Here is a 256,224-nt window from a genome sequence, read left to right as displayed (position 1 = left end):
ATCATTTGTATGTTCAATCATTTATTAATCGATCACCAATTATTGTTGTTGAATAAATAATATGGGAACATCTGAAACAAAATAAAAATAAATTTTATTAATAAACAAATAAAATAATGGATTTAAAGGATTTCTTAACTTTAGTAGTATCATGTTTCTGTTATTATGATTATCAAAAGCGAGGTTTATTTAAACCGCTAAACTCAAATTTTAGTCCTATTGTTAGAAAGACTACGGCCTGACCTTTGGCCTTTGGCCTGGCTTTCGGCCAAGCTGGACACTTCGGCAGTGGAGCTATTAAAATACATAGAACATAGTATGTTGTAATATAAAGTAATATATGATTTATATGCGCTCCCACCATTTAATGAAAATTTAACTTTTTTGGTGTGGAACCCTTAAAAAAGTTGTAGTGCACGAATGGTAATTCTAAACCATCACTTGAACATACACAAAAAATTGCATCAAAATCGGTTCCGTCCATTTAGAATAAGTACAGTCTCTAACATCCAAACACTCGAAATATATAAAATAGATAAACTCATTTTCAATTTTCCAAAAAATATTGAAATCGATTAGATTTGGAGGCGCTTTTACGAACTCAAACTCACTTTTTAGGTCCCGAGCACGCTATAATACTTTCATAATTAGTAGCATATTCTGAACACGATAGCATCTAAAAATTCCATCCGAACATATGTCTAGGCTCATGTCTGCTTTATCTGGGAATAATTTAAAACTATCGATTATGATGCATACCAAAAAAGGTTTCAGTTGGCTTTTAATTCAAATAGTTTTTTAAATGTGTAATCAATATTAATTGCAATTAAGACATAGTCATAGATCATTAAAGTTAGAATTTTGTGAGGGATCAATAACAAGTGTTAACTGATCTCTCTTGTTTCTATTAACTTGCAAATTAACTTCAATTCACATCTCATACAACAAATAAAATATGTTAATGTAATAAGAAGTTATTATATCAAATTGGAAATCGTTTTGTCACAATACATATCGATGCATTCTGCAAATAAATTATATATTTCTCTTAACCTATTAATGCATTTTTATGTAAATAATATTTTATTAGATTGCACATTCAAACGAACGCAAATACAGAGTGGTCAAAAACCATTGATCCATTAAAAAATGCTTCGATTTTTTGCAATTTTTTTAAGGTGTACCCCTTTGAAAAAATCGAGAAAAACGCAAAAAAAAATTTCGGAATTTGATGAAACTCGGTGGATGGGGTAATTTTGATTCAAGTATGAAAATCAGGTTAATATAATGATTGGATGCAGAGTTTTTGAGATATCGCAATATTTGGATCGATTTTAGTTCGTATCTGAAAAACAATTCGATCAGTCAACAAATGCACCCGATTTTTGTACTTTGTGGGTTAAAATTACCTTATATACTGAGTTTTATCAAACTTGGAGTTAAAAATTTTTTTCGATTTTTTGCAATTTTTTTAAGGGACGGAAAACAAATTTTTGTTTTGGAATTTGATGAAACTCAGTGGATGGGGTAATTTTGATTCAAAAAGTACAAAAATTAGGTTAATTTTATGTTTGGACTTATCGAGTATCATGGCCAATAATATATATATATATAGAGACCATTGGACCACTTTGTAAAATGTTTATATGTTTATAATATTTATTATGTTTAATTTATATTCAAAAACCATACGTATAAAGTGAAAATGATTCATATTTATTAGCGGAAGAGATTTATTGTCAACAATATGTCGCAACTACAAAGTATCAAATAATATTAGTATTTTTCAACTATGCGGTTATAATGATATTTACTCTTATGTAAAAATATTACACATGCAAGACACGATGTGTACTTTAATACGATTAAATTTAAGAAAATATCATTTGCGATTTTCAGTATAGTTCGGATTTTCATTTTGACATGTAAATGGCTCCAAAAAATGCATGGTAGAGAGCTTTCATTTGTGGTATTCCATAGTATATGTTGAATAAAGTTGACAGTTGAATATGGAGTAATACCCGAAACATGTTGTTCATTTACGAACTCGAGCTCACTTTTTACGTCCTAAGTAGGCTATAAAAATTTTAGTTTCATATCTCTTTTCGTTTTTGAGTAATCGTGATGACAGACGGACAGACAGACAGAAAAGCGGAAATGGACTAATTAGGTGATATTATGAACAAATATACCAAAATTTTGTTCATAGTATCAATATTTTTAAGCGTTACAAACGTGGGACTACAATTAGTATACCTTGGTATATTTCATAAACATTTTTATTTCATAAAAACCGCAACAAAATCCGTTGCGCAGTTTTAAAGACCTAGGATACATAGGGATTAGGAACAGACAGGCGGATGCGACTTTGTTTTATACTATGCATCGATATCTATACTTTTATTACTAGATTTAAGCATGCACATTTGAGATTAAGATTACACATCGATTTCATTTAACAAGCAGATTCCAACGAGCTTGGAATTTAAAATAAATACTTGAGAATAACCGCATACAAGCAATTGAAACTTGCAAATTGGTTTCATTTCGCTCGACTAAATTTTTGGATTGCAACCAAACAACTTTTATTTCAAACATATTGGAACTATGTTTCTTATCGTACTTTTTTGATTTGTTTGCTGGCTGAGATACTAAAGCAAAACCGTTGTAACAAATTTGTGTGTAACAAAAAAATCACGCAACAATAACGATTTTCTGTTCTATACTTGCTAGAAAGATGGGATTTTCAACGATCGACTCAAAATAAAGTCAAATTATCAGAAAAGCTCGAAAAATTTCTTTTTTCACATCATTCCTAGCATATATAATTCGAAAAGCTTTTTCTTATTGATTGTTATATAGGCAGGTGACTTGCTATAGGTATTTTTTACTTATTTTTTCATCTTTTTTAACTCAATTTTTTTCTCTTAAATGATTGTGTTTTTTAATGGTATGCTTTTTTAGCAATGGAAAATTTTGTGGGTACTTTTCATAGTTTTCCCAATTTGGCAAAATTTTTAATTGGTGATATACGATTAGAAATATGTAAAAAGTGTGATGCAATATTTGAGGAAAAATAAAATAAATGAAATAAGTGAAGCTTGTTAAAAAAACTTGCTATAAATATTTAAACTCGTGAAAAAAAAAGTAAATTTTTTAAAATTACCTTCTATTTTTTCAGAACATTTATGATAAGTATTTATTATGATCATTTGAAACAATTTAACACAATGAAACAGAAGTAAAAAAAAAATGTATTACTTATTATATACTTGAACTATACTTAAGTAGTATATAATAAGTAATTCACAGTTTCTCTTTTTAATTTATTTTTAAATTTAATTAAATTATATGTAGGTAGTTTTGTTTGTACTGTTGAAAGCGTATTTATTTATTTATTTTTATTCATTAAAATATTACTTATAATAATAAATATTTTTTGGTACATTTTTATTTTATATATGGAATTTAAAAAAATCTATTTGCGTGATACATACATAAAATACATTTGAATAAAAGATTCATCATTTAGATATAATGAAAAAAATTAATAACATTTAAAAAAAAATCTTAGAACAATAATATTTTATTGTATTATATAAAATAGATCATTGGCGGGATCAAAAATTTCTATATAGCTTCTATAAAATATACAATATAACGATTGAAAAAAAGTTTCGCATTAGGTTTTCTATTTTGACATATTTAATACATTTTTTCGCTAGGGTTTTGTAAGAAAAATGGAAAAAATGAAAAGTATATGCCGCTTTTCCAAATAAAAGTATAGTGTATAACTCCTTATTATAAATAATGGGGTTTTACCTCCGTTCGAATATATACAATTACAATTCGAATATATACAATTACATTTTCATGATGTGGATGGAGTCGGTTACTTCGTTCTTACCCAAGCGACGACAGTGTGATCAATTTACCACCCCATTAACTATTTTTGTTCACACTGCCGCTGCCTAGGTTCGAACCCGCAACCTCCCAGCCAGTGATCATAGCAAGCTAAGACGCCTTAGCGAGCTCGGCCACTGGACTTACTCCTTATTACAAAAAATCCGATTCGAAAACAAAAAGAAATTAATTTTTTTTTCTTCAATATGTATCATTTTTATATTATTAGTTTTTGAAATTTTTTTTCAAAAGTATTTAGTGACATAAGTTTACTAGATTTATAGGCTTATTAACGAATATTTTTACTCGACTATCAAGGAGTGGTTAAGTTTTTCGCGCGTATCTTGTATGCATGAATGTACCTATGTATATTTGTTTATAAATTTTTGTATTATATCGTATCTTCCAAACTACTAAATAGATTTCAATATTTAAGGTATTATTATATTTTTCACGAAAACTGAAGTATTCTTAGATAGGTGTTTGAAAAAACAAAACAAAATGGCGGATTTTTGGAGCAAAATAGTAATACGTAATTAAAAGAAAATTAACAAAACCTACCGAGTAGGGTATCAAAATATTGGTAATTAAAAGGGGAAAACAAAAATATATATAAATTATATGTTTAAAATTAATTAGGAATAGGAAATTTGTTTAAAAGTTTTAGCATAGCATTATAAGAGGGTTTTTTAGGGCTGCAATACAAAAAAGTCTAAAATAAAATAAATAATTAAAAAAATAAAAAACCCGACTGCATAAATATACCTGAAAAGAAAGAAGTAATTCCAGTATTTTATATAGCGACTTTAACAGACGGGGCCCATTAACATTTAGACCGACTCAAATCTTCACAATAATGGATTCCGACTAAACTAAACTATTGGGCTTGCTTCTTTCTTTCAGATTTTATTTAAAGCAGTCGTATTTTTTATTTTTTGTCCCCTCAAATAAAAAAAAGAATAAAATTTTACATTAATTCAAACTATGTTATTTCAGCTTACTAAAGATTAAAACAACAAAATTTTTTAATCTTCTTAGTTTAAAATTTCTTGCAAAGATTTGCAATCCAACAGGAACAAAAATCTTATATTTAAATATTATTTCACGTCGCTTCCACCATAATTAATTAAGTAGAGTTCTTTCAGACAAATCAATTAATTAAAATGAAGAAAATAAAAATAAATTTTTTAAATGAGTAAAATTCGTCGCGTCTATGAATTATTTTATATAATATATATATTTTATTTAAAAATAGTTTATAATTATTTGTGTATATAATTATTATATAAAAATATTTTGGCTATTCATGCAACTTTTTACCACATAAATAAAAATGTTCGCCACGCATCAAATCATTCATTTGTTTTTAATATAATTCCGTTTTTTTTTTATATAGGTACTGCATTATTCTATACAACTTTGTGTCTGTGAAGAGGATAACGCACTAAAGTAATCTAATTATTTTTCTTAAGCTAATAATTTTATTATACTTAACTTGTGTACTGTCTTAACAATAATTGGTAGGTACTCCATTATTTTTACTGTTAAAATTCTATATTTAAACCATTAATTTTTACTGTATCATATCTGGTGAATTGTATTAATCAACGAAACAAATTGATTTATAATTTTCGAAAGAATGTCATTTTTTACCCGACTGTCAAGGAATGGTTATGTTTTTCGTGCGTATCTTGTATGTATGTATATATGAATATTGTTTGAAAATTTTTTTATTACCTTGTATCTTCCAAACGCCTCAATGCATTTCATCATTTAAAATATCATTATATTTGTTTCAAAAACCCAAGTATTCTTAGATAGGTTTTTGAAAAAACAAAACAAAATGGCGCATTTTTGGAGTAAAATAGTAATGCGTTAATAAAAAAAAAAATTAACAAAACCTATTGAGTAGGGTATAAAAATGAAGGAAATTAAAAGGAGATTACAATAATATACATAAATTATATGTTTAATCTTAATTACGAATAACAAATTAGTTTAAATGTTTTAATATAGTATAATAAACGGATTTTTTTAGTGCTCGGACACTAAAAAGTCTAAGATAAGTCCAGTGGTTTACATAGCGACTTTAACAGTCGGGATCCATTAAAATCTAGACCAGCTCAAATCTTCTTAATGATGGATCTCGACTGTTAAAGTCGCTATGTAAACTACTTTACTTGATTCTTTCTGTTCAAATTTTATTTGACGCAGTCGGATTTTTTATGTTTTTTATTATTTATTGTTTAAAGAGTTTTATTGAAAATGATTTTTACAAAAGTGGAAAGATCGCATATTTGTATATACATATAAATATCTCATAAGATAGCATTTTACAAAAATGGAAAGATCGCATATAAGTTTTATAACCAAACTGTTTTTATATTTTCGTAATAATTTAAAAGTTACATAAAGTTTTAAAAAAACTTTTCAAAAAAGACACGAAGAAAAATCGCCCGAATATAGAATTTTCGTAAAACATCGTGGACGTTATAATTTTAATTAAGAATTAACTTTAAAACTGGATGTAACTTTCAAATTAATATGAAAATATTATAAAAAAAATTTTGTTCAACAACTCAACATTATTATAATTAAAAATTGATTGTCAATGTTACAGTAATAACTTTAATGATTGATATATTTATGGAAAAAAACGACCATAAAACTTGGTTTTAGTTTTTATTTCAACAAAAAAAATTCTGTCATGCAATATAATTTTTTTTTGTTTACGAAATATGCAGATATTGTATAGGTAATAATATCTATCTATTGTAGATAATAAATTTTTTATTTAATTTTTTAAATTATACTTAATAGTATATTCTTTTTCTTAAAAAAGTAGGTTTGATTAATTAATATTCATAAATTAAAATTTTTTTTTTTAAACTTTTAATATTGAAAGTAAAAATTTGAAATGAAACACTCGTATCATATATATTTGTGTAGTCCAAAAATTATATTCAGGAATAAATTAATTTTTCTTAATTTATTCATAAATAATATAACTGAAACGTGATACATTCAGCGATCTTTATGTAAATCTATATATATATAGGAGACTTTCTATAGATATAGATAGTCACTCATCACGATATCTCTGGAACTATTAGACCTAGAGACTTGAAATTTGGCAGGAATATTCCTTTTGCCAAGTAGAGGTCAGCTAAGAACGGATTTTACGAAATTCCACCCACAAGGGGGGTTGCGGGGGTGTTCATGAATAAAAAATTCATATTTTTCAATTATGGCTTTTAATAGTTCAAAACTTGGTCAGAATGTTTTAAATTACATTTAGAAATTTTTTTAACCTTCGGAGGGTAGAAAGGTGTAGCGAGAAAGTGGGAAGGAAATATCGAATATTTACAAATATACCTAAGTGGGGTATCAAATAAAAGAGCATGACGTGTACATTACAAAACTGTTATCCAACGCAAGGAAATGTGGAGGGAGGGGTGCAAGTGGGGATGTTGCCCAGCAAAGCGGGTAGTTCCCAGCTAGTTTTATATATAGGTCATTTGAAAATTTTGAAAAATTATTTACAGTGTGTCTAACTTTGAGTGTAATCTCCATTGTATGTTGGAGTAGAAACTACGATTTAATTGTAATTCTAGCAATATTTATTCTTCTAGGAGGTATTCGCATCGATTGTTTCTTAAATTTTTTCTTAATTTTAGCATGAATCGAAGAAAATTTGTTAGTAAGTGTTGAAAATTGACCTTTAATTGTAAGAAGTATTTAAACATGCAATATACAAGGGGCTCGCAAAAAATTATCGAAATGTCAATAATTCACCGTGTAATTACAGTTTCATGCGGAAATTAAAAATAATTTAAGAAACATCGGATGCGTCCCCTTGGGTTGTAAATATTGCTACTAGCTAAAGTGGAGAGATTCCAAATTATTTTTTTGGAAAAAATATATCTTTGAATATACAAAACAAAAACAAACTAATTTTATAGTAAGGCAATAAAATAAATAAATAAACTAATTTTATAGTCTAGCCATCCCTAAAGATAATAAAATGTAATTTTTCTTGTCCTAGGGATAGATAGGGAATATCATGGAAAGTTCCAGCTAAAATCCAGCTCTGATAAAAATTATTTTCAATTGGCCATTTTGGAGAACTAATAGGGGAGCTTTAGCCCATAATAAAGCGACATTTCATATTGGGACCAAGGTTCTTTTTATCCAGCTTTTTGGGAATTTATAAAAGGTAAGTTTGATTATAAAGAAATTTAAAGTTTTAACCATGGTTCGTGATTTGAATTTATGGAAATCGGGTTTTCGCTTTTTCATTTTAAAAACTAAAGCGATAAAATGAATAACTAATACCTCGTATCTTTGTTCAATTTATTACTCTCTGTCCGAAACAATAATGAATCGTAATTGAAATGAAAAGGTCTATCTTTGTGGTTTAATTTGTGACGTTTGACGAGTGTATTTGTTTTGATTTAGATTTTTTTGTTTGAAAGGTGACTTGATTGAGAGTGTTCTTAACTATGATTCAAGAAAATCTATTTTGAAAGTTTCCCAGGGAAAACCCGCTTTTCTCGAAGCTTTAAAAGCTTCGCTTATCCCGGAATTGGACGTTGAAAATTTGTTTAAAGTTCAGATGAAATCTAAGAAGTATTTGTGCACTTCTTGAGTCCCTTTAAATTTAACTTGAAAGATTGGATTTTATGTTATTAAAATTAAAGTCCAGAAATTGTCAACTTCCTATCACCTTCAGATAATGGGTTTATAAAAAGGTGAACTATAGGCACTGGCCTAGGGCATCAACGCAGACATAGCATCGATCATTACAATTTCTGATAAAAACTTATATATTTTATTATGGAAAAAAAAGCATACTTATTAGCCAACTACTTTAAATGAAAAACTAATATATATGAATAAACTAGGGCACCATTTTCTATAAAAACCAAGAGCACCAAAAAGTTAAATCCAGCGCTGTATACGTATCAAACGAATGAACCGATTTTGAATTACTATTTTACTTAAATGATGACTAGTTCGAGAGTGCTGTTAGCTATAACTGAAAAAAATCAGTCCAAACTGAGCTAGAGGGTTGACAATTTGTATGTTAGTTCAGATTTGTATGTTAGTCTCTAAAAAGTACCTATTAAGGCTGTCAATTTCCCGAGGAATGCCTCTCCGCGCGTGGTAATGCATTATGAGATTTATCAATAGGCGCAAATGAGAAATGAGACCAATGTTTGTTTTATGGTTTTTACTTTTTAACATTTAATATCCGAGGTTTTCCTAAATTTAATATTATCTCGATTCTTGTATCAGTAGTAAACTGTCTAACATTTTATCGTGTTATTAATAGCTATCCTTTAAATTATTGTTATTACCAAACTTACGTCTTTATCAATCCTCAAAAAACCGAACAAAAATAATTACAGAAATGTCGCTTTATTATCTATTGGTAATATCGATCGATAAACATTGGGTATTTTGCGGAATAGACTTAAATTGTTACAAAATAAAAAAAATTGTTTCAATAATTAATTGTAAGAATATTAAAGTACATTGTTAAAAAATTTTCTTTATCTTTTATTAAAAATTTTACATTTACTTAAATTTTAATTGGTGTGATTAAATGAATAATGAGTTGATTTTATTTTTTCGCATGTAATATAATTAGAGACAGTTAAAATAAATGAATTCAAATTAAACAAACTATCACTTATAATTCCTATGGCTATGCCAAGTAAAAGACGTAGAGTTACATTTTTATTTTAAAATAAAAGTTTGTTTGTTTGTTATAGGATTTTGTTATTGTTGTTGAATAAAATAATATGATTATGCATCGGTAATGATGATGATAAACCTTGACTTTCACCATAGTGTATCTACACATTTATACAGCATACATGTATTTAAAACAAATCACAGTAAAGTTATTTCTTTTCAAAATTCATTACTATAGGTAATAGTCGAGCAGAAAATGGAGCAAAACAATAATGAATTTATTATACGAAACATAGGAAATCGTATAAGTCCTATTATAGTCCCATCTTATATAATTGCCGAAAAAATTAATATTTTCTAAATTTAGAAGAAGACCGAGAACAATTTTGATCATCACAATGGATAACCGAAGTAAAAGACGATTATTATTGTTTATTGGAAAATCAATAAAAAACCGAGTAATCTTTCATTTTCCCGATTTTCAGCATTACAAGTTCAATTTCACGAAGAGACAAGTAGCACTTAGAAATAACTTATGTAAAAACATTCACTTTCCGAGAATCTCGTATTTTGCAATTAAAAAGAATGGCAGATGGAGTTGGTGATCATGTCTTGTGTAATTTTGATGGGGTTAATAGTAGCGGGTATTACTACCAAATAGTTTACTAGTTTTTAATATAGTAAATGGATTTGATAGCAAATGGAGATGGCGGAAAAGGTAAACTAAAACAACTGAAACAACTGAACATAACAAAAAGATCGAGAGGTGCCGTGAGACTCCCGGTAGGAACTATATCCATTTCATATATTGGTACATTATGAATGTAGCGCTTATTTTTTGTATTTACAAGATATTTTTCTGAAAATTTAAGGTATTAAGTTTAAAAATCAAATACTTGTTTGATTCTTTAAAGACTTTAATTTTATAAGTACTTTCAGTTTTCACTGAATTTATTGTAATATCACCTTCATTGGGGTTGATCAGGTTATTTATTATAATATAACAGAAAAATTGCATTGTACTTATTTTAAATTATCTCTGTTTTCTTTAACTTCTGATAACTTTCACAACTCAATTTTTTTAAATGATAAAACATAAAACTTTGACAAAAAATACAAATTGAAATAAAAAGATTTTTGATTTTGATTTTCTCAAAACTCTTGGCAACCTGAATCGATTGACAAAGTTTTAGTTTCCTAGGTAACCTAGATGTCGATTTTTGGAGTTTGTTGCAGTTTTATGGTTTTAACTCCCAACCAGCAAACAAATATCGTGCGATAAGAAACAGTTCCAACAACTCTAAAATTGTTAATAACATAAAATAAATGTTTTGATGGTTTTTTGTATCTTATGCGTCTTTTTCTCCTCGACTATAGATTAAAGTTATAGGTATAGATAGGTATTCATTATTTAGTGAAGAAATATAATATGATCATTCACCTTCCTGATACAGCCAGTATATATTAAACTCAATGTATTTTAGTAAACTTTCTTTATTTTTATTTATACGTACGTATATACATTCCATTTTATTAACAATATATCTTTTAAAAATTATCATCGTTCAACCCATTAAAGTATAATCAATCTTGATTTGAAAACTTTATAGGGTTCAGATGTCAGATTTATTCAAATATTGTTTTAAAACTAGACTTGTTACCATGACAAAATTTGAAAGTCAAATTAAAATTGATTAAAATACGAATAACGGAAGAGCCAGGCCAAAAAAAACAATTCGTTGATTTACTAAAGGTGTTCATTTGAGGATTGGTTATAGTAGTTGTGTACACACATATACTGCGGTCAATCAAGCGAACGATAGAACAGGGGTCAGCTATGTGCTATCGAAACGGTTATGATTTCCGTGGTATTTTAATGAATTTATTAAATCTGAAAATTGCTATACACATTGTAAATTGCATATAAATAACAGTTATGACTGTCAGTCAATTAATTGTTAGGACAAGGCTGGTCAATCTGCCCTTATGTATGTACAATAATTAAATAAGATTCAGTTATGATTGCCGTGATATTTAAGTGAATTTATTAAAGCTGAAAATTGTTATACAGCTTATATATTACATATAGATAACAGTTATGACAGTCAGTCAGTTAAACATTAGAACAGGGCTGGCCAGTCAGCCCTTATTTATGAACAATAAATAGATAAGATTCATTTATGATTTCCGTGGTATTAAAATGAATTTATTTCCGCTGAAAATTGTTATACAACAATATACAAGCTGTATTTATTGTACATAAATATATTCCATGATAATTGGTGGAAGATTCGGAAAAAAATAGGTATTTTCAACATTAAAGAAGGGTTGTTAAAAACTTACTAGATCAGAATCAACTAAAAGTTATACAAATTTAAAAAAAAAAAAAAAAACTGTTTTTTAAAGAATACAGATGAAAAAAGAAATTTTCAAGCTATTCCTCTGCAGTCTTATTTTAGTATAGTCATTAAAATTTTTTTCCTACCCTTAGAGAAAACTACGAACATATTTACATATTTTTGTCAATATATTGAAAATGACGAAATATCGTCAACTAAAAACTCGCAATGCAACTTTCTAATAATAATTTGAAATAATTCAATATTTCAAAATGTTAAGAATGGTAAAAGTAATCGATTTTTAGTTTTTAAAGTTAATAAAATTTAGTTTTTAAAGTTTTTCTAGATTTTTTTAGATTTTCTAGAAGTTAATATCGATTGATACGGAACCATAGAGATATATTATAATCATCTACATAAATTAATTGTTAAAATAAACAACATTTAGTTGACTTATACGTATTCATTTTGTATACAATTTGTATGCAGTTGTTTGTTGTACCTATTTATCAATAATAATATTAAAGAAGAAAAGTTTATGTGTGTTTATTTCGTTATTTAAATGTTGATTTCACACCAACATACACCAGATTGGCTGAGTGACTGAGTGACCGGAGGTGAAAAGATAAAAATGAAATTTTATTTTGATAAACTTGTATAAGTTTTAAGTGTTGTTGTTGGCATAGCCTAGCTACTTATCATTTATTAAAAACAAAACAAAAACTACCTGATGCCTACGTCTACTTCCGTGATATGTGCAAATTTTTATTCTTAATGCTAGTCAATTGATTTAATCATGTATTGGACATTATTTTCTACATGCCATTAACAACACTATTGATAGAGAACATTAATATTATTCACAATTTTGGCAGGCAAAATGAAGGATTAAACATTAAGACAACGATTATCGCATTCAAAATTAGTAAACCATCACTTGGTCTGTGGTAAATGTGAACAAAACGTCCTTGATTTGCCTTCAGGATAAAATTTTATTTGCCTAAAGTGTAAAGCACCACATTTACGAAAAAATACTTTTCTAAAACATCTCTAAGTAAACCATTTTTTATGTTCAATAAAGTGGAGCCATTTTAATGTACTTATTCCATTATGATCCTGAATTTATGACTGAAATACAGTTAGTGATCATCAAAATACAAGGAAATAAAGCAATATTAGAACGTATGCCTACTTTCAATAATATGGGAAAATTTTACTGAATAATAGTAATTTAACATACTGTGATGAACAAAGACCCTTGAATTACAGCAATAACATGCACTGATTTCAAACCCTGCTAGTGGGATTAGAGCAAAAGGATTTCAGCAAATGATAGAAAGCGCTAAAATAATAATAATTTTTCAATATACTTACAGTCGGGAAAGCTTTCGTTTCTAGATACGGTGTGTTAAAATTTTGAAAAATGGCATTACTGTGATTATTGCCAAATTAGGTGAATAGAAAAATTGAATTAGAATGAAATTTGGCATACAGTTTGAAATAAGGATTCTTCATCCTTTAAAGCTATCATAAATTACGAAAACCAGTGGTGAAAATATGGTTGTTTCATAACCCAGTTTCGAAAAAATCTCTTACGCTACTGGCTTCATTGCAAATACAATAATTTTAAGTATTCTTTAATTTCAATGGAGTGGCGTAAGAGATTTTCTCGAAACAGGGTTATGGCACGTCCAAGTCTCTACCGCTGGTCCTCAAAATTCATCACCATAAGCTTTAAATCATTGAAGATCCTTATATCATACTATGTGCTAAAATTTCAATTTTTCTAAGCACTCGGTTTAGTAATACTTCCACAAAAGTCATTATTTTAACGTTATCTATACTTAGTAGAACTTGGGCCTGTATTTATATATTTAATATAAATCTTAGATAGATATTTAGAATAAATGCAAAACTAAGTTGCTGGGTGAAACACAGAAACGCAGAAACCATGTTATCATTCGATGCTGATGCAATAGAATGGGCCAGTTTACAAACTTGGCTCAATGCTCAAAAATCTTTACGGTTTTTTTATATGAACCCTCGGAAAATAAAACTAGACACAATCTTTCATTTCTCCAAAAATAAGAAGATCAGTGTATTTCACTGTTTTTTGATATTCTAATCAATATTTTTTAAAATTAGTTGGAAATTATTAAAAAATCATTCTGAATATAATTTGTCCTAAATTTGAAAAATTGGTTAATACGTTACATTAGTATCATGGCGTCTTGAATGACATCATGACTTGGTATACAAGCATTTTTGTGTATGCAGTTTACGTTTAAGCAATTGCAATCAAGTAATCTGCTTCGTCCTATTAAAATGGGTGCGTTTAGCAGAAAAAAGCGCTAAGAAGCGCTTGTAAGCAAAATGGCGATTGTTAAGCTGTAAGCACTGTCAAATAGTAAATAGCTATATTCCTCTAGGACGCTAAGTTAGCTTTAACCGGGGAACCTAACCTAATTTAAATATATGTTTGTAAATTATTCATATTAAAAAATTACCAATAATGAATAATATATTAAATAATGTTGTGAATGATGAAGAAGAGATGGCGGATTGTGTCAGCGCAACTGAAGTTAGCAAACATGTCCTGGCCGAAAACTGTACAGTTTGTTTTTCAGCGCTAGTAAGCGCTAGTAAGCGCTCTTTTTTCTGCCAAACGCACCCAATGTAATGTTGTTTACATAGTGTTCGTCATGGCGTGACGTAATACTTTCATTACCTTCTGATTGGTGTTTGTTGTCACGTGACTGAATGGCTAATTTTACTAAAATTATTTTATAAAAATAATAATCATTCTTATTTTTTATGAAAATTAATTTTGTGTTTTGTTAATATCTACCTATCATGATTAATCATTAGAAACTTTTATCCAACCGTTTTATTATTAGTGGACAAAAGCCTATTATTATTCATTTACTAAGACAACTAATGTATCATCCATCATTGAATAAGTGTGGTTCATGTTATATTTTTAGATACTGATTTGAATATAGAAAACACATAGATTTCAGATAGTTTTTGCATTTTAAAATATTAGATATTGAATCAATCAGATGGATTGATAATCATGCTTTGTTTTATGTTTGAATAAAGATGATTTTACATTTATTTTATGTATTCATATCATGTTTTTGTACTCACATGTCAATGAATAATTAAAAATTCAAAACACATTTCATTAAAATTAATTAATTTTTATTATGATTTTAGTTGTGTGGTAGTGGTAGTAGGGATTCAATTATGATTATTATTAATAATGTTTATTTACTTACACAAGGAAGTTAAATATTTTATGGTCTGCTGTTAAAAAGTGTTTTCATATGAATGCAATTATATTATAAATAAATATACAACGAGCCACTTCAAACTTTAATTGTTCTTAATTTCAAGGAAGGTAGACAAAATTTCCTGAAGGAATTTTTCATTTCTATACGCCAGAGTGCTAACGATTTACGTGGTCTATCATTTATGAAACAATATGCAATTGTTAGCTCGTAAATAGACAGCCAGTAGAACCAAATTTTTTATTTTTTTAAATCATTTTATTTTTAGTTTATTCACAAAGAGAACTACATTGACAATCAGTCTTCAGCCTACCCGAATTTTCACCAAATACCCTCATTTCGATACAAATGCTATTCCGTTAATATCAATATCTGCCGAGAAACTACAGAAGATTCTACGTACATTTACCTGGACACAGAGGCATTCCGGGGAATTGTGAACAATGCTCCATTTGCGATCTGCAAGTTGCTTCTCAAAGAGGATATCTTAAAAAAGATCAATCTTAGATGGAGGGAGGAACGTACTTTGTGGTACTACAAATCATATATGGTCTACCAGTACAATCTTAGGCATTCCAAAGATCTTATATCACTTCCAAGCGCCTCTATTAACCAAATTGTTGCGGCTTCTACAGAGCACTGGCTAGGTGGCAGGCACGCTGAATTCTTAAGCCTGACAGCGTATCATGATTATTGCAGGAGCTATGGAGGAGGGAGGAACGATGTCGCATCTTCTATGTCACTGCCTAGTTCTTGCCAGGAGGAGGTGGACTCACTTGAGCCGGCTTTTCTATGACGACCTCTCCGACCTAAGTCCGCTGACCGTAGTGGCCGATGATGGGCTAACTGTTTTTCGGTATCACAACATCTTACCTTATTATTTAAGTAGAATGACAAACAATAACCAATTGTATCAATTAATTTTATTAATCCAAAATCTTTTTGTCAGTTTTAAATTCACAATTAAAGCTTATCCATTTGCCTTAAATTTTAAAACTATTTAATTAATAAAATCATTAATTATGAGCATTATTTAAACGTAATAAAAATAAGTAATTATGTCAATTAGTTAGTTTGTACATATAAAATAGTTTAGAAATATGTAATACAAACATGATACGGCTATATAGTTTAACGAATCAGGTAATAAAATGAACAAATTAATTATAATTATTATAGGTACTTGTTTATTATATTTATATGTTATTAACTAGGTATTATATTCTTTGGCAGTGGAGATTTCTTATTAATCATTATTTTATTTTAATTTATTATAAATTATTACTACACATATTTTCAATATGAATATTGAAATTTTTCATTATACGGAAACACGCTTAAATGTGTTCCTATACAATATAATTACAATGTAGAGTCTATACATCATAATTATCGAAATAATTTTTCTTTCAAATTCAATTTTTTAAATGAATAGTTTAAAAATATATTACAAACTATGTAAACATTTTATTAATTTTACCTACGCATATACTTTTTTCAAAATATTATGAAATATTTTTTTATATCCAAAAAAATTATTCTATACTAAAATTATTCTTTAAAAACGAAAAATGTAATTTTTTAAAATTTTAATACTTAGTTATCATATCCATTAAGGCGAGAAAAATAGTGTTTGCTCAAACTAATACTAATATTCAAAAATAGATAAAATTCTAATACTAAACGAAAAACTTTTTTTTGTATTAATGTCATTTTCCGATATTTTAATATAGGCATATATTTCCGTTGAGAAATAGTAATAGGTATATATCTAAAAATCCAAAATATTCGTTTAAATTAATGCAAATGCGGTCAATTTTGCGAAAGTGTGAAAATTTGCAAAGATGTTAACATCATTGTGTCAAAACTTTATTCAATTCCTAGGTAAATCTTCCATGCAAGAGCTCGCTTAAGTTATATAGCTATATAATTTAACAATAAAAAAAAGCATTAACTATACAGAATGTTCGATTTACATCTAGACATATAAATATTAAGAGTATGACAGAATACATGCGTTAAGCAATGCATCTAAGTAAGAGATATTATATACATGCGTTCAAGCTTCGATATGCGTTGAGATAGTTGTAAGACGCTTGGAGAGTGGGAGTTTCTCAGTTGAATTGATGAATTACAACAGATAAGCCACGATACAAGTCAATTTCGTTGCAATTTCATATAACACTTACAATACCTCTTACTTAGATGCATTGCTTAACGCATGTATTCTGTCATACTCGTGATATTTATATGCCTAGATGTAAATCGAACATTCTATATATAACTGAGTTAAAATAATTTCAGACGACCAGGTTATTTATCACGATTTGTAGGATTTGAACCACCACCTATTTCCAGTTCCAGTTATTGAACGTTTCTATGAATCTGTTTAAAAATATTGTAGGAAGAAACAGCGTTTATATGGTAATTAAATAAATTTTAATTTTTATTGTAAAATAATTTTAACTATAATGTAAAGTTTAACGTTAAAAAGCATGAGGTGATCGATATTTGTTTGGTAGACCGATTGTTACAAGAATACATTAAGAGCACCACACGAATTTTAATTGATGTTGAAAAAGAAAAATATAATTTTTGTTTGTAAAATTAAAATCTAAAGAAATGCAATTCATTAAAAATTCTGTAATGCATTATGTAACATTTTTTAATATGACAGACACTAAACAGTCTAAAAAGACTTTCAAATTCGTACTAGTAACAAGTATTTAAAAAAATTATCGTCCTACGCATAATAATATATTGATAACAGCACACCTTTTTATTTTACTTTTATATAAAAAATTAATTAAATATTCAAAAATACTGGATTTATATATTTTAAGTTACATAACTTTAAATTATGTTAGGCACTGTAAAAACATTATCTTATTACTTTATTGAGTAATATATTGGGTGTACAAATACAAATAAATAAATTATACACTAAATAAGTTCTAAAAAGCACAGTCTAAACAATTTATTTTGCTTTTTTGAAACTTTGTAAATATAATTCACCTTTTGACAAATCATCTTGACTAAAAATATAAGGCACTTGGTATGCGATATTTTGATGTCTGATTAGTTTTAAAAATAGAGTATATTACAAATAGAAGGCCTGCCTTCGAAATTGAGTAGTTATTGTAACGTTAATAGAAGGCAACATCTTCTTTTGTAATCATCCTCTAAAGACGAAGAATCCTCTTAATTCGGTTGCATATTTGTGTGAATGTGTGTGTTTTGTTACGCGATATCAACGCTGATGGTAATAATTCTTCCTTTATTGAATAGCCTATATCTTCAGGGTAGAACTATTTAAAATTTTTTTTTAATTTCCTTCTTTAATAAACAGAGCAAAAGAACAAAAATATTCTTCCAAAAAATACAATTTTTAGTAATTTTATTTAACTGTGAAGAAAAATTCGATACCCAAAGAAAGGGGGTGGGAGAAAAGTCTTCCACTTTTAAGGAAAATCTTTAATTTACATATTATTGTCTTTGAACATAGAAAATTGAAACATAGGTGCAATCGACTTCAAAAAGTAATTAAATATTACTTACATTCTTTCATAAATAATTTGTTTGTGAGACATTGCGTTTTACGTGGTCTAAAGTGGACGCCAATTTGAATCGTTTTCCAAAGCTTAGGATGTAATAGGTATAATAGGTTGTTGCCCGTCTCTTTCAGGTGAAACAGTTTTATATGTCATTTCTATGGTAATACCATGCAATGACGCCACTAATCTATATGTACCTCTTCGTTTAATTAGGAGTTTTAAATGTGCATACATATTTCTAAAGATTTTAAAAACGCCTGCTTCAACTTTCTCTCCGTGCAGTGTGAATTCTTCTCCTGAAGTGATAAAAAAAATTTAGTCATCAACCCCATTGGCGTCGACTTCAAAAAAGGAACCCGCTTAAAAGAAAATTGTTGAAGTGCTTGGTAAAAGAAATATCTAACACAGTAAAACACGATTCAACGATAGACAAAAATAAAAATTCATTTTTATATCTCTTTTAATATACCAACCAATGCAATATAGCTGCCACATAGATACCTACATTTATTTATTCGACAATATAATTGATGACTATTGACCGATTGATGACGTTATGATTAAAAGATTATTATCATTATTAATAAATATGTAAAAAAAGTGAAAGTCTTTCATATATTTCCTTAATAAATTAATGAAAATTTTTAGCTTAACTAATATAATAGAATTGAATTTTTATAAATTAGCTTGTCTGATTCATTTAAAGAAAGTATTTAAATAAATTTATTAACAATTCATAATTATTTTTGTTAAATATTATAATTATTCTAAGCTAAAATTATATCATGATCACACGCTCTTCAACTCTGCAGCCCAAAGTAATTTTATTAGATATTTTTTAACGATTTTATTAGCTTGTTTTACAAAAAAAAACTAATATCATCAAGTGGAAAATGACAAATTTTAAGAAAATAATTTCTGAACCCTTCAAAGTTAAGTATTAAATATAAAATATTGTTACACGAAGTTGGGATAAAATCAACGAGACTTTGTGAGCGGTTAATGCTACACAATAGAGAACTTAAATTTTTTATGCACAAGTTTATACAGATAAAATGTAAGAATAATTCATCTAAATTCTAAAGTATATTTAAGTAACTTTTTTTTAAATTATTATTTTTTGTATTAGTTAATAATAAAAAATGGTTATATTTATAAAAAAAAAAAAAAAAAAGGTAGTGACGTATTTACACCCGTTGAAGCAGTGAATCAATGAGATATACACTAAATTCACATTTTTCAGCTTGTTTCTATGGAAAATTTCGTTATAAAATATTGAAAGCAAGATTTGAATCATAAATTTGATAAAAATTTATATGATGAAACCATATTATTATTTATTATTGAAAATAATACCATACGCTCTTATAACATTTTTTATGAAATTTTTTTTGAAATATATGAAAATGCATTATAACAATGGTAGCATTGCATCTCATTTGACATTTTAATATTTAAAAAAATATTTAATAATAACTTTGAATTAATATTTTATTTTATTGTATTTTTCATAATTTTATTTGCAAGACATGTTGAAACATTTTTCATTGAATAATAAACTGAAAAACAAAAAAATGGAGCCGTTGGAAATTATTTTAAAAATCGAGAAATTCATGATTCGAAAAAGTTTTTCTTGATTTTTCAGTTTTTCTTGATTTTAAACGTTGTCATGAAAAATAAACCATTAGCAAAAAGAAATGTAAACAAAGATTTTCTAAAGTTAGAATCAGAATAGGCTAATTCCATGAAAAAGTTATTTTAGAAACTTTTTATATTGATAACAGAAAATGAGATTAGACATATAGAAAATCCTCAATCCACAATTTAAAATTCTTTCAGTTTAAAATTTATCAATATACGCGCCTGTTCAAAATTACATCTCAGATATACAAACTAGGACTTTTACAAAATATGAACTTTCATTTAGACACAATATAGTAACCTTTCCATTAAACTACTTTCCATTTAACATATTTTTTTCAACAATAAATATAAAAAGACAAAAAAAAAAATTTTATAATTTTTGTTATCATTTTTGTTCCACTTCATCGCAGACTAGATTGAATATTTATCTCTTTACAACAGCTAAAACTAGTGCAGAAATTTTTCAAATGAAGTACACAATACACCTACATTACATGTATTTAACAAAAAAGTAACACAAATAACGGTGGTATATGTAACTCATAATAGTCAGTGGCGCATTTTATATACATTATATTTTGATCGAATGAATGTGAAGGTACATTAAGTACACCGTGCGCATATGAGCACATAATGAAAACGAAATATTTTGACAATGTTTCTCTTAAAAAAAAGCCCAAACCAATCTCTATCATTTAAAAAAATTTATTTGGTGTAATTACAATCTTCTTCTTTTATGTGCGTTTGTGTATTGCTTATGGACTCAAAAAGTTCTGCATCGATTGAGCTTAAATTTTTACACAATTTCGATGGTTGTTTTTTTCATTATTTAACCTCCAAGGGGTGGAAGAGTGGGGGTGGAAATGAAAATGAAATTTTGTATATGGAAAACTCATGTAAACAATTTTAAAGACAAATATCAACGTTTGCCTAAATGTCGTGTTACTAGCGTTTTTTTTTTTTTTTAAATATCTTGTTGTTTATAATATTATAATAATAATAATTCTAATTATTATTATTCTCACAAGCAGTATGTTAAGAATGTCTCTTTAATAATCGAAAATCTGAAACTATATTCTTACAAAATCAAATATCATAGAATTGATATTTGATACAGAACTGCCAATAATTACGGTTCTATAAATTATCTACCAAATTTGTTCTTTCCTGTCATGGACACGCATATTCTTCCTATTCGTGAATAATCCAATATTTTCAAATATGCCCAAGCGGTGGGGTATCAAACAAAAGAGTATGACGTGTTGTACATTACAAAACTGGTATCCCAGCGTAAGGGTGTATGGGGGGAGGGGTGAAAGTGAGGGTGAATGGTCGAATATTTTTTAATATACCCAAGTATGGTACCAAATAAAAGGAAATGATATGTACATTAACAAACTGTTATTTACATGAAAATCAGTTCAGCCGTTTAAAAGTTATGAACTCTTTTATCGGGGATTTATCAAATTGTACATTAAAAAACTGTTAGTTACATGAAAATCAGTTCAGACGTTTAAAATTTATGGTACTTCTGATCTATTTCCATGCAGCTATAATGTATTACAACGAAGTGTGGCTGGGTACAGCCAGTTTTCTTTAAAATGTAAAGTTTTTCAGTTATTCATAAAAAATTATTCTCTGGAATGCATTTGTTGATGGAAAATTAACATTTTCAATTGCAAATAATTAAAAAAACTTTTCGACAATTATTTATCGAGCACACATTTATTTTAGCCTACAGTTATATCGATTACTTATGATTTCAATTATCATAGATTTCTAAAATTCTCGAAAACAAGTTGAATTTTCTCCCTAAAAGAATTCACTTCAATATTGAATCAAATTATGAAATGAAATTACTTTATTCCAAAATGGCATGCCAACCCAGTGATACCTCAAGCTGCCTCTTAAGAGATTTCATACCAAACTTATATTACCTTTTCTAGTCTTTTTTAAAGAAAATTATTATTTTTATACCATGTATATATGAAATATACATAGTATATTAAGTTTAGTCCCAAGTTTGTAACGATTAAAAATAATGATGCTAGGAAAAAAATTTTGTCATAGGTGTTCATAAAATCACCTAATTAGTCCATTTCCGGTTGTCCGTCCGTCCGTCCGTCCGTCTGTGGACACGATAACTCAAAAACGAAGCTTATTTGACCCCAAATATTCAAGTTTTATTTGACGATAGAGCAAATAAATTTTAAGATATCGCTCAATTCAATGCAATTTCATAAAATATCTCGAAAATTACTCATTTAATGGTCAAATAAACACGATTTTTGTAATTTTCGGGTCAAAATTACCTTAAAAACTTAGTTTTATCGAAATCGGAAACAAAAACTTTTTTACACTTTTTGCAATTTGTAAAAATCGAAAAAATCATAAAAAATTCAAAAAAACACAATTTTTGTAATTTTTGGTTAGGTTGGGTTGGGTTGGGTTGGGTTGGGTTGGGTTAGGTTGGGTTGGGTTGGGTTGGGTTGGGTTAGGTTGGGTTAGGCTGGGTTAGGCTGGGTTAGGTTGGGTTAGGTTGGGTTAGGCTGGGTTAGGCTGAGTTAGGCTGGGTTGGTTTGGGTTGGGTTGGGTTGGGTTGGGTTGGGTTGGGTTGGGTTGGGTTGGGTTGGGTTGGGTTGGGTGTGGGTGTGGGTTGGGTTGGGTTGGGTTTGGTGTGGGTTGGGTGTGGGTGTGGGTTGGGTGTGAGTGGGGGTGTGGGTGTGGGAGTGGGAGTGGGAGTGGGAGTGGGAGTGGGAGTGGGAGTGGGAGTGGGAGTGGGAGTGGGAGTGGGAGTGGGAGTGGGAGTGGGAGTGGGAGTGGGAGTGGGAGTGGGAGTGGGAGTGGGTGAAGGTGTGGGTGTGGGTGTGAAAACTATTTTCTTTATCGTCAAGTAAACCTTTTAACTGATTAGAATTTAGGATTAACATTCTTTTTAATCTGTGGATTAACCAAAATTAAAAAGAAGCGTAGGTGTTTGTATTGCATCATTATTCTAACAAAGCCTTTGTAAGTATGGTAATATATTATCTAATAATATTTATTACATCGAAGAAAAATTTTGTGTACGGACGACTCATATTTACGGAGGTTGTAAAGTAATACCTATTCAAAATAGTTTATGGTTTGAAAATTTTAATTTATGGTCGGAAAATTTATTCCTATAAATACTCCAATTATTTTTATGGTTCTCATACGCAAAGCAACGCACTTAAATTTATTCTAGATTTAGATTATGGGATGCGTATCTGTACGCGAATATGTTGGAGAACAGCTTTCGTTTTTTTTTAAACACTCTACTTATAGGTATAGCTGTTCATAACATCCCCTAAAGAGTCTATTTCTGGTTTTCCAAAGAGTTAATTTCAGGATGTAAAAAGTGAGATTGAAGTTTTAAATAAGCAAAATAGTTCAATTGGATCTTGCCAAATAGAATGATCTGCCAAATAATGTGTAGACTCATTTTGTAAACCGTTAGAGATAGAACTAAAGTTAACAAGTTTTGTTTGAAGCTTTTTTTCGTAAGCATCACCGTTTACTCGTGAAAATTAGGCTAGAACATTATATGGGAATATCAGTTATATGTGTGTGACACCACAGTCGTGTTATATTTACACAACTGTAGCTATCTATGAGTGACTATCTTTCTTTGCTTACATGGTATTTTAACAATTAACTCAGTCAATTGTTTGTTTTCACTTGTTATTTAAATCAATTTTAAATAATTTAAAGATTTATTTCATTAATTTATTTCCTATTTAAAATGGCTGGAATGAATTTTTTATTAAAATTAATAGCGCTCTTCTCACATCTTTTTAAATTCTGTAAAATTTTCTTTCGGCTAAATAAAATCTTTTTCCAATAGCACTGGAAATTGGATTTTTAGTTTGATAATATTGCGTCTCATGCTTTAATTTCTTATTTTATTAATGACTCAGGAACAAAATTTTTTCTACTGTGTATTAAATAAAAGCTTGCCATTATATATACTTTATTTTATTTTAATTAACACAATAAATACAGTCTTTTTTTCCAATCCGACAATTTATTACTATGCGGATAATTACTCAATAACATTATGTTTATTTACTAATTTACTTTATATATTTTGTCATATCCTTACAAAATAATAAAAAATTAATAAAATATTTTTATTTATAATAATAATTATTGTTTATTTAATTTTCACATTTTAAGGTCATACATTTCCGGTAAATAAAAAAAAACCATATTTGATGATTTAAATATATTACCTAAATATTTATGAAATTATTATTAAATTTTCAAATTGCAATTTTGTTTAAATTATTTTGTTATTTATATTAAAAATTTTATTTTGTGTATAATATTGAAAGGAAAAAAAAGTATGTTAATAATAAAAAAATTCATTTCATTTTAAAGCAACACTAACAACTAAAATCCATAAATCGTAAAGGCACTCTCTAATTTTATTTGGATTTTATACGTTTTAAAACATTGTATTTAGAGGCTGGTTACATCATCTTCTTGGGCGAGTCATACTTCAGTGACACGAAAGGTCATTCAAAGTGTTAAAAGAGTATTAACGGTAAATTAAAACCATATTTCTATATTTTAAAGAGTTTTAAAGTCCAACATTAGAACATCTCAAAAATATTTAAATATACTTGCTAAATTCTTACATAGTCTATTTAATTTTCTTTTCCTTTAGGCTAGCATTTTTTTTATAAAGTATATTATTGTTAAACTTAAATATATCCGTAAAATGTATTTAATATATTATGAAACATTTTTTGAGAAAATGCTTACATAAATCGCAGTAAATTTTATCTTTTAGTCCTCTTTAGATTAGTAACTACTCTAAAAAAATTATCTAGATAATTTTGGAACAAGGAAATTGCGATCCTAGACCGGGAAGACGTGAAAATATCTATATAATTAAAATTTTCGAAGAAGGAATCTAATAGAGCATTAATTAAGTTTCATTAATTTTTTTTTGCCACAAATTCATAAATAAATGAATGAATAATTAATCTAATGTATATTTAAGTAATTTTTTTTTAAATTAATAATTCCATTTTTTTATTAATTATTCTTAAAAAATAGTCATATTTTTGAATAAATAAAACGGTATAGTGACGTATTAACCTCCGTTGAGGCTGTGACCCAATCGGTTTCTATGGAAATTTGCGTTATAATTTGTAAAATGTTTGACGTGGAAATTTATAGATTTAAACTTAACAAGAATTTATCTTAAAATTATTTTTGCATTATTTAAAGAAGGTTCAAATGAAATTTTGTGACTCCATATTTTCGACTTATTTGAACCTAAAGAATCCATTACTCAGGGAAACGACGTGTATTATGATACACCTTGTATAAACTTAATAATTAAAGTAATGCAATTGTAATAAATAAAAAATATATGTTTTAAATATCTAATAAATTTAATTTATATGTGAACTCAATAACAAATGAATGTACACTGTGATGGTTTTCTATTTTGTATAGAATCATCTATAGTGTTGTCTATTCAGACTTAACTAATAATATTTTACATATTACATTTCATATAAATTCAATTTGAAAATTAATAATTACATATACAGTATAATGTAAGTATAGATAGATAATTCTATTGTTTTTGAAATCAATAATATTCAAATATTTAATTATTTTTTGTTCTTGTAAAACTTGTACACAAAAAGAATTACATAATTTATTATTAGTTGCGTATACTTAGTAATTACATAAAAGATTCTTTGAGAACACACATACAAAATAGTTTTAAATAAACACATGCAAAGTCATGAGGAAAGGGCTAATTACTATATTTTGAATATACAAATTTTAAATGCACATTGACCCCATCCATTTAAACTAACATTAGACTACCCGTTTAGCGGACCAAGAATTCATTCATATCTTCGATTTTCAAAAGTCGGCTTATATAATTTGCTTATTTTTTAAGTTTTTTCCGTTTCAGTAACTTCATAAAGGAGAAATCCAATTTGTTTGGCAATGCGTCATTAACATACTTTAGATACATTCCATTAGAAAATAGGCTACAAAAATGCACCCTGCCTTCCAAAAGTCTGAGATCCATTTTAAAATTATATAAATTTTCACAATGACTAAATTTTAATATTTTGACTTATAATAATGTTAGCTGTGAGATTCCGAACTTGCAAAATTTTCGTTTTTAATCGTCTGTAAAGTTCGTAATTTCCCCGTTCAAAGCATGTAAAACTCACTGTCCTGCCAGATATTTTTTACGATATTCAAAAATTTTCTCGGCATAATTGAATAAAAAAAGTAAGAGTCTGTCTGTCAACACGATAACTCAAAAACGAAAAGAGATATTAAGATGAAATTTTTATAGCGTACTCAGGACATAAAAAGTGAGGTCGAGTTCGTAAATGAGAACGATTCCGTCATCAACGAACGATTCCGTCATCAACACTGTCTATACATGGTATTTCAGCAATTAACTCAGTCAATCGTTTGTTTTCACTTGTTTAAAACATCATATAAGTACATTTACGAAGATTTGTGAACTAGATTCCATTTTATTAAAGTTCAAATGGTACAAAAAGTAATATTTTTCTTACAAGGTAAACAAGCTAATACTCATGTTTAACTTGACAATACAATATTTTTAATTTTAATTTAACCTCGAGAATTTATTAAGTATGTACAACTATTGCACTCAAAAAGGCGAATAAACTAAATAAGAATTTCATTCCCCTAAAATTTTGGTGGAATGTACCAAAAGTGACAGTAATTTTTTTCGTACAAGGTAATCAACTAATTAACTATACAAATTATTTTACTTTTCAATTAAAGTAGGTTTAGTTTAAAAATTATTATGATTGTTTGTAAACAAATGAAAAATATACACGGTCGTCCTAAGATGGTGCGATTAGCGCCGTCGCGCCAGGTACTGTCATAAAAAAACTAAAAAGACATCAAATTTTGTTGATTTTTCATGGTTTCGATCACCGCGTTATAGCCTTCAGCTCCCTTGCTCTCACTAATACCCCTTCCATAAGACTGGACATAGGGATAGGGATTGTTTTGCACAGGTAAAATAAATGTACAGTTTTCAATTTCTTTTTTAAATGTGAAATAGTCATAATTCATTGAGTACATCAGAAGAATCTTTAATTTAGCTTTAAATGATGTTCATTTAAAAAAAATTTAATTTTGTTAAATATATTTTATAAATTATAGCTCATGTGTTATGCTGATGTATGAGCTGTATTATTCTAAAGTTTCATTCAAATCCATTCAGTAATTTTGAAAGAGTAACTTTGAGCGTTAAAGAGTAACAAACAAACAAACAAACAACCATACTTTCACATTTATAATATATAGGAATTTGCATTATTCAGAATCTTTATACAGCTTACTAGCGACAAAAATATTATTATTGTATCACCAATATTCAATATCCTGTACGCCGAGCGTCGCTGTCGATCAGCCGAGTCAATAGTACAGACAAAGAATACTACCTTTTTTTTTAAGCCAAGTTAACTAAACAGGATATTGTTTAGTTAGCTTAGCACTTTCAACGCAGGAAGACTCGCCATAATTACCTAATCAAGTACCCATAATCCTGGTAATATGTTAACTTGCACTCTAAATAAATAATAATTTTAGTAATTTTAGCGTCTTGATAAGTTGTTTATACGATGTCTTAGTTCTGCTTAATTTTTGTTCGAATGTTCTAAATCGAGGTTTTTTAATATTATTTAACAATTCTCAGGATCCTGTCAAATTAAATATGATGATACTAAGAACTATCTAGGATCCTGGATCCTGAGAAGTTTATATTAAAATATTGTTTATGTGTTTGCACTTAATGAGGCGGAAACGGCAGAACGGATTGGGATGAAATTTAGCACATATATAGTTTATAATCTAGATTAACACTTAGAATATACTTTATTTCTTCGTAGACCCAATTCTGTAGTCCATGCAGACAGACACACTCAGTTTTCTGTCGCTTGATTTCTTTTAAATGGCCATAAATCTAAAAATATAAGATATTCTAACTATTCCACTTAACATAGGCTAAAGGACGTTGTGTTTTTCATAATACAGTAAATTTTGCAATTATAATGTACAAAAAATGTCGGCCTGAATTCAGATCTATTTTTTTCTATAGTTTGTAGAACTTATAAACAAATTATTGGTTTAATTTAAATATGTAAAAATTACAAATAATTTTATAATTTGAAAATAATCAGGAAATCATATTTACTAATTATAGAAAAACAATAAAACTGGTATTCAATTATTATTATATTACCATACGTATATATTGTCAGTTGTCACAATAAATATTATTAAAATCCGGATGTGTGTTTAACACATATGTTTCATCATAGATCATAAACACATAGCTAATATTATGAAAGTTTACTTTAAATTCTGGGCTAAATCAATACGGTGTCAGGCTCTAGAATCGAGCACATGATAATATGAATCAAGTTCCTAGCTAAGCTTAACACTCAACTTCTTTTTATTGTTTTTTTTTTAAGGCTGTATGAGCAATGACAACAATGTTTGATTTAAAAGCTCAAAATTTTTTATAGGTAGACTTTTACTCAAAGAATATTTGGTTAAAATTTCAGCATAGATATTCATGCAAATTTTTAAGAAAAAAATCATTGAAAATCGATATAAAATACATTGGCTCTTAAGGAGGAATCTCAAAAAAATAGGAATAGAAAAAAAAACTAAGTGTCTCCATCCATATAAAGGATGTAAAAGCAGAGTAGATTTAGGGTTGAAATTATTTCTACCTTATTTTTAACTTTGATGATGAATTTTGTTATAACTGAATGAATGTAGACGAAAAATAAGAATACAATTTTTCGATATGTTCCTTGATTTTCGAAATATCGAAAGCTAAATAATTAAACAAAATTTTTCATTTTCGATATTTTAAAAATTACGCCAGTTACCCAAAAATTATATTCTTACTTTTTGTCTTATATCGTCAAGTTATAATCTAAATTAAAAATATCTATTTTTTAAATTTGTGCCCCCACCACCGTGCTCATACATTCTTAAGAGGATCTATTCTTAAAAGAGAAATCTTTTAGTTTACGCTGCTCTTACGTGACAAATTTTTATTAGTAGCTTTTATTGCTTATCTTCAATTATTATTATATAATGTAGGTATTTATTAGTAAAAATTTCACACGTCTATATAGGTGTCATAATAATACAATATACTGTGAAAATATACGCTACCAAATAGAATTATTGTGGAAGAGACTTGAAGAATATATATAATATGGTAAAGGAAAATTGATTGAGTTACAGACGACCGTATATTAAAGCTTGAAGCGTTCAGGGCATGTATAGATGAAGTGTTTCAAGCTTTTATATAGAGTCATATAGTTTAATGTAGGTACATGGCGTTTACTTCAATATTAGTATAGTATAGAGTTAGATACCAAGTAAGTATAGCATGACATTTATTACAATGCTGGTATGGTATATTGTCGTAAGATTCGTAGCTACTGCGTTATTTATAATACAGTATTGTAAATAATGCCATAGCTATGGATCTTACGGCAATATTATGTAGAGTATTATCAGATAATTTTTGTCTGTCCCTATACCATAACAGCATTGAAATAAAAACCATGCACTTCTTAACGTGTACATATAGTATCAATGTTAGCATAAGTGATATTACAGTATTGAATAGGGCTATCCACCAGAAGTATTGACTCGTCCGCCATAACTTTTGCCAATGTTATTATTCCCTCAAAACAGTATATAGTATGGCGTTCCCACTGATACTGACATAGTGATTTCAACAAAAAATTTCTTACCATGTACTATAAGATTATTTATATATAATTTTTTTTATTTAACAAATATTCAGTTGTGTAATTTGCTGGTCATTTATTATGTAATATTGTAAATATTCAACAATGTAATGAAAATGTCAGAAAACTAAATTAACTTTTATTTTAAGAAACCTAGGAGGTAGCGAGTGCAAACCAAACCAAAGGATTAATTTTATTATGACACACAAATGAAATTATTGACGGAAAATTATTGTTTATACTCTGTATAAGCAAAATGGTTTTATAAGCACTAAATACTTGTATAAGCTAGTAATATAAGTTTAGTCCCTAACTTAACGTTTAGATTGAAAAGTTTCGTCTCAAAAATTGAAGACAGCAGAGGATATTAATATTTTAAAAACAAACCACTTTTGATATTGATTTTGATATTGAAATTAGTATGTACCGGATATCTAAAAATTTAATTATGTTAAATATCTTTATCATAAAAGATTTTAATTGATAGAGAATCAAATTTGTATAAAACCATGTGCGAACAAATGTAAATTTTTCGCATCGCTATTTTTCAACAGTTTGTCTTTTTCCAAAATGTGCCAAAGCTAACGCTTGAAATTATATTAAACTTTTATCAAATCCCTGAAGAAAGCATAATTTTACTCACCCAAAAATAAAAACACTTCCAAAATAAAAACGATACAAAAACACTAGCACTATATTTATAAAGGAAACAATATTTTTTGGGTAACTTTCTTGATTTGATGATTTTAAAAGATTATTATTAATTCATTGTTTTAATAAAATAACAACAAATTGAATATGTTTGACCCACAAAGCTTGAGTAAAGTAATTGTTATAAAAGTATATTGTACTCTAAACAGAAGAATTAAATGCAACACAGTAAGTACACGATGTGATCCATTCACATGTAAGTACGTCGTACACGTCCGGCCTGATCCATGTAATATAATAAACAATTTTTAATAAATTTTGATTATTATAATATTCATTCACTAAACAATGAAATGCGTATAATATGTAGATACAAACAATGTACACACTAAGGTAAGTATGTACGCTAACTAACTTGATTGGTAATAATGAAGTTCTTTCTTTTTTTTCTTTTGGATGGTTTAAAGTTAATATTTTATACTGTTGTGCCCTACTTTATGTATTTGTTATAACCATTGGTAAGAGTATGTTGTACACAGTGATTTAAAATGGTTAGATGGTCATCTGTACCATACGAATTCAAAAAAAATGTAAATATGTAATATAAACAAAATAGAAGTATTAACAGGTGAAATATTCAAACTCGAAGAAAACTGTTGGTATACAACACACACACACGCCCATATTTTTAATGGAGTGCCATATTTTAGATGGTATCGTATAATAGCGATTTCAATAATATACTCATACCTGTCTTATATTGTTCCTTGCGCTTCCACCATCGAAACTAAAAGACATTATTTATAACTACCCAACTGTGTATGCTGTTACCATCACTTGGTAAGGCAGTTGGCATGAATCCAAGAGACCCTGTTTCGATTCTTGATATACGTGAATTTTTTTTAATTCTCTTTACTTAGCATTAACTCGAGAAGTTGTTTGAATTGATTATAACCTTAAATCGACTTTGATGTTTAAATTTGGTTACAAAATTTAGTAAACATAACGTTCTCAAGGTTGTTTGTCTCCTAGTAATTCAGGTTAGATTAAGTTGCCGAGACTGTCAAAGTTGACACCCTTAGTCCATACGGCACATTGTAATACCTATTTCGATGATTATATCAGCCTCTGATTTATTTTGAAAAGTTTAGTGTACATTCCTTACACATGTTGATTATTGTAAGACCAAGATACATATCACCCCTGGAATATAGCACGCAACTCCAGATATATCGCCTACGTATGTTAGCACGCTTTAACCAACTTGCGCAGACTTCCCTTCTAGAAAACAATTATTATACCATGTATATATGAAATTAATATATACCATGTATATTTTAAGTTTACTTCCAAGATTGTAACGCTTAAAAATATTGATGCTACGAAAAAAATTTAGGGAGAGGGGTTAATAGAATCATCTAATTAGTCCATGTTCGGGCGTCCGTCTGTGAACACGATAGCTCACAAACGAATAAAGATATCAAGCTGAAATTACAGCGCACTCAGGACATAAAAAGTGAGGTCGAGTTCGTAAATGAGCAGCATAGATCAATTGGGTTTTGGGTTCGTAGGACCCATCTTGTAAACCGTTAGAGATAGAACAAAAGTTTAAATGTAAACAATTTTCCTTATCAAAAAATAAACAACTTTTGTTTGAAACATTTTTTTCACTGTTTACTCACGAGGGAACAAGTTAGACGCAAATTTTAGAGCATGTATTAATATGGGATTATCAGTTATCTATGTGTGACACGTATAAGGATATGTGTAATGTGATGGACTAATCAACACTGTTTATACATGGTATTTCAACAATTAACTCAATCAATTGTTTGTTTTCACTTGTTTTCTTATGTAGTTGCTGTCTCTTAGGTAGCATATCTGTTATGAAATTATAGGTAGTGTGATTCAGGGTATATTATATCCAGGGTACTACGCATTACGCTATACTTACCTATATAAAAAATAAACATTTTTGTGGCAAACACTCTTTTTCCCAAAACCATACAGAAAGCCTTTTGGTTCCATTATATCGGCTTTTTTTTTTCTTATAATTACTAGGGTATATCGTATTTTAAAATTTTCAATAATTAACTTTATAAATATATTAATTATAAATAAATTAAATCATTCCGTACACCTCCATATGTCCTCCATTTTTCTATATTATTTATTATAATCCAAGTATCTGTAAATATGTACAGTGAATGGTGTTTTAATTTTTTTATTTGATTTTCATAAAGTAAATTTTTTTGTTTTATAAATAATTTCGAGTCCAAGGCTTTTGTCACAAATTTTGAATGACAATCTTTACCGTTTGATATGATTGTATTAAAATATAGATAGGTACTCATGAACATTAAAATAATTTTAATATAATCTACTTGTAATAATTAATATATTATAACAGTTCTTTTATTATTATTAACATACATTTATTTTATTATAAATGTTTACAACAAAACTTGTATGTATGTATGTATGTATGTATATTTCAGTGCCGTGTTGTCTGCTGGAATCAATATGTTCGATTTACTTATATATTATTGTTATAGAGACCTACAAAAAATTGCAAACACTAAGAAATAAATAATTTACAGTAATATAATGAAGAATACAATTAAATATTTTTAAATTCTATGAAAAAGGTAATAAGGATTTTTCAGTTGGTTAATCAATATATATTATAAAAGTCAAGTCATCATTTATCTGAATTGCAATGGAAAACAGCACTTGGTTTCCCATTTATAATAGTCTTTTTATTAGAAGCGACGGAAAGTCAAGGAAATATCTAAAATATAATCTATTTAAAGTTGATTCACTCACTTGCCGATACAAATTCTAAGGCACTTTTAGACGTGCTAAAAAGATGCGGTTTACGGCATTTGGTGGGGAATTGCTAGTAACATTCGGGAAAACTTCTTCATTACACCCCCCTCTCTCAAATACTAAAAACCACTTTAAAATAACGATTTTCTCTTCTATACATGCTAAAAAAGACTTTCACCAATCAACTGAGAGAAAAGTCCAATTGCCAGAATAGTTCGAAAAATTTAACTACCTACATCACAACCTCCGGAAAATAGGAAAAACATCCTTTAAAACACCGTTTTTCTTCTTTAAAAGCTTGAAAAGTACCCTTTCGTGTTATGATTTTTTCTGTGGCGCAGAGTCAAGGCAAAAGTCTGTCAAAGAGGAACCCAAAGCGAGTAAATATTTCCTGAAATAGACAAGTCAAGTAGATAATACTTTTTTGAGTAAACTTTTTCGAAGTTAGTAGCATAAAAATGAATGTTAGAACTTGTTTAAGAGATTTTCCGAGAATAATCTATTTGGAAGTTTTATCTTCCTTCAACATTTCCCGTTTCAATATAAAATTTACTGCTAATGCTCTAATTTCTCACCATCAGTTAAAATTTCAAATTGATCCGATGATTTATAAATAATTTCGAGTTAAAGCACGGAAAAATTTGGGGATGCATTAACCTCAACACAAACATATAGGTGTTTCATAATTCGATGTCCACCTTGCAGGGACTTATACTAGAGCTCATATGCATAAAACTTGAACAACTACTTATACGCCGAAAATGCACGACTCTCTAGTTAGAGCAACTTTTAATTTTTTTCAAATGTAATAACTCATAAGCTGTTAGATTCAGCTCAGTTATATGACAAATGTGCGACATTTTTTGCACCGCCAACTGTTAATTTCAATAAAATGTGAAACAAATGAAAAATTTTAAAAATTGGTTTAGCTCGAGAGCCGCGCATTTTCTGCTTATAGTTATTTGGTCAAATTTGTTGAAAATGAGCTCTAGTAAAAGCCAATTTTTTTAAATGTTACTTTCGCATTGAAAACACCTGAAAACATAAGGTATCATAAACTTTTTTTTTTCGGATTTCAAAGCGAAGGCATCTTATTCCTCTCAGAAAGTAAGAAAGGTCATATTTTATCCTCTAAAATATGGCGGGTCCTCATTCTTTATGAATATCAAATCTAAACGAACTTCGCAAAATTAATTTGATAACTGGAGATTTTATTTATCCACATGTAATCAATATTTTGCTTCTACCAACTCTAATAAATGAATGACCACATAATTTCCACTTGGATTAATACAAATTTAATTAATCGTGAATGTTGTTCTGTGCCAATATTCAACTATCAAGGACCATTCATGAGTCTGTACAGAAATAATAACTTATAAAATTTTAATTTTCACTTTTATAGTACATTTTATTTTTATTTTTGTTAGCAATTACACAATTTATTTAAAAAAATGATTAAATTAAATAAACAAATTTAAAAAAATTGCGTAAATTACATGAATATTCGTCAGTTCATAAAAATTACTTTTGTTGATCAATTGTTAATTAAATATACAGGTATCTAATACTGCAATTAAATTTATGTGATGCCATGAGATTTAAAAATTTTTAATTGGTATGGGTAGGTAAATGTATTTTTAAAAATTTTTGCCCACTATTCAATCTAAAAGTACTTTTAACATTTGTGTATTTTTGTTTGCATTTGTTAAATAAGTAATTATAATGTTTAGTAATTATTATTTGCATAATTTAGATCTTCTAGAATAAATTGTTAAAAGATGAAACTCCACTGTCATAGTAACATTGGAACTTAAAATTCTTTATCAGTTTGTAAATTCTTTTGAGTCTTTTTAGTTGCCATTTCAACTCCGGGGGGTTAAATTTTTTAATTTCCTTTTACAGTAAGAATAGGTATGGTTTTTTATTTAAATATAAATGCTGGAATTGTTAAATTCAAATTTTTTATTTTTCCACAACTTTGAAAAGAAACCAGTACTGGATTTCAGCAAGAAAAACCTAACACTTCAAAATTTTGAAATTTTAGAAATCTAGAATCCGAGAAACAAATTTCTATTTGTAAAATATTGGATCTAATGAGTTATTTAAATTCCTGGTTATTTGATCCAATTATATTAAAAGGTGAAGGAAAAAAGGATGAAAAAAATGTAAACCTCTTCCGAAACGTAACCGAATCAAAACATTTGATAAAAAGAACAAATAATTTCCTCTTGGGGTACAATCAAATTTAATTTGTATAGTTTATTTTCAATTTTTCAATTATTTTAATTTACTAAAGTAAATGTTCAACTAATGACAATAAATATGTTCACAGCATTATCTTTTCCTGTTAAATGTTCTAACCGCTTTCACAAAAACTCATATTAAAACTCTAGCAAAACTATTCCGATAACTTAACATGGTTATTGTATTGGCCGTAAAAGACGTCTTGATCTTGCAAAATCCAGACTGATTTATGTCATCATTATATGTATTAGTATAATGAGAGATTTAACTACACAATTATCTCGCTAATAGCTCGAGATATGTAAACATAAGTGATATTATTGGCGGAAAATAAGAGAAGTGACTACGTGATCATCATATCGAAAATATCGTAACATGGGTATTATTCTTATACTGGACTAAACAGATGAGTTTTTATGTTTTTTAGAGGAACCAGTATAATTCACAAATTGCATTTAAATAAAATTAATTGCTTTTGGGGTCCCTTACCCTTTGGTAAAAATTTGATCATTGTAATGTCTTTTCTGGTGTGTTTTTTCATGAAACCAATAATTCACATTAATATTTGAACCATTAAATAAAAATATTTGACACATAATAATTCAAGTATGAAATAGAAGTGTGGCACCCTGAGAGTCTCGTGCAGATCATGAATTACCTTCGATCCACCACTGCTTTTGATACTTGTCTAACATCATCCTAAAAATGGTCATAACCAGTGTTGTACCTACATATGAATTTTAAAAAGTACCTTGATACAGGTAAAGCTTATATTTTCAGTACCTAGGGACCTAGGCATAGATATTAGATGTTCGTTCGAAATTGTACCTTATTGGGTTCAGATATTTTCAGGTCAAAAGTAATGGTACAAAATTATATTGTGTTTTTTAGCGTAATTAATAATTATAACTTTAATGTGCCAAAACCAATGTTTTTGGCAAAAAAATAAAAGGCATTTTTTCGGGTATTTGTATGATAAACAAAAATTTTCCAAAACTTAAATCAAATTTTGCAAAAATTAGTGATAAAAAATTTTGAAAATGCGCCAATATTGACAACCAAATGATCCTCAGATATTTCAAATGTATCGAAATTTAGGTAAAGGTATTCGATAGAGACATATACCTAAGAACAAGAAGGGTGTACATTTGTACCCATATACTTAACCACACTGTAGATAATAATGCTACAACAATGCCGCTTCTTTCTATAAACTATGCAACTTAAACACCACGTAAATCCAGTGTGTTGTCTACTTCAAAAAATTGTTCTTATTTATACAAAATTTAAGTAGAAATACTCTTACAATTCCTGTAAAACCCTAAAATTTTCGACTTTTGACATATGTCAAAAAGAAAATTTATTTACAGAAAATGGGACCAGATTTTTGCCTGATTTCTTCAAATTTGAAGAAATCGAATCCGAAATTTTTACCAGAAAGTTGCACTCGTATTTGCTGAACATTTTTAGAGTTCCGGTTCCAAATGTTGTCAAACAAAAACGGAATCCTTATAATTTCGTCATATCCGCTGATTAAATTGATATATCGTTGCACAGAGTACGAGAGCAAAATTGTAAAATTTTGATCGTCTCTCAACAGGGATGGACACAAATTAATAACAACTATCAAATCTTTATTTGCATTCCCTCTAATGTATGGAGTATCTTTGGACATAACACCAGCAGGAACAGGATTAATAACTCATATCAGTTGATATTGAACTTTACATAAATGTAAATTAAGTTGCCTATAAAATAAAAAAATAACTTTACAATGTGTTTTGGTTCAAATTTTGTAAATGAAACCTGTTTTTAAGAACAATATTGGGAATTCCCAAATATTCATACCATTACTCATTTATTTCAAAATTTCTCAAACTTTTATAACCTTGCAAAAAATTTTCTTTGTGTCAAATTTATCATTTTACAATAAAATATAACTAATAGGATAGATAAAAAGTAAACTGCCCTTTTTTATCAGAAAAGAACGTTAATAACATGCATTAAAAATTTCCTTGAGCCGTGATAATAGATCGTGTATCAGTATGTAATATGTATATGAGATTCGTGTAATTCTAAATCATATTTAAATAATATAACATGTACGAGACGTATATTTTTATTAACTAAAGTGGTTTGTTTTAGATACAATAAAGATTAATTGTATAGTTTGACATATTACTTTACATTTGGTTATGCATTGTTGGTGTTGAATATATTTGTATAATTTAATTCTCTGTGTTATCAATAAACAAATTTTATCATTTTGGTTTATTTGTACAAACAAAAAAAAAAGATCAAATGAATAAATACTATCGTTATTGGATATCATAAAAATTATATTAAAAAAAAAAAAAAGAGTGTTTAAATATTTTTAATCTTATTAACTGAAGTTCAATAATCTCATCAAATTGCTCTTATTGTAAGTAAATTTTTTATTTAACCCTATTATAATACCTTTGTTTAATTGATCATATTAATCAAATTTTAGATCATTCAAAAAGTCCTAATTAAAGTAAAGCGCATATTAATTAAAAAGAAGTGAAAACAAACAATTGACTGAGTTAATTGTTAAAATACCTTGCATAAATAGCATTGATTACTATATCACATTGCACATACATATACAATTTATATAATACATACTATATAATTTACGCCTTATTTGTGCCCTCACGGGTAAACAGTGATGTTTACCAAAAAATGTTTCAAACAAAAGTTGTTTATTTTTTAATAAGGAACATTACATTTAAACTTTTGTTCTATCTCTAACGGTTTACAAGATGGGTTCGTCAAGACCCAATTGACCTATGTTGCTCATTTACAAACTCGACCTCACTTTTTCCTACGTCCTGAGTACGCTGTAAAAATTTCAGCTTGATATCTTTTTTCGTTTTTTGAGTTATTGAGTTGGCAGACGAACGGATGGCCGGACAACCAGAAATGGTTTTTATGAACACCTATACCAAAATTTTGTTCGTAGCATCAATATTTTTAAGCGTCACAAACTTGGGACTAAACTTAATATACTATGTATATTTCATATATTCATGGTATAATAAGCTGTCCATCAAATTTTTTGTTTAATTTAATCTAAAAACTATTTTTTATTGATATCGAATATATATTTAAAAACTGAGCCCATGGGCTTTTTTTCAACGATAGACACTTTCATGGATTGCAAATCATCCTAGAAAGAGACGTTAGCTTGGACCTCACGTCTATTGTTTTGGAAAAGCGTATTCCCTCTGATCTGTTTCGTTTGATAGATTCGACAGAAGCTAGTTCCCTCACCTCCAGTTCACTCTCGAGCCCTAGATTCATTGATCAGAGTTTAACCATTCTCAGAATCTGTATGGCAAACTATCTAAGTAGTGCTGGGTATAGTTTATACATGGTTTGGTGACTATAACCCCTTCAGAATCCCTGTTGAAGCCTCAATAATACACAATTCGAGAGATTTTTGTGAACTCTTATATTTATTTTGATAGATACTGCCTAGACAGTGATATCTAATTCGAAGGTTTGTACTGCTAGGAATTAACAAGCAAAATTTTTTATTTATTTCTGAAGGTGAGATCCCAAAAACGGTCCTATTAAAGAAAAAATACAGCTGGAATCTTTTAATTCAAGAAACAGAGATAACATATACGAATTTTTGGGTCGATCGGATGAAGGGTGTTTTTGCAACAACCAAAAAAAGGTGTGAAGTAAAACCTCAAGTGACTGGAGTAGTACCATGATAAAATTAGAGAGTATAAAATACAAATTTAACATCCATTTTAAATTCTGACACCTTTAACATATAAATTATTATCATTTAATTTCAATAATACCAAAGCAAACAAAAATAAATGAGATAAAGTTGCTTTCATAAAGCAACGATAAAGTTGATTTAATAATTAAAATATTTATGTATATACAATTAACCAACCTTAATAATATTTATGTTATGCAGTGTCTGTGGCATTCAGTAGCGAACTGCGACCGATTAAGCTTTTTTCAAATAAAACCATTATTCGAATAAAAACGTAGGATGTACATTTTTGTAAGCCGACAACGACAACATGTCTAATACTTGACGTCATGGCCTGATACTAACGTCAGTAGCACCAGTTATCTTCAGTTCGTTTTTGCCTTAACTAATTATGCACCTTCACGTTCCATACATGTAGCTAATTGTTTTTTTATAAAATTCTTAAAATACACTATTACAAAACTTTTTCAATTTATGAACACCCTGTACATGTCAAAAGTGAATATTTGAATACTAATATTTTCAAAAGCATATATTGTTTTAAAGAATAATTTTTTTTCGTAAACCGTATAAAGAAAAAATTTTCCATATGGAGCCAACTTAAGTACACACACTGTAAGTATTAGTTTTCTTTAATACTACTTTTCTCTAAATGAAATTAGAGAATTGTAAAATTTTCCTAGTGTTTTTAGGGGTATTTTTAGCCCCCGAACCAAAAAAAGGGGTGTTATAAGTTTGACCGCTATGTGCGACGGTCTGTGGCATCATAGCACCTAAACAGATGAACCGATTTGGATTTTTTATTTTCTTTGAAAGATAATTGAATGGAAAGTGTTCTCATAGCTGTGTTTCAAGAGAGAGTTTAGGATTCCGTATCCGGAACTACTAGAAAATAGACGATGATCCCCAAAGTCGGTTCAGTTTGGAGAAGGCTCTAAGATAAAAAGGTAATTTAATGGAGAGTGTTCTTAGATACGATTCAAGTGCGAGTTTAGAGTTCCATAATAATATGTATATTCGCTGTTCATTAAAATATCAAAAAGTACCATATTGGCAATTAAATTATAAACCAAGTATAGAATCTTACTAAATTTGGTTCATGCTTTTCAAATTTGTGATCAAATTTAACCTAGCTCTAATAGGTTCCAAGAATGTAGAGCCCTGGTAATGGATTTAAGTACAACAGTGATAGCAAGCGAAAAACTGACATAACAGTTGAAAAGAATGACCCAAAATTAGATTAGATTAGATGACCCAGAATTAGGATTTCAAAAAAAATTCAAATAAGATCGGATAAATTTGCCTGTGTTATCAAAAAATCGAATTTTTTAACTTTATGACGTCATCAGAATCCAAAAAATTAAATTTCGCTTTATCACATCCAAATTTTATCCAATTTTGATTAGCCAAGTATGTAATCCTACTAAATTTGGATCATATATTTCAAATTTGTGATCAAAATTCACCTAGCTTTAATAGATTTCAAGAATGCGGAGTCCTGGTCCCGGAATTTAGCACAAAAGTGATCTGTGTGTGTTTTCATAATTAACAACACAACACTTTCGATTCCATCGCCTGTTGCTCAATTTATTGAAGATGAAATGAATGGTAGCTGGTAGATATTTTTGGGTAGGTGTTTGAGGCAATCTGAAAATTCGCCTCTCCCATAATATCCTAATACAAAAATGCAGACTTGGCTGGAGGATAGCGGTATCTTTAGAGCCGCATATTGTCAAGCATATAAAATTTTTTGTTGCCAAAAGTATCTTTGAAGCAACTTATATTTTTTTTTAAATAAACTTAAATATTGAAAAATACAAACTACAAACTTGGGACTAAAATATGTGTACCTTGATATATATTTCATATGTACAGGGTATAAAAAGGTGTATAGGTGGTAGCTGTCATAGAAACCATTAAAAACTTAATTTTTTATAAATTTAAGTCATTGCTTTTAATGACTTCATGTCGAGGAAGGACATCAATGAATTATTCAAATAATTTAAGAAAAAACTTTTCAATATAAAAATTTCAAAAAATTGGGATAATGCCAAATCTAATTAATGCGAGCTTTAATTGATAAATCAATTCCAAACATAGTGAATGTGTAATTTTAATTCCCCGAAAAATTAATGCAAAGTTCGTTAGATGAAGATTTTAATTGATAAATCGATGTGTGTATGAATTAATACAAATAATTTGATTTTAATTAAGTCTCTTAATTTATAAATTAATGTGTATATGATTTAAGTCAAAATAATTAGGCTTTATTTAAAATAACAAACTTTTAAGTCTGTGATTAAGGCTTTTAATTGGAAAATTAATATCTCTCTGATTCAAATCAAAATAATTAATTAAATTTTTACTGGATTAAAATGGGTACTCTGAAAGACGCATTAGATAAATGGCAAGCTGCACATCCTGATACGAAGCTTGAACATGCATCGGATGTTGGTTTACAATTTCATTATCCTCCAATTGAAAAAATGGATAATGCATTAGCAGTTTTGAAAAAATGTGAAAAGCTAAGTTTATCTACAAATATGATCGAAAAAATATCTGGTTTACAAGTATTAAAACATTTAAAAATTTTATCCCTTTCCCGTAATTACATAAAAACGTTTGCTGGTTTGGATACAGTAGCTGGAACACTTGAACAACTTTGGATATCTTATAATAATATTGAAAAAACTCGAGGTATTGATAATTTAAAGAAATTAAAAGTATTGTACGTCGGTTATAATAATATTAAAAAATGGGAAGAATTTGATCGATTTGCTAATTTACCACATTTGGAAGATTTTGTATTTGTTGGTAATCCTTTATGGGAACAGGATGAAACTAAATGTAGAAAAGAAATACTTAAAAGAATTCCACATTTAAAAATTTTGGAAGGTGAACCAATAGTAGGAGACGATGAGGAAGATGATGATGATTAATTATATTTCCTATTTTTATTAAATAAAATTAGTCATTAGTTTTTTTATTTATTACAATTTTATTCTTAAATCCTAAACCGTTGGAACTCTTCGAAAAGCAGATTCAATAACTTATTTTCCTCAATAGTCTAATAATTGGATTTTACGTTTTTTGATCTTATTTTTTTAAATATTTGAATTAGTGAGATAAACAGGTTTTCATGATGGAAAATTTCTGGGGAGCCATAACTATTGAGATAATACATTCATGACCTCTTGTCAGAAACAACATAATAAAAGTTTATAATAGTCATTTAACAATAGTCAATCAATCCACGTAATTTTAAAATTTTCTAGGAAAAATACGAATAGCATCATTCGAAAGTACGGAAAATTTTAGATTAAAATAAAATTTTCCATTTAAATTAAATTGTTGCAGCTTTTACAGTTTAACAGTTTACCTAATCAAATTTAGCTTAATGGGCTTCCATCAAAAAAGAAACAAGTGAGATTCGCGACTTCAAAATCTGATCAGACCTCTTCTGATTTAAATATTAAATGGCCAGGAGAGTGTAGGTATACATTATGTAAGAATGTACAGAGTGCCCTTTAAAGGTCTTTACAACGCTCTACCACATTTATAACTCAAAATAAGTTGATTTAGCTAAACTTTATATGCTCTTGAACTGACAATTTTGAAATCGTTTTTCTTTAATTGTAGAACAGATAGCGCGATTTTGATAAAATTTGGTGTTGTCATACTGTTTTTGCATAAAAATCAACTAATTTCAACCCCTACAGTATATATATCATTGCATGGGCGCAGAATGTAGAGATTTTTGGTAGCTAAAATTAGCCTCCCAAATTTTTACGCATGAAGGTAAAGGATTTTAAGTACGAAATTTAAATGAAGTTAACTGTTTAATACAAAAAAGTGCTCTTCATAAACATCGATTACTCTTATGAATTATTCAAAATTTGCAATTTCAATCTTTGTTAGCAGCAAGTTTGATACAAAAATTAAATTCACTAATAAATTACATTACCTCATTTACAAATGAGGTGATAAATCTACCGAAAGCGAGAATTTCACCATGACTCCCACCATGGAAACATTTGTTTAATCGAATTGAGCCTGTAATTTTTTAAAATATATACTATTAGTACATCTCCTTACCTAAGGTTTTTGTAGGAGCCCTTTATCTAGCTTGAAATATGTACTTTAAGATAATTAAAAGATATTTCCTTAAAAATTATTTGATTCTTTATTTTAAAAAGATTAGAAGAAAATTTGTTTTAGAAGTAAAATCAGATGTGAAATAAACAATTAGAAATTTTACAAAAAACATTTTAACATGTCTATCCGCCCTGGTGGAAAAAATATTTGAAGAAAAAATAAGTTTAACAAAACTCTGAAAAAGTCTTAGGAAGTGTGAATAACTCTGAATTTCTCAACGATTTTGGACTGTCTAATTCAGAGTTATTCAGACTTACTCAATCTGAATTAGACAGTCCAAAAACGTTTAGAAATTCAGGGTTATTCAGAGTTCCTCGACTTTTTAAGAGTTATTCAGACTTATTCTTTCTTCAAATCTTCTTTCCAACTGGGCGGTATTCATTTATAGATTTAAACCTATATTTTTTGTGGATCACTAAAGAAATCAAGCAAGTTTTTTCTTGCATATGATATGCCGACTTAATTAGACACACTGTGTATACGAATGTGGTTCTGACTCATTCTTCGAACTAATATTAATTTATTATACATAGTGTAGAAGATGGAACAACACTTCAAGTGTGGAACCTGGCTAGATTGGTTCCTAAAATATCTCGAACACCAACTATCTATTTGTCAAGCATATTTATTGCACTATAATTTCTATTCTGTGCCTGTGTGAATATATAATAATTTGTCGACCACACACATTTTGCCAGACATGATAATGATTCTCGCTAAATGAAATAAATCTTAATTTGCTCCCAAGCTAATATACATACCTAATATTTCGAATATAATGATATTTATCTTGCAAATTATAGAAGAAGGTCGCGATCAAAATCTGAGAATTAAAATAGATTATTTATTACCATCAATAATAAATGATTAAAATAATTGTACCCTACATCGGTATCACTCTACAATATTTACCAAGTTAATATACTTTAATTAATATTTATTCAAACACTGATAAAATAATATATTATTAGTCATCAGCACTTCCTTTTGATCCAATATAATACACACATTTTTATACCATGTATATGAAATATATCAAGGTATGCTAAGTTTAGTCCCAAGTTTGTAACGCCATTTCCGGTTGTCAGTCTGTCTGTCGTCTGTCGTCTGTCGTCTATCTGCCCGTCTGTCATCACCATTACGCAAAAACGAAGAGATATCACGCTGAAATTTTTATAGCGTGCTTAGGACGTAAAAAGTGAGGCCAAGTTCGTAAATGAGCAACATAGGTCAATTGAGTCTTGGGTCTGTAGGACCCATCTTGTAAACCGTTAGAGATAGAACAAAAGTTTTAATGTAAAAAATGTTCCTTATAAAAAAATAAACAACTTTGTTTGAAATATTTTTTCGTTAACATCACTGTTTATCCTTGAGAGCGCAAATTGTATAGTATGTATTATATGGGAATTAGTTATATATGTTTGACATGTATTTATGTGTAATGTGAGAGTAATCAACACAGTCTAAACATGGTATTTCAACAATTAACTCAGTCAACTGTTTGTTTTCACTTGTTTACAGTGTCATTCAAAAATATTCGAACAAGTTCAAGATGTGCTTTCCCAAAAAGTGTTCCGTATTATGAGTTGTTATCAAAAAACACTGCAAATGGTTACACACTAAATTCTATATCTTCGTTTTGCATCTTCCCTTTCTAAGGGAAAAATTTTTTGATCAATTATTTGTACATTTAACATTTATTAAAAAACATTTGTTCGTTTTTCACAATAAACACATTCACATTTTTCAGCTTTATCCCTTAGAAAAATTGTTGTTTGCAAACAACTTTTCTAGAAATTGTCATTAACCTTAGAAAAATATCCTCTTTCAATTGAACATTTATAGACCAACAACTCAAAGTTATTAAGTTACATATCAATTGGCAATCTTTCATGTTATTGGAAAAACAACTCTGGAAATTAAATTTAAAAAAAAACACTAATTTAGTGCGTTGAGATTTCCGGGGTTGCTTTCCAAAAGTATACCTAGGAGATAGAAGGTTTCCGCTTGGTAGGGAAGTTGATAACATTAAAAAGAGGAAGATCTGTTAGCCAATCGAAATTGGTATCAGAAGATAATTTAATTTCGAAAATAATGGTATAGGCTTAAGCGCCTACAAAAAACCTCTCATGGAAAAAATTGATTAAAACTAATTTAATTAAAAATAGCCATGAACACTTCGATAGAAAAACTATGATAGTATTTAAAAATCAATAAAAATTTTTAAGAAAAAACGGTTTTAACATCTCTAAGGAAAAAATGTTGGTTTGTAAATGTGTCTTGCATTCTTAGAAACATTTAGCTTCTTTTAAATTTTTCCGGGTCCAATTCTCTATTTTACAGCTCTTAAATAACCACCCCAGCGTGACCGCTTGAGGATTTCTACTTTAAAGATGGTTAACAATTTCTTAAAAATTACGTTTTTTAGTCTGAAAATGGTTGCCTATATGTTTTTCTATGATTTAATTCAAATTAAATAATTTAACCTCTCGAGTTTCTTTATTTTAAATCATTTTTCATTAATTCAACTGGATTTTTTTCTAGTGTTGTACTGAAAAATTATATAACAAAATGAATCTATAAAAATCAACTCAAATTATCAACTAAAAAAAAAGATTTCTCCAGCGGTCCCGCCGGGGAGGTTATTTAAGGGTTGTAAAATAGAGGATCGGATCCGTAAAAATTTTAAAGTGACTAAATGTTTCTAAGAATGTAAGAAACATATTACAAACGGTACCAACATTTTTTACTTAGAAATGTTAAAACTGTTTTTGCTTGTTAAAAAATATTTCTCATCTGGTTATCAGACAGGTGAAGATCGACCTTATACCGTCTCTTAGACCATCATTTATTTTTTTAAATAATTAATAATTGATTGGTATAGAAACAATGTACATATTTGTAAAATATCAATAATATTTTTTCTAATAAAATATTTTTTAATAATATTTTGCAAGTTTTTATAATAAGTTAATAATTAACAATAATTATTAATCAAAAAATATGGCAAAAACAATTTCGGTTTCTATAAAAGATAAAATCGCAGAGTATCAACAAAAAAATCCAAATGTAAAACTTGAAAATATGAAAGAGGTAGATTTTACATTACGTGCAGGATCACCTGCAATTGATAAATTGGATGCATCTATAGCAGTTTTCAAAAATTGCCAAAAATTAAGTTTATCTACAAATCTAATAGAAAAAATAACGGCTATGAACGGGTTAAAGAATTTAAAAATTCTATCAATTGGACGTAATCATTTAAAAACATTTGCTGGTTTGGATCCATTATCTAAAACCCTTGAACAATTATGGATATCTTATAATAATATTGAAAGAACACGAGGTATTGATAATTTGAAGAAATTAAAAGTATTGTATGTTGCCTATAACAATATAAAAAAATGGGATGAATTTGAACGTTTCTGTAATTTACCACTTTTAGAAGATTTTATATTCATTGGCAATCCATTGTATGATACGATAGATCCAGCAAAATATACTAAAGAGATAACTAAACGAATTCCCACTTTAAAAGTATTAGAAGGTGTTCCTGTATTAGGGGACGATGAATCCGACGATGATTAATATCATTTTATATTAGTATTAGTATGTATCGGTATCACGCACATGTGATTCATATTGTCCGAAATTCTATTACGTTAGTTGCACAATTCAAATCAATTTCTATTTGTCACGTTGAGAACAGAATATTATTTTAAACTTCCCCGATAACTTTGATGAAGAGAACTTATATGAAAAACTACTTTGCTATATATCGTCGTCTTAGAACAATTTCTACATTTACAGGTATCTAAAATAATCAAATTTTAAAATACCACTCTCGAGTCTGCTGATATTAGTGTCTAGTTCGAGATGCGCGGAATAACTATATGTTTCGAAAATCTAATTCGAAATTACGAGGTAGCCAAGCTGAAATCTGATCCAGTTTTTTGTTGTAAACAAAGTTGGGGTTTTGCTTCCTTCTGGCAAAATATTCATCTTAGGAAAAAAATTAATTTTGTTTGGCTGAGCTTTAAATGATATAGAAATTGAGTTTATTAATTAAAACAAAATGGCAATCACGTGATAGAATTTGAGGCACGTTAGCATGATATCAATGGATATAATTTAATAAATTTATTTCTAGAGTTCATTTGTTGTTTAATTTTAATATTCCCAACATTGAGGAATCTTTTAATTCAGGAATCTTAACTAACTTACATTTTTACCCGAAAATTCCACTCGCTAAACTAAACGGTAAGTGCTAATTAATGCATTCGCCCAATATACATTCAGAGGCGGATTAAATGTCGAAAACGCCTTAGGCAAGTATATATCATCGGCGTCCCTCTAGCGGCCATACAAATTTTAACTAGTATGTACTTATATAAGAACTATAGCTACGCTCCGCGGAATGACCAAGAAGGCAAAGCACGCTTCGGAAGCTCTAAATCTATTGAATTAACGAATATTTTATATTACAAGTAGGTGCATACTTACACAATTAATTTTATAATTTTTTGTTCTTGTTTAAAAACCGCTTCACTCAACTTCCACCCCTTCTTTGAAACTTCAATTGGATCAATTGGTTCTAAAGATAGACTACACAGAAGGTGGATGGTGTGATGATTGCATTTTTTTATCATATTAAATAGAGAATTTTATGCGATTTCAAATGAGAATTGTATGCGATTTCTAAGTTGTGGTTGCTAGGGATGAAGGGATGAAACCTAAAATTCTCTTAGTACCATTTTTTAACTTCCTTCTTGATATCTAAATTGATGTGTTTTAACTCAAAACAATAATCTCATCAGATCAAAAGTTAAGATGAACTACTTTTGAAATGAACACTCTGTTTAGTCTTTTTCTTTAAATTATGTATCCTGAATGCGGTAAATTTCAAAAAGGGCACATGTCATAAATCGAAAGTATCGAATTATACATATAACGTTATATATAATAACGTTAACATCAAAATATCTCAGTAATTTTCGATTGTTAGTAAATTTTTTTTTCTGAAAAGTTTAAATAATCTGATATGTGCCTTTTTCGCAATTGCTGATTCCAAAAAACGTTTTATCCGACGCTGAATATGAAGATGACGTCCCTTGTCCGACATCTTAAAAATTACAATTTTTAACTTTTCGAACAGTGAGTATCCTATTTTATTCAGCACCGGGCAAAATAATTTTTGCATTTGTTACTCAATTGTATTCTTATTAGAACAACAAAAAACAGATATCCATTAAATTGAAGCATAGAAGGGCGATCAAAAACTTTCTGAGCTATGTGTACGAGAACCTCTCACTTTTAAGAATTTTCGTAGAAAAAAATGTCCAGTTTAGTACAATACAGCCACGCAACGATTTCTATAATGTTTCAATAACACAATAAACTTTGAATATTCACTATGGAATTGTTTTTAAAGACAAAAGAAAATTGAATTTAAAAATGAAAAACTTATGAAAATTTAAATTCAATTTACTCCTGTTTTTAAAGCTGAAGACAAAAGTAAATTGAATTTTTAAAATTGAAAACTTATGAAAATTAAAATTCAATTTACTCCTGTTTTCAGCTCTAAAAACAGTTTTCATTGTGAAAATGTCAAAGTTTATTGAGCTTTTAATCACGTTCAAATAGGTAGAACTAAAGGTATCTAAATTTTTCTGTAAAAAAAACACAAAATATGGACAAAATTTTAACTAAATCATATTCATAAAAAACCTTATTTTGCTTGTTTTTGATTCGCGAGCCTGTTTATATGTTGGATATCGTATTCTAATATTAACCTTTTTGTAAACGGAGTTCGCACGTTAATCATACAAGAACATATGTGTAAACTTTTCCATAGCGTTTTACTCGGTTTTTGTGAAAAATAGGAAATTTTGTCTAAGAATGTTTTTTGTAGACAATTTTACCGTTCTTTAAATCAATACAACTTTCTTTCGAATATTTTTGGAGATATTTGCAATCAAATTATTTAGACCCGAAAAGACTAATTGAAAATAAAAAGATTATTTTTTAATATTTTATGTTCAAAAATAAGTGAAGATAATAAAATATTCATAAATTTTCCGTAAATAATCTTAAATTTTTAAATAAACACTAATTGTAAAATTATTTCCACAAGTTACTACGGAAATTTTTAACACCTGGTACAACAATTAACACAGAGTTAATAAGTTTATTAAACTTCTATAATAACATGTATTATCTTCATATAAAAAAAAATCACTAAAATATTAAAAAAATAAAATTTTATTCATTTATTTTAAAAACATTTTACAAAAATATATTTTACAATTAAATGAAATCAAAATTACTATACAAAAACAAAGTATATTGGCTTTAGTTAGTATGAATATAACATTCCAGGATTACACTCTTGACTATTATGTTCAATTAATAATTTAATAAATTGTTGTGATTAATATTTTTTTAATAAATATTATATTTTTAAATCAAAATTCAAACATATTTGTTAAGTTTGTGTGTATAATAATTGTATATTTACGGTAAGTGTTTATATTTATTAAAATGATTTTGTATCTTTGTTTATCCTGTTGCTATGAATTTCTACACAAAGCTTTTATATAAACAATATTTAAAATTAAAGCTCAAAATTTATTTGTCACATTGTTATACATTATTATATTTAATGTTTTTTAATTTAAACATAAAATGACAAATAGATATTAAATACTAGTCATTTTATCTATTTAAATTGTTTATTTATTATCATTTTTTATTGATTTGTGTGTATTATGTTTTCCAAGGTTAAGGCAAATTTACAAAGAGTTCCAAAAGTTTTCAACTTGTTTGTTAAAACCCACCAATTTGATTTGCATTTTTTAATTTGAGGTTAAAATTTTTTCGGAATCATTCGAACAGTAGCTTTATTACGAAATGTTTTTTCAACGAATTATTTTTGCGATTTTCGAAATATCCATTTTTGTTTTTAATATTTCAATTATTTGTATGTAAAGATAAGTATTTTAGAAATGTTTTTACCATTTTGATATAACCTTGTTAAAAAAAATCAATTAGAAAAATATAGAAAAAAAACTTTTAACAAAAAGCAAAAAGAAAACCGACTTCAAAAGAAAAACTTTTCCAAAACAAATTAATATGCACTAAAAGTAAAAAAATAATGATAATATAATGTAGTTAAAATTATTGTTATTTTTGGAGTCGGTGTCAGCCAAGGAAACAACTCTGTCAGAACAGGTTGCAACATTAGCTTGGCTGACACCGACTCCAAAAATAACAATAATTTTAACTAAATTATATTATGGTAAAAGTTTTTTTTTTTTATTTTGTGATTTTTAGTGAATCTGATGTACACTAACTAATTTGTCACTAAAAAAAGAACCATCGAAATCGGTTGGCGTGATATTGAGTTAGTCGTCCTTGTCGTGCATACTTAATGCAAATTTAATACTTTTATGGTTTTCTCATGAATGCCGTTGTCGGAACTGAACCAAAATGAAATAGGATTGCACGGGAAGCCCCCCTTTCAAATAGATAAAGAATCATCAAAATCGGTTCACCCAATCGAAAGTTCTGAGGTAACACATATAAAAAAAATAAAAATACAGTCGAATTGATAACCTCCTCCTTTTTTGTTTGAAGTCGGTTAAAAAAGAACAATTTTTATCAAAGATTTTTTTCAATCTCTTGCGCTATAACACAAATGTGAAATAAACTCATTTAGAATTTTTTGAAGACGAGGCAAAAACTGAAAAGAGTTCGAAAATTTCATTGTATTTTTCGAATATCTTGGAGAGCCTCAGGAAATTTTGTTTACAAACGTCTTATTCGAGTTCAGCACCCCAAAAAACATTAACAGTATTGAAATTGAATACTGTTATTTTTGCCACGTGAAATTAACTACCGATAATACTACGCAAGTATGCAAAGATTGGAATCACTATTAGGCACTTTGTTTTGTTTATCTCTGTAGGTAAAAACGCAACATGTTAATTTAAAGTTGATATTTTAATAATTTAGAATGTTTAACAAAAATTTTACGCATCTAAAAAATGCTTTGTTTGAACAACACATTAACTTAAAATATTAGTGGTCACTGGTTTTATATTTTATTTCTATACAAAGGCTGTTTATTCAATGGTCGAATTGTAAATGAATAAGCTATTACGACTATTAAAAATATTTCAATTATTGTTTTTGTTTCTAATTTTAGTTTAAAATCTGAAATTGAAATACGGTAGAGTCTGTAGATACATCATGTTTATTATTTAAAACTGGCGTATTATATGTGTTGTTTATATCGAAAATACTCATCTCGAAAATGAATATTGATTTACCTTGGTTGGCATGACAACCATCTTAAAATTTTCTCACTTCTGAATAAAACCAGATTCAAACAAATATGTTGCATTACATTATTATGATATAACCATTTTATGTTTATATAATAGAAACAAATTAATTATTTTTAAATGTGAATAAAAATTTGGAAAAACCAACAATTTGTATTTAATTTTACTACAACGCCCTTTTTACACCATAAATATATGAAATATATAAAAAATATTCATGATATTCAAAAAATTTTGATATTGATCTTCATAAAATTCATTTCCGGTTTCAATTTCATTTTTTCCATTTTTTTACGTTGTGCTTAATTCCGGTACCAGGGCTCCACATTCTTGGAATATATTACAGCTAGGTTTTATTTGATCACAAATTTGAAAAATATGACCCAAATTTAGTAGGATCTCATTCTTGGTTTATCAAAATTGGATCTAATTTGGAAATGATAGAGCAAAATTAATTTTTTGATTTTAATGACGTCATCCAGTTTAAAAATTCGATTTTTTTGATAACACAGGCAAATTTGATCCGATCTTATTGGAATTTTTTTTGAAATCCACTAATTTTGGTTCATTCTTTTCAACTGTGATGTCACGTTTTTGATAGCTATCACTGTTGTGCTTAATTCCGGTACCAGGGCTCCACATTCTTGGAATCTATTAGAGCTATGTTAAATTTGATCTCAAATTTGAAAAGTACGACCCAAATTTAGTAGGATTACATTCTTGGTTTATCAAAATTGGATAAAATTTGGATGTGATAGAGAAAAAATAAAGTGTTTTTGATTTTAATGACGTCATCAAGTTAAAAAATTCGATTTTTTTGATAACACAGGCAAATTTGATCCGATCTTATTGGAATTTTTTTTGAAATCCACCAATTTTGGGTCATTCTTTTCAACTGTGATGTCAGTTTTTCGCCATCTATCACTGTTGTGCTTAATTCCGGTACCAGGGCTCCACATTCTTGGAATCTATTAGAGCTAGGTTAAATTTGATCTCAAATTTGGAAAGTACGACCCAAATTTAGTAGGATCACATTCTTGGTTTATCAAAATTGGATTAAATTTGGATGTGATAGAGAAAAAGTAAGTTTTTTTATTTTAATGACGTCATCAAGTTAAAAAATTCGATTTTTTTGATAACACAGGCAAATTTGATCCGATCTTATTGGAATTTTTTTTGAAATCCACTAATTTTGGGCCATTCTTTTCAACTGTGATGTCAGTTTTTCGCTAGCTATCACTGTTGTGCTTAATTCCGGTACCAGGGCTCCACATTCTTGGAATCTATTAGAGCTAGGTTAAATTTGATCTCAAATTTGAAAAGTACGACCCAAATTTAGTAGGATTACATTCTTGGTTTATCAAAATTGGATAAAATTTGGATGTGATAGAGAAAAAATAAAGTGTTTTTGATTTTAATGACGTCATCAAGTTAAAAAATTCGATTTTTTTGATAACACAGGCAAATTTGATCCGATCTTATTGGAATTTTTTTTGAAATCCACCAATTTTGGGTCATTCTTTTCAACTGTGATGTCAGTTTTTCGCCATCTATCACTGTTGTGCTTAATTCCGGTACCAGGGCTCCACATTCTTGGAATCTATTAGAGCTAGGTTAAATTTGATCTCAAATTTGAAAAGTACGACCCAAATTTAGTAGGATTACATTCTTGGTTTATCGAAATTGGATAAAATTTAGATGTGATAGAGAAAAAGTAAATTTTTTGATTTTAATGACGTCATCAAGTTAAAAAATTCGATTTTTTTGCTAACACAGACAAATTTGATCCGATCTTATTGGAATTTTTTTTGAAATCCACTAATTTTAGGCCATTCTTTTCAAATGTGATGTCAGTTTTTCGCTAGCTATCACTGTTGTGCTTTATTCCGGTACCAGGGCTCCACATTCTTGGAATCTATTAGAGCTATGTTAAATTTGATCTCAAATTTGAAAAGTACGACCCAAATTTAGTAGGATTACATTCTTGGTTTATCAAAATTGGATAAAATTTGGATGTGATAGAGAAAAAATAAAGTGTTTTTGATTTTAATGACGTCATCAAGTTAAAAAATTCGACTTTTTTGATAACACAGGCAAATTTGATCCGATCTTATTGGAATTTTTTTTGAAATCCACCAATTTTGGGTCATTCTTTTCAACTGTGATGTCAGTTTTTCGCCATCTATCACTGTTGTGCTTAATTCCGGTACCAGGGCTCCACATTCTTGGAATCTATTAGAGCTAGGTTAAATTTGATCTCAAATTTGAAAAGTACGACCCAAATTTAGTAGGATCACATTCTTGGTTTATCAAAATTGGATTAAATTTGGATGTGATAGAGAAAAAGTAAATTTTTTAATTTTAATGACGTCATCAAGTTAAAAAATTCGATATTTTTGATAACACAGGCAAATTTGATCCGATCTTATTGGAATTTTTTTTGAAATCCACCAATTTTGGGTCATTCTTTTCAACTGTGATGTCAGTTTTTCGCTAGCTATCACTGTTGTGCTTAATTCCGGTACCAGGGCTCCACATTCTTGGAATCTATTAGAGCTAGGTTAAATTTGATCTCAAATTTGAAAAGTACGACCCAAATTTAGTAGGATCACATTCTTGGTTTATCAAAATTGGATTAAATTTGGATGTGATAGAGAAAAAGTAAATTTTTTAATTTTAATGACGTCATCAAGTTAAAAAATTCGATTTTTTTGCTATCACAGGCAAATTTGATCCGATCTTATTGGAATTTTTTTTGAAATCCACCAATTTTGGGTCATTCTTTTCAACTGTGATGTCAGTTTTTCGCTAGCTATCACTGTTGTGCTTAATTCCGGTACCAGGGCTCCACATTCTTGGAATCTATTAGAGCTAGGTTAAATTTGATCTCAAATTTGAAAAGTACGACCCAAATTTAGTAGGATCACATTCTTGGTTTATCAAAATTGGATTAAATTTGGATGTGATAGAGAAAAAGTAAATTTTTTAATTTTAATGACGTCATCAAGTTAAAAAATTCGATTTTTTTGCTATCACAGGCAAATTTGATCCGATCTTATTGGAATTTTTTTTGAAATCCACTAATTTTGGGCTATTCTTTTCAACTGTGATGTCAGGTTTTTGCTAGCTATCACTGTTGTGCTGAATTCCGCTACCTGGGCTCCACATTCTTTAAACCTATTATTGATACTCTATTATTTGAAAAAAAAAAAACTTTATCAATTAAATTTACAGACTCTTAATCTAAAATAACACGGTTATGGCCACTCTTCCCCATTTTTCCTTTACTCTTATGTTCAATACTATCAGTATACGAATTTTCATCAAAATCGTTAGAGCCGATCTCGATATATATAAGGTGCAACCTAAATACTTGCCACCGGCACTATGTACAGTGATGGATTACCGCCTAGGCCCGTGAGGCCCGGGCCTAGGGCGGCACAATTTGGGGGGCGGCAAATTTTTCAGAATGTCAAAATTTTAAATCTGATATAATGTAACGACAATACATTTTAAGGATCTATTCGAATTTTTTTTATATAAATTTACAAATAAATTTCTATGAAATAGAATGGAATTTATTTTCTGATTAACTTTTTTATTTGTGAGTGCAATACTGATAAAAAATGTTTTATAACAGAAATAATTGAATATTGATAAGCTTTTTTTGAAGAATTTTCAAAGCTCTGTTGATTTTTTGTATCTTTAGTAAAATTAATCTTACATGTAAGCCGCTTCTAGAATTGCACAATGTTTTCTTATTTTATTTTCAATGATTCTGGTGTCTCATATATGAATTGATATAAGTATTATAAACGGATAAATAATATAAACGGATTCAAAAAAATAAAATTTCATCTTTTAAAAAGGGCGGCTAATCAGACAGGGCCTAGGGCGGCAAAATACTTAATCCGCCACTGACTATGTACCCTCGTTACGGACCTGATAATCCCATATAAAAATGGGCGTTGTACTGTTGTAGACTATTAAACTTAGTTTAGGTAGTGAAACGAGCTAAATTTAAATCTTCTAGATCAATTCGGTATATTATTTTTTTTCTAAATTTGTTTTTGAATAATTTAAAATCAGCAACTTTATAATTATGAAGCAAGAATATTTAAGCTTTTTTTTCGCAGAGCTCCAAAGTCAATTCAAATTCTTTGAAATTATTTAAAATACAAAAAAAAAACTCCAATGACGTCATCGAGTACAAAAATCAATCAGTCTAATCATAGTTTCACCTTGAAATCTAACAGAACAAGCTGAAGATTTGTACAAACTTTTATTTTGATAATACAAATGTTGTCTTAAAAGTCACATATAGTCACGTGACAGTTTCCTTCCAAATTCAAGGTCAAAGATCGAAAATCGCAAAAATCAATTTTATGAGAATATCTCGTTTCCTTTTGCCTTCAATGGTATATTTACATTTATTATACAAGTTGTAGAGGATAAAATTATCTACTAATTTTAACTGAAACCGTTTTTTATACGTTGAACCAGAATAAATTTATACGTTTTTGAAATAGAAGGTACATTTGGATGGCAACTTTATAACGGTTCTATGTTATTACTTCTATGCTTTACACATACAAAGTCTCAACTAGGATATAATCAGTAAGTTTTAAAAGTGTATAGGTATATAGTCAGCAAAAAAAAATCAAAATTTTTCATTTTGACTCCAATCTCCAAGCACTCATAATTAATTCAAATCACATTTTCATACAATTAACATTAAGAGAAAGTAGTCTTTAAGCAATTTTTTATAATTAGTCAAGGCTAGTAATCTTCAAGGCCAGAAATACAAAATATTTCCCAATAAAATTTTGTCAACAACAAAATTAACGAGTATCGCATGACTGTGATCAAACATTTGATATAAAAACGATTGAAATATATATTTTTGACTATTCTAAGAACATTTTGTATGTTGGCATTTTTCAACTTACCTCACCGTTTCCGCGCTTTTTTTAAGATTTAAGCGCTTTACGCTTTTTTTAACGCTTTTATTTCGAAAATGGTAACTTAAGGTGAAAAATGACAAAACACAAAAGTTCTTACAATAGTCCAACATAAAAAATTTCAATCATTTTTTAAATCAAATATTTGATAACAATCATACGATAATCATCAATTTTGTTGATAAAAAAATTTTAGCTTAAAAATGTGAATTTTTTTAAAACTGTATCTCAAAAATGGCGTAAAGAGGTGAAAAGAGTCACGAGACAAAAATTGTTTCAAATATTTGATCGAAACCACACAATAATCGTTAATTTCGACAATATTAAATTTCCATCAATATTAGGTTTTGTTTTTTTGTCAATCACTTGTATCTCAAAAACGGTGAGTTTTAGAAAAAAATGTAATGAGGCAAAAATTGTTTAGAATCCCCCAAAATATAGGGTCCAATTGATTATTTTGATTTTTGTCACATGATTATTTTCTCAAATTTCACAATTTTTCAGCAGAATTAGCTTGGACGAACTAGTAAAAGCACACTTAATGGTACAGTCGGGTACCATACCATACCTTATGGTACAGTCGGGTACCATAAAAAGTCTATTTTTCCATAGAATTGCAACCTTAAATGCTTCATTTCCTGCAGTATATCTAGTATTAGTATAATTGTAATAAGCAATTACAGATTTTACAAACCATACAAAAGTCTATTTTTAAATGTTTCGCGGAGAAAACAAAAATTTCACATATTATGATATCTAAAATAGAGTAGAAACGTAAATGCGTTGCTTTTAAGAATATGTGCAGTAGGTTTCAAGTTGTCTTTTTGCGGTAACATGTATGGTTGGGTTTTTTGTTCTTTTTTGAATAGTTCGTACAACGAAAAGTGTTACGACTAGCATTGCGTGTTTGCTCCCAACAGAAGCAGTAAGTACGTACTTTCGGGCGAAAATAAAGAAAGTAGTATACATAAGATAAATAGATGATGCAGGCAGTGCATCAGGAATCTCAAACTTTCTGCCCTTGTAGTGTAATATACTATTTTACTATTTAAAACAATATCATTGGGATGGTCTCGTTCCGTGTCCCACCACTCAAGTAGTCTGAGGTTCATTTAGTACGCTTATTATTGATACTAAACTATAATTTTTGTTATTTCATGTTGGGTCGATAATATTTTTCAACACATATATTTTACCTTGCGCAGCACCTGTCCCACCTGTGAATTCCAGAGAGACTAATCATTCCCTATACAACTATCATAGACGATATTTTTAAGCTATATATAGCTTGATGGATCAAATCCGTGCTCTAAATGTGTCACCAGGTCTTGAATTAACATATCCTTACGTACGTTTTAAAATCGAAAATGCTATATCTCTGCTTCTTATTATTTATTACAGGGCATATAAAATAACGTCATGGTTGATCCGCACTCAAACACCAAAGAGGTGTATACAATACAATTTTCCTCAGATGTGGGTACAACACCAAGCACCAATGCAAATTCACCAATCAAAGAAGCTGAATATCGTATGTATGGAAAACGATGGTTAATCTTGGGTATATTTGTATTTTATTCAGCATTGAATGCAGCACAATGGATACAATATTCAATTATTGCAAATGTTATAAGTAAATATTATGGTGTTCGATCAGTATTTATTGATTGGACCTCAATGATCTACATGGTCACATATATTCCATTAATATTTCCAGCTAGTTATTTGTTAGACTTAAAGGTGAGCATTTCAATCGTTAATATCATAATTATAGACATAGAAATATGAGCTAGTTGAAAAGACGTTGAAGAATTTTGTTTATTTATCAAGAGCTAGCCTATATACGCCTGGCATTGAACTTGTTCAGCAGAAATAATTATTTTATAGACAGAAGTCAGCTAGTGATAGAAAAAAATTTTCAATTTTTACAATTTGCCATTCATTTGAATAAAAGGCAAGGCTGTGCTTTGCGGAAGCAAACTACACATCATCAGCAATTGTAAACGAGCTTGTGTTCGTAGGATCACTCGAGTTTGTTCGTAATATAATACTGCATAGTGAACTATGTGATCGGTGGCCTGCCCAAAATATTATGCCACGTGCCATTAAAGACACGCGTACCATTGGTTCGCCATCCTTGCCCTAAATAATACACCCTTTCATTTGTGGCCGCTATAATTTAAATTTCCTTCTTCCTTCGTTAATATTCTTTCGTCCAATTTCATTGAAATAAATGCATGTATTTAATCGAAAATTATTTACTTTTCGGCAGGTGAAAAATTTCTATCAAGAGAGTTTTTACTCTTCCAATGCTCTTGATGAAAGTGTTTGTTATCTTAAACAAACTGCAGCCCTGAAAGAAACTTGCCTGCTCTACAGTTATTTCATCATATAATCCAGAAGAGGATTTTTAAAAAATTATAAAATATTCACTATTGTACTTTTTATTGAGTGGTAGCTTCTATCTGACAAGAATTCCAGAAAATGTATACTCATGGCTCATTTATTCCTATGCCTATAGCTAAATAAAAATCTTACTCATGTAAATTAAAATAAATTGAATTACTATTAATATTTATGCTTATAGGGTTTACGCTTTACTACTATAATCGGTTCATTTGGTACATGTTTAGGAGCTTGGATAAAAGTCTTTTCTGTAGCTCCAAATTTATTTGCAGTTACATTTATTGGACAAACATTTGCTGCGCTAAGCCAAGTTTTTATATTGAGTGTACCGGCCAGATTAGCAGCCGTATGGTTTGGACCAGGTCAAGTTAGTTCAGCTTGTAGCATAGGTGTATTTGGAAATCAAGTAAGTTAATTTTTTTATATCAACATGTAAAAGATATTTTTCGAAAAGTGTATGTTCAGATTGTATACTATAACTAGGGAAGAGTCTTTTAAAATAATGAACCAGCTAATAGTTGTTCTACTCGAAGGGGGCATCTTAAAGCGATATTAAATTTGAGTTTACTTTGTTTTTAAGCTAGTACGAGCACCAAGGCAATTTTAGATTTAGTACTGAAATTATTTGTACCTTATTTTCAACTTTGATGAAGAATTTTTTTATAACTTCATGAATGTAGACGAAAATGAAGAACAAAATTTTTCGATATCTGCCTTGGTTTTCGAAATATCGAAAGCAAAGTTTTCAATTTTCGACATTTTGAAAAATTACTCCAGGTATCGAAAAATTATATTCTTACTTTTCGTCTTATATTGTCAAGCAAAAACATAATTCACCATCAAAATTGAAAAAATAAATTTTTTTAAATTTGTGTCCCCACTACCGTGCGCATACATCCCTAATTAATCTAGCACAACGGAATTTTTTTGTATTCAATAATTTATTAAGGTTTTAACTTTATTTTAAATAGTTTTTTTTTAAATTTAGGATCTAAATTGACTATTAAAGCAACCCTCGGGACTAGATCCAATATGATGTCAGAACATGATGCCCCCATAAAACTTTGCAACTTTTGTTTAAGTTATTTTTTTATTGTTTAACAAGTTTGATTGGTGAAGAATGGGTTTAGTTATTTTTGATGACAGACGGCGTTGCTAAGTGAGGTATTATGTGAGCTATTACAAGTCGGAAGTATCTTCAAAAAAAGCAGGAAGTTCATAAAAAATATCAAATATATCCGTAATTCGTTCGGAAACCCACCTTTTTTTATTATTTTAATCGAAAGCTTATTTTATTTAAATTCTTATTCATATTAAGTTCATAACCAAAGATACAACTGAATTGATCCCCATTTACTTACATGTTAAATTTCCAATTTTTAAAACTAATTATTCCATTAAAAGTCCGGGAAACATACTGTTTCTTAATTTTTTATTATAATCATTTACTACCGTAGAATTAATTTACAAATTTGTAGCAAGTTTTAAAAAAAGTGACCCTACCCCGTGGAAGTCCTTACAAACACACTGATTTTCTTGGTATTTTTGTAAATATTTTCCATTAGCTTCTTAAAATGTAAAATGGCTACAAAAATCTAATAATATATTTTGTTTCTTTTATTTGAGTAGATACCTAAGTTCCGCATGACGCAATTTAGATATTAGTTTCTTAAGAGCAAAGTTAAATTAGCGGCCATACTAGATATGTTTTACAATTTTTGCAAGTCTATTACTCCAAAAAATAATAGTCCGAAGGTAATGAAATTTGGAATACACAATTTTAACATGATTTCAAAAGGGCAAGCTCACAAGTTTTCCCCAGAAAAAAATCTTAAAATTTTTTGTTTAATTTTTGGATATTTTCGTAGAAACTGTAAATTTTATGGTATGATTGTGCTTTTCAAATTTTATTACATTCGAATTTTTACTTTTTGAGTAATAGGCCCAAAAAAGTTGTAAAATAGATTGATCGCGTTGACTTTGCTCTTAAGCTATTTCGTTTTTCCAGTTGGGCGTTGCAATCGGGTTTTTACTACCACCCATGCTTGTTAGAAACAGTGACAATATAGATGAAATTGGAAGCGATTTAAGAAATATGTTTATAACAGTTGCAATATTAACAACAATCATATTTGTCTTGGTTTTATTCTGTGAGTATTTTTTTCGCAATAATAGGAGTTATTAAGGTAGTTGCTCCGTTATTATATGGTCAAAACTATTTTGGATTATACGAGTATATGAGCTTGTAGTGAAATGAGACACACACACACATTACTCAGTGTTTGAGCAGTTGTTTACAATACTCTACTATAGTTTTTCTGTAACAACCACAGTATACTCTAATATAGTTGTCTTGTAAACAGTTCCATACAATTCTTTCCGTATCCCCTCCACTAAAAAAAATCGTATAAATGTGTGATTATTTTTACTTTTTCATTGAAACTATGTGGCGGATTATTTTCAATTATTTTTTTTACTTATTTTAAACATATAATTCTAGTAGATATCAGTTTTTTATAAAGATGGTAATATTTCTACTAAGGAAAAAAAATACTTATTTAATTACTTATTTTTCCAAGTTGTAAATTTCTTAATATATTGCAATTGCGGAGCAAGTACCATTTTATTCAAATGTAATATACAATTTAGGCTAAACGAACATTACAAAATATACCTATCTTAATTTAAAAGAATCCTTCATAAGATCTCAAATAAGATCCCAAAAGTTGTTTTATCAATAGACGACTTTAAAGAATGAAGTCTGATTTTTTTAAATGTTATATTTTATTTTTTAATACACAAACAAAATATCTATATAACAGCCAAATCTACCCAACCTCGTACATAGGGTTACCAGGTTGCCAACTCTCCAGTTTTGGATCGGAGTCTCGCTTTTTCGACGTGTCTCCGGTCTTTTTCGGATAATAATATTCGGATTTTTATAAGAAAAAAATTAATCCCTTTTAAATAATAATTTACTTAATATTTTTTTTTTTTTAAATAAAAAAAAATATATATACACCGTGTTCCGTTATTAACTGCAGAAACCTAACTTTTCAAAATAAGGTCATCAAGAGCAACAAAAAAACTCTTTTCCAAATTTCGATCTGAGCCTTAATTTGGGAGCTACAGGTATGACAAAAATTGATAAATTTGATTATTCATTGGCTGTCATTCGATAACCAGTAACCAATGATAATAAGAAGATAATAGTAAATTTTTTTTAAATAATATTCAACTGAGGTAGGGATTTTTAGAAATTATAACATGATTTGATTCGTTTATATTATTTTGCAAAAACATTAAATTATTGTACGTAAACAAATAAACTATGTGACAATGGGTGTGGTTTGCTTGCTTAGATCCAATGATAAATTGTTTACTTATAAGTATTATTATTTTCTCAGAATAATAAAAAACAAAAAATGTATCAAATTATTAAATTGTCCCACTTTTTATAATTTAAATATTTTTATTCTATTATTCTTAGAAAATAATAATAATTATAAGTAAACAATTTATCATTGGATCTAAGCAAGCAAACCACACCCATTGTCACATAGTTTATTTGTTTTCGTACAATAATTTAATGTTTTTGCAAAATAATATAAACGAATCAAATCATGTTATAATTTCTAAAAATCCCTACCTCAGTTGAATATTATTTAAAAAAAATTTACTATTATCTTCTTATTATCATTGGTTACTGGTTATCGAATGACAGCCAATGAATAATCAAATTTATCAATTTTTGTCATACCTGTAGCTCCCAAATTAAGGCTCAGATCGAAATTTGGAAAAGAGTTTTTTTGTTGCTCTTGATGACCTTATTTTGAAAAGTTAGGTTTCTGCAGTTAATAACGGAACACGGTGTATATATATATATAATTGCCACACCGTTACTGATATTTTATACCACAATTTAGTCTGAGCAGTAAACAGAGATAGATGGCAAATTTTAAATTTAAGCAAATATTTATTAAATTTTTAACAGGTTGATTTTTATCACTAAATGATATTGATAAAAATCTGATTTAATTATGATTAACTTCATAATATTGGGTGTGCTCCGTAATATAAACCAGTATACTGGCCAGTGTTCATGACGTCAGAAATCAACGCCATATTGTACTGGTAAAACGAGCATGACAGTGTACATGTGTTCACCGGGTGTTGTGCGAGAAATTTATTTATTTATTGTTCATTAAAGGAATAATGGCGTCTGAAAAAGACTTAGTCGTAATTGACGAATACAATAAGAATATATATTTAAGAATATATATATACACGCACTGGCCAGTATATTTCGGAACGATTCACCAGTATGGCGTCGGTTTATGAATTATTTTATCAAATAATTCACCAATTTTTTAATAATGATTTTTTTAGGTTATCAGTCTAATGATATTTAATATTTTTAAACACGACATAAAAGTATGTCGCATATGTACCAAGATAGTTTATAAAAAGTTCCATTGACTTGCTTTTAACATCAGTCACATTTTTCATGTCTATTAAGCTATCATGGCATTGTCCCAGCGCACAAACGATCAAATTCGACCTTATTAATTTTGGGTGTTTTATTCGCGACTCCAAGAAACATTAAATGGCACTTTGATGGCGACAAACAAAAAAGCATAGAACATATAATCTATTTTATGTCATTCACAACTCTAGTTCGTAAGTCAATTAATAGAAATTCCCTTTTTATGTCATTTAAATGTATGTTCTCAGGTAGAAAGGTAATGTCAAAGAATACGTTCGGTATTCTTTGGTAATTGTTTACACGCTCCTCTGTATTTCATATTTAGATCAGTATTTTGATACCATGAATTGCTAAAAAATAATTTTTATGTTTTACCTGCGAGCATATCTCTCTCTCTAAAAATGAACCGATATGTGTTTTCACGTTTTATAATTTTCTATTCTCTTTTCGAAATACAAGGGTGGAAACTTTTAAAAAAACCACCTGTATTTATTGGCTCGTGTTTATATGTAAGCCTATTTATTGGCTCGTTAGTGCTTAGCTAGAAAGTGGTCAGTGCTCAACAAATCAGATATTATTGGTATAAAAATTTCATAAATTCAATAATATTTTCGCAAGTACACAAACTTAGCCAACTTCATATGTGGTAAATCCAAGTCTAGGGACGGAAGAACTGCACTGATTTTCCTTCCTCTAGGTACGCCCATGCATGTATCGGCAGTTTGACTCAGCTCAATTCTGCTGAACGCAGCCATTGATAGTAAATATACATAATAAGACTAGAAAATCACCAAAAACAATTAAAAATAAGAAGAAAAGTATGACGAATGGTGAATGAATCTTGTTACAATGACATATGTAAGTACGTGCTACTAATATAAACAAAATGCAACATTATAATACACCTATGATAGGGCTGCCAACTCTCCAGTTTTGGATCGGGGTCTCTGGTTTTCTGAGCGTTTCTTCAGTCTCCGGTTTACAAAGCATAAATTAAGCTTTTTTTGGCCATTTAAAAAAAATTAATGCTTTATGAATAAAAATTTTCTTTATCTTATATACAAAATGATAGACAAATGTAAAAAAAAAAAGTCCAAGAAAAGTATAATTATCTAAAAACTAGAGTTAATTATTGTGATAATATGAATAATTTGTCAAGAACAAAAAATTGTACAATTTATTCTTCGCATATTTATGAATACCAAAGAAAAGGTAAACTACGGTTTCCTGTTTTTTTGAAATTTTTATTTGGCACCCCTAACCTATTATACTTACTATATGTATTTATATATTCGATAAGTATGTTGTTATCAAAACATTAAAATATTTATAAACATTTATATTTCAATGAAAAACAATGTAAGCACTTTATTAATAATCTTTATCGTCAGATTTTATTATTCACCTTCAACAGTTACAAATAAGACCTTCTACCATATTCAAAGGTAGAATAAGTATGTATATGTAATACTTACCGTATCGTTAAATTTTTTAATAGATACTTCCCGATTATCTTCTTTAAATCTTTCAAATGTGTTACAGTTAAAGCTTTAATTTTGTAATGTATTTAATCAGTATTATCTAAATGTATTTATAAATAAAATAATAAGGATCAAAAGTCTCTAATAGTTAACTTATGAACTAGAAGAGTGATTGGTTCAAAATATTCTAGTAAAGTAGTAATCTGATACAAAAAATTCAAAATTTCAAACGTAATGAAATATTACAAATTGAATAGTTACAGCTCTATACTTACAGTGTGCAAATCAACCGGTAACAATGATATTTCGATTCTTTTGAAAAAATTGTCAGTCAAAGATAATTTTCAAATGATTCAAAAATACTTTTACAAACTTCGGGTATGGGTTCTTATATCAAAACTCAAAAGACAAAAAAGAAGTTCAGATATGCTGTATTTCTAACTTAGGTCTAGCTGGTCTAATCTGTACTGAACGCGTTGATTAATTTTCAGTTGTTAACAATAATGGGCCTGTTTAAATTAACTAAGATTTGTTACACCCATAGAGATAATACCATAGAGCTACAAAGTCGCCACCAAACGGTTGATCGCAGTAGAGAGAATTAGATAAAGTAATAAGCATATGCATAGCTGAAGAGAGGCAGATAAAGTAGGCGCATATAGCTGCCTTCGTCTCTCTTATACGTCTACAATTTCTGTCTCTTTCTACCTCTCTCACTCTCTACCTGCAGTCGAGAAATCACTTATTGCGTTTCCTATGTCTATAACAGCTCTATGGTATATCTCCATGATTACATCCAAGTTAGAAACTCATAATATCCGAGAAATAACATCTATAAAATGAAAATAATATGTGAGTTTAAACTCCGTTATAAATATTGATCGTGTTCAGGACAACTCAGGTATGCTAAAGCAAAGATAAAACTATGGAGTGTAAAGAATTAAGATGCTATTGGTGTTCCAGAGGACATACAGTTCATATATATATATATATATATACATGAACTTACACTCCGTTACACGAGCGCCATTATAGCACATTTAGTCAATACTATTTTGGTGGCACAAAACAGCCATAAGAGAATGTACTCCTTTACCTCTAAACCCCATAGATAAAACCCAGCATATCTGGAAAATAACATTTACAAAATGAATGTAAGTAGAGCATTATGGCAATCGTTGCGTCTAGCTGAACTGAGAGCACTGTATTGCTGAGTTAGTACCAACACTCCATGTACCTGAAATAATGAATAGATTATCGATACATGGGGTGCCAGTACTTCACTTGAACTGAACGCAGACAATAGGTACCTATATACAGCCTCTTTTTCAGTAGTTCCAATTGAAACCACCTGATTACTTACCATTTATCAATATATAATAAAATACTGATATATTCAAATATAACACTAACTGAGCATATAAGCTTATAATTAACAAGCAAAAGAACTTTATCTTTGATTTGATACTATAAACCCCCACTAAGTTCCGAACGCGCTTACTTTAGACACTCAGATATCCAACTAAGTATAAATATGATTCTTGAGATATGCTGAGTGCCTAACTTAGTCCTAATAAATTTAATTCGTATAGGCCTAAAAAATATAGACTAATCATAGACTTTATTGTTTAAGCGTTTAAAATGTCTTCAGAAATTTTTTTTTTTTAATTTTCACAATTACTTAAGACCTTGTTTAAAGCTATAAGCCTACATTGCTATAAACGTACATTTTTATATAGAAATTCAACTAATATGAAAATTATTTTCACAGTTGAATTTTTTGTCTAAGTTTTTATAAGTTCAACGTACATATATACAAGATGGCGTTTTATAATTGTTGTGCTGAATTCCTGCATTATTACCAAACAAAAACCCAAAATACAATTTGAAATGAAAAATTCTAATTTTAAGCTATGAAATTAATTTTTTTTCAGAAAAATTTCTCAAATAATTATTCATTATACACGCTATATAAATTAAACTTTTTAATAATTAAGTTGTATGTATATGTAAACATAAAAAACACACATATAACTGGTATACACTACTTTGTTATAATTAATTCAATATGCATATACCTAGTTAGCTCAATATTTCTTATCATTTAATTTGTATTATAATATTTATAATTTACATAATGCAGTAAACTTTTTAATAATATGAAAGAGTAAAATATTTTGTGTACAATCTGTATATTTACATATTGTAGTTTTGTAATACTAGGATACAGAACTAAGTTAGTAAATTGGGTTCTACATTTATTATATTTTAATCATATATAATTAAACTTAAGTGAATTTAGTTTGTGTTTATTTTAATCGAAGGTTATTCACGAATTATTTAATGTGAATAATAATACAAATCTATTTACTATGATAAAAAATATAATACAACAACTGTCATCAATCAGTTTGAGGTTATGTCTTAAATTCTGATGTAAAAAAAACGTAAATAGTTTTGAATGATCCTGTTTTAAATATTAGCAAATGTCTACGGTGTCATATTCAATACCAGGACATAATTTAAATAATCACAAACGCCGTGTGAGCAGTGGAAGTGTTGCATCTAATGAAGACGTAGTTCATAATCGTAACACGAAATATCAACGCACAAGAATGGAGGAAGAAAATATTCAAGATAAAGAACGTTTTGCAAGTAGAGAAAATCATTGTGAGATTGAACGACGTCGACGTAATAAAATGACTGCATATATTACGGAATTATCTGATATGGTGCCAACATGTAGTGCATTAGCCCGAAAACCTGATAAATTAACTATACTTCGAATGGCTGTAGCACATATGAAAAATCTTCGAGGGACAGGTAACAGAAGTACAGATGAGCATTATAAACCCGCGTTTTTAACTGATCAAGAACTAAAGCACTTAATACTAGAGGCAGCTGATGGCTTCTTATTTGTTGTAAGTTGTGATACTGGCCGAATTATATATGTGTCGGATTCAGTTGCTCCAGTTTTAAATTATCATCAAAGTGACTGGTATGGTTCGTGTATTTACGATAATATCCACCCCGAAGACGTTGATAAAGTACGTGAACAATTATCAACACAAGAACCTCAGAATACTGGACGGATTTTAGATTTAAAGACAGGCACAGTGAAAAAAGATGGCCATCAAAGTTCAATGAGACTATGTATGGGATCCAGACGTGGTTTCATTTGTCGAATGAAAGTTGGTGATATTGCTGCTGAAAATATGGCGTTTGGTCACTTGAATCGGCTTAAACAACGAAATAGTCTTGGACCGACTCGTGATGGGCAAAATTATGCAGTCGTCCATTGTACAGGATATATAAAAAATTGGCCACCGACAGATATGTTTCCTGGTAAGTTACAAATATTTTTATTATGTTAAAAAATCTCTTAGAATATTAACTCGTTCATTATTTATGTTCATTTTTATTTTTTTATTTAGAAAACTATAATGAATAACAAACAAATTCAATTGTTTCGCCTTTTAAGAAAGTTCTGTTTTGAAGGAATTTACTTAACTAAACATATATTATTGCTGTTATTCTAACAAACACGGACGACCCGTATTTCTCTTTTCCTGATCCCCAAGTTGTCATTTTTTCTTAATAGTTTGACTTTCTGATTCGTATTTCGAGGGGTATAGTTACCTTAAAGTGACTGTACTTAACTTTTCCGGTTCCAATAAAAATTTATAATATTTAGCTTGATATATCGTTCATTGCTTGTCTTTTGGGAGATATTTTTCAACAAAAATATAATAACTATTAGCCATCGAGGTCAAATGAACGATTAAATCCAGGTAATTAATTGACAGGCTTGAGGTAACATCATCTCCAAACACAAAAAGTCTAGTCTCATATCGTACTCCTTTAGGTTTATAAACGCCATAATCTGAAAAAAGCCGAAATTTTCACGATTTTTTTCGATTTTTGACAAAGTTGCGTTCGAGGTCACAAACTTGGATTATTCATTGAACCAACACCATAAACAAGTCTGCAAAAATCAGAACTTCCAAATTTGACGCAAACTACTCCGTACTTTCAAGCGACAAGATTACTGAATTAGTAGCACTTAAGACATATATTTATTGTAGTGATACAAATATAAGGGCCTTAGGTTTGCTAATCATCCCGCTCCATAAAATTTTCTCCTCCAAATTCAATATAGATTAGCTGGTAGGACTACTTTAATAGTATTCTATTCATATATAAATCAAAATAAATAAAGAATCCATAACGAGCAATAATATTATAAAAGATTTGGCTTATCTGATTTTACCTGTAGAGACCTTGAAATTTTAATAATCTTTCACCCGCTACCTAGGGATAATGCAACTTTGATTTGAGAATTTTTTCGAACTTGTTTTAGGAGTTGATGATGACCTTCATAATTCAACACATTGTTGCCTCGTTGCAATTGGCAGACTTCAGGTTACATCATCTCCAAACACTAGTGACCTTTCTGGATCAAATAACAACAGTGAATTTATATCAAGACATTCAATGGAAGGAAAATTTACATTCGTTGATCAAAGAGTAATGGGTATTTTAGGATATTCGCCACCCGAACTACTTGGTAAAAGTTGTTTTGATTTCTTCCACCCAGAAGATCAAACACATATGAAAGAGAGCTTCGATCAAGTATTAAAATTAAAAGGACAAGTAATGTCTGTAATGTATCGATTCCGTATAAAGAGTCGTGAATGGATTTGGCTTCGTACATCAGCCTTTGCATTCTTAAATCCATATACTGACGAGATTGAATATATAATTTGTACAAATACCACAGCAAAATCGTTACATAATACCGGTGGTCCAGAAAGTACAGTTATACAAACTGAACCGAATTCAGGTACAGAACAAATTAGCTATCAGTCTCAAGTGCCCTCCGGATTGGGTTTAGATTATAGTTTACAAACTCGACGTGATCCTACGCCAATGTATACTTCACATATGATTACAGCACCTGTTACACATAATTTACAACAATCCCGTCCAGCTAGCAATCAACAAAATGTATATGGTACCTATGAGCCGACTCCAAGTCCCATTACTTATGGATCACCTTCTCAAGTCCCACAAAATACTGGTAGAATGTCCAAAAATAGATCGAGTAGTCCGGGGCCAATACAAGCTCAAAGTGCTTGGCGACAAACGGTTGTTACAGAAGGTTATCAGTACAGTCAACTGAATCCAAGTCCAACTAGTAGATCATCTCCGGGAGGTGGAGGTCCAACTTATACTCAATTGAGTGGTGGTACAAGAGTATCACCATATCAAACAACTGGTGTACCTCCAGCTCAACCGACACAAGGTGGGCATGGTATGTGGACATGGCCACAACAAGCCGGTCCAGGGAATCAAACGTCCGATGCAGTGACACCAGTAACAGGTGCACCAGTACAAACAGGAGCTAATGGTGGGCATGATATGACAGATATGTTGCAAATGTTATCAGATCCTGGAGCAGCATCTACTTTTGAAGATTTAAATATGTTTAATACAAACTTTGAGTGAATTTATAAAAAATGATTCACGTGTTAATATAAATTTTAGTTCAAGTGGATTATGCTTAAAGTTAGTTCATAAGCTGCAACTCCTAATATTAGCGCACATAATTCTTTTTAAGTGGAGAACGCCTAAAACTTTGTAATGTAATTCATATTTTAAAGTATTTTTAATTTTTAATTATGATAACGATATGAATAATCCCGTAAGAAATATAGTTTTTTTTAAGTGATAAATAATGAATTTTTTTTAAGTGATGATATGTATACATTTATAATATCACAAGGAAATCAAGTGATTCAATCCCGTGTCCAGGTGTAATGACTATAACTATCGAATATTTGAGAATCTACATTGATCAAATGCCATTTCTGAAATCGCTGTTTTCTCGGAGCTATTATTTATCAGAATCAAAAACAATATATGTACTTAAATTCTTTATTAAACTCAAGTTATCGGAAAACCAAAATTAGATCAATATTTTATCAGAAAATTAAACAACGTACGATTGAATTATATAAGAAGAATATAATTTTAAAATATCTAAATTATTTACAGCTCTTATAGGCAGATAAAAATATTCCTCAATGTTTATAAAGGCGCTTACAGCTTTTATATGTAAATTGGTTTTCACTTAATATTTCTGAGATTATTGATTTTGAAAGATCTGGATCACAAATGAGATCATGATGTCAAATATAAATCAAATTTTGAGTAAAAGCCAATCTAAATATAAAAACTGTCCCGGGCCCTTATTTATATTATTTTTTATAAAAAAAATCAGTACCGCTTTCTTATTAAGATAAGCAAAATGTCAAATTTAAGATACCCCACTTTAAGTAGACATTTCGCTTCAGTACAATTGTGCTGATTTGTGAATAAGCGTACAATTGGGCTTTTTTCCCTTAAAAAACAACCAATTTGCACTGTGGTAATACTCGTCTATATACAAATCTCCATATTTCCTGTGATACAAAATTTTAAAATATTTTATATTTACTGAAATTTAGCTTTTGCAATAACTTTTTTACAATTCAGTATTCTTCATTTGACCATTTTTCTTAATCATTATGAATTTTTAAGTTTAAGCATTTTAAGTGTGTAATATATTAGTTGACAAAACGAAACATTTAATCAATGGAATATGTCTGTAACAGTTATAGAGAAAACCATTTCACGTGTTATATACCAGATAAACATTAGATACTTTGTTCATGATAATTTTAAATTTTTTCTAAAAAACTTGTATCGTTCGACTTCAGGTATTACTTATGTTCTTATTGATGCTAAGGGGTACTTTCTTGTAGGTGTATAATATTTAACAATATTTTACTTTTCACTTTAAGCTTTATTTTGTCAAGTCTCACTGAATCAATTTTTAATCAATAAGATACTCACCCATTAAAAAGTTTTATTTTTCCGCTTGTGTTTTATTACATCGATGAAATAAAATAGTATCCGGCCTTTCCCATAATTATGTTGTCCATAGTACTGCGCCTATTTATCGGCATAATAACAATCAAATAGGCATGCTTGTAATTTATATTAATTATGAAATGAGAATTTATCACTTTCTCGGTTTTAGTGTAGGAACCTTCCTATTTTTTATTATACGAAGCTCTGCAAAAAATCACGTTTCATGTCCTAATCTAAAGCATTTTTTATTTTCTATGCAATGTTTACAAAAAATAGCCATATTGTTACACCATCTTTGATCATGGCGATCAGTAATGGATTAAAAAAATTAATGTTAAAATTTTAAATTTTAACGAAGTAATTAAAATTATCCTCTGCATCTATTAGGGATAATCAATGTATGAATATATTAGCGCGTTAAAAAGACTTACAATGTGTGTTTTTTATGCAGTATAATTTAAATAATAAAAAAATTATGGATAATTAATTTACTGTTGAAGTGAAAATATTTTTACAGAAAGCTTTTAAGACCAAATTATTTATAAAATTTATATTTGAGAAGAGACAAATATTTCTAGAATATTCTATGTAAATATATATTAATAAAACAAAAGCAAAGAAGAATCAATTGAAAGAAAACCAAGGTACCTAATTCAATGTTATATCTCAAAAAGCTTAAGATCTTTATCCACACTCAAAAAAAATAGATCTAATTTTTAGCGAGATATCAGATAAATACTATATTCTCGACCGTGGACATGACTTACGTAAAAACGCCAATACATGTATCTTTTCTTCATACATGTACCCCAATTTACTCACCTCTTGCAACTCGATATAGAGCACTAAGTATGCTTATAATAAGAACTGACCCCTCTACTGTTTATTGACACTATAAACATATCACGTGGTTAGTCGCTGACGACTTACATACTGTCGTCATTTTTATTATCAGCATAATCTAATTTTATCTATCCGATATCTGAAATTAAAAAGACTATGAATAATTTCCACAAAGAACTGCTGCAAAAGATTGATCAACCTTTTAATTTGAAGAGAAAATAAATGTATTACTCCCCAGCCAGACACGAAGGCGAGCACCAAGTAACAATGAAAATATATACTGTTTGGAACTTGCCTATTTTCGTTATTGTTTGGTGTTTGCCTTCGTGTCTGGCCAAGGCGTTATATGTATAGACTAATTTTTTTTGCAATTTTCGAATGTTATAACTTGAAAACTATTCATTTTTTTACCTTAATCCCATGATAATTTTTTATCAGAAAGAGCATAAGAACATCATCTTTTATTTTTAGTCAATTTTAAAGCATTTTTTACAACAGTTTTTTACACGGATCCTTTGAAATGCTATGAGTATAAAGAAGTCAAGATATTTGATTGACAAAGAATTTATCTGAAATTTGCTTCCATTTTCTTTCAATTGAATTTTTGTAGCTATTTTGTCACTCACGTTACGTATTTATATTTAAGTAACTGTATTCATTACACATAGAATTAAAATCATTAAAATTCCATTTTATTCAATTCCCATTTTGGATCCAAAAATCTTCCTTTATAATGCAATAAATAAAACATTATTCATTAAATATTTTTAATAACAGTAAGTAGTTCATATTTTTTGAATAATGTACAAAACAACGAAATTGTTGTGTTTTTTTTTTTTTTACAAAACAAAAATAATTTTTTAAAGTTCAAAATAAAATGATGTTAAATATATTATTATTTAATAAGTATAACACTAAACAAATTTGTATTATTCTTAGAGTTACGTTTTAATAATTCAATTTCACTGTGTTTTTTGTATATCTATTTTGTAGGATTTTTAATTTTAAATGTTTTTTGGTTAAAACTTTTATGCTTCTTACCTGAAAATCATGTATAAGAGAAAAAGGAATAAATCAATTTTTGTAATACGTTATTACTTATTGTTTAATATTTATAAGGGGTTTTATAAATAAAATGGTACGTAATAGCCCGGCGCCATCCCAAACAAAGCATTATAGAATTATTGATTAGGTCTTTAAAAACATATTCATGATATTAGTTGTAAAAGATAAATAATTATTAGGCAAAATATTTTAAATCCATTTTTCCGGTTTAACTCCAATGTTACTGGTATACTGTAAATTGGTCATGGCTCGGCATCTGCGTAGAATTAGGAGAAAATAAATATTCGAATAACCAACAACTTTTGTTCGAAACATTTTTCGAAAACTTCATAAATTTGGTGGAAATAGAATAAAAGTTTGTTATTTTATAAAGAATGACGTTCTAATAAAAATTTTCTTCTATCTCTTACGAACATGCGCTATTTTTTAGCCATCTACATATTATCATCATCATCTTTTACATCAATTTGTAAACACTTATATCAATGCCAGAGTGGCAGATATTAGAAAAAAAAATTTAAAGTGTTTTTATTTCCCGTTTCATCAGAAAAATCCATGAAGAAAATTCAAAGTTGAATAATTTACTCTTAAAATATTTAGAATGTTTTCTTGAGTCTATAAATGTTCTATACTAAATACGTTATAATTGAACAGAGTCTCGAGGTAAAACAGCATACATTTTTACGTTTTACTATATTGTACAACGAGAGCCGTGTTTATTGTTCTGGTATAAATACGTTATAACTGAACAGGACCTCGAAGTAAAACAGCATACATTTTTACGTTTTACTATATTGTAAAACGAGGGCTGTGTTTATTATAGATCGATCTAAATACATGAATGGAGTGAGTACGCTTATGTGCCGAACAATAGTCCATCAACAAACGACCTCAGATATTTTAGTTTATAATTTGTTTCCAAACCTCATATTTTTAATGCATTTCCTAAATATTTGTGACTAAATTTGGTAAGTAATCACTTGCGCAACAAAGGTTCACAACAAATTATGCTTTTTCGAATCCCACTTTAGAAGTAATGTTCGAATTTTGCAGATCAAATTGTATATTACGTTTCAATGTTAAAGTTTAGTTCTGCACATCGGAAACTTGTTTTCATTTTCTAAAATTACAATTAGAATACTTCAGTTTTTAGCGCTGCTCCCTCAACACCAGTATCTGCTGCTCAAGCAAAGCAACAAGAAGCTCCTCAAGAACCTTTTTTTAATTCAGTTAAAGCATTGCTAAGCAATTGGGATTATTTAAAATTGCTTATTTCGTATGGTATTAATGTGGGTGTATTTTATGCAATTTCAACTTTACTAAATCAAATTGTGCTACAATACTATCCTGTAAGTATAACAATAATATTACATTGGCTAAATTCAAATATAAAAAAAAATTTATTTCCTAGGGAGCAGAACTTCACGCTGGACGTCTTGGTTTAATGCTGGTCTTGTCTGGAATGGTTGGGTCGGTTGTTTCTGGAATAGTATTGGATAAGACACATAGATTCAAGTTGGTTACATTTTTAGTTGTGATTTGTCTTAAAGGTGATTCAATATTAAGGCTTTGGAATGAAAATTTTAAAAAGACATAAAATATAGTTAAAAGGCTACCTCAAGCAAGGCTGGATAAGAGATCATATTCAAAAATAGGTGTTTTATATTGTATTGAACACAGCTTCTTTATATAATCCGAAAAATGTCTAAATTTTCCTAAATTGTTACGATTTATAGTTAATCTCATATCAAACATTACTTGAACTGGTAAAGTATTAAATGCATACTAGTCATGTACACTTATTATTAAGATAACGATGATCTATTCAATTTTCAGTTAGCAAAAAATGGATAGTCTAAATATTCAATCAAGTCACAATACCCCAATTACACCACCAAAGTTTGCGCTTGATCGCTATTAAAATATTTGTTTATATGATCAGATAGTTAAGATCTTGTTAATTCCATTATAATAACCAAAAGCTATGAAATATTTCAACTATCATCATTCCTCAGTTGATCAGATAACAGGATACAGACAATAAAAGTTATAAATGTTGGATTACACTTTCGAAAATATAGCGTAGTTGACTAAAATTCAGAGAACGTCAATCTTTTGACTAGAAATTCTGATTGATTACAACGCAGCGCGTTTAAGATATCTCCTCTACGATCTACTACTTTCGACACTTTCAAATTAAAGTTAAGAATTTCCATCGAATAGAAAGTAAATATTAGCAACAGAGGCTTTAATGTTTAGTTTAGTGAGAATTAAGTTTCATAAAGAAACTAATATTGAATCACTCATACATAGATACAATTAATAATAATTAAACATAATTATTTTTAGGGAAACATCGTTTGGATTGTACCTATTTTCATTATTAGGTATGATTGTATACACTTTTACATTAAATTGTGGCATAGCTGTAGTTTACGCTTCATCCATTTTACTTGGGTAAGAAAAAATAATTTCCCACGCCAGTTATATTGAATGAAACACTTCACTGCTTTACAGTGAGCACACCCAGTAGTATTGAAATTTTCTGTAAAGGATCTTGAACACTTTGGGAAAGTGATTTATGTCAAATAGGCTAAAATATTAGTATATTAGTCTTTGAATAATTCTTCTATAATAAAATTAATTAGATATCTATTTAGACATTCCCGGCTGCGATTTTCGACAGATTATGAATATTTTCTAGAGACTGAAACTCCTGCAGTAAAAATATATGGCTGAAAGTTACCAAAACCCCTGCAGCATATACTCTTTATAATCTGTCGAAAATCATTAATTAGCACTTCTTCAGCTCAAACTATCTAGAAACCGGTTAATTTTTTCGATTTCTAACCATTGGAATCATAACACACAGACAAAAATATACTAACCCTGAAAACAATTTGATCCTTACTACTTTCCCCTACAAGGTGTGTGAGATGTCCTTTATAGCTCCTATAAATAATAGCATTTTTTTGTGCAGTTTTTTTATGACTGGTTATTTGCCAGTTGGATTTGAGTTTGCAGCTGAATTAACATATCCTGAACCGGAAGGTACCTCTGCAGGAATATTAAATGCAGCGTCACAGGTATAGTAAAGCTAAAATTTCATTTTTATAATAATCTGTAGCAAATAGTTATGATAAGTTTCAGGGGTAGTTTACCCTCATATAAAATGTGTAAATTAAGTATTCTCTATTTTGACCCACATTCATTTACGTAGCTATTTGCGACAGTTTGACGTTTGAATGAAATCTTAGCTAAATGTTTATTGTAAATAGTTAAAATTTAGATTTCATCAATATTTAACAATTATGGCCATGCTGTCATTATAACATTTATTCAAAAAGGTATTTAACATTCAATTTTAGAGCACTATTTCAAATCACTTTTAGTAGATCTTCGCACAGTTCATTAAACACTTCGCACAATATTTATGTACTTTTTTATTGGAGACTATTATAATTTGAGCAAATAAATAGTCTAATACGATCATAATTTGCATGTTATAGTTTTTTTTTTAAACAATAAGGTGCAGAATCGACTTTACAAAATGGCGAGGATCTTTTTGAAACGAAATAAGAGTTAATTAAAAAAATACATATTTTCTCGATATGCTTCATCCCTCCCTGTGGTGCGTTGTTTCTTCTTATACAATAATACCAAGCATTTATATTGCCTGCCTATGTACTAGTAAAAAGGGCCAATTTAGGCAGTAAGTCTTTTAATTAAATGACCAATACATACTTGAAACTTCGTGATTGGCTTCCTTTTGGCGAGTCTACCTAACTTTACGATTTTTTTTTAGTTTGATAAAATAACGTCATATTTAAAGCTATATCGGTCTGAAAAAACGTAGCAAGAAATTTTTTGAACACTATGACCACTTGATACAATTAATATTTATTAAACAATTCAGTAAAAAAGAACTATGTACGTATTTGTTACTTCGAGTTTAAAACAGTAATATTGAGTGTTCTTAAAGGGTCCCAATATCAATTTAGTTTCTTAAGCCTTTTAAATTCTAATGTCGATTCTGATTACATGAATAATGAAAAAATGTAAATAGTCTCACAATTATTATGTAAATTTTTAGGTATTTGGTATTGCATTTACATCATTGTATTCGATAATCCTCACAGAAGTTGGTGATTTTTGGGCTAATATAACAATGTGTTCAGCTTTGGTAGTAGGCACAATTTTGACGTTATTAACTAAATCGAATTTAAAACGCCAAGCTGCTCAAAAAACTTAAGCGGTTGGAAGAAATTTGATGAAACTCAATTGGCCCATGTTAGAGTTTTAATTTTCGTTATTTGAAAATTTTGGAAAATTATTTTTAGATTTAAGTGACTAACGGAACATAATGTTTTATCTGTTTAAATCAACAACAACAAAGTAAAATTTAAACGCATTTAAATAGTCGACATTAGAGTAACATTTAAAACATTTTTTAGCGACTGGACAATTCGCCTTTCAGTAAATAATGTACTTGAATACTGGAAACTATAACTAAAGGCTAATCATAAACTATTCTAAAAATATTTTTCCAATCTTTTTCCAGTTGTTTAGAGAATAATGGTTCTCATTAATTAAATTTATAATCTTTACTTAGCCCAAACAATGGCTCGTACCCTGGCGTCACTCATTACAATTATGGTGATTCGTATTAAAACACATTTCTAACCTACTCCAATAATTATCTAATTAACGTCTGATTTAACGATTGTGTTTTTTGATACTTAAATTGGATCTAATCGTCGTTCATATCAACTATAAAGAGTACAAAACTGAAATAAAACTCATAAATGGTTGTCAAACAAATCTATGTCGACCAAATTTCCGATCCTTTTTAAAATTCGTTTCAAATATAAACTGAAGTTGCATACCCGTACGTTATTTATAATGTATGTAAAAAATTTCATTTGTATATTGATATAAATAAATTATAAATCGTTCTATTTCAGAGTAAACGTGAACCAAAATTATCGGAGTAGGCTAGAAATTTTTTGAAAGAATTCCTACAATTTATGTGAATGATATCAGGGTTAGAGTCCCAACCCGTTATTCGGGTCAAATACTGGTCTATTAAGAATGTTTGTCGGGTAGATAAACAATTTGCCAAAATTATTTACATCGTATTTATTGTAATATATTATGTGTTAATTTATTATTGTTAATGTGATATTGTTATTCAACAATTTGGTTGAAATTATAAAAGAGATTATTTATATACAATGATTATTTTATAAAATGAATTTTAAATTATTGTTGTATTAATTCAGTCTGTAGGGATTCATAATTTACAAAAATTTATTTAAAGTCTCCAAAAAATGCTAAACTTATTTAGATACGTCCAAGAAGACGAGTACGTTATAGAGCTTTGCCATTAGCAGAGCACTATATCTGGCCCACATACCTGCCATTTAATAAAATATATCAATCAATCATGCAATCTTGGAAAATGACTTTTTTTACATTTTGATCCATATCTTGCGTTCGGTTCATTCACATTTGATAATTTTGATATCGTTGAACTTGCCTGCGTTTTATCTCCAAATCCATTTATGTCAAAGAGCTACGATTGATAGAAAAAAAGTTTTTCGTAAAAAGTCAAAAATTTTTTCCTGAATTTCTTTTTGTAACGGTTTTTGCAAATAGTTTTTTAATAATGCACCGCAACTGTCAAGAGATATCAAGCTGAAATTTTTATAACGTGCTTAGGAGGTAAAAAGTGAAGTCGAGTTCGTAAATGAGCAACATAGGTCAATTGGGCCTTGGGTCCGCAGAACCCATCATTTAAACCGTTAGCGGTTAGGGGTAGAACTAAAGTTTAAATATAAAAGATGTTCCTTGAATGAAAAAAAAGAGCCGGGGGAAGAAAAACAATAGCCGCTCGAAAATTCGACTCGTCTTTTCAATCGTCACTTTACTAAAGAATCTACATTCGTCTTCACCTATTCACTAGACATTTTACTGGAGACTTTACATTATTTTTACACATTAGTTAAGTACTTGAAAATAAATTTTGGTGGTTTTCAAAAGCTTATTATGTCCCTACAGGGTAGAATATATATCATGCGATTTAAACAAGAGCAAATGAAATGGCAAAATTCAGTCTGCCCGTTTGATTTCTCAAAATAGAGAAAGCTGCCAAGGCAGACTACGAAATTTTATGCGGTCGTTTAAAAAACTGAGGGTCTAACAAATAGTTCATGCTCGTCACTGGTAAGAGATAAAAAGGGATTAATTATATTGCCATGTTATTCTTTGTTAAGCCACAAACAATTTTTGTTCAAAACATTTTTTCCGTAAACTTACTTACGTCGAATTTATTAAGTTAACGAAAAAATACTATGAACAAAAGTTGTTTGTTCTTACTTTTTTTAAAATAATACTGCAATATAAATTTTTCTCAATCTCTTACCAGAAAAAACTCTACCACGAATATCCTGTGTTAGTAACAACTACGACCGCATAAAATTTCAATCTCCGCATTAGAAACGATCACTTTTTTAATATTCAAAAGGGCAATCTGTATTCTGCCATTCATTTTTTTTTCTGTTAAAATCGAATGATCTAATAAAAGATTTGTCAAAAATCACTTTACTATATTAAATATTGGCCTACATTCCTTTTTTTGAAATAAATAAGAATTATTATCAAAAATTAAAAAAGACTGAGTGACTTCTTGCGATTATAATCTTGAAGACATTGATGCAAGTATTAAAACCACATTATATCGTGGGAATAGAAATAAAAAGCATTTATTAAATATAATTTTTCATTGAAGACAATCGTAAAGTGTGTTTTGAAAATCTTAATATACAATTCAAAATTTAAAGAGTGAAAAACAAGCTAAATTTATCTCTATGTCTGTTATATTTGTAAATTATTTTAAGTAGAAAGTTTTAAAATTAAAATTGACAATAAAAAACGGCATCTAATTTTTGGATTAGATATAGTACCTGAATGTTGTTAAAGAAGAACGTGTAGACTGTAGGAATAATATTTATGATGTCTCATCACTCTTGTTACCTAATAGGCCTTTTCATCGATTTGCTTTTGTTTCGGAAAGTCCAAAAATTTAACTATCTAATATATTTTACCTATATCAATCAGCGCTTTTTAATGAAGATAGAAGATATGTGATATGTCTTTACTTGATTGACATCTGTGCGAAGCAAAAAAGAATCATTTTTCAAATGAAAAGCCCTATTGGAACACGTTTTTTTTATGTTTTAAAAGAAGTAAATCAAATATAGACAATAAATAATGTATAATCATTCGTAGTTTCCGTTCCAAAGATTGTTGTTAGGGAAATTTTCCCCCAATTGTGTGATTAGTCTGTGTAAAATTTATTTTAGAAAAAGAAATCTATTTAAATAAAGTTGAATCTCAAAAAGTTGAAACAAAGATAATATAAATTCTAATTAATTATAACATATCGTTAACATATCATTATTCTTTGAAGTGAGAAGTGAAATGATCAAACGTTGTTAAACTATATACATAATGTTATTTTGACATATGGTCGAAACTCGACAAATAAATTTAACCGAAAAGAATGCTTCAAATAAAAAATGTTGGGTTCATAAACGCATATCTTTCGCAAACATTAAATTCGACCTGGAGTTTCAGGTTCAATGAAAAGCTGAGTCTGCTTCATAACTAGTAACAGATAAAAGAACACCGTAAATTAGAAAATTTTTCCTTATTGAGAAAGACAAATTTTTTGCTCCCCGGAGCCTTTATTTTCTCAATACAGTATATAGGTTAGGCAGAAACTGATTGCAAATTTTTCGTAAGACTTCTGTGAAATCTAAACACTTTTCGAAAAAATATTTCTCTGTGCTTATAGTCATGATAGGGAGAATAGGGAGGATCGATCCCCACGCTCCCAATGGATCATTTTGGCGTTAAAGGAGACTGTTATGACAAATTATTTAAATTTATTAGAAAATAGCATACAATTTTCAATATAAACCAGATATACAATCCATAGACATATACACATGCATACAATTATATTAATAAATTAGTGTATCGTTACTACGGTAACTGCCTGAAATAAAATTCATGAACGCAGCGAATAGACCTTTTCATTTCAATTACGATTCATTATTGTTTCGGGCAGACAGTAATAAGTTGGACAGAGATGCAAGATATTTGTTTGTTATTCATTTTACATTAGTTTTTTGACATACTGTCCGAAACAAAGGTAATCTATTAAAATTTTAATTAAAAAGAATTGGTCTATAGGGCACAGTCTTATATATAAAGTATAGAGGTATAAAATAATTGCCGCCTTTCACGTTGAATTTAGCACCAAAAGTGAGCAACTCTGGATAGAATAATCTGTAAAGGGTAAAAAGTAATTTTAAGTCGGAAATGACTTTTACACTATTTTCCAAAACCCAAGAGTTAGGGAGTTACAGACTAATAATTTTAAGAGATAAGCAATCAATCCTGAATAAATAATGTAGTTTTCTTGAATGAATTTCATTCTTTAGTTGAAAATGTCTCTCTTTAGGAGTATCTGGGCCCACTGGATATATTTAATTTGAAAATTAATATCGCTCGTAGCTGCTTGACTATTGAGCTTTGGTGTAAGAGGAATTTTCAGCCTAAGATGATTCAAGGAATGCAACCTTTAAAATTTGAGCGTTTATTCGCGGGTACCGTATAAATTTTAAAAGTTTCATTCTTCTTGGCATGAGAGCTGGCAACGTTTTCAAGAGTTTAAGACGATTAAACTTCAGATTTTTCTTTCTTTACTGAACTTAGGTGAGAATGAAGTACGTGCACTGCTCTCAGGTGCAAAACACTAAAAACCCGTACTGTTTCTTTTATTTGTAAAAAAAAATTTAGCTGATAACTTCTAGAGCGAAGTAATAGAGGCAAAAACTCATATCCCAACCCAACTTCAGCTATCCCAACATAACTCAAACTTTTACAGTTAAATCGAGTTTTTTGTGACGCAATCTTAAACAGAGACTCTTTTAGAGGTTCAACTGTATTTATAATAACTAATTTATTCTCGTATATCATTGTTTCCTTTAACTTAACAAAAAATATCCTTCATGGCTTTACTTGTGTAGGTATATCCAATCGTCCCTTGTCTGATAAATCTGCATAATTGACAGAAATAAAGACAATAATTTTGCTTGGAAATGACAATAAAATGTATACAATTTTAATGTTTAATAAATAATATATTTAAAACAAATGAAACAATTTTTTTTAATTCTGAACACAACAATGAAATTTTTTATCATTATTGTAAAGCACTAACCCATGGTGGTGGCATTGGATGTGGATTTTGTAAATATGACATAACAACAGCACTAACCGACAGCATAAATGAGCTTAATATTTGTTTGGTATCATCTGACAGGCGTGAATTTGCAAAACTAATGCACGAACAGTATAATGCAACCCATGCACACCATTTTAAACGTAACATCAAACCACACATACTGAAAATCATTCCTAATATATTCATATAGTCTGGAGTCAAATCTTCTGAACTGCCTGTTGTGTTTCCATTTGAAGGTTTATATCTAAAAATTATAACTGAATTAGGAAGATTGCATATTAACCAATCTGGCAAGAGGATGACTTGTAATGATGGCGTGAGAATCTTGATAAAATTATACGAAATTATGTAGATATAGGCGAGTACATAGATAAAATAATAGTATTACAATATCTTTGGGCGAGTCGGATAAACTTATTTTCGTCAGAAAATTAGAGAGGCCAGTTTATTAATTATTTTTATATAAACAAATGCGCTGAGTACGATGGTGGCAAAAAAATCATTGCTAAAAATTATGATTTTTAGCAGCAATTTTCATTATTTTGAGGTTTTTCGGCTTTTTAAGGAAAACGGTTCACCGAACAAACAAAAAGTAGAGCCGAAAAATTAAGATTTTAACAAAGTAAGTCTTGCAGTCTTTTATTTTGACTGTTAATTGTTACAAACAAATTAAGGGTCAAGAATTATTAATTTTTTTTTTCTGCTCAGCAAAAAGTCGTATGGATATTGGATATTTCGGTCGAAATGCTGTGTTTTGTTCATAGAATTCAGTTTTTTTTTATATCTCTAGTATTTTGCAATTTTTTACACTAATTAGCTAATTTCTTTTTAAAAGGATTTGCATTAATAATAAAAGATACTAACAAGTACACAAAATTTTGTAACCTCCCGCCCAGAACCGAATCTGCTAAAAAACTAATTGAATATTTCAGTTCCGAGAAGTCGTAACAAGATACAACACCAAATAATGGAAAATTTTAAGCCTATGCATGGGCTGATTTCATGCCTGTGCGTATTTTATACAAAAATATTCAATAAACTGGCCTCTTCAATTTTCTGACGGAAATGGATAATTTTGAAACGAATTAAGGATAAAAAAATAACAATTTCTTTCTGATTTTTTTCCTACGTAACAAAAAAGGATTTTATGAGAATTTTATTTCGGTTGAACTAACAACTGCTTAAGGTCTTGCTCAAAAATTGTTATTTTTCCCTCCCATAGCTTGGAAAATAAACGGCTAATAAACAAATTTTTTATATCGACTCAGAAAGGTTGTATCAACATGAACCATACGGCAAATGAAAGATAAATAAAATAAGGAAAATTTTAAGCCTAAGTTGACCTCAATCCGATCAGCAAAACCCAGAGATATCGACCACTTTCGTTTGTCCATCTCAATTGGTTATTAATTAATTTTTTTTAAATCTCTCATTAACATGAAATTGATATATTAATTTAACTACAACCGATCAATATTAAGTACATGTTATTTCGGCAAAAAATGATTCCAACGTACCATAAGTGATTTTAAACTGTAATACGGTGACCATAATCAAAAATGAAAAACCTAAGGGATACTAACCAATCAAATTTGTGTGGATATAAAGGTATCCTACAGTACTTATGTGGGTTTATTATTTATATATACCCACACAGATTCGACTGTTAACCCAGAAATGAGCAACACTGAAGATTACTTGATTGTGTTTAAATGATCAATACTAACAAGCAACTTGATAAAAATGACTTGCGAAAGTATTAGTGTTTACAAAACATGTACCTCAACAGATCTTTGAATTCTTACAATTTACCTTTGAGCTTTATCAGGTCTTCGTGGATCGGAATGACCCAATGGTGATGACATTTTTGACTAATCAAATTTAATAAAAAATTTTCAAAAAAATATCAATCTGAATAATTTTGCAATCTCTTGATTTTCCTGTTTAAAAAAATAAAATTAAGTAAATTAATTGGACAGAAATTCAATTAATGTTAATACGTACTACTTTTTAATTTCTTATAAATTTTTCAGTAAAGATAAAATGTTGAACATACGTGCCCTTCTGGATTAATTAATATAAATAAAGGGTGCATTCATCATGCTTTCATATCGATTAAAAAACTACCAGACATCTTTTATAAATTCAAATTTCAATATTTTAAAGCAGTTATGATGTTTTTAAAATTATTCTATTGCAAATTTAAAATCGTTAACATAATAAAATTTTTGAAAAATAGGTTAAAATATGATACATGTTTGTTTACAAAATTCTTACCGCTAAAACATTACGAACTTACCCCAAACGATATTAATAAACACGATATTATTTCTATTTGTATAATGTGCAAAATGGACGCTTCTCATGTTAAATAAGAGGCAAATGACGAGTTTTATTTAAAAATTATATTAAAAACATATTATATTATTTATATACATAAGTAAAAATAAAGGAAATTGTTTTCAAATAAAATGACATATAACTTTTATCAAGTGTATATATAAAATTGTGTTGTAGATTTTCACAAACGACAAAAAAAAAAAAAAATAAACCAATAGAATTTGTGAGCGTTCTTTTTACAACAAACATACATTTGTATTTTGATTGAAAAACTATGTACTATGAAATTGAAATAAAATTATAATTGTTTAAATGTGTTTAATTCTTTTGTGAGTACTGTTTCAATCTGTGCGGCAAATCAATTCATGATTTGTGTTGTGTTTAACTTTTAAGTCGATATATACAAAATGTTATTTTCTAAGTAAAAAAAATTATACAATATGAGAAAGTTTTATTACACTTAACTGTTTTTAAATGTAATTTTTTGTTATGTTTTTTATTGAAATTCGATTTAAATGGTGTTTAATAAAAATATTAAAAAATGTCGAATACTGTTGTTAAAGATTTTCCTCCAGCTACAAAATCCGCTGATAATGCTTTGGTTATAGTTGTTGGTGAAGATGGTTCCTTATCTGTGGATCCAGAAACGTTAAACAATCTATTAAGTATGTGAATGCCCCCGAGTTTGAATGAATTGTGTTTCTGATTGTTCATTTTTGTTCGTAGATAAAGGTAGTCAAAATACTGAAGTGAGTATAGTCCGAATGTCAGGAACAAGTACAGAAAATGATGAAGTTGATGCAACATTGGAAACCTTTTTAGAAACTACTAACAATATTGGCACTCACAATATTGATACCACAGATATTCTTGAACCACCGCAAACAAATCATAAGAAAATGGGTAAGCTTATTTTATTTGTATTTAGTTATAGGTTAGTTTGAGGGATAAAATCTATTGGTTAATAGTCTCGTTCAATTTACGAAATGGAAGTAGCTTTTTTGATTTAAGCCAAACTTAAAATAAATGTATTTCAGTCAAAATCATGATACATACAACTTATTTAAAAAATTATAAAATTGTAGTATTTTTAACACCAACTTTATTAATTGAAAGGTGATTATCTTTATTGTACTTAAACTATAAAGCCGCTTTGATTTGCTTTTACGTATCTCATTTAAAAAGTTCACAGTTCAATTCTAAACTTTGACCATGAATATACTAAGTGGAATATTATGGCTTAAGTAAAATGTATATATTAAATGAAGTTTTAGAGAATCTGTAATTTTTGTTAAAAATAATTATTCGTAAGTGCGTGAAGCTAGAAGTTGCGACCATTTGACTCTCCCCTTTCGCATAGAAGTTCAATGGCTCACCTTTCTTCATATATATAATCAAAATACATGGTTGTTATACATATTTTCATAAACCAATTTGTATTTATCTTGTCATAATTCATTTTGTTTCGGACAAAATGTCGATACACAAAGATCAACTTTATTAATATTTCGAAACAAATTTGAAGCGTTAATTGAAATGAATAAGTTTGTTGAATTTCATAAATAAGTTGTAGTAGTAAAATTTTTTTACTGTGCTTTTCTTCGAGAATCAAAGTTACGCTTTTAGGAAATTCATTACTCATTTAAATAAAAAATTGAATACACTTTAATTACGAAAGTGTATCATACACATTTGGTAAAGGAACACGCACATTTAACATTGGATTAAGGTTTTGATTAAATATTTCTGAAATTTTAAACAAAACCTATAAAACCGTTCGTTTCGGAATTACATCCATTAAAATAGCCAAAAAGTATTGTATTTGTGAGTTATATAAATGAGTTAATCCTATGAATATATTATTGTAACTGAATACATACAACTTAAGGCATTTAATGTTCAATAATAACGTTTATCAGGATGACACTATCGTTTTGTATCTAGAGCTTCAAGAAATTTTAACCAAATCGAATGTTAAATTGCGGGATTCTTTGTCTCTCTCCTGTAATCATTTGGTCCGCATTTTTTTCTCACACTTTCTTGCGGTTTCCAATGTAAATTCTTAAACTGGTATCCTCCACCTATCGCAAGTCGCGATTTATTTATCATGAAACTATTCGGTTTCTGGCGGAGAATTTACCAAATCAATCTCAATATCTTTTCCTTCAGATAATTCTAGGATCAGATAGTTGAAAGACACAGTTGGAATTTTTTCCTGATTTTTGTTTTATATTCCCTACTTCTATAAGCATTCATTGTTAAATTTTGCCGTCGGAGAAAACGTACCCAAGCCAGTAGATATAGTTCGGTTCCCTATTAGTCTAAATTTCAACTTTTTATTTATTTAAGTAAACAAACTATAGAGTCCTAAAAAACCTCACTATCAATAAAAAAAAGATTTATCAGTTTTTCACGATTCATAGATTTTCAAAATTATTTCATTCTACAGATGAGGGTAAATTTTCGAATCTTAAACCATCAGCAAATTGTATAGAGTTTATACGTATATATTGTATTTTATTTACTTTACAACAATATTTAAATAATATAATATACATTCAAATTTGAATAAACATTTAAAAATAATAAATAAAATTTAATTCCAGAAGAACTAACGGTCGATATTGACGAAATCAGCAGGATGTGTCGAAATATTCAAATGGATCATTGCTACACACCATTAACTTCACCAGGTCAAAAATTAGAAACAATTAATAAAAATAACAGTGATCTATTACAATCACAAACTCTGAATAAGAGTACTGAAGATTTAATGGCTGTATTAGAGGCAGACAATGAACCAGTCTCAAAACCACCGACATCAATCTCGAAACCGGTAACATCTTTACTAGCTCCTGTTGATACAACGAGTCAATTGTTGACACAGTTGGAGAAATCAAAAGATACAAACAGTGCACCACAAGTTGTTACTAAACCTCCAGTTATTAAGACGACACCTTGTTCTGTAGGACTTGTACAATCTGTACCCAAACCTATAAGCGGTGGTGCTCTTTCGTCAACACCAATAAAGAAAACACTAAAGATAGTTACGGTTACAAAACCAGCTACAGGTATTCGAGTTGCTACCACTGCAACTCCACCTTTAATGCCACAGACGAGTACTCCCATTAAGGAACCAACTAAAGAGCCACCAGTACAAAAATTACCCGTCAAAGAAAAAGAATGTAAAATTGTCAAAGAACCTTCTCAAACATCAGTCAGTAATGACTCAAAATTAGAAGAAGATTTAAGTGATATTAGCTCTGATTCAGATTTTGAAATGGATGATGATTCCGAAGATTCTGATTTTGATGCTGGCAAACAGAAAATATCAAAACCAAAATATAAAACTTTTGGTAGTAAGCGCAATAAATCGGGTGCAAATCGAAAACGTGACAAATCAGCTAATAAATCTTTAAATCGTTCACTTGGAAAACCGAAAAAAATTCAACAAAATAAGGACCCTACAAAACCGCCATTAGTTATAAAAACAAATAAAATTGTACGAACTAAATCAAAAACGAATTTGGTTCAAGAAGAATCCAGTACGCCGATTACTCCTGTTACACCAGTGACACCGGTGACACCTACGACTCCACAACAAGAAGTTGTATCGCCACAAACAGATAAACATGATCAATCAAAGAAACTTCCAAAAAAGAAGGTGCCAAAACCTATTGGATTGTTTGACGATGGTATTGCATTATTTTCGACACCGGATGTTATTCGACGAGTTAGTGTTAGTGGTGATTCACCGACTAAAGTAACTGAGCCAAATATTAAACCTCGGACACAATCAGTTGATCAAAAAGTTGAAGATAGAATTGAAGGCAGTAACAAAACGAAAGATGATTTGTCTAAAATTGACTTAAAACCTGATAAAGCTCCAATTACATCTGAAGTAGATTCAACAACGCCAATGGATGCAACTGAACAAACGTTAGCCGGGTTAGATAATGCTAACTTAGATTTAGATCTAAACGCAGATGAATTAATACCAGAAGATTTGCTATTCCAAGTAGCAAAACTTGTTGAAAATGCTGATATACAAAAAGTCATTGATACAAATTTAACGTTAGTTGATCAAAATTTGGATAATCTAGATTCGGTTTTACCGAAAACTAATGACGATTCATTCGTTCAGAAAGAAGTAGAGAATATGAATGTTACGGAAAATACGCAGGATGTCATTCCAAACGAAACACACACAAAATTACAACAAAAACCACAGAATAAAATTCAAACGCCTGTTTCAAGCACTGCACAAGCGCCAGCAGGTAATTTGATTACGAAGAATAATACGAACAAACCAATTCAAATAGTTCGACCCGACGGTCGCGTTATTATAATTCCACCAATTGAAAAGCCAGCAACCAGAAGTAGTAAACGTAAACAAGGTGGGGATAATAATACTAGTGCAACACAATTAACTTCAGATTCGGATACTAATTCTGTAACGGCTCCACCATCTACTTTACAAAATACAAGTGTTATATCGACGGCAGAACATGAAAAATCGTAAGTTATTTTAATTAATTATCTAGACCTTTCGTCGATAAACACATATTAGGCAATTTATTCGATTTTAACGTTAACTAGTCAGCGCTACGAGTAAAAAAATGTAAACTATACATAAACAACTCATCTGATCTTTTCATTGATTGATAAAGCGAAAGATTCCTTATGTATACCTTTATACTTGTGCGTATGGTGCGTATTACAAGATTTTAAACAAACATTTTCGTTAAATATTATGTATCTATGGACGTTGCATACTATACTTCTTTTTTCTATCGCAAGGTAGAATCTTTATTAGTGTTAAAATCCAATAAATAATAAAAATACGCCTGCGGCGGCCGGATTTTATATATTTGAAATGTTCTCTTCATGACTTATAAAATGTTACTAAAGGCGATCTACTCTAAGACTCAATTGAAATCGAAGAACATTTAGAAAAAATGTTTGTAAAATTCATCCAATAATTGTAGGATTTTTAGCTTATGGTTTTTTATTTAACTAATACAAATCCTACTTTTGTGAATCGCAGGTATTCGAAATTATCTAGAAAAATGTTTCTATAATATTATTTCCAATTACTGATTAATATCTTTAAGGGCGGATTCATGTGACCTGTTAAACGACAAATAAAAGAAATTAAAATGATATAAAATTTTAAGGACATTCATTCAAAAATCTATTTATTTGCTATGTGCGTTCATAGGAAAACTGAGTAAATTTTAAATTAATAGAAATTGAAAATTTGTTGAAATTCTGTTAAAAGTTTAAATAATTATTAATTGGTAAAAGTTTCAAGTCTTGTTATCGATATTATTTTTGAAAAATATTGATTTATCGATAAGTATTTTTTTCATGAAACTTTCTTATAACTTTACTAAAATGATGATTAAATAAAAATTAATATCTTCGATTGGACGATATTAAAATGGTGATTAAATAAAAATTAATGCCTTCGATTTGACGTCTCTCATCGTCATTTATGAACGACTGTTATGATTTCTGATTTTCCCATTGAAAAATATTCATATGTAGTTGAAGCTAGCATTTTACTCAAATTTGATATACATTCAATGGTAAATGTCCTCCGTCAAAAGCGGATCAATAGTTTTTGAACTAGAATTGAAAATAACGCAACAAATAAAGACTTATAAAAATCAGTTATATTATACTCAATTTATTTATTTTAGAAAACAAAATACGGATAATAGCCGATCCGAACAATTACAATCAAATACCAATGCTGCAGATGATTCCGATATCTCAGATTCGGATGAAAGTTGGAAATCTGAAGATGATCCAGACAGATTATGGTGTATTTGTAAGCAGCCGCATAACAATCGATTTATGATTTGTTGTGATACATGTGAAGAATGGTTTCATGGACAATGTGTTGGTGTTAGTAAAGCTTTGGGTCGACAAATGGAACAACAAGGCAAAGAATGGCAATGTCCTAATTGTCAAAAAGTAAAAGTAAGTTATAATCCTACAAAATTATATTTTTTAAGGTTTTAAATGAGATAAGGCAAATAAACTTTTGTCTAATTTGTTGCATTAACGAATCTTTTACCCTTAAGCCAGTCACCACTCGTGTCAACTATTCGACAATCTTTAGTCGCGTGATTAGAGATTTGCTCACTCGTCCTGCACGTGCGTCAAATATATCGCACGTTAAATATTCCTTAACTTTGTAAATAATAATTTCTACATAACGTTATGTAAATATATTTTTTAATGCACTAGCTAATAAATAGTTCGATTACTTGATTATGATGTTTGAGAGTGAAAATATTAGAGCAGAGAAATAATCTAAATAACTAAATTCATTTTAACTAATTACACCATATTTCTATCACAAGCATTTATTTAGCTTGCACTTGTATGTATGTATGTATGTATGTATGTATTTATGTAACTATGTGTGTTCGGGTGGAATCTCGCAACTCAATTTGAATCACATATCAAGTGAGCTGAAATTTTGCATGCATATGATTTCCGATTATTTATATACGATTTTCCCATCGCTTTTACCATATTTGATAAGCAAATATTTTTTTCAGTTTTAAATTAAAAATATTTAAAAAAGTAATTTTTTTCTGTGAGTCACTCATAGAAAAAGGCGGGAGCGCTCTATTTAACAAATCAAAAGTGAATCGAAGCGCCTCAAGCTTTTACAATTTGTCGTGTATGAGTGACTCATAGAAGAAATTATAAATCGAGTGTGAGCAAATGCTCATAACGCGAGTGCTGACGGGTTAAGGTTGTATGGATACAAAATCCACTTTTTCCATCAAATTTTATTACAAAAAAACAGACAAAAATTTTGAAAGCTAGCATTTCTATTGATCGATTATCGTAGATTATCGACAGTTATGAATTAGTATTTTGACGTGTCATTGTAAAAATATTCTGAAAATCGGTATGCAGGTTGACATAGTGTCAAGGATGTGCCTTTTGGAGTTGTAAATTATCCAGGTTCTACTGCTCTTTTATGTAAATATTTTATGTTTACAAAAACATGCCATTTCAATAAAAAGCATCTTTTAATAAGAAATATTTAATGATGAGAAAATATGACTTTAATGACGGAGCTCTGCTGCTCACGAGTTGTTTTTTTTATGACGAAGACTCATTCTTTGAATTTCAACGTTTATCGATTTTCACGAAATGAAATTGACACTTACCAACTACTTTAATTACATTCTAGAAAAATGCATTACAGCAAGCATTAAATGAAGCACAACAGGCAACTATGGATTTATTATCTCCAACAGCGCCAACAACTACTCCACAACAAAATACTGTGCAATCGTCAGAAGATGCTGATAAACCAGTTCAGCGTTGTATTGTTTGTAAAGGACCATCTAGATCTGGAAGTGTATATTGTAGTGAAAGTTGCATTGTACAACATAGTAATGCAGTTGAAAGGGTATGTATCTTTATAATACGAAAGCCAAGAATATACAACAAGCCAGAATTCAACGATACACAACATATTCTTGACGAGCCTCTTTCCATGTTAGTCTAACTTGAAATTAACCAGTTTTTTTCCAATATATCTTAAAATTTACTTCTATTACACTCTGTATGGTTTTGGTAATAAGTAAGTAGCTTAATCTGCGAAGCTGGTGTATCCTAACTACTTAACTACATATTTTAAAGACAAACTGGAAAACATGGAAATCTAATTTAGCTCAATACTTATTACTAAAGATGTGCCAAATGTAATCGAAGTTAGTCAAATAGTTTTTACATTCTATTTCAATTTATTTAAAAAAAGCTTGAAAGTATACAAATGCATATGAACTTTTTTCTTATTTTTGTTATATAATCTGAAACTCTCTGTATTTAGAGTTACTTAATAAATATGTAATACGTGCTTTTATCCTTTGTTAAGTGAGATTTAAATTTTTTATTGAAAAACAGCTCTATTTTAATGAAAAACATCAAACCAATGAAAATTGCCGCTAAAAACATAATATTTACTAATTTTTTTTGTCATCAACGTATTTAGCTCATTTTTTATTTAAAAATAGTTTAGCCTTTTCAAGTTTCTGACTGAAAAAATTTTATCCAACCTGCCTATAAAGTGAAAAAAAAACTACAGTAGACCGATGACAGTAACACAATGTGAAAACTCTAAATTCTCCACCATTTTCATACTTATTATTTCGCTAACTATCTAAAATAACAGAATTATTGTACAATTTTCTTTCAGGTTATTGTTTTCGAACGCGCCACAGGAAGATGTTTATCAGGAAATAATGCACCGACAGTGGCAAATTTGAAACAATGGTTAAAACAACATCCTGGTTTTGAAGTTGTTAGTTCTGGAAATAAGGTTAGTAATTATTTTTTTACTTGATTATTGCAACATATTCAATGAAGCACAAATGCCCATCAAAATATCCCTGCCTACATTATTGAGTTGTTTTATCCTGAAAGTAAGTGTAAAATCAAATTATCATTGTACCAAACATTTTATTATTAGTTCTACGACTATTATCTTCATTTACTACTAACCGGCAACATAATCGATGTCAATTAAAGTCATTTCAAATTTAAAAACTAAGAAATATTAGAAAAATGCTAAACATTTCTAGAAAATGGTAGCTATTATAAATTTTTTTTATATTTCCTTGCTTATTAAATGTTTGCTATAGTTCTAAAAACTACTGTCACGATTTTTGTCCAGCTAGCAATGACTTCGACAAAAGAAAAAGAACTTCGAGCTAAAATAAATCGACAATAAATATGTTTGTCTTTATTTCTCTAAACAAGATTATTTGGATACAATTTAAACTTATTGTATTAGTGCTTCCATCGAAATTTTTACATATACATACAAAATTAATACTATATATTTTATTTCATAGACATTAACCCAATCAAAACTGCAACTGAATAAAACTGGTGTTAATAAAAATTCACAACAAAATCTCAAAATACAAGGTAAACAAACGCCAGGCTCAAACAAACAAGCGCCACATATTCTAAATCATCAACTCGGGAAAGGATTACTACAAAAATCACAACAATCATTTTACGGCAAACCAAATTCACAAACACCGAATAAACAATTACCAAATACCGCTACTACGACGCCTGTTAAAAATCAACAAGCGAAAATGGTAACTTCAGTAAGTATGTTTTTTATTAAAATTGTAATCAAATGGTCTTCAAAGTCGTACCTTCATATCTTATCGAAAGATATAATTTTTGGTTTCTATGACTTATACTGAATAAAGTGTATTTCATAACGATATACATTTTCTATAATTTTGTTATTTGTATTTTTCAATAACATCATAATGCCGACGAGCACCACTACTGTTATGTTAATAATGACATTCCTTTAATATTTTTTTTTTGTAGACTCCATTGGCACAAGTGAAAGGTGTAAAAATAATTCAACCGCATACACTAACAATAAAAACACCACCAATAAAACAAAAAACCATTCCCCCAACTACTCCTACAACTCCACAGACTCCCAAACAAACGCCGCCACAAGAGGAAGAAAAACCGATAGTAAAGAAAAAAACACCAAATTCAAATGCAAAGTCAACTACAACACCCCAAAAAGTATCACGACAAAAAAGTGTTTCTTCAGTAACAGAGGATAATAGGCAACAGAAAGGACCGGAACAACTGCGAGGAAATGTACGGAAAACATTAGCTGAACATTTATTGCTACGATTAAAGGAACAAGAGGAAATTAAGATGTCTGAAGAAAGTGTAAGTATAATTATAATATTTACTTTTAATACCGATTTTTGATAAGGATTTTTATTACGTTTAAATTTGAAAATTTTAATTTAGATCTGATCATAAATTGTGAAATTAAAAAATGAAAATAGTAAGATAAAAAGAAATGCAGAAACTAAACCCTTGGTTTCTAGACATAATTATGAAATTTTAATCTAGGCAAATGCAGTAAAAACCATTATTTTGTGGCAAGGGGCGATACAGAACGCTCAGAGCATCTATCTCTAAAAAATATTGATTGTGAATCGAAATTTCGAAACAAGAAAACAATATATTCGAAAACTAAAAAGTAATCACGTGAAGCTTCATTTTTATTCATTAAGTATATTTTGATTGTAGGTAAAAAAGTTATCGGACGAAATAGAAGCTGAATTATATAGTTTATTTAACAAAGATACTGGTGCTAAATATAGAAATCGTTATAGAAGTTTAATATTTAATATAAAAGATCCAAAAAATGAAACATTATGGAAACGAATATGTCAAAAGGCAGTTTCACCAAAGCAATTAGTACGTTTACTGCCAGAGGAACTAGCAAGTCAAGAATTAGCACAATGGCGTGAACGTGAAACAAAACATCAATTAGACATGATAAAGAAAACAGAATTAGATTTGTTATCGTGTGTACGAACCTATGTACTCAAATCACATAAAGGTGAAGAAGTAATTGAGAAACGTGTAGATGCTGTCGATTCAACAATTGTTGCTGATTTAGATGGCTCATTAAACAATGAAGAACGAATAGCAGATAGTACAACTGAACGTCCACGATCTCAAGATAGTAGCTCAAAGGATACGTCTAAGAGTAAATGTAAGTGTTCAATGTATTTATTTATAGGATTTCTTTGCCAAATAGTAAAAAGGAACCTTTATAATTTTATCATTTCTATCTTCCATTTTCCATCCTATTTTATGCCTATGTAAACGGCCAGACAATTACATAATTACATTTAATTTAAAAAAAAAATGAGGATATTTTCTATCCATAAAATTAAGGAGAATAATTTTTAATTTATCATAAATGATTAATTTTTATTTATTAAATTACAGCGTCAGACCACAAACATCGAAGGGAAAGTAGCAGTTCACATCACAAAAGTAGTCGAGATCGAAGTAGTCGAAAACACAGAGATGGAAGTCATGATAGAAAGAGAAGAAGCAGGAGTAAAGATAGAAGGAGGGATGGAAGGTTTGTCATTATTTCTTTTTGATCTCAATAATTTCACGATATCATACGCATGGGCTTATATTAATAAAATGGACTACTAAATTGCATTATTAAGTTCCGAACGAAAGTACTAATTACTAAAAGAACGAACTTATTAAAATACCATAAAATAGTATGATTACAGTAGCAAATTAAGGATATTCATGAACTAAAACTTTGTTTATCGCTCTTCGTTCGATCGCTAACATTATTAATCATCTAACCCATCAAGGTACCGTGATCATACTACCTTAACCGAATCACTAAAGTCAATTGATTTGCATACTATGTTTGATTCAATTATAATCTACTTTCTCTTTTACATTAGTAAGGATCGTAGAAGTTCTGATTCGAAAAAGAGTAGGCATCGTTCACGAAGTGGATCACGACACAAATCTACAGATCATGATAAAAGTCGACATAAGGATAAACATGATCACAAAAATAAGTAAGTTAAATGTCGATTTAAAAGATCCAAATCCTAAAAAAATTATTCAAGTCGTGTTTTTCTCAAATCTACTGCTCTCTATTTGTCCTAATTTTATCTTTTAGCCTTTTTTGGATCACTGTTCCACCATGGTTTTTAGACCCTGTATATATGTAATATATACCAAGATATACTAAGTCTACTCCCAATATTGTAACGCTTAAAAATATTGATGCTACGAACAAAATTTTGGTATAGGTGTTCATAAACTCACATAAAGAGTTCATTTCCGGTTGTCTGTTTGTCCATCTGTCAACACGATACTCAAAAACGAAAAGAAATATCAAGCTGAAATTTTTATAGCGTGCTCAGAACATAAAAAGTGAGATTCAGTTCGCAAATGAGCAACATAGGTCATTTCGGTCTTGGATCCGTAGGACCCATCTTGGCAACCCTTAAATGTAAAAAATGTTCCTTTTAAAAAAATAAACAACTTTTGTTTAAAACATTTTTTCGTAAACGTCACTGTTTACCCTTGAAGGGGCAAATTAAAATAAAACTTGGGTGTCCATTTTTTTCAAAATATAAAAGATAGGCAGTTGAAAATTTAGAGCTGCAATAAATGGTCTTGTGAAATATCCTCTAAAAAAGAAAAGTGATTATAGAAATTCAACACATTTATACAGGGTATTTATTAACTCTTTTAATTGTTTTCACTTGTTTTTAATGTATTTTTATCTCTGAACATAAATTTGGCGAGTGAAACATAAAACGAAAAAAAAGTTTTTCGATATGTTTCGAGAAAATTTCAAACGCTAATTTTTTAAATAGGTAATTTGTCTAATTTCGTTGCCAAATTTTAAGCATAAAATGTGTTCGATTTTTTAAGTTCTTGAAATGTGAAATCAGGACGTTAAATGGAGCAGTGGACCTTAATATGCCTCGGCAGCCCTTTAGAGGACGTATGATTTCAATCTCGCTAATTTATTTTTAGGATTTGACTTAGGTCTTTAACACCAATGCAATGAATTGTGAATTGTTTATTTATTTTTGAACATTTATTTAAAAATAATCATTATTTCAGATCGTCTTCTAAGCATAAGCACAATAATAGTAGCAGGCACAAAGATTCAGAATCGGACAGTACAACTTCAAGTAACACAACTAAAAACTCAACAAGAGATCTTAGCAAATCAGATACAACTGATTTACTTACAATGGGATTGGATAAAAAGTCAAAAGAAATATTAGAATCATTGGTTGATAACAAAGTTGTAGATAATCGAATTTTAAGAGACGAAATTCTTGCCCCAATATCAACTGGTAATTATTATAACTATTTAAAAAAATATATTAGGAGTGTTTTTTAAATAGTTAATAGTAATTAATAAGTAATGAATTTTTCTACTGATTTAGTAACTGCTGATAGTGAATCAGATCATGAACCAAGTTCAACAGTGACCATTGCTACACCACCTCGAAGTGCTGATATCGATTCAACACCTATCGATAAACAGTCGCGCACATCTGTAGATACAGGTAGATTAAAAACACAACATTCTATAATGAACTTTTAGTAGGATAACTGAATATTATAATCTTTCTGATTAAACTCTAGTTCAATTTTTATTTTATTTCATACTTAAAGAGTGAAAGTTTTATTTTATTTATATTTTAAAAGTAGTATATCCGAAAATTGTATACACGTACAACTTTATATAATATTTGCTGCGAAAGCTTCAGTTTGGAATGCATTATGGCGTCCGCAAAATTTTTCACGAGTGTAACTTACGGATATAATATTGTCAGTTAAAGAATTCTGCGCAAAGTTGAAAAGTAAATTTTATAAATAATAGAAAACTTCTATTTATTGTAGTTAGTAATCATATGTGTATTAAATTGCATTAGAAATAAATTGTAACAGTTTTTCACCACATCCACAAAAAACAATTTAATTTATGAGATCTTCCATGTCAGAACAAATCATTTTTTATCTTAGTTTCGAGACCGATTTTGAACGAAAAATTGAGACCGATTTTTTTAATCGATTTTAATATTTGTTAATTATATTTATTTTTAGCAACGGAAGAACCACCCACACCAGAGTTGTCGGAATCATCTGAAAATATTGAAAAGAAAATAATTTCAGCACCAACTAAGACGATTTCAACGCAACCCACCTCTGCTGATGGTCCCGTTATTTGGAAAGGATTTATTAATATGATTGATGTTGCGAAATTTCGAATTACTGCTCAAGAAGTAAGTTTTATTAATATTTTTACTATGTGATCAAATATGTCCAAGGGAATTTTTAAATTCTTTTTTATCATAATGGAGAAATTGCTAATGTCATCATAATTTTCGAAAATATTGAGGCGAATACATTTTTATCTATTATCTCCATATATTAAATATATGAGATATTAAATTTAATAACTTATAATGCTTAGAAATATTGAAGGTTGAATCAAAATTTTGGCACTGGCTTCATTAAATAAAGTAATGATCTATCTCTTTTTGAATCACAACCTCTTAACAGAACTTTTATCTTTTATCTGTTTATTCAAAAACGAAAAGAGACGGCAAACTTGAATTTTTAACAGAGTGTTTTATACTTAATATGTGACTTAAGTTCTTAAACGAATCTGTCTTTAAGCGTAAGAGATTACAAAATAAATTAATGGTAAAAGAATCATGAAATTGATTTTCTTAGGAATTCAATAAAATTGAAATATAAGATAAGTATTAAAAAATAAAAATAAAGAAAACTTTTCCACCGTCTGTGGAATTAGGTGTTAATAATGAAAATGTGCATGAATAACATGCTAGAGGTATAAAAAAGATAAACACTTTTATATATCTCTAGAAAACGATTCTTACCATTTTTTCAAAAACAACGTATTGAAACAATTTATGACGAATTTTTTGGTTCCAAGAAAACGGTCATTGCTCGTCTTGTTAAAAAGATAAACACAAAAAAAATTTATAAATTTACAGTTGTGTGTGTATTGAATATATGTATACATACAATGCCTTAGTATTTGTACACTGTTGTAACAAATAATTCACGAATATAGCAGCATGTTTTTTGTGGATTTGACTATAACGAGTAAAAACGTTAGAATTTTAAGAAATCTTAAGAGAATCTTAAAGAATCCGATTATTTATCTGGACGGATTAAGAGTAACAGTAGAGAGAAAAGTTGGTGTTATTTATCTTTTAGAGGATTAAGAAAATACATCTTAGGACAACTTCCAAAAGGCGTTGTTTTTCGATTTATATCTGTTTTAAATCTCTATAAAATTATTATAAAGATCAATAAAATGGATATAATTATATCCATTTCCTATGAAGTAGACAGTGCTATAGAAAAACTGAAATTTGATCATACAAAAAAATATCCTGCACTTTTTGGTTATATTTCAATTTGAAATCGGAACTAATTTTTATTTGGTGTCTACCAGAGTGTTTATTCAAAAATTGGATAACTCAGTTTTAGAACATTTACAATTAATGAGACTTTGTACTACTAATTTTTATTGTTTTATATTAGGTATCAGGTGATTGTATAAGTTTGGCTAAGGAATTATCAACAAGCTTAGATATCGTGGGAAGGATTAGTCCAGATACTGTATGGGAGTATTTAAGTAAAATGCGAAGATCAACAGCTAAATATATTAGTATATTAAGATTAATGCCAGAAAATTCAGATGAACAAAGTGCATACCAATCTTTATATACTTATTTAAGTAGCAGAAAAAGGCAAGTTCTTTGTTATTATTTATTTAAATTAATTATGTTTTGATTTTATAGTACATTCGAGAATCATATTACGATCTATAATTCTTAAAAAAAAATTTAAGCTTTAATTCTCTTAATGTTCACAAAGAGTGAGATATCATTTATATGTATATGTATATTATATATATATATATATATATATATATATATATATATATATATATACATATAAATGATATCTCACTCTTTGTGATATATATATATGTATGCCCGGTTCCTTGCTGCACATGCCTCCGACGAAATTCACACTGTTTGCATGACAGTCATCGATTCGGCACCCCGAAAAAACTATCATTTGTGAAAATGCGTTGTTCTAACGTTTACGTTGATTGCAGCATTATTGTGGCTAGGGAATTTAATGGAACAAACCGTATCCCTCAACCAATTTTAATGGCAGAGTATTTCATTTTAAAAAAAAATTGGTTATTATAGATGCTTCTTCCTATATTTTAAATAAAAAAAGGAATGTGCTTTAATCCATTGAAAAATGTACAGGCTCCTCAACTGCAAAGTGGCCGGGAATATGTAATTTTTTTCGCTTCTTTCTAATTGTTAAAATGATTTCTAATGTAAAAAAATGATGAGCTTATTATTTTGTATGTAGAAACATTCAAAGTCTACCTAATTAAAGTGGCTTATTTTTCCTTTAAACACAACAGAGAAACTCTGTTACTACAGTGTATAGTCTTGTCTCGGGGATACGATGCCTTACTTACCTTAATTCATATTATTTTTTCTAGGTTTGGTGTAGTGAAAACAGCTAATACATCAATTAAAGATTTCTATATAATGCCACAAGCAAGTTATAATCCTTTACCACAAGTGTTACTTCCTATTAGTGGACCAGGTAAAATAATTATTTTCAAATGTTTTACTTTTTACACCAAACTAACTTAATTTTTGCTAGGAAAATGTTGCATAAAATAATCATTAATTTGATTTTTTTTTTTAATTTTATTTTTAAGGTTTTGAAGAATCACGACCAAATTTACTACTTGGTATATTGGTTAGCTCTAAACGTAAACGACCTCAAATATATGAAACAAATGCTACTATTTTGGCAAAGAAAATGAAAGAATCATCGCCACCGAGATCTTATACACCACCACCTAGCGATATAAAAGATCCACGTACTGGACCACCAAAGACAAATTTAATTTCATCGATTGTAATGCCACCTTTACCCACCGTAGCACCAATTCCACCGCCAGAAATAACAAAACCAGAACCACCACCATTGGATGACATGGGTACTTAATTTGTTATTAAATTATAACATTGATATAAATTTTATAATTTGAAATTTTTTTATTTATAGATGAACCTTACAGTCCAGGTGATTCAGATGATACTTTGCCAACAATTCCAGTGAATATAATTAAAACAAAATCGACTACTGTACGTGAAAAAGGTAAACATGTGTTAATTAAAATATTTTCTTATTTTACTATAATTTTAATTTCTAAAAATTGGTTTCACATTTTCAGTTATTAACTTTTTTATAGTATTTTGCATTCCTATTAGCTGGTCCGATAAACCAAAAATGGTGTTTTGCAAATTTTGGAAGATATACTTTTTTAGGCGCGTTATGAAACAAGTGAAATTTGCAAAATTTAAAAATCCCCGCGTTCATCCGCTTAGGAGCTATGATGCCACAGACACACATAGCGGTAAAATTTATAACACCCCTCTTTTTGATTCGAGAGTTAAAAATATTAGAGTAAATTTTTGTATGTATCAGTTACAATTTGTTAACACCATGAAGTTAGAGCTGAATATTATTATTATTGCATTCTGGCATTATTTACACAAATAAATGATGTTTAAACTATCAAATTGGTAACTGCAATCTGATCATTTTTTTTTTTTTTACAGAGAAAATATTACTACCACCTCTACCACCAGTGACAAAACCGGTAGCATCAGACTTGTCAATATTGGAGCCATTTAAAACATCCAATTATCCAACAATACCCGGATTGGATGCAGCACCAGCCGCACCATCAGAATCAAGTACTACAAGTTCATTAGATGTATTGAATCTTTTAAGCAGTACAATTAGTTCAACATCAGTTATAAATCTAGATGCATCTCCTGTTTCAACGCAATCACTTTCAGCAGAAATATCTGCTTCAACAGGTTTAGATGCTTTGGCAATACAGCGGAATATTGATGAAATTAATAAACGAATTGAACGAGAACGGCAAGAAATTGATTCAATTTCAATGGGAATTGTTCAAAAGAAAGTAAGTGCTATTTATTTTAATTTTTACCCCCCCCCCCTACTTCTAAATGAGTTCACACAAATTTTTTTTGATTGATTCTTTAGCCTTTCATTTTACAATAAAAGCAAGCTAAAATTTAAGGGGAAATATAACTTTTAACGCAGCGATATAAAAAATAGGAATCTACAACAAACCTCGTAACAGCTACGTTTTTTTTTAAATCTATTTTTTTAAAAGAGAGGAGATCCCTTAAGAACTTACGACGTTTTTTTGCGGTCTCATTAGTAATCAATATATTTATTTGTGAAATTAATCGCCTTTTAAAAATTCAATACTAGTGGAAATCTTTTAATTTACAGGATATCGAATCATCTTGTCTAGCAAATATTGCACTGCCAAGCAACCTACAACAAATATTAGACAGTATAAAAACAAAAAAATGTGATGAAACAGATATTCTTCCAAAAGATAAAGAGGAAACTTCCCCTATTGAAGAGTATACACCTGTAACAAACACACTATCTTCTACTAGTATACCTAGTTATGCACCAAGTTCATCCACAACAAAGGAACCAACACCAGTGCTAGACGACGATGAACCTTTACCTACAATACCGTTATTACTTCCAAAACTACCACGACCGTCATTAGAAAGTAAAACAAACATATCAGATTTAAATATTCCATTAAATTTGCCAATTTCGAAAAGAGTACTACCTTCAAGTAGTATTAAACGATCGGCAAATGATAGCGATTTATTAACTGATGCTAAACGAAAACATTTAGATACATCTGGTGAATTACCACAAATTCCATTAAACTTACCGCTTGTATCAAAAAAATCATTTTCACACCATACCTCAACATCCCCCTCCAAGATGACAGTTGAAAGCTCACAAACAAAACCGTCAAGTGTGTTAAGCTCACTGTCAACAGAGGAGTTAATACGAAAAGCAAATGAAATGTTAGCTGCACAAGACGACAAGGTTGAGGATGAAGATGATGACGAATCATTTGATTCTTCAACCGAATCACCTATAAAACAAGCTCCAGTTTTATATCCAAATACATCAATTCCACCACCTACAATGCGTTTTATGGAGCAACCACCTGTACCTGGCCTCGAAGATTACGAATAATGCAATTTTCTGCAAATAGATTTAAATATTAGTTTGTTAAAGTAAAAACAAAAAACATTCAATACGATTTAAATAAGTTTTTGATGTTTAATCAAACAAAAAAATATGCTTTAATTTTTAAGTTTTTTTTCCTTATTTGTAAGCCAAGTCTGTTACCACGTTAAGGTAGCTAATATTTTTTTAGTTAATTATAGTACGAAGGTGACACAATATTTAACTATTTTTATTGCATTTATTTAATGTCTCTATCGATACTGAGTTGGCTTTACGCTACAAAAAAGCTAAATTAATCAAATATTGTCATTAATGGCCATTCTTTTTTTATATTAAATTATATTTTAATATTATATTTAAACTTATTAGAAGGAAATTCTTATAAATGGTATTGGTTCGAATAAAGTGAAATTTGCAACATCAAATTTCAACATCTCGCGAGATTCGCGAGATTGTTGAATGATTGCTCGAAAAATTTTGCTAATTTGAAAAACAAATTCGTAACGTAATTAATATGCTAAGATTAAAGAAAATATTAACCATAGTAACGTGGTAGCAAACATGGTTTTTTTTTGTATAGTTCTTGATTTCTTTTGTAAAAAGTGTTCTCTAAAAATAAGTATTATATAAAAATAATTATATTTTAAGAATTAATTTAAAACAAAGAATGTAAAAATATTTTTTAATAATTCAAAAAACAAACAAAAAAAAAAAATCAACAAAATTTTCAAATATTTGTAAATTTAGATATATCTATATATAATTTTTTTTATATGTTTAATGACATTATAAAAATATTCATAATTTTTTTTTTTTTTTTTTTTGTGTTTTTAAGTATTTTGAGCAAGTACAGAAACGAGTGACGAATTATAATATTGTTTACGTTCGTGGGGATGTGTTATTTCTTAATTCACGTTGCCAAAATTGTGGAGCTATTAATTTCTTTAGTCATGTTGCTAAAATTATAGGATTATTCAATTTTAGAAGAATGCAATATCGTATAGAAAAAGCGAATTTTTTTATTTCTCATTTACACTATGTGTTTAGTCTTCCGTTCAAAGCTACCATACCGTTATTAAGCTATTTACATATAGTATTTTTACATTCGTACGCTATCTTTTCAGAGTAAGTGTGCATGAATGTGGAAATGCGATTATGGTTGGTTTCTTTAACTGTAGTATTTTTATTACTGCAACGTACTCAGATATTAAATTATTGGTTTGTATCAAATATTGAAACAACTCCATGTATACTTTTTAGAAGCGACTTTAATAAGAAATATCCCCACTAAATAGTTGTATTATAAAACCGCGTAGTTTTGATTTAAGTTATATTTTTAAAAGAAAATTAAACACATACTAGTGAAATTTACAAAATTTAAAAAACCCCCGACAAATTTATCGGGTACGGAATCCTAAACTCGCACTTGAAACATATCTAAGAACACTCTCCATTAAATTATCTTTATATTCATAGCATTTTTCAAACTGAACAAATTTTGAAGACCATCGCCCTTTTTTTGTTTTTTTCTAGTACGGAACCCTAAACTCACCCTTGAAACATAGCTAAAAACAGTCCATTAAATTACCTTTCAAATGAAACAAAACATTCAAAATCGGTTCATTAGTTTAGGCGCTACGATGCCACAAATAGGCAGATAGACACACACACATAGCGATCTAACTTATTAAACCTCTTTTTAGTTCGGGGGTTAAAAATGATATTAATTAATTAAAAATGATATTAATTAATAGCCATGATATTGGTTTTATAGAAAATATAATTTTGGAGATTTTGGGCATTTGGGCGACGTATCTTGTTCGATTGGTCAGAAATGTCCACTGTACTGTAAAATTATAATCAAGCAACATAAATATATAAGTTATATAAAATTGCCTTTCCAATTAAGTCAATATCATTGCGATCAACATTATTTTTCAGATAAAAAAACATAACTTAAAACAAATTCTTACAGCATGTTTACTGGTGTCCATATTTGCATATCAATAAACCAAGTATATGGGAGAATGAGCTTCGTGTTTACATAATACATTTAATATCTGTTTTAACAAACTGAGTGTGATGTTCATTCTTCATATCTCTTATCCATACATAGTTGCTACAACAATAGTGAGGACAATACGGAAGCCGGAAGTGTTCTTTCAGTTAATTTATACCATTTGAAATTTCTATAATATGCATCTCAGTCAAATACATGTATGTAATAACAATCATTAAGCCATGTTTTATCAACCTAAATAGAATAACTATTTTTAATACACTTGCAAAATACCATCTCTAGCAAATAAATGGGTTAATGAAATTAAAGAAGTTTTAAAAAAGGATAATTTAAGAAAAAAATTTGACGAAAGTAGAACCACCGTAATCGAAGTTTTATTTGTTTACTGATTTATGCCATATTTTCTTCCTACACAATTTAGAACATTATTTATAAGGTAATTAATTTTAATAAGGGTTAATAAACACTGCAAAATTTTATCGACCGATGGTTCAATCTATGAGTTTATAATTTTTACAAATAGACCCCATATCTCCAAAATATCTAGAGAGTACATTGTCCCTGTCTAGCAAATTAGTTATATGCTAATACCCGTGTTTTTTTTTCTGTCTACAAGTAATAAAAAACAACTCTTCAACTTGCTTTATCTATGACATTATTAAATTGGTTTGATAGAAAACGAAGTCAGCTATCATCGAATAAAATTCTGCAATGTTTGGGTACCCATAAAGAAAAACGGCTCAAAATATGAAACTACTTTTCGGGTAAAACAATATATGGTTACCGAGAATATCTAAAGTGGCTTCTTAAACTGCATATATTTTACTATTGGATAATAGTTACCGCCCTTCTAGCCGGTAAACCAACGCTGTTTTTTGAGCTAATTTGGCAATGTTTTTCTGGGAATTAAAGAAGATCGCAGACTGCTCTTGTTAAACATACCCGTTTCGATTGACGTAAGTACCAAATATTACGTCAATAAATGATTAACTCTCAGATATGTTTACACTAAAAGTTAATTCTAAAAAATATTATGGATTGGCGACAAATCGACTGTAAAAGTTTAAAATGCATAGCCGTAATATATCCTGTAAATAAAAATTTTTTGGTTAATCTTCATATTTTAATTATTTTTAATATATTGTACTTTGTTATAAGTCAGTTAGTTTTATTTTTATCCATTTAGCAGTTTGTGTGAATGGGCAAGTGCAAAAATAAAAAACTGGAATTTGAATGCAAAATTATTTATTTTTTCTTGATTATTTTTTTTTTTAAATTAAAATATATAAAAATTTCTATTGAATACATTATATGTTAGGGAAATAGATAATTTATTCGGAACGTATTGTTTCATAATTCGTTATAACTTAAAAATCAAATCAAAATAAAGTATGCTAATTAAGTTTTTGGTAATCTTTGCAAATTATGAGTAAATGAAAATCGTAAATTTACAAAATTGTTGAATAATAATATTATTATTAACAAAATTCATCAACAAATGTTTTTTAATTAAATAAAGCATTTGATTATACAAAGATTTTATTATTTTGTAAATTCCATTTATACTTTATATATTTTTGTATATTCCACTTATTCCTTTCAGATTTTAAATGAATTTTTAAATAGATAATTAGTTGAGTTCAGAAAAATTTCAATGATATCAGACCATCAATCCATCAATATCACACAATTTTAAAGGGTGAAGTCAAATGTTGAAAACAATATTTCCTACAATTTTTGAGTAATTAAACTGCATGCCATTCATAAATTTGTCTATATCTATCCATATCTACCCATTCACGCTTATTGGCTTTAGATCCTCGGACTCGTATAGGATCTGTCACATTACGAAATGTTCATTGGTATAGTGAACATAAAGCGCTGTATTTAGCTGATATGAGCGCTCACTTTATAGAGCCATTTCAACTTAGCTGCATAACGATTAATGAAAAAATAGGTAGCGGGGGCCCATCAACTACTCTGCATCGAATTTCGATCATCCACCTTCATTTAAAGAGAATATATACGCCTAAAATTTTCATGAACGAAATTTGTACCAAAGCGGTCTATCATTACCTATCTACCAATTTTGGGAGAGATATAATTCCCCTGACTGGGTTACGAGAACGATAGCAAAACGAAAGACGATGTCTTCTTCGATTGATATGCAAACTCCCGGATCACTAGACAGCACTCAGAAAACTTTAAGCATTACATTCCCCAAAATATCAACATATTGTTCACCATTCAGGTCACTATCAATGCTCCTGGATCTTCCCGAGAATTCCAGGGTCAAACGCGCACTGAAAACCGTCCACTCCTGTAGACAATATTAATGTAGCGTTCCTCAAATTTCATCTTTTTGCTGAGTTGTACTTCCCAGGCGTCCAAAGTCTGGATTACTTTCTACAGAGAGCTCTACCACCCACTTACGCTTCAATTGTGAAATGTAATTTTAATGCACGCCAAACAATCTGCCTACCTCACGGTAGTTCAACCAACCTAGTTTATGTCTTAAGATAGTTGTAGTGCTACAATATTGTCAAAAAATTTTGGATTATATGCGCGGTAAGAGAAGATGAGCTTGTATTGAAATTAGCCATAATTTTTGTTTAAGTCTTTATCCACGGAGGCTCCACACACACAATACCTTAGTTGTTTAGAATACTCTACTATAGTTGTATCTTTTACACCACTTTTTTTTAACTCAGAACGAATACATCAATGAACAGTTAGTTTTTTTTTCTAGAATTAAAGAATTGTTAAAAACAAAACCTATCCACTGCTCTCCATGTTAATGACTCGAATTTTAATTAAGTTTATCTCGAGTTAGGGATGGTTAATTGACTTTAAATTATATATAAATTGAAGCTAATTGCATAACATTATTAATAAGTACACAAAAATTTTGAATTTTTTGATTCTATACCCATAACACAACAACTACTTACATAATATTACATACTTATAATAACTTACATACTACTTTCACAATAAGTCGCACCTTATTACATTAAGCATGACTTAAGCATTATTAATATTATTAATTAATGTTAACAAAGGTTTGACTTGACAAATTTCATAAGATGAAAAATGTACATGGGCGTTTAATTTATCATTTTGAATGACGTATCAAAAGCCCCCAACGAATTTTGCTTTCTATTTTCAATAGAAACTATTTTCTTTTTGATCATAATGTCATTCTTCAACATCTTCCAAGTACATATTATTGTATTTTGAAATCATATCTAGAAGATCGGCATTTCCAGGTCAAAGTTCAAGAAGAGTTATCTGACTTGTTACCTATTCAATCTAGCATACCACAGAGCAGCGTTCTGGGCCCAACTCTCTACTTGATATATACTGCGGACTTACCAGCCGACGGAAAAAATACCATAGCTACTTTTGCAGATGATACTGCAATATTATCCACAGACGTGGATCCAAATGTAGCTTCGCAAAGACTACAAAATAGTATAGATAAAATACAAAACTGGTTACAAAAGTGGCGTATTCAAGTAAATGAACAAAAATAAGTTCAAGTAACATTCTCTTTAAGAAGGGAAACTTGTCCAGCTGTAAAAATGAACAATGTCAGTTTTCCACAGGCAAGTGAAATACCTGGAAATTCTCTTAGACAGAAGAGACAACTTGGCGCAAAAACGTCTGGTCCAAGAGAAAACAATTAAATTTTAAATTTTCGAAACTTTACTGGCTGTTAGGTCATAAATCTAAGTTATCATTAGACAATAAAGTGCTAGGGTATAAAACAATTTTTAAACCTGTGTGGACTTATGGGATTCAAGTATGGGGAACTGATAGCAACAGTAACATCGAAATTATTCAACGGTTTCAATCAAGTGTTACGAACAATTAGTGAATCTCCCTGGTACGTGCGTAATGACGACATTCACCGTAGTCTTGAAGTGCCCACAGTGCGCGAAGAAATTACGCGGTTCAGTGAAAGTTACTTAACTCGCCTTGAAAGGCACCCAAATATTGAAGTAATCAATCTCTTAGACAATAGTGAAAGAGTAAATAGACTAAATAGACAAAGTGTTCTAGATTTAAGATTTAGATTTACGTAAATAGTTTTAATTATAGTTGACATACTATAAATTCGATTAGGTGACTACCACTGGGCAGTTGCCGTTCATGTTATCTATTCATCAGACCTATTTATAGTTCCTTTTGGAATTGATAATAGAATATTAGGATACCAAAAAAAAAAAAAAAATATTGCCATTAAACTAAGTTATTTTAATGATCAACGAATTATTAAGAGATGTACGTATATACTGCAAGTAGTTTTTTAACTGGAGTCAATAATTAATTACAAAGTAGTTATTACACTTGTTGCCTCTATTTAAACAACGTAGAATAAAAAAGAAGTTCACTGTATATAAGACGCTTTAGCTAGACTATTTTATCTAGCATAAAAATAGGCTTCTCTAACTGAAACTTCTAAATGTGAAAAAATTATTTTCAATATTTTTTGCATTATGCACACGACTTGATACAAGTTACGATTTTATTTATAAAAAAAGTGACTTAAGTCTATATAAATTTTCATGCCTAATGCACTTAGTCCGCTTTTCACTAAAATATGAGGGAAATATATAAGTTTTGAGTTATACTGGAAATATGTGAATTTTTAGTGGCACAGTGTTTTAATAAAACGGTTCGATTCAGTTAAGTTTCTTTGTATAAATTATCAAAGAGATTGAATAATGTTATTGAAATTAAATTCCTTGAAAATCATATATTAAAGACAATTACGGTAAAAAATCTATAAACTGAAAATTAATTTTTAAATGATTTCATCATTCCAACATTTTTCCCCTACTTGTATCTTTTTAAGACTTGATATTTATGCAATAAAAAGTACATAAATTTGAAAAAAAGAAACACCTCCATTAATGGTGCTTTTAAAAAAGTACGAGCTTTAATATAATTCGATATTTTGAAAACCATTTAAATGGCTTCAAATTACTGACTTTAGTCATTGTCTATCATAGACGTATTCGGAAGGCACTGAAATAAAAATTAAAAACAGAATTAAAATTATCAATTTTAAGCCTTTTATTTCTTACTTTAAAAAGTCTGATGATTTATCGATAATGTGTTCAAATTCAGCAAATGATAACGCACCATCGTCATCTAAATCAGCTTCGTCTAATATATTTTGTATTAAATGTGTTTTCTCACTTTCCGATAAAATTTGATCACCAGTTAAACGATCAATCACTTGACGTAAATCCGATACTCCCAACATATCATCTCCATCAAAATCTACAAAAAAATTTGTTTCAAAATTCACAATTTACATTATTTTATTTCCGAATAATAGCCACAAAAAATCACTCGAAATATGCAGCCAAAATAGATATTCAAATTACATCGAAAATTGTTGCTTTTTTATGGGACTATTACTTTTATTTTTTGGCTGTTGCTAATCGTCCGGATAATCGCAGGAATAAAATTAAATATTCATCCGGTTAGGGGATAAATAAAATATATTCATTGTCCGGTTATCGAATGAATAAAATATATCAATAGAGAATATTCATGAAATTTAAATTTGGTTCAAATATTTTTCTTCCGTAACTTTAATGACTGGACATTTCAACTAAACCATTATTTTAGTAATTAATACCTTTTTAATTAATTAAAATTAATTAATAAAAGTACAAATTCAGTGAGGGCATTTAAAAATTTCTAAACCGGAAATTCAAATTTTTATACGGACGTGACATCATAGTACGGGCTTGTCAAATTTGTTGGCATACTGTATGATATTAATTACTTACATTTTATATGGTATTTCATTAAATTATACTATTCTACGGCTTTTTATTAGAAACTTTAATAATAACGAGTGTAAATTTTGTGTTGTAAATTCATTTTTTTAAAGTGTAAATTATACATTGAACTGTCAAAAATTGACAGATCACGTACTTATACGTCATCAACAGAGAGCGCCAAAAAACTGCGTTTAAATATCTCAAAATTATAATGTATTTTAAATATTTTTGTACACATAAATACAGCATTTTTAAGCAGTATTTATATTTTTTACTTTGTTATAATGGTGTAAAGAATGAATCAAAAATATAAAAAAAATACATGAATATTCCCTATTGTCAGTTTACTTAGGCTCTTACTTTATTTTTTGGAGTGAAATGAAATTTTCGGACTAGTAGCTTCAGTTTAAAAGATTATTTACTAATCAGACAACCGAACGATTAATATATTTTATTCATCCGATAACCGTACGGTTAATAATAATTTAAAGACTTTTTTGACTGACTAAATTTTGTTATAATTTACCAAATAATCTGAATGCATGTTCAGCTTTTACTGCTTTCGGTGCATTATCACTAAATACCGACATCATATCTAAAAAATCTTCAAATGTACAATCACCATCGTGACTTGAACTGAATATATGACATATTCGATCTCCAAATGGATTTACTTTTAATTCTGGATACTGTAATATTTTTGTCATCGGTAATTTAGCATTTTTGTTGTGACCAACCTTTTCTGGAGCTAACGCTTTAAATGCCTGATGAGCATATAAAACTTCTTTCTTAGTAAAGTAAGTTAAATCCTACAATATGCAATTGTTATATTAAAATTAGTTTGCCGAAATTTACAAGTTCATTAAAATGATAAACCTGATAATCTTGAATTTCTTCTTCTGTAAACTGACTTTTAGCTTGACCCATTTTGTAAATGTTAATACAAAATTTATAATACTATTTAATTAATATATAAGTATATTATATTTAATAATGATAATTAAAATTTAATTTTTTATTGTTTTTGACATTATTTGGGCTACACGAAGTTTGTCAACAGTAGTTGACAGTAGTTAGTAAGATGACAGTAATCAATAGAATTTGAATGCGTTCTAAATAGTAAATCTTAGCTTCTTAGTTGAATTGGTTGAATTCAAATTGGCTTGTTTAGCCCAAAGAGTATGAATGTATAGAGTCCGCAAGGGGCCAAAACTTACGATTTGCGTAGCGAGAGAGAAGACTGCCAGTGAGTTCACTGTGTCCTTGTCTCATACATGTACTTATAGGTAATATATTGACTATCGTGAATAACATAGGTCTGCAAAAAAAATTTTTTTGTCAGCTGCATGAGATATTTTTACTAAATTATATGTTTTAGAATGCGCTGATTTCAGAAGTGATGACCATTTTTTTTATCACGTAAAGTTTTTTTGCAAATTCAAACACAAAAAATTGGTAAAAGCACTCGTTTATTAAAAATTATACGGTAGCCTGCAAGCGTAGTGACATCCCATCTTCCTTGATACAGTCTCTCGATATCGCGGACATCCTGGTGAAACCAGTCCTGGTCTTCACTGTAAGATCCCAGGTTTTCAGGAAAATAGTTTATGTGGGAGTGTAAAAAATGGACCTTTAGGCTTACCTTGAGCTTCGTATGCTGCTAGTTGAACAATGGTTTTGTAGTTAGGATCCTTAGTATTTTCCAAAAACTTTCGCACTACATCCTTAAACGATACCCAAGCTTCTTTTTCCTTTTCATTCATACTTTCCACAAAGGGGATGTCGGTTAAAAGCCTTCTTATGTCGGGGCCAGTGAAAACTCCCTCTTTCAACTTTGCTTCTGACAGCTTCGGGAATTTTGTACATAGATATTTGTAGTGATTTTACAAATTTTTTCATCAACCCTAATTTGATATGGAGAAGTGGCAACAAAGTTTTTCTGGCGGCACCAAAGTAGTATTGATAACATTTTTCCCTCCAGGTTTTAAAGTTTCTAGGAGTGGCCAATCACTTTTATTCCAATGTTGCTCTCTGGCTCTACTATCCCATAAGCATAAGAAGCAAGGGAATTTAGAATAGCCTGCCTGCTGGCCCAAAAGTATCGTGAGTATTTGGAAGTCCCCACAAACCATCGCTAAATGGTCCTGATATTTGATTCTTTCCAGGATAATGGCCAAATTGTTATAGTTAGTGTTCTTTCATATGCACAGAATACCCCATTGGAAGCGAAACTAATTTATTTATATTGTGCAATAATACTACTTTAAGACTAGTTTAATATAATATTATTATAAAATACTATATAATACTACTTAAAGACTAGTTTATGTTGTTACTAATATCTATAAAACCATATGTGATAGAATGTTTTGAATACTTTTCCTGTTTTTGAGAGGTCAAAATCTATAAGAAAATGTAAAAAAATCCTATGCAGTTTTTTAGTCGCAGACCTGTGTAATTAGTATATACGTACATATCATTATTACAAGACACAGTAACCCCATTCTTACGTAAGATTTTATGAGTAAAAATCTTTAATTTACATCAAACTGTCAATTTTAATGTAACTGATCCTTTTCTAACAACATTTTATTATTCAGGAAAACGAGATTGAATCTAACATAAGATAGGGGAGGAGTTGGTTCGAGAAAGCTTATGCATGGTTGGGTTGGAGGAGGGGGGTGTTGCTTTAAAAATCGTCAAAATTATGCTTACGTAATTAATGAATGGCCTCTTTCAGTTATTATAAACAAGTCAATATATATATTTTCGACTTTCTTATTATTTTTGTCACAAGGGAAAAATAGTTTTCGAAATGACACCACATTCATTTAAATTTGAAGTATTTGAAGTATTAAGGGAGATCAAAATATCAATACAAAAACACCTTTGAGGAGTATTTGTGACTTATTTTGGTAGTTTCGAAACTCCTTAACATTAGACAAATGTTGACATCGGTCTATGATGTACATGTGATAAAAAAAGAGTAAAAATTAATTTTTTATTATTATATTAATTTCATTTTCATTTATTCAAGTATTAAATTTCTAATTATAAACAATTTTTATAAAATTTTTTTCAAAAAATTTATTTATTGTCAAAAAATATTGACAATTATTGAATAACATTTGTTCAAATTATTTTTTCTATTTGTTTAATTTCATTTGCCAAACCCACTCAAAAAATAAAAGACCAGAAAACTTTTGATCTTGTATATATTATAATTATGTGTATATACAAGGTATTAAATAAATTAAATATTAAATTTCTGAATTTTTGAAAGGTAAAATAATCTTTATTTTAATATAAACGTCATTTCTGAAATTTTTCTTCTTTTAGATATATTTTTTTAAGACAATCTAAAAATATGCAATGACCACTAATAAAGAAGAACTGAGCGAGGATAAAGCACTACCGGAAAAGGAATACAGTTTGAAGAATTTAGAAGATTGTGTACAAAAACTTTATGATTATCGTGATCATTATTTTGAACGAAACACGATAGACGATGCAAGCAAACGAAAAAATGATATTGATATACAATTAAAAAATACACTGGATGAATTAGATAAATTTCAAGATGTTATACAAAAAGAGGATAAGCCGATGTTTTATTATTTAAAAGGTAAATCGTTAAACGTAACTGCCGACTTTGATAAAAATGCCTTAGATTTATTATCGAAAGCTGTGAAATTAGATCCAAAATTAGTTGATGCATGGAACGAATTAGGTGAATGTTATTGGAAGAATGATAATATTAAAGAAGCAAAAAATTGCTTTAACGGTGCTCTAGCACAAAGACGTAATAAAATCTCATTACGGAATCTTTCGATGGTATACCGACAAGAATGTGCAACGACAAAAGAACAACAAATTGAAAATATACAAAAAGGTGTTTCATATGCAAAAGAAGCTTTAGATTTAGATCTAAATGATGGTAATTCATGGGCTGTACTTGGTAATGCACATTTATCAAATTATTTTCTTATTTCACAAAATCCACGAACATTAAAAATGTGTATGTCAGCGTATAATCAAGCTAAACGTGATATTATCGCTCGAAATAATCCAGATTTACATTATAATGTTGGCATAGCGTTAAAATATGAGGAAGAGTATTTAGCTGCATTAAATTCATTTAGTCGAGCTCAAGCTTTAGATCCAACCTGGGATTTTCCAAAAATTAAAGAAGAACGTTTACTGAAATATTTAGAAAGTGTAAATGAATTAGTTGCGACAAATGGACGAATGAAAGGACGTAAATTACAACAATTGATTCAATCAATCGATAATAAACCATCAATACAAGATTTGCTAACAGTAAGTATTTCATCATTAAAGCCAGGCATTAATAAGAACGTAATATTATGTGGTAAAGTTGTATGTTCTGTTCAAAATGAAGATTCGGTACCATTTACATTCTGTTTAATTGATAAAGAATCAACATGTATAATGGTATCGGTGTATAATTTAGCGGAAGGTAAAGGTGTTATTATTGGTGATTTAGTTGCCATTCCCGAACCATTTTATTCAGAAGTGCATGTTATTTATAAAGATAAAACGTATAATTTTAAGAAAATACGTGTGGAAAGTCCTTTATCACTCGTTGTTAATGGCAAAAAATTAAATAGGAATCAACAAGCTGGCACTAGGATGACAACCTTTAAGAAAAGTAGCTAATATTTTCTGATCGAGTAAAATATTAAAAAAAAAATAAAATCAAGTGTAATAGAGTAGTTGACCATTGCAAATTATTTAGGAAATTAAACATACAAATTTATTGTTAAAATAAAATTAAAAACGAACTTTTTGTTTGTGCAAAATTCATAATATGGTATTACACTATTTTTGAAAAAGTACTTCAAAATGTTGATTTTGCTAATAAAAAACGCTTTCTTGCCAAAAAACTTAAATTAAATTTTAAACCTTTTTTAAACTGTCAAAAACGCGGGTATCCAATTTGATGACGTAATATGGGTATCATTATACGAAATAACACAAATAAGTTTGACAGATATATTCATAGATATCTGATTATAATAATTATAAATACTTATTATCTATGTATATATTATACCCAACTGTCTACACTGAACTAACTGATGGTCTATGACTCATACCGCTATGACATCGCAGCAGGGCTTACCCGCTTTTTATGTCACGTGATATATAATTTAAAAATTATGATTTTTAATTTTAATATTTTAAAAGAAAAATGTGCTTTTATGACTCGAAATCAGAATATTTAAGTATATTTTTACATAAATTTTAACTTTTATCCCTTAGTATCCCAATTTTTTAATAAAATTAAAAAAGTTGTGTATGGTCAATCATTAAAATTTCTTTTTTTAAGGAGCATTTCATGCAAAGTTGTATGATATACAGGGTGAACCATTTTAATCTATTATGATCTGTCTCTTTCTATTATCTAAAATTGAACGCATCGAACACACTTTTATATGAGACTAGATAGATTTTTGTTTTTGATTTCTGCAGTATTATGTCTACGAAAAAATGTTTCCAACAAAAGTTTTTTGTTATTTTATAAAGAATAACTTTCTAAATAAAATTTTCCTGTATCTCTTATCAGTTCGAAGCATAACTTGATTTTTTTTAACGATCTTGCAAGTTAAATTAACGGCTCTATGCGAGATGTCCTCTTTCAAAAGGTAGAAATTTGTTCCAGAAACCCTTTTTTGAAGAACTTGTTAGCTTGATTTTTTTAAATGCGTTACCTGGTACATCACACAAAATGGCATGAAATAATCTTTCAAATAAAAAAGAAATTTTAATGATATATACAAAAATGTTTTGTGTCTGTTTTCAAATTTGAAGTTCTGACACTAATGTTAATGGATATTGGATCCTATATTTCCCGTTTACCATCTATGCTAATAAGAAGTTAACTAAACAAATGCAAATATGTTTTTATCTGATGCTCAGCAAAAGGTATTCGTTTTTTGTATATTGGTAATGATTATATTAAACAATTGCTCTAGGCATTAGGGCGTTTTAATCGCTACTATAAAGAAGACTTGCTTGACTACCGTAAACTCTTGTTTTAGATAAATTTTTGTAGTCAAGTATAATTAATCAACTACTCTATTTTTAAAACGATTGTTGTCACCATGATTTTTTCAAAGTAATAATGTTGTATTAATTCATTAATATTCGATTTGTGCTAATGCTAATTAACATCGAATGTAATAAAAAAAAATTAGGACGTTAATATTTTGGTTGCACGATCACGATAGGTCTTTGTGTGATAGGTGCTTTTGAATATTTTGAAAAACAATGTAATTATAACTACATTCGAAAAGGGCCCTAAATTTATATTATTAATCCATCGTGACCATTCAATCAAAGTTTTTAAACTATGAAAAATGTAGCTTTAACTAAAATTATTTAAAATGAATTTATTAAAAATAAAAACGATTTTCTAATACAAATTAATGTCTCCAAAAAAATTTAATATTATTTACAATTTTTTATTTTTATCTAAAAAATCTTAAACGTTTACGTAAATAAAGTATTGAAAAGTATTTATTATTTTCTTTTGCATGTAGTCACCAGTAGTTCCTTTAGTAAAACAATTCGATTGATATATATTCAAATGAATCTCAAATTAATCTGAATGAATTAGAAATTCAGTTTCCAAATTAATCTTATTCTAAAAACCCATACAAAAATTGAATCTAAATGAAGAGAAAATTAAAAATGATTGAATCGGAAACTAAATATCCGATTGAAATTCGGTTCATTTGAATAGGAAGCAAAATAACATTCATTTCCAGGATGGTCTATCTTTAAAATTTATTACCCGTTGTTTTTCTATTTATAGCAGAGGCCGATCTAGACCAGTCTCTGGTTTGTATTTTTATAAATTTAGGTACCCTTGAATTTTCATTAGTGTCGAATGGGAACAGCAAGAAGGTTCTTTAAGAAATTATTTTATGGGAGCGAAACGACCTCTGAAGAAGAACGCCTTAATGGAGGTCAACCAGGATCAAGGGGAATAACCAAAGAAAGAGACTAATCCCAAGAATAGAACGGGTAACAATTGTGAAATAAAAAGTTAATGAAAATTGTGCAACGATTAAATGTGTGGCTACTGTATTAGAAAATACAAAATTATTTTTCTCTTCGTGTAACGACAAATACCATACTCTCTGCGCTCAAATTATCGTTTGTATGATGGACACGCACCATGGGCATATAGCTATTTATACCGTATGAGTAAAAAAATACTCTCATCTATAGAGGTAATATCATAGAACTGCAAAGTCACCGCCTAAACGGTTGATCGCAGTAGGGATAGACTAGATAAGATAGGCGCGTACAGCTGCCTCCGTCTCCTTTATACGTGCTATAATCCCAGCCATAACCCTATTAGTATATATATACAAAACATGTGTAGTAGCGCGTGCGCTTGATTGAATTTGCAATTATTATTGGCTGCGAGAGAAAAACATCCATCAGTTCTGCCTCTTTCTCTGCTCTATGATATTATCTCTATGGTCCCACCTCATAGAAAATGAAATCCTATAAAATTTTGAAATATTTCAAAAGGGTATAATAAAAAATAAACAATTATTAAATTTTTCCAGAATATCTTTTATTAAATTATTTATAAAAAATTATATTAATAAATATCTCAGTGCCGCCGAAAACGAGAAACAAAAAGAAAAAATTTTAGTCAGTGTAATTAATAAAGTCATTAAGTATTCGTAATAATTTTAGTGGTTAATAGTTTTGAATTATTTGTTATTACATTCGAATTATTTAATAATTTTTCTCCATTTTTATTCGATGACGCAATTAAGAAGTTCAGTTTTCATAATTAATATGTTGTAACATAAGCTAAATATTTCTCTCGGCGTTTGACTGATACCTCAGATGTTCTGTGATATCCGTCTATTTCATTGATCAAGCCATTTCGGCAGGGTGGCGAATGGTCTCATAACTTTTTTGATTATTTTATTATTATAGCAAAAATTTCTTCACTGTTTTAAATCCCATAATTATGCGAAAAATGCAGAAATACTGTTCGGAAATATCAATAAAGAATCAAATCTTCAGAATTCAATCTCAGAGAATATTTTTATCATTTTTATAACTATAATCGCCCACTTAAAATCGCATTATTATTTTTTAATCTTTTTAAAGTCCCATAAGAACAGTTGCTGATGATACTGGTACTTGTGTCGGTGCGCAAGCTTGACGAACACTCATTTCCCAAGTATTTAATAATTGTGATACAGAAAATCGTTTAGGTAACTTTCCAATACGTGTCAACAGTGCCTTTTGAACTAATGTTAAAAATGGTGTAGCGTTGTATTCATTTTCAGCCATTGAACAATTTGGTGGGCTTTTTGGATAATCTTCGGGTACTGATAATGATACAGGTGGTACACAAGGCAAATGACGATCATCCAGCCAACATATTAATTGTACGGTACGTGAACGAGGTTGTTGAATTGGATCTAAAGATACTTTAAATCTGGCATCTAAACGTGCTATTTCACCTTGTAATACGTCTGGTATATCACTGGTTGGTTCTTCAACACGTTTACGTTTCAATGGTGCTGGAAGCCCTCTAATATAAAAATAAATAAATAAAATATAATGCACAAAAAAAATTAAAGCGGAAGACATTTGATTTCAATATTTTAAAAAAGACAAATCTTTGAAATATAAGAAAACCCATCTTGTTAGATTGAAATGTGATCGGTTTAACCCTTTGCTTTCTTTTTAAATAAATGGGCGTCGCCAGGATTACATTCAAGAGGTACATCTGCATCAACACTTGGGTTAATCAAAACAATCGACTGTTTACTTTTACTTTCGATACCAAAAAAATGGTTGCTTTTCACCTCTAGAAAATTATCTTCTAATATGAGATATTAATATTGATAAGAAGGCGACTCGACCCGCCTCATCAAAGTTTTCATTTTTACCTCAATCTATTATGAAAAAATTCCTATCTTGCCATTTATTGAACGTACAGCAAATCTCAACACATATTTTTGTAGGAAGTTGAACGTTCTACAAAATTCATAAAATTGATAAAACGTCGACTGTGATAAAAAGAAAAGCTTCTGGAAGCAGGCGAGATGTGGTTTTATTGACGGTTAGCATATTTACTGTACGTTTAATTAATGGTGAGGCATGATTTTTTTCATATGGGACTGAGTGGAAAAGAGTAGAGGCTGACAATAATTTTTTTATTTTTTTTTATTTTTTTGGGTATCTTCCTTCAAGGCAGGGAGATAAGACAGTCCCTATATCATCCCTATTGACTTTAAATTTTAAATATGTAATATTTGTTACTTATATCTTTACAAGATATTCTAAGCAGTACAAATTTGGAACGGGATAAAACTGGGTTTATAGCATCTATTAAAATTTTTATACTTCACGGAATATTAAACTTTGATATTCTTATTTAAATATTAAATGCAATAATAAATTCTTAAATTTTTGGATATTCTTGTTTTTACCTACCTATTTTCGCTCCTTACCAAATTTATTTTTGCTTGGAATATAAACAGCAAAAAAAAGTCTCAATTTCTATAAAAAATCCTCATGGGAACTTTCAACTTTAGTAACTCATATTATATTTACAGAAAATCCGGAAATATGTTACATTCCCTTAAAAATTAATGGGGTGAATTCCTTCACATTTCAATATTTTTTTTCGATGAGCCTTTATAATGGGCCAAATTAATAGGTTGTAGAAAAGAGACGTCTAGATACAAAATTTAGAATTTCACTTTTAATGAACTTACTCAAGCAAAAATAGGTGGTTTAATACACGCTTTTTTAGTAGAAAATTAGTGCGTTCACTTTTTTTATAAAACATATAAAAAAAACATTAAACCAGTTTTTCTGCTGAACAAGTCCCTTATTAGTAAAATGGAAATATTTTTGGTAATTGTTATAAAAAACAACAAAAAGAAACCAAACGTATTTTAAACTAGATACTTTACGAAGCACTAAAAATTTCAAATAACTAAAATATTGTTGTGCTCAATGAATGTTTCGGATAATTTAGGTGGTTGAATTGTATTTGTAAATCAGGTATTTGCCTATAATTTACCCTGGAAAATACATGTCAGAATATTGTAATACTTACTTAATTTCTGGTCCATTTAAAGCTTCTGTACTTGGTCCAAAAGTTCTTTGTAACGTATGATTGAAAACTGTACTTTGTAAACTGTTACTAATTGCTTCTAACAATGGATTAAATATATAATGTTCCTTCAGTGCCGCCAGTTGAGTATTTGTAGAGGTAGTTCCAGTGCTAGAACCACTTTCACCACGTTTCAAATCCATTTTTTCTAATACCACTTCACATTTTAATAACGTTTCTAAAGGCATTCTTTTTGTAGGATTTGATAAAACTTCTAACAATTTTTTCATTTTACTTAACTTTTCAACATCTATAAAATTTTTGGAAATTTTTTATGAGATTGACGATAGACCAAATTATTAAAAATAAAACTTCAAAATTTTAAAATATCAAAAAATTAAATATATTCTTTGTAGCTCCAAAAAAAAAAAAATTAATTTAATTTATAACAATTTCAATCGAATTGGAGCTCTGTTGAATAAGGGAAGTCGCATGTATTTAGATTAATAATCACAAATGATAAGAGATTCACAGAAGCAAATGAAAGCACATAATTTTATTAAGGTCAGATGAAAGAGAATGTGAAAAACTTCTTTTCTGGAACTTTATCCTTGTTGGATATAGTTTCGAATTAGACGTAACATATTGATGAAAAAAAATTAGTGTTTAACTAAATTGGCGTAAAAAATATCTTAAAAAATAATTATAATATTAGAAATTTCCCAAAAATCCAAGCGTCTTCCCGTTTAAATTTTATTGGTATTTATAAAATTAATGAAGTAAAAAAAATAAATAAAAACAATGAAAACACGTACGCTCACCGTCATTTCCCATTCTAGCAATCATTTTTCGTAATGGTTCAATATATTTACTAAGCTGTCGTACTTTATCGCGGTAAGCTTGATCTTCTTGCATTCCCAGAGGGCTAGGAGTTGGTGCAGCCTGCCCCGGTGTATTTAACGAACTACCTGGTGAAGGCGCCATACCAACAGACCGTTGAGGTCCACTCATCATTGTCATTTGAGAACTAGGTGATGGAACCAACGCTGGTGATGGTACCATTTGATTGCTAGAAGGTGCGCTTCCCAAGCTGGCCGGTGAATGAGCACTAGGTGTAGGACTTTGTCGCATATATGAACCACTGGGTGTTACAGTTCTTGGCCCAGAAAAATTCACATTATTCGGTAGGTGGCAATGAGGCATTTGAGTAATAATATGATTTGGCATTTGGTTTACTAACTGTGACGGCATACCAGGCATTTGACCGGCCATTTGGTTTGTAATTTGCCCAGACATTTGACCCATCTGTCCGGTCATTTGATTGCCAATAACCTGCCCTTGCACTTGACCCTGTAATTGATTGGTTAATGGACCTTGTAGTTGATTCGACATTTGTCCCGGCATCATGTTACCCATAGGGCCTTGGTTCTGACCCATTTGCATACCAGGCATTTTATTTCCCATATTTTGCATACCACCCATATTTCCTTGGCCAGGTCGGTTATTTAGTGTTTGGAGAAGATTCGAAGCAGTGTTTGTATTCATATTAGGTGGTCCCTGTGGACCACCCATGCCAATCATTTGAGTGTTTCTAGTACCTTGACTAGCAAGATTTTGTAACGCATTTATTGGATCAGGCATTCCTGGTCCGCCTTGATTAGTACCACCCGTATTCATACCAGCTCCTTTTTTTGAATCTGTAAATTAAATTATGTATCAAGAGGGTTGTGCGTTATTATTTTTTTCAAATATTAAATTCATTTTTGGTAACAATCCAAAGAAAATGCTTTATAAGCCATTTCATCATAAGACAATAGTGCTGGCGTGAATCCTATTCCTAGCTGTTTTTCTTCCATGTAAAAAGTAAGCAAAATATTGCAATCGTGGAAAACTTCAATTTTGATTCGTATGCCGAGAGAAGTATATTTTATAAAGAACATATTTCCCTCTTATTATTAGATATTAAAATCCCTCTTCGGAGGTACAGTCGACAAATCTTCGCGAACTGTTGGATTTTTCGTAAAAATAATTCAAAAAAAAGTTATAATTGATATTACACTTGTTTTATTGCAGTTGGTATTTCTTTTTGTGTATTTTAGTTTTGCTAGAGTTATTATTAATAGCAAAATTTTTAGTGTTTCCTTTAAAAACACAAACATTTTTATGAAAATAGAATGGATTAACATGATGATATTATGCTGAATATCTAGTACTTATGTAATTTGTGATCCCAATTTCCTATTTTCAAATTGTTCACTAATCAACTGAATGTCTATGTAAATATCTATCTATAGTATAATATATCTATGTCAAAAATATTAACAAATAAATATTATTGTTATGTAATAAAATAATTTTAAAAAATCTACAATAATATAAAAACTTACTCATTTCTCTAACATGCAAAATAAGTCGAGCTACTAAACTTAGATATTCTTCTTTAGACTTTGCCTTCATGAAAACATGATTCTCCATTTCTACACTGTTCTTAGTAGTCGGAGTTCCGGATTGTTTAATAGCTTCATCACTAAAATATCGAATAGAAATAATATTGTTTAGCTTAAAATTATCTTAAAACTGTTGAGAAATAGAGTCAACCTTTGAGTACTGACATGCAGATTTTTCCAAGCCAAAATATTTATAGCCTGATTAATAACCAATAAGTTATTCTTCGGATGTGAATCAAGAAATTAATTTTCTTTACCTAGTGGTGAAAACCACGTCATTACCCGAAGGTTGAACTTGAATAATATAAAACACTCACATTTTTGCAACAATACTCTGCCGAAAGGCATGTGTTCTCCAAGATTCGTCAGACATATCAATATATTTCCAATGCTTTGCTAATGAAATTTATTTTACACAAATTGAAAAACTTTATCTGCTACAATATGGTATTATAAATTTATTGTTCGTAAATTAATATTTCAATTTACGTTTTCTGTCGAAATAATTTGTTGACATAAAATAACTTGGATTCTGTCAAATAATATTATGTTATGATAAGCATTGCCAACCCAAAATCTGTCTTCTAGATATGATTTTAAGCTGGTAGTGTGGAATGTAAAGGTAAGGAACAGCTAACGTAATTTGGCCGTCCACAAATTTTTGTTCGGGTTAACTCCTTAATATACATTGAATAAAGAGAAAAAAGTGGGAATCAATATTATGGGGAGCTAACATAATAACAAATAATTAAAATGTTTTAAAAATATAGGGTGTGTTCCGTAATATTCACCAGAATACTGGCCAAAGCTGATGACGACATAAACCGACGCCATACTGGTGAATCGTTTCGAAATATACTGGCCAGTGCATGTATATATTTTTATATACATGCATGCATGCATATATTCTTATATTATATTCTTAAATATATATTCTTGTATACTTAAATATATATATTGTATTCGTCAATTACGAGTAAGTCTTTTTCAGACGCCATTATTCTTTCTTAATGAACAATAAATAAATAAATTTTTTGCATAAACACCCAGTGAACACACGTACACTGTGCTGTCCGTTTTACCGGTACAATATAGCGTAGTATACCAGTACAATATGACGTAGTATACCAGTAAAATATGGCATCGATTTCTGACGGCCAGTTTGCTGGTGAATATTACGGAACACATCCATAATATTAAAAAAAGAAAACCAAAAATTAATTTGTAAGTTTGTAACATCATAATAATTAATAATTAACCTATTATGCATTACCTGTTTTATTCATAGAATATTAATTATACATAGAGAACGCGAGGACTCTGCTAGCATGTAAGTGGAGGCGTAATGATGAATGGGAGAGAAGACTGTCAGTGAGTTTCCCTGTGTCCTTGTCATAATCATATGTACGTATATACTTATTATTATTATTATTTGTATTAGTAAGTATAAGTATATGTATTAGACAAGGATACAGAGGAACTTACTGGCAGTCTTCTCTCTCGCTTCACATATCGCATCCACTTACAGGCTAGCGTTCGCTATCTTCATATCTCTATGGTTTAGTTAGTAGTATTTATAAGAAAGTATATATTGTGCTTTATAAAGAAGTGTTCCAAAATTAACGTCAGAAGTTAGAATCAGACGTTAATCTTGGGACACCCTTTATTATTATTATTATTATTCTATTAAAAAGATGTATGTTTTACTTATTTTATATAATAACTTTAATAAGAAAAGAAAAATCTCTGTTAATTTGTTTTATGAAAATGTACAATATGATTTTTCATTAAAAAATTTTTTTTTGTAAATAAATAAAAATCGTTATAAATTTTAGATTTTGTTTTATTTTTTAAATTTTCTATTCTAGTTTTTCTTTCAGAAGGTAAGTATTAAGTTAATTATATTTTTAGAAATAAGCCGAGTGGCTGTGTGGATATAGCACTTAGCTCTGAAACCAAGGTACGCAAGCTCGTATCCTGGTGTGAATTAATATTTTCACTTTTAAATTAAATGAATTTTTCTTGATGTTTAAATTTTTCCACTATTTTTATAGTTTAAATTATCTATATAACCCGCCCTCTTGCTATAAATAACGTCAGTTATACATATGCCATAAATCACTATTCTTTCAGGGGGTGGGAATTTAAATAATCATAAATATATCACACTCCTTAAAATCATGTTCTCCTGGTACAAAATATTAAAAATGTGTACAAAAATGGCTAGCTCCGCGATTTTAGCACCTCATGTGCGGAATTTCGATTGACCAATTATATACCATCTAGTCTAAGATCCCAATTAGGATCGACCTTCACCCATCTGTTTACCGGATGAAAGTTATTTTTTATGAAATATAAAATGTTAACAAATATCCCTGCAATGGGTTGCCTATAAAAATGTGGTCCAGACTACTTTTAGTGAAAATATCAAGAGTAAAATTTTTAGAAATTTTTCACTGACTTGCATATCTTACGAATTTTGATCTACTCGAAAGTAAAAGCCATAAAGAATATGCAGCAGCTATGTTGTTTGCCTTTTTTCGTTCACTATTATCGCATTTATACAAGTTGAAAATAGTAATTACGTGCATCTGTTAATTCATTGACTCGTATATCTAAATAAAGATAATTTTGTTACAATTACGGTGGCATATGATTGGCCACAAAATATTGGTCAAAAATAATGTTTACAAGCTTTCCAAGTTTTGATATTTATATTAAAAATGGTCTGGACCATATTTTTTAAGGCAACCCGTTACAGGAATATTTGTTAATATTTTACATTTCATAAAAAATAACTTTCATTCGGTAAACAGATGGGTGAAGGTCGACCCTAATTCGGATCTTGTACTAATCTGAAAGGTCAGAAATTGGTCATAAAAGGTCAGTTGGTCTCATTAATTGGTCAGCATCAGAAAATTTTTTATTAAAGATTGAAAAAACTCCACCTATGCGCGATCGGGAAGCATTCGCTGATAATTGGTCAGTTTAATTTTATATTCAAAAAATAATATAATTTCGAAAAAATTTTCAATTTTTTCAACATTTGTACTAGGAGAACATAAGTGGGAATTAGTAGTTCCTGATAAGGAGAAAGGTGAGTAAGTGTTTTCACCCCGAAAGTCTAAAATTTTATTTTGGCAGAAAGTTATTGGTCTGCCCACTAGAGGTCACACTCACCAAACACGGGTGTGCAGACCATTAACTTTCTGACTTACGAGGTGACAACAATTACCTTGCTATCAGGTACTACTTATTCCGTCCGTCCTTGATGTTCTCCTAGTAGAAATGTGAAAAAAATTGAAGTTTTTGAACGAAAAAAAACTAATTTTTTCATCATTTACTAGGCAAACTGCTGTGGTGGAAATTTGAAAAAAAATGAAAATAAAAATCAGATTTTGCTTAAAAGATTTAATGAACTTTTTTTTAATATATGACCTCACCTAGTTTCGAACCAAGGGACTATTTATTCGAAGTCAGATACGCTAACCATTATACCATTAGGGCTCTGTTATTCGTATTAATAAATAATTATATTCATATTTTCGACTTTCTTAAATTATAACAAAAAGTAAAACTCATTTTCGGAAAATTTTGAGTAGTATTATTACAAAAAAAAATGGCAAACGAAGTTTGAAATACTTACCTATCGTGAAGTTCGAAATACTCACCTATTTTTAACTGAAATAATATTGTGTAGCTACAGAGAGATGGGGAAAAATAAAATAAAAACAGGGTTTGAGTTTTCAACTTTATTTAAATGAAATCAAAATACTTAAAAACTATTTACGAATTACTTGCACATAATTCCATATAATTAATTTCATCTTAAAAAAATTTTTTTGCATTAACTTTTTTTTTACAAACCAAATACCACACAAAAATAAAATGAAAATCCAAAAAGAATATTACGTATTTACAATCCAACTTCTTTATCTCACCTATATTTTATAAGAATTTGTTTGTACCTTTACTAAAAAAAAATTAATTAGTTAATTAATAATTTTGTTCTGAAAGGAAAAATGGGATAGAATAAAATAAAACAAAATTTAAAATATATAACGATATTTATTTATTTATATTAATTTGAAAACGTTATCCCGAAAATTGATTTTTATACCATGTATATATGAAATATACATAGTATTATAAGTTTAGTCCCAAGTTTGTAACGCCTAAAAATATTGATGCTACAAAAAAAAATTGGTATAGGTGTTCATAAAATCACCTAATTAATCCATTTCCGGTTGTCCGTCCGTCCGTCTGTGGTCACGATGACTCAAAAACGAAAAGAGATATCAAGCTGAAATTTTTACAGCGTGCTTAGGACGTAAAAAGTGAGGTCAAGTTCGTAAATGAGCAACATGGGTCAATTGGGTCATGGGTCCGTAGTACCCATCTTGTAAACCGTTAGAGATAGAATAAAAGTTTAAATGTAAAAAATGTTCCTTACAAAAAAATAAATAACTTTTGTTTGAAACATTTTTTTGTAACCATCACTGTTTACCCACGAGGGCGTTAATTAGGTACAAATTTTATAGTATGTAATTAATATAGGAATATCAAAGTGAATATCTTTTGTTATTTACATGACGTCAAAAAAAAACAAACGATTACGCATCAACACTTGCGCATTATATGAGAATATCAGTTAAATATGTCAGATATGTATGTATGTGAAATGTGACAGAGTTATCAACACTGCCTATACATGGTATTTCAACAATTAACTCAGTCAATTGTTTGTTTTCACTTGTTTACTATATAAAATAACCATTATTATTATTCATTCAAATTTTTTATAGGTGACATATGTACAAATATATATAATACAAGTGAAAACAAACAATTGACTGAGTTAATTGTTGAAATACCATGCATAGTCAGTGTTGATTTATTTATCACATTACACATACAAACATGTGACACATACATAACTGATAATCAAGTATAGTACCTATTATAAAATTTCCGCCTAATTGGCGCCCTCACTAGTAAACAGTGCCCAATTCACCTATGATGCTCATTTACGAACTTGACCTCACTTTTTACGTCCTGAGTACGCTGTAAAAATTTCAGCTCGATATCTTTTTTCGTTTTTGAGTTATCGTGTCCACAGACGGACGGATGGACGGACGGACAACCGGAAATGGACTAATTAGGTGATTTTATGAACACCTATGACAAAATTTTTATACTAACATCATTATTTTTAAGCGTTACAAACTTGGGACTAAACTTAATATACTATGTATATTTCATATATACATGGTATAAAAAGAGTGAAAAATTTAAATAAAAGGAAAAATTCATTTTTTTAAAAGTAAAAATTTTATCCATTTTTTTTTTGATATGTACTACTATCAAATATACATGTATATTTGATAGTAGTACATATAAAAAAAAAAAATTATAAAAAAAAATATTTCCCCTACTCTGTCTGGTTTATAGTGAAGAGCTGTGCGTAAGTACTCACTGCCCTGATAAAACCATCCGGCTCAAAGCATGCGCGTTACGACAGAGACAACTTTTTTAATTTTTTTTAATATTAAATTAAACTGACCAATTATTTATATTAGCTGACCAATTATCAGCGAATGCTTCCGGATCGCGCATAGGTGGAGTTTTTTATTTTTTCTGCGAATGAGGTGCTAAACTTATTAATTGACCTTGAAAAACTTTAATCTTTAATAAAAAATTTTCTGATGCTGACCAATTAATGAGACCAACTGACCTCTTATGACCAATTTCTGACCTTTCAGATGGTATAATTGGTCAATCGAAATTCCGCACATGAGGTGCTAAGATCGCGGAGCTAAAATGGCTTGGTTATATTATTAGAAATAAATAAATAACAGAACATGTCATATAGTTTATCTCACTCATATTCTCCTATTACAAAATATAAACAAATTTTTATTTATAAAATTAAAAAAATTCTCGTTAAGACTAAAATTTGAAATTTTGTAACAGGAGAACATGTTATAACTTTATCCCACTTTTTTATAACATATTCGCCTATTACAAAATATTAAAAAAATACTTCTTATTTTGCTTGATTTTTTTTTGTTGTCATGCTAAAATTTATTCTTGTTAAATGAAATTTTATAAGATTTTGTAATAGGAGAACATCTTATTTAAAAAAATAAAAAATGTTAATCCCATTTTCCTACTTATGTCATAAATCACTCTTCTGTCAAGGGGTGGGAATTAAAATAACATAAAATATACCTCGCTCTCTTATACTTTGTCGCTTTTGGTTCTCATAACAATTTTCTAAATAAACGACTTTCTCTCGGCATAATTACTTATTTAAAAAAAATCAATCGGGACAATGCTAGATACGAACCAGGGTACTCTGTAACCGGAGACGACTGGGATAGCCACCACACCACCTTTGACATATTATACTTCTCAATAATATAATATATATACCTTTTACTCATCTTTTTTGAATAAACTTGTTTTCTTAAATTTAGTATGTATTTTTGTTTTACTGACTTTTTTCATTAAACTGACCCATTATGTATTTATTTTTACTCACCTTTTTTCAATAAACTTACCTATAAATGAATAATTGTAGTAATATCGTTAAAAATGTAGGTTCTATTTGATATTCCTGAAATGGATGCAAAGGATAAAAGATGAATGTAGGTATGATATTGAATAATAATAATTAAATCAGAAAAATTGTTAAAAACGATATTTTATTATATATATTTGTACATATTTCACCTAAAATAAATATAAACGAATAATGGTTATTTTATACAGTATAAAATTTCGCGATAACGTTTTCATTTTTTCTAAATTTTAAACAATTTTATCATTAAATTTGTTTATCATTTCTTTGTTAAGTTTTATTTTGGAATTTGTTGAACAAAAAGTCTGTACTAATTGTACAGACCTTTTAGGCACCTCGCATAATACAGAAAAAAAAATTTGTTTATTCACCCATATAAGTTGAAAGTGCCTATCTTTGTATCTGATTGTTTTGTTTCTTAGCTATGATTCAAGAAAATCTAGGAGGGGGAGGGGTCGTTGGTTTTTATTTTACAATGCACAATTTGTTGTATTCATTGGGTTCAGAACAGAGGTAGCAAAAGGCTCTGCACAAAACCAATGTAAAAATAATCATCTGATAATTCTTTATAAAATGATAGTCTATGAAACATTTTCTAGTTACTCGAGTTTCAAGTACCACAATATATTTTGAAATACGCTCCTGTTCTAAAATAGAGATAGATCTAGATAAATTAGATTGTGCTCATTTAAAATGTACTAAATATCGTTGCTCGAAATTTGAATAATTCGAATACGTGTTATTATTTTCCGTTGGGCTAATAATTTCTTTTATTCAGAACGGCATAGATATCTTATAAAAAAGTAACAGGCTAATTGACAATATTTTTTACATTGGTTTTGTACAGATCCCTTTATCAACATCACAGCTTAAAAAATAATTTCATAAATTTAAAAATTATAAGTAATATTATTATATAAATGATTTTTTCGTAAATGTTTCGTAAAAATCACCAACTTAATATAATACATCTTTCTCCCCACTATGAATGAGTTTATGTCGAGTCAATTGATTTCTCCAAGTAAATGTTTTATCACAATGTTCACATGAAAAAGATTTTTCTCCGGTGTGAATGACTCTATGTTTAATCAAATCATCATTTCGAGCAAATTTTTTATCACAAACATCGCATGAAAAAGGTTTTTCTCCAGTATGAATGATTTTATGTTTTATTAAATCGTATTTCCGAGTGAATGTTTTATCACAAACATCACATTGAAAAAGTCCTTCTCCAGTGTGGGTTCTTTTATGTATATTTAAACTGGTTTGTCGCGTAAATGTTTTACCACAAACATCACATTCAAATTTTTGCTCTCTATTATGAGTTACTTGATGTTTAAATAAATCATATTTCCGAGCGAATATTCTATCACAAATATCACATGAGAAAGGCTTTTCCCCCGTGTGAATTATTTGATGTCGAATTAAACTCTTTTTCAGAGTATATTTTTTATTGCAAACATCACATGGAAATAGTCCTTCACCTGTATGCATTCGTTTATGTTCATTTAAACTGTTATGTCGAGTAAATGTTTTATCACAAAATTCACATGAAAACGGTCTTTCTCCTGTATGGGTTCGCCTGTGTATAGTCACATGAGAATTTCGAGCAAATTTTTTACCACAAATTTCACATGAAAATGGTTTTTCTCCGGTGTGAGTTCGTATATGTGCAATTAAATTTCCGTGGTGATTAAAGGTTTTATCACATAATTCACAAGAAAAAGGCTTTTCTTCAATATGAATTTGTTTATGTCGAATAAAATCACTTTCACGAAAAAATCCCATATCACAAGCTTCACAGGAAAATGGTCTTTGTACACTATGATGAAATATTAGATTATGTCGAATGAAACTAGTTTGCTGTGTAAATGTTTTACCGCAAACATTACATTTATAAAGTTCTTCTTTAGCGAGAATTTGTTGATCTTCCAAATCATTTTCATCTAATATTTCATCCTTTATTATTCCTGTATTTTCAAGTTTAATATTGTCGTGTTTGACCGTCGAAAAGTCTTCATTAAAATGACTTCTTTCATATTCGTTTAGAACATTTTCTTCAAGTATTTCTTCTTTTATCTTTGTGTCACTTTCTTCAAGTATTTCTTCTTTAATTACTAATTCTGGTATCATTGGGTCATTATCTTCAAATATTTCTTCTTTAACTGTTACTAATTCTATATTTAATTCTTTTTCAATTTTAATGTTATCTTCCATGTTATCCAAATGATTATTTACACACTAATCATAAAAGATACACAAATTATTTCAACTTTATTACACACAAAAATTATATTTTGTGAAAAGGTTTATAATTCTAATTTTTTTGACGCGGTGTAATATTCACGACTCCAAATAGGTGTCATTTTAATGGCGGTTAAAGTGGGTTGAAGAGGGTATAAATCACGAAGTATAGATATACAAGGAGTCCGAACGTAATGTTGAACGAATGGACAATGTAAGATAATACAAAAAGAGGTATTCTGATCCTGCAATGCATGTATTCTGATCCTGCAATGCATGATGGGAAATGTGTCCATCGTTTGACATATTAACTGTCGATTAAAGTGCTTTCATGCAAACTCCGATATCTCCCGTAAATATTTTTATTATTTTTTATAGATATCTAAAGAATTCTTAATACTATGAGAACAAGTAAATTATTAATGTAATTTAAAAAACAGGTTGTTATAATATAATAATATGATTGCAAAAATCTAAACAATTTATTTGCGAACACTCTTTGTAGAAGTAAGAACGCATATATATGTACTTCGAGAACTAAAAACAACAAGATTTTGGGTCTCTGGTTGCACCGTTATATATCTTTTATAGCAAGAATGTGAAGCCGTAAGGAAATGAAGTTCCCCAAAACTTCATCACGTATTTTGTGGCATTCAGGAAAAATAAGTGAGTTTTTAGCAGCATTCCATGAATACTTCTTGTTAAAAGCTCATGAACATTCTGCAGGTGCAATAATGATTTTCCATAGCTAGTGAAAACTTCTTGGGTTTTTTTAGAAGTTGAAATACCACCTCACTAGGATCTTTTGTGAGCACGATTTATTGACTGCCAGTTAGTTCCTATGTGACCTTGTCTAATCTTAATATCATTGGCTAGATAATGTTTACATTACACAAAATCTCTATGCATCATATGATTATGACATATGACTATGACTAGGACACATAGGAACTAACTGGCAGTCTTCTCTATTATTCATCATATCGCATCCACTTACAGGCTTGAGGCTGGCATATCCCTCGCGTTATCTATATATAATATTCTACACATAGTTCATATATTAACCATAGAATATTATATTCATATATTCATATCTCTATGATATATACATACTAAAGCTCTATATATGTAGGTAAGATCGTTCGCCATCTTTATGCTAATGTGAAATAGACAATAAATTGTGGAATGTAGAGATAAAGAATACAATCTCATATGGCTGTTTGAATCAAAAAGTGTCCACAAAATAGCATTAAATAAAGAGGTTATAATGACACTAGTGTAGATAAGGATATGTATATCATGAACAAAAGAAAAGAAGGGACGGATTGAACTGAACCAGAGAATGAGAGAGTATTATACAAATGTATTTTACAACTTTATACTCCGTTCCTATGTTTCCTACGTCTTTGATGTATGCATGGTAAAAATGCCACCGATGTCAGAGGTGGATTTACACTAGGGGCAGTCGGGGCTAGTGCCCAGGGCGGCAAATTTTCTAGGGCGGCAAAATTTGGAATGTGAGAAAATATTTTCTATACAATATATAATTAACTAATTCTTTTAAATAAACTTTTTATTTTTCAAGAAATATAATTTATGCATTATGTATCAAATCAAAATTTTGTATATTATAATATAGGAAATTTAAGTGAAAACTATTAAAATAGTTTAATTAATTTATTTCCATAAAGGTTTGCAAAAATAAAATTTGATATTTTTGTTTTCTGGAATTGATAAATTAATATAGTTTTTTTGAAGAATTAAAAATATTTTCAAATTATGTATGTCTTTTTGATAACAGAAACTTTAATTGATCAATGAATTTTCTTAAAATTGGAGAATTATCAAATAATACTAATTAATTTTAATTTAAAAGAACAGTAATAATATGTAATACATAATAAATTTTTTGCAATTAATTAGTTATTCTAATTTTTTTAAAATAAGGTATCAAAACTATTAAAATAAAATTTCAGTCATAGGGCGGCATTTTCTAAAGTGCCCCAGGGCGGCAGAAATTTAAATCCGGCCCTGACCGATGTCATCTTTAATTTAATGCAATGCAATTTTGATCAATGTGATTGAACTTTGATCAAAATAACAATGCGTGTTTTGAGGGCTCATACATTATCTATCTCTTACTAACTATAGAAAAAAATATACATATTTGGACGACCGCACAAAAGAGAATACGCCTTGTTATTTTGAATGATTTGAGAATTAAATATAGGCAATATTACTACATAAATAATATAACCATGGAGGGAAAAATAATATTCATTAATAACATAATAAAAAGATATAGAGCATAAAAGTAAATATTCCCGCACGCGACGCTAAATTTTGTTCGGAACGCAACTATAATAATAATACTCAAGACAACAATTATATGCCACTTTGTATTGCAGGTCTAACAACAATTGAATAATTTTTTTAAATTTAATTATCGTATGTAATTAGTATCACAAAAATTTGACCTCCAAAATTAATTGGTACTTTCAAATTACCATTTGGTAAAATAATCTTATCTCTACACCTGTAGTTTGAAGCTGTAGGTAAGAAATGGTATAAACAATATATGCGCATGCTATTTTGATCTATTATATTATGCAATTATTATAGCATAATAGGTGCAAGAAAACACGTGCATTCTCTCATTTTGTGAGCCATTAAACAAATTTCAACAAAAATATTATTATAAAATGGTTTTATATCCAAAGGAAACAGGACAATTCATTTCAAAACATTCAAAAAATGTTAAAATATCACCAGACGGAATTCAACAATTGGGAAAAATGGTAGGTAATTACCAATATTTATATCCTTGAAAATACAAACCTATTTTTTTTACTCTACTTTTGATTTTATCATTTTAAAATGTCTATGTGACAATTAAAAATTTATGTATAAAGTCATTTAAAATTTAGTTGTGCGTTTAACATCTTACAATGGCCATGTGACAATATATAGACGTCTTAATGCCAACGGTAAAAAATGTATTAATTGGTGACTGACTATGGTGTGATACGGCCTGTGGATCTCACTCAGAATTGTTGTGCTATGCAAATTGTGCTTATTTTGCATATAGTTAAAGTAATTAATGTTTTATGTATGCTAATTTTGTATATTTTATGTGTATCTTTTTGTAATTTATCAATTAAAAGTTAAAACTGCGTATATGCTCAAATAAAAATTAAAACTTCGGAATTATATCCATTTTATTTTCCGCTTTTTTTTATATATATAAAGGGTTAAAATTAACGGGTGAAGCATAAACAATGAATCTATTACAGAATTCTGATAAGAAAAGTCCTTTTTAATCTAACGGACAAAACATAAATTTTTATAGCTAACAATGCTGTAGGAATTATAGTTTATTACAATTTTTGATCAGATTATTTTTTGTTCGAATTTTTTATTTTAGATAACTTCAAACAAATAAATAAATTGCTCTGTAAATATTAGACTTAGCGAAAAGACAGTCTGATGGAAAATTGTTATTTGCCGAAATATCATGTTGTTCTCGATTTTAAAGACTATGCACCTCTACATCTACACCAAATTGAGTTAGAGTTGAAAATCTGTATTAGTATTAAGTATTAGTTAGAGAGTGAATGCTTACGGGAAGTGTTTTTTGATAGCGCTAACTCCCGGGCCCTTTCCAGTCCTTTTATGTTAAAAAAGTTTTTAGTATTTTTTTCACGATGAAAGTTAAGAGCAAATGTACATACCGGAATAATTTTGTTGATTTTACACGAAACATTTATGGAAGTGTTTGTCTGCTATTGAAGTGAGAGGTTATTCTGGAGATTGGTAACTGTAGAGGCCTGAAAATTGGTAACTTCAATAGGCAATTCTTAGATAATATCCGAATTTACATATAAATTTTTCAACGCTTTATCTCAATTTGGAGGGACTGTAGACTCAGTTTTTCCCTAGGAATCTTTCCAAACTGAACAGATTTTCTTGAATCATAGTTAAAAACTCCCTCAATCAAATCACCTTTCAAACAAGAAAAACTAAATCAAAATCGGTCTATCTGTTTGGGAGCTACAATGTCACAGACACAAAAACACATTAAAATCATAACACCTCTTTCTCTCTAAGCAGAGGGTAATAGTCTAAAATTAATTTTTTCGTCAAAAAAAATTTTTTTACACTTTACGGAAGGACTCTGCAAAGCCGGTGGCCTGAAAATAAAAGACCGTTCATTAATAAAACTAGCATTTTCCGATTTTTGTATCAACATCCGGAGAGTGATTAAAATAGTAGAATGCATACTTTTCTTGTTATTCAAGCGCTCCTTCGTTACATTTTAAAATTCCGATTCCAATTACATTTATCAATTCAGTGACTATTTTCACCATTTTAGAGCTAAAAAGTTTAAGTTTAAGAGCTCGCACAAAAAAATCGAAACAGCTTTGGAAAAATTATTTTACCATGCGACTGGAGATTTAAAAAAAACTACGTTAAAAACCTTAAATTGGGTTTCAGCAGGCGTTGGATAAATAGATGTATATTAAGAAACCACAGTAATGTACAACAATATTTTCCAAATGTATGAACGAACTGTCTACTAAAACATATATATTCTTTTAATGGTCTGGTCAATCCATAGACTATAACCGCTTTTTTTAAGATTTAATGCTGCTTATAACTTGCATATATGCTGCTTATAACAACTATGCTTGGCGTTATTATTGATTTCCCAATAGAATAAGTTTGAATTTTGAGTACTTACTTGTAAACACAAAGAAAAAACACAGACTGTTTTATAATTATACTATCCAATCAACTTTTGATTACTTTAATAATTTTGTATTTAAAATTTACAGCTTATATCGACCATGTTAAAAAATGATGATATATTAAAATCAAATTTTTGTGAGGAATCGCTACATCCTAAACCAAATGAACCATGGACAATTGATTGGATATTTGTAATTGATACTTTAAATTTTTGCTTTTGGACACCAAAAAATGAACTAAATGGCAAATCAGAATGGACTGTTAATGGTTATGTTGGATATTTTGCACTATGTGCTGCTATTAATCGGGCAATGGAGGTATAATGAGAAACTTTCTGATTTGTTTGGAATATATATATATGGTATATTTTAATGTATTATTTTTCAGGAAAATATTGATATTTTGAATCCGAATTATTATTCCAAAATTACTGAAGAACAATTATCTTATATTTTAAGACCAGATGAAAATTGTGCAACAGTTCCTCTTCTCAAAGAACGAACAAATTGTTTACACGAAGTAGGAACAATTTTGATGCAAGAATTCAATTCAACTTTTAAAACTTGTTTAGAAATGGCTAATGGTTCAGCTATGAAATTACTGGAAATCATTGTAACAAACTTCGAGTGTTTTCGGGATGAAAGTCAGTTTAACGGCTACCAAATATCATTCTATAAACGCGCTCAAATTTTAGTAGCTGATATTTGGTCATGTTTTTATTTGAATTGTAGCGAAGATAATTTTTTATCAAAATTAGTCAATTTCTATGACATTGATCAAATAACAATGTTTGCAGATTATCGTGTTCCACAAATTTTGAATTATTTTAATGTTCTCGAATATTCACCAGAACTTCTAAACACTTTAAATGAAAAGCAAATATTAATGCCGGGTAGTAATTTGGAAATAGAAATTCGTGGATGTAGTATCGAAGCTATTGAGCAATTAAAAAATTGGCTTAAAACAGAAAAACCAGATATTGTTATTAATTCTATACTACTCGATCAATATTTGTGGGATTTACGTAGGAAAATTAATCATAAATTACAGGAAGTTCCATTCCATCAAGTTATTAGCATATATTATTAATATTAATTATTTTTAGAACCATTCAATAAATTATTTTGTATTACTATGTTTGTGTTTTTATACCCTATATATGAAATATATCAAAGTCTAATTAGCCAATTTTCTTTTGTTCGTCCATCAGCACGATAACTCAAACGGATCTTGTGAACCGTAAGAGATAGAACAAAAGTTTAGACATTCAGATAATAGCTAGAAACTTAAATGTCTGAGTCTAAAACACGGTAGCCGATCGACTCGGTATTTCAAAAGTTACGTTGAAATGAAATTTTCTCTTAGACTTAATATCGTAATATACAATATAATATATATTTAGAGAAATTAATCTTGAAAAAAACAAAGTACATTTTTAAAGCACATAGTTTAATTTAATTGGTTCGATTTTTTAGCTCTGCTTTAAAATAACTTTTATTTAGCAAACTTATAAATTCGAATCAATTAAATTGTACTAATGTACTCGAAAACAAACTTTAAAGTTCTCAAAGTTTGGCCTCTCTAAAATAACCTGGGTTTTAAAGTTTTTTTAACCGAATAGATCTTTAAATTGTTATCAATTCAGTTCTCGGTAAGACAGAAGCGAATATTATTACGATTTTCGCTTACATATTACATTATTTTTATGTGTATCTAACTGTCAAAACGTAAGATGTAAGCCATATGATTGAAAGCTGAAATCCCATAAGTAGATTGGCTCTTAGGATATTAAAATCTTTATTTTTCCCTTACCCTCACTTATTCCCTTTTTGTTCTCAATTTCATAAATTTTATTTTTTTAAATTGGTGAAAAATGTTTTAAATCAGTCTAGTAGTTTTTGAGTTTATCCATTACAAAAAAACATTTTCCCTCTTAATAATATTAGTGTGATACGTGCTATCAATAACTAACATACTTTATGAGTTATCTCTCTTCCATCTTTGAACGTTCACCAATTAAAATAAAATTTTTTTTATTAAACAAATATTTATTTTACACAAAACTAAAAAAATTATCAAATAATTCACTTGATATTTGTGTAGCTTCGTCTTTGTGAAATATTTCACTTTTATTTAGCTTAATTTGATAATTATTATCCGCTTCCATTTCTTCTAACATGTTTACTAAAATAGAAAATTATTGATTAATTACAATTTTATTTAATAAAAAAAACCTTGCACGATTCTTTGGGACAATTAAGTGCGTTTAGTAAAATCTAAACATAGAAAGAAACGAAAAATTACACAGAAGTTGGAACTCGAACCCGGGTCCTCTAGAAATCTGATCTAGGACGTAGCCAACTTCGTCACTTCTGTTATACTTAAGTGACTCAATTATGTGTAACATTTTAGCGTCTTATACTATCGCTATGTTTCATGTGTTTATAGTATACACATACAGGTTCACACTGCTCATATAAGTGATAAAAAACCTCATATTTTTATTAAGAAACCAAATTTACATTTGTTTCAAATTTTGTGTGTACTTTTTATAAGTCACAGTCTAGTCCCCCAGATTACTAACACATTAATATTATTCACAATATACAAATAAGTCAAATTATTTAATTAAATTTAAAAAAAAAATTAGAAACAAATGTAAAGGCTTCTAACTTGCATACAATTTTAAACGTTAAAGCCCGGTTCGGTTAAATAATTTATGATACCAAATTAGATAAGGCACTTGGCATGAATCCAAGAGGTTCGAGTCCTGGTGCTAGTGTATTTTTGCAAAGATTTGTCCGAAAGCCATTTTATACAAGGAAGCTGCGTGGTCTTTTAAGAATTACTTACGTGTTTCAAATTCAAAATTACTACTTAATTCTTTTAAAATATGAACATTTTGTCGATGTAGTTTAAATAATTTATACATTTCAGTATCCTTATTGTATGAAAATATATGTAACATGTTAACAGCCATTTTAAAAATATTATGTATATGGGTTTGATTTCTTCGTTCTGAAAAATATTAAAAATGTTTTTATTTTTGAATTTCAAAAAGTGAGGCAAATTTGGGCAAGCAAGTTGTAAAAATATGAGCTGTAAACGAATAATATTTCGTTTCGTATAAAATATAGTAACATTATTTGATGTTAGCTCAAATCTGAGCCAAATAAATAATGAGAGGGATATAGCAATCGCATGCGTTCGACTATTTTTTAATGTGGAATGCATTGATATTTTGCATTTGACGCTTTTTTGATTTTTTTTTTTGACCAATTGTTGCTGTGGATCGAAGTACGTTCTTTGTACCTGACTAAAAGTCAGTACCTAGCTAAAATATCAGAATCGATTTTTTTTTTCAAATTAGCTCTTCGATTGCTTCCATATTTTTTGAAAAACTATATACAGAAATCTGTACATTAGGAACTGTGAAAATTTTAACCATGGAATTTTTCAAAACATGTTGGTAATTTATAAAAAATATATATATATAATATTTATAAGGAATATTTTTTACATTTAAACTTTTGTTCTATCTTTAACGGTTTACAAGATGGGTCCTACGGACCCGCGACCAAGACCCAATTGACCTATGTTGCTCATTTACGAACTAGACCTCACTTATAACGTCCTTAGAACGCTATAAAAATTTCAGCTTGATATATTTTTTCGTTTTTGAGTAATCGTGATGACAGACGGACAGACGACAGACAGACAGGCAACCGGAAATGGCCTATTTAGGTGATTTTATGACCACCTATACCAAAATTTTGTTCATAACATCAATATTTTTAAGCGTTACAAACTTGGGACTAAACTTAATATACCTTGCATATTACATATATGCATGGTATAAAAAGTTAAAATATCCGATCACCGACTGACAACATGCATTTTCGTACACAGTAGCACATGCTAAACACGATGAATTCAAAAAACGCTGTGATTCTTGGCTTGTTTTATTCTATAACAACGTATTTTTGTTTTTTGATAGCTATTTTGTCATCCGTTTCGCAGATTAATTGGATTATATATTTTCATTAGTCTTGTGGCAAGCATTATTACCTACTAAAAGATCTGTATGGAAGTAAAAGTAGCATTATTATATCTCAAAAATTGATTTGCTTTTATAATATTAGGTTTGATTATCCGTTTATTATTGTTATTATTTAATTACTGTAAAAAATAAGACGGCAATTTTGTTTTAGTGTTTCCAAGTGTATTTGGAATATCATATACTGCCAAATTTTAAAATATGTATCATAAATTTCTATGGACTCACCTTGAAAACAAAGCTTATATTTTTTGTAGTAGACTAGAGAGCAATTTAATAAGTTAAAAAAGCATTGCATAGTATTTAACGTACATTGGCATCTAAAACAAAAAATAAACAACAAGTGAAAATAAACAATAGACTTTTTTATTTTAAAAAGTGATTACCTTTTGCTTCGGACAGTTTGTGATAAAAAACTAATGTGATAAAATGAATGACAAATATCTTATATCTTTATCCAACTTAATGTCTGTCCGAAACAATAATGAATCGTAATTGAAATGAAAAGGTCTATTAACTGAGAATATTGTTGAAATACCCTGTGTAGATAAATCGATATTCCTATAAATAACGAAAGCATGAGGGTGTCTTCATCTTAAATGCGACACACTGTAAATAAGTAGTTTCATTTATTCGCATTCGACGATTTTTTTTATTGTGTGTGACAAAATAAATACAATTTTTTTTAAATTATAATATTCTAAATATTCCAAGGGGTTTCTACAAAAAGTTCTATTTACAAAAGTTCTATTTTTGTGTAATAACTTTACCTATATTTCATAATACATGGAAATCATTTTTCCTTACAACCCACTGCGTTTTAGATGGCTGATATATATCGTTTAATTACTTTGACAAACACATTTCTTAAATATTTAAGTCAAATAGAAAAATTAAACACATACAGCTGGAACTTCGAACAGGCTAATGCTCTAAATTTCAGCTATGAATCCGCGAATTGTAGAGGCTGTACCGTTCAAAATATTGATATAAACTGACATTTATATTTGATTTTTTCGGAAATTTCTCACCTTAACGAGCAAGATTATCGAGGGACTCTGTAAACTATAAACTTGTTGTAGAAGGCAGCATCATCGAAAGTGCCTAGTTAAAATTTATGTTGATGACTCCCATCCCCGCCATTAAATTCATCATCGATAAGCAAGTAAGTTAAATTACTTTTTTTTTATATTTTCCAAATAAAAATGTGGTGACAAGATACGATACTAAGTTTAGTAGAACTATTAGGCTTTATATAATCAATATATAAATACTAACTCATCTTTTGACGACGTCCAATTATTGGCTAAATATTGATTATGAAAAAATACTGTAAGGTATTCAAGTTGTTCCATTGTAATCCAAATATTTGTCACTGATTTGTGTAAACAATCATCCAGTTGAACTGAATAATGTTGTAAAAGACATGAGTCTGAAAAATTAATTGAGTAAGAAAACTAAATTTAATTACAGTTTTTTTCCTTACCTTCATCAAAATAAATTTTATTTTCATTACTAGAAAATTTATCTTTATTTGAATTACAACACAGCTGTCTTGAAAAATCCTTGTTAAATGAATATCTATTCAATAATTTTGTTATTGAACATAAAACTGCCGGCGGTGGACAAGAAAAAGTAACATTCTTTATTATATCGAAAATTAAATTTTTACTGAAACAATAAAATATAAAGTATCATACAGAGTGTTCATTTTTATATGTCACCTTCACTATTTTGCCAAGGGAGTATTCAATCAAAAAATGACACTAATGAAAGTTCTTAGTTTCGAAGGGGGCATAATTATGATAGAAGCCCTGTTATTATTGACCTACACTCAACAGGTCATTGGAAAGACGATTTTTTACAACTGATAAGAGAAAAAGCTACAAATTAAATTAGAAACCACAGAAATTTGTGTTCCATTTTTATTTCCTTACCTTAAGTTGTCAAAGTTTGATTTGTGAACGCAATTTGTTAATAATTCTATAATTCCAATTAATAGACCGCAACAATTATTTGAGAAATCCTAAAAATTAAAAGTTAATTCAAACTAGAACTCATCGCTGTTTTAAATTATCGATATGACAATTTTATTTTTTACAAAATTTAAACTTCTTAATAGTTCTATACTTCCTAAAGCTAAGTATTCACCAGCCTAATTAAGGAACATATTAAATTGAATATGAATCTGATGGAATGTGTTAAATATCATTACTAAATTATGAGTTAGTTGTGCAAATTTTTCTACTTGTTCATAAACAATAAATTTTTAATTAAATGGAACGGTCCATGTAAAAGTTGACTTCAAAAATTAATAAATAGGCAATTTGTATTACATATCAGCCATGAAAAACACAATCTTATATATGTAGCATATACGTAATACAAGTTGCCTAGTTATTAATTTTTTAAGTCAACTTTTACATGGACCATTCCATTTCATTAACAGTTTATTGTAACGTATAGAAACATTTGCGTAACTAAATCATAGTTTAGGAATGATATTTGATATCCAAGAAACACATTCCACCAGGTTTTAGAAAAAATTTAGTGATTTATTGCATTTTCCTTAATCTGTTACATATTTGATTGTACTATTTATACATGATACAAAATAACTTACGTGATCTCTGATTGTTAAAACTATATCTTTGATAATTTTTAAAAATAAATAATTTTCATCATCAAAATTATTTTTGAATGATATAATTTCTTTATTTAATTCTAAATCATCGCTTAAATTAAGTAAAGTTTTCCCAAATATATAATTAGCTAAATATTTGCTATATTTTACAAGTATTGCTATTATCATTAAATATTGCCGAACAATGATGCCAAATTCATTTTGAATTATAGGTCTGTAAAAAATAAAAAATAATTAAATATTTGATGCTATTTAATTAAATAGAATTAAGATGGTTTTTTAGCACAATTCTAAAACTCTTTTGAGACAAATAAATTACTAACAGGCATCGACTTGGTGGAAATGTTAGTTTGGGATGTAAGTAACAAAAAAAATTAAACTCGAGACCCTTGAAAATGGTGAAATGGGAGTTCAAAGCGTTTTTTTGCGATTTAGGGAGAAAAATGGTTCATTTCAACGGTTAAAATGAGCCTGGACAGAGTATGAAAATCGAAAATAACATAAAAAAATTAATTTAGACCTGAGTCTCGGAAAACAGTGGGCCACTGTTATTCACTTGATCCGTTTATCTACAGGAAAAAGAATAATTTTATTTAATTAGTATTGAAAAAGACGACCAACCGAACATGAAGAAATGAATCAAGACTATTATTGTAAGCAAACGTTTCTTACTTTATTTTTTGGGAACAAAATATCAACTTGACATTCATTTAATAGGTACTTTTTGGATACATTTATCAACCTAAGAGCGGTCGCTCACCTCCTTGCAGTGTTATACCTCGATTTAAACATTTCATCGTCAAAGGTTCTTTCATATATTGGTAAAAATACATCTTAAGTTTATTTAATTTACCTTGAATTAAATAGTGATGAAATTGTTGGTACATTTTTAATATAATATCGATCATTTAATGAAATATATATTCGTCTTACATTCTTTTTTTCAGTTTTTAGTAAATTTGTAATATTAAACAATAACGTTTGACACGCGTGTATAAGCTGAAAAAAAAATTTATTTTAGTTGGTAAAATAGAATAGTTCGTTCTTAAAATTCGCATCGTTTCTTACGAATGCAAATGTTAAACAAATATACGAAAATTCACACAATCTTAATATGTAGTTGACCAATGCAAATGCAGTTATTATTCAGTATACAAATGCTACACTCAATGGGGTATTCTACTATTTTTGAAAAAGTACCTCAAAATGTTGATTTTGCTAATAAAAAGCCAAACAAAATTTATTTGGGAAAAATGCACACGCTTTCTTGCCAAAAACTTAAATTAAATTTTAAAACTCTTTTAAACTGTCAAAAACGCGGGTATCCAATTTGATGACGTAACATCGGTATCATTATATGAAATAACACAAATAAGTTAGACAGATATATTCATAGAGATCTGATTATAATAAATATAAATACTTATCTATGTATATATTATACCCAGCTGTCTACACTGAACTAATTGATGGTCTATGAACTATGACTCATTCCGCTATGACATCACAGCAGGGCTTACCCGCGTTTTAGGTCACGTGATATAAAGTTTAAAAATTACGATTTTTAATTTTAATATTTTAAAAGAAAAATGTGCTTTTATGACTCGAAATCAGAATATTTAAGTATATTTTTACATAAATTTTAACTTTTTTCAAATTTCAAGATTTATTTTTGACTAACGATAATACCCTATTGCACACATGAAGTCAATTCTTAACATCTTATATGGAAAAAGGTACTTACTTTATTGAAGTATAAATTATTTTTATTAGATTCTAATTCTTCCAATGATAAACTAATTAAATTATTTATTTCAGGAAAAATATATTCCAATGAAAAATTTTTTTTATGTTCTAATTTTGTAATAAATTCTGGCATTAAATTTTTACCATCTAAAAATATAATAAAATTGGTTTTAAATAGGTGATCCGAACAAAAATTTATTAAAATAATAAAATTATCCAAATTATTTACCAACTTCATGATCTTCCTTCGAGCTTTGAATATTTACATTATTATTATCATTTAATATTCTTATGTTTGGATGTAATCTAAAAATATCTTCCGGTATTTCTTTTCTTAGAGGATAAACTGAAAGAATATTATAAATAAGTGAGAATAATAATAATTATATTTAGTCCTTTAATAGGGAATATTCATGAAATTTAAATTTGGTTCAAATATTTTTCTTCCGTAACTTTCATGACTGGACATTTCAACTAAACCATTATTTTAGTTATTAATATCTTTTTAATTACTTAAAATTAATTAATAAAAGTACAAATTCAATGAGGGCATTTAAAAATTTCTAAAACGGAAATTCAAATTTTTATACGGACGAGACACCAAAGTACGGGCTTGTCAAATTTGTTGACATACTGTTTGATATTAATTACTTACATTTTATTTGGTATTTCATTAAATTATACTATTCTACGGCTTTTTATTAGAAAACTTCATAATAACGAGTGTAAATTCTGTGTTGTAAATTCATTTTTTTTAAGTGTAAATTATACATTGAACTGTCACCAATTGACAGATCACGTACTTATACGTCATCAACAGAGAGCGCCAAAAAACTGCGTTTAAATATCTCAAAATTATAATGCATTTTAAATATTTTTTTACACTTAAATACAGCATTTTTAAGCAGTATTTATATTTTTTACTTTGTTATAGCGGTGTAACCAATGAATTATAAATATAAAAAAAATACATGAATATTCCCTATTATTATATTTAGTCCTTTAATTGGAATATCTCTTGACACAATATATCTAACTGGGTTATATTATTCCAAAAACACGTAAAATAGAAATCAAATAATATTAATAATCGTAAATCTTTAATATTTTATATTATTTCTCTAGTCTGTTTATTCCTGCCCACGTGAGATTTTCCTTATTCCTTTATCAAAGCTTTATTATCGTACTGACTACTGACGAAAAATAAGACCCACGATCTAAAAATGTACCGCTTAGGAATTTTGCATATTTGCAATAAAATTGCCTATAAACAAAAGAAAGTAAATTTTTGTTTCACTTATATATTATTTCTCTAGCCTGTTTTTAGCTACGAGTGCCGCATTGCGGAATTCCTCACGGGTCGAACTTATAACAATTTTAATACGTTTAAGAATACAAAAATTTGTTTAGTTGATAGATATTAGAAGAAAGACTAGATAATCGATTTCATACTATTTCATGAAAAATAAATATTGGAAAATTAGATATAATAACTTGAATAATAATAATTCAAGTTATAAAAACTTTAAAAAACATGGAAATTTTTCGGTTTTTATTAAATCTATGGTCTTTGTGGTCACAAGACTCATTGATAGTAATTTCAAAAATAATACTTACATGTAAACATATCCGTACGTGATACTTTCATTATGTTTTGGGTTTGAATAGACTTTGTACTGAGTGATATATGTCTTCTGATATTACTATTGCCAGTGAATGATGCATTAAATCGTGACGAAAAATCATCGTTTTGTCGATATCCATTATCAGCTTGTGATTGTGATAAAATATTAATTTTTTTCACTGTAGCACTTTCTAAACTTCTGCAACGATTTGTTAATGTCATCACTTCCAAATTCTGTTAAGTTTAAAACGAATATTTTACTAATAGTTGGATTGTAAAATTATGTTTTTTTATACTTAAGTTTTAACTAGAAATTGTATTTGCCACGGCAATAGGCTATTTGACAGTATAGAAAATAATGTCGTAACTATTAATATCTGCATATAATTTGAAGAAATACATAAAATATTTTATAGTTATCATTTCTTACGGGCTCCACCTAATAATATGAGATAATATGAGAGTTAATAATGCCTTAGAAAAGGAAAGTTACCTAGGAAAGCGGTGGCGATATTAAGCGACAGAAAAATAATAAATGCCATATAAATAATTTGTATAAAAATCGCTTCATTACGGCCGCTATATAGCTCCATAGCTTTTATGGGCAACTCTAGCATTAGGGAAAAATCATAATATTAAAAAATTTGTATTTAGAAGTGTTTTTAAAATGATTTATATCCTGTAACAACATTCTGCTAAGTTTTAGTTTTAATTAAAATTATTAAAATCTTACTTATTATTATGAAACTAATTTTTGTTCCAAATTTTTACATGTTTTTTTGTAAATCGAGTGTAATTTTTTACATCCTTTTATTTATTTAAATTATGAAATTCCATTTATCAATAGGGAATATTCATGTATTTTTTTTATATTTTTAATTAATTGTTTACGCCGTTATAACAAAGTAAAAAACATAAATACTGTTTAAAAATGCTGTATTTAAGTGTAAAAAAAATTTAAAATACATTATAATTTTGAGATATTTAAACGCAGTTTTTTGGCGCTCTCAGTTGATGACGTATGAGTACGTGTTCTGTCAATTGGTGAAAGTTCAATGTTTAATTTACACTTTAAAAAAATGAATTTACACTCGTTATTATTAAGTTTTCTAATAAAAAGCCGTATAATAGTATAATTTAATGAAATACCATATAAAATGTAAGTAATTAATATCATACAGTATGTCAACAAATTTAACAAGTCCGTACCATGATGTCACGTCTGTATAAAAATTTGAATTTCCGTTTTAGAAATTTTTAAATGCCCTCAATGAATTTATACTTTTATTAATTAATTTTAAGTAATAAAAAAGATATTAATTACTAAAATAATGGTTTAGTTGAAATGTCCAGTCATGAAAGTTACGGAAGAAAAATATTTGAACCAAATTTAAAATTCATGAATATTCCCTATTACTCTTAACAAAAATAAAATTTTGTAGAATTACCTTAATTTCTAATTCAGATTTAGCAGAATTTAAATTAGTATTTAAAGCCGATATTTTTTCAGACCATTCAATTTTCTGTTTTTCCAATGATTGCATTTTTTCAATTCGTATAGTATCAATTGTTTTCTGTGTTTGTTTCAATTGATTTCGTAAAATTGTTACCTAAAAATAGTAAGTCAAAATTATAAACTAAAGCATCAGTTTTTTGAGTACGACTAGTGTCCGCGGGTTATAAGAGCACAAACATATAAAAATTTCTTTTTAATATGAAAGGTAGGTTTTTTTGTTTTTAATAATTATAATTTTGGTAGAGTTGAAAATTTGAGCGATTTGGCTTGTCAAACAATTCAAAGGGTTGAAACAATTCGATAAACGCATAGTATATATGATTTGGTAACGTTATAGACCATGTCGACGTAATTTGAGAGAATACTCTTTTAAGTTTTTTCTGGTATTGCATAAAATTGCTGTAGATTCAGCTATAAAAAATAGATTTAAGTCGTAGCTGTAACTTTATCATCATTTCATAAATAACTATTTTCTTATGTATAAAAGAATTCAAATGTGGTAATTGCAATAAATTGATTAAAAAAACACAAAATAAAAAAACTTTTAACAAAAAGAAAACCGGCTTCAAAAGAAAAACTTTTCCAAAACAAATTAATATGCACTAAAAAGTGAAAAAATAACGATAATATAATATAGATAAAATTATTGTTATTTTGGGAGTCGGTGTTGGTCAAGGAAACAACTCTGACAAAACAGTTTGCTACATTAGCTTGGCTGACACCGACTCCAAAAATAACAATAATTTTAACTACATTATATTATCGTTATTTTTTACTTTTTAGTGCGTATTAATTTGTTTTGGAAAAGTTTTTCTTTTGAAGTCGGTTTTCTTTTTGTTAAAATTTTTTTTTATTTTATGTTTTTTAGTGAATCTGAAGTACACTAACTAATTTGTCAAGAAAAAAGAAAAATCGAAATCGCTTGGCGTGATATTGAGTTATTTGTCCTCTTTCGTGCATACTTAATGCAAATTTAAGACTTTTATGGTTTTCTCATGAATGCCGTTGTCAGAACTGAACCAAAATGAAATGGGACCACACGGGAAACGACAGCTTTCATAGATAAAGAATCATCAAAATCGGTTCACCCAGTCAAAAGTTTAGAGGTAAAAAACATTAAAAAAAATACAGCCGAATTGATAACCTACCCCGTTTTTGTTTGAAGTCGGTTAAAAATTTTAATGATCTGTTAGAATGAAGAGATTTCACAGTGTCTCATTGTTTAAAATTATTTAACGAAAAATGATTTTGTAATATATTGTCCACAGAGGGTTTTCCCATAAATTTGAACTTGATGAATTAAGAGAATTATTCACTAACTTATCTGAAAGTGTTTTGTTTCAACCCTATTTATTTATTAAAATCTTTTTCTTTATAGAGATGGATTAAAGTTTACAATCTTTCCAGCACTTTTAAAAACTTTTTACAAAGTACTCAAGTTTTTACGATATGGAAAAACAACTTTTTGTGTTGAAATATTCGGTTCCAGGTGGTTAAACAAAGTTTAAAGATTTGGAGTGAAAAAAAAATTACATCACCTCGCCTTCTTTTGTGATAAACTTTTCCGAAAGTTTTTTATTTTCATCTTTAAGTCGTTCAATTTCTTTCAATAAATCATTTGATACATTTTTCGCTTCATTATTACAAATTATGGTTTGAGTTGAATTTAAATTCTCGATACTTGAATTTCTTTTAAAAGTCAAGTGACTGTTTGATTGAAAAATAAAATTATTCGTTGATTTTTGAGGAATGTTAGCAATTGATGGTTTATTTGCTGGTAAATTTTTAGATGACGATATTGTTTTACTTGTACTTGGAATAGCGAAATCATGTTTAAATGTGGATGTTATTATTTGATCTTTTTTCTGGAATTCACTATACGACGGTAAGCACATTGATTGACTTTGTTCTAACTGCAATTAATTATTTTAGTATATTAGTACATGTTTTGCAGAAAAAAGGACAATAATAAAATTACTTGTGTCAAAATATCTTCATCAAAATCTTCACCCCAAACATCGTCATTTGGACTAGGATTTTTAACAGCAGGTTGTTCTATTTCAATTCTAGGTTTTTTAACTTCATTTGATTTAAAAAAATTTGAACCTCCAAGTCTCTTCGACATGATTAAAAATCCATTTAAAATTTCAAATTAACCTAAAAATTTGCATCAATAATTTTCTTTGTAATTTCAAAAATTGGTACCAATTAAATTTGACAAGTGACGTATATACGACGATGATCATAGATGTGCTACATAAATATACCTAGTGTTCAGCTTACATCTAGGCATATGTGTATCACGAGTATGACAGAATACTCGTACACGAATACTGTACTATCTACAGAATTTTCATGAAAAACAGAAATGCTTTTTGATAATTTTTTAAGAAAATATAGGTCGAGTAGAGCTTGTAACTCAAAAATTACGCATTTTTAACAATAAAAACACTATGAAAAAAAATTGTTAAAAAGTCACAATATTTGAAATATTTTAAAACGATTTTTTTTGGCTCCACCGCACACGTGATCTGTGATATCAATCCGACAAGCAAAACAATGTCAGCAGTTGTATTAATATATCACTATTATCAACTTCAAATGACGTCAAACCTACCTTCGTGTAACATCGTGTGTTTCCGGATCGTTTTCGCCAATTTGAATTTTAATGATTTTCATTGTCTGTTTTCTCGGTCATATGACTTCAAAAAAATCGGGGGAAAAAATTAGCCCATTTATCAAGACATTTACTTTCATTTAAAAAAAAGAAAAAAAAAATGTGAAAAAAGGTCTATTTCATATAACATCTATAATACCTCTTATACTTAGATGCATTGCTTAACGAATCATTGTCATCACAGGCTTATTTTATAACATATAGCGAATGCAACTTGTCATATATATTATGACTGTGATCATGAGTAAATAACAAGGAATCTTGTCACCAAAGACAAATTGAAAAATTTTACCAAAAGCGCAATATATCAAAAAATTACTTTCTAAACTTTTTGAATGCCTGTAGGTTACACACCCGGTATTATATCCATTATGTCGAATGAAAACATTCAGTTTTATACTAAATATCCCAAAAAAAAAGGAAGTGGGCCTCATCCTCATAATTGCTGAGAGTGAAAGTTATACTTACCTCACTTTGTACGCGTTAATGTTATCACTCTTTACTTTGCACCTTGTGTTACAGTGGAGTAGCTCTGTAACACAGTGGAGGGGCCCTGTATCAAAATTAGTTGCGGGCCCAAATGAAGTATAAAGATGTCTCACAAAAGACATCTTTATCCTTCAAAAGAACAAAAATGCTTGCATTAAATTAAAGTAAATATTTATTGATTACAAGTTCACTCCATCCTAGAAATTGAGCTAGTCAAACAATTCAAATGAAATATTACACATGTTGGGGGCCTCTGTAGCCCTGGGCCCCATATCATTGATACGGCGGTAGCTACATACGCCCCTGTTGTGTTATAGACAAACTCCAGACGTAGCACATAAACTCCAGACAAATCTCTTGCTTAAAAAGTATGGAATTTTAATGCTAAGAAAGATTTTGGAGGAATAGGAAAAAGAACTAATATAGTTAGTTCGCATAGATAAATAATATTTAACCGAAATGCTGTTCACAATGTTATATATTGCATATTTTTATAAACAAATTCGCTTAATACGAAGGTGGCAAAAAACTTTATAAAACATAACGGCTTCGTTATTAAAAATTATGTTTTTAACGCCAATTTTCATTCTTTCATTGAGGATTCATTCATTCAAAAAATGAAGTTTTTAACAAATTCTGATTTCTTAGCTTCCTATTTCATTTAATCTTTTTAATAGTGTAGCAGGGCACTTTATAATACTCGCCCCGTTTTTGGAATTAGAAATCATATTATGATTTTGTTTCTTTTAATTTATTTACAATTTCACTACTCATTATTATGTATATTTCTTTTTTTTATTGTTATGGTTGATAGGATGAAATTAAGTTATATCCAGGTCATTTTTATATTTTTCTCGGGTCTCAAAGAATATCGTATTGTATTTAGAATTACGACCTTTTGGCCTTTAATCGCTTTCATTTCTTAGATTATTTGTCCATATTACAATTAAATTTATTTTGAATATTGAAAAACTCACAAAATAAATAAATTGATTTTTAAATTTTGTATAATCGCAACTTTAACACATTTTGAACCTTATAAAAACCAATACGCGCATTCCACTTTATATGTGTCGATAGTAAAACCACATTGATAATAATATTTTGACGTCATCATGAAAAACTACCTATGTAAATGTACTTTTTGCTGTAATTAAAGAATAAAAAGTCAATTTGACGTTTACATAACACAAATTATTACTGAAAGATAGTTATTATAATATTAAAATTGTTATCACTTTTCTTGTTAACGATAAAAAATCAAATACGGTAAGTTTATTTCTTATAAAATGATATGCAACCCTTTTAACATATTAATAGATACGTTAACATACAACGTTGAAATAGAAATATTTAAACATATTTTAAATGAAATTCTTTAAAATAAGATATAAATTATTGTTTTTTTTTTTTATTGATTAGTAATTTTGATATTTTTATATGATTTAGGTAAATTAAGTGTACGAAATATTTAACATGAATTATTAAACGAATTTATGGAATAAAAATATGTAACATGAACATCCATTCTTGTATACCTATCTTATTACTTCTAAATTTTTATAAGCTTTTGCAATAACGCTTTAAAACAGTGCAACGAATAAAGTATTCGATGTACCGTATAGTTTGTCGTATGTAGTTGTCGATTGTGGTACATATTATATATATATGTTAGTATGTTAAAAAATAACATGTAGTACCCTATATGTGATAATAGATATCCTTATCATCATATAATTATAATTTTTTTCGATAAAGCTTAGGTGCTACTAAGTTCTGGTCGCCTGAAGAATAGCTTTGCTCGAGATCGGTTTAGTATATTTTATAAAAGTCTGCTCTGGACCTCTGTTTAAGGATAAATAAAGAATTTGGAAACGTGCTAACTTATAGCAAATGTGATATTTGAGTTCTAGACAAAAAGGCTTGTTTTGAAGACTCAAATAACACATTTGTGATATGACTGGTGGTATGGCTGGTGGTACAGACTTTGCGTCAAATTAGTATAACTGCAAGCTCACTCTGTTCTAAAATGAAATATACTCCTGATTCTATACAAGCCATACTATATGTATTTTAAATTTCAGGAAATTTGGTATGCACGTTTGAAACAAAAGTGAAAAATTCGCATGTATGACATTTACTTTTTTCTACGAGTTTGAATATTTTAATTTAATCACGTAACTGAGTATCTATACTCATAGTTTAATTTGAAGTAAAAAAGTTAGAACGAAATAGATTCGTTATTTCAGAAGTGAGTTAGTTATATATAGGTATCACGCAAAATGAAAATCTTATATATTATTTCTTTATAGCCTGTTTTTCTGCCGGTCCGCACCAGATTTTCCTTATTCCTTTATAATTGTTCCCTTATGCCTCAAAGATCGTGGAATATTTAAGAATTTCTTTTAAATAATAATGACCGATAATACGTCGCTATTCTTAGAAAATGCTCTTGTTACAAATAATTTTATTTTGTTGTTTTTAGATACAAAAATTTTCAACTTTGTCACTAAAAGTGACAAAAATATATCAAAAAAATGGCCGAGATTCAATCTGAACACACGGAGCAAACTTCAGATGGGTTTGAATTAATAAGTGATGAGCATCCAACAGGTGAACGGTGGGATCCTTTAGGGGGAAACGATATCGATAACGAAGTAGAAAATATAACACAAAGTTTCTCATCATTATGTTCCTCTCAATGTTTTCCTTTAGAAAGGTTACGAGCTTTAGAAGAAGAACAAGAAGTATTAAATGCATCGTTATTACAATTAACTACACATTTTGCGCAAGTTCAATTTCGATTGCGTCAAGTAGTTGACGCACCCTTGTCGGAAAAAGAACATTTACTAAAATCATTAGAAGAATTTGCATTTCGTGGTGTTACTGATTCAACTACATCAACCCCGAAGAAATTAAGTCACGATGCTCAATTCGATCGGCTTGCACAACGGCATAAACAATTAGAGTTAATTGAACAATTAAAATCACAGTTAACTGAATTAGAAAATTTCACGTTTAAATCCAAAGATGAGGAAACTGCAACGCCAGAATTCTTTTTAGAAAAACAGCGTGTATTAATCGATGAATTAAAACATAAAATTAATGCTGATAATCGATCAGACGGGGATGGCGCATCGACGGCAATCACACCCTTAAAAATGAAAGAACAACTAATCAATCAATTTAAAACGCAAATTGCTGATTTAGAACGATTTATTCAATTTTTACAAGAAGGTACTCAAACTTCTAGCACACAGTGTACATGTTCGTGTCCTGTCCATGGCGTTCATAACACATTAAATTGCCACCATTCATCTTCATCCAAACCGCGAAGTATGCACGATGACGAAGTCAAAAGCCGTACAATTGGTATTATGAAGAAAGCTGCAACTTTGTTACAAATGTTTATTGTCATGCAATTTGGTTGTGGTCCAAATGAACATTTCCGTCGAAATGATTTAAAAACGTGCTACAATCATTGGGGTGATTTGAGAGCACGTTTAGAATTAGCGGTTGCAAGAATTGAGGAATTATGTCAAAATCAATCTAACGATGACCACCAATCATCTCAAAATGAATATTTTAGTGATCATGACGATTCAAAAAATCGGTTAGTTACAGCAGTTCGGAAACAATTAGCTCCATCTATATGCGATCTCCTTCAACATGGTTTAATTGAACAATTCGAGCGAACTAGTGTTGTACCGGTTATGATGTGTTTTGCAGCACGGCAAGCTGAAGAAACTCCACGAAAAATGCATCCATGGCAATTAATATTACAATATTATGAATTAAAGAATGGACAACGATATAATACAACACCAGCGCGTAAATTATCACAAAGTTTTAATTTAGAATTAGCAGACAGTCATAGCGTATCACATAAACAGAATTTACTATTTACAATTGGTTCAATAATTGCCACACATAGTCAATATAAACGCAGTTACGATGCACATTTTAAGGCATTCATATGTGCGGCATTAAATTCGAATAAATTAGTTATATGGCTTAGTTTAATTTTACAGTGTAAACATTTAATTTTAAATCATTATCACACATGGAGTTATATTATGAAAACTGGATTTAATGATAGTTTACAATCCTTAGATAGATTAACACAATATAAATTTGATTTACCGGTTGATTTGGCTGTACGACATTTTCAAAATATCAAAGATGTATTTATGTAAATATATAACAAATACTATCAGAATATTATGTATACAGAACACAGGATGTATATGAAGTATGAAAACGGCTGTGTAACTCGAGAAAAAAATGTCGCCACAAGAAATGCAAAAAGCAGCATTTTTTGAAAGTAATTTAACGAAAAAAAACCTGTGCCATGCATTATCGTTTGTGGTATAACGTAGGCGGTTTATGAAACAACAGGAAATTTATAATAATGACTTTCATTAGGCCAACCAAATACAAAAACGACGTAACCTCGTAGTATCGTAACTTCAACTACAAGCGTATAATTTAAGTAAATCACATCGAAAGGATGCAAAGAATGTGATAATGTGCTTAAAATGTTAAAAGATAAATTTTTTCTGAGAGGTTTGATTGTTTGTTAAAAAGGTGCTTTCGTAAAAGTTACAATTCTTCAGTTAAGTTCGCGTGAAAATAAAGCTAGAAATGAGTCATTTGTTGCCAAAGTTACATTCCTTTGTGGATAATTTACAATTCCATACAGTGTGTATTCAGCGGATTAAGCATTAGACAACTGTCTAAGAGCCCCGGGTGATTGATGAAGAGAAAAAAAGGAATGGGGAACGGTAAATTTTTATGAGAAGGGCCGCTTACAAGAGATGCTATAGTGATTTACAAAAGACTCAAAAAAATCACACACAGCGCCGTCTAATTTTGACCCCGAAGAATTGCATTGCCCAGGAGCCCCGATATGGGTTAATCCGACATTGTGTGTGCTGGCTGTAGTGTGTTTTCACTAGAAAAGAAGTATATGGAAGGTTAATTTTAGTACTATAAATAGCTTTCAAAAAATATTACACTTGCATTTTTTGTTCAACGTTGATTTCACGAAATATTTCATCGTTTCTAGATTTTATTGTACATCCTGTATCATACTAGTGAGAGACTGGATACAAAAGTAACATTTTTTATTTTTAAAACTATTAGTTGTGTGTGTAATTCAAAATTAAATATAAATACAGACATATCCGTATTATATTAGGAGTTATAAGTGTTTTTATTGTTATTACTATAAGAAGCATGCCTTTTGTATTATGAATATCGAAAACAAAAGTATTGCATTCTGTTTCTATGACGATGTACGTAAAATTGACTGTGTATGTCTGCTAGAGCCGTTGTTTTTGGTTTTTGTGGCATAATATTGTTACTTGTGTATCCTGCCTTTTTTACTCTTAATAATACGCTATTTACGCTTGTATTGCTGTGACTGATTAATATATTAATTATTCTTTTTAGTTACAATGATAATTAAAGGAAATCATATTTTTATGTTGGAGATAGTTAATGATTCTTTTCATTTTTATCAAATAATTTCCACGCCTGGTTACTGGCAATAAACTTTCATTATTTGTTTAATTTTTTTAATCAAATATTAAGAAATTGTCGATCTCTCCATCGGTTTAACAGTCTTGAAATTTTTAAAAAAATTTATATTACGCAGAATGTGCCAGAAAGATTTACTAAATCTTCAATGCATTCTCATTCCTCTGACGAACGAAGAGTAAATGGCATAATTTATTATTTTTTCTGATAGTATATAATATTTTAATTTCAATAATTTTCTCAAAAATTTTTCAAAATATTTTAATTAATAAGTTTTTTTAATTAAGTTATGTCAATAATTTTTACGCTAAGAAAGACTAAAAAAGTTAATTTAACTTATATGTAAAGGTTAAAGAAAAACATTTACATTTTGGGTATGAAATGTAATAACCAAAAATTAACAGATTATACTATAGGCCATCCCTATAAATCAGTTCGGAATTTTATTTATTTCTTTGGATAAGAAAAAAATGCAGTACACGCAATAAAAATTTATACTTTTCATTCCTCAATACTTTTTGAGAAGGGATTTGACTAAATTTACCGAGTTATAATCGTTATTTTATAAGATAAGGTAATTAAACTTATGATGTAGCGAGAAAAAAAACAAAAGGTTGAAATTTTTGGGGGCCATACTAACAACTTCCCGACTAGAATAAAATTTAAATTAATATTTAAAAAAACGGTTATACTTCCATTTTGTTAAAAAATTGTGTAGATCAAGTCTACAGGCTCTAATACTTTCTTCAATAAAAGAAACATATAGTGAAAATTTCCTGTAATTTTATTTTTCATTATTAAATAACAACTAGAAAACTGGAAAATCTCTCATTATTTATTAGTTTTTTTATTCTTCTTCGTTCATTTTTTTCCAAGTGCGCAGTTAATTTTTAATTGACAAAACATAAATGGTACCTACATGAATTTGATTGCGAAAGTTTTAGTTTTAAATTCATTGTTAAATCGTGATATCTCTTAAGGTATATTGTCAGAAATAAATTGATAGCCCTTATGGAATAATTTTGACGGTCAAAACTGTTTTTCTTTTTTCATAAAGAAGAAAGTAATGAGCTTTTTTTCAAAAGAACTATCTTAATTAAAAATTTTTTTAATTCAACTTCTCGCGTTTGATAATTTTTATATTTTAGTTAAAAGTTAGAAAATATTTAAACAAAAAAACCAATAAACAAAAATTTTACACATATACATATTTATTTTTACTCACACATTCATATAAATGTTTATATCCATACATAAACATTTCTTTTTATCTATACATTACTGACTACGATTTTTGATCGAGACTATAGTTTGCAATATACCTTAAAGTCTTCAGTTTTAGAGATAATCAAATATTCTTTTAGTTTTGTAAATAAAAATGTGTTATGAGCAAAATTCAGAACAATTTTAAACTTGATTGATAATATTGTCTTCACACAGCTCGAATGGTTTGCTGGAGGGTATTTGGGTTCAACTTTTATTCTTATTTTATCAAGTGATACCATATTCCAGTTTTTTACACGTCTCAGTTCTTAACCAACTTTGACGTGTTTTTTTCTTTCAATTTGTAAATTATGATAAATACATTAGATAAAATATGGACTAATGCCTATCACGTATAAAAAAAACGTAAGACGTAAGATAAAATTAACTATTCATATGTCTTTTCTCTAACGTTTTGGCAGTTGAACAAATACTCAAGACTAATGGGCTAATTTGTATTCATCATTTTTCATTGAGCGTTGGACCACTGGATTTTCATAAGAACTTATAGATAATTAAATACAAATGTTATTTCAATTTGTTATTATATTTTAGAAATGTATGTATGTGTTTGTTTTATGTAAAATTTTTATATATAATTATAAATTTAAAAACCCACCGAACAACCAAAAATACTAATGATAATTTCAGCTATTATAATGCAATTTAAAATATTTATAAAACGGTCCTAAGCAGGGTTGGGTATCAGTGCTATCCATGGAGGTATTATAGGGGGTATTCTATAATACCTCCATGGTGCTATCACATAAGTCAACATATATATTTATTAATATTTCCAAAATATTTATGTAAAATATGTAAATTACTTTTGATAATCGTGCTATTTAATATTAACTAATTCTTTAATAAATAATTACGTATATTTTAAATAAAAATATAGACTCTCAAATAGGCTCTAAGTAATCCTATTACGTCAGCAAAATTGATCTGGTTAAAATTGAAAATCATTAATTTTAAAACTGCGTCACATCATGAAAGTATAAACTATTATTACAAGTATTTTACAAATTAGACGTATAAAATACGTGTAATTTACTTTTAGATCCAACCATAATCCTAAAAATGTTTCTTTTTAAAAAATTTTAAAATTATTATAGTTTTGGTGCCTATTTATAAAAACTCCTTTAAAAATTTGTGTGCAGTTTTTTGGTCCTACTTAAACAATATTTTTATCTATACAAATTCTTGTAAGTAGGGCGTCCTCTTTCAAGTAGTTCGGATAATTTTTATATGCCCTCGCAGGTTTCACTTTGACGGCTATAGATGCAAAAATGGTTTTGATAGGCGCCGAATAAAATAAGATGTCCACGGGCAAAACGAATGTTGTATTTATTATTTAAACTTCCTAAAAAAAATGATTGTCCATCAAATTGAAGTCTGTGGGGTCGATCGAAATATTTCCGCCCCATGTGAAAGAGAACGAATGCCCCTTATAAAATTAAGCTACGAACCAATTTCTAGAAGTGTATTTATCAGTGACAATGTATGCTGATGGGAACCTGTATTATTCAGTTATGGTGTTATCATGAAGGTGTTAGAAATGGAATGGCGTATTTTAATTTACTAAAACCTAAAACAATTAGATGAATAGATAAACATATTACCCGCAATATTATGGTGGCATAAAAAATAATTATTAAATCGTTCCAAAACTAATAGTAACTAAAAACATGATATTGCATTTCTACTTTTATCTTAACTACCTTTCATGGTGACATTCTGCTAGAAATGTATTTTTCACCATATTATGCACCCAAGTTTGTGTAAATTTTTAAGGAATTGTGAATTTGTTTTACATTATTAGTCTTTCCATTTTTAAAAAGATCTCATATAGATACAATTTGTGTTTAGAAAAATCTCAATTAACTTAATTTTATACGTATTTTATTCAGAAGAATATTTTAATTAAAATTAATTTGTTGCGTTAATTTATAATATTATCATATTTTATTAATAAATAAAGCTAGTCATATATTAGTTTAAATTGGTAGTTTTATTTGCCCACACGTGTTATTTTCTCAGCCGAATTATTAAAATATGCAGCAAATATCATTTTTGCATAATTAACACGCAATTTTATTTATTATACCGAATTGTAATTTTATTTATCTACAATAATAAACTATTTCCCACAGCTACCATTTGTAAAATTATTCTAACTAGATGCATATTGCATAACTTAAAATATGTAGGTATGAGTCAATGATTTTTGGTTTCTTCTTTCTTCAGTTCTTGATTCCCTCACCATTTTAGATTACCTGCTGTAATTTTACCTCTTTATTCTCTTGTATTCTAGCCTATTTCTTTCTTATTATTTTGTAAATATGCTAAAAGTTACCATAAAAGAACTGACCATTAAGACTGAGTTGGTATTTAAAACCAAAAATTCGATCGTTAAATTTTTTGGCATTTTTGATTCAATGGACATGCTTGTCGATGTTATACTGTGTTATACGTTCTATATTTCCATCGGCAAGCATCTGGTAGAAACCGAATATATTATTTGTCCCATATATGGCGTATAGGGCAAGGCTGCTTCGTTGACTTGAGGTAATTTAGTGCAAATCTGATTTTAATTCGTATCATTGATTGAATAAGTTTTTTTGTACACTATTCTAGGCAGGTCTTAATTTATGAGTTCCAAAACTTATTCTCAAATAGGTATTTGGTAGTTACTCAACCAAAGAAAAAATTACGAAATAATTCAAGTCTCCATCGCATCCTATTAAATTATAAATGTATTGTTTAACCTGAAGGAGAGTGACTCTTTTTTGAGTCTTATAAACTATTTCAAAAATATTCAATTTGTAAATTTACTGAACTGGACTCAGAAAATATAAATATATATTTATTTGAACAAACAATCTATACAAACAGATTTAATGTATACATTTATAGTAAATATAATTTATGCAGGCCGCTTGCCACTGGAAATGCCAATGGTTCTCGAATAATCACGATACGAAATAATAAATTACCAAATTAATTCGGAAATTATCGACCTTACCGGTGGCAAGCACCCTGCATAAATCGAATTTGCTATTGGTGTACATATTTTGTATATATATATATACATTCTAACAACAATAAAAAAATCAAAAAATGAATCTCAAAATATTTAATACTGGCTGAGGGCTCACTTCACCAATGTATTTATTTTCTTCATAATGTGGAGTTTTTCACGACGGGAATTTGCGATTGTGTGGAATGCCGTAATTATGTACTACAACATAATGGTGTAGTACCTGGTGTTACCTTAAAACTGCACTTGGGGCCTTACAATCTTAAAACTATAACTTATCAATCAAAAAAATTAGACATTTTGACTTTAAAAGCTCTACTGGGACCATTTGAAAATAAGGCTTCTTGCCTTTGTTTTGGAAAAATTAATTGTTTTCGAGTAAAAACAAGTTTAATCTCAAAAAATATATCTAAAACAAAAATCTAAAAAGACAGATTATTTAGATAACAGCAGTTTATATAAAAGAATAACTGACTGAAGTATGAATGCACAGCCCAACTCATGGGACTAGAAGCTTGAAAAATTAAGATTCCACACTAAAAAATTAAAAACTATGCACTTTTAGAGGAAAGGGGGGGGAGGAAATTGACGGCAAGGGAAGTAAAGCGATAGCCTTTGTTTTTAAAGTTGAAATTGCGTAGCGAAACGGCCAGATAATTGCTAGCTATATTATAAAAATTTAATTTTTAATTTTTCTTAACATCACTATTTTTTGTAATATATTCGTATATTCTGTGCGTCTTTTCGTGAAGGGAAGGTATACTTGAAGTACTAAGAAGCTGGTAAATCTTCAAATTTATGAATGTTTTTTTTTATTATATATTCCTGCTTATCAGAAAAATTACAACTTTATAAACAAATATCACCAATTAATGGAGAGACCAAAAAGTGGCCCATCTTAATCAAGGAGAACTTGGAACTCAAACACATAAAATAGAAGAGGAACACATAGTCACATTATTCGATTACCCACGAGCTACTATAAGTACCATCACAACCTGTATTAACTCAACTTGACTAAGTTGGCTAGAGTTAATACTGGTTTGCCTTTACTGAAAGCGTCATTATAATCTGGCTGAAATTTTACAATCTGGCTAAAAAAATATAAGAATATTGAGATATAGTATCTTTAAAATGTATTCATTCGTCATTATTAATTCAACAAATTTTTTTATATCATACCTACTAATTTTTTTGTTTATAAAAAAAAAAAAAAAAAAACATTTTAACAATTTTTGAATAATAAATTTTAACAATTATATATATAATATTTTATACAATATAAAAGGAAATTTCCGTATATCCAAAAGTTATAAATAGCTCGAGCTTCCAAAAAATTTATCAACAATATATCATATATTGCCTATATAGGCTTAAACGTAACTAGTATTAATAAAACAAAACAAATTCGAAACAACATGGAAAACAACTAAAATCAGATAATTATTAAATTCAAATATGTTTACAGGATGTTTCCTAAGTTAAGAACATAAAGTTAAAGAGCATATTCTCGAGCCAACTATATGAAAAAACAATTATATCAATATCCGTAAACACATCGTTTCCATGATACAGTTTGGACATATTTCCGCTAACTTCACGGTAAAAATAAAAAAAGGGGTTTCGAAAAGTATCTTCAGATGTAAAATGTATATATGTCGCTACCAACTATCTTAATTAATCGTTTAATTAAGAGCCTAAAATCTTTATTCAACGGCGCCATTCAACTAGCGACTGAATATCATTCAGGCTTGTTGTTAACGCCGTGTACTAATTAAGATAGTTGGTCGCAACATATATACCCAATTTCACAAAAATATATAGAGTGGTCACAGATAATATAAAGAAAAATACATAAAATTGACTAAAAATATGCTTAAAACTTTTTTTTTGCTTTTATTTAGGAAACATCCTGCACATAATGTAGCGCTGATGAGATGGTGTTATCTCTAGTTATTAGTAGCGTTGATTTAGAATCCTAGTCTGCAAACTAATCCATAGTTTGTATTATTGTATAAATAAGCGTAGATTTGGACTTGTTAGTTTTACGTCTAAAGCGAGATTTATTAAAAAATATTCTGTTTTATGGAGTATATGCATTTATCATTTTCCAGGAAAAAATTAAAATAAATACATTAAATTTTATACATATCAATAAAGCGTTAATCCAACACTCTAAATATAAATCTTAATTGTCGTTGAATTTATTATTTATAAATGTTAAAACTTAAATATTTATTGCACGTTATAAATTTAGAGACTAATATTATAATAGAAAATGAAAGAAAGTTATGAACAACACAGCCATTAAATTACAAGTAAATCGAGAACAATGATCCAAATTTTAGCGACACAGTGTTAGTCGTCGCACACAAGCGACGAAGAAAAGAACTTTGAACTTTGATGAAAAAAACTAAAATATCAGAAAATATAAACATCTGTGAGCAACTTTTGATTTAGATGCATTTTTGATAATTAAGCCACAATTTAGGAGTTGTTTTGATAATATTGGCAATCTACGAAGAATACACTTAGACCATAAGGCTTTTGTGATACCGAATTTTCGACGATTATGCATAAACGTCCTTGATGCATTTACCATGCACTATACCAATCCATCGTAACTATTCAAATTAATTTTTGTTGTAGCTGCGGGAATTAAACCCATTACGCTATGTATACCGTGTAAAAACATAAATGGATCGCTGCACTATCTAACGGTTTTATGTGTCGTGTTTTTTTGTATGTACACGAAGATAGTGTAGTGTTGTAAAACTATTATTACAAATATCACATGTAAATAATTTGATTCCTGTATGAGTTCTCTCATGAACTTTTAAATCTTTACTATTTGTAAATCCTTTTTTACAAGAACTACATATATAAGGCCTGTGCCCAGAATGAAATCGTTCATGTATAGTTAAATAACCTCGTGTACTAAATGATTTTTCACAATAACTACATTTGTATGGTCGATCACCGGTATGTGTACGAATATGTGAACGTAACGATTGTTGATCACGACTTCGGTAGTCACAATGGTCACAACTAAATGGTTTTGATCCTGTATGCCTTCGAATATGTTTTGTTAATAAATCAAGTCTATTGTATGCTTGCCCACAATATGAACATAAATGATTTTTTTCACGTTTTTTCTTCGGTTTATCTGAAAAAAATAAAATAAGTTATACGGGCTTTACGAATTTTATGAGAGGAAATATTAGTTTAACAAACAAAATTTAGTGTTAATTTAATATTAAAATGAAGAGAATAGGTAAGTGGAAAAGTTCCTTGCTAAACAAAATTAGACGAAGATAGTGTAGTGTAGATAGTATAGATAGTAGCAAGAAAACATTTGAAAACTTTGATTACTTTCTTTAAATAATAACACGATCCATTTTCATTTCAAGGATTCAAAGAGTTATTTCATTAACACTTCGTTTCAACTGTGGTGTAAATTGATGAGTTCATATCGATAGCTTACGCCAGATAATCGTAAATAGTCCAACCAAATTAGACATTTGGTTACTTAAATTTTGAAACGAACAGTTTCTCAACGTAAAGTTGTTTTTAATTATTAAAAAGAACTTTAAGAACACTTTTTGGTGGGATATCTAATTATCCAATAAAAAAATTCTGATGTGCGCTTTTAAGATATTTCGAAGGATTCTCAAGATAAAATAACTCATGTTGTCCACATCAGTTTTAGATTTCAAAACTGAATAGTTGTTAATCATGTTATAAAGAGTGAAAGCGTACTTAATATTGCGTAGTTAAAAAGGAACAATTTAAATTACTCTCCGTGCTGTATACAGATTAATAAGCCTAAAATTCCTCCCCTCTTCTCTAGACCAGAAGTGAAAAAAGTTTGTTCGTTTTTTTTTTTAATTTTATGTCTATTTATCGAGATAATCCCCCGGGTACACGAGGCTATTTTTTGAAGGCAGTACAGTAAGCCAGAGTTATACCTAACTGGTTTGGTTTATTAATTTATGGTTATACGGCCACTACTGTCCTTTTGAGAATAACATAGATATCGGGTACAATCTACCGACTATACATGAATCGATCACAATTTTACGATTAGATTACCTAGGATTACGTTTTTTTTAAAATCTTGTTCAAAATAGTTATCGATCACAGACCATATAATAGGTTGAAAGTTTCATAGAAGTCAAAATCAATTCGCCTAAAATTTGTACGATATTTTTAGAAAATGGTTATTGAGAAAGTACTTTGTAAGTCGAAATAAGGTCTAAAATAAACGAATATACGAAATATGCGAATATACGAAATTTTAATTATTATTTTAACAAAATATCCTTGAAACTACACGTTGGAATACTTCGTTTATAATTTAGAACAATTGATCAACATAAATATACATTTTTTTAAATTTATAGCAATAGATCAAAAATGATATCTCCCTTTATTGTAGATAATTAAATTTCCTATCATTTTTGTTCAATTATGTTTTTTGTATCACTTACCGTTTACGACTACTACGGTTTAATTATTGACTTTTTGACCGTCATCTCTTCTAGTAATTGTTTAAACAATAAAATGTTGTTGTTGACGCGTTCAATGTTGCTTTTCAACTAAAGATAATTGAAAATTTTTTCTCGCATTAAATTACACGAGTTTTTTTTAATAGGTTTCTATTAAAAGTCTAAAAAAAGGTTTTTAGTCTCACGTACTGAATGTAAGTGCAAAAAATCCTTACAAATTTGGAGGGTGGAAGTGCTGCCGTTTTGAGAAAAATCGTTTCGGCCACTATCTCCGTAAGTGTACACATCAGGGCAAAAATGGTAATGACCTTTACTGTAGATAATTCAATTTCCTATCTTTTTTGTCAAATTTTTTTAATCGTATAAAAATTTCAACGGCTAGCAGCTGTTTTTACAGGTAACAAGGCAAATTATCATTAATCCTTTTATTATATATTTATTGAATTTTCATGATTACATACCTCTATGCATAGGTACCTCTTTTTTTATTAATCTTGCACCTGGTGGTTACGTACGAGTACGAAAAAAAAATGTTAAAGTAAAAGTTTTAGGAAATTTGTAGATTTAAAAGTTACGTTATTAGCATTTTATTGTTTAAATAAATATTATAAAAGATATCGATCAAATAGTCAATAAGTAAATCGTCATTGTCGTATGTCATAAAAGATTAGTGAAACAAAAAAAAATTTGTTTACAAAAAAAGATAGGAAATTAATTATCTATAATAAAGGTATTATACCATGTATGAAATATACATAGTATATTAAGTTTAATCCCAAGTTTGTAACGCTTAAAAATAATGATGCCAGGAAAAAAATTTTGTCATAGGTGTTCATAAAATCACCTAATTAGTCCATTTCCGGTTGTCCGTCCGTCTGTGGACACGATAACTCAAAAACGAAAAAAGATATCGAGCTGAAATTTTTACAGCGTAGTCAGGTTCCCCTTAAAATGGACGCACTTTCTACCTCTTTTTTTGTGAGGATTTTGTTTATTTACATTCAGTACGTAATACTGAACCCATAAAATAAAGAAATAACTCCTGTAATTTAGTGCATTATGGACAAGAGTAAGGGGCTTCTAAATTGCATGTGTTGTTGGTAGTCTTTTTTGAAAAACTATAGGTTTTTTTTCCCGCTTATATTTCTGTAATTTGTTTATGCTTGATACATGAAGCATTATTTTTGAGCTGACTGTTATGCTATCATTATTTACGTAAAAAACATAGATTACCGTGTTATTTAGAGAATTTATGACGTTAGATGCTTTTTTGTATGAACCCGAAGATAGTGTTTTGTTGTAAAACTATTATCACAAACGTTACATGTAAATAATTTGATTCCTGTATGAGTTCTCTCGTGTACTTTTAAATCTTTACTATTTGTAAATCCTTTCTTACAAGTGCCACATTTATATGGCCTATCTCCAGAATGAAATCGTTCATGTATAATTAACCAGCTATTGGTTGGGTACGATTTTCCACAATAAGTACATTTGTAAGGTCGTTCACCAGTGTGTGAACGCTTATGTGACTTTAATAATGATTCATAACTACAACGATAATCACACTGATCACAACTAATTGGTTTTGATCCGGTATGTGTTAGGATGTGTTTCTCTAAATGGGATAGCCGATCAAAGGCTCTCCCACAATATGAACATAATTGATTTTTTTCACGTTTCCTCTGTGGTTTACCTGAAAACAATAGATAATTTTATACAGTAAAGTCACACAAAATAGTACTATTGTTTATAAGAAAAAGGTTTTATAAAGTGTTCTTAATTAACATGAGTAAATGTCGGCAGTATGGTGAAAATAAAGCTAAGGTCAAACCTACAATAAATTTAGCTTTTCACTTTAAATAAAATATAAATTAAAATATTTTTCGTATTTGACTTGGCGTTTTCATGGCGTCTTAAATGACATCAAACCGTGATATACAATCATTTATGTGTATGCAAGTTTGCAAGTATTTGCAAGTTTAGATGTTTTTGTATTTGTAAGCTTACATAGTCTTTTATATGGCGTGACATAGTACCTTCAAAGTACATCTGATTGGTTTTTACTTTCACGTGACCGGGTGTATAATTTTAAAGCATTTATTTAAAAGAAATATTAATAATCCTTATATTTTATAAAAATTAATTTTGTTTTTTGTTATCTACATATTATGATTAATCATTAGAAACTTTTATCCAACCGATTTATTCTTAGCGGACTAAAGCCTATTAGTTAATACCTAGTTTACACAACTTTAGTAACTGCTGCTACACTAATGCCTTGGGTGTAAGCAGGTGAGTTATTACTGAGTATTAATTCAAGTGACAATGCAAGTGAATAGAAGTCAATCCTATTTATTAAACAATAATCACCTACTTCCACCACAATTTACCAATCACTTGTCGCTTGTTGATTATGTGACCACTGTAAGTACTGCAAGCACTGCAACTATTATTTTTATCAACCATGTTTTGAAGTTATTAATAGTCTATAATGTAAGATAATAATTTAGGAAAAAACATAAATTAATTGTCGTGTCATTTCACGGATTTATGCCGCATCATGTTTTTTTGTTTGTACACGAAGATGGTGTCGTGGTAAAACTATTATTACAAATGTTACATGTAAATAATTTGATTCCTAAGATCTCTCGTGTACTTTTAAATCTTTACTATTTGTAAATCCTTTCTTACAAGTGCTACATTTATACGGTCTGTCTTCAGAATGAAATCGTTCATGTATCGTCAAATAACCTCGTGTACTAAATGAATTTTCACAATAAATACATTTATAAGGTCGTTCCCCAAAATGAATGAGTGTATGAGACTGACCCACACTAGGCTCATTTTTTACATTATAAAGCTCCATATAAAAGGGTAAAAAGTTGAAGGTTATTTTGTTTTAATAGTTTGAAAACCCCAGTGGTATAACTATTTCCTTTTAAATTCGTGACGTTAAACGTTCGCGATTTTTTTTTATTTTAATTTCAATAGCAAAGGTTGAATAATTAAAATATTAGAGCTAAAAAGTGTTAAATACAAACCACTATGATGAGCATCAATATGCTTTGTTAAACTAGATTTATCAATCCAACTTTTACCACAATCTTGACAAATATAAGGTTTTTCTTGAGTATGTAAGCGTCTATGAGTTGACAGGCGAAATGAAGTTGAAAAAACCTAAAAATATTGTTATTTTAATTATTTTGACAAATAAGACTAAGAAATTGGAACAATATCATTTTTTATTTTGTGCCGGTTTTTGAATGCTATTTTTTTCTTAACGGTTGAAATATTTTATTAAAAATAGGTACTTTTTTGTTGTTGTTAAGGAGCATGTGCACTTTTTGGTGATAGTTTCAAATATTTTATAATTCCCGTTTAATCGGAATTAGATACTAATTTGGTTTTTGAAATGATTTACTATTTATTCTGTGACATTTTTATCAATGTTTTTCCATTTTTGCATCTATACAAATTTATAGATGATACACAACAAAATTTTTTAATAAATATATGTTTGGTCCAAAACCGGTGAACCCGCCAATTCTAGGAATAATCCCGGCGGAGAATCTGTGTGTTTTCTGGGCGGCGTCTGGCTTCGACATAATCCTTTCTCTTTTTCTGATTAAAATAGGATCTCTTACCAGGAGGTACAACTTCGCGTAACACACTGTTCTTAAGGAGGGCACATAGGACTCATTGGTCTAGGTATTAAGGACCCATTTGTGGTACTCATCTATTATTATTATTATTATTATTATTATTATTATTATTATTATTATTATTATTATTATTATTATTATTGCGTGACAATAATGATAAAATTTAGCAAAACAACCCGAATTAGTAAAAGTGAAATTAAGTCTAACCTTTTCACAAAATTCACATTTATATTCCTTAGAGTGTGTTTTTTCTACATGATTTGTTAAGGCACTCTCTTCACGAAACGTTTTTGAACATTTTAAACACCCATAAGGACGATCTCCATGTAGATTAAGTACATGCCTCTAGAAAAAAAATCCAAAATTAAAATTATTTTACAATCACGATTCCAACGCATATCCATGCGTGTTACTCAAATATGGATTTCGCATGAGACTATTAATTAATTAAATAATTTTCGAAAATAACGATTTGATGATTTTGTTTTATTCGCTAATTGCACCTGATGATCTGATCGCTGTTAATAGCAACAATTTGTTAATACTTTCTTGGAATGCCCAAATACAAAAAGTTAAAGCATGGTGGAGCGAATTTTTCGATTGGTGAAATTTTATTTGTTTGAGGCATTTTGATACCTTCAAAATTAGTAATTAATGAAATAAAAAAGTCAAATTCATAAATATCGGAGAAATATATTTGAATCACGGTAAGATTTAAGCGGACTAATATTTTTTTTGAAAACAATATATTTAAAAGGACGATCTCGATCTCGATCGAATGTTAAGCGTGAGTATTGTAAGTCATTACATTTCAGACAAGTCTTCGATTTTGTATTAATACATTCAAAAATAAGTCTTTCCCTTAAAATGTTCAACGGTTCTCATGCTATTAACCGATTCTTTAACTAAAATGAACTAAAAAATATCAATAGGGAATATTCATGAAATTTAAATTTGGTTCAAATATTTTTCTTCCGTAACTTTAATGACTGGACATTTCAACTAAACCATTATTTTAGTAATTAATATATTTTTAATTACTTAAAATTAATTAATAAAAGTACAAATTCAGTGAGGGCATTTAAAAATTTCTAAAACGGAAATTCAAATTTTTATACGGACATGACATCATGGTACGGGCTTGTCAAATTTGTTGACATACTGTATGATATTATTTACTTACATTTTATATGGTATTTCATTAAATTATACTATTCTACGGCTTTTTATTAGAAAACTTAATAATAACGAGTGTAAATTCATTTTTTTTAAAGTGTAAATTATACATTGAACTGTCAAAAATTGACAGATCACGTATTTATACGTCATCAATAGAGAGCGCCAAAAAACTGCGTTTAAATATCTCAAAATTATAATGTATTTTAAATATTTTTTTACACTTAAATACAGCATTTTTAAGCAGTATTTATATTTTTTACTTTGTTATATCGGTGTAAACAATGAATTAAAAATATAAAAAAAATACATGAATATTCCCTATTATCCACGAACCTCGTGATTACTTGCATCTGTCGAAAATGATATATTTTTCAGGTGGTATTTTAGTAAACAAAAGAAATAATTTATTCCTAAGTATCTAATTTACAGAATCTTTGCTAAAGGATTTTGTTACAATACATTAAAATAGCGATTCTACTCACATCAAAACTTTTTTTATTATTAAAACTTTTCTGGCAATCTTTACACGTTAAATAATGTTCAATTAAATGAATATTTTTTCTATGTATTGCATATTTTATATAATTTGAGAATTCCATATTACAATTTTCTTGATCACATGAATATTTTTGATTTGGATGCTGTGCAATGTGTGCATTATAATCATTTTGAGTTGGAAAAGTTTTAATACACACATAACAAATTAATTTACGTAATCTCGCAAGATTTATAGCTTTTTTTTTACGTTTACGATTTAATTTTTTTGGTCGATATTCTGTATCGGTTTCGTTGTCTTCTTTATCAGTAACATGATTATCTGAATTTCCAACGAATACATTTTCTGATGCAATTGTTGAAGCTTCTATTGGAGTCCTACACAAAGAAAAAAAATTAATTTGAGATAATAGGTTCTAAATTGAATATGTTGAAGTTAAATTCGTGTGAATGGTTGAAAATATCTTAGGTTAGGTTAGGTTAGGTTATAATGGCTGTCCACAAAGGACACATTTAGGTTATTGTGCCCATTGTGATACCATATATGTGTTTTACCACCTTTCCGCTGATAATTTCATTTATCAGCTCCTCAATTTCAGAGGCTGAGTGCACCCCCTTCATGCATATACCATGCACTACACCAGCCCATCACAACTATTAATTAAATTAATTTTGTTGCAACGGCGGGAATCGAAGCTCGCTACCCTAAACACACCACGGACGGAATTGGTTATGCCTTAACCAACTGAGCTAATAGGGCGACTTGTAAATTCTTAAAAATGGATTAATTTTCTTCTGAAATACATTGTTATTTATTTGATACATCAATTTTAAAAAGGCTTATAAGTGGGCTTGTACAGCAGAAAAGTCGAAAGACCTAGCTCTAGTTATACGATGTTTTGCCTATCACATGGGCTTTAAAATTGATTTACTTTAGATGTATATATTAAAAATTTATAGCACTCAGGAAACAGAAAGAAAAATCAAAGATGTGATTCCCCACACAGAACCAATGGCGAATATTTTACTGGAAAGTTTTAAAATAAAAATTTGAACTATCAAAATAATTTATAAATTTTTCGTTAAAAAAATATTTTCTATTTTAATTATAAAGGATCGCCTAGTTTTTATACGTAAAAATGATTTCACTCAAAATTTCTGAAACTGGCAGAACAACTTATGAACACGGGCTTTCGAGTTATAGAAAGAGGGGATCATAGATACAATAAACACCATTGGGTTTAAAGACCAATTCAAAAATACCGTAAACACTCAGAGGCATAATATAAGCGAGAAAATGGTCCAATGAAATCTGTCACCATCTTAAAGTCTATCACACAAATATATTAAGCTTCATGTGATTCATAATTTCCGTCGTTGCACATCGCCTTAGGATGCAAAAACTTTTAAAATATCTTCTACTTACTTAGAATCATGAATTTCTGCCGTCGCAAACATATTTGGATACACAGTGTCCAAAGACTCTTCATTATTTTCATAATTATGTAAGTTAGTATCATTTTCTAGTTTTATATTTTCCGTATTAATTGTTTCAATACAATTTTCTGAATCGTTGTTATTTTCTTGTTTAAAGTTCTGTGATTAAAAAAAAAACATAAAAAATATTAGAAAAAGATAAAACCATAAATAAATAGATTAAAAATCAGATTTTACATAGTCAATTTCTATTTTCATACGTAATTTGGCATCCGATTGTTCACAGTCTCGCTTAAATAGGTACGATGTTTCCAAACGTGTTTTACAAGATTCGCATACAACATCAGGCAATCCATCTTCTCTTGATATCTAGTAAATAATAAAATAAATAATTTAAATGAAGTATAAAATTAGAATTTAAAAGACTTTGATTATGACAGTCTAAAGACTGTTTAAACATTTTATGAATGGCTGGTATTTAAGGAACCTTAAAATCGGTGTAATGCTTTCTTTGTAATGTCTGTGTCAACTTACTGTCGCACATAACGGTCTCGGTTCCCTGGTAGGCTGGAAAAACAGAATGGCCAATGCTTTCAATAATATAAACAATATACAGCGTGTCTACTTAACTTGGCTTCACATGGAAAACTTTTTATATCATGTATATATGTAATATATATCAAGGTATACTAAGTTTAGTCCCAAGTTTGTAATGCTTAAAAATGTTGATGCTACGAACAAAATTTTGGTATAGGTGTTCATAAAATCACCTATTTAGTCTATTTTCAATTGCCTGTCCGTCCGCCCGTCTGTGAACACGATATTTCAAAAACGAAAAGAGATATCAAGCTGAAGACGAAAAGGATATCAAGTCGAGTTCGTAAATGAGCAACATAGGACAAAAATTTTCCAAAATATTTATGTAGTAGCGTCAATTCATAAAATTATAAGATGTATATCGTTGCCATGATTCAAATCAACTGCCAATTTTTTTTTGACAACTTAAAAATTACAGATGGCACTTGTAAGTTTAAATTTTAAATAAATGCTGTTGGTGTATACACAGCATACTTTTTGGAGAGGCCCCGATGGCTCTTTGTGCGAAACAGATTATATAAAGGTAAAGATCTTTTTAACTTTGATGCTTATGCCTTCGATTAGCCATAAAAAAGCAGTTGTAATTCCAGCGCCAAATAATTAAAGCTATTCTGAAATAAATCATAAGTTTAAAGAATAATTTCATTACCATTTGGAATGAAATCGAAGTATACAAATATTTATAATAAAAGAAAATCCGCCCTACATGATTCTTTACCAGCTTTTTGTTTTACGTACAAAACATACACATCACTTTTAGTTTTGCGCTTCAATTTCGGTTGGTCCTGCTTGATACCAACTCTGCATAGATATTCGAAGCGAATTACATAAATGCTGTACAGAAATAAATTTGTTAACTTCGATACCTTTATTTCTGTACGGCATTTATGTAATTCGCTTCGAATACTTATGCAGAGTTAGTATCCAGCAACGTCGACCATATTTGGTGGTGCAGGAGTGAGACACCAAGGCCATTCATATTCTCATCTGTACCGCGCAAAAATGACACCATGGTGCTTAAACTTACTTTTACATATAGGAGCATCTTTTTCAACATGATTCCTGATGGGTCATTTCACCCGAAAAATTTCAGCATGGGTTTGTGCCTTTGTGGTCTATTCATTTTATTCGGAAACTCTATGAGGGTAGTATCTATAATATTATCTTAGTATATTGTATTATAAGTCTTACAGCTTTTTTGACTGATAATTTTACATTTTTACTTTACATTTACTCGGTACATAGGTTCAGTTTGGTCATAATTCCAGACGATTTTTTCATTTTTTCCCTAGACCTTTTTCTAAGGGTACTTCTCTCTAGGCCAAAACAGGATCTTTGGGGTCTTCTCAAAAACGGCTCTAACGATTTCGATTAAACTGGGCACAAGGCTAGACCTTAAGGTGTTCCTAGGATAGGTATAAGCCACATATCCGGGAAAATTCGAGAAGGCCCACACCCTAGGGAAAACCTTTCCAAATACAGGAAAATGGGATTTTCTAGAGAGAGGCTGAGGGGACAGCTGTGAAACTTCGTATCAGGGTTTATATCAACAAAGTCCTAGCTTAGATATAACTCCCGTCTGGGACTCTTCCCCCTGGAGCTAGAGGGGATGAAATCGTCAAAAGTGGTCAAATCAACACTACCCAAAATTTCAATAAAAATATTACAGAGAATAATCATAATTTCATAAATCATTTACTGTAACGATCGTAATATTTAGGATATTAAAGTTCGTGATTTATTGTAATATTAAAAAGAAAATTTGTTAAATATACAGACAGTATAATTTTATTATATTAGTTTCAATCATTTCAATTGATATGTAACTTACATTTACTGAAGCACAATATATAATCATACTAAATATTGGTTCCGTATATTCTTCTGACATTTTTTCGTAAATAGAAAATATACCAGTATTTTTTGTTTTTAAACACACTCGACATGTATTATTGTTTTCTATTTTAAAACCCATCATAACGTAATATTTATTTTAACGTCATTTATATTTTTAAAAAAAACTTGCGAATTGAAATTGACAAGTGTAGACAACTTTGTAATCTATGGATCAGACTAATTAAATAGTTGGTGCTTGTGAAATAGAAAGCTTAACAAAATGACAAATAATTCATTTGAAAATATAAATAATTATTGTTTAATCAAAGAAGAAAATATTAAACTTGAAAAAGTTACATACAGAATTAATTATAAAAAATGAAACATTAAATGACAATAGTTACAATGGACGAATTGAAATGAAAATGAAATTGAAATACCAGAAGAAGGTAGCAATGATATTGATAGTATTATAAGTGTAAAATATTTACTTCTTCCTGAAAATGATAAAGAGATAGGGAATATTCATGTATTTTTTTTAATATTTTTAATTCATTGTTTACACCGTTATAACAAACTAAAAAATATAAATACTGCTTAAAAATACGTTAATTAAGTGTAAAAAAATTTTTAAAATACATTATAATTTTGAGATATTTAAACGCAGTTTTTTGGCGCTCTCTATTGATGACGTATAAATACGCGATCTGTCAATTGGTGACAGTTCAATGCATAATTTACACTTTAAACAAGTGAAAACAAACAATTGACTGAGTTAATTGTTGAAATACCATGTATAGACAGTGTTGATGCGCAATCGTTTGTTTTTTTTGACGTCACGTAAATAACAAAAGATATTCACTTTTAAATAGACACACACACAACTGATATTCCTATATTAATACATACTATAAAATTTGCACATAATTAACGCCCTAGTGGGTAAACAGTGATATTTACAAAAAAATGTTTCAAACAAAATGTTCCTTATTTTTTTATAAGGAACATTTTTTACATTTAAAATTTTTGTTCTATCTCTAACGGTTTACAAGACCCAATTGACCTATGATGCTCATTTACGAACTTGACCTCACTTTTTACGTCCTGAGTACGCTGTAAAAATTTCAGCTCGATATCTTTTTTCGTTTTTGAGTTATCGTGTCCACAGACGGACGGACGGACGGACAACCGGAAATGGATTAATTAGGTGATTCTATGAACACCTATACCAAAATTTTTTTCGTAGCATCAATATTTCTAAGCGTTACACACTTGGGACGAAACTTAATATACTATGTATATTTCATATATACATGGTATAAAAATGAATTTACAACACAGAATTTATATTCGTTATTATTAAGTTTTCTAATAAAAGCCGTAGAATAGTATAATTTAATGAAATACCATATAAAATGTAAGTAATTAATATCATACAGTATATCAACAAATTTGACAAGCCCGTACTATGATACTTTTATTAATTAATTTTAAGTAATTAAAAAGATATTAATTACTAAAATAATGGTTTAGTTGAAATGTCCAGTCATTAAAGTTACGGAAGAAAAATATTTGAACCAAATTTAAATTTCATGAATATTCCCTATTTAATTAGACATATTAAACGATTTCATACTGTAGAGAAACCATTTACATGTGAAGTTTGTGATAAAAAATTTACTCAGAAAGCCGATTTAATTATACATAAATGAACGCACACTGGAGAAAAACCATTTACATGTGAAGTTTGTAATAAGAACTTTACTCGGAAAAGCGATTTCATTACACATAAACGTACGCATACTGGAGAAAAACCATTTACTTGTGACGTTTGCGACAAACATTTTTACCAGAAACAACATTTAAATACACATATAAGAATACATACTGGAGAAAAACCCATTTACATGTGAAGTTTGTGATAAAAAGTTTTACAAGAAAAACCATTTAATTATACATAAACGATCGCATACTGGAGAAAAACCATTTATTTGTGAAGTTTTTGACAAATCATTTTCCCAGAAACCAAATTTAAGTAATTGCACATATCAGAACACATACTGGAGAAAAGCCTTTTTCTTGTTTTCGTAAAAAATACCCTTTCCTTAAAATGAAAAATATACTTCAGGAAATCATCGTTTTTTTATTTTTACATCTATATTCATAAAAAATGAAGATACCATATACCAACGATTTAAGAACACGCTGAACACGCTGAACACGCTTAAAAATGCGAAAAAAGATAACATCATTGTAATTACATCATTGAATTCTGCGAAAAAAAAAAACAAAAAAAATGTGTTTTATTATTTGACGCGACATATTTTTTTTTTGTCCAGGTCGCAACGATATTGCTAGAAAGATTCGTCTAAAATAATATATAGCCACAACAAAAATTGACTGACTCACTTACCGATACAAATACATACAGCACTTCTAGGCATTCTAGAAAGATGCTACGAGAAACTTCAAATTTCATCTTTTTCATTGCAACTCCCCAGGAAAATTGGAAAAACAACCCAAAATTACGTTTTTCAGTTCTATACATGCTAGAAAGATGAAATTTTCACCAAGAGAACCGAAACTAAATTAAAATTGCATTAACCACATCGCAAACCCCCCCAAAAAATCGGTTATTAAGGACAGATATTTTTTTCCATAATTTTCATTTAAATTGGACTATTTTTGGAGATATAAGAATAAAAAAAAAGACGGTTTGACACCATTTTCTAGGAAATTTTGAGGTTATGTTAAAAATGACTTTAAAAGTTCTGAATTTTGGCGTGATCAAGAACTTTTCTATTGAACACATTTCATTTTGACCGCAATTTAAGTCAGAAAACGCAATAATACAAAGTCCCGCCCCTTTTTCACCCCTCATAAAGACCCTCCAACTTTGCTGATAGAAAATAGGCTTATTTTATATTCCTTATAATTCCCCCCCCCCCTCTTCATCATTTCCAATCGTTAAAGTGCTGTTTACAATTTTTTTTTTGAGTTATGAGTTATTATATAAATATTACTGGTAATATACCTATCAACGCATTTTATAATCCTTCTATAATCTTTTTATTCAATGAAAACGATCAGCTGAATGACCTAATGAAAGTTCATTTTTTTACTATCGTGGCGTTGAGATCTTAAAAATATACTCGATTTATGACTTTCTTCTTCAGGTTAAAAAAACTAAAACTTAAATGGCGTAAGCCAGAAGATCACTATCATACAGTTCTTTTCAAATTTTTATACCATGCATATATGTAATATGCAAGGTACACTAAGTTTAGACCCAAGTTTGTAACGCTGAAAAATATTGATACTACGCACAAAATTTTGGTATAGATGTTCATAAAATCACCTAATTCTGTCCGTCTGTCATCACGACTACTCAAAAACGAAAAGAGATATCAAGCTAAAATTTGGATAGCGTACTCAGGACGTAAAAAGTGAGGTCGAGTTAGTAAATGAGCAACATAGGTCAACTGGGTCTTGGGTCCGTAGGACCCATCTTTTAAACCGTTAGAGATAGAGCAAAAGTTTAAATGTAAAAAATATTCTTTATCAAAAGAAACAACTTTTGTTTTCAACATTTTTTTCGTAAACATCACTGTTTACTCGTGAGGACGCAAATTAGGCGTAAATTGTATAGTTTGTACCTATTATATGGAAATATCAGTTATGTATGTGTGACATGTGTGTATGTGTAATGTGATAGAGTAATCAACACTGTCTATGCATGATATTTCAACAATTAACTCAGTCAATTGTTTGTTTTTACTTGTTAAATTAATATTTAATTTAAAAAAAATTAGTTAGTGTGAGATACTAAATAAAAAAGCTGTTGAAGAAAATTTTTTTGGAATAGGCACGCCTTGTCTATAATACTTTTATTGAGTACTCTTCTTCGAAAAAAGTGTTTTGTAAGATAATTGTTGCAATTTCTGTGATTTAATTCAAACATTTTCCATCGTGCGATGATTTAAGTCGCGTATTGTGATTTAAAAAAACGACTAGTTCGTGCATATGTCTATATTTTCGGGGAAAATATCACTCAAAATTATATAACATTGATAATAATAATTTAATTTGAGTAGGTACAACTTATCAAATCGAATATAAATTAAGTGATTTTTATACCATGTATATATAAAATATACATATTATATTAAGCCCCAAGTTTGTAACGCTTAAAAAAATTGATGCTACGAAATAAATTTTGGTATAGGTGTTCATAAAATCATCTAATTAGTCCATTTTCGGTTGTCTGTCCGCCCGTCCGTCTGTGAACATGATAACTCAAAAAAGAAAAAAGATATCAAAGAAAAATATAACTGAAATTTTTACACCGCACTCAGGACGTAAAAAGTGAAGTTCGTAAATGAGCAACATACGTCTATTGGGTCATGGGTCCTTAAGACTCATCTTGTAATCCGTTAGAGATAGAACAAAATTTTAATTGTAAAAAATGTTCCTTATCAAAAGAAACAACTTTTGTTTGAAACATTTTGTTGTAAACATCACTGTTTTATTTACCACACGAGGGCACACGTTAGATGCAAATTTTATAGTATGTATTAATATGGGATTATCATTTATGTATGTGTGACATGTATAATGTATAATGTGATAGCTATCGATACTCTAGAGTAATCAACACTGCCTACACATGGTATTTCAACAATTAACTCAGTCAATTGTTTGTTTTCACTTGTTTTTTAATCATTTGAATATTTTTAATGGTTGAAGAGTTTCAAGACTTTAATAATTACTAATTTGTAATTGTATTTTTATAATTTTAATTAAATAGTTATAAAACGCTAACTAATTATCCAAGTAGAAAATAGCGAGAAAATTGTAACACAAGTCATTAGCTTTTCTTTAAAAATAAAAAATTTAGAATTTAAAAATAACGTTCTCTCTTAAAACTTTTGAAACTTTTTTACATCCTCCGAAAAATTGTTTTGAATAAAACCTTTTTGATATTTCAAGTTCTGCTCTATCTTTAACAGATTGTGAGAGATTCAGCAAAACTGTTGAGAAAGACAATATATTTAATATTCAACATATTCAAGTTTTTTGTCATCTCAAATGCTCCTCAAAATGCAGTCTTTTTTGTGGATTTGACACGTCTTATCTCTCTATATCTCTAGTTGTTCTCTGAGGACCCAGTTTTCGTTTTGATTTTTTCAATGATGGCGGCTCTGGTAAGTGAAATCTGTTTCTTAGCTTTGAAAGACACTTACGACACGACGACACTTACGATAAAAATTCTCATACCTGTAGTTATTGTACGATAAATAGTTACCGAGACATTGAAGTGGGTGACTTCAACATTGATGTGACACTTTGTTCGCATAAAATTTTATGTTGATATCAAAAAATTGCAAAAATCATAAAATTCTCCAACTAATTTTATTAGGACTAGATGAAATATCTCAGTAAATTTCAATAAGATATCGTTTGGCAGGAAAATTGGAAATATTTTCTTATTTGACTTTTTTGCATAGGCCTTCACAGTAGTTGTCCCTGAATAAGTACCAAAATTTTTCCGACCGAAAATTTGAAGAGCTATCTTATCACCATTCAACCTATCTTATAATACTGGTAAAAAATGCTGTGTTTATTTGCTGCCTGTATAAATATTAACTCTATAAATTAGTATGCATAGAGGTCATTCTGTTATTTCATAAATAATTCATTGAGCATGCATAATTTCTTCTGAGCATAAAAATGCAGGTTGCCGGTGGGTAACCCGGTAGGATATTGTTTAAACTGATTATATTTAAACAAATAAATAATATTAACCGAATTGCTTCGGAAAAAACATTGCATTTTAAGTGCTTGATTGTTAATTGCTAAAAGAGCGCGTTAAAAACCACCCAAAAATAATTTTCTGTTCTATACATGCTAGAAGGATGGGATTTTCACCAATCGACTCAAAATAAAGTCCAATTAATGGAAAAGTTCGAAAAATTTCATTACCTACACCCCTCGCCGAAAACTCGAAAAAACAGTTTTTCCAGCGGGTTGCGTTGTGGAAAATGAGATTTTTCGAACTCTTCTGTAAATTTGACTTTATTTCGAGTCGATTGGTTAAAATTCCATCTTTCTAGCATGTTTAGAAAGAACAAAAAATCGTTATTTTTGGGTGATATTTCGCGCGCTCTCAACAGTTAACAACCAAGCACTTAAAATGCAAATTGGTCAAAAATTTTCCCGAGACATTGTTCAGTAAGCTTTTCACGGGTTTATATATAATGGACAGCATCTGAACTGAAATAAGGGTAGTTATTGAAAGAAATACCACGATACTCGAAATAAAATTTCTTAATAAACATTTTTATTTCGAGTATCGTGGTATTTATTTCAATAACTATGTCTCAACTCGAAGTCAACAAAAATTCATCCATATTTGTAATGAGGGTATTTTATTAAAATACTGGTAGGCTGAAATAAACTAAAAATAATTTTTTTTCCAAAATGTCAAAAATTTGGTTTCTTTGATGGTTTTAGGAGTTACAGACCATTGAATATTATTTTGACGAGGTAAGGTTAGTAACAAAGAAACAATAATTTAAGTCTTTATTTTTTGTAAATATCACAGAAATATATTTAATTGTTAAATAAACATAAATTGTAAATAAATATCTAAACAAATATTATGCCGTTTAATGGTACCTTATTAAAGGTAGGTATTACGTCTTCTCTTACCTATTATAAGAAAATGGTATAAATTATAATTAAAATTGTTATTAATGTTAATTAAAAACAAGTGAAAACAAACAATTGACAGAGTTAATTGTTGAAATACCATGTATTGACTGTGTTGATGATTCAATCGTTTGTTTTTTGACGTCACCTAAATAAAGAAAGATATCTCTTACTCTTAAATAACCACACACACATAACTGATATTTCGGCATATTAATACATACTATAAAATTTGCACCTAAATAGCGCCGTCGGGGGTAAACAGTGATGTTTATAAAAAAATGTTTCAAACAAAAGTTGTTTCTTTACATAAGGAATATTTTTTACATTTAAACTTTTGTTCTGTCTCTAACGGTTTACAAGATGGGTCTTACGGATCCAAGATCAAATTGACCTATGTTGCTCATTTACGAACTTCACTTTTTACTTTCTTAGCAAGCTATAAAAATTTCAGCTTGATATTTTTTTTCGTTTTTGAGTTATCGTGCTTACGGGCAGACAGACGGGCAGGCGGGCAGACAAGCGAAAATGGCCTAATTAGGTGATTCTATGTACACCTATACCAAAATTTTTTCGTAGCATCATTATTTTTAAGCGTTACAAGTTTGGGACTAAACTTAATATACTATGTATATTTCATATAAACATGGTATAAAAATAGAAATTAAAAAGAAATGCATATTTAAAAAAAAAATAATTAAGACGTTACAATATTTGTATTAAAAAATAGCATAAAAACCTATATTTAAAATTCCGCGTATAATTTTCTAAAAATTATCTTAGAACTCAATTTTAACCGAATTAATTGGAAAATTTTTTTACTGGTAAAAGGACTGTATATGTGAATCAATTTCTCGAATAATTTTGTAACAAGAAATGTTGTGGACAATAAATTTATGACCAATTAGTTTATAAGTATTACAATTTTTCATCTGACGATTTTTTCGATACGTGCACCTCTTTTATGCATTTACCATGCACTACACCAGCCCATCACAACTATTAACTAAATTAATTTTTGCGACGGCGGGAATCGAATCCGCTACCCTAAGCATACCGGGGACGGAATTGGTAACGTCTTAACTAACTGGGCTAATAGGGCGACATTCTACAACTATGTTCTACATTTTACAACTTCAAATTTTCTTTTCTTTGTTATAATTTTCTTTGTCATTCATCCTTGGATTTCTCAGTCAAATGAAAGTTGGATTTCCCAGTGACGAAATGTTTTTATTTTATTGGTATAGGTCATATGTGTTTAAAATATCTTGGAATTACGATAATACCTAATTATGCGAGTTCGTGAATAAGTTATTAATTAGTTATTCAATAATTTTTTAAAAACAAATTTTGTCATTAAAAAAAATATACCTAATTAACCGATCTTGTTGACCGTAACACGTGGCTGTGGCAAGAAGTTGGTTAAAAATATGATCAGAATATTTGTAGAATTAAACATGGTCAAGTTCGTGCCGTGCACGCACAAAATTAGGGTTCCGTTGTCTGTACCATTTATTAAACTTAACGTTGATAATTTTGAATGTCCGAGCTTCGTTGAATGGGTCTTCAAAAAAAGCAAATAAACAGTTTTAAATACACCTCATTCAATCTTATTTAACGTGGTAGTCCGTGGGACAGGACCCTAATTTGACGGTGATGAAAAGCTTTATGTTGACTCATATCTATTTTTTGTAATTTTAATTAGAAGGTAATTAAAATAATTGCAAAAATCGTGTGAAAATGTAAAAATCGTTTGAATTTCTATACTGTATAAAAAAAGACATTTCTTTTTTGATTTTCATGTTATCAGACAATTATACAATTTACTTTTGAATAAAAAATTTTTGCATTTATTATTCAAATATCTTACTATTAGAATAACCAGAACGTTTATCCCTATATGTTACAAATGTGAAAGTTAGGATTTTTGTTTGTTTGTTACAATATAGTTCATAGATCAGAATAACATGTGAGCTATATTTTATAAAGATATATTAAAAAAAAATTAAATTTAGTCTGAAATTTTTCTGCGTTTAATCTAAAACGTTCTGCAAAAGAGGTATCTGACATTTTTTCCACTATTCTAATAATTTAAAAGATATTGAAGGGCAAAATTTGAAGAACTGAAATTTTTTTTAACTTCTTAATTTTATAACTCACTAATTAATAAAACTCATTAAATGGGCAATATATATTTTTGTAGAAAATTAACTGATCTACAAAAGATCTCTTTTGCTTATTAGATTACTGTGAGCGTTTAAAAGATATTCGTAACCAAAGTGTTAGGCGATAAGCAAACTTTTCATACTATTTCTAGATAGGCACAAGTAAGATAAGTGATAAGCAAAAAAAAAACCAAATGCGAATTAAGATTTCATAACACCATGGTGGAATAAGTGATCTAATCTGTATATCTTGGAGCTCTTATAGTTGAAGACGATAGGTGTGCACATAAGATCAAGAGGCGTGTGATCATCGAAAAGGTAGCTTTTTATTTAAAAAATTCAGGTCGTTACTTTTAAACAACAGCATTTCTAAAATTAAAAAGACTTGGGTGCTCAAGTGTTTTGTGTGGCCTGTTTTATTGTATACATGTGAATCGTGAACTGTGACAAAAATAACAGAAAAACTTCTGGAAGCAGCGGAGATGTAGTTTTATTGACGAAATGAACGAAATTGCTGTACGTTTTACTAATGGTGAGACATGCATTTTGTCGTATGGAACTGAGGTGGAAAAGACTAGAGGAAGAGAATGAATTTTTAATCTTTTTTGTGAATTTCCTTCAAGGAAGGGAGTGCAAGTGCACCCCCTTCTTACCCCCCTTTATCAAACTATCCCATTTTTTTGATAACTTCAAACCACATGATATGATACTATGGCTACTAAGCCATAGTGTCATACTATGGCTACTAAGCCATAGTATCATACAATGGCTACTAAGCCATAGTATCATAAACGGTAACTAAAATGATTTCCACTATGTTTTCATGATTTTCGCCTCAATAAAAAACCAAATACAAGTCATGTTAATCTCGTTTTATGACACTATGCTATGGGAAGCAAATATGACTTATATTTGGTTTGACGTCCCTAGGTACAAAAGTGAAAAGTACATAACGTAATGGATGAAAAAATAACTTACAAAAAAAACATTACATAACTGAATTCGTCTATTCAACACATATAATCTTTGGTAATAAATTCAATTATATTCTTATGTAATTTTATGGCCTCTATTAAAATAAATATTTTACCACATTGTTGATATTAAATATTAAAATATTTAAATGTGCGCATTGATTCTTGAAGATAATTTTGTACATTTTTTTAGGGATCCGTTCATATATATGGCAATAATTATTTCAATTTTCGTATTTTCAAATATAAAACACAAAAAAGTTGTAAGAACTTATTGCTCTATCATTATAAAAGTGTGTTTTATAGGACGAATTTTAAGTTTGCAAAAGAACTAAATGAAAAACGGGAATTTTGGATTTTTTATCATTGATAAAAATACCAATGATAATATATCTCGTTGAAGAAATTAACTTCTATATATTATTCTCATTTAGTCATATATTTTTCTCAATGGCCAAAAATCCCAATTAAGAATTTCAGTAAGAAGATAACAAAATAATTTTTTTGTCAAGACTTTTAACTTAATTTTTGGTCTATATTTGTATTTTCAAATTTCTAAATAAAAGAATTTAATTTGATAAGCATCAAAATTATTTTATCCATTTTTGAATCTTTTAAAAAAAATTTCTTTCATTTGCACTGCTTTCTTTAATTGTTTACATTTGTTCGTTAATTTTTGTACCTGAACACTGATCTGATTTCAGTTTTTTAAGGCGTAAACAATTCCGTCCGCGGTATGTTTAGGGTAGCGGGATCGATTCCCACCGTCGCAAAAATTAATTTAGTTAATAGTTGTGATGGGCTGGTGTAGTGCATGGTAAATGCATGAAGGAGGTGCACTCAGCCTCTGAATTGAGGAGCTGATAAATGAAATTATCAGCGGAAAGATGGTCAAACTCATATATGGTATCACAATGGGCTCTATAGCCTAAGTGTGTCCTTCGTGGACAGCTAATATAACCTAACAAAACCTAAGCTACTGATCTGATCAACGGTTTGCAAGGATTATATTATTTTTTCGAAAAGCGGAGATGGTGCAACTTATAAAACCTTTTAATTTCATCATAGTTTGGTATGGCTTACTTTCTGGACAAAATAGATTCTTATTAAAAATGCTTTTTTGTGGTAAAATTAAAAAAAAAAAATTGTCTGGTAACTGAATCGAGATAAACAATAAAAAATGCCGAGAAAAAGCGAACATTATATTAAAATAACAATTTTCATAATTGTCAGCAAATTTATATCATCACAGAATTGTCACTTTCCTATGAGCTTACGATCTAATACAACAAAGCCCTAAGTAATGAACGTCCAATGTGCACTTGGCACATATTTTGTTAATATAACTTATATGTACAATTTTTGTACGTTGTTGAATCAAAAAACGTAATTAGTTGATAATGATTGTAAAAAATAAATTTTTCAAAATATGATGTATAAGCTTTTGTTTATCTAATAAAAATCAACAAAAAAGTTTTAATACCCATTTGTAAAACGGAAATATTTACCATGGCCAAAATTGAAGAACATTAAAACTAGATACTTAGAATCTAATTACCTCATACACATTTCCATAAGTTTATTATGGAAATATAAATATTCTCTTTATTTATAAATAAATATTTTTTAGTTTCTAGTTCAATTTCTATATTGAAAATATTGAAATTATTATCACCTGGGGTGTCGTAGCACATTTTGCTTCATTTCAAATTTGATATTTTTTTGTAAATAAATTGTCATGAAAAAATCTTATGTACCTACATAACTAAATAATTTGTTGCGAGATGTTACAAAAAGATTAGTGATCCTGAAAAAATTCATTTTTCGATTTTGTGATAATTTTGTACTTTTATTTTGTAAGTGTTACTGTAATTGTTATATTTGTAATATTTTACATATTATTTTTAACGTGAAGAATGTTTGTAATGTGTTATATGAATCAATTTAGCTACTGGCGATGACTGCGTTGCAATTGAAATATTGATATTTAAAGAAATAAGTCTGTATTTTTTAATTAAGTATATTCTTTAAATATTATATTAATTTTTAATATAAAATAACTATATTACCCATTTTAATGCCCCGATGATGTAAGAGATAGAAGAGTTCCGATTGTTAGGTAAGTTCAAGTTATTGGAGTATTGTGCTTAATGGGCTCCTAATCTGGACTAAATTTCATTATGATTTTTTTTAAATGTATGATTTAAAAAAAAAATACACTGACACACAATAAGAATAACGAAAACAGTGGTTGCCCAAGAATTATGTGAGTGGTTCCCCCGCAACAAGTGCCGTTATAATAGGTTTTTATTAAAATGTTTCATTAAAAGCTCAAGTGCTGATCCATCTAGATAGCAAACCATCAATGAACTTAATAAATAAGTTCATTAATGCCACAATCAAACCATTAAATACTGCATTTTGCAAAATTAATGGATAACAAAATTTTACGGTCACACGCCGAGTGGCAAGGAATTGGGCGCTCATATAATTTTTGTTTACATTTTCTTTTAATTATAAATTTTACTTATAATGCAATTTTGCAAAAAAAAAAGTTTATTCTTGATCTGCGATTTATGAGTATATAATTGATTTTATACCAATATAAAATCCGTTTTTGTTATTGCTCATACGCCAGTTACTCCAGTAAACGAGGATTAATTCTCTAAATTCTTTTCTATAGCTTCGATTGACCTGGAATTTATACGAATATAAAATCCGTTTTTGGTATTGCTGACACGCCAGTTACATTAAGTTTTGTCCACCCTCAAGTTATAAGGTGCCTAGTGCTGCTTTTGCCTTTTTTTCATTTTGCCTTTTTTAACATATATTTTTCCACCCTTTAGAAGAGGTGGCTTCCACCCCTTTTGCAAAAGCACCACTAGGCACCATATAACTTTTGATCTAGAGGATGAACAAAGCTTAATTCCAAATTTTCATCGATATCGGTGCTATAGGTCAAAATTTAGAGATTTCGTCTTTTTTCCTCCTCGTTTATTGGAGTAACAATCAAGTATTAGATAATCCGCCATTGCATATTCTGTATATCTCGATTCACTATCAGGCCCGGTTGAGCCAATTTATTTGGTTTTCTTGAATTCCTTAAATTTTACTACATTTTCTTTTTCACTTGAAGTACATTTGATGGCACCTTAAAAGATACAGGTTTTCGACTAAAATAGGTATATGCAAAAATTCGTTTCAAACCATACATTCCAAAAAAACGTATCGACAAATTTACATTTTTTCGGTTTTTGCTTACTAAAATTTCGGACTTTTTCTTTCTATTTACAAAAAATTTGATAAGTGAGAACTTATAAGATGTAATCGTTGTGTGGCGATCACACATCACTTCAGATTTTCTAAAGAAAATGCAGAAAACCATTAAAAGTTAAAGCAAATAATTAACAAAAAAAAAATAAAGTTTTTAACTTAAATTATTCTGGACCGCAAGGGGACAGCCCCTGAAAAACCAGTAATTGAAGTTCAGTCATCGGGGTGATTCTGTGACCGCAAACTAAAATTAACACTAATGATGATTTAGTCCAATTAATATTTAATTATGTGTTTCTTCTGTAAGTCATTATATTATAGTATTGTAAAATTATTATATACAATAAATTACTAATATTAAAGATTTTCAATAGGTAATTGGTAGTACAATTCTAGATAATTGTATGCCTAATGATATCCTTGAATTTTACTAAAATTATATTTTATTGTCCTGGATATGCACTTCTGATTGATTTCATGAAGATCAACATAAAAGAATGCGACTTTTTGTAATTAGCTGATACTATATTTTGAAATTATACGTAAAATTTGTTTAGTTGATAGTTAACTTCAAAATAGCTGATTCGCTAGTGAAGTCAGTATATTTGTCAAAATTTTTTGTAATTTTTTCTTTACTATCGGTTTTTTTTAGGATTGGTATTTATCAAATCCTTGGTCTTAAAAACACTACTCGAAAGAGCCACGTTACATCAATTTTTGTAACTTTCGGTCTTCATTTTTATATTTTTTAAGTAAAAAAATTGTAAGAATAGTATATTAAAATTATTTAGTAGAAAAAAAAAATTTTTCGACAAAAATTAAATTTTTTTTATGAAAATTGTATTTTGAGAATTTTCTGGTACCCAATTATTGGGTCTAGAAAAATATTTTTCAAACAAAGAACCGGAATATGCTATAAAAAATATGTAGTTCCATTAAAAAAAAACAAAGTTGGGCCAAATTTGACCATGCAAATGGCCCTGTATACAAAAACTAATACAGTATTTTCAATCATCCAGTAATTATTTGCATGTTATAAAATATTTCAAAGTTAAGATTTTTTTACTAATATTTTCCCCGCAAAAATATTAAATTATGTACTGTACCAAAATTCAACAGAAAAAGCTGAAGTTGCATTATAAATATATTATTTTTTTCATTTATAATAACATAATTTTGGGTATTTCTGATATGAACCAAGCATCTATTCTAAAAAAAGAATTAGAAAGCACATAAAATACGTAGGAAAAACTTTGGTGTAGCCACGGATATCTACGGACTCCGAAAAGGAAAGCTTGCGGCCAGACTACTTTTTGAATAATAAATGAGGAAAAAGTCATATTAATTTCGACTAAAATTTATTAAATGAAAATTTCTGAAAAATTTTTATTTCACGGGTTGCTAACTTTTAATTTTGTTTCATAATTTATTTTGGAATCAAGACATAAAAAATCATTGACTAAAATCTGATATTATTATGAATAAATTATCTTGGTGAACTCTTATTGTGATTTTATATCAAATTGTGATATGAACGTGAAAGGTGTGATATTTTGTAAAATAATTACTTTTTTATACCCACCATTTAGATAATTAAGTAATCACATACATTTTTTTCTTTAATATTTATTTTTTTTATTAAATTTTTATTTATTTATTTGTTGCTAGTTACGTTGTTAAAAAATATGAATATTCAGATAACTCTCTGTAATACCCAGATTTTAATCTTATGTTAAAGAGTACTTACCTATCTTAATATATAATATATATTTATTGTGATTAATTTATATTTTCTTATTTTCAATTTATTTATTGCTCGCAAATTGTGTAAACAATTAAAATTCATTATTGTTAAAAATTCATTTCACTAATAATTTCAATTCGGAAAATCTAATTATGATTGTTATAATATTTACAATTATTTTTCTATCATTGTTTATTTTTCAATTGGTTTGGTGGTTGGTATTTAGTCCAAAATGGTCAAGGGAAGTTATCAATCAGTTAAAACAAATACCAGGACCATATGAATATCCATTATTTGGAAATTTTTTTGTTCTTTGGGGCTCAAGAGGTGAATATTTAAAAAACTTTAAAAACTATATTATTTATATATTTTTTTGTATAATATAATTCTTTTATCATTTGAAATGAATACACATCTCAATTCCACAAAGAGCCGAATAAAATTTATTTATTTATATAAATTTTTATTTAAAAATAATAGCAATGTGAATAAATTTTTAAAAAAATACGTGAGATTTTTAAAATATTTTACTATATTATTATGTATATTTATATTAATTGTGCTTTTTCTTCATCGTTGAAATAGCTGAAATGTGGAAAAGTCTTAGAAATTGTACGAAATTATATAATGGACGATATAAGCTTCGTATGTTGCATATTGTTGCGATAAATTTTGCTAAGCCCGATGATATTGAGGTAAGTTAATTTTTTAATATATATTCGTTAATTTTTAAAATTTTCGGCATGCAATTTTATTGTTTTTGATCTATTCTAAGAATCGTTAGAATTACATATGTAGTTCATTATAACGTGTTTTAAACAGTTTTTTTAGAGAAAATTCGCCTAAAATTATCATTTTAAAAAAATATTCAAATTTTTAAAGAAAAATTTCACAGAATAGGAAATAGGACTACGTTTGATGTTTATGAAATGAAAATCCTTATTGATTCAACTATTTAATTACCTACCTATTCCAGAAATTAACCGCAGTTTTATTATTAAGCTAATTTTAAAGAATCAGAACACATTTAAGAAATTAACGTAGACCAATTAATATTGTAAATAATTAATCCTTTTCTCTGATTTTATTTTTGTATTGTTCTTTCAAGTCATTACCTATTTGATTTATTTTTTTAAAAGTAACGCAAAAATTTTAAGAGTTTAAAAACATTTTGATTACATCCTAACTAAAATTCTTATTGTATTTTATTAACATTATTATTGTGCTATTAACATTATTAATTATTTTTAATTCATAATTAAGTGTAAATTAAAACCACTAAAATAGAAACTTTAAATAGAAACAAAGCCATCCAACGTCATGTAATAAACGCTACAGGGCCGCAGGTGTTAATGTCTTGCTTACAGTAGTATTAGTACCTATATCTATTCATTCATTAATTTAATATAAATTTTTTACCCGACTATCAAGGAGTGGCTATGTTTTTTCGCGAGTATCTTCTATGTATGTGCGTATGCATATTTGTTTTTAAATTTCTTTATTACTTTGTATCTTCCAAACGGCTTATTGGATTTCAACATTAAATGTATCGTTGTATCCGTCTTAAATACCATAGTATTCTTAGATAGTTGTTTGAAAAATAAGGAGGATTTTTGGAGCGAAACAGTAATATATTAATAAACAAAAAAATTAACAAAACCTATCGAGAAGGTTATCAAAATAAAGAAAATTGGAAGGGGATTACAAAAATATACATAAGTTATTAAGATTAAGAAAATTGGTTAAAATTTTTAATTCAGTATAATAAGACGGTTTTTTAGTGCTCGGACACTAAACAGTCTAAAATAAAATATATAATTGGAAAAATAAAAAAACCCGACTACGTAAAATAAAATCTGAAAAGAAAGAAACAAGTCGAGTAGTTTATCAAAATCTAGACCGGCTCAAATTTTCCCAATAAAAGGCCCGGATTGTTAAAGTCGCTATGTAAACTACTGGACTTTTTTCTTTTTTTTCAGATTTTATTTTACGTAGTCGGGTTTTTTATTTTTTCAATTATTTATTTTAAAAACATACATACATACAAGGTTGGGTTAGGTTAGGGAAAAACACATAAAAATTAAGAAAATTATTATGTAAGTTAAAAATATTAACTCCATTCAACACAAGAATAAAAATAAAATTATTGAATTTTCCACCTAATTACATTTTCTGTTTCTTTTGTATAGGAAATTTTGAAAAGTTCGACACAACTACAAAAAGGTTTCATCTACTTTTTAATAAAACCCTGGCTTCAAGAAGGTCTACTAACTAGTGGAGGTAAGATAAATACCATTACTTAACAAGTGAAAACAAACAATTGACTGAGTTAATTGTTGAAAAACTATGTATAGACAGTGTTGATTACTCTGTCACATTACACATACATACATGTCATATATATGTAATTGATATACCCATATAATACATACAATACAATTTGCGCATAATTTGCGCTCTCACGGGTAAACAGTGATTTTTATGAAAAAAATGTTTCAAACAAAGTTGTTTATTTTTTTATAAGGAACATTTTTTGCATTTAAACTTTTGTTCTATCTCTAACGGTTTACAAGATGGGTCCTACGGACCCAAGATTCAATTAACCTATGTCTGTTTTAGTTTTTGAGTTATCGTGATGACAGACGGACAGACGACAGACAGACAGACAACCGGAAATGGACTAATTAGGTGATTCTATGAACACCTATACCAAAATTGTTTACGTATCATCAATATTTTTATGCGTTACAAACTTGGGATTAAACTTAATATACCTTGATATATTTCATATATACATGGTATAAAAAAATATAATTCGCGAAGCCAATTACGAGCATATAAAGTTATTCCCTAATTAAAAAAGATTAGTAATTGGAATATTTCCACATTGACTTGACAGCACAATATAATAAGTCTTGAGCGTCAAATCAATAATTTCCTGTGGGTATTTTTATTTACTATTCTATGAATTGATGAATTATAATAGATGTATCATTTCGCTTGAAGGTATATGATGAATATTTTTACTTAACATACTACTGATTCATTAACTAACTCTCTTCTGCCTCGAGCCTGAAAATTATTTTAACCGTATGAATAGTATACAAAATTTTTTCCCCCATTTTGAACCCGTTTATGTAACTTGGTAATTTGTATATTTTATGCCAATACTTTTATGGATATTGCGGTATCCAATTTTTGAATTTTATACTTTCGATAGATAGAACATTCCTAAAATAAATACAGAAAACTGCAATATCCCCCTAAAAAATCAGGTCCTTATTTCGACCTTTTTACCACTTGCATCTCTTATGCTTACCGTTTTCCGATGCTAGATAACATTTATTCCGATTTTGTATAGAATTCATTTAGTAAACATGGAACAGTTGGCAAAGTAGATATTGGCATGGATAAATAGTCATGCAGAATTAACCGTTTCACTACTTAGACTTTTTTCGTACAAATTATTTGTCTATAGTGTTTTTCCTAAGTGGTACATTTTTAGACCTTGAGTATATTTTTCGCCAAACCAAGACATAATAAGCTTGAAAATGAGGGGCGAATCATGGAATTTGATAAAGGAATAAGGAAGATTAGGGTAGGTCAGAAAACAACTTGTTAGAGTAATAATATATAAGATTAAAAATAATGATGTTGGAGGGGGGGATGCGTCTGCTATAGACGTATGCCTGAGAAACGAGGGTTTAACCCCTTTATTATTATTATTATTATTATTATTATTATTATTATTATTATTATTATTATTATTCTTATAAGCCACACGGTAATCTGAGAAATTTTTCCTTATTTAAAAAATCTTTACTTCTCAGTTCTCTCCTAACCAGAAGCGAGAAAATAGTTGATGAATTAATCTGACGATTTATTTCTCAAGAATCCCCTTCTCGAAATGTGTGTTGGGAAAAAATCTAATGATATTTCATACTAGAAAGAAATAATGTTTGGGACAAATGCTGTATTGCTGTACATACTTAAAAATGTAATTGTTTGTTCTTTTAGCCTTGATGTTTTCGCACGTGCGTTTGGGTCAAGGATAATTTTTAAATAATTTTGTTGAAATTTGTTTCGTAATTTTGACCATCAATCTTATCAAAGAAACTTAACTATGCAAAACAAGAGCCTTTATAAATTCATATTAATTACTGATACGATCCAAAATTCAAAGTAAATTAACATTATCATAATTATTATCAGATCAATCATCATAAATTTATTATTCATTATTTTATTTAACACTTATATTTTGAAATCAGCATATTTTGCATTTTTATTAAAAAAAAATTATATAGATATTAATTAACATTCATTTTATTCTTTATATGATGGTGTTCTCCGAAAATTTTTTATAATTACAAAGTTTAAAAAACTTATCCAAACTGAGGACTATTATTGTTAGGCTTTTAAAAGAATTATTGGTGAAAAGTCAATTTTTATTTTTTGCGTTCGTCTATTAAAAAACTTTTTTAATTTTAATTTGCTGAATAAGAGGAAGTGGATATACCTGAATTTATACTTAATAATTACCACGACTTCATTTACTAAAAAAGTAATTGAATGGCAGATAATTTCACTGATTAATCACAAAGCTTTTGATAGTGCCTCCAATTTCTTAAGTGTTATCCAAATGCAACTGTTGAAAAACCTTCCGAATAAAATTCATGCTAGTGAAGTTTTTGGACTCACAGAGCACGATTTGGTGTAAAAATTGGATAATCCAATATCATTGACTGCTATAGCATAATTTTTATTTTTAATAAGGAATTCTGAATCGAAATTTAAAAGATACATTGATCCTTTTAGTCCGAACTAAATTCCGCATATAGACTCTAGTAACTTGATTATTTCTTACAATCTACCCCGAAATCTGATCATTTGGAGAGAGTTAAATAAAAATTAATTAATTAATTAAAATAATAAAAAGCCGTACTATTGTTTTCTTGAACTAAAAAATTGATATAAAAAATTTTGTTCACTCATGTGTATGTCAATCAGTTTTTGCTCAGTTGGTACAGCGGTGGACTGTAAAGATGTAATATCGCTGATATATTTTTTTTTTTAAAATAAACCTAATGACTACTATTTTCAGATCAAATTTTAGACCTTGAAGTGGTAGACCTTAAAGTAGAACCCACTTTGAGCCTACAAATCTTCCTGGAGTACTAACTTCGTAGGCTCTATGTCGGCTTTAAATTTCGACTCGGGATGAAATAGAAAGTAGACTTGAATACTAACAAAGCATTTCGAAATAGAGTCGGATCCAATTTATATTCCTGTTTAAAAATTACCATGAGCAAAAACATTGAACTAAAATTTGGTTCCTGGACCATTAAAGTGCTGTTTTTAACGAAAAGAAATAATGCTGGCGAACTTTCTCTATACGTGGTATTGAAATATCCTAATTTGAATTGTGCTTATACTGAACACAATAAATAATCGAGTTCCTTGCTAAAGTCCGAAAAGTCAAACTTTCTTGCCAGATATTATTAGTTCATTTACCCATTAATTTTAAAGTGGTATCTATAACGATAAAAAATTATTTAAGGATTAATTTTCTCATTAGGTGATTATTGGCGTGTACGCCGTAAAATGTTAACGCCAGCATTTCATTTTACAATCTTAAAACAATTCGCAAATATTTTTGAAGAAAACAGTAAATTAGCTGTTCAAAATTTATCAAAGGAATGTGAAAAGATGTATACAAATGTTGCGGAATATATTAACGATTATGCATTGCATACTTTATGTGGTAAGTTTTTTTTATTATATCGTAGTTTTAGCAAATACCAGGTGAGATAGTTAATAGTGCGTCAAATACATGCAATTTTTTTCGTTTGATTCATTTACTTAGAATTATAATCGTAATTTCAGATGCCTGTATCTCTGCGAAAAATGATTCTATCTTGACAATGTATACCTCATTGAAAGCATACACATTCAACTATTTGAAAATGTATTTCAAAAGGTAATATTATCTCTTGCTGCTTTGGGTCGAGGGTTTGAAGGGTAAGCGTTTAGCGAGCTTGTTATTTTCTCGAAAAGAGCTATTCAGTGCTGTATCATTTGCTATATCTTCCTTCAATATTTTTAATTCTAGAGAAAAAAGTAGTAATCAAATTTTTGAGAAATTAATGGTAGAAATTATAATGGAATCTTAGAGTTTTCTAAAAAATTTCCTGTGCAATTTTTCTAAGCCACTTTGACAGACCATTCATACAATATTAAACATCAATTTTCGACAATGTTTCTCAAAGAAAATGATAAAAAACCAAAATGTAGGGCATAGTGTGAGCTATTATTTTATCATTATTGAGCTATCACCACGAAACACAGTAAATTATTTAAATATTTATTTGTTCGCAATTCTGCCCAGGTAATCCCGAAAAAAGTCATGCTATAGTATGACTATACGTTATTCAATTTCAATTCCGAAAATGTTCTTTAGATAGTTCTGCTGAAAAACTCTCAAGGCCACAAAAATTTTTAACGAGAGTAGTTTTCGAGCAACGGGCAAGTAGCTACACAAACATTATCGTTATATTGAGGGCAGTTTGAAAAAGTCTCACAGAAGGCCATTTTCCTAGTCATATAGGTACTATAATTATAATATATGTGTAGCTTTGATCACCTCGAAATCTATTCGTTAAAAAGTTTTGTGTCCAAGAAAGTTTTTGAGCAGAACGATCTGAAGAATATTTTGGGGACAGTTTGTAAAAGTTTCTCAGAAATCTATTTTCTAAGCCATATATTAAAACTTTAATATATTCGTCTTTGATCGCTCGTGGCTCCTATCTAATATTGCCATTTTCCTATCTAATATTGCGGGGTTCTTTATTTTCAAAAAGATGAAAGTTTATGCTTTCGACTGAGATGTAAACGGTCAAGTTCGAATCAGTTTACACAAAAAAGGCCTATCGCTGACTTCTTTTTATTTAAAACAGTCATGTGACCTATATTCTCTTCTAAATAAACTAACGATATATGTAGTATTAAATTGTATTGCTTTTCTTTCTAGATACAACATTGGGCTGTAAATTTGAATCTACCAGTGCAGAATTTTCAAATTATAAAAAGGCACTACATAGGTAAGCTTTACAGATAATTTCCTAAAACTATTTATTTCAATATAAAATTAGTAAAAACTTAGATATAAAATAAATCAAGCCTTGGTATCTTAAAGCCTGCTACAAGCGCATCATAAATTTATATTTTGAAAAGTCATTCAAGTCAAAATATCGGAGAGAAAATAAATACGCGAAAATGGTAGTGTTTTAAAATTAGACCTATTTTATCATTAATTTACCTAAAATACGATTTGATCAATGGGAATGAAAGTTTGAATTTGTATTTTTGGGAATCTCTAGAAGGGGCAGATGTCCCTACCTCCCCAAATTTCAGCTACCAAAAGATAAGGTTTACTCAAAAAGGGCTTATAACTCAAAAACTTATATAATTCTTAATTGGAATGCCCAAAGTAGGTTCAAAAAAATTTTTAGGATGGTATTGTTTTCCAGTAGACCAACTTATTTATTGTTTTTCCTATTTTGTACATATCAAAGAGTTTTTGGAGTAAAATTGAAAAAAAATTTCAAAAAACTTAATTTTAAATAATTTTGTTTAGATTTGGTGAAATTGCTGTATATCGTTTAAGCCGTCCATGGGTTTTTCCAGATTTTCTATTTAATTTATCACATCTAAAATATAAAACAATACAAACCATAAAAACGTTACGGTCTTTTACTTCGAAAATTATTACGTCACGGCTAGAAACTTGGGATCCTAATATAGTAGATAATACAACAATCGAAACAACAAGTGGACGAAGATTGTATTCAATGTTAGATTTGTTAATATTACACATGAAAACTAATGGTGACATTGATTATAAGGGTATTCAAGAAGAAGTGGATACGTTTGTTTTTGAGGTAAAATGTTTCCTTAACATTAAAATTAAAATTTAATTTAGGTTGTAGATTGCAATCCAAGGTTGCCCATTTCCATTTAACAAAACAAAGTTTTAAATATAATCTCAATGGCGATTTGGCGATTTCCATTCCAAGGTTGCTCATTTCCTTTTAACCAAACAAAGTTTGAAATGTAATCTCTATGGCGATACCCACATATGACATCACTAGTGGGTATCTTCCTCTTAGTTTTCGAGAATTCGCCATCTGAAGTGATAAAAAAACTTTAGTCCGATCCCCTATTAGTCTATTTCAAAAAAAATGCAACCAATTTTTTTAAAATAAAATTTCAAACAGCTGTATATCTTCGAAAAATCATTGAATTTGGAGGAGCCGCAATAGCTCATTTAAAAACTTGTACTTTCTAGTTTTGAAATCATTACTACAAAATTTTTATCATCTCCTTGCCACTTTGCACGGAGGGTTGAATCGGTGAGAAATTATTCCTAAATTTCACAAGAAGTTTAGAAGCGTATCAAAATTTTAAAAATTATTATATTAGTAATTTTTTATGATGGTGACTAATTCTAACGAAAGTAAGAATATATGACGAAAATTTTATTTCAAAAATTTAATAGAAATTTAACAGAAAACAGCATTTTGATTGCAATGAACTATGAAGTCATCATCAATAATTATTACACAAAAAATAATTTTGAATGATTTTTCAGGGTCATGATACTACATCAGTTGCAATAGTGAATATGTTAATGCTTTTAGCAAATCATACAGAAGTCCAGGATAAAATTCTGGAAGAATTGTACAGTGTGGTTGGAGAAGACATATCTAAAATATCATATACTGACCTACAATCATTAAAGTATTTAGAAATGTGTATAAAAGAAACATTGAGACTGTATCCTTCTGTGCCATTTATTGCTCGTACTTTAACTGAACCGTTAGAATTAAGTAAGTATATTTATTTGTTTTAGGTACTCAAATATCAAGTTATTTAATTATCTACTTAACATAGTCAACCATTGTAGTCAAGTTTATAAAAACATGCTCATATTGCTTATAGAGTGTGCCGCATTTAAGATGATGACATCCTCATATTTTTGTTATTAATAGAAATATCGATTTGAAATTTTGCACAGTCATATAGGGTAATGGATCACTTTTTCTAAGATACTTAACCGAAATCAGAACTTTAAATTCAGCATACTATATATTGACAAATAAGACCGATTCCTATAACAATTTGCCAATAGTCAGAGGTGGTTAGAGGTATCGAAAAAGTTGCTTACTATTAGAAAAAGTTGCTTAGAATATTTTTTTATACCGATTTTCATAACAAAATTACAATTTTTCCAGTTTTAAAATTCAATAGCATATTAGTTATAAAATTGCAAAATAAACTTTTATAACTAGTGTGCTATGGAATATAAAAACTGGACGAATTGATAATTTAATAGTGGTATTTATTAAAATATTTCAATAAGCTTGTAATAATTTTCAAAAATATTCTCAGCAACTTTTTTAAATAGTTTTTTTGTTTTGTTTTGTTTTGTTTTGTTTTTTTTTTTTTTATAGATATCTTTAACCATCTCTGACGATAGGCAAAATATTAGGAATCGGCCCTATTTGTCAATTTGTGGTAGATTCTGATTTCGTTTAGGTATCTTAAAAAATGTGACCCATTACACTGTTTGACTGTGCAAAATTTGAAATCGATTTTTCTATTAATAACGAAAATATTAGGGTGCCTTTGTCTGAAATGCGACACATTGTATATACGTACACATACATACTATATTTCTGACAACAGACAGGTTACTGTACATAACACTTAGACGTGGTGTGGGTACATATACTGATAACAAACATACTAATGCATATTTACTTGCGGCTTGAAATCCGCAGTAGAAATTCATGATAGGAAGAGTATTTTTAATATCATATTAATTAAACATTTATATTGATTTATCTACGTCCGTGAGATAAGAAGTACTTTTCTCACTCAGTATGCGTGGGAAAAATAATAAGAATGAAAAGTAATGAATTCATTATCACACTCCAAGTTACTCTAAAAATGTAAACAAATAACAAGTTACTCTAGAAACTTTTTTAATTTTCTATTTTTCTCAATAAGCCATGACAAAGTTTTAATAATAATAGCTTATTTTTATATTTTAGAGGTGTAGATAAAGTTTTGTACGATATACGTGTGATGACGCATTATTAACGTAATTCTGCGATGGTTCAACTCGTGCTACGCACTCGTTGTGCAAATATCGCAGGCGTACGTTAATACTGCTGTTATTCCACTAGTATCATAAATAACTTTAATTAATTTAAATAATTTTAAATGTTTTTATAGAAGATGGAGTAGTTTTACCAAAAGGTTTATTATGTAATGTTCATATATACGACTTACATCATGACGCCGAATATTGGCCTGAACCAGAAAAATTTATTCCAGAACGATTTACTGAGGAAAATTGTGCAAAACGAAATCCATTTTCCTATGTTCCATTTAGTGCTGGACCCAGAAATTGTATTGGTAATTATAACTTTTGTTTGTTTGCATTATGTTAAAATATTCCCTCAATATATCTTAGCGCCAAAGATTTCGCGGCTTTTTCTAAATTAAACCTTGTCAATAAGTTATAATCCCTGCGTATTAATCGTAAGCACTGGCTGTAATGTTTTGTCGCTTCAATTAGTGATTGGCATGCTAGAATTTTTCGGTTATTTCCCTAAATAAATTTACTTATATTAAATGCGTTATCGCAAGTGTGATTTAATTAAGTACGTTTAAAAAAATTAATAAATAATTTATTTGCAGGTCAAAAATTTGCCATATTGCAAATGAAATCAATAATATCAAATATTTTGTTTAACTACATACTGGAGCCAATTGATACACCTGAATCTATAACATTACTTTGTGATTTAGTAATACGAACCGAAAAACCGGTACGAGTAAAACTCCGTAAGCGTATTAGAAATGCATAGACTGTATATTTGACTGTAATATATAAATAATAAAGTGACTGTTTAAGAGAAACTGTGTTTTACTACCTTACAAGTAACAACCCTTATGTCACATGTTTTAATACACTGTGATTAATTATTATGATAAAATATTATCCGAGACAAAATCGAACTCAATTTTGAATCAAGATTATCAATACTCAACTGTACATACAATTGCATGTAAGGAAGATATCAATGATCGAGAGATCGGTGAAATTCACGTCAAATTAAATGGATAATTTTCGAATGTGGCTAGTTTTTCACCGAAGCTACAAAGCAGCCTCGCCTTGTCTCGTTTCCGGTTATGACGCACCACAAGGTTATGAGGTGAAGTTCAAAATTTTAAGTCTCGTAACTAATCGAAGCGAGGCGAGGTATATTGTCCCATAACCCTCGCCTCGGCCGAAGCGATTCCCTCATCCTAAATTTGATTTAATATTTTAGGAAAAATATTTATTTATTAAAAATTATAAAGGAGATACTAAATAAATTTTAAATGGTATAAAAATTAATAAATAGGTATTCGAGAAAACTTTTAAATTATTTTTTGTCTGTAATACAGTACAACCTCGATAACTTAAACCTCGGTAACATAAAAACCTCTGTTACTTCAAAAAATACTATGTTCCCTTCCCATCAGAGCCCAAAACCTCTATAACTTAAAATATTTTGTGTTTCCCTTGGACTTTAACTTATCGAAGTTCTACTGTATAATATAATTTAATTATTACAATATTATCGTATTATAATATAATAATATAATTAATAACATTTACAGAAATAGAAATTAGAATTGTTGTTTATTCCCATAATCTTAATATCTAATTCAGAGGAAAATATCATTTTAGTATTGAGATTTTATAATAGAAAGAGACAGAGAAACAAAAAATAAAAATAATACAAAGTAGGATAAGATATCGTGCTGCCATGGCTGCCATCGATATGGCACACACACATATACATACAAAGCATATCTCATTTTGTTACGTGACGGTATTTGCCAGTTTGCTCACCATGGCAAGCCGCATTAAGGAACTTCGTTCCAAAAAAACAAATGCCATAATTTAATATCGAAAATTAAAAATATATCATTTTTAATATCTTATACCGTTTAGTTTTTAGTTTTTTTTATTTATTGAAATTTAAAAATTTATATAATTTCAATTTGATCACCTTTATGTTAACATAGAAACAGTCGCATCTTTCGGATGTTTCTGATAAAATACATAAAAAAGATGAATTTTTAAAAAATTCTCAATTATCGTTTCCTTTAAATGATTTTGATTATTAAGAGCATAATCCTCCAATCAGCTGTGATTATAATTAGAAATGAGCAAATTTATTTTAGAGTCAACCAGACCAAAAATTTTAACATAGATAATTTGTATTAACGTGCTGATATGATAGGTATTTCTATTTAATTTTTTCAAGTGCTTATATAAAAGTATTTAGCGACTAAACAATGATAACCGAATATTTATTATAACTTTAACATAATATTGGTGACAAAATAGCTATTTACAATTTTTTTGTGAGCATATTTGCAAAATAAACGTGTTTTTTGTTTAAAAGTATGTAAAGATAAATTTTACATACTTTTAATAGGGAATATTCATGAAATTTAAATTTGGTTCAAGTATTTTTCTTCCGTAAATTTATTGGCTGGACATTTCAACTAAACCATTATTTCAGTAATTAATATCTTTTTAATTACTTAATATTAATTAATTAAAGTACAAATTCAGTGAGGGCATTTAAAAAGTTGAGGGCTGGCTTGTCAAATTTGTCGACATACTGTATGGTATTAATTACTTACATTTTATATGGTATTACATTGAGTTATATTATTCTTCGGCTTTTTATTAGAAAGCTTAATAATAATTAGTGTAAATTTTGTGTTGTAAATTCATTTTTTAAAGTGTAAATTATACATTGAACTGTCACCAATTAACAGATCACGTACTTATGCGTCATCAACAGAGAGCTCCAAAACACTGCGTTTAAATATCTCAAAATTATAATATATTTTAAATAATTTTTAACAAATAATTACAGCATTTTTAAACAGTATTTATATTTTTTACTTTGTTATAACGGTGTAAACAATGAATTAAAAATATAAAAAAAATACATGAATGTTCCCTATTGCGAGAAGGTGCAAAATAGGAATTGAAATTGGAATGTAAGCATTCGCAGAGTTTTTTTCATGTTGTGAACTTTAACTTGCTCTAAATTTTAGTTACCTAATTCTTAGAACCAAGACAAAGGAAAAATTATTACTACGTAGACGAAGAGACTTTATTTGATTTTGTATCAAATTATGTTTATCCATGTTGATGATTAAATAGCACATGTATTATTAGTTTTTTTGTTGTAAAATTTGAACATTTAGATAACTCGCTGTCATAGATTTTAATCTTATAAAGAGCATCTTAATATATATTTATTGTGCTTAATTGATATTTTATTATTCTTTAATTTTAATAAACAGTAATTGTTCAATTGTAAAAAAATTCAATTAGTTAATCATTTTAATTCTGGAAGTACAAATAATGATTGTTATAGTTTTTTCAATTATATTTCTGTTACTGTTAATTTTTCAATTGGTTTGGTGGTTGGTATTTAGTTCAAAATGGTCAACGGAAGCTATTAACCAATTGAAACAAATACCAGGACCATATGAATATCCATTATTTGGAAATTTTTTTGTTCTTTGGGGCTCAAGAGGTGAATATTTAAAAAAAACTTTAAAAACTATATTTTTCATATATTTTTTTGTATAATATATTTCTTTATCATTTAAAATGAAAACACATCTCAATTCCACAAAGAGTCGAATAAAATTTACTTATTTATATAAATTTTTATTTAATAATAATAGCAATGTGAATAAATTTAAAAAAAATTACGTGAGATTTTTAAAATATTTTATTATATTATTATGTATATTTATATTAATTGTGCTTTTTCTTCATCGTTGAAATAGCTGAAATGTGGAAAAGTCTTAGAAACTGTACGAAATTATATAATGGACGATATAAACTTCGTATGTTGCATATTGTTGGGATAAATTTTGCTAAGCCCGATGATATTGAGGTAAGTAAGAATTTTTAATTTAATGTTTTTGTCGATATTTTTTTTTAGTTTTTGCAGTTTAAATATTATTTTTGATCTAAGTACTTTGATAAATGTACATTTATAAAAATAAAAAAAATTCTTAGTGTAGGAGATGCGTTAGCTTAGCAAAAAACATTTTTCTGAATATTGCATTCCAAGAATTTTTATTTTGAAAACTATGCGTCTATAGAGAAAAATTACAAAAGTACTTTTTTACCTACAACTGATAAAAAAATACAAAAATATTATTTATTTTGAAAAAATTCAATATTTTGTACAAACTACTAAAAAATTAAATCAATTTTAAACAGTTTAAAACCAAACTCAGTATAAACAGAGTGTTAAAAAAATGATATGCACCTGCAGAAATGCTTGAAATTCTTCTTGAACAACATTAAAAGAATTTAATAGATGTCAAGTTATGATAATTATTGAATTGGCCAACTGCAACAATTGCATAATTATTTTTGGTGTTTATTTTTTTTATAGGAAATATTGAAAAGTTCGACGCAACTACAAAAAGGTTTCATTTACTTTTTAATAAAACCCTGGCTTCAAGAAGGTCTACTAACTAGTGCAGGTAAGATGAATTTCACATGTTCTATATTTTGCATATCGTGAATTAGATAAAGATAGTTCCCCCATTTAAACATAAATAGATACTTAAAATAATAATTAGGGGAAACAATTTTCTATTAAAAATCTTTACATACTGTTAAGGTGATCTGCTTGACAAAACAATACAAATGATAGATATTACTTCTCCTTGAATGAAAACCAAGCCATGAATTTTCTTAAATTATTACCTACACTAATAAATAGAAAAAGAAGAAATGCGTAAATAGAAGAAGTTGCATGGTTTACAATTTTTTTTTAAGTTTAAAAATTATTAATCAGGTTGAAGAAAAAAAATATGAATATTAAAAATTGTTTTTTGAAAATGTTAACTAGCGGTTAATAAAAATGCAACACCTTATATACATCTGATATATTTGGTGTCAATCATCAAATATATCTGTTAAATAACGTAGTGTTGCATTTTTATTGCCCGCAAGATACATTTAAACGATAATGGCAACATTATATCGGTTTAGTAATACGCCATTAGATTATAACATGGATACAAGGATAATAGGCCACAAGGATAAATTTATTATTTTTTTACAAAATGAAGTTGTTTATAAAAAAAAAATCAAAATATAATTTAAATAAATTATTTTTATTTATAAATGAATTTGTAGCCAAAAAAATTAATACAATCCATTATTTTGGATCAAGGTTAATTTTTAGATAATTTTTTCGCACAATTTGTTCCGTAATACAATATTTTGACCATCAATTTTATCAAATTAAACTGTGCAAAACAAGATTCTTTGTAAATTATAAATAACTGATAGCCACAATTCAAAACATATTAACTTATATATTAACATAATTACATTTTATTATTATCATTATCATATCAGTTCATTCATTCATTATTCATTGATTTAGATTAAACCAAAATCTTCTAGTAATAAACTTTTATTTATATTTTGAAATTAGCAAATTTTATAGATATTAAAATTTAAACTGACATAGATATAATTAGTATCGTAAATATCAATATAAGAAAATACAATACCAATTTTATATATTGATGAGTTTGTTGCGAATTTGATTGCAAAAAGTTTTTTCTCTGAGTTGATAGGTCAGACTTGATGTCAACTTCTTTGCAGTGCCGACTTGAGATTGATTAGTTATTAATTAGTTAAAGGGTTATTGTTTCTAATCGTACATCGATTTTAACAATTTATCTTAAGAAGATATATAAACAATTACATATAAATTAAATAAAGTACTTGTAGACTCATCAGATTCAGTAGTAAAAATAATAAACTATATTAAAAGCAATAAATATAACAATTAAAGAAAAGCAATATAAAAAAAATGTACAATATAACATACATATACAAAACAACAATAATCGCAATAATAATAATAATAATAATAATAAGTAATCAAATTAATGGACAAAAATTAACAATATAGATATTTGTTTCTCTTTAATAAACTTCGCTAAACTTCTTAAGCCCCCTATTTTGGTCTGATTCATTATCATGGAGACTTTCGGGTTCTTTGTTTCTATGCTCTGAGCTGAAGTTTTTTTTTTCTTCTTCGATCCCCTTAAAGTAAATTATGACATGCTCTACGTGTTCTCCTTCGTTGCACAGAGGGAAATGAGCTCGAAAAAAGCGAAAAACTTTGAGAAAGCAAACAAATTTAGAAACAGAATAGTAGTAGTATACAATAATGTAATTCATTATCATGTTTAATAAAACCATCTTGCCTTTTTTCTGTTTCTATATCTCTTATCGTCTTCTTTCTTGAATCTAGAAATGAATTATTAAAAAGAATATTTTTTTTGTTTTTACTTTTAAAAAGTAAACGAACGAAAATATATATTTAAGAAATAATTTTGTCATTAGGCGATTATTGGCGTATACGCCGTAAAATGTTAACGCCAGCATTTCATTTCACAATCTTAAAACAATTCGCCAATATTTTTGAAGAAAATAGTAAATTAGCTGTTCGAAATTTATCAAAGGAATGTGATAAACTGTACACAAATGTTGTGGAATATATTAACGATTATGCATTGCATACTTTATGTGGTAAGTATTATTTCCATAACTCATTTTATAAACACTCATGTTGCTCATTGGCAGATTATGTTACTGTTTTAGAAAGTTGAAATGATTTTAACGCTATTGGATTTTAAAATTTTGTTTGCAACTATAATTCTAAGTACCCTAAAATTTGAAATGGGAGAAAATAGTAGATTTAGGAGAAAATAGTCCCTGAAAGAACGAAAAAAAATTCTGTAATAGTGTCTCATTTTTGAATGCAAGGGCTAAAAACTTCAGAACCCAACCAACTCCTCTATAGTCGACAAGCACAACCCAACCAACTCGTAATTACAATAATACTCCGGGTCGATAAAATTTTCGGTCTCTTTTTTCCGGATCTACTTTTTCGGATTAGATTAAAAAAGAGAAAATAGCTTGCAAAATAATTTTTATTGTTGCAATACTTTTAGAATTACACTCTCCCACAAAAAAAATAAAAATAAATTCAAATAAATGGATGACTAAACAAACTAGATTTCCAACAATCAACATAATACTTCAATAAAACCTTTACTTTTGATGTACCTATCTGAAGTCTTATATCTGGAAGGTGAAATTAAATCTGTATTGCTTATTTTTTAGATACAACATTGGGTTGTAAATTTGAATCTACAAGTGCAGAATTTTCCAATTATAAAAAAGCAATACATAAGTAAGTAATACAGGAAATTTGTCGAAGCTATCTATCTTAATAAAAAGTCAATCAAAATCTAGACATTGATCAGCTTCTAATAGACTACAAGCTGGTGATAAATTATTTCTAGTGAAATGACCCATCAGATGTTTCTATATGAAAAGTAAGTACCATGGCGTCAATTTTGTGCGGTACTGCAGATGAGTATATGAATATCACACCTCTTGATGTCTCACCCCTATACCAGCAAATATGTATACGGCGTTGCTGGGTACAAATTCTTTATAAATTCAAAGCGAAATCAATTTCCGAAGCACTATGTGATTTATTTCTGTACGGCATTTATGTAATTCGCTTCGAATACTTATGCAGAGTAAGTATCCAGCCGTACAAATTTGCTGGTGCAGGAGTGAGATATTATACCATTCCTGGTGGGTCATTTCATCCGAAAAAAAATCGTTTACAGGCAAATCACAAAGTTAACACAAAAACCTCCCAGACCCATCGCTAAACTCGATCCAATGAGAGGCGAGACCAACTCAAAAAACGCCTGGCTATTTCAATCATAGAATTAACGTAAGAGCTAAAAACCCCACCGACCCATCGTAATTCGATCCCATTAGAGGCATGCTAACTGGCAGAACTACTGGGCATTTCATACACAATGTTTAATTAATTTGTGTATAATATATGTGAATTTTTGCATATTTAATGGTTGACAAGGAACAACCAGGGGCAAAAAGATCGACGACGATATGTTAAAAGATGAATTTCTCAGACATCAATTTGACGAGGATGAAAAATCTAAGGTCAAAATGACAGTAGTTTAAACCCTCGAGAAATGCACTATCAAGTATATCCATCTCATTCAACCTATACATAGAATACGTATATATGAGTTAAGTAATAAACTAAGAAATAATGTAAAATTTTCGGGACCCGGGAAATCTATTTATATGAGGTTATTTTTCTTCTTTTGGAGAAAAGAATACAAGAAGTTTGTAAAATTGTTTTTGAATCATTCTTTATATTAATTCACAGAAATTTCTTTAATATAATTTGTTTTAGATTTGGCCAAATTGTTGTATATCGTATATGTCGCCCATGGGTTTTTCCAGATTTTCTACTTAATTTATCTCTTCTGAAATTTAAAGTACGGCAAACCATAAAAACGTTACGATCCTTCACTTCGAAAATTATTACGTCACGGCTACAAACTTGGGATCCTAATATAGTAGATAATACAACAATCGAAACAACAAGTGGACGAAGATTGTATTCAATGTTAGATTTGTTAATATTACACATGAAAACTAATGGTGACATTGATTATAAGGGTATTCAAGAAGAAGTGGATACGTTTGTTTTTGAGGTAAAATGTTTCCTTAACATTAAAATTAAAATTTAATTTAGGTTGAATATTGCAATCCAAGGTTGCCCATTTCCTTTTAACAAAACAAAGTTTTAAATGTAATCTCAATGGCGATTTCCATTCCAAGGTTGCTCATTTCCTTTTAACCAAACAAAGTTTGAAATGTAATCTCTATGGCGATACCCACATATGACATCACTAGTGGGTATCTTCCTCTTAGTTTTCGAGAATTCGCCATTTGAAGTGATAAAAAAACTTCAGTCCGATCCCCTATTAGTCTATTTAAAAAAATGCAACCATTTTTTTTAAAACCAAATTTCAAACTGTATCTATTCGAAAAATCATTGAATTTGAAGGAACCGCAATAGCTAGCTCGTTTAAAAACTTGTACTTTCTAGTTTTGAAATCAATACTCCAAAATTTTTATAATCTCCTTGCCGCTTTGCAGGGATGGTTGAATCGGTGAGAAATATTGTCCCTAAATTTCAAATGAAGTTTAGAAGCGTATCAAAGATCCTTAAGGTTCTACCCTCCTTCGTTCCTTAAGGTTTCCTTAAATGTTTCCAGGGATAGAAGTCTATCTGATAAATAGTGCCTCTATACCAAGTTTATCAAAAATGTGTAATCTATTTTTATATATTTATAAAAAGAACAACGAATTCCTAGTTTCAACTTTAAGACTCCCTAGCTCCCAAACGGAGCATCTTCCTAATAAAGTTTTACCTAAACCGACTTATTTTGAGTTCAATTTATTTCGTAAAGCATTATAAATATTATCAAAGATAATAAATAAGAGTAACTCTCGGATATTTCGAATTAATTTCGATTTTGGCCCCATGTAGTCATCATCAGTTTGCATTAGCTAATCGTAATTTCTCTAATAGTGTATGTTACTCGTTGCTAATTTGATGACGGTCCGCACTAAAATTTAAATTTAATTCGTAAAATATTGTTCCAGCCTTTCAGGACTGGTGACATCACCAATTTTTGCTTTACAAAAATAATTTTTTTTTTAAATTTTCAGGGTCATGATACTACATCGGTTGCAATAGTGAATATGTTAATGCTTTTAGCAAATCATACAAAAGTCCAGGATAAAATTCTGGAAGAATTGTACAGTGTGGTTGGAGAAGATATATCTAAAATATCATATACTGACTTGCAATCATTAAAGTATTTAGAAATGTGTATAAAAGAAACATTGAGACTGTATCCTTCTGTGCCATTTATTGCTCGTACTTTAACTGAACCGTTAGAATTAAGTAAGTATACTTATTTGGTGCAGGTATTCCAATGTCCAATGTGAGGCAATGATGTACAAACTTTCTAGCTCTGGAAAATATAATTTTTGCCATATAATTTTATGAAAAAACATTTTTTAACCCTATAAGAGGCTATAAGTAATAAGTAGTAGATACCTGTATTTCTGCAAATATCCAGGCGAAGACATAACGCCATCTTCAAAATTTGGAGTTTTGTTTTTTAGAGAATTATTTTGTTTTTAGAGGATGGATTAGTATTGCCAAAAGGTTTGTTGTGTAATGTGCATATATACGATTTACATCGTGACCCCGAATATTGGCCTGAACCAGAAAAATTTATTCCAGAACGATTTACTGATGAAAATTGTGCAAAGCGACATCCGTTTTCCTATGTTCCATTTAGTGCTGGACCCAGAAATTGTATTGGTAATTATAAATTTTCTTTGTTCGTTTATTCGTTTCGCCATTCTTTTAAAATGGATAATCTAAAAGTGCTATCAGAAAGTCAGTCCGATCCATAATTTAGTCAGTTTCATTAATTTATTGATAATTTATTTGTAGGTCAAAAATTTGCCATACTTCAAATAAAATCAATAATATCAAATATTTTGTTAAATTACATATTGGAGCCAATTGATACACCAGAATCAATAACATTACTTTGTGATTTAGTAATGCGAACCGAAAAACCGATACGTGTAAAATTCCGTAAACGAATTAGAAATTCATAAGATAGTATTTTAGTAATTAATATAAATTATTGTTTGTATTAGTAATATAGAAAAATTAAATGCTTATTTAACAGAAATACTGTGTTTTACTGTTTTGCAATAGTTACGTCGCCTGTTAAAAGACACTGTTAATTATGCCACAAAATTTGCTCATTATGCATCATCATGTTCCAGCCAAGTTGTAATTTCAGTCACACAAAAAGGAAAATTAGAAACCTATAGATTTTGGTTTAGTCTGCATTAAAGTAATTATTTGTACTGTTCCCAAATTGCTTTATGTAAATTTTTTTAAATATGGAAGGATAGAATCATACTCATAGATTGTTACCTATAGAGCAAATAAGAACACAGCTAATATTGGTTCAATTATAGTGAATATTGTCGAGCGTTGGACCAAGCTAGGAAACCAAATTAGCCCAATCGTGTATTAAATCGACCGATAACATATGTCTATTCATTGCTTGATTTATTATCTTCCGGCGTGTTTGATCTATTTTCAAATGCGTCGCACCATAGTGAACACTGTTTGAGTATCGATAAATGAAAGTTTAGTATTTCTGGAACAACTAGATATTATACTTAAATAAAAAAAATCCGGTAATATAACAACGTGAGGCATCCAGAAGAGTAAAGACGAGCTATACATTCTCCTGATTACTTGTGTAGTTCCTACTTAGGTCAATTTAAATTTGTATTTGGTATATTTGAATATAAAACGCCATATGTCTTTATAGCGTTCTGGCATATTGGACAAAACACCCAAATTTTTATTTATATCAATTATTATCGTAGAACGTGGGGTTGAAACAAAAATTGAATAACACAAAATTATGTTCCTGAAAATGTACCCTTAATTGGGTACTTAGAGAGCATATTATTCATTCATACCATACTACAGTTAAAATCCACGTCCATTGTAAACTATGATTGATAATCCCAAATGGATTATCCCCAAGTAGATGTTCTTTTTTCAGGAATGGTTTACCTACTATTTTGTTATTATGAATCAATAAAAATTTTACTCTTTAAAAAATATAACTATTTATTTTTCTAATTATTTACATCCAATAAAAAAATATTTTTCTTTATAAAAATTAAAAATTACATCATTTACAATACTGTCCGCGAAGGCGTATATCTACATATATAAAATAAAATACATACATGATCGAAGCTAAATACTTTACCAGCCACTATACATTCTGTAGCCGATGGATGTCCTTGGCCACACTTATGGGCTGACTTCAATTCAACTTGGGCGCAGCCATGGACATGAATCGGTTACAGAAAGTGGATGGAATCCTATTTTAAAATATAATATTCTAATTTGGTAATAATAATAAAATCTTGGAATTTATCCATACATTTGCTTAAAATTATTACTGGAACGAGATAGGCCATTTAAGATGATTTTTATACAATCAAATTTAAAATTTAAGTAATTGACGAAAAAATAAAAACAATATTTTAATAATAAAAATTAATTACCACGATTTACAATTGTTTTAACGATAATACCTTTTGAAGGTCGATCTATAAATTTCAGTGATCGAAAGGCAATGCCAGTTCAGTTCCCTGAAGTTTTGTGAAGTTATCAAACTTAAGAGAAATAAATTTAAATACGTTCACACACATTTGACAAAGTTATGGCTCGATATCTCAGATAGGAGATGTTTCACTGCACTTAAGTTTATGTCCGGCCACTGAAATGTATAGATCCCCTTTTATTCTCAATACGCTGTTTAAAAAAATTATGAGCCAATAATGTTATGGTATAGTAAAATCGTCAAAAAAAAAACAGGCTAAGCTTAGGAAGCTTTAAATTAATTGATCTTGAATTTGTTTGTTTGTAGTGAATTGTTTTTCAGATAATTTGTTTACTTCTAATTTTTACTTTTTAACATTAAAACAATAGGTAAATATTTTTAAATTTATAAATCTTTATGTTTATTACTATTAATTTTATTATATTTTTCAATAGCATCATGTATAAATGATGTGGCTAAACTTAAATTGTCTGGTGTCATTAATGATCGCATTGATTCACGGTTAATACCTAACCCATGAAATTGTATGGTGCAAAATGGTGTAAATGAACATATAAGTGTTGTTAATAAACCACCAAGTGCTAACAATACAGCACCACCCACAATAATAGTACCAGCTTTGACCAACAAACGATATAAAATCTGAAACAATTAAAAAAAATAAAATCTAGATAAAATTGTTTGAAAATCAAATTAGGTTGCTATTCATTTAAAATCTAGTAAAGTGATGATAAAATAAAGTTTTGGATATAGTTTTTCACATGGGATATTTGTAATTTTAAATGCCATTGAAACATTTTTAAACATAATAGGAGCATAGAGCAAAGTAGTCAAGTTCTTTCTATGGCGTAAAATTGATGCAATCGCAAACTTGTCGGCAGAGTGTATATATTATTCGATAAATTTTTCCCAACAATATACTTATCGTACGATCGTGAAATAATTGTTTGTTGGACATCCCGAATCATTTTATATCTACACACCATCTGTTTCGCTATAAAAACTGCCATGCCAATTGGCACAATATGATGTCATCAATTTACATATTGCCTAGTACCCTTTGTTCCTGTACTAAAACTATGAAATGAAGTTATCAATCTAGATTTATACAATGTATAGATGGTAGAGATAAGGAGAACTTTCTTTGTATACAAAAAGCGTCCATCGAAAAGCAGCAAATAACGATGCGCTGCTGTAGAAAAAGGGTAAGTTTTAAAAGAATGCTCAAAATAAGAGTAAGATAAATATTTAAAAAACCCTTTCACATCAAACATCTTTTGCTAAACAAGCGCCGCTCTGGTTAATTTTATTAATGTTATTTTGGACACTTTTTGGAACGAACTTCCTTAATGCGGCTTGCCATAGTGAGCAAACTGGCAAAAACCGTCACATAACAAATTGAGATATGCTTTCTATGTGTGTGTTATCCTTCTTTGTATTATTTTTATTTGTTGTAGTACACGAATTTTGCATTTTTTTACTATTTATATCCAAAACTTGTTATTCGTGTAATATAATTATGTTCGTTTTGAAACCCTGCCTATTGGAACAGATTACCTATATGTATTTATTTAACGTTTAAATTTGCTTCTGTACAGCTTCGTAAGGAACTTCGTTCATAACAGGGGTCCCACGACCGCAATCTTTTTAATTTTAAACTTTATTTAAGATAGTTCTCTTTATCTCTACCCTCCATAGAACAACGTAAATTGATACGCTATATCATGTCAATTAGCATGGCAGTTTGATGGAACAAAAGGGTACAAAGAGGTACAAATTGTTGACATCAAATCGTATCAGTTGACATGACGGTTTGTATATAAGAACAGAAGGACAAAGTAAATTGACAACATTATATACCATAATGTTGTTAATTTATTAAATAACAAACGCGGCCATAATTAACAGGGATTAGCTCCCCAGCATCAAGGATAGTTAAATTTGAATGTATTTTTTAACGTTAGCAAAACTTTTTTGTATTCTATAAAGTAGGTATCCAAATTTAACGTACCATTCTTGCAACTGTATTGTACCAATAGAGTGTTATTATTTTAACCAAAATTTTTATGATTAGAATCATTTCTGGTGTTATTGTAGCAGATCTTAAACCCTAAAATTTATAATTTGATAAATAATAATAATTTATTGTTTTCAAGCTGATAAAAAATGATTTAACAAATGAAATTTCCTAAATAAATAATCCCCTGACGTAAACTAAATAACCCCTTAATTAGATCTATTTTAGTTTAGAAGCATTGCTCATTAATTATTAATTTATGAAAATTGTTCGAATGGAAGCGTCGGGAAATAATGTAAGAATTTCTATTTCTAATCATAAAGGTGGCGCTTCCACATTATTACGCGATCCTATATACACACTGGGGAAATTGGGAAAATTGATTTAAATTGTAAAATACCTTTTTGCAAGACAGAGTATTCTTTAAGATCTGACTGACTTCGTTATTTCAACTACTCTCCCATCTATTGTCCTCTCATATGATTTAATCAAATACGCTAACAATTTGTCCGAAAACTCAGTAGGAGATCGATCAACGTCTGTACAGACCTATATAGAAACATGGAAAATTTTATTCGTATGTACATACATACCTATGTGTATTTTTGATCATCAAAAAAAGAGAGGCTTAGAAGTTTATGTATCGAATTCCAAGGAAATTTTATTCGTGGTTAAAGGATGTTCCCAGAATACTTCGGTCAGGTTTTCCTCTCGGATAAAGAAAATGGTGGTTATCATATTGAATTATATAATTAAAATCAATTACCTCGGTAAATACCGATTCGATGTAAAACAAGTGAAATCAAACAAATGACTGAGTTAACGGTTTAAATACCCGGTATAGAAAGTGTTGAATATCAGTGCTTGTGGATTATTTTTAATAAATTAGAAAAGTTTTAAAAACCAAGTCAATTATGGCGGTTTTTGAGAATCTCTTACAAGACCACAAGTTAAAGTTACCTGCAAATTTTCAACTCCCTATCTTTTATAGTTTTGTTCTATCTCTATCGGTTTGCAAGTTGGGTCCTACGGACCTAAGACCCAATTGACCTATGTTGTTCATTTACGAACTCAAACTCACTTTTTACGTCTTGAGCACGCTAAAAAGTTTGTCAATTTCTGCTTGATATTTCTTTTCGTTTTGTTATCGTGATGACGGACGGACAGACGGGAAAAAATTAACATACCTTGATATATATTTTATATATACAGGGTATAAAAATTGTTGTTCGAGCTAAAGGAAGTCTTCTAGGGGCACCCTCCACCTATAGCATTAAAATTTCTTCAGACTTCCATTTAACCCAAATCTCAGTGTAGGATTTTACTATAATTTCTATGTTTTTGCTAAATTAATAAGACTTACTCTCGCATAAGGTAAAACCGATGATAAATATTGATAACTTGCTAGGCTTGAATCGTCATAATCGTCTTGATCGCCATGAGTTGGTACAGTTGCTTTTGGTGGATATGGTATTAAATAATTATTGTCATATGATTCTGGTTGTGGTCCATAATTTGGTTCTGTATATTGGTATGCTGATGGTGGTGAATATGGTACGACACCAGCGACATATTGGGCAACATTATCTGCATATTGCTGTTGTTGCTGCTGTTGTATGGCTTGCGATGAGGGTGATGTTGCAACATTTGTTGATTGTTGATCCATTCCAATTGTTATGTGCGTTAACAAAAATATACAAATGATTTTTATCAAAAAAGACATCATTTTGAAAATTGTTGATCTATTTCTTGTTCAAACTGTAAATAATCAAACAAAATATATGAGTATCGATTTGCTTTTGGAAAATATTGGATTGTGATATTTGTTTTTTGGAAATATTTGATTAATTTAATTGCTAAGAAATTCGACATATTTCTAAAATACTTTTATAGTTTTATAAATTTAAGAATTTTGGTCAGGATAAATTAAAACATTTTAACCCCAAAGTGTACTTTTAATTGACAAACTCTAACCCCAACCGCAATTCTGACATGCCATGGTTGGCCACAAATTCTTTAAACGGTTCGTCGACAAATCTGCCAAGGGTAATAAATCTAGGCCTTTAAATACCAAAACTTGAACGACTTAAAAATCTAATAAAATCTTGAGATCTTTGATGTAAAATCTAAGATTAACTACAATCATTTTAAAGCATTATTTAAAATTATTAAATATGTATTGCTTTTAATAAGGCACTGAACACGATTAAAGATTAAAGGAATTAATTGCAGATTGCGAAAAATATATTCATTAAATTTCTCATAACAACTTTTGTTCTTTTCGTAATCCATCCATTTAGTAAAATAAATTTGATCGAATGAAGAAAATTGAATTCGGCTAAAGGTTTTTCGTATAACTAGACGATAGATATCCTTGGCTGAAAGTTTTTAAGCTCAAATAAATTTTTTTTAAACTCAATGCAATTTGAAATAAAAACAAGGTATCTTGAAAGATTTAATTTTGAATTTTGTAGAAATTTTCAAACCAAAGATAACCATCAAGAAAATAATTGATTATTTTTCTATGTATTAAAATCAATTAAAAGAGTAATCTTATTTTTTTTAAATAAAATTAATAGATTTTTCTAATAAAATTAACTTTTATTTTGTAATGAATCGATTTTTTCGATTTTTCTTGATAGATGTGCATTATAAATGAGTAACTTATTCAAAATTTACTTTATTCATGGAATTGAAGATTACTTAACGAACCCAACAGCCTTGAATAAGAAATTAAATAATATAATTTTTTTTTTTAAATAATTATTTCATTCATTGATTAATTATTTTTTCATATTATCTCTACTTTTAATTTAAGATTATTAATTACTTTAATTCACTCATTCCTAACGTTAAAATAAAATAATATGCCAAAACTAAGAAAAAAATGCAACATATATTAACACACGAGTCAATATAGATGTAAGAATTTTAATTAAATATAATTTAATTTTTTGTTTTAAGAAAAATAAATACTTCACAATGGCATAATAATAATCATTTTAAATAATTTAAAAAAATATCACAAAATTATTAGTAATTTAATTTTTACTTACTTTAAAAAATCAAAATTTTTCGGACGTTAATTTCACAGAAAGTTCACTATCGTAAATAAAATTTTTTTAAATAAATCCTACCCTATTTATATATGTTTGAGACACAAAAAATGGTCAATTTTTAGACCCCCTGATAATAATAACAGTAACAAGAATCGGAACTAAGTGCAAATTTTTTAATGGGTGGTTGGATAAATTCCAAGAAACATTTTAACCCTGATAAGAGAAAAAGGTATTTATTGTTATTATTTAGATTTAGAAGTATTTAAAAAGATGCTTAAAAATTTTTAAGTAATGGATACAAATTGTAAAATTTTGTTAAAAAATTTTATCTTTCATTTATCTAACTAAGTTCAGTATAAAACGGCAATGGCGATGTTGAAAAATTTAACAATTTAAAAATCTATATCCTGCTTCAACTATACTTACGTTTTTCTGGTGATAATTTCTCATAATTTCATATTTCAGTATTAAAATTTTATTTACAGAATTAACAAAATGAAATTCTCCATGACTACATTTAATAAGACAATAACTGCAAATATCAATTAGTCCGTATTTTGCACACACTGTAGCGAATGAAAAAAAAAAACACAAAAATTACTGGGACCAAGAAACGGATTTATAACACACCCAATACCCTCCCGTTGATGAAATCTGTATTTTCGGGGAAAGCATGAGCAAAAGAACAATGAATTTGAAAATTTGGCGTCAATAATGTGCATCAGAAACCTAAACTTTTTCATATTGGTTTTCACATTTTTCAGTCTTAAATTGAGATTTGGTGACCTTAAAAATCCCTTTGATTCGTTAGATTTCATAAATTATTCGTTAGTTGCTGAAGATTGAAGTTGCTATACATTTTTTTTATTCCAGCTTCCAAAAGTTAGTAACATTAGGTAAGTCTTGATAAACAAAAACTGGCTTTTTATTGTTAATAAATAATTTTGTTACTTTTTGAAAGATTAAGGTTTTTTTTTATTTATTTATTTTTATTCATCACTAAAATTTTCTTATCAGTGCGAAATCATACAGAACTATAATTGTGAAATATTACAATTTAAACTTTTTTTTTAAAACTATGTATGTTTCAGTTAAACATTGATAGCACAAAAAAATATTTTTGTAAATAGGTAAAAAATGTAGCAGATATGTGAAAACAAAAACAAATCGTGGAGAATTTCGTAATTATAGGGACCACATCATTATCGTTTTGTAAAGTAGAATTAAATTATGGTATTTATTAACAAAGTTTATTGAAAATTTATTTTTATTCCTTTGCATAAGATAAATATTTCCATTTTACTTATACCAACTACTTGAGTATTTCTAAATTTTCAATTCTAAAACATTAAAATCATAAATATCATAATAATACAGAAAACATGATCAAATCATATAATTAAAGCAATATTTATTTTCTGAAACTCTTGTTCAATATTCTGTTTGTATTATTATCTGAGAAATTCCAAATATGCTGAAAATTAAAACCGATAATATTTTTTTTAATATTAGTCTAGGAAAAAAATTTTCAATAGATGAATTCTAGTTTCATTTCTGCGACTAAATTAAATTACTAAATCGGTATTTTTATTCCTATGACGTTTTATTAAATTGCTATTTAGTAAGACGTTAGACGATCTATCTATGGAAAAACACGACAAATATTTTAACGTGAGTATTATTTTTAAAATTATTTGCATGTTAGCATGCAAACAGAATTTTTTTATTTGTCTTGAATATTTACAAATGCACCTGTAAATCATAAACAATAAAAGTATTATTATTATTATTATTGACAAGTGAACTACCTGCCTTTACCTCTTAAAATGTGACAATAAATGAATAAACAGGTAAATAAGTAAGAAAAAAATTATTTATGGCAGTGTCTTCGTGCAACCTCTCTTCGATATACCGGCTGTTTTTTTTAACTTTCAACAATTCCAAATGTTTATTTTTAGGTGGACAGGTTATAGGTTGAAAGGTAGGTTAAATGTGGTTGAACTGAATTTTTTCAAAGTGACTCAAGTTAGTGGCTCAACTTTGCGTATGCACTCTAAGCTTACGTTTAAGAAAGTGTGCTACTAATAGAAATAAGTACAGAAATAACTAGAAAAACGTTTTCAAATATAATCAGAAAAACGTTTACCTATTAACAGAAAAAAGTTGTAACTTACCTCTACGAAGGCTAATAAATCCAGCCTTGGTATGCCAGTCCTTGTTCGACCCTTGGCTAAATATAATAAATCAAGTGTTTACACAAGTCTTGTCTAAGGTTAGCAAACCTAGGCTTGGTTTACTAGCCAATGGTTAATAGTTGAACAAAGGTTATTAGACGCAGCCCTGTTTATAAAAAGTCAAGACTTCAGATGAAGGCAGTCTACATACACGCGTCTACAAAAAAAACGCGTGTATGTTTGTCTGTAATGGAATCGGCCGGGCCGTGCCTTTTCATGAGATCCCTTTCATTAAAATCTAATTTGGAGAGTCGCTCTTCTTTTAGACAGTTTTTAAATCACCCTTTCGTCTTCATTACAGACTTGGCACGTATAGCTTTCTCAGTATATGAATATTATAGAGTATGTAAATTGAATTTACAAAATTTGACCAAAACAAAGTTTTTACCTACGCTCATGAATATTCACTTGTTTTCAAATAACATTGTCAAAATATTTCATACAACAAAAAATTTTAAAAAACCTATCATTTTCAAAACCGTAAATCAGATATGTCACATATGAGATCATATTAATGGGAATCATGTTTTAAAAATTACATTAATTTTTGGGGACAAAATTTTCAAGTATGAATCAATCATTATTATAAATACCTAACATTTAAAGAAAAAAAGATTTAAAAAAAATTATCTAAGAAAGCGGAATATACCTATAATACAAGAAATAAATAAAAATAAATAATCTTCAAAAAAGGTAATCTAAGAAAATTTTCTTTTGGTGTTATTATGTTAGTTAATTTGGAGTCATTTTGGTTGAATACAGTTACTATGGATAATGAAGTAGGTATTTGACCGAAGAATCGACTTCTCGTCAGTAGATTTTTATGGGAGCTATTCTAAAATGTTTGTATGAGTGTACTTAACAAAGTCACTTTCATACGAGCTTTTCCGATTTATACTCATAGGATGGGGCAGAAGTATCTTATTTCCAGACACCGTATTAATTTTATCACTTTATTTTACAATTTAAAAAAACTATTGTATTTTATATTATGGACAACTTCCAACATTTTTTGATTCCCGATATTTTTTACCTAGCCTCATCGTTTTCGAGATATAAGCATCTGGAAAAAAAATGCGAATTTTCGCCGAAAACTCGTTATTGGGAAACATAAAGATTATTTTGTGGTTCAAGTCAAAAATTTAATTTGAACGTCATTAGATATTATATTTTGTGGAATATTTTTTGACTCGGGACAATTTTCACCAAACCTCACTTACTCTAATTTCGTTATTCGATATTTCGAAAATACAAATTATTTTGTGGTTCTGGTCAAAAATATGATGTGAAAACTATATGAATTTTTATTTTGAAGAGTTCTTTTTGAACAATGATATTTTTTACTTTATCTCACTTTTTTCGATATATAAGCGTTTGAAAAAAACAAACGTTTTTTTACCGAAAATTTGGTATTGGCGTAAAATAAATATTCTTTTGTGATACTAGTCAAAAATTTCATTTTAAAACTATATGAGTATATTTTTGACAATTATAAAAACTTTTTGACTCTTTACATTTTTTACCTTACCTCACCATTTTCGATATATAAAAATTTTTCGCTATTATAATAAATGTATATAACTAATGATACAAAGTTACATACAAACATACATACATACAGGTGAAGCTTATATAAGTGTGTTAATAAAAATGCAATATTCGATTTTTTTAAATGTCTTTTTTTTCTTTTTTTTTTTTTTCAATCTCTGAGAAAATTCGCTTAACTAACGTAGCTCCTGCGATACGAATTTTTTGTTTTTTTACCCAAATTGTCTACATGTATAATCAGGTGAATAATTATAAAAGTTTAAAATAGAATGGGAAAATTTCTTGACATAATTAGCCAATGATATATTTTTTCAAATTTGAAACATTATTCCGGAATACAAAGGAGCTTTTTCCTTCGACCTCGACCTCTTCGACTTTCCAACTCCATTCTGAGAGCCAACACCTTTTTTGTATTTCTAATATTATCAGGTTATATTTCTGAGAAATAACGAAAAAATTCTAGCGATCTAAAAATATTTCTTTCAGGGTGTGGTATAATCAAACTTTCTTCAACAAATAAGAAAAAATTAACATGTCTAAAAGTTTATAAAAAAAACGCATAAATATGGTAACTGCAACAGATCGGAAGAATTTTGATGATCCCACAAAGAAGTATTGGAAACTAAGTATAAGAACGTTAGCTTTAGCACTGCCCAATAAAAATAAAATAACTCCTCGATTTTGCAAAGCAAACATTCCGAATGAATATACAGTAAGCCGTGCAGCACTTAAAGCAAAATCAACACCACGACTCAATGCATTAGCTGATTACAATAAGAATAATGCGCGGAAAAAACATGAACGAGTAACATCACAGACACCAGAAGTGTTTGTCAAAAGAAGTGCTTTAAAGGCAACATATTCGGCGAGGCTTGATATGCTTTCAAGGAGTCCACTAGTGTAATTATTTTATTTTATTTTCATTAAATAGTAGCTTGAATAATACAAGCAACAGAGAATTTTTTCTCAATTAAATGACAGAAGTTAATTTTTTATTGAAATTGGTTCAGTATCACGTACTGAATGTAAATGCACAAAATCTTTACATGAAAAGCGGGAGAAGCCTTCATTTTGAAAAAAACCGTTTCGGCCTATACTTACGTAATCATGCATTTTAGACAAAAAATGGTCACCTTTATTGTAGACAAATAAAATTTCCTATTATTTTATCGATACGCGAAGGCGCGCTGGTAGTTGCCTTAAGTTTGAAATCGGGTATGATCTAATGAAGAGGAGTAGCGCATTTGCTTATTACAGAGTCCATCGAAATACGATAAAATTTCTTATGAATACAACATTCTACCCATACACCAAATTCGTACAAGCTGGCAACAACCGTTAACACAGTTAAATAAATTCTTCATAAGAACTTTCGCTTTTGAAGATATTTTTTTGGCTGCATATTTAAATTTTAAATAAAAGTATGTAGCCCTAAATAAACGAGCTATTTTTAAAACCTACTCCTTTCAACTTTTCGGATTTTAACCGAATTTTCAGATTTAAACTTACCTTTGACCCTTCTAGCCATCCGAATGGTCGTTCTAAATGAATACAATTTAAAATTTAGATTTATTGAACTATTAATATTGATATCTATATTTTCCTTAGAAAACTAGAAACTACATTGGAAACATATAAACATGTTGGAGATCATTTTAGAATGGCTATGAGAAAAAACATTAATTTAGCCAGAACCAGCATGTATCGTGAATTTTATTGGCCCAAGTCAATACCAAAATCGTAAGTATTGTTTACAATTTATAACCATCAGGTCGTTTTAGGACAATAGAAATATGTATACATTTGGAATGTTTTTATCGAAAAGCGGCACTGTTTATTGGTGCGATTATTCTGAAAAGAATCAATAGAAAATCAATTTTTGGTAAAATTGGCCCCAGAACATCAAATTCTTGATCCTTATTCAGTGAGATTTCCCAAACATGAATATACAAAAATTATGAATTAATTAAAATTATTTATTCTCAATTCTGTACATCACTTATAATTTTTTGTTTATAATTTAGTGAATCAATTCCTAAATTAAAATCATGTCAATATACTTCAACATGTCCACCGCCACGATCACGATCAGCAACGTATGCCGAGTTAGAAAAATGGTGTGATGAAAATTCGCGTCCTAGGCGTGAATACAAATCAGAACCTACCTTAGTGGTAAGTTCAATTTATTTTTAGACACCGGTGGTTAAACCTTTTCGAAAAAAACAAATACTAAATGTACAACGAAAACATACCTACAATGTACTAAAATAAGAGCTGACAATTGCTCTTCATTTTCTTTCAGCAATATAAATTATAATTAGCAAAACAGTTTTGCCGTTGCTAACACTGCGCCAGATATTATTCTAATAATTTAAAAAAAATGTTTATTGAGAGATATACCTAATCTAGAGATATACTATTAACTTTTAATGTTAGTTTTATTTCAATTTTCTGTTTCAGCATACGAAAAAAAAACCTTTAGCAGAATTAACAAAAAATATTCACATCTTAGCTACTCCTCGATATGTATCAAAAAAATATGATCCAACTGAAGCTGATCGATATTCAACAGGGGTAAATATTTATATTCTTTCATTTCTTTAAAGTTGGAAAGGGTATTGTAACTGAAAATAATATTAAAATCAATGAAATGAATATTAAAGGAATGAATTAATATAACTAAGAATGAAACGCATTATCGGCAACTATTAGGAACGTTCAAGGAGTTCTCGTGGCCGAATGAGGGCGTTGGATTCATTCAGATTTTTCAATATATTTTTCCTCTTGAATTAGAATTTGAAGAGTGGAAACTCGAAAAATTCCTCATAAAAAGTCATTGAAAAATTTTCGAGAAACGTAGATAATTCGATTTAAAACAAAAATAGTCTCTTGTAAAACTTTTCTAAAATTCAAATTTTTCAATTTTTTTAACTTAGGTAATCTTTGCAAATTTTATCCAGGAAACTAAAGGTTTTTACAAAAAAGAACCTTTTTAAAAAACACGCTGATTTTGATAGTTAATTTCTCATAAACCGTACATGAATTAAAGAATCATTTTACTAAAGATGTATAAACAGGTGATTAATAATAAAATTGAAACTTTTGAATTTTTTACTATTTTTAACGTAAATTGGGTCTCGAGAAACCTTAAAAGTTATTCATCATCATTAAAAATTTGTTACCATTTAAAATTAAAGGTTTCTCAAAGCGCTAAATCGTACGATCACAAGGATCCTGTAAAATCTGCGTTTTGGATAAGGATGGCAAAACCTAGTGAACGACAAGATCCGCCAAGTGGGCCTACACCACCTAATCCTGCAGCTATCGAAAGACCGGAAAAATGGGACGATTTTCATTTTAGACCGGTTGATGAGCGATTAGCAAAGCCTCGACAAAGAAGTGCAGGCAATAATGATGAAAAAGAAGATCCATTTTCTGTTAATCCTAGAGCATATACAAATGTTTTTTGTTCACAGCGTACCAAGGAATTAGCTAAACCAAGAAAAAGATAATTTAAAAAAAATATTTTTATTGTAAGCTAACGTCTTATTATAAATTTTTGAATCTATATTATTAAATGTAACTGATTTGATTTTAATAAACTGTAACTTTAGCTTTATAAAGGATTTTCTGGTAAGAGCGTCTGAACTTTAAACTTAAATTAAACGAGAGAACTTCAAATTTTTAAACATTGTATGTATAAAATATACCAAAACATATTAACTTTAGCCCCAGTTTTTTTTTTTTTGTTTCGCTTAAAGATATTGATGCTTAGAATACAGAAATTAAACCCTACCGATACTCAGGGGCTATTTACTTGTAGGCTTTTACCATAAGTGTTGCGTAGATATAGTTTTTACCCAAATCATTGGATACCACTATGGTAGATTACAGTTCTTAATTTCAATAGTATATGCAATAATTGACCAAAACTGAATACGATTAAAGTAAACAAATATTTAACTTAAAATACATTTATTGCATCAAATTTTTTTACAAAATAAAAATTACGTATGAAATCAGCTAACATATTTGTACGAATTAAATATACAGTTTTTGTACAAATTTTAAGTTCGAGAGACGAGACGTACTTGTACACCGTTTACAGCTGTCAATACAATGTACGCTCTGAGATCTGGTTCGTAGGGTGTACCATCTGCTTCAAAAGCTGGTAATATTTTGAAATTCCTTAAGATTTTACTGCTACTTGTTTTCATTTCAAGCATAGCAAACTTTTGACCTATAATTATAAATTTCAAACTTATAATTTATTGTATTCTTATGAAGTATCAAAAAATAAAGTTATTAGTATAATATTACCAATACAATTTCTGGGACCAGCACTAAATGGAACAAATGAATATGGATTTCGTTCTCGCAAATTTTCTGGTAGAAAACGATCAGGATCAAACTTTTCTGGATCTGGATAGATATTTGGATTTCTATGTAAACCAAATGTAAATACGGTTAATATAGATCCTTCGGGGGCAAGATAATTATCTGAAAAAGTTATTGTTATTAAAATTTATCGCCTAAATTGTAATATCAATCTGATAATTACTTGTTTTCAATTGTAAATCTTTAGTGACTTGACGACTGAAAAGTGGTACACTGGGTAATAATCGTTGAGCTTCTTTAATTGTTCTTTCTAAATAATGCATTTCTTGAACCTCTTGGAATGTAGGATCACGTTTTTCACCCATTAAAATATCACATTGTTCTTTATAAATTTCTTCCTAAAATTTTCATTTTTTATTCTTTAGAAACATATTTAGAAACATTTCGTTACGATTTTACCTGAATGTGTGGATTCTTAGATAGTAAGTAAAACAGGAAAGCTAATTGAGTTGACGTCGTATCATGGCCCTATAAATCATGAAATATTGTTTAATATTTTTTTGAATTCCAAAATTAATTAAAACTACCCACATATTTAAGCCACCCCAAAGTTAAGTTGCTGTTTTATGTAAAGTTAAGTAAGATTTACAGAACCGATTGTTATTACTTGCAATATATCATTGTTCTTGAATTTCTTTACCAAAATTCTCAAATCCTTCGGATGAGCATTTGATTGAAATCTTCTATTAGGGATTTATTACTTATACCGATTACTGTTTCTTTATATCTAGGGATAATTATTGCAGAGGTAGGGGGAAATATCAAAAGCAGTCTGGCAACACTTTCTAGATGCTTTGATTTGTGCTTTAGACGATACTTCATTAAAAAGTGTGTTAAGAATGCACTTAAAAATGTCCTGTGTCTACCCTGTAAAATTTGCAAGTGTCTAAATTTTCTACGTGTCCAATCGAGAGAAATACCCATTCTTGCAGAGTATTTTCCGGCTGAAAGTTACGTATTTACTTAACAGTTAATTTCAGACGTATGCATACTTGAACTACCTTTTGGTAGTTCCTAAGAGTAAAATTCTCAAACGTATATAGCTTTCTTTCTGTTAAATATTAAAAAAATTAATACTGTAGCTAAGGAATATAAAATTAGTATAAACAAAATTATTTGAACCATACAGCAAAAGTGAAAGTTGATACTTCATCGCTAATTTGTTCATTAGTTAATGGTGTACCATCCATATTTCGTGCTTGAAGCATCAAATCCAAAAATGCTAAACGCTTTTTGGTACCAAAAGAATCGTCTTGATTTTCATCTGACTTGTTTTCAGACTCTTTGATTAAGTCGTCTCGACGTTTTCGAATTAACTAAAACAATTTTCAAATGTTCCAATTTCGGATATACATTAATGTCAATATAGACTTACTTTATCAGTTGATTCTTTTAAAATTTGTAATGCTTTTCTTTGAGTCTGCCCATTTTCAGTAAAAGGAAATAAGAAATCTATTTGTTGAATGACACTAATAAATCTTTCGACAATAATTCTTTCCATACTGAAACATAATTTATATATTATTATCATATTTGTTTAAATTTCATGGGTGGAATATTTCATTTACTCTTGTACAGCTAAAACATATGCACTCCTGGCACTTGTTTGTGCATGAATTTTTGTGCCCATAGCTGTTTCTATAAAAGAAAAAAAAAATTATTTTTCGAATATTTGAGAAAAAATTAAGTGATTGCCTATGCTTCAATTTTTCATTCTATTATTGGCAAAAGGATGCATAGAAAGTTCCTTTTATTTAGAATTTAGTTAATGTAAATATTTACCACAAATAACATCCAACGCAAATGATTGCATGTATGGGAAAATATCTATATTTGTTTTCCCATCTGCTTTTTCTTTTAATAATTTAATTAGGATGTCACCTTGTTCGTTAAAAACTTCGAAAAACTTTTCTAATATATTAAAATGAAATGTGGGTGTAATTAATTTTCTTTGCTGTTTCCAATAAGGTCCTAAAATAAGCAAAATATTTTGTAATAGTAATATTGAATGATGTTTTCTAACTGTTATTACCTGCACTAAAGACCAAGCCATTTCCTAGCCATGGTTTAAAAAATTTGGTCGTTGAGTACGGCTTGTCCAAAATTTCATTATTTTTCAAAAGAACCTAAAAAATTTTTCATAAATAATGTATGAAAAAGAATATAGGCCTTTCAAAATAGGCAACGAAACTGTTCAAAGAGAGTTTAGATTTAGGTGCATATATGTATACTCTCTGATTCGGTCCCATTTCGTTTTGAATTACTTATACAGAGTAATTTCATCGTGAAGTGAGGGAAATATATCGTAGACCAGGTTCAAGAGGGAGCATGCAAAATATTGACTGATTCCGCTATCACATTTTAACGACCCAAAAATTAGTCTACTTTATCTTTATTACTCAAAGTGTCTACTTAAAATGCGTTTAAAATTGATCGAGGCTTTGAAATGTTCAAACTTTTGTTTGAAACAATTTCTGTACCTGACTTTTTATTTTTTTGCAAATGTCAAGTTAAAAAACCTTATATATGTAAAGAAGAGTTTATTTACTAGAAGGCAAGCAATTGAAAAACTAGTATCTTTGTTCATTTGTTTTCAATAAATTTTCTAAAGTAGCATTTTTTTAAAGGTTTTTGATCCCTGTTATCTCCCCTACTGCTAAAGCCATTTTCTTTTCATTTCAAATCTTGTACTATTTAAATATTTTGTAAATTATTGTAAGCTTTTAAAAAGGGGACAAATATTATTGGCATTATTGTGACGGGGCTGCAAATATCACAAAACATATTTATTACCTCTATATCTTCTGGATTAGTCATATTAATTGCCAAACGTCCTACTGATGGAATTTTGAAAATAGGACCATATTTTTGTGTGTTATTCCACAAGAATCCAAATGTACCTAAAAAAAACACAGAATATTTAGAAGAATATCAAAATTTTATTTAGAAAATTAATGTGTACCTGCTTTTTCTTTTCTAACATCAAATAATATTCCAACAATTGGAAGGCCTTTTGGGCCGGGTATCGCACTGGTTAGCCTCTTGATCCTTTTTAAAGGAAGTTCAAAATATACATATAGTGCCACAACTATGGCAACTATAGCACCAATTATTATTTCAATCATTTTTATGAAAACCTAGAAATAATAAAAGTTTGTTTTTATTATAGAAAAATCATTCCTGTTAAAGAAATCTAAAAATAATATAATTTTATTGGCCACTCTCGTTTTCAATTTATTGAACAATATTAGTTTTGTTGAGAATGAGAATATAAAAAACTGCTTCGAGTAAAAGAGAACAAGAAAACATGCTATTTAGTATGCGGAACGGTTTTAAAGCTATTAGCGCAGGTGCTAATGATGGTAGGTTTAAGTTGTTCTACGCAATTTCTCTTGAGATTCTAGAGAGAATAGTAGAGTACAAAAACGCATGTTCTCAGAAAACTAGGTCCCGTTAGCGGCAAAGGAGTATGCACATAAAGAGTAAATTTGTCGTAACCTGAGAGTTTAGAGACTCCGACCTTCGATTAGCCCTCTGGATGTAACGAAATTCACTGGCCCTCTACCTGGGGCTACCAAAATTCATTGCGAAACTCTCCTGTAACGGTTGTTATTAAAATAGTTATTTCTTGTTTAAAATATCCCTTTAACTATTAATCTAAGGCTATAATCGTTTCCTACATTTTATATTTTTATTATTGCAGTAAACCGGGATTTTGAAGCTTTTTCTAAACATTTACTAGAATTTCTTCAACTTTGATAGCATTTGATGAACCGGGAAAACTGTGGATTTAAAAAAAAAAAACGGAAATTCGTTAAGCTTCAGACAATTGAATCTGAAGTCTAGACTAATTACAGTAAGTCTCTATACGTTAAGTGATATAACTCTGCAACATGTGTTTCGATATTTTCTTATTCAAATGTCCAATCTTCCCTACTGGTAAAACCATTTTCTTTTCATTTCAAATCTTGTACTGGTTAAAATAAGGAAGCAAAAAATCTTCTTTGCTTCCTTAATTGATTTTTGAGGCTTTGAAAGAATCTGTTTAAAATAAAAGCGCAGGTTGCTTTGCAATATAACCTAAGATAACACAATCTTTGTAATAAAATTAAAAATTTTCAAACTAAATAATAAAAGTAAATCATAGACTTGGACTTTTAGCTAACGGCTTATAAGTTAAAACAATCATAATGGTATTTGCTTATTGATAATTTTAACATAAGACAAAAAATTAGTGAGAAGTATAACTCCATCGCTAAGATCATATTTTCCCTTCCATATACAATCTTTTTGTAAGATACTTTTAAAGAAAAGTGATTTTATGTTCTTGTTTTTGAAACATAAATAAAAGTGCGGGAAGCTGGACAGAGAAATTGATCCTACCAAAAGACACTTTCTTGAAATTGATTTAATTCAAATAGAAATGGACCCCGCAATATTAGATAGAAAAATGGCTTTCTGTGAACCTTTTTTTAACCCACCCTAAAATGTTCTTAAGATCATTCTAATCAAAAGCTCCGACGACCACAAAAATTTTTAACGAGTAGTTTTCAAGCTACGAAATACAAAGCTACGAATATATTATAGTTTTAGTATATGATCATTAAATGCCTTCTGAAAATATAAATCGAAGAAAGTTAGAAATCTGCCAACAAAACATGGCACGCACCCTACTTAAAACTACAAATTACAAAAAAAAAAGGAGATTTTACAATCCTAATAAATGGACCTGTTTTGCTTAATTCGCACTATGATATCTTTTTTTTTTGTTTTATTTCAATTTTTTTAAGATTTTTAATTTTGAAGAAGGTATGTTTCATGTTGCATTAGCAGACTTCTTACTTTCTTCGGTATGTAGAGTTGTATTTTACAAGGCGGAACGTTGCATAAATAGTGTTCTAAATGCTTTAAAAAATTTATAAAATTTATAAGTCTATATTTTTGTAAAAAATATAATAACACTAAATAGACCTTGTTATACCTAAGATTAATACTTAGAATAAGAAAAAAATGAGGAAAAAACAAAAAATTGAATTGACCTTGCTTATTATAATTTCAATTATTATTAGTTTGTATGTTTTTTTATTAGGTATTTAAAAAGTAGTTATAAATAAAATTTTGTCATGTAAAAAATATCCCATAAGCAATTTTTTCATTAGTTTAAAAAAAATTATTTTAGGTACTAAGGTTAACCTTGTGTATTCATTACTGGATTCATACATGCAACTTCTGATTTATTTATTTGAATAGTCAATAATAATTATGGAGTAATTCTTGTAACGAAATTTTATTTTTATTCTATCTGTTTTACATCCTATCCAAAATCAAAAGACATAACTAATCTAGGTTTAGTTTATATAAGGTATCCACAAAAAATACACTCATGGCCATAGGATCCATATTATACCACTTTTCCGCTGATAAATTCCGCTCCTCAATTATTTTGAAAATTAACTGAGTACACTACCTCCTTCATTCGTGTACCATGCAATACTACTATTATAATAGTATTACACAGCAGAATCACAAGTATTAATTAATTAGTTATGCTATTTTTGAAAAATGTTGTATATCTACACTATTTATTCTAAGTGTAGTAACTATCTCATTATATGATAATAGATCTTTCCATTTCGACTTATATTCTGTCTATTGAATTTAATGTGGTTACATATAAAATTAAAATTATAAATACTATCTACCATTTTAAAAATGATTTTAGGAACAATGCCATAAATTTTTTATAGCACTTGCGATCTCAGTTCATGTGCTTAGGAAAATTAAGGAAATAATTTCCAAAGCTGTTATTATAAATATATAGTAAAGATAGTAGCTTATAAATTAAACAGTGTTTACTATAAGTCGGTAATCGGTAAGTACACAGTTTAAAGTTGCAAGCCGATAAGGAAATTTACGCAGTTGGGAACTATTACTATTTTTTGCACAAAAAGTATATAAATATAGTGTTATAATCGGGTCAGGAAATTAATTAAATTTAATTATTATCTATATATATAGGCCCAGTTGAAACTGGGTTCAGTTGTTTATTTGAATATGATGATTTTGCAAAAGAAATAACACTGCCTAAGCAAGCCTAAAACACTCGTTTTCGGGGGTTAAAACATAAAAAAGTCAAATTACTTGAAAAAAATTCATCGGATTCAATAGTTTCAAACAGAAGTTGTAGCTGTCGTAGCTCATTGTAGCATATTTTGTTATTGTGTATATGTATTATTTTCTAGTTTAGTTAAATTTCGGCGAAATATGACAGATTTTAATTTTGCATATATCATCAAAGTTGTTAGGAATTAAATTTCCTACAATTTTGATACTCATCAATTTTTTTAGGATCGATATTTTTCGATTTAGACCCGAAAGGAGGTGGGATGAGTTTTTCTTTATTAAAGGACTCCTTTATTTTTAATTTTACACGAAAAATATGGTAATTAGCAAAGATATTTGAAATTAAATTTCTTCTCAGTTTTCTCAATCTCAATTTTCAAAAGATTAGTTTATCATCGTTTATACGAAAAAAGAATATAATAGAATAATCGATTCTAGGAAAAAATTGATAAGAACCACAAGTGTAGGAAATTTAATTGCAAATAACTTTGTTTGAAAATATGTATTATTTACTAATTGACATCACAGATCAGTAACCAATGAAAAATTATTTCAAATATCGGGATTTTTTAACAATTTTTTTCATAGTGTTTTTATTGTTAAAAATGCGTAATTTTCGAGTTACAGGATCTACTCGACCTATACTTTCATAAAAAATTAACAAAAAGGCATTTTAATAATTCATGAAAAAGGTCTATTCGTGTATTTTATTATTGTTTAGAATGTTAAGATTACATTTTAGTAGAAAATAAAATGAAGCCAAAAGTGGCCCTTAAAATAACTGTTGAAATAAGTGAAATTAATATTTTATTGTTAATATTTTCATAGTTAATATCAATTTTAATAAAAACACTTACTTTTAATTTATGTACAAACTTTTAAATATTATTTATGTAAATAATATCTTTAACAAACCATCACAAAATATTTTAATATTGAAATAACTAATACTCTCGTGTTTTAATAAAATAAAATAATGTAAAACAAACACCAACTCTTTTTTACTCTACACAACAATTAATTGAATATCCCAAGGTTAACAACACAAAACTATTAAATCTCCGTTGCACATTATAATCCACTCTATTAAATAATAATTATACATTACCTACTTTTATGGGAGATTATAATCATACTGATACGCACAGATTTCATCTTACTCTTTATATTAGATTCAAGCGATCATGGTCCAATTGCTGTTGGATTTGGACCACTGTATCTGCTAAATCATGAACTGTATTTGCTAAGTCATGCCAGTACAAAGTTCTCTTTTACACGAAAAAATGCCATCAGAACTGTATTTGTTACATCATATCGGTACAAAGTTCTCTTTTACACGACAAAAATCAGATGAGTAGGTACAAGAAATGAGTCATTGTTACAAAGGTCTAATTTTGGGGATTGTCAAAAAAAAAATTTATGATTACTATTATTTAATTCACGGTTTGTATACAGAATACAGAGTGATTATTATATAATATACTGATACTTTCATACTCTGCATACTGGAATATATCACGAGTATGGAGATTTGGAGTGTTTAGTCTGTAGCTTGTAAAAGTTTGACAATAATTGCAAAACGAAATAGTGGCCTGAATTTTTTATAGCTTGTTCTAGAACTAAAAATTAATATGTCCATGATCGAACAAAATCGATCAAGTGGGTCATTGATCATTTGAGTCTAAATTTTAACATTCTTTATTATACGCCAGGGCTTAAATGATGATGGAATGTGTTGTTTGTGGAAATTATAAGATTGTGCTTTAAATGAAAAACAAGCATAAAATAAAAACATCTTCAGACAAAGTTGTACCTGGCGTCATTCTGTGCATTTTAATTTTTTTTATAATATAAAAATTAACGGATACAGCCGACACAAATTTATCACACCTTTTCGGATTTGTGCCAAATTCGTCAAGTTCCTTAAAAAATTTTATTCGAACTCTTTGTACGAAAACCGAACAAATTCAGCTCAAAACCGAAATGATGCGTGAAATTTATGACGGTTGTTGTTCCGAAGCAGACCGTTTTCATATGGAATTTTTTTTTCACATATAATATTTTATATTTTTTATATATTTTTTTTTATGTTAATTACACATGAAGTATAAAAATAAGTTTTCTAATAAAGGAACACATGAAATTGTTGTTTTTTTTTTTTTTTCATTTGCATGATTTTCCAATACATCGAATTATATATTACTATATTTTATTATCTTTTAAAACTTTTAATAATTTTTGAAAAAAAAATTGCTAAAATTGAAACGACTAGGTATCTCTATTTTGCGTATTCCATTCAAAATTATTATTAATAATAACCATGGGTTATATATAATAAATATAAGTAAAAATAATATGCACAATGACGACTGACCAAGCACATTCCGTTTTGATTCACGTGATTTTTATATCACATTTGACCACCATGAAAATACCCAATAGTAAACCCTACATAAAACGTGAAACTTGTGTTAACCCTGCAATTTCAATTACATAATTTACTGTACCCCAATCTGAAGAACACCTGATTATTCTAATAACAGGAATAATGCAAAAACCCGCAGAGTGCAAACTCATCACTCATTTAGAGACATGGCCGAATATATGTTATTCAATTTCAAGATAACTCCTTTATCTTAATGTAAACATTTATATAATGTCCATGTAAATATTTTTACAAATATCAATTTAAGTATAAATGAATTTCACACCTTTCCATTTTGAGTTGTTTTAAATGCTCCAAAATACCTTCATCTAGTGTATAATAAAGTATCTGGTAAAAATTTGAAGTCAATCGAAGGGTTTTAGTTTTCGAAAATCTAGCCATGGTATTTAATAAAATCACCAGTATTATCTATAAGATGAATAATATAATCATTTTGTTAATTTTTGTTTTTTCAATAGACGTATTAAGAAATCTCTTTTCCAGCAGTAGTTTCCCATATATGAGACAAAATATTTTACAACCGTTGAGCGCAATTAATAGATTGAAAAAATCTTCTTTGTCTTGAATTTTGAGTTGAATATTATAACTACTCGATAATTTGAAAGTTAAAAAAAGTAATCTTAATAGCTTTTCAAAATTTTTTATATATGAGACATAAAATATCATATGTTGTGATTTTTCGTCATCGAAAATGAAAATCGAATATCCCATATTTGGGACAAAACTTATTATTTAATGTAAAAATCAATTAGGTTGATAGGGTTATCAATTAAACAAATATTTGATAAATAATTTTATTTCCTATTAATCCGATTATTATTTCCTATTAATTTCTTTTTTCACAAGTGAAATTTACAAAATTAAAAAAACCCCGACAAATGTTTCGAATACGAAACCCTTATCTTGCACTTTAAACATAGCTAAGTACACTCTCCATTAAATTATCTTCTTCCTTTTAGTTCTCTCCAAACTGAATCGATTTTGAAGATTATCCCCTCTTTTTTAGTTTTAGTTGTTTCGGTTAAGGAGCCCTAAATTCGCACTTGAAATAATACTAAAAACGTTCTCCGTTAAATTAACTTTCAAACAAACAAAAAAAAAAAACAAAATCGGTTTATCCGTTTAGGAGCTACGATGCCACAGGGGTTAAAAATCGAGATCATAATTTTTTAATAGGTCAACTTTTTCATATCTATTATTAGTTAAACATTAGATTTTTTTTTTCTTTCACTGACACGGCAATCCGAGGTTTTTATATTTTTAATACTCTAGGAGCTCCACTAAATAAATGTATAGTTGTAAAATTATCTAAATTATTTATTAATTATTTATTACAATATTATTTTATTTTCTAGGAACAAGTCGTATTTTAATACCATTTATAGCAACTAATACAATGTATGCTTTAAAATCTGGTTCATATAGCGTACCATTTTCTTCATATCCTGGTAATATTTTGAAATTTCTTATTATTTTACTGGTAGTTGTTTTCATCTGAAGCATTGCATATTTTTGACCTAAAATTTCGAAAAAAAAAAACTTATTTGTGCAATTGTGTACTTCAAAATAAAATATAAATAATCCATACCTATACAATTTCTAGGACCTGCACCAAATGGTATAAATGCGAATGGATTTCTTTTCCGTATATTTTCTGGTAAAAAACGATCTGGATCAAATTTTTCTGGATTTGGAAAGATATTTGGATTTCGATGTAAGGATGTAAGAAATAGAACAACCATAGTACCTTTTGGCACAACATAGCCATCTGAAAATGAAAATATTTATTTATTTAATCGAATGTTATTAATCCACTTTTTTAAGTTTCTACTATACTTGTTTTTAGTGTAATATCTTTATGCGTTTGACGACTTAAAAATGGTACAACAGTACATAATCGTTGAGATTCTTTAATTGTTCGTTCTAAATATTGCATTTCTTGAACATCCTTAAATGTGGGCTCATGGTTTTCACCCATAAAAATTGCACATTGTTCTTTGTAGATTTCTTCCTGAAATTTTAACTTTGGTAACAATTTCATGGCTTCTCTTAATTATACAAGGTTATTCACGTTATTCGACACGAAATATTAAGGATAAACTGTCTGATTTTGAGAAAATTTTGTTTCTGGGGTAGATGGATACTTATTGGCAGTACATTTTAAAATTATTTTCGTCATGTACAGGATGTCCTTAACACATGAATAGTATCAAAGTTGTGTTTTTTTAAAAAATAGATACGCTCTGTATGTTATTTTATTTTAAGGTTCTACGGTCAAAATAAAAGTGCGTGGTCTCTGTTATAGGCGCATTTGTCAGAAAAACGGTAGTTAAACCTCATTATATTTATTATTATTATCAATTGAGTTTCATTGAGGTTTACCTCACTTAAAATTCACAGTTTTAAAAATATTCTGTAGTTTCTGAAAATGTAGTAGCAATTTTAACGTATGAATTCTCAATGCATTTTTCAAACCAAATTAGTCGAGTCTGCTAACTAACTCTTATTTTTCGTTAATAAGAGTTTAATTCTAAAATAATTAAAAAGTGGTTCTTTTAACAAGTTTAAAATATCGATCAACATAAACTGCCGATATATCGGAGCTGCGTTCGATTAAATCGAAAACGTATTCCATAAATTTTTTGTGATCATTAAGAATACTGATAAAAGCCACGCCAGTAAGAGAAAATTTCAAGAAAGCGATAGAAAATAGAATAACTTTGATATACAAACGAATTTAGTTTGAAATTGTTAAAAAAGACGAATGATATTTGTACAACTTACCTGTATATCAGGATGTTTAGACAAAATATAATAAAATAAAGACAATTGCGTAGAGGTTGTGTCGTGGCCCTAAAATACACCGTTTTCAATAAAAGAAGCAGTAAAACTCAACTTAGTCTAAAACATACGGCAAAAGTGAAGCTCGCTACTTCGTCCCTAATTTGTTCATTCGTTAAAGGCGTACCATCAAGATTCGTTGCGTGAAGTAATAAATCTAAGAAAGCTAAACGTTTTTTAGTACCAACATCCTCATGTTTCATTTTGGTGAGATTCGTTGTTGCTTCAACCAAATCCTTTCTTCTTTGGCGTATTATCTAGAAAAATTACTTGTAATATATTAGTTAATAAAAAAGAAATAACATATTTAGGAAATTAAAAATACCTCGTCACATTTGTCATTTAAAACTTTTAAACATTTTCTCTGAATACGTCCATTTCTTGTAAAAGGAAATATAAAATCGATTTGTTCGAGGGGCTTACATAATCGGTCTATAAATATTCTTTGTATTCTGAAACAGTAAAAAAAAGTTATATGCACCTAGATGTTTGGAAAGTTCTGAAAGTATATATATTGAATCTCGGAAACGGCTCCAACGATTTTTATGAAAATTAGTATGCAGGGTTTTTTCTTTGGGGTTGGGGGTCTAGCTAGGTTTCATTTTTAGATGTCGTTTTATCCGGTTCTTCAGAACAAACTGAAACAAACTGCAAAATATGACTCTTCTTGACATCTATTGGTGTTTATCGTAGTAGGTACGAAATCAAATACATTACTGGGACATTTAAATTGATATTTGTGTGGAGACATTTTAAACGGTTCATATACCTGGATACTCGGTCATCCAGGTGCTTAATAATATTATATAGGTTTGTCGCAGTTAACTATATATAGGTGTGTTGAAACTAACTAATTAACTAATTAATAGCCTAGCCACTTTACTCAACGTTGTCGTTCAACTAGCTTCTTGAATAATATTCAGCCGTAGCCACTAATACAACGTTTAATTAGCTGGCTTACTGATGATTAAGCCATTCTTAAAATGGGTGACCATTTGACTAAAAAGATGATATATCTGGCATAAGAAATTTTTTATTTACAAAAAATTTAAAATATAGCATATTGAAATCATGAGATAAAATAAGATTACTCAATAAATAACACAGTGTACATGTAAGTAATTAAACAGTTCCGTCGCCATAGTTTGTATCTGAGCTCTGCAACTCTTGCCGTGAAAACCAGTTTTTAAAAGTACCATACCTAATTCCTACTTTTTGTAAAAACACTCTTCCATTGTACTTATTTTTGCGTAAACGCAATCAAACTGTGAGAAACACCAATCGACGACATATTACCAGTATGTGAATTTCAGCGCCAGGTGACAGAAACTGGAAATAAATTCAAATGACTTAGCTAGGCAAATTGTTAAACGTTATCGATCCAAGTCATTTGCTTAGCTGTTTGATTGCGTGGTTGAATATCGCGTTTGGGTCACTAGTTGAACGCCGCCGTTTAAAAAACAGGCTAGAAAGGTAATTGAGCGGCTAATTAAGCTAGTTAAGCAAATTCTTCTAAAACTATTTTCCCATCAAACTTATGAAATAAAAAATGCGAGAATAAATGAAGAATGTAGTTTCTTGTTTTAAGAGGTTTGTCAATAGATGTAAAAAACGTAACAACCCCCGTATGAAGATGGAAAAATTTGTAAGCAATATTTACTCATAAACTGCTGATACATAATCATTTTGAACTAATTTTGTTTGTGAATGCATTTTAGATCCCATAGCTGTTTCTGCAATAAAAGAAAAAAAACTTGAGGTTATTAATTTTCGTCATCGCATTATTGAAACAATTGTACATTTACCACAAATAACATCTAACGCATATGATTTCATGAAGGAAGAAATATCTAAATTTGTTTTGCCATCTGCTTTTTCCTTCAACATTTCAACTAAAATGTCACCTTGCTCATTAAAAACTTCGAAAAATTTCTCTAATATATTAAAATGGAATGTGGGTGTTATTGATTTTCTTTGCTGTTTCCAGTAAGATCCTTAAAACAATTAAAAATAATTGGATACCGTAAAGATGGTCTATCTGATTTTTTTGCATTACCTTCACTAAATAGTAATCCATTGCCAAGCCATGGTTTTATCAATCTCCTCATTATAGGAGGTTTGTATATCATTTCAGCATCCCTTAATACTACCTTAAAAATTTTAACCATTTTCTTATTTAATTTATGAATGTCCAAATTAAACCTTAATCGCCATCAGTGCTTAATATAGTGCTACATAAATATAAGTTTCGTTAGCTCATGATTCTAAGCTGTAATAGTTGAGTACAAGATAATAAAAATGAAGAGCGCAAAAACTTTTTAGAATGTATGACGATCAAGGTTTAGTGTAATAAATACATGTATGTCATGTTATAAATGCATACTTCAATATCTTCGACGTCAGTGAGAACAATGGTCACTCGTCCAACGTGCGACAATCGAATAACTGGACCATACTGTGCAATAATTTGCATAAAATATTTAAGTATTCCTAAAAAATTATTATTTCCTTTATTATATTAATATTCGTTTCAAAAATGTTAAAAGTACATGAGCAATGAGCATGGATAGGTATTGGTGACTCCTGTACCAGGAAGCCCACAATCCATATAGAGAATCGATCAATCTTTCTGAAATTGAGGATTATAGTAATACTTGATGAGCGGATCAAAGTCTTCACAAGCAAAAATTATTAAAAATTCGTGTTTTTAAGATATGGTAAAGGTTAAAAAATATAGCGTAGGAAGTAACAATACTCTTTGACGAATGAGAGATGTTGCTTGAAAATCCACTGGAGTTATCCAAAAGTAAATAACAACCCACTGTGTTCCATTCCTCAGTTTTTCTCACAAAAAGAATAGTCATCATAAAATCATAAAATTGGTGCAAGATAATTTTTTTATTTTGGTTAATAAATATTTAAAAGTATAATAAAAATCTTCCAATGAATTTTATCCTTAGGCGAATTCACGCAAGATATATGCTCCCGAAGAAGTAAATTCCTGGCATTGCTATAACTTTGACCTTTAATATTCGAAAAACCTGATATTTAGGAACTTGTGTGGTGAAGATTTTTTACATACTCATCAAGAAATACTGGAATTCATATTTTCAGAACGATGATAAGTTCAATGAAATAGCTATACACACGCTTGGATTTACCTGGACCTTCGTTAAAGATTTTATATAAAGCTATAAGTAATCCTGAGCCAGGTATAAGCTTAGGGCCAGGGATATGACACGTTAATTTTTTTATTTTTCGTACTGGAAGTTCCACATATATCCAGAATGTCAAAATAAGGACTGCTATTGTTATAAATACAATTTCCCAAGCCTGTGGAATATAAAAATAGAATTATTTTTTAATTATACGAAACAACTAATCTTCTTTTCAATAATTTTACAATCAAATTATTTTGGAAATTGTATTAAAATACATAAGAAAGACATTGGGATATGTTTGGACCTGCATTGCCTTTGATAAATGGCTGGCTCCTAAACCTAATTATAATCGTCTACAGTACAGAGGGGGGTATGGTTTCGTGAATAACATTCTTACGAAACTTCGTAAGTGGCTTCATTTCAGTTTAACCAACAACGTTCACATTTACGAAAACTTTGGAAATTGGAGCGTTTTCAATGTGGAAAACGGGCATGTCAATTAAATGACCTATGGAAAAAATATGAACAACCATTTGGAAATTTATCAACGACTTACTTAAATTTGACGTGTAAGACATAAGTTTAGGATATGTATGCGTCAACGGTCAACAATTGATAATATTCTACCAAAAAAGATATCAATCACTCTCACCTCTTTTTAAGAACTATACCAAATAGTGGATAGGTACTCTCACTGCGTCTTGTAACTAGAACTTCGTGTTTCACAATAAACCACGGAAAAATCAAAACATCCATGATGCTCTACGAAATTTGAAAACGAACGAAAGATCAATGGGCGGAATCAAGTTTGGAACAATTGAACATTCTATTCATATGGCCAAGAGCCAAGAGATTTAGACAAGAAAATCTTTTTCACTGTGTATCATCGTTTCTACCTAAAAAGATCGGAGGATCTTTGGACATACACATCCGAAGCATTATGAACACTAGAAGAATATTCGGATTTCGGGATGCATATTGTAAGGGGAAATTTGTGGAGCCAGCTCTATAATTACTTATAGGTACAATAGATAAATTATTAACTCAAAAAAAATATACCTTCGTAGCGTTTCTAGATATATTTATGGGGCCTTCAAATATATTTATGAATAGCTTCTATATCACCCTTTTTTGAAATCGAATATCTCTAATTATTTACTTTTATATACCACACCTAGCAACTGTTATCTACTTGATTATTTTAAATATATTCCATTTTGAGAATGATTTGGCCCCCTGGTAGTTATCTGTTGATTCGAAAACATGGTAAGCCTTTTGGTTTCGTAAAATTTGGGTTGTTTTAAACCTATAAATGAAGTTTTACGCCTTTGCATAACACCCGTATACATTCATTTACGCTCTTTTTTTGTCAATCTTTTCCTGTATTTTATGAAAAAAATTTCAAAAAACCAAAAAAAATCCAATTTTTTTTTTAGTTTAAAATTATTATGATTGAGACATTGTTCAATACTTACAGTTAAAATTAAGTCCATGGTTGTAAGTCACTATTTGTAGTCCGAGTTAATTTTATGAATGTGCCGATACTTTTAATGCTATTTTCCTATTAATATGCCTTTACTTCTTATCATATAAAAAGTCATAATAAATAGTATGGTTATCTAGTGCATATATTATAAATATTTTTGTGTAATAAATAGTATGGTTATCGAATGCCTATATTATTAACTAGCTGACTCCCGCCTGCTTTGCTGGGCACACTAACCATTTGGATGTGAATCTATACTTTTTTTATTAACGAAATATTTAATTTCGATTTGATATTTATTGTAAATTTTTCAAATTTTAAATATGAAAATATAGTGCCAGTCAGTGAATACACAGATTTCCACATCACCCGTGAGGTCCTGTGTATTGGGATGCGTTTCCGTTATTTATTGTATCGGGATCCCCAGTAGACCTTATCCCTTAAGCTAGTGGATATCGAAGAGTATTAATCGATCACTTTCAAATCCGCCTCTTTTTGATTCGGTCGAAAATTGTCATCACTTTCTACCTCAAACAGTACTCAGAAAAACTCTTTAAATTTCTTAATCCAACCTAAAAAATTATTTAATCTATAAGAGTAATCTATCTTTTTTTTTACAAAATTGACCTATTATTAGGACTTTTTTTTTCATTGTTTATTTTTAATGAATTTTTCTGAAAAAATTTAATAAAAATTAATTTACAAATTTGAAAATCCGTTGGGATAGGAATTCCGTAAAATCCGTTCTTAGTGGACATCTATGTCACGAAAGAAGTAAGTATGCAAAATTTTAAGTTAATCGGACCGATAGTTTCGGAGATTTCGTGATGAGTCAATCAGTGGTAAATCGCTTATATATATAGATATTTTTGTGTAATGTACTCAAATTCTTATTTTTAATTGATACTACATGGTTTATTAAGAGCCAATGACAATTTTACTTCCGTCACATAGGTAATTGTCTCATTTGTTTAGTAATGGGTTTAATAATAGGAAAATCGTGAATCTTATAATAATAATAATAAAAATAATAATCAGTCTTTATTCATAAAAATAGTTTACAACAAAAAAACTATATGAATTGAGTCAAAAACAAAATTTTGGATCACATTTAAAAAAAATTCATCGACAGAATACAAACATTTATCAACTAAATACGATTTTAGTTCTTTTAAAAATATTAAGCCACTTAGATTTTTAATATTATTCGGAACTTTATTATAAAGTTTTATGACCATATTTATTGAGCCATTTTTAATTTTGGTTTTTGATGTTTTTATTTCCTTGAACTTATGTTTGTGCCTTGTTTCGTAATTGTGAAAGGCAAAGGCAAAAAGTTATTTATTTTATGGTTGCAGTTTTTTTCTTATGCATTATTTTTCTGTTATAAAATATTTACGTAACAGTATATTTGGTGTCAACTGCTTCACCAATTCATCAAAAAAAATACATGTATAAGGGAGTAATTTTGAGAGTACCTAAATAAATCTATGATAAACCATTTTATACATTTTTTAATTTTATTGCAATATTTATTTTAGGATTACTGGTTTGTATGTGTGTACCTTCGTGTATACGGATGTCACATAAAGGTTTAACGCATTTGCTTATATAAATATTTTCGTTATCATATCCTCATTAAAAAATTTTTACACTTTGTCAAGAAATTACTAATGAAATGCTATCAATTTTTAAACCTTGAGTATATACGAAGCATGGTAAATGATAACATGTGTAACAACCCGTGGGTAGAGTCTGGTGTGACCCTTGACGTCCACTTCCCAGCACAATAAATCGTTATAAATATTGAACAAAAAAATAAAAATTCGACCGACTCGATTTAATGTTATGAAATTCTTTTCGGATCAAATTGCCGTTAATAGGGTTCGAGAGACACCTCAACTTTGTGTTCGCGATATGGACGACGAAAAAAATGTGTATACGGACATACGCTCATGCTCACGCCACAGATAGACAGACAGACACAAACACATAGCGGTCAAACTTATAACACTCCTTATTTGGTTCGGGGGTTAAAATTGCCCTACTCCTAGATATTAAAATTCAAAGTGTTGCTATGGCAATCAGCAGATCTGGATAGGGCGTTTCATTTACAAAATGATTCTTTTTTGTTTCGGACTGTTTTCAATCAAGAAACGACATATCTTATATTAACTACCCTTGCCAAAAAGCGTTGCTTGAAGAAGATAATAGTTTTTTGACAACTGTCCGAAACAAAAGCAAATCGATGAAAAGGTCTATTGGCATATTAGGTCACATATACCATGGCCCAAGGCGATAAATTTTGGGGGGCAGAAAATTGTTGAAAAGGTCAAAATATTTTTGAGTAGGTTCACATGACGAAAAATGTTAAAAATGTTGAAAAAATTTTATACTTTTTAATTTCACAAACATATTCTCAACCAAACGTATAATTTTTAAATCCTGATTCATGCGCTTTCTGAAATAATGGTGTATTCATAAGCATATAGCAATCAATTAGTGCTGCCTCGTAAGAATGACACCTCTTTGTTTGATAGCACAGCCTAGTTTTGTTAAAATTATAATAAACTGAACTTTAATTGAGCTTTAAAACTCAAAAGTTAATGCAGAAACTTATTTTTATAGTACCTAGTTCAAAAATAGCTACCACTAGGGTTATTAAATAGCTGGCACTACAGTAGGGTATACGATGATCTCTTCTAGACCGTTAGAATTCTATAAAAATATATATTCAACAAGATTTCCTACTTGTGAAAACAAGAAATATTTTATATTAGCCAAATATAGATGTCACTAGAAGTTACCATTACCTGAATTATTCAAATTCATGCTTTACCATTTTAAAGCGATCATTTAAATGCGTATCTAGCGGTAATCGGAAAAAGTTGCCCTGGAACAAATAAATCCGGAAAAATAAAATAGAACCAGAAAAAATAGGCTCAGAAAAAATAGATTCGGAAAACATAAACCCCAAAAAATAGATTCGGAAAACACAGACCCAGAAAAAATAGATCCGGAAAAATAAAATAGATCCACTTTTTCAGGTGTTTTTTTCCGGATTATTTTTTTCAGAATTTTAGGATTTGTTTATTTATTTAATTTTTGTTGCCTTGAACATTTATTTTACTTATTTTATTTTCTGATTACTCTGTATTGTTTTAAATACGAGTTGGTTGGGTTGAGTTTGTCGACTATAGGGGAGTTGGTTAGGTTCTGAAGTTTTTAGCCCTTGCGTTCAAAAATGGGTCACTATTACAAAAAACGGAGTTTGTAATTACGAATTGGTTGGGTTGAGTTTGTCGATTATAGAGAAGTTGGTTATGAACTGAAGTTTTTAGCCCTTGCGTTAAAAAATGGGACTCTATTTGAGCAAAATATAAATAATATTCATTATAAATAATATAAATATAACTATTTTTTCCAGTCTATTTTTACCGGGTCTATTTTATTGAATAAAAATTCGGAGCTATTTTTTCCCAAATTCGTATCTAGCAGTACCTAAAGATTTTGTACAAATACTTATATGCAAACTAAGTAGGTATTGCAAATTTTTTTTGTTATTGAATTTCAACCCAAAATCAGGAAAAAATTTATTAATTTTTTTTTGTGTAACTAAGTAAGCACTACTTTCTAAAGAGAATAATTTTTTTTGGAGAGAATTATTAATTATGTCTATGACAAATCGCCAAGGGTTAGATTTAATCTAATTGTTTATTTGAAGCTCACGTGGGCAAAGCTATGGTAGTTGGTTGTACTTTCAAAACAAAACTAACCTTATTGAAACAGATAAACTCATAAATAAAAAATTTAGTATAATTTCTTCACTTTTGATAAACTGAAATGTAAATTATTTTTAAATTAGGGGGGAATATGTTTTAATTTTATAAAAAGCTTAATAAATAATAATTTGTTGAGAATTTCAATTCATAAAATCCAGGTTTATTTAGGTATATACATAGGACTGAAATAATTTTTAGATATCGGCAATTCAGTTTACTTTTTAGTATTGATTAAAAACGGGAAAAACGGAAAATAAATGCGAGAAGAAAAATAAAAACTAATCTATTATGTTGTCTTTAAGTTTTTAATTTTTTTCGTAACACTGTAACACATTTTTAATTTTTTTCCCAATCCTCTGAGTTGTATGAAGTTAGCACTTCAATTTTGGTGAAAATAATAATATTTTTAATAAATTATTATAGATTTGTATATTGTCTCTATAAAAAGTTAGGTATAAGATTTTATCCTTCATATTTATGTATATATCTAGTAAAAGTTGAGAAAAATCAAGTTTGCCAATTTAACTGACATTGACTTTTAACTGATATTGATGTTACTTACTGTACATGTTTCTACATTTTTGTTTATATTTTTGAAAAATTGATAAAAGCCAAAGTAATATAGCTATTTAAAACAGCCAGTTTCATATACATAAAAGTTTACAAAAACTCAGAAGGTACTTTTATAGCTATAGTGTCAAAATCCATTCATATCCTTTTATTTCATCTCTATTATGAATATACCTAAGACATGCATCGCGTATACATACTTAGTCAATATTATTGATTCAATATTGATATTGATCAATATATTGATGATTGTACCTATACAGAGTAAGTTCAAATTGCTTCAATAATAATAACCATGCAAGGATAATCGTACGTGTATTTATAAATTTTCCCTAAAATTTTCCTGAAAAAATTTGCAATAGCTTTTAAAATATTATTGGTTGAGCGTAAAGTTGAAAAATAAATTAAAGATTTAATGAACAACAACTTATACACTATAGCCCCAAACTAAAATTTTTCAGGTGAAATGACCCACCCAAAGTTGTAGAAAGTAAATTTTAATACAACTTATCAGGCAACCATTATTTCGTATAGTTATATATCTCTTTACAGAAATATTTACGAAAAATTTTCTAAATTCCTAGTGAAAGGGAAATATTTATAGATAATAAACAAAATTGTAGAGAAGTAAGCTTTCAACAACTTTTGAGTTCTATTTCTAAATTCCAAATATTTGAATTTTTAGAGTGGTATAATATAATAATAAACTAATGTTGTTATGCTTACATTTTGGTGAGAAAAATGTACTAAGCTTGTGCAGCTCCATTGTTTAAAATTTCTTGGATAACAACGACCGAAATTTTTGGACAAATATACTTTTGTAATAAGCAGATAATATTTGAAAAAAATAAATTAAATTTAGAACAATCAATAAAATAATATATATTGTTTATAAAAGGAGGCGTAAGTTGATTGGAGTTTATCATGAAGTTGAAAGTGGTTTTACCCGAAGTAAAGAACTTACATTTAATAATAACATGTTAAAATTTACATATGCATAAAAAATATTATTGTATTATTCGGGAATTTGATGAAAATGAGAATTAAAGTTCAGCCGTAGCAGGAACAAGTAAAATTTACAAAATTTAAAAACTCGAGACAAATCGTCCGGATACAGAATGCTAAACTCGCTTGTCTATTGAAACATACCTAAGAACATTCTCTATTAAATGATCTTCCTCCTTAGAGCCTTCTCCAAATTAAACGGATTTTGAGGATCATCGCCTATTTTTTAATTGTTCCGGAACACTAAACTTGCACTTGAAACATTGAATTACCTTCCAAACGAGACAAAAAAAAATCCAAATCGGTTCATCCGTTTAGACACTAGGATGTCACAGACAGACACACAGACACAAACACACACATAGCGGTCAACCTTATAACACTCCTTTTTTTGGTTCGGGGATTAAAAAGACACTTGAATAACAGTGCTCCATCACAGTAGTTGAATTTCACCCTCATTATATATATGTTATTAAAAGATGCTCTTTATTCAAATACGATTTATATATTTTCAGTTTCAGTTTTTAGTTTGTCGGAGGTTTTGTAAATTTCACTTTTTGGAAGTGTCAACTTTCCATCTTATATCCCTTATCGCCGTTTTATACAGAAATCGCATGTTCTGTATAAAACGGCGATAAGGGATATAAGATGGAAAGTTGACACTTCCAAAAAGTGAAATTTACAAAACCTCCGACAAATTTTTCTCGGAGTTGAAGCGTATCTAAGAACACTCTCCATTAAATTACTTTTTCCTTAGAGCCTTCTCCAAACTGTACCGATGTTGAGGATCATTGCCTATTTTTTAGTTGTTCTTGGTACGGAACTCTTATTTAAAGTATTAATGGAGTTTCCTAAACAATGCTTGGTAATCAGTTAATAACAATATTACGTCAGAATGCTCTTATTAATTGGGCCAATATTGGTGCAAACCTTAAGTTCCAGGTTTTGGCAGAAGTCTTAGTACCTGGTGTTCGACCAACTTTTGGTATCTGGTCTTCGACCAAGCCTGGGTTTTAGTTAAAAATGTTTCAGCGGTATTCACGCTTTTCGTGGTATTATTGAAACTTTTTTAAGGCTTAGGCAAAGGTTGGCTGACTAAATATTGATTTATTAGCCGTAGCTAAAGCTTCTGAAAAACAGGCAAAAAAAAACTTGGCCCATAAACTTTGATTGAGACTTAGATAAGAACTGGAATACTAAGCCTAATTTGCACGTTGTCGGCCTAAATCGCTTCTGTCGACAGCTTGGCATTAACCTGCTGGAATTTTTCTCAATTTGCAAAGAATTTTCTGATAAATCGGTACCTCTATAATACTTTAGCTGAGTAAAAATTCAGATGTAGAATAGTAAGGAACAAGAGTTTAGCAAGTTTTGTAACAACTTCCAATTAGTAATATGGAGTACAATAATTTTTTTGGCTTACTAGTACAACATATATAGTTTGTCAGATAGGAATAAGTAGAAGAATATAAGCAGTAAGTAAGTCTTCTTTGGGGTGGTCGAAATGGGGGGTGAAGATAGTAGCACTATTCTCAAGGGGGCTCGAGGTGCATGCACGTGATTGAACAATGCAAATAACAGCCGAGGCACATGTCTGTAAATGTTCAAGATGGTATAGTCAGTCTAACCTAACCTATTATTAAATATGAAATAATCCCATTCCTCATTATATTGAGTGTCCCTCAATCACCCAACAGAGGCGCAAAAACAAAAATGTATGAGTTCAATTACAATACTTAGCCACCTTCACGATCAGGGCTTTAGATAGCATGCGTTTTTTGTGTGGTGACAAGTTAACGATTTCGAGCATTTAACGTCATACAAAAGTACTTGGTTATTTTCATCACCTTAATAAAAGGGCTATAAAGTATCTATAAACCGCTCATATTTCTATTACGTATTGTATTTGCAAATACCATTGTGATATCAGCTAGGTATTGCTAGGTCTTCGAAATTGTATATATATTGTTATGGGACTGCCTTGCGTAGGGGGTCCAGGGGAAAATCTGTTGTGTCCCTTGGCTTGGTCCAGGGACAGATGCTGCCACCAAAGGTCTTTGTATTTAGCAAGGAGAGACCTTATGAATTCTTTGTAGATGAAAACGACTTTTTTTAATTTATTTAATATCACTTTATTGACTGATGGTTTACGTTAATAGATTTTAAACTTAGGTTGTAATAATCACAGTATTGTAAAGATGTAAGTCCAAGTTGTATAATCACTGTATGAATTATGAATATTTAGCTTGCCTTTACATATAAAACATTTAGATCAAAATATAAAATATTATGACGTAAATATTAAATATTAATTTTTGCTGACCAGCTAAATAAATCAAACCATGTCATTATTACAATTAGGCTATAACATTATAAAAATATAATTACTTAATAATACTAATTTTTGATTGACTTAAATGTGTTAGAAACCACGTTTTTAAGGATAACGCCGTCCAGGGCCTAACAATATACAAATTTTGAAACCTATAAATCAGAAGTAGGTAAAAACTGTTTTGTAAGTTTTTCTGACGTTAGTTATAGCCGAAGTTTATAGAGGCATAAAAGGGTGGCTGGTGACATCCTGTATAAGTTACTTACTAGTGATAATATTGTCTGATATAGAATGATGATATAGCATAAACATCAACACTGAAAATCTATGACAGTTTTTTGTAAAAAATCATAATTGATAATTATTATTTCGACAAAGAAAAACAAAAATCTTTAATGTGCATGCAAACTTTATATAAAAATTTGACACGTAAAATCAACTATATTTTATGTATTAGATATGCTGCATTCGAGGGACGACTGGCCGTACCAAGGGGGTCAGGGATGGTAGCCCCACTTTACAGCTCGAATGTCCCCGCAATTGGGGTCTTAAGGATCAAAAACAAAAATGTGTCATTTTTGGTATTCAATTAGAGATCTTGAAGAGCATACATAGTCTAACTACATGTATTTGTACAAAAATATACTCTTGCGTTACGCCGTGAAAGCATTTGGACGGAAAACAAACTTTTTAAGGATATACTTGGATCTTAAAGAGTATATTAGAATCAATATTGCATATAATATATAATAAAATTAACGTTGTTCGAACCGTAAAAGCAATGGACCAAAAATTCGATCGTTGCGATGCATCATAAAAGAATGATTCATACTTTATATGAGCGTTTTGGTATAAAACTGCAATAGGACCATTTTTGTCATTTATTTCTACTATATTACAACACTTAAATACAGAAAGCAAAATATTTCGACATTCTTTCCCTTAATCTGACCTCTTGTATATTTTTATAATAATGACTACTCACTAAATACTCACTCAGGCGAAACAACAGCATTGCCAAAGAAGCACTTGAGTAGAACCCCCAAGGAAAAAGAGAGTGGGCCGACCTCGTCATACCTGGCGAAGAACCCTGGAGCCAGAAATTTCTGAGGAAGGCAAATCCTGGGGAGAGGTAAAATCCATGGCACTGAATCGAGTTCGTTGGCGAGCATTTGTTGAGGCCCTACGTCCCCCTCGGGATCATAGGACATAAATATATATATACCAAATATTTCGGTCAAAACAACATCCTCTTTTATCAACTTCAGTGACAACAGATAATAAAAATTACAGTTTAGGGAAATCTATTTAGATCATCTCATTATCCTAGCAAATGAGCGGTGAAAATTTAGCGCCTAGTAAATGTGTACAAATAAGAACGAGAAAATTTCCTATTGTATTTTATCCATCAATTATTTTAAGGAAATTGTTCAAATTCGAATTTTATTAAGTCAATACTTCGAATCGAATGTTTCTATTTCTTGTTGAAGACGGGATAAATAAAACAGTAAAAACATTATTAACATTTCTTTACTACAAATTATTCACATCTTTTATTATCTATCATAATAGAAATAGAAATTCCTAGAAAATTGAAGGTGAATGTATATGTATAGGATGCGTAAACGATGTGGATATAGCAGCTAAACTAGAAAAATAATGGTTTAAGAAAAAAGTTGCACACAAAAGTTTTAGAACTAAAAAGTTCTAGCATAGAGTGTTACCTTGACTCAAAAGCCAAAGTCACAGGTTACTCAAAAGCGAACTCCAGCTCTTAGTGGTAAGAGATAGAGAAAAATTTTAAATAATAAACTTGATCTTTAAAAAAAGCAACAATTTTTTTTCGAAATTTTTTTCGAGATCACCACAGATTTAGCAGAAATTGAAGTTTTTGCTTAGATATTGTCAGTTTTCTATATTTAATACCTTTACTATTTTACTTACATATCTTTCACTAATACTACTTATTTAACCTTAACCACGACCTTCAAGATTATATCAAAGACAAAAATAGAATCCAGTCGGTACGAAGGTTTTACAACTCTCATAGAATTTGCGACACTCGGAAAATTTATTTTGAATATTGGTGCCAGAAGAACTAAATTAAGCAGCTAAAAATGTAGTTATTTCGTAGCCAGAGTTTATTTTCAGTCAGATTATAACCTTTCTACCAACAATCAGATGATTGTTGTACAGATTCTGGCCTGACGATTATAACTATTTAGCTCCTCTATAAGTATTTTATTAGATGAATGTAAAATATATCTGCGAGGCTTGTAAAAAATATTTTAAATTTGTTTTTGTTTATATTTTTTCAAATTAGGTATACTAAAGATGTATCGTTATGTTTAAATTAATTTAAACTAGGGTAAAATATTATCAAATTTAAGAAAACTGTATTCCCTATGGTAAATTAATGAAATAAAATTTGGTTGATCTGTACATTATTTTATTTTCGACATTATTCAGAAAGCTAATTAAAAATTTAAATAAAAAATAGTTTTAAAAGCACAAGCTTTTATTGTACTTAAAAGTAGAAAATAATTTTTCCTATGAGTCACTCATACATACATGACTATTCGAAAAAACTTGAGGCGCACAATCTAAGATTAAGTTGTCAGATTCCATCCGAACAAACATAGTTACATACATACATTTGGTGCTCCGAATCGTTATTGACATTTTATATTGAGCGCCTCAAGCTTTTACGAATAGTCATGTATAAGTGACTTTTATTACAATAAAAGCTTGTGTTTTAAAAAAAATTTTTTATTTCAATTTTTTTATACGGATGGTCAGTAAGTTATATTCTGGTAAGCATGTCTGCTTGTAAATAAGTTTTTTCCATTTTGGAAAATATAGAAAATAATTTTTAGGATTTATGTTTTAAAATATGAATTTCATAATTGAAATATATCCTTAACATGGGATTTAAATATTACATAGGCAATATGTAACATTGAATAATAGTAATAGGTGACCAATCTGTTGGGTAATTTTAAAATAATAATATTATGTCCAAAATAATTTATACTTTAAGCGCATTTTAACTTTTAACTCCTTTTTGCAAAAATCTATAATTATAAGCTATTATAATCGAATAAGAAAAATATAATTTTAACCCCCCTCAAATTTTGCGTTTCTTAGATTTTAGGTTTGTTAGAATAAGGTACTCAGATTTTGAAAACGCATAATTTTTATGGCGTCCACCGTACGTTACATGCTAAAAAGTTGTTGTTGGCTTATAGTGCCTAGTTTCACACCAACTTCATCTGATAATAATAAGGTGTGAAAGGGTTGAAATTCGATTTCTCCAAAAAACATGAAACTTTTTTTCGTCTCTTAAATATTAATATCGGAAGGCTTAATTAATCAATAACTAGAACTTCCCTATCAAACAACAAGCTTTTATCTTTTACAAACTTCGTTGTAACCCTCATTTAGGTCGTTAGCTCCATTGTGATACCTACTTTTTGTTGACAGAATTTTAGCTCTTTTTTTTGAAAGGCTGCGTACAGTCCCTTTACGCATTGACTATATACTACACTTACCCATCTCTAGGTACTAATTATTTAAATAAATTTTTTTACGGATGGGAATCGAATCCGCAATCAAAATTATACCGAGTAAAGCGGGAACACTTTAAGAAAATGAGCCAACTATGCTGAACCTCAAAGCTAGAAAAAAATTTTGATTGCATTAACACACTTAAAATTGACAGATATCCGTTTTTGTTTTATAAGAGTACTTCTAATATGTACCTTAATTGCTTGGTTTTATAATACATTTTTAATGGCATTATAAGCTTTCAAAATAATAAAATTGTTAAAAAAAAAATTGGTTTTGTCAAACTGGGCGTGACAGCTACCGAACATTTTTAATATTAAATAAAATCAATGGTCTTCGATTTTTATCTACTTATCCAAAATTGAATGTAACAAAAGAAAAATTATTCATGTTGATATTAGAGAAAATAATTATAAATAACGAATTAAATGGTTTTACCCTATAAAGTACACATGCACTTACAAATTGTAGCTTTCTAGGTAGCCAGAGACAGCATTGCCAGCGTAATTCGTATTGTCAGTCATCATCACCAACCATTTAATGAAGTGACTGATTTTCATTTTCAAGTAATCCTAGACTCTTATGAATATCTGTAACAGCATGGATGCATGCATGCTCTAAGTTCTGTAAGTTCTTTTTTAAAGAATGTATTTATATAAACATGGTTTAGAAGAATATATATATATATATATATATATATATATATATATATATATATATATATATATATATATATATTATATATATATATATATTATATCATCGGACAAGAAATATGATATGTGTTGTATTCTAGTGTACGAGATTTAAATCTGGCCGATTGATTGGGATGTAGAAGTGAACGCGGCGCGGCGTTGTATGTTGTACAGAGAGAGCACCGGGAACACTAGGGAGGGCACAGGCACATCATACATACAACACACATTTCTCTCTGGCGTTGTATGTCGACATTCATACATACATACATGTATAATACACATCGGTATCGATCCTGTGCGACCAACCACTACACCAGGGCTGGAATTAATGTGCACATGCGTGTAAATATACGACGACTGCTCAAGCCCGCGCCCGGAGCCTGTCCGACCATCGACAAGCCAAGATGGCGGACCTGAGGTGGTATGTGCTCGTTGTCGCGTAGAACAAACAGACAGCCCGTTGTTGTGTCAATCCAGTTGTGTGTTGTCGCGGCGTGGAATGTTGTGCAGTGTACACAGAGTTTGGGGCACCTGTCGTGGGGATGCGGCCCATTTGCTGCTGCCCGTCATCCTCGACTGATGTTTGTGCACCACCAGGAGTCGATGTGCGGCGATACATCGTCATCACCGGCAATCACTACTACAACACGTTATTATATTACATTATTAATACAAGAAAGTATTATAATTATACTACTAATTACATTAATTATTATTATTACATTCATAATTTATTATTCTTACTTCTTATTATTATCTCAACTAAAATCAGGTCATCATCAAGCCCTCAATCAAAACCGCTTCAATCAACATCTTCTTCTTCATGTTCTACTCCTTCTTCAGCTGTTATTGCTGCCACTACAACAGG

At 28.9% G+C, this 256,224-nt stretch overlaps 19 protein-coding genes across 27 annotated transcripts; 11 read left to right on the top strand and 8 right to left on the bottom strand.

The window, feature by feature from the left end:
• Window positions 1-38,348: 38,348 nt before the first annotated feature.
• On the top strand, window positions 38,349-81,745 carry LOC123306201 (uncharacterized MFS-type transporter C09D4.1). 2 transcript variants are annotated; one of them, XM_044888115.1, is made up of 9 exons: window positions 38,349-38,412; window positions 58,610-58,948; window positions 59,796-60,020; window positions 61,623-61,764; window positions 75,551-75,753; window positions 75,816-75,919; window positions 76,754-76,861; window positions 77,385-77,490; window positions 78,498-81,745. In XM_044888115.1, exons 2-9 carry the CDS (start codon window positions 58,628-58,630, stop codon window positions 78,654-78,656), a joined length of 1,368 nt encoding a protein of 455 aa, XP_044744050.1. In that variant the 5' UTR covers window positions 38,349-38,412; window positions 58,610-58,627; the 3' UTR covers window positions 78,657-81,745. The 2 variants fall into 2 exon arrangements, with proteins under 2 accessions (XP_044744050.1, XP_044744051.1); XM_044888116.1 differs by lacking the exon at window positions 38,349-38,412 and adding an exon at window positions 50,362-50,420.
• Window positions 42,121-42,686, top strand: LOC123291834 (dynein axonemal light chain 1-like). The gene has a single exon (XM_044872265.1). It carries the CDS (start codon window positions 42,123-42,125, stop codon window positions 42,684-42,686), a length of 564 nt encoding a protein of 187 aa, XP_044728200.1. The 5' UTR covers window positions 42,121-42,122.
• On the top strand, window positions 46,906-47,490 carry LOC123291825 (dynein axonemal light chain 1-like). The gene is made up of 2 exons (XM_044872253.1): window positions 46,906-47,123; window positions 47,241-47,490. The coding sequence occupies exons 1-2, from the start codon at window positions 46,906-46,908 to the stop codon at window positions 47,488-47,490; spliced, it is 468 nt and encodes a 155-aa protein (XP_044728188.1).
• On the top strand, window positions 67,905-72,806 carry LOC123306200 (aryl hydrocarbon receptor nuclear translocator homolog). Its single transcript, XM_044888112.1, has 2 exons — window positions 67,905-68,926; window positions 69,942-72,806. Exons 1-2 carry the CDS (start codon window positions 68,068-68,070, stop codon window positions 71,087-71,089), a joined length of 2,007 nt encoding a protein of 668 aa, XP_044744047.1. The 5' UTR covers window positions 67,905-68,067; the 3' UTR covers window positions 71,090-72,806.
• Window positions 81,746-83,595: 1,850 nt separating the features above from the next.
• On the bottom strand, window positions 83,596-85,844 carry LOC123299160 (PAT complex subunit Asterix). The gene is made up of 3 exons (XM_044881432.1): window positions 85,725-85,844; window positions 85,533-85,660; window positions 83,596-83,964 (listed from the first exon to the last, which is right to left on the bottom strand). The coding sequence occupies exons 2-3, from the start codon at window positions 85,583-85,585 to the stop codon at window positions 83,679-83,681; spliced, it is 339 nt and encodes a 112-aa protein (XP_044737367.1). The 5' UTR covers window positions 85,586-85,660; window positions 85,725-85,844; the 3' UTR covers window positions 83,596-83,678.
• Window positions 85,845-86,601: 757 nt separating this feature from the next.
• LOC123306100 lies at window positions 86,602-104,840 on the top strand. The gene is made up of 20 exons (XM_044887974.1): window positions 86,602-86,725; window positions 86,793-86,963; window positions 88,667-90,578; window positions 91,766-92,048; window positions 93,283-93,504; window positions 94,294-94,416; window positions 94,952-95,215; window positions 95,451-95,813; window positions 96,183-96,654; window positions 96,894-97,032; window positions 97,379-97,498; window positions 98,562-98,800; window positions 98,894-99,016; window positions 99,558-99,736; window positions 101,031-101,239; window positions 102,019-102,125; window positions 102,244-102,528; window positions 102,597-102,689; window positions 103,154-103,524; window positions 103,863-104,840. Exons 1-20 carry the CDS (start codon window positions 86,602-86,604, stop codon window positions 104,640-104,642), a joined length of 6,579 nt encoding a protein of 2,192 aa, XP_044743909.1. The 3' UTR covers window positions 104,643-104,840.
• A 4,753-nt stretch (window positions 104,841-109,593) lies between these two features.
• LOC123306101 (calcium and integrin-binding protein 1-like) lies at window positions 109,594-113,396 on the bottom strand. The gene is made up of 4 exons (XM_044887975.1): window positions 113,337-113,396; window positions 112,987-113,269; window positions 111,750-111,948; window positions 109,594-111,690 (listed from the first exon to the last, which is right to left on the bottom strand). The coding sequence occupies exons 1-4, from the start codon at window positions 113,385-113,387 to the stop codon at window positions 111,669-111,671; spliced, it is 555 nt and encodes a 184-aa protein (XP_044743910.1). The 5' UTR covers window positions 113,388-113,396; the 3' UTR covers window positions 109,594-111,668.
• A 2,316-nt stretch (window positions 113,397-115,712) lies between these two features.
• LOC123300252 (tetratricopeptide repeat protein 5-like) lies at window positions 115,713-119,817 on the top strand. 2 transcript variants are annotated; one of them, XM_044882803.1, is made up of 3 exons: window positions 115,713-115,743; window positions 115,800-116,780; window positions 119,350-119,817. In XM_044882803.1, the coding sequence occupies exons 2-3, from the start codon at window positions 115,833-115,835 to the stop codon at window positions 119,368-119,370; spliced, it is 969 nt and encodes a 322-aa protein (XP_044738738.1). In that variant the 5' UTR covers window positions 115,713-115,743; window positions 115,800-115,832; the 3' UTR covers window positions 119,371-119,817. The 2 variants fall into 2 exon arrangements, with proteins under 2 accessions (XP_044738738.1, XP_044738730.1); XM_044882795.1 differs by lacking the exon at window positions 119,350-119,817 and having other exon boundaries at window positions 115,800-117,342.
• A 302-nt stretch (window positions 119,818-120,119) lies between these two features.
• Window positions 120,120-125,574, bottom strand: LOC123305603 (mediator of RNA polymerase II transcription subunit 15). Of its 3 annotated transcripts, XR_006536846.1 has the most exons (6): window positions 125,357-125,574; window positions 124,980-125,119; window positions 123,408-124,289; window positions 122,596-122,902; window positions 120,565-121,056; window positions 120,120-120,511 (listed from the first exon to the last, which is right to left on the bottom strand). XR_006536846.1 is itself a non-coding variant. In XM_044887373.1 (5 exons), exons 1-5 carry the CDS (start codon window positions 125,410-125,412, stop codon window positions 120,621-120,623), a joined length of 1,821 nt encoding a protein of 606 aa, XP_044743308.1. In that variant the 5' UTR covers window positions 125,413-125,574; the 3' UTR covers window positions 120,120-120,620. The 3 variants fall into 3 exon arrangements, 2 of the variants coding, with proteins under 2 accessions (XP_044743308.1, XP_044743309.1); XM_044887373.1 differs by having other exon boundaries at window positions 120,120-121,056; XM_044887374.1 differs by having other exon boundaries at window positions 120,120-121,056; window positions 123,414-124,289.
• Window positions 125,575-132,547: 6,973 nt separating this feature from the next.
• Window positions 132,548-133,867, bottom strand: LOC123305669 (gastrula zinc finger protein XlCGF52.1-like). Its single transcript, XM_044887449.1, has one exon. It carries the CDS (start codon window positions 133,837-133,839, stop codon window positions 132,580-132,582), a length of 1,260 nt encoding a protein of 419 aa, XP_044743384.1. The 5' UTR covers window positions 133,840-133,867; the 3' UTR covers window positions 132,548-132,579.
• Window positions 133,868-136,378: 2,511 nt separating this feature from the next.
• On the top strand, window positions 136,379-139,710 carry LOC123305221 (queuosine salvage protein). Of its 4 annotated transcripts, XM_044886876.1 has the most exons (4): window positions 136,379-136,421; window positions 136,489-136,664; window positions 138,702-138,932; window positions 139,003-139,710. In XM_044886876.1, the coding sequence occupies exons 2-4, from the start codon at window positions 136,569-136,571 to the stop codon at window positions 139,702-139,704; spliced, it is 1,029 nt and encodes a 342-aa protein (XP_044742811.1). In that variant the 5' UTR covers window positions 136,379-136,421; window positions 136,489-136,568; the 3' UTR covers window positions 139,705-139,710. The 4 variants fall into 4 exon arrangements, with proteins under 4 accessions (XP_044742811.1, XP_044742810.1, XP_044742813.1 ...); XM_044886875.1 differs by lacking the exon at window positions 136,379-136,421 and having other exon boundaries at window positions 136,432-136,664; XM_044886878.1 differs by lacking the exons at window positions 136,379-136,421; window positions 136,489-136,664 and adding an exon at window positions 136,889-136,959.
• Window positions 139,711-147,283: 7,573 nt separating this feature from the next.
• Window positions 147,284-152,380, bottom strand: LOC123291817 (ATR-interacting protein mus304). The gene is made up of 5 exons (XM_044872241.1): window positions 152,181-152,380; window positions 151,741-152,115; window positions 150,135-150,296; window positions 148,680-148,920; window positions 147,284-147,408 (listed from the first exon to the last, which is right to left on the bottom strand). The coding sequence occupies exons 1-5, from the start codon at window positions 152,325-152,327 to the stop codon at window positions 147,284-147,286; spliced, it is 1,050 nt and encodes a 349-aa protein (XP_044728176.1). The 5' UTR covers window positions 152,328-152,380.
• A 3,525-nt stretch (window positions 152,381-155,905) lies between these two features.
• Window positions 155,906-158,831, top strand: LOC123291807 (RUN domain-containing protein 1). The gene is made up of 2 exons (XM_044872229.1): window positions 155,906-157,552; window positions 158,823-158,831. The coding sequence occupies exons 1-2, from the start codon at window positions 155,906-155,908 to the stop codon at window positions 158,829-158,831; spliced, it is 1,656 nt and encodes a 551-aa protein (XP_044728164.1).
• A 5,904-nt stretch (window positions 158,832-164,735) lies between these two features.
• On the bottom strand, window positions 164,736-177,005 carry LOC123302904 (zinc finger protein 501-like). Of its 2 annotated transcripts, none has more exons than XM_044886002.1 (7): window positions 176,928-177,005; window positions 174,737-174,868; window positions 174,489-174,658; window positions 173,050-173,440; window positions 171,596-171,733; window positions 170,768-170,903; window positions 164,736-166,381 (listed from the first exon to the last, which is right to left on the bottom strand). In XM_044886002.1, exons 1-7 carry the CDS (start codon window positions 176,985-176,987, stop codon window positions 165,939-165,941), a joined length of 1,470 nt encoding a protein of 489 aa, XP_044741937.1. In that variant the 5' UTR covers window positions 176,988-177,005; the 3' UTR covers window positions 164,736-165,938. The 2 variants fall into 2 exon arrangements, with proteins under 2 accessions (XP_044741937.1, XP_044741945.1); XM_044886010.1 differs by lacking the exon at window positions 164,736-166,381 and adding an exon at window positions 170,131-170,212.
• Window positions 177,006-191,980: 14,975 nt separating this feature from the next.
• On the top strand, window positions 191,981-202,749 carry LOC123304931 (cytochrome P450 4C1-like). The gene is made up of 9 exons (XM_044886484.1): window positions 191,981-192,126; window positions 192,385-192,494; window positions 193,989-194,079; window positions 197,378-197,563; window positions 198,830-198,899; window positions 199,436-199,739; window positions 200,450-200,687; window positions 202,099-202,281; window positions 202,567-202,749. The coding sequence occupies exons 2-9, from the start codon at window positions 192,390-192,392 to the stop codon at window positions 202,734-202,736; spliced, it is 1,347 nt and encodes a 448-aa protein (XP_044742419.1). The 5' UTR covers window positions 191,981-192,126; window positions 192,385-192,389; the 3' UTR covers window positions 202,737-202,749.
• Window positions 202,750-205,259: 2,510 nt separating this feature from the next.
• On the top strand, window positions 205,260-212,542 carry LOC123291795 (cytochrome P450 4C1-like). Its single transcript, XM_044872218.1, has 9 exons — window positions 205,260-205,484; window positions 205,744-205,853; window positions 206,364-206,454; window positions 208,343-208,528; window positions 209,126-209,195; window positions 210,246-210,549; window positions 211,574-211,811; window positions 212,055-212,237; window positions 212,373-212,542. Exons 1-9 carry the CDS (start codon window positions 205,310-205,312, stop codon window positions 212,540-212,542), a joined length of 1,527 nt encoding a protein of 508 aa, XP_044728153.1. The 5' UTR covers window positions 205,260-205,309.
• A 9,490-nt stretch (window positions 212,543-222,032) lies between these two features.
• Window positions 222,033-226,459, top strand: LOC123291788. Its single transcript, XM_044872210.1, has 6 exons — window positions 222,033-222,092; window positions 223,434-223,847; window positions 224,556-224,687; window positions 224,972-225,119; window positions 225,408-225,521; window positions 226,145-226,459. Exons 2-6 carry the CDS (start codon window positions 223,513-223,515, stop codon window positions 226,457-226,459), a joined length of 1,044 nt encoding a protein of 347 aa, XP_044728145.1. The 5' UTR covers window positions 222,033-222,092; window positions 223,434-223,512.
• A 452-nt stretch (window positions 226,460-226,911) lies between these two features.
• Window positions 226,912-234,357, bottom strand: LOC123299210 (probable cytochrome P450 4s3). Its single transcript, XM_044881510.1, has 12 exons — window positions 234,326-234,357; window positions 230,308-230,482; window positions 230,139-230,245; window positions 229,378-229,471; window positions 229,128-229,316; window positions 228,914-228,983; window positions 228,721-228,847; window positions 228,473-228,661; window positions 227,745-227,813; window positions 227,509-227,683; window positions 227,268-227,447; window positions 226,912-227,187 (listed from the first exon to the last, which is right to left on the bottom strand). Exons 2-12 carry the CDS (start codon window positions 230,468-230,470, stop codon window positions 227,015-227,017), a joined length of 1,536 nt encoding a protein of 511 aa, XP_044737445.1. The 5' UTR covers window positions 230,471-230,482; window positions 234,326-234,357; the 3' UTR covers window positions 226,912-227,014.
• A 2,901-nt stretch (window positions 234,358-237,258) lies between these two features.
• On the bottom strand, window positions 237,259-255,975 carry LOC123291777 (cytochrome P450 4C1-like). The gene is made up of 12 exons (XM_044872199.1): window positions 255,811-255,975; window positions 241,917-242,088; window positions 241,139-241,245; window positions 240,812-240,905; window positions 240,561-240,749; window positions 240,416-240,488; window positions 239,081-239,207; window positions 238,827-239,012; window positions 238,699-238,767; window positions 237,751-237,925; window positions 237,503-237,682; window positions 237,259-237,431 (listed from the first exon to the last, which is right to left on the bottom strand). Exons 1-12 carry the CDS (start codon window positions 255,973-255,975, stop codon window positions 237,259-237,261), a joined length of 1,710 nt encoding a protein of 569 aa, XP_044728134.1.
• Window positions 255,976-256,224: the final 249 nt, after the last annotated feature.

Source organism: Chrysoperla carnea, chromosome 1, assembly GCF_905475395.1.
Source record: "Chrysoperla carnea chromosome 1, inChrCarn1.1, whole genome shotgun sequence".
Taxonomy (NCBI): Eukaryota; Metazoa; Arthropoda; class Insecta; order Neuroptera; family Chrysopidae; genus Chrysoperla; species Chrysoperla carnea.
Note: the sequence above shows the minus strand (reverse complement) of the source record. Positions and strands in the feature narration are given on the sequence as shown.

Bases quoted from the DNA above. Each gene is read 5' to 3' on its own strand.
- LOC123291834 (XM_044872265.1), top strand. From the start codon at position 42,123: ATGGGTACTCTGAAAGACGCATTAGATAAATGGCAAGCTGCACATCCT.
- LOC123291825 (XM_044872253.1), top strand. From the start codon at position 46,906: ATGGCAAAAACAATTTCGGTTTCTATAAAAGATAAAATCGCAGAGTAT. The intron at 47,124-47,240 runs GTTAAAGAATTT...TAATATTGAAAG, and splicing joins AAAATAACGGCTATGAACGG to AACACGAGGTATTGATAATT.
- LOC123306201 (XM_044888115.1), top strand. From the start codon at position 58,628: ATGGTTGATCCGCACTCAAACACCAAAGAGGTGTATACAATACAATTT. The intron at 58,949-59,795 runs GTGAGCATTTCA...TTATGCTTATAG, and splicing joins GTTATTTGTTAGACTTAAAG to GGTTTACGCTTTACTACTAT. The intron at 77,491-78,497 runs GTATAGTAAAGC...GTAAATTTTTAG, and splicing joins TATTAAATGCAGCGTCACAG to GTATTTGGTATTGCATTTAC.
- LOC123306200 (XM_044888112.1), top strand. From the start codon at position 68,068: ATGTCTACGGTGTCATATTCAATACCAGGACATAATTTAAATAATCAC. The intron at 68,927-69,941 runs GTAAGTTACAAA...AACTTGTTTTAG, and splicing joins ACCGACAGATATGTTTCCTG to GAGTTGATGATGACCTTCAT.
- LOC123299160 (XM_044881432.1), bottom strand. From the start codon at position 85,585: ATGTCATCACCATTGGGTCATTCCGATCCACGAAGACCTGATAAAGCT. The intron at 83,965-85,532 runs GTAAATTGTAAG...TATAATTTTTAG, and splicing joins AGACCTGATAAAGCTCAAAG to ATATAAACCTTCAAATGGAA.
- LOC123306100 (XM_044887974.1), top strand. From the start codon at position 86,602: ATGTCGAATACTGTTGTTAAAGATTTTCCTCCAGCTACAAAATCCGCT. The intron at 86,726-86,792 runs GTATGTGAATGC...TCGTAGATAAAG, and splicing joins AACGTTAAACAATCTATTAA to GTAGTCAAAATACTGAAGTG. The intron at 99,737-101,030 runs GTAAGTTTTATT...GTTTTATATTAG, and splicing joins TTCGAATTACTGCTCAAGAA to GTATCAGGTGATTGTATAAG.
- LOC123306101 (XM_044887975.1), bottom strand. From the start codon at position 113,387: ATGGGTCAAGCTAAAAGTCAGTTTACAGAAGAAGAAATTCAAGATTAT. The intron at 111,949-112,986 runs GTAAATTATAAC...ATTTTTTTGTAG, and splicing joins ACATGCATTCAGATTATTTG to ATTTTGATGGAGATGATATG. The intron at 111,691-111,749 runs GTAAGAAATAAA...TTTTTATTTCAG, and splicing joins AAATCATCAGACTTTTTAAA to TGCCTTCCGAATACGTCTAT.
- LOC123300252 (XM_044882795.1), top strand. From the start codon at position 115,833: ATGACCACTAATAAAGAAGAACTGAGCGAGGATAAAGCACTACCGGAA.
- LOC123305603 (XM_044887373.1), bottom strand. From the start codon at position 125,412: ATGTCTGACGAATCTTGGAGAACACATGCCTTTCGGCAGAGTATTGTT. The intron at 124,290-124,979 runs GTAAGTTTTTAT...TTTAATTTACAG, and splicing joins TTTGCATGTTAGAGAAATGA to ATTCAAAAAAAGGAGCTGGT. The intron at 121,057-122,595 runs GTAAGTATTACA...TTTTTATATTAG, and splicing joins TTAAATGGACCAGAAATTAA to AGGGCTTCCAGCACCATTGA.
- LOC123305669 (XM_044887449.1), bottom strand. From the start codon at position 133,839: ATGGAAGATAACATTAAAATTGAAAAAGAATTAAATATAGAATTAGTA.
- LOC123305221 (XM_044886876.1), top strand. From the start codon at position 136,569: ATGGTTTTATATCCAAAGGAAACAGGACAATTCATTTCAAAACATTCA. The intron at 136,665-138,701 runs GTAGGTAATTAC...TAAAATTTACAG, and splicing joins TTCAACAATTGGGAAAAATG to CTTATATCGACCATGTTAAA. The intron at 138,933-139,002 runs GTATAATGAGAA...ATTATTTTTCAG, and splicing joins CTATTAATCGGGCAATGGAG to GAAAATATTGATATTTTGAA.
- LOC123291817 (XM_044872241.1), bottom strand. From the start codon at position 152,327: ATGTCGAAGAGACTTGGAGGTTCAAATTTTTTTAAATCAAATGAAGTT. The intron at 148,921-150,134 runs GTAATTCTACAA...TAAACTTAACAG, and splicing joins AATCTGAATTAGAAATTAAG to AATTTGGAAGTGATGACATT. The intron at 147,409-148,679 runs GTAAGTATTATT...ATATTCTTTCAG, and splicing joins ACGTACGGATATGTTTACAT to TTTATCCTCTAAGAAAAGAA.
- LOC123291807 (XM_044872229.1), top strand. From the start codon at position 155,906: ATGGCCGAGATTCAATCTGAACACACGGAGCAAACTTCAGATGGGTTT.
- LOC123302904 (XM_044886002.1), bottom strand. From the start codon at position 176,987: ATGTCAGAAGAATATACGGAACCAATATTTAGTATGATTATATATTGT. The intron at 174,869-176,927 runs GTAAGTTACATA...ATTATTTACTAG, and splicing joins TATATTGTGCTTCAGTAAAT to ATATCAAGAGAAGATGGATT. The intron at 171,734-173,049 runs GTGAGTAGAATC...TTTTTTTTCTAG, and splicing joins ATAATAAAAAAAGTTTTGAT to AGGCATGTACTTAATCTACA.
- LOC123304931 (XM_044886484.1), top strand. From the start codon at position 192,390: ATGTGGAAAAGTCTTAGAAATTGTACGAAATTATATAATGGACGATAT. The intron at 198,900-199,435 runs GTAAGCTTTACA...AATTTTGTTTAG, and splicing joins TATAAAAAGGCACTACATAG to ATTTGGTGAAATTGCTGTAT. The intron at 202,282-202,566 runs GTAATTATAACT...ATTTATTTGCAG, and splicing joins TGGACCCAGAAATTGTATTG to GTCAAAAATTTGCCATATTG.
- LOC123291795 (XM_044872218.1), top strand. From the start codon at position 205,310: ATGATTGTTATAGTTTTTTCAATTATATTTCTGTTACTGTTAATTTTT. The intron at 210,550-211,573 runs GTAAAATGTTTC...TTAAATTTTCAG, and splicing joins TGGATACGTTTGTTTTTGAG to GGTCATGATACTACATCGGT. The intron at 211,812-212,054 runs GTAAGTATACTT...TTTTGTTTTTAG, and splicing joins AACTGAACCGTTAGAATTAA to AGGATGGATTAGTATTGCCA.
- LOC123291788 (XM_044872210.1), top strand. From the start codon at position 223,513: ATGGTAACTGCAACAGATCGGAAGAATTTTGATGATCCCACAAAGAAG. The intron at 223,848-224,555 runs GTAATTATTTTA...TATTTTCCTTAG, and splicing joins CTTTCAAGGAGTCCACTAGT to AAAACTAGAAACTACATTGG. The intron at 225,120-225,407 runs GTAAGTTCAATT...TTTCTGTTTCAG, and splicing joins AATCAGAACCTACCTTAGTG to CATACGAAAAAAAAACCTTT.
- LOC123299210 (XM_044881510.1), bottom strand. From the start codon at position 230,470: ATGATTGAAATAATAATTGGTGCTATAGTTGCCATAGTTGTGGCACTA. The intron at 229,317-229,377 runs GTAATAACAGTT...TGCTTATTTTAG, and splicing joins TGGCTTGGTCTTTAGTGCAG to GACCTTATTGGAAACAGCAA. The intron at 227,188-227,267 runs GTAATATTATAC...TTATAATTATAG, and splicing joins TGGTCCCAGAAATTGTATTG to GTCAAAAGTTTGCTATGCTT.
- LOC123291777 (XM_044872199.1), bottom strand. From the start codon at position 255,975: ATGTATCGCCGCACATCGACTCCTGGTGGTGCACAAACATCAGTCGAG. The intron at 240,750-240,811 runs GTAATGCAAAAA...AATTGTTTTAAG, and splicing joins TGGATTACTATTTAGTGAAG to GATCTTACTGGAAACAGCAA. The intron at 237,432-237,502 runs GTATGGATTATT...TCGAAATTTTAG, and splicing joins AGGTCCTAGAAATTGTATAG to GTCAAAAATATGCAATGCTT.